Source organism: Dendropsophus ebraccatus, chromosome 5 (assembly GCF_027789765.1).
Source record: "Dendropsophus ebraccatus isolate aDenEbr1 chromosome 5, aDenEbr1.pat, whole genome shotgun sequence".
In the NCBI taxonomy this organism is placed as follows: Eukaryota; Metazoa; Chordata; class Amphibia; order Anura; family Hylidae; genus Dendropsophus; species Dendropsophus ebraccatus.
Window position 1 is genome coordinate 7,033,114 of NC_091458.1, and position 228,543 is coordinate 7,261,656.

Here is a 228,543-nt window from a genome sequence, read left to right on the forward strand (position 1 = left end):
CTGATTTATATAGGCCCATTTCCCTGCTGACGGCTGATGTTAAACTTCTGGCAAGAGCCCTGGGGGATAGGCTCACCTTAGTTATAGATACACTTATACACCCGGATCAGTCAGGGTTTATGCCCAACCGCTCCACTTCTCAAAACATAAGAAGGCTATACATGAATCTCCAGGCACATGAGGGGGGGAGGGGGCGGCCATCCTCTCACTCGACGCTGCCAAAGCTTTTGACAGTATCGAGTGGGAATATTTGTGGACCGTGATGGGGAAACTGGGTATAGGTGAGGAATTTATGAAATGGGTATGGCTGTTGTATATGGAACCTATGGCAAGGGTAAGAGCTAATGGGGGACTATCGGATAGCTTTCGACTGCACAGAGGGACTAGGCAGGGCTGCCCACTCTCGCCCCTTCTGTTTGCCATTGCTGTGGAGCCTTTGGCTTCCCTGATCCGTTCATCCACTGATATTAAAGGGTTTCCCTGGGGGGGAGGGGGGAGGGAAGAAGAGAGAATTTCCCTATACGCGGATGACATGTTGTTGTATACGGAAGACTATGACACTTCCATTGGCCCTATTATGGACATTATCGCCCAATTTGGTTCCAAATCTGGCCTAACCATTAACTGGGACAAATCGGTGGTAATGCCCCTGACGCCCTCGATGACAGTTTTGGGATCCCCTCGAATCCCTCTGCAACGAGTAGACCATTTCAAATATTTGGGGGTAGTAGTATCAGCAAGGGTGGGAAATTACATTCAGGATAATTTGGTACCCATTATCCGGAAAAGTGTGACCAAGGTGGACGCATGGTGTCGCTTGCCATTGTCGACGGTGGGACGGGGTAACCTTATCAAAATGGTGCTTATGCCGCAAATCCTTTATATACTGCATAATTCTCCTCTTTGGGTCCCTGCTAAATATTTCAAGAAAATTAATACTCTGTTTAGAGAACTCATATGGCAGAAAAAGGCAGCAAGAATTAAACTGGACACCCTCCAAAGGCCCAAGACGGAGGGGGGCTTAGCGATCCCTGACGCCTTCCTATACTTTATAGCAGCCCAATTGCAACACATGAAAGGGTGGGGGCAGACGGAGGGGATAGGAGTGGTGGGCAGGATGACCACCTGGTTAACGGGACACACACCACCTTTAGCTGCAGTGGACAATAAGTGAATAAAGTATGGAACCAAACCAAAACACTATTGGGAATATCAGGCTTTACTACCCTTACCCCATTATGGAAAAACCCGCAGCTGCCAGAGCTGTTTCGGCTGGAGGGTTTTTCCCCTTGGAAGAATGCGGGAATCTATTATGCATCACAACTATGGAAAGATGGTTCGATCATTTCCTTTGATCTTCTTAAGGAAACCTTTCTTTTCACAAATATAATGTTTCATAAATACTTACAAATCCGTCACGCACTACAAGCCCAACATGCTTCAACACCTCTCACCTTCTCTTCACACCCCCTTCTGGATGCTGTGGGAGAAAAGGGAACACTGCGAGGGGCTATATCCTATGCTTATTCAACGCTGTTACAATCTAAACTTACTGCAGCTCCTCTACTGACTAAAGACAAATGGGTTCAGGATATTGGACCTATAGAGGACTCTCAATGGCGGGAGGTGTTGGAAATGGTTCCATTGCTATCCTTATGTGAAGCCCAACGGATGCCACAATTTTTTTTCTACACAGAGTCTATAAAACCCCCCCTTGTCATGCATAAAATAGGGTACCGATCTACGCCTGAGTGTCCCAGGTGTGGGGTTGAGGACGCTCACATAATCCATATGTTTTGGGATTGTCGGGTCCTAGATACCTATTGGAGGGGGGTGACTGACATTATTCAACAGGTTTTTAGTATCTCTATCACACAGTCGCCAAGTCACTGCATTCTGGGTCTGCTGGGCGCCATGCAATTAGATGATTATACCTTATTGGGGATACAGAGGGTATTATTCCAGGCACGTAAGTGTATAGCATCCAAATGGATTCAAAAAGACCCACCCACCATAGCAGAATTGTTAAATAGAATGAATAATATAATTAGGATGGAAAGAGGGGTATATATCAAACGGAAATGTCTCCGCAAATTTGAACAAATATGGGGCAGATGGTTGGACACGCCAGGTGTCCCTACTCAGATGCTGCTACAGACATGCAGGAATCCCTTTCAACAATTTCTTAATGCTATGACTAGTTAGGGGACCTGTAACTGCGAGCAATGCATATTGTGCTGCATTCACCCTCCTCACCCTGAATGTTGAAGGTTGCAATTGGGACGTTTATTAGCTATGCATACTTATGTGGGACCTCTTGTAGGGGGCAAAAAAGGAAACAAATAGAGCATACTGGACGGACACAGTGAGAGATTCGATGTTACGCGACCTATTATTTTACATTGTACATTATGGCCAGTTTATTGTATAGTTATACTGACACGAGGTGTCGGGAGATTCGTGCGATGTTGCACAATTGTTGAAACACTAGTAGGCGCATTGACCTTGGTTTCTTGTTTGTTTTGGAGGAAAAGTTGAAAATGGTGAACTCACTGCAGGTGCAACTAAAGCCTTTTCTACTTCTAAGGGGATGCTTTCCTGTGTTTCTTATAACATGAGTTTCTGTAATGTATAACTGAACAAAATGACTCTAATCTGAAATGTACCCTTGACACATAATGATTGCATACTTGTACTGCACTGTGAGAGTTACTAAAAATTTATCTGATTTAAAAAAGGGGCAGGGGAACACTCACACGCCTTTGATAGTTTCATGGCACCCCAGCAAGACTATGTCAACCGTCCCCAGTCTAGACAGAGTAGGGGGGAGGCCTTCAGAAAGATGGTGAGGGAGTACCTTGCTGACCATACCAACGTCCTTCCCGATCACTCTTCTACATACAACTACTGGGTTGCAAAGCTGGATACGTGGCCCAAACTGACTTTTTACGCCTTGGAGGTACTAGGCTGCCCTGCCGCTAGCGTGTTGTCAGAGCAGGTCTTCAGTGCAGCTGGTGCCATCATCACTGATAAGCGCACCTGCCTGTCAACTGACAAGCACTGACAGGCTGACATTTATAAAAATGAACAAAGCCTGGATTTCACCTGAATTCAACTGTCCACCCGGGGAAAGCAGCTCAACATGAAGATTCTTGGTATCTCTTCTCCTCCTCCTCCTTTAATTCTCAGCCAACTGCCATTTCTTCTTCTGCCATGCTGTGTGTGGCATAATTTTTGGGAGGCTCACCTGCTACCGCTTCTACCTTAGTCACTCTGTCATCACCGCCATGCTGTGTGTGGCATAATTTTTGGGAGGCTCACCTGCTACCGCTTCTACCTTAGTCACTCTGTCATCACCGCCATGCTGTGTATGGCATAATTTTTGGGAGGCTCACCTGCTACCGCTTCTACCTTAGTCACTCTGTCATCACCGCCATGCTGAGTATGGCATAATTTTTGGGAGGCTCACCTGCTACCGCTTCCACCTTGGTCACTCTGTCATCACCGCCATGCTTTGTGTGGCATTATTTTTGGGAAGCTCACCTACTACCGCTTCCACTTTGGTCACTCTGTCATCGCCGCCATGCTGTGTGTGGCATAATTTTTGGGAGGCTCATCTGCTACCGCTTCTACCTTAGTCACTCTGTCATCACCGCCATGCTGTGTGTGGCATAATTTTTGGGAGGCTCATCTGCTACCGCTTCCACTTTGGTCACTCTGTCATTGCCGCCATGCTGTGTGTGGCATAATTTTGGGAGGCTCACCTGCTACCGCTTCTACCTTAGTCACTCTGTCATCACTGCCATGCTGTGTGTGGCATAATTTTTGGGAGGCTCACCTGCTACCGCTTCCATTTTGGTCACTCTGTCATTGCCGCCATGCTGTGTGTGGCATAATTTTTGGGAGGCTCACCTGCTACTGCTTCCACTTTGGTCACTCTGTTATCGCCGCTATGCTGTGTGTGGCATAGTTTTTGGGAGGCTCACCTACCACCGCTTCTACTACTTCTACTGCTCTATGTCCTCACTGCCATGCTGTGTCAGACTAAGTTTTTTGGGGGGTTCATATGCTACCTCTGTTTTAATGGTTCTCTGTGTCCTCACCGCCATGCTGTGTCAGGATAAATTTTTGGGTGTTTTAATGGTTCCCTGTGTTCTCACTGCCATGCTGTATCAGGCTGAGTTTTTGGGTGGTCCATATGCCTACCTCTGTTTTAACCAGCCTGTTGCCCAGAATTTTGCATAATGGTGCAATTAGGCAGCCTCAAAGGCATCCATGCTTGCTGCCCCTGCTGTTTCCTGTCCATTTCCATGGTGTTTCCATCATTTTCTGAGGTTGACAGGTTTTCACACGACCTTCCCTCTACCGATCTTGGGTCCCCTGCAAAAATGATTGAGTTTACCACTGACTTCAATGGGGTTCGTTACTCGAAACGAGCACTCAAGTATCGGGAAATATTCGTCTTGAGTAACGAGCACCCGAGCATTTTAGTACTGGCTCATCACTAGTCATCTCCCCTTTCTGTGTGTGGCGGTACCAACAGTCCGGGCGGGTCATAACTCCACTCCAGACCACCGTGATAAGCACCCAAGGGACCCATTACAATCCGGCAGGTCACCGACCATTAGGGAAAGGTATAGCCGGTCTCAAAAAACTAAAAGCAGGTGTGCTCTATACCTGTGTACTGATTCAGCACTGGCGTCACAACACTATACCATCTGCCTGAGCTATACTTCACTGACCAACCACCATTGCAGTGGAGTCACACTCTACCATCTAGAAATCTAAAAAGTGACCGGTCGCAGCTGCTACAACACCACCCGAGCAGCGCACGCCACAATAGTGTTGTTTGACCATTTTTAGGTCTCTTCCATGTAAACACACATTTTGCACAATACAGTGTGTACAGTGTACACTTCAGTATTTCTCGTAGAGATGTCACCAGAATTTTGAATTCGATAACGATTACCATCTTTTTAATTTCAATCAATTTGATATTTAATAAAGTTGAGAGAAAAAACCCCAACTCTTAAAGTGACTCTGTACCCACAATCTGCCCCCCCCCCCCCAAAAAAAAAACACTTGTACCGTCAGATAACTGCTTTTAATTCAAGATCTGTCCTGGGGTCGTTTGGCAGGTGATGCTGTTATTGTCCTAAAAAACAACTTTTAAACTTGCAGCCCTGTGCCCAATGGCCGTGGCCTAGATTGTGTATGCATTAGGCTGGCACAACCTCTCCGTCCCTCCTCCACACCCTCCTCATCATTAGGAATGCTCCAGGCAGATTGTCTCCTATTCATCAGCTGTGTGAATACTGAACATGAGCTGGATCGTTAAGACACCTTTGCATTGTTCAGACAGGAGAAAATGTTCCAGTGGCATTCCTAAAGATAAAGAGGGTGGGGAGGAGGGACGGAGGGGTGGTGCAAAGTTAGGGCACACATACTCCCGTTGGGCACGGGGCTGCAAGTTTAAAAGTTGTTTTTTAGGACAATAACTGCATCACCTGCCAAACGGACCCCAGGACAGATCTTGGATTAAAAGCAGCTATCTGAAGGTACAAGCGGTTTGGGGGGGGTCAGATTATGGGTACAGAGTCGCTTTAAAAGTACAAATATAATGGCCCCCACTCAGACTGCAAATATGATGCTCCTCCCACCACCCAGACTGCGGATATGATGCCCTGACAGGAAATCCTGATCAGGAGGCTTCAGGAAACCATCAGAAATGCCTTCAGGTTTCCTGAAACATCCCAAAATTGATCACCACATACCAGCAGTTAGTATACCATATGCACAACAACTGCAGCACTGAGTTGTAGATGTGCAGCAGCCTACACCAAACCCCCCCCCCCCCTGGCCGCCCTCTAGTCTTGGACCGGATCCACTGCCACTGGGCCGGCGGGAGAGATGGAGGGACACTGAAATGGCAGTTCCTGGATGGAAGAGGGATAGATAAAGGACCGCTGCACACTGGCAGGTCCCGTGGAGGGCACGGGTGCGAACAAAGACCACTGCACTGTACTGGCTTTCCCTGCAATGGTTAAATGACCGCCGGCCGCAATCATTAGCAGTGGGGGCCTGCTCTATATAGTAGTCCACCCCTGCTGCATATAGAGTGGCTCAGGTAGGGTTAAATGCCGCTGTCAGTTGTGTCAGAGGCATATACACAGTAAAATAGCCGGCACAAGTGATCGATAAGTGACGGCTATTTAAAGCTGCACTATACTTTATGATAAGCTGCGCCATTATGCAGCTTAAAATAAAGTATTGAATACCAGGAAATCCTGGTACTAAACCGTTTTTTTGCTTGGAATATCAATCTTTCAGTGCATCACTACTCTGGAGGATGAGACATAAGATAAGAATAGTGAGTGCAGCTCTGGAGGTGACATATTCAGTGTCGGACTGGGGTATCTTGGGCCCACCAGGGAATTTAATACTAAGGGCCCACCCTACATATATCAGATATAACCAGCGCCAAACCTTTCACATTACTATAGTGACTTTGCACAGAGCTGAGTATGTGACCAGCAATGCTAGCTCACTGCTAGTAACTTGTCAGTCACTCTATGCAAACAGCATAACATGCCACATAAGTTTCTTGAAAGGAGAAGTCCTGTTAAACTGATAAATCTCAGGTAGGCAGGGGGGTGCGGGAACATAATAAAGAAAATATACTTACCCATTCCTGTGCCCCCGAAGCTCTTCCTTAATGATATCCAGTAGACACCGGCCTCCTCCAGCTCCTCCAGCTGCAACATGACATACTTGGCTGATGGATCGCCCGCTCAGCCAATCACTGACTGAGGATGGACACCGCTGTAGTCATTGACTGGCTGAGCAAGAAATCCATCAGCCGAGTGTGTGACATTGATTTGGGGCCGTGACATACACAGAACCTGGTTGAAAATTACAGAAAATGACTTCCAGCGTCGGTGGGAGAGAGAGCGGTGCAGGGTCACGGGGACTGGTAAGTATAGTTTCTTTATTATCTTCCCACACTCCACTGCCTATCATTTGTTACAAGACTTCTGTCAGCTGTAATTCGTGTTCCAAACTGCTGACACTATTAGATGCTGTTAGGTCAAGAAGACACATGGTACCTTAAATATATTTGTCTTTGATTCTATAGCATAGAAAATTTTATTCTCTGGTAGAAAGAGTCAGACTGGGAGGACCACGTCCTGCCAGGGGCCAACCAAGGGTTAGGGCCCACCAGGGAATTCCCCTGTTCCCCTGTGGGCCAATCCGAGCCTGGACATATTGTATATGTGACAGGAGCCATCACCAGTATAGAAGCAGCGGTCACCAGTGGGGGTAAATCATGGGGCGTCAGAGTTATTTCCAGTTCCAACACCTGCTGGTTGGTGTCAGGTGAAGGTGTATAACTCAGCTCCTGATCTCCCATCTATCATGTCGCCTACATGTATGGGAAATGTTAGGAAGGGGTGAAGCGGGAGTCTCCTCCCACATCACTACTTCTAGATGTATATACTTGTAGATACTAGCTGTATACAAAGACTACTATCAGTGATCCAATATTCCACCTAAACCCTAGGAAAACAGAAGAAGCTGTACAGATTGAAGATTTTGAGTGTTTTCTGCTTATATTTAACTTTTTCTTTATAATAGTTTTGCTCCTCTGTTGTTTTGTTTCCAGTTATAACCTTTCTGTAAGCAGTGTACTTTTTATACTAACCTGTTAATGTAAAAAACTAATAACCGGTAACCCCATCTATAACATCTAACCTTATTAATGGCTGAATGGATCATATTATCTTTGGCATTAGTGGAATCAAATTATTATCATCCAAGATATATCTACACTGTATTACAGTCTCATTCTCTTCTCCACTCTCATATTGAGTATAGGGCTGAACTCTCACCTAGTAATTTCTTGACCTCCAAAATGGTGGATGACTGGAAGTCCTAATATGGTCGTGTCTAAATGGTCACGTGGGTAATGTATGGATCATAGTGAGATATAGCTACGTGTCCAGCTTGACCAATCCACTTGGAGCTTTGCCAGTATACCATTTTTGGGATATAAGTTGTACTGGGTGTAACCATATTTGGGCATAAGTGTATATATTTTCCCGGTCAGGAGAGTATATAGACTCAGAAGGTTAGTTGGTTGGGGGGTCTTTTTGTATACCATCTTTCAAGAGAAGCCTCCAAGCACATCTGGGGTTTGTTAACCCCCACCTCAGGAATTCACCCAAGGAAGTTCTTTGTTCTCAAGCCAAATCTGCAGTCACCATTGGGAAAGAGACGACATCCCCATCATTTTTGGGACTCTGAGACTTGAACCACAGAGACATTCTAAGACATTTGTAAGACTATTGCCTTATTTCTCTTATGACTAATATCCTGTTTATATGATATTTGTACCTCCTTTGGTGAAGAATTAAACCCACCATATTTTTACCTACAAGTTTTCTTTTGCCGTCCTGGATCATTCAAATTTCCCTCCAAAGCACACTTTTCCTTCTTTTTTAAACCTCATCCTTATTACAGAGTGGCGAGCCAACCAGATTCTTTATTTATTTTTGGATCCTCACCTAGTTCAGGGGGGACAGACTTGTGCGTTGTTTGTACAAGGTTACGGACAAATAAATAAACAAAGAAAAGGACCTGAAGCACGAGGTTTACAGTCCGGGATTGAAAGGCTATTAAAAGAGTCATTAAAGGAGTCACAACGGAAGCGTCCTTCAGCATCCAGGCGGTGGCGGAGATAGCATCCCAGGAGGAGAACATCTAAAAGCTACCAGAGTGTGAGTATTTTAATTCCTTCTTTATATCATATATAGAGGATGGATTTCATTGATAGCTATGCCAGTAAAAGCAATGTACAGTTTAGCTTTGATAATTGTCAGACAAATGCACAGTTATGGGAGAGATTGTATCAGCAATGTTTGGAGAGTAATAAATCGATTGACAAGAAATTGTTGTGTATAGATAAAGAGAAAAGAAAACTTAGAAATGTTTTAAATCTGGTAAAGATTTTCAATGATTTACTAATAGAGGACGGTCAAAGAAGAAATGTCTGTGTGGTTCAGCAGGCAGAGACAAAGTCAGAGAAGGATTATTCAGATTGTGAGAACTGTTTCATTTTGGCGCAGCAGCTTGAATTGTATGAACAGGAAATTGATGTAAAGACACAGTTGTTATCAGACATATCCAGGGGTAACAGGATTGATCATAGAAGTAGAAATGTGTGTACATTAACTAAGAAGAGTAAAACTACTGCAGATGGGTCTTTTGTGCCAAATCCGAGCGTTTCCGGAAATGTAATAGATAGCGAGGACGAAGAGATTATTAGTACAGATGTAATAAAACGAAGAAAATTGCATGAGAGAGCTGCTAAGTTGAATTTGAAAATTCATGATCAGTTGATGAAAATAGCAAAGGATATTCCGGCTTTTAATGACAGGATGGATGCATTCTTTAACATTGATCTTTTTGAGTCGAATTGTGATAAGTTTAATCTGACTGAGGAACAAAAGAATAAAGTATTCAAGGTTTGGTTACCCTCCCATATGTCAAAAAGATTAGAGACATCTCCGAGGAGCGATGGCTATCATAGTTCGGATTCGGATCGGTTGAGGCAATTACTTCTGTTTATGACAGGAGAGCCTCTCCCTTCTTTGTCTATATTGGAATCATTAAAAGTTAGCCCACAGGAGGACCCGTTCTCATTTCTGATGAAATTTGAGAAAGCGTACCGCATGGTAATGAAGGTGGAGGAGGGGGAGGAGCCTCCGGAAATGATTGCTGCATTTGTGAAAAAGTTTGGTTATTTGGATTCTTTGTCTTTGCATATTGCGTCAGAAAAGCCATCCTTGCATGAGGCGGCTACTTTTATTGATCGCATAAGGAGATCAATCAAAGTGAATCAGGTGAAGGCTAAGGTTGCAACGGTACAGAATGGGGCTGGGTTCACACTATGTATATTTCAGGCTGTATTTGGTCCTCATGTCAGGTCCTCATAGCAACCAAAACCAGGAGTGGATTGAAAACACAGAAAGGCTCTGTTCACACAATGTTGAAATTGAGTGGATGGCCGCCATATAACGGTAAATAACTTCCATTATTTCAATATAACAGCCGTTGTTTTAAAATAACAGCAAATATTTGCCATTAAATGACGGCCATCCACTCAATTACAACATTATGTGAACATAGCCTTTCTGTGTTTTCAATCCACTCCTTGTTTTGGTTGCTATACAGCCTCAAACATACAGCCTCAAATATACGTAGTGTGAACCCAGCCTAAAAGTGATCAACAGTTAGAGCAAACCCAGGGCAGCCTACCCAAGCCACAGATACACCAGGCTGCTGGACAGGGGGAATTTATGACCCAGAAAAGAGGTAGAATTCAGGCCACGTGTTTTTTTTGTAAGAGGCCTGGTCACATCAAAAATCAGTGCCGTGCTTTTCTCCGTAGACAACTTTCTAGGTCCCATGAGAATGGTTTAGTCCCAACAGCCCCGACTATTACAAATTCTGTGTCTGGAGAAAGTACTTCTACATCTCCGTATGCAGACCTAACAAGACAGATACAGGAAATGAAAAAGAATGGGTCTGCTATCCCGGACAGCAGGGGGGCAGGGAGACCTGAGGAGGGTGTGCCATCCTCCCATTGACTAAAGAATGTTTTAACCCATTGTTCACTGGAACTTGTAGCCCCTTTCTCAGTGGATAATTGTGGAAGGCCGTTTGTGAGGGGGATTCTCGATGGTAATGACGTCACATTCCTTTTGGATACAGGAGCTCAGCTCAGTGTAACTAATCAGCAGCACATGTTGTTAAGCCCTAATGCTCCAGTTTGTACAATTGTTGGTTTCAGTGGGAAGGGGACCACTGACGCAACTTTGGTGAAAGGTGTTTTGTTTGAGATTCCTGGCTATTTGAGCATAGAGATTGATGTTTGGTATTGTCCTAGTTCTCAGAATATTCTTGGTACTGATTTGATGAAAGCCAAAGGCTGGATCATTGATCTAGCAAATCAAGTGATCTGGAAAGGCAATAAAAATTGTAAAGCTGTGGTGGTTGATCCAAGTGATTATGCTTCAGTTGCAGGGATTAATTTGGTTGAGCAAATTTCTCCAAATCATGTTTGGCCAGAGGTAGACAATGATAATCTGGAACTTGTTGAGATTGTGCAGAAATATCCTTCTCTATGGGCTCAGTTTAGGAATGAGGTTGGAACATTGAAAGGATTTGAAGTCAGAGTGGATGGATTAGACCCTCCCCCACAGAAGCAGTACAAGTTGCCGCCAGAAACCATAGAGCCTTTGTCTAGGATAATTAAGGAATTTCTTCAACAAGGAGTTGTTTGCAAAGCCAATTCAATAACAAATAATCCAATTTGGGCAGTGATGAAAAGTGACAAATCAGTCAGGATGCTTTTGGATTTGAGGTTGTTTAATAAGTATACGCCAAATGTAGCGCCTATCGTGGCCAGCACACCTGATATAATGGCGCGGTTGAACGCAAGGGCGAAATATTTTACCGTGTTAGATGTAAGTAACGGCTTTTTTTCATTAATTATACAAAAAGAATCGAGATATAAATTCAGTTTTTCGTTCGGCGATGAACAGTACGTTTTTTGCAGGCTTCCGCAAGGGGCTCACCTATCCCCAAGTTTATTTCATCAGGCGTTGGCAAAAGTGTTGTCAAAATTTTCTAGGCCAGATTGTATTTTGCAATATGTGGATGACATTTTGTTGGCAACGGAGGACAGGGAGACTCATCTGATTTTGTTGGATGAATTGTTCAGAGTGTTGCATGAATCTGGGCTGAAATTGAACCCAAAGAAAGTACAACTGTTGAAACATGAGGTTAGATACTTGGGAGTTTGGATTAGTCCTGGTCAGAGACGCCCTCTACAGGAAAGAGTGGAGACTATTGCATTGTTGCCTGTCCCTACAACATACAAAAGTTTGAGACAGTTTTTGGGTCTTGTGAATTTTTCCAGAGAGTTCATTGAAGGATTTGCAGAGAAGGCCAAGCCTCTGTATGATGTATTGAAAGATACTGATGATGACAAATCCTTTGTTTGGGGTAATGAACAGCAGATGGCTTTTGAGCAATTGAAACTTGATTTGCAGAGAGCTCCAGCTCTGGCTACAGTGTATCCCTCTAAGGCCTTTGGAATACAGGTTCATACGTCTGAGACGGCTGTCTCAGCTGTCCTGTTACAACAGCAGGGTAATGAATGGAGGATCATTGGTTATTTTTCTAAACTTCTTTCTCTGGTGGAGAAGGGATTTGAAACTTGTGCCAGGCATCTAGTGGGCGTGCATTTTGCAGTTAAGGCTACAGAACACATTGTGGGATTTGACAAATTAATTTTGCAAACTCCTCACTCTACTTTGAAACTTCTTCTTGAAAAGAGTGTGCCAGGTGTTTCCCATCAGAGATTTGCACATTGGTTGTTATCTTTGTCCCCAAAACAGATTGAAGTAGATCACAATGCAAAGTACGTTCTTCCTCAACTAATGCAGTATGAGGGGGAGTGTCATGAGTGCATTGATACGTTTCAGGGGGAGTATCCAATTCTCTTCAGAAGAGAAGCAGGAGAAGATGATAACCCAGTTTTTGTTGACGGATCACGTTTCTGTCTAAGAGGCACATATCATACTGGATGTGGCATCTGGTTTCCAAACCAAAGTCGAGAATTAATGTACAGATTACCAGGAGGTTTCTCAGCTCAGAGAGCAGAACTTGAAGCTGTTAAAACAGTTTTGGAGCTCAATGAGAGAGAGAACGGTGGTCCCTTGGTAATTTACAGTGACAGTGCTTATGTTGTTCGATCATTGACTGATTACCTATCTGTGTGGAAAAGAAGAGGATTTGTGGATTCTTCTAACAAGGTGTTAGTCCACAAAGACACATTACAAACTATCTTTGAGCTTGCTTCCAAAAATCCTAACAAATATGCCATTGTCAAAGTTCCAGGACACAGGAAAGGAACTAGTGATTTAGCTGTGGGCAATGAGAAGGCGGATTTTCTTGCAAAAGAGGCAGCTCTGACAGGAGAGATAGTGATGGAGACTGAATCTGGAAGCCTTACCAATTAAGATTGTTGAGAATAAGGTGATATCATTCAGTGAGGAGCAGATGAAAGATCAGTTCATCATTGAATGCAAGAACAATATAACACATCCATTTGTTTGTGAAAATGGAGTGGTGTGTTATGAAAAAGATGGAAACTTATTACCAGTTGTACCAAAACACTTGCAAATGGAGTTCACTCGTTTTAACCATGAAAGTCTGGGTCATTTGGGTCAACAGAAGTTGATGGAAGTCCTTAAAGGAAAATTTTTCTGGACTTCCATGGAATTGACTGTACAACGAGTTGTTCAGTCATGTCTTGTTTGTGCTCAAGTGAATCCAAGGCCGAAAGGACAGAAACCTCCACTTCTGAGGATTGCACCTGCAGAGGGGGCATGGGCATCGGACCTCTACCTGCGGGTAAGAACGGTCTTAGATACGCCTTAGTTGTGGTGGATGTTTTCTCTAAATGGGTGGAACTGGTTCCGGTCCGGAAAGACGATGCTTTATCTACGGCTAGAGCATTGGTGAATCATGTCTTTTGTACATGGGGGATCCCGAAGTTAATATCTTCTGACCGAGGTAGCCATTTTACTGGCAAAGTTATGCAAGCTGTATGTTCAATCTTAGGTATACAACAACGATTCCATGTGCCTTATCATCCACAGTCAGCAGGGATTGTTGAAAGGATGAACAGAACGATTAAGTCCAGAATTGCCAAAATGTTATTGGACAGAGGTAATACGTGGGTTGATGCAATACCTTTTGTACTCATGAGTATCAGAGGGTCAAGCTCTTCTACTACACAGTTTACTCCGTTTGAATTGATGACAGGTAGGAAAATGCCTCTGGTGTTTCCTAATGAACCATTTTTGTCGACACCACAGAAAGATGCCATAGCAAGAACTAAATGGCTACAGTTACTCCAAGAGAATCTGGAAACGATTCTACCGCATGCAGCATCTAGAATGCAGCGCATGGTACCTCCTCATTCTTCCAAATTTGTAAAGGGAGCTTTTGTAATGATAAAAACCTTTAGGAAGAGTGGACCTTGGGAAAGTAACTGGGAAGGTCCTTTTGAAATCATTGACACAATGGGTCAGGTTATGATCCTAGTTCAAAGAACAGCTAAGACGATTAAAAATAAGCGTAGACAACATAAGTTATGGATACATGTTGATCAGTGCAAACTGTATGTACCTGATTAATGATACTGCTTGTCTTTACAGGTCAAACCTCTCAGAAGTAAAATGACGAATAAAAGTCATCTCCGGACGGAGCGAAATCTTCAAGAGGGAAGTCGATGTCTACAGGATGTGAAGAAGAGGTGTTTCCTAACACCAATATTTCTCATATTATCCATATGTACGATATATGAAGTACATCATTATTCTTCTAAACGATCTGCAAGTGAATTCAAGGAACCAACTCAGAAGGAACTGATCTCGCGCAAATCTAGAGAAGTTACCATCGTTGATGATTTGTTGGATACAAGAGACATTGATACTGCCAATGACTTAGTTGGGGATCTTTGTGTGGGATATGAAGCTACATGTTGTGTAGAAATCCATTTTGAACATAATGCCACCATAGAAATGAATATAAAGGCAGGACCTAAGACTGGGTTTACACAGTTTCAGGGTAACTACATACACAATAATCAATCAGGAACATGGGAGTGTACTCCAACAGGCTATGAGGATATATTGGTAATAAAGGAGTAGCTGTACAAAAAGGGTTAAACCAGCTCGTTGAAAGTATGATTCTAGATACAGCCAAAGTATTGGGATCCTCAGTGTCTCATCTTCAGGAGGTTTCCCTTGGATTAATAGAAAGTCAAGAAGAGGCGCAAGTCTCCAGGGCTTGTCTAGAGATCCAAGTGGAGTACTCAACTAACCTAAAGATGATCACTCAGGCTTTGCAAGGTGGCATCGTACCTTTAGGTCTATTGAAAAATTTACCCGAACGTTATGGCTTCAGCTTAAGACACATGGAGTTATGGGTAAATAAGTGGAATGGCTGTGATGAAGAGGTTTGTATTGGCACCTCATTAATACCAATAACTGGGAACGAACAGTCACTCATACCTGTCACAGTATTAGGTATTCCTGTTAGTGATACACAGGTCATTCTCTATCACTTACAATACACACAGTTTGTAGTTGAGGGGGATGATTTGGTACAATTAGACTTATCATCATGTCTGCACTTTGATTCTAAGATCATTTGTTTAATGGGTCAAGACAAGGTTATTCATCATTCTTGCTATCACAATCAGACATCATGCCAGGCAAGAATTGAGACGGTGACATCTATCAATGATCTTGTAACTCAGGTGGAATTGAGGAAAATCTGTTTCCAGGTGATGTTGGAGGAGGAAGTGGTAACAGCATTTTTTAGCACTTGTATCCATAGAGAGACTTTATCTAGAGGATTATATTGTATAGAAGGCGATGTAAAAGCCATAGAGATACAGGGGGAAAAGATCAGTGTAACGTCTCTCCCTACAGAACATCTCAGGGCGTTACCGATACAACTAAATCTTACTCAGGTAAATCAGTTCCCTTGGCAGCAATGGACTGAGGAGATAAAGAAGGATAAAGGGCTATTGGAAATGATACAGAAACAATTACAGAATGCTGATATTACTTTCCAACACCAACAGGGCCAATTGGAACAAATCCGACATGAATGGGATCAGATGTCAGGGTATAGTTGGTGGAAAAACTTAAAGAAATCTGTAAATATGTGGTCGAAAACTTCTGTGAATTCTGCTGCAGGAAACATATTATCTAATCCTATTGTTATTATTTCTATTCTTGTATTATTATGTATTATTTATCAAATATTCCTGATGTATAGAATGAAAAAATTGTATAACAAGGTAAAATTAGAGGTAAACAAAGGAGACAATATAATAAGAGAAATGGTGAAGAGAATACAAAATACTAAGTCTGTAAACAATTTGGAACAAGTTATACCACAAGCCAAGCAAAATAATACGATCCATGACAAAGTGTGACATGCGGTGACGGATGAATGTGATACGAATGTGATACGAATGGAGGAATGAATGGGTTTGCATGAAAATTTTATGCTTGGAAATTATCTCCAAAGCATAAAGAGGGGGAAATGTAAAAAACTAATAACCGGTAACCCCATCTATAACATCTAACCTTATTAATGGCTGAATGGATCATATTATCTTTGGCATTAGTGGAATCAAATTATTATCATCCAAGATATATCTACACTGTATTACAGTCTCATTCTCTTCTCCACTCTCATATTGAGTATAGGGCTGAACTCTCACCTAGTAATTTCTTGACCTCCAAAATGGTGGATGACTGGAAGTCCTAATATGGTCGTGTCTAAATGGTCACGTGGGTAATGTATGGATCATAGTGAGATATAGCTACGTGTCCAGCTTGACCAATCCACTTGGAGCTTTGCCAGTATACCATTTTTGGGATATAAGTTGTACTGGGTGTAACCATATTTGGGCATAAGTGTATATATTTTCCCGGTCAGGAGAGTATATAGACTCAGAAGGTTAGTTGGTTGGGGGGTCTTTTTGTATACCATCTTTCAAGAGAAGCCTCCAAGCACATCTGGGGTTTGTTAGCCCCCACCTCAGGAATTCACCCAAGGAAGTTCTTTGTTCTCAAGCCAAATCTGCAGTCACCATTGGGAAAGAGACGACATCCCCATCATTTTTGGGACTCTGAGACTTGAACCACAGAGACATTCTAAGACATTTGTAAGACTATTGCCTTATTTCTCTTATGACTGATATCCTGTTTATATGATATTTGTACCTCCTTTGGTGAAGAATTAAACCCACCATATTTTTACCTACAAGTTTTCTTTTGCCGTCCTGGATCATTCAAATTTCCCTCCAAAGCACACTTTTCCTTCTTTTTTAAACCTCATCCTTATTACAGTTAACAACTACTTGCAATCACTATAAGCAATATAATGGGATACCTATATATAAAGTATATATATTTATATAAGTATAAACACCCCTCACCTAATAAAAATGTAAATCACCCCCTTTTCCTATTTTTCAAATAACAAATGTAAAAAAATAAATAAATTTGATATCACTGCACATGGAATCCAATGAACTATGTAACTATAAGAAAAAAATATATGAAATATAATGTAATTGAAACTGCGCGGTGAGATTGGTGTAACAAAAAAATAATACTAAATGCCGGAATTGATGACATGTGGTCCTACAGCATTCCTACACCCTGTCCCGCAGTCTTTCCTGTAACATGAGGTGACAGTTTCACCATACACAGCGGACACCTTAGTCTATGGATCTGATGCTGTGGACTATAGAGCAATCTGGTTGTGATTAATGAATATATAGTTATTGTGCTTATGTATGAGAAGCTTCTGAAATAAGAGCAGTGGAGGAAGCATCTTCTCTACTGTTCTCAACTGCTATTGTTTCTCGATGCTTTAGGCAGTGGCGGAACTACCGCCGTAGCAGCCGCTACGGGGCCCCGCCATATCGGGGGCTCATGGCGCGGGCCCCCGGAGCTCACATAGCCTGTAGCACCCGGCGGCCGAGCAGGCCTCCCGGGTGCTACAGCTGTTTGGGGTCCAGGCAGTGGCCACGAAGGGGGGCCCGTGGGGCCCTCCCGATCAATCACTCTTGTGACCGCAAGCATTGTTTTGCTTGCAGTCACAAGAGTCCGGCTCCGTCTTCCCCCGGCAGCGCATGCATCCCATAGCTCCCTGGGCGCCTTGGGACCTGACTTCCGGTTCCGGCACGCAGGGAGCTCTGGGATGCGCGCGCTGCCGGGCATAAGACGTGACACCCCCGGCAGCCGCGGACAGACCAGGAGGAGTGAGGATCAACGTGGGAGCGCGTTGTCAGGTGAGTTAAGTTTTGTTTTGTTTTTTATCAGCCTGCACGGGTGGGGGGAAAGAGGGGGGCATCTATGAGGGTGGGGGGAAGGAGGGGGGCATCTATGAGGGTGGGGGGAAGGAGGGGGCATCTACGAGGGTGGCGGGAAGAAGGGGGGAATGTATGAGGGTGGGGGGGAAAGAGGGGGCCATCTGTGAGGGTGGGGGGGAAAGAGGGGGCCATCTATGAGGGTGGGGGGAAAGAGGGGGGCATCTATGAGGGTGGGGGGAAAGAGGGGGGCATCTATGAGGGTAAGGGTAAAGAGGGGGCCATCTATGAGGGTGGGGAGAAAGAGGGGGGCCATCTATGAGGGTGGGGGGAAAGAGGGGGCCATCTATAAGGGAGGGTGGGGGGAGAGGGGGCCATCTATAAGGGAGGGTGGGGGGAGATGGGGCCATCCATAAGGGAGGCTGAGGAGAGAGGGGGCCATCTATAAGGAAGGGTGGGGGGAGAGGGGACCATCTATAAGGGAGGGTGGGGGGAGAGGGGGCCATCTATAAGGGAGGGTGGAGGGAGAGGGGGCCATCCATAAGGGAGGCTGAGGAGAGAGGGGGCCATCTATAAGGGAGGGGGTAGAGGGGGACATCTATATGGAGGGGGAGGGGAGGCCATCTATAAGGGAGGGGGTAGAGAAGGCCATCTATATGGAGGGGAGGGGAGGCCATCTATAAGGGAGGGGGGAGAGGAGGCCATCTATATGGAGGGGAGGGGAGGCCATCTATAAGGGAGGGGGGAGAGGAGGCCATCTATATGGAGGGGGTAGAGGGGGCCATCTATAAGGGAGGGTGGGGGGAGAGGGGGCCATCTATAAGGGAGGGTGGGGGGAGAGGGGGCCATCTATAAGGGAGGGTGGGGGGAGAGGGGGCCATCTATAAGGAGGGCAACATGGGGGGAGAGGGGCCATCTATTTGGGGGGGCAACATAGGGGGAGAGGGAATACACAGAGGGGGGCATATATTATTAGGGGTTCACATAGAGTCAGGCTACCCACTAAATGAGGGTGTAAAGGGGACAGTACAGATGTGCAGTGTGTATAGAGATGAGGATGGTGTCAGTGTGAGGAGACTAATATGTCTGTCTGGCAGATTCCGTGGATTCGTGGCTCAGAGAAGTTCTCATAATGGCCCAGGGCAAATGGAGAAGATGAAAAGGGAAGAACTCCGATCAGAAAAGACATCCCCTGTGAGTCACCTGATATAACTGCACTGTAATGTATATGGTGTATAGAACCTGTGTAGAGCTGGGGCCACCTCTATATGACTGGATGAGGGGATTTAGTATACTGGATTTGGTCAGTAACAATATGGTAGTGATGGTAGTGGTTGTGGTGTGGCAGTAATGTTTCCTTCCTATATACTGGTATTACTGGTAATATTGGTCTCAGTATACAGGATTTGGTCGGTAACAGTATGGCGGTAATATGTACGGTGATAATACTTTCTCTTCCAATATGCTGGTGTTATTGGTAATATCTGTCTTGGTGTGTATATATGTATGTATATATATATATATATATATATACACACACACACACCAATAGCATCACTTGGTCATGAAAGGAGGGGGGGGGGCCAAGTTGGCCTCTCGCACCAGGGCCCAGGAGACATTAGCTACGCCCCTGGGTCCAGGGGTGTCCCGGGGATTCCCAGGCAGCACAGGTGACAGGCTCGGAGTGGCTTGGCGTCCGCCGGGGGCCAGGGTAAGTACTTCTGGCGCAGGGACTTCAAGCACTAACAAGCGCTCCTGTGTACAGGCTAGGGGCGGACGCTGAGCTCACTGGTACCAGTGCTTCCGGGGATGCTGCCCCCCCTTGCCACCGTATTGCTGCCCCGGCAGCACAGGTACCGGTGAGCTCAGCGTCCGCCCCCAGCCTGTACTTACGGCACAGGAGCACTTGTTAGAGATGCACCCTGCGCCGGAAGTACTTGCCCCGGTGGACACTGAGCCACTCTGAGCCCGACACCTGTGCTGCCTGGGAATCCCCAGGACGCCCCCCGGGAGAAGAGGAGAAGACAGCCGACGGGGGAGTTAGGTGAGTTGTGTTTTTTTTATTTTCTATCTGCTTTGCAAAGGGGGATAATACAGGGTGTGGCCATCTATGGGGTATATACAGGGGGCCATCTATGAGGGATATACAGGGGGGGCATCTATGGGGGATATACAGGGGGGCCATCTATGGGGGATATACAGGGGGGACATCTATGGGGGATATACAGGGGGGACATCTATGGGGGATATACAGGGGGGACATCTATGGGGGATATACAGGGGGGACATCTATGGGGGATATACAGGGGGCCATCAATAGGGGATATAGAGGGGGGACATCTATGGGGGATATACAGGGGGCCCATCTATGGGGGATATACAGGGGGCCATCTATGTGGGATATACAGGGGGCCATCTATGGGGGATAATACAGGGGGGCTAATCTATGGTGGATTATACAGGGAGGTATATATAGGGGGATAATACATTTATAAGTGGACCAAATGAGAGGGCATCTATAGGGGGACAACATGGGGGACCATCTATAAGGGGGATGGACAACACGGAGGGTAATTTATAAGGGGCCAACAAGGGTGGCATCGGTAAGGGGGAATACACAGAGGGGCATATACTATAAGGGGATCACATAGTGTCAGGGTTATCCACTAAACAAGGGGGTAAAGGGGGCAATACAGATGTGCAGTTTGTATAGAGATGAGGATGGTGCCATAGTGAGGAGCCTAATATATTTCTCTGGCAGATTCTGTGGATCCGTGGCTCGGAGAAGTTCTAATGGCCCAGGAAGGATGAAGAAGAAAATGAAGGAAACAACTCCCATCAGAGAAGATGTCCCCTGTGAGTCACTTAATATAACTGTACTATAATTTATATGGTGTACAGAACCTGTGTAGAGCTGAGTGTGTTGATGGCGTAGTGGTCGATTGGGGGTGTGGGGGCCCAAATCAAAAGTTTGCTATGGGGCCCAGCCATTTCTAGTTACGCCCCTGGCTTTAGGACCATATTACACGGCCCGATGACTAGGTGTAAGAACTTACTGAGGCCGTGTACAGCCCATTAGCAATGTCCATGCAGCCCATGTAAAATAATACATTTCTACTTAATCCCAGTAAGGGGTGTAAACTAATTTAAAATATAACCTTCAATTCTCCATTTTAAAATTGAAAATGCCCCACACACATAGACCAACATACACAAAACATATAAGTGACTCTGTACCCACAATCTGACACCCCCCCCCCCCCCCCCAATCGCTTGTACCTTCGGATAGCTGCTTTTACTCCAAGATCTGTCCTGGGGTCCGTTTGGCAGGTGTTGCAGTTATTGTCCTAAAAAACAACTTTTAATCTTGTAGCCCTATGTCAGATTGGCTTGGCCTAGAGTACCCGTGCCCTAGGATTGCGACACCCCTCCATCCCTTCTCGCCGCCCTCCTTATCATTAGGAATGCCCCTAGAAAATTTTCTCCTATTACTCAATTACTCACCTGTATGAACACTGCACAGGTGCATTAACGATCCGGCACATGTGCAGTGTTCACGCTGGTGAGGAATAGCAGAAACTGTTCTAGGGGCATTCCTAATGATAAGGAGGGCGGGGAGAAGGGATGGAGGGGTGACGCAATCCTAGGGCATGGGTACTCTAGGCCAATCTGACACAGGGCTGCAAGATTAAAAGTTGTTTTTTTAGGACAATAACTGCATCACCTGTCAAACAGACCCCAGGACAAATCATGGATTAAAAGCAGCTATCCAAAGGTACAAGCGTTTTGGTGGGGTCAGATTGTGGGTACAGAGTCACTTTAAAAATACTATTGCCAACCAAAATACCATATGCTGTGAGAATTACCATGGTGAAGTATCTCCATTAGCTTATATATGAAAAACTTTTTAGAAGCATCAGAGTGGGGTTACCTCTACAAGGCAGGGACCATCTAGCCCTATTATGCCCTGTTACAGTGTTTGTAAGAAGAACTACCCCTGCTCGCACAGGGTGGCGTGGGGCACTCGCCCTAATAAGGGTGACCCCTACCCTGATTTACCCTAAAACACCCTACAACACCAACACAGGTCCCTTACCTCCGACGCAATTCTTCCGGGCTGGCGGAATCCTCAGGGAAGTGGGGTACAAGGAAGGATAGGGACAATTAGGTTACAAGAGGGTTACCAATATACATAAAGATGCCATCATTCAGTCGTTTGGGGTATATTAGATACCGGCTGCTGAAGTGGCAGAAAGCCATGTTGCGTTCTGTGCTGTATTGCACAGAGTGTGTCTGATAGCAGTGACCACAGACGTTCTAGGTCCTGGTCCGGGGGAGAAATACATTCACCTGCCGCACGATCACGGCCCTCTATGACGTCACATCCGGTGACGCGGTACGCCACGTTAGTCATGTGATGGCTGCGGCGTTGCCTGGAAGAAATGGAAGCCATTTTAAAGCTAGAAAAAGACCCCACAATTGTCATCAAACCCTTTGGATAAAGGGGGGAACGTGGTCATGATGGGAGTGGAACAGTATAAACAAATGTGCTTAAACCTACTGACGAACAAAACTAATTATGTACAACTAAAACAGAACCCCATGCAAACTTTTAAGGGGGAACTCCAGTCCATAGTAAATGAAGCATTGCATCAACTGATCAGTAGAGAAGAGGCACAATTCTTGGTTCCAAAAATTCCCATCATGGCCACGTTCTATGTTCTCCCCAAAATACACAATATCCATCACAGGGGCAACACAGGGGGTAATATCCATCATAGGGGCAACACAGGGGGTAATATCCATCACAGGGGCAACACAGGGGGTAATATCCATCACAGGGCAAAGCAGGGGGTAATATCCATCACAGGGAAACCCAGGGGGTAATATCCATCACAGGGGAGCCCAGGGGGTAATATCCATCACAGGGGCAACACAGGGGGTAATATCCATCACAGGGGAGCCCAGGGGGTAATATCCATCACAGGGGAGCCCAGGGGGTAATATCCATCACAGGGGCAACACAGGGGGTAATATCCATCACAGGGGAGCCCAGGGGGTAATGTCCATCACAGGGAAACCCAGGGGGTAATATCCATCACAGGGGAGCCCAGGGGGTAATATCCATCACAGGGGCAACACAGGGGGTAATATCCATCACAGGGGAGCCCAGGGGGTAATATCCATCACAGGGGCAACACAGGGGGTAATATCCATCACAGGGGCAACACATAGGGTAATATACATCACAGAGCAAAGCAGGGGGTAATATCCATCACAGGGGCAACACAGGGGGTAATATCCATCACAGGGCAAAGCAGGGGGTAATATCCATCACAGGGGCAACACAGGGGGTAATATCCATCACAGGGGCAACACAGGGGGTAATATCCATCACAGGGGCAACACATAGGGTAATATACATCACAGAGCAAAGCAGGGGGTAATATCCATCACAGGGGCAACACAGGGGGTAATATCCATCACAGGGGAGCCCAGGGGGTAATGTCCATCACAGGGGAGCCCAGGGGGTAATATCCATCACAGGGGAGCCCAGGGGGTAATATCCATCACAGGGGAGCCCAGGGGGTAATGTCCATCACAGGGGAGCCCAGGGGGTAATATCCATCACAGGGGCAACACAGGGGGTAATATCCATCACAGGGGAGCCCAGGGGGTAATGTCCATCACAGGGGAGCCCAGGGGGTAATATCCATCACAGGGGAGCCCAGGGGGTAATATCCATCACAGGGGCAACACAGGGGGTAATATCCATCACAGGGGAGCCCAGGGGGTAATGTCCATCACAGGGAAACCCAGGGGGTAATATCCATCACAGGGGAGCCCAGGGGGTAATATCCATCACAGGGGCAACACAGGGGGTAATATCCATCACAGGGGAGCCCAGGGGGTAATATCCATCACAGGGGCAACACAGGGGGTAATATCCATCACAGGGGCAACACATAGGGTAATATACATCACAGAGCAAAGCAGGGGGTAATATCCATCACAGGGGCAACACAGGGGGTAATATCCATCACAGGGCAAAGCAGGGGGTAATATCCATCACAGGGGCAACACAGGGGGTAATATCCATCATAGGGGCAACACAGGGGGTAATATCCATCACAGGGGCAACACATAGGGTAATATACATCACAGAGCAAAGCAGGGGGTAATATCCATCACAGGGGCAACACAGGGGGTAATATCCATCACAGGGGAGCCCAGGGGGTAATGTCCATCACAGGGGAGCCCAGGGGGTAATATCCATCACAGGGGAGCCCAGGGGGTAATATCCATCACAGGGGAGCCCAGGGGGTAATGTCCATCACAGGGGAGCCCAGGGGGTAATATCCATCACAGGGGCAACACAGGGGGTAATATCCATCACAGGGGAGCCCAGGGGGTAATGTCCATCACAGGGGAGCCCAGGGGGTAATATCCATCACAGGGGAGCCCAGGGGGTAATATCCATCACAGGGGCAACACAGGGGTAATATTTATCACAGGGCAAAGCAGGGGGTAATATCCATCACAGGGAAACCCAGGGGGTAATATCCATCACAGGGGAGCCCAGGGGGTAATATCCATCACAGGGGCAACACAGGGGGTAATATCCATCACAGGGGAGCCCAGGGGGTAATATCCATCACAGGGGCAACACAGGGGGTAATATCCATCACAGGGGAGCCCAGGGGGTAATGTCCATCACAGGGGAGCCCAGGGGGTAATATCCATCACAGGGGCAACACAGGGGGTAATATCCATCACAGGGGCAACACAGGGGGTAATATCCATCACAGGGGAGCCCAGGGGGTAATATCCATCACAGGGGAGCCCAGGGGGTAATGTCCATCACAGGGGAGCCCAGGGGGTAATATCCATCACAGGGGCAACACAGGGGGTAATATCCATCACAGGGGCAACACAGGGGGTAATATCCATCACAGGGGAGCCCAGGGGGTAATATCCATCACAGGGGCAACACAGGGGGTAATATCCATCACAGGGGCAACACAGGTGGTAATATCCATCACAGGGGCAACACAGGGGGTAATATCCATCACAGGGGAGCCCAGGGGGTAATATCCATCACAGGGGAGCCCAGGGGGTAATGTCCATCACAGGGGAGCCCAGGGGGTAATATCCATCATAGGGGCAACACAGGGGGTAATATCCATCACATGGGAGCCCAGGGGGTAATATCCATCACATGCCCTTACATACATGTCACCCCCCCCCCCCTTTGTTATCTCCTGCTCCTTCCCTCTCTTATCTCTGCTGCGTGGCTGCAGCGAGGCTACATGATGTCCTGTGTCACTTACTTACACACACACACTCCAGTCTATATCTAACCATTCCTATTTTTAGCTTTTACTTTGCTCTGACAACCCCCTGCAAGTGCCGTAACCTCGTCCGGGTCCCTAACAGACCGCGTTACTCAAATTAATGTGACTTGGGGACATTTAGTAAGTTTGGCTTTTTTTCGGCGGCTCAGAGACTGGCAGGATTTATACAGAGACATAAATATGGGAAAATGTTACATTCGGGGCAGGCAGAGGCCTCTCCCCCGTCATGACCCCTCCCCGTCCCTCTGGTGCAGGTGGCGCTGAAAGATCTGATACAATATTTGCGTTTACTGTGTTTAGACTGAAAAACAGAAGAAGAAGAAGACAGGAAGCGCCATGTAACTGTGAGAACAACAACAACGAAAAGTATATTGCAGACTTGCTGCATATCATATCTACTGCTGACTTAGATTTTGACAGTTATAACGACAGACACACTTTAATGTTTGTATTTTGCCTTTACTCTACTGTGTGTGAACATAGCCTAAATGTACCCTGCTTTATAGCCCCTCAGACAAAAGAGCCAAACAGAAAAGAAAACACAACCGTATCTAAAGGCTCTATTACACAAAACAATTATCGGCCATATTCAGCCGTTATTGCCCGTTACAGCCGATAATCGTCTTGTGTAATAGAAGTCAACGATCAACTGACATGAACGCTGTTGGCTGATCGTTGCTGTCGTTTGTGGAATAGGACCGCTGCTATCTGCTCCTGGATGATCAAGCAACCACCCGGGCAGCCTCCCCTGTACTCACCTGCTCGCTGCCGACGCCAGCGGGGAACGAGGAGCAAGCGAACTCTGACCCTTCCATTGTGTAATCCGTGTAATAGGGGCTTTAGTCATCCGCCTATGACTACTGGGCTATGCTCCCACAATGATGGGAATGACGGACACAAATAATATGCATGATCATTATTAGCGTCCGTCATTACTGCCGTCATTTTCCTGTTGTGGAAATACTTCCAAAGCGTAACCCCACACACAGGGGTTTTTGGCAGTATTAGGCTGGGTTCACACTACATTTTTGCAATCCGTATTTTTCATCCATTTTTTTGCAAAAAACAGATCGAAAAAACGGATGCAACTGTGTGCGTCCGTTTTTCCATTGACTCTCATTATAAGAAAAAAGGAATCAAAACGGATCCGGGTTTTTTTTGACGGACAAAAAACGTTGTCGACTACGTTTTTGTCTGTAAAAAAAAAAAAAAAAAAAAACGGATCAGTTTTAATCCGTTTTTTTTTTTTTTTATAATGGAAGTCAATGGAAAAACGGATGCACACAGTTGCATCCGTTTTTTCCATACATTTTCAATCCATTTTTTGCAAAAAAAAAAAAACGATGAAAAAAACGGATTGCAGTAATTTTGTGTGAACCCAGCCTTATATAATTGTAAAAAAAAACACTGGAATTTATAACAGTAAAGAACTGCCGTTTTTCAGCTTGTTTTACTGTATTTTTGCCTTATTTCTGAGTTTTTTGTCACAATTCATTTTTTGGGAGGGGCAGTTCACTTTTATAAACTATCAGTTAGAAATACAGCTGCTTTTAAAATGTTTTACGGCTGTCAAATTGAACATGTGAAAAAAAGTGTCTGTTTATTAATAAAAACAGGTGGTAACTAATGAGCAGGGTAATTATTTTTACACCCAGAATCTATTACAGCTGTTTTTCTCTGCTATGTGTTCACTGGCAGCCAATTCCCCACAGACTTCTATATGAAATATTATTACATTGGAAAAACAGCTGTATTTTTCTCTCCGTTTTATGGCTGTATTTGGTATTATTTTAGTGTGTGAACACAGCCTCACTCTGACCTCACTACTACAGTCGCTCTACTGTTCCTTTTCACAACACAAACACTAGAACTGCAAAAAAGCTCACACAAGCGACTGTAGCTTCTATCCTCAGAACTGACACCCAGCTCCACTACCACCACCAACCATCAGAGACCAACCACAGACTCTGCATGGAGACAGGACGAAGGTTGTCCAGGCATGATGGGAGTTGTAGTTTTGCAACAGCTGGAAGGCCGAAGGTTCCCCATCCGTGTTCTACTGTATAGGAGCTGTCCAGGCTTGATGGGAGTTGTAGTTTTGCAACTGATGGAGGGTCGAAGGTTCCCCATCCCTGCTCTATGCAAACAGCACAGCCGTCCACTTAAGTTTCTTGAAAGGTAAAGTCCCATGAAACTAACTGGGGGATTATATATCATACTGAAGCTGCTAAACTGGGATACAGACCTCCTGCTCAGGGGCCCACCAATGGGTAGGGCCCACCGAGGGATTCCCCTGCTCCCCTGTGGGCCAGTCCGAGCCTGCCGCTGACTATGCCAAAATCTTTTCCTTATCCAGAGGAACAGAACACAAATAGTGATAGTAAAAAATATATCCCTGTGCTACAGGAGTCTCACAATGAATAAGGATTCAATATAGGAGAGACTGATACTATGGCGGCAGTAACACCGCGAATAAGTCAGATAAAACTAAATACGTCACATCCAGGCCAACAACCACAGCTGTGGAGCCCCGATTCAGCAAGGTCGGGAGTCTCACATAATCAGGAGATTTCTGTGTTTATCCCCAGAGGAGCTTCTCATCTCACCTCACCAGGTCCCAATGTTTATACAGCCATGTAACTACCTCACACGGGATCAGGGCCGCTGAGGACCTGAGAGGTGAGAGAGGCCGCCGCAGCCGCGCTGCAGCATGAAGAAGAAGCTGCAGACTGAAGATCCGGCCCGAGGAAGAAGCTGCTGGGAGCGAGGTGACAGGTGAGAATGTGTGTTTGTTTGTTTTTTTAACCCCTTCACATGGGAATGGCTGTCTGGGGTTCTATATGGGGATGCACAGGGGGACAATTCTATTTGGGGGGATGCATAAGGGGGCTACTCTATATTGGTGGGATGCATGGGGGGATGCACAGGGGGCTATTCTAGATGGGGGATGCACAGGGGGGGCTACTCTATATTGGGGGGATGCAGGGGGCTACTCTATATTGGGGGGATGCAGGGGGGCTATTCTATATGGAGGGGGATGTACAGGGGGGGGCTATTCTATATGGAGGGGGATGTACAGGGGTGACTATTCTATATGGAGGGGGATGTACAGGGGTGACTATTCTATATGGGGGATGCATGGGGGGCTTTTCTATATGAAGGGGGATGTACAGGGGTGACTATTCTATATGGAGGGGGATGTACAGGGGGTTTATTCTATATGGGAGGATGTACAGGGGTGACTATTCTATATGGAGGGGGATGTACAGGGGTGACTATTCTATATGGAGGGGGATGTACAGGGGGGACTATTCTATATGGAGGGGGATGTACAGGGGGGGCTATTCTATATGGGGGGGATGCACGGGGGGAGCAATTCTATATGGAGGGGGGTGCACAGGGGGTATATATAACTAAGAAAGCGTACAGGGGATAAATATACTACTAGGGGTGCACAGGGGGACTATATACTACTTGGGGGAGCACAGGGGATATATATATACTACTGTGGGGTGCACAGGGGGTATATATACTACTGGAGGATGCACTGGGGGGTATATATAACTAGGGAGCACAGAGGGGGCTATATACTACTGTGGGCAGCACCTAGTGGTCTATAGTACTAGGGGCAGAACACAAGGGGTCTATATACTACTGGGGGCAGCACCTAGTGGTCTATATACTACTGGAAGCAGTGCACAGGGGGTCTATATACTACTGGGGGCAGCACCTAGTGGTCTATATACTACTGGGGGCAGTGCACAGGGGGTCTTTATACTACTGGGGGCAGTGCACAGGGGGTCTATATACTACTGGGGGCAGCACAGTGGGGTCTATATACTACTGGGGGCAGCACAGTGGGGTCTATATACTACTGGGGGCAGCACACAGGGGGTCTATATACTACTGGGGGCAGCACCTAGTGGTCTATATACTACTGGGGGCAGTGCACAGGGGTCTATATACTACTGGGGGCAGTGCACAGGGGTCTATATACTACTGGGGGCAGCACACAGGGGGTCTATATACTACTGGGGGCAGCACCTAGTGATCTATAGTACTGTGGGAAGCACACAGGTGTCTATATACTACTGGGGGCAGCAAAATGGGGTCTTTATACTACTGGGGGCAGCACACAGGGGGTCTATATACTATTGGGGGCAGCACCTAGTGGTCTATAGTACTGGGGGCAGCACACAGGTGTCTATACTACTGGGGGCAGCACAATGGGGTCTATATACTACTGGGGGCAGCACCTAGTTGGTCTATAGTACTGGGGGAAGCACACAGGGGTCTATATACTATTGGGGGCAGCACACAGGTGGTCTATACTACTGGGGGCAGCACACAGGGCGTCTATACTACTGGGGGCAGCACATGGGTCTATACTAACATTGGGGCTGCAAAGAGGTGCCTATATTATATAGGGACCTTACTACTATATTGGAGCACAGAGGGGTGTAACTACTGTATAGGGGCACAGAGGGGGTAACTGCTGTATAGGGGTACAGAGGGGGGTAACTACTGTATAGGGGCACAGAGAGTTGTAACTACTGTATAGGGGCACAGAGGGGGGTAACTACTGTATAGGGGCACAGAGAGGTGTAACTACTGTATAGGGGCACAGAGGGGGGTAACTACTGTATAGGGGCACAGAGAGGTGTAACTACTGTATAGGGGCACAGAGGGGGGTAACTACTGTATAGGGGTACAGGGGACCTTACTACTGTATGTGTTGGAGCCTAAAATGTTTCTCTGGCAGATTCTGAAGAGAAGATTCCCAGCCGGGGGAAGACTTAAAGGTGGCCCACGCTAGATGGAGTAAAAGAAAAGGTGAAAGACTCTGATCAGAGAAGACGCCCCCTGTGAGTAAATGGATGTAACTGCACTCTGTTATAGGGTCTGTAGTGATAGTGGACATGGTGTGGCGGTATTATGTAATGGTATCATTGGTGATATCTTTATATGGTTATACAGTAACTACCGTATGTATTTGGGCTCTTAATACAGTGTAGGGGCATTTTCAGGGCATTATACTGTGCGTGGAGCTCTGATTCTGATAACGCTGGGTTGGGGGGGGGCACTCTTGAGGGCTGTGCACTGGGCCCACCAATGTACTAAAACGGCCCTGCACGGGATTTATGCTTTTCAATCAAACAGTGTGAACATGCTTAAAGGAGAAGTCCGGCAAATATTTTTATTAAAGTATTATATTGCCCCCCAAAAGTTATACAAAGTTATACACCAATATACACTTATTACGGGAAATGCTTATAAAGTGCTTTTTTCTCTGCAATTACTACTGCATCAAGGCTTCACCTCCTGGATAACATGGTGATGTCACTTCCTGGATAACATGGTGATGTCACTTCCTGGATAACATGGTGATGTCACTTCATGGATAACGTGGTGATGTCACTTCCTGGATAACATGGTGATGTCACTTCCTGGGTAACATGGTGATGTCACTTCCTGGATAACATGGTGATGTCACTTCCTGGATAACGTGGTAATGTCACTTCCTGGATAACTTGGTGATGTCACTTCCTAAATAACATCGTGATGTCACGAACCGACTCGGGCTGTGGCTGTGCGGGCTGTGGCTGCTGGAAAGGATGATGGCAGAGGAATGCCATCCAGTGCCCTGTGTCCCTCAGTGTCCCCCTGCCATCATCCTCTCCAGCAATCCCAGCCCGCACAGCTCTGAAAGTCGGGTTGTGACATCACCATGTTATCCAGGAAGTGACATCAACACGTTATCCAGGAAGTGACATCACCATGTTATCCAGGAAGTGACATCAGCATTTTGTCCAGGAAGTGACATCACCATGTTATCCAGGAAGTGACATCTCCATGTTATCCAGGAAGTGACATCACCATGTTATCCAGGAAGTGACATCCCCATGTTATCCAGGAAGTGACATCCCCATGTTATCCAGGAAGTGACATCCCCATGTTATCCAGGAAGTGACATGACCATGTTATCCAGGAAGTGACATGACCATGTTATACAGGAAGTGACATCCCCATGTTATCCAGGAAGTGACATCACCATGTTATGCAGGAAGTGACATCACCATGTTATCCAGGAAGTGACATCACGATGTTATCCAGGAAGTGAAGCCTTGATGCAGTAGTAAGTGCAGGGAGAAGCACTTTATAAACATTTCCTGTAATAAGTGTCTATTGGGGATTTGTATAACTTTTGGGGGGCAATACAATACTTTAATAAAAAAAAATTTGACGGACTTCTCCTTTAAGGCCCCTCTACAAGTGTAATATCCCCGAAATGGGTAGGAAAAATCTTGTATTAAGCAAATAGAAGGAGAAGAAAGGAGTGGTAGTAGTAATGGCCTCCAGCCTGTCTACGCTGCAGTGTTATCCACTTTAACACTTACAATGGATTACAGTGCTGTGTACATCACCCCAGACCACCATTATCCCTGCCTGAGAACAACAGGTAATGATATATGTAATCATTACGGTATATACAGGAACACTTCATCTATTCCTAGTAAGTGTGCTCCCCTCCCGTCTATGGGATCCATATCTGATGTCCACCGCCTGCTCTGTGTACAGGGAGATAACCCAGCCTCTCCTGCTGATATATATATATATATATATACACAGTACACCGCACCTTCATGGTTATAGGAGGTTGGGGAGATATAGGAGGGGGCAGGGAGTAAACAACTATCTGTGAATACCATCCATTCCTTACAGGGTTAATTTGCTGAAAGTGAAAGTACCATATAGCGGCTCTTCCTTCCACACTTCCTATGCACTCTTCTCCTCTTGCACATCTTGTATTACTACATGCTGCAGGCTGTAAGGTAGGACCCTTCTCTCTCTTACATACTATATATATATATATACACGGTGTTATATGTGTATAGTGGAGGGTATTAGTGATATGAGGGGGCACATACTTTAGGGCAGATCCAATATTGTGTCACATCCAGACCGTTATCTACTGAAGTCAATGAGGAAAGAAACGTTACCAAGATAGAAGAGGCCGGAGAGGTGCAGCTACACAGCGAGTTATATAACCCCAACCACATACTGGGCAGACTACGTATTAACCCCGCCATGCCCGGCTTGTGGCAGATTTACTTCAATGAAAAAAAATACAAACAGTAGCATTAAAGATTGCACACGGTAGTTTTATAGTGATTCATCGGATGTCAGACGTGCCAATAGTGACCGCAGCATCAAGAAGTTACTGGGAAGTGGTAGCGTTTTCCTTACATAAAAAGCAGAAGTGACATTGTAATCCCGTTATCCCCTCTGCCCGACCAAAAAATAAAGAAAGAAATACAGCTAAGAAATTAGAAATCAAGTTGGTCTTTAAAGCCGCACACAGGCCTGGTCATTAAGGGGTTAATATACTAGGTGTAAAACCATGTAGATCCGGCTCCTCTCCATAGACGTGGCCCATCCTGTGTGATAGATCCGGCTCCTCTCCATAGACGTGGCCCATCCTGTGTGATAGATCCGGCTCCTCTCCATAGACGTGGCCCATCCTGTGTGATAGATCCGGCTCCTCTCCATAGACGTGGCCCATCCTGTGTGATAGATCCGGCTCCTCTCCATAGACGTGGCCCATCCTGTGTGATAGATCTGGCTCATCTCCATAGACGTGGCCCATCCTGTGTGATAGATCCGGCTCCTCTCCATAGACAAGGACGGTTCTGTGTGATAGATCTGGCTCATCTCCATAGACGTGGCCCATCCTGTGTGATAGATCTGGCTCATCTCCATAGACGTGGCCGGTTCTGTGTGATACAGCCGGCTCATCTCCATAGACATGGTCCATCCTGTGTGATAAATCCGTCTCATCTCCATAGACGTGGCCGGTTCTGTGTGATACAGCCGGCTCATCTCCACAGACGTGGCCCATCCTGTGTGATACAGCCATCTCATGTCCATAGACGTGACCCATCCTGTGTGATACAGCCGTCTCATCTCCATAGATGTGGTCCATCCTGTGTGATAGTTTTGGCTCATCTCTATAGACGTGGTCCATCCTGTGTAATAGATCCGTCTCATATCCATAGACGTGGCCCATCCTGTGTGATACAGCCGTCTCATCTCCATAGACGTGGCCCATCCTGTGTGATACAGCCATTGTAATCCCGTTATCCCCTCTGCCCGACCAAAAAATAAAGAAAGAAATACAGCTAAGAAATTAGAAATCAAGTTGGTCTTTAAAGCCGCACACAGGCCTGGTCATTAAGGGGTTAATATACTAGGTGTAAAACCATGTAGATCCGGCTCCTCTCCATAGACGTGGCCCATCCTGTGTGATAGATCCGGCTCCTCTCCATAGACGAGGCCCATCCTGTGTGATCGATCCGGCTTATCTCCATAGACGTGGCCGGTTCTGAGTGATAGATCTGGCTCATCTCCATAGACGTGGCCCATCCTGTGTGATAGATCTGGCTCATCTCCATAGACGTGGACGGTTCTGTGTGATAGATCTGGCTCATCTCCATAGACGTGGCCGGTTCTGTGTGATACAGCCGGCTCATCTCCACAGACGTGGCCCATCCTGTGTGATACAGCCGGCTCATCTCCATAGATGTGGCCCATCCTGTGTGATACAGCCGGCTCATCTCCATAGATGTGGTCCATCCTGTGTGATAGTTTTGGCTCATCTCTATAGACGTGGTCCATCCTGTGTAATAGATCCGTCTCATCTCCATAGACGTGGTCCATCCTGTGTAAAAGATCCGTCTCATATCCATAGACGTGGCCCATCCTGTGTGATACAGCCATCTAATGTCCATAGACGTGGCCCATCCTGTGTGATAGATCTGTCTCATCTCCATAGACGTGGCCCATCCTGTGTGATAGATCCGTCTCATCTCCATAGACGTGGCCCATCCTGTGTGATAGATCCGTCTCATCTCCATAGACGTGGACGGTTCTGTGTGATAGATCCGGCTCCTCTCCATAGACGTGGCCCATCCTGTGTGATAGATCCGTCTCATCTCCATAGACGTGGCCGGTTCTGTTTGCAAATAGTAACCAAGAGTCTCATTATTTTTGTGGAAGTTGGGGGGGGGCTGCTTTTAATTATTTTCATATCTATGGTGGGTCTGTATCTTGCTGTTGCGGTGAGCTGTTGCATTTTTCTGTGTTTTTGTGTGTTTGCAATTTCAGCCATGGCAACGTGCTCCTGCCTAGTGTGAACGGTGTTCTAGGACAGCTGACCAATTTTTTCTTTTTTCTGTGTCCGGTTCTGTGTGATAGATTCAGCTTATCTCCATAGACGTGGTCCATCCTGTGTGATACAGCCGGCTCATCTCTATAGACATGTACCATTCTGTATGATAGTTCCGGATCATCTCCATAGACGTGGCCCATCCTGTGTGATAGATCCGGCTCATCTCCATAGACGTGGCCGGCTCTGTGTGATAGATTCAGCTTATCTCCATAGACATGGTCCATCCTGTGTGATACAGCCGGCTCATCTCTATAGACATGTACCATTCTGTATGATAGTTCCGGATCATCTCCATAGACGTGGCCCATCCTGTGTGATAGATCCGGCTCATCTACATAGACGTGGCCGGTTCTGTGTGATATATCTGGCTCATCTCCATAGACGTGGCCGGTTCTGTGTGATACAGCCGGATCATCTCCATAGACGTGGCCCATCCTGTGTGATAGTTTTGGCTCATCTCTATAGACATGGTCCATCCTGTGTGATACAGCCGGTTTATCTCCATAGACGTGTACCATTCTGTATGATAGTTCCGGCTCACCTCCATAGACGTGGTCTGTCCTGTGTGATAGTTGTGGCTCATCTTCATAGACTCATCTCTTCTCGATTCTTTTACTTTACACCAGAATTTTGACTAAAAATAAAATTGTATTTCTGGCACGTTAGGCCTCCTTACCACACCTGGTGCAAAAAGTCTGAAGTCTTTTCTGAAGCGTGGTATGTGTGCCCACCCTGGTGCAAATTACTACGTAACTCTGGTATATTTTACATAGTAAGGCCATGTTCACACAACGTAAGTAAAGTATTATTCATGGCCATTATAGCCAGTTTGCAACACGCTCCGGACGCACGCTCCATTGTGTGCAGTGGTGAATTCGCATGCAGGTGCAAACGGGTGCGATTGCATCTGAATTCAGCAGAAGTGAAGATCATTTGGCCGATACTGTAGTACTGGCCGGGATGTTCCTCAGTAAGACTGGTCGTTCTGTGATACATCCAGGTCACAGAATGGCCGGTGTTATACTGAGTGTGCACATGGCCCAAGTTTGTGTGATTTTTGGGGGTCTATAGAGTCATTTTTGTGGGCTGTTTAGTTTTTTATTACCTCTGTTTTAGAGCATATATAATGTACGTAAATAATGTTCTTCACTTTTTTCTCAAAAATGACAGCGTTTGCACAACTTTGGCATTCAGCCTAGTGGGTTGTGTGTTCTGCATTTGTAGTGCGGCAGCTCACGGTTACGACAGAACCACCGATTATGTACAGACTTCCTTCTCGTTTTACTATTTTTGCACAATTAGGGCATCAGTGTATTTGTATAAGATTTATTTTGTTACTGGTGCTTCTATGGGTTTTTTTTTTAGAATAAACAAAAAACAACAGGTGTGGTGCTGTGTTGTTGTGTTTTTTTTATTTGAGCAGGTTAGGTAATGTAAGAATTTCAGGCTATGTTCACACATATACGTTCTGACAGATATGTATATGAACATCCATTGCTTTTCAAGCGAATGTGCAGCATGGGTGACTGTCACCTACAGCGCTGTCAGCAGCCAGGCCCTCACTGTTACTGACAGGCAGCAATGACCCCTTAGTATAGTATAAAAGGGGTGCACAGCGGATATGAGGGTAAGTGCTATTTGGAAGGGTGTCAGCCCATAAATCATAAGGAACAATAATCAGTAGCACACTTAGGGCCCTATTCCACTGGACGATTATCGTTCAGATTATCGTTAAATCGTTCGAATCTAAACGATAATCGTTCGGTTGAAATGCAGTAACGATTAACGACCGAACGAGAAATCGTTGATCGCTTTATAAGACCTGGACCTATTTTTATCGTTGCTCGTTCGCAAAACGTTCGCAAATCGTTCGCATTGAATAAGACATCGTTCGGTCGTTCGCAATAGATACGAACGCAATAGCGAATAAATACGGAAGAAGAAACGATCGCAATTACGATCATAAGTAACGATTATCGTTCCATGGAAATGGGTGAACGTTTTCAGGTCTTTCGCAATAGCGGTCGTTTGAGATCGTTAATCGTTAACAATTATGCTAACGATAATCGTCCGGTGGAATAGGGCCCTTAGATCTGAAAATGCTAAAGTGAATTCAGTTTATTTGCAGCGCGTCCAAGGCCAAACCAGGTAATAATTTACAGCAGCTTCTATTTGGTGCAGCTTATTGCATACATGTGGTGTATGATAGGCGACAAGCAGCACGTTTGGACCCACCCGGGGTCTTTCTCAGTGTCGCGGGGGCAGTTCGGTGTGGGGCGCAGTCTATGTGCAGGTCCACACAACTCGTATACCAATATAAACTAGAATGACAAAATGAGTCCGGGCTAAAAAATTGCCACATGATCACTAGAGATCAGTGATCAGCAGAGGAAGAGACATTAAACCCTTGGACATAATTCTCCATCTGTTATGGCTGTACTATATATATATATATATATATATATATATATATATATATAGTGTGTGTGTGTATAGGCACAGGAGCAGTGACATGTTACAGGGCTCACATAACAGCTGTCAGGAGCGGAGCTGCTCTCTGAGCCTGCCAGTTAACCCATTAGATGCCGCAGTCAGCGGTGACCACAGTATCCTGCAGTGTAAAAGAGGGAGGGGGCCCTGCACACCAGTGTATTGTACTGATAACACAGACCAGTGCTCTAGTAGAACAAAAAAATAGAAAAACAAAACTTAACCCCTTTCTCCAACATAACAAATAATGTATATATGCAAATGCATCAAAGATAACAACATGAACTAAAGAAGTATCACATGATTTAATGCGTGCGGAAAACATTGTAAAAAAAAAATATATTAAAAAAAAAAAAAAGAAAAACCCAAATACCTACTTCACTGAACAACAGGGACTCATCTCCCACAGCCTCCTTCACATCGGACCTGCTCAGATAGGAATGGTGTCCACCACTACCGCACCCCAGACATACATTGCCCGATGCTGTCCCCTCACCACACAGCACCACTCACCACTCTGTCCCCTGGCCGACCTTACAACAGGGCACCGGGGTCACTCAGCAGCAGATACCCTGCTTCTAAGACAAGCACTGGGATCAGTGAGTGGAGCATTATATATTTTCCCCTACACATCTATTACATGTTACTGACACATACACCTATTACATATTACTGACACATACACATCTATTAATTGTTACTGACACATACACCTATTACATATTACTGACACATACACATCTATTAATTGTTACTGACACATACACCTATTACATATTACTGACACATACACATCTATTAATTGTTACTGACACATACACCTATTACATATTACTGACACATACACATCTATTAATTGTTACTGACACATACACCTATTACATATTACTGACACATACATCTATTACATATTACTGACACATACACCTATTACATGTTACTGACACATACACCTATTACATATTACTGATACATACACCTATTACATATTACTGACACATACACCTATTACATATTACTGACACATACACCTATTACATGTTACTGACACATACACCTATTACATATTACTGACACATACACACCTATTACATATTACTGACACATACACATCTATTAATTGTTACTGACACATACATCTATTACATATTACTGACACATACATATCTATTAATTGTTACTGACACATACATCTATTACATATTACTGAAACATACACCTATTACATATTACTGACACATACACCTATTACATATTACTGACACATACACCTATTACATATTACTGACACATACACATCTATTAATTGTTACTGACACATACACCTATTACATATTACTGACACATACACATCTATTAATTGTTACTGACACATACACCTATTACATATTACTGACACATACACATCTATTACATGTAACTGACACATACACCTATTACATATTACTGACACATACACATCTATTAATTGTTACTGACACATACATCTATTACATATTACTGACACATACACCTATTACATATTACTGACACATACACATCTATTACATATTACTGACACATACACATCTATTAATTGTTACTGACACATACACCTATTACATATTACTGACACATACACATCTATTAATTGTTACTGACACATACATCTATTACATATTACTGACACATACATATCTATTAATTGTTACTGACACATACATCTATTACATATTACTGAAACATACACCTATTACATATTACTGACACATACACCTATTACATATTACTGACACATACACATCTATTAATTGTTACTGACACATACACCTATTACATATTACTGACACATACACATCTATTAATTGTTACTGACACATACACCTATTACATATTACTGACACATACACATCTATTACATGTAACTGACACATACACCTATTACATATTACTGACACATACACATCTATTAATTGTTACTGACACATACATCTATTACATATTACTGACACATACACCTATTACATATTACTGACACATACACATCTATTACATATTACTGACACATACACACCTATTACATATTACTGACACATACACACCTATTACATGTTACTGACACATACACCTATTACATATTACTGACACATACACCTATTACATATTACTGACACATACACATCTATTAATTGTTACTGACACATACACCTATTACATATTACTGACACATACACATCTATTACATATTACTGACACATACACACCTATTACATGTTACTGACACATACACCTATTACATATTACTGACACATACACATCTATTAATTGTTACTGACACATACACCTATTACATATTACTGACACATACACCTATTACATATTACTGACACATACACACCTATTACATATTACTGACACATACACCTATTACATATTACTGACACATACACACCTATTACATGTTACTGACACATACACCTATTACATATTACTGACACATACACCTATTACATATTACTGACACATACACATCTATTAATTGTTACTGACACATACACCTATTACATATTACTGACACATACATCTATTACATATTACTGACACATACACCTATTACATATTACTGACACATACACATCTATTACATAATACTGACACATACACCTATTACATATTACTGACACATACACCTATTACATATTACTGACACATACACACCTATTACATGTTACTGACACAAACACATCTATTACATATTACTGACACATACACCTATTACATATTACTGACACATACACCTATTACATATTACTGACACATACACATCTATTAATTGTTACTGACACATACACCTATTACATATTACTGACACATACATCTATTACATATTACTGACACATACACCTATTACATATCACTGACACATACACCTATTACATATTACTGACACATACACACCTATTACATATTACTGACACATACACCTATTACATATTACTGACACATACACACCTATTACATGTTACTGACACAAACACATCTATTACATATTACTGACACATACACCTATTACATATTACTGACACATACACCTATTACATATTACTAACACATACACATCTATTAATTGTTACTGACACATACACCTATTACATGTTACTGACACATACACCTATTACATATTACTGACACATACATCTATTACATATTACTGACACATACACCTATTACATATCACTGACACATACACCTATTACATATTACTGACACATACACCTATTACATATTACTGACCCATACACATCATTACATGTAATAGTGATGTACGGCTGACGGCTGTCAACTGCGTAAAAAAAAACTAAAAAAACTTGCCTCTATCAGGCTAAGGCTAGGTTCACACTATGTAACTGTGCGGCTGTATTTTTTATGCGGCTGTAAATGTGCGGATGAAACGCCGGCCGTGGGAAAAAATAGACATGCGGCTCAAAACATACGGTCATTTACTTGGAAATCTGGTTCAACTAAAAATAACAAATAAAATCTTAAGAAAGTGATGGAAACACCTCTGGATGCATCTGGGAAAGCAGGGAAACAGTTTACATGAATCGCTATTACCGGGGTTTGCGATCCTCTGCACTATAGCCGATGTCTCTCATGGTTAATATATTGAATTAATAAAACACATTTTCTTTGTAATAAAGTCCCTTTCATTGTTCAATAATTAAATGTAAACGATTCCATCATTTTGCAATTAAATATACTGTTAAAATAAATATATATATAAATAAATGTATATTTATATATATATTTATTTTTTGACAGTATATTTAATTGCACAATGATGGATTCGTTAGAATTAAATTATTGACCAAAGAAACTGATTTTATTTCAACGAAAATGTGTTTTATTAATTAAATATTAATTAGTACAGGAAGCTCCATAAGCCGTTAATTCATATTGCCGGCAATAGAGCTTTCTGTACTAATCATCACTTTACTGTAATTAAAATATCAAAAGTTTCTTCTAATTATGTTATGACAATAGCATTATTAGAAGAAACATTTAGAATTATATGTGCGCTCAGCTGATTGGCTGTTCGGCTCAGCGCACATATAATGAGCCGATCCGCAGTACAGTCACTTCATTGTGCTGCGGACCAGCGAAGAGGACACATCGGGGTGAGTATAGAGCTCTCCCCACCCCCTCCCCAGCACTGCACCCCTCCCAGCAAGGAAGGGGGGTCACTTAACCCCTTCCTTGCTGGGATGGGTGCAGTCTGACATCAGTCTGGCCCCCAAGGGGTTAAGGGGGATACAATACATCCTCCCTTAACCCCTTGGGGGTCAGACTGTAAGCAGCGATCTGTAAAGATGCTGCATACTGTAAGGAGCACAACACCGCTCACAATGATGGGTGTTGTGCTCCTGTTTGTGTGTTTTTTGTGTGTTTCTCCCTTTTTGTTTTTCAGATATCGGTATCCTGGGGATTACGTCGGATTCCATGGACTACGTCGATGACCAGCGGTTGTTTGTTGTATTTTTTTAATAAAATGGTCAATGAGGGGTGTGGGGGTGTTTTTATTTGAATAAAAAAATTTTTTAACTTGTGTCATGTCTTTATTTCTTTACTTTATAGACTTAGTAGTGGAAGCCGTCTAATAGACGGAATCCATTACTAAGTCGGGGCCTAGTGTTAGCCGGTATAAAATGGCTAACACTAACCCCCTATTATTACCCCAGTACCCAATGCCACCAGGGGTACTGGGAAGAGCCGGGTGCCAATTTTGACGCTCCGGGACCACTGGCACCCGGCTCTTCCCAGTACCCCTGGTGGCATTGGGTACTGGGGTAATAATGGGGGGGTTAGTGTTAGCCATTTTATACCGGCTAACACTAGGCCCCAACTTAGTAATGGATTCCGTCTATTAGACGGCTTCCACTACTAAGTCTATAACGTAAAGAAATAAAGACAAGACACAAGTTAAAAAAATTTTTTATTCAAATAAAAACACCCCCACACCCCTCATTGACAATTTTATTAAAAAAAAACAACAAACAACCGCTGGTCATCGACGTAGTCCATGGAATCCGACGTAATCCCCGGATACCGATATCTGAAAAACAAAAAGGGAGAAACACACAAAAAACACACAAACAGGAGCACAACACCCATCATTGTGAGCGGTGTTGTGCTCCTTACAGTATGCAGCATCTTTACAGATCGCTGCTTACAGTCTGACCCCCAAGGGGTTAAGGGAGGATGTATTGCATCCCCCTTAACCCCTTGGGGGCCAGACTGATGTCAGACTGCACCCATCCCAGCAAGGAAGGGGTTAAGTGACCCCCCCTTCCTTGCTGGGAGGGGTGCAGTGCTGGGGAGGGGGTGGGGAGAGCTCTATACTCACCCCGATGTGTCCTCTTCGCTGGTCCGCAGCACAATGAAGTGACTGTACTGCGGACCGGCTCATTATATGTGCGCTGAGCCGATCAGCCAATCAGCTGAGCGCACATATACTTCTAAATGTTTCTTCTAATAATGCTATTGTCATAACATAATTAGAAGAAACATTTGATGTTTTAATTAAAGTAAAGTGATGATTAGTACAGAATGCTCTATTGCCGCATATTAATTAACGGCTTATGGAGCTTCCTGTACTAATTAATATTTAATTAATAAAACACATTTTCGATGAAATAAATTCAGTTTCGTTGTTCAATAATTTAATTCTAACGAATCCATCATTGTGCAATTCAATATACTGTCAAAAAATAAATATATAGATAAATATACATTTATTTATATATCTATTTATTTTAACAGTATATTTAATTGCAAAATGATGGAATCGTTAGAAATAAATTATTGAACAACGAAAGTGTCTTTATTACAAAGAAAATGTGTTTTATTAATTTAATATATTAACTATTAGAGGTATCGGCATTCGGCATCATTGCCGGCTATTTTTGAAGTACTCCGTACGGACCGCCTGTCAATCCACGGCCGCATGTCCAGCCGCAAACAATGGTCTTGTTCATTTTTTACGGGTCCGTTTACGATCGGGCCGTAGATTCATACATAGTGTGCACTGTGCAGCCGTATATCCTATACTTTCCAGCGTACGCATGAACCACCAAAAATACCGCCGCACAATTACAGCCGCAAATACAGCCGCACTGTTACATAGTCTGAACCTAGCCTAAAGCTGCTGACAGAAACATTGTTTATCGGGGAAGGCTGGCGCCCCCTCCAGGCTTGTGCCCCCCTCTATTTCCCTGGGTCCTTCTGATAGGATCTTAAAGCTACTCTGTACCCACAATCTGACCCCCCAAAACTGCTCGTACCTTCAGATAGCGGCTTTTAATCCAAGATCTGTCCTGGGGTCCATTCGGCAGGTGATGCAGCTATTGTCCTGAAAACAACTTTTATGCTTGCATCCCTGTGCCCAACGGGAGTATCTGTGCCCTAACTTTGCACCACCCCTCCATCCCTCCTCCCACCCTCTTCATCATTAAAAATGCCACTGGAACATTTTCCCCTGTCTGAACATTGCACAGGTGCTTAACGATCCAGTCCATGTTCAGTAATTACACAGCTGATGAATAGGAGACAATCTGCCTGGAGCATTCCTAATGATGAGGAGGGCTGGAGGGGTTGTGCCAGCTTAGCCAGCTTAATGCATACACAATCTAAGCCCTGGCCGTTGGGCAGTTTAAAAGTTTTTTCTATGACAATAACTGCATCACCTGCTGAACGGACCCCAGGACAGATCTTGGATTAAAACAGCTATCTGAAGGTACAAGCGCTTTGGGGGGGTCAGATTGTGGGTACAGAGTCGCTCGTCTAGGGATTAAAGCCCCTCCCCCAATAAAAGTTTAAATCACCCCCCTTTCCCATTATATAAATAAAACATAAAAATAAATAAATAAACATATAATATACCGTAGCGTGAGTAATTGTCCGATCTAATAAAATATAACAAGCATCATCGCAAACGGTGAACAGCGTAGACAAAAAGAGTGGAAAAAGTGCCAGGAACAAGCCCTTACATGGCCCTGTAGATAGAAAACTGAAAGTGCTAGAGCTCTTAGAAGGGGGGAGGGAAAAACTAAAAACACAAAAATCTGCACGGTCCACTGGGTCATTCTGGGCTTGGGCCGCAAAGGGTTAATAAACGACGGCTGCAATCTGTGGGTCACAACCATCAGTCCTAACGGTCCATCAGTAAATCCTTCTACAGCCCCAATGGCTATCAGGATTGTCTGATCGCTGTACTACAACTCCCAGCATATCCCGAGGGCTGCAGACTGTCAGTGAATGCTGGGAGCCATAGTGTTTGTGGATGTTTTATGGGAGATCAGAATACATAGTTCTATGCCGGCTCAGCACTAATACCGGATAGAACAAATATATCTTATACAACGCTACCATATTATCACTGTACCCCCAGATCATTACCAAAATCCAGTACACCAAGACCAGTAATACCAGTATACAGGAAATATATATTATCACCTCCACCATTACCACCATAACATTACTATATAACATCCAGTATACCAAGACCAGTAATACCAGTATACACGAAATATATATTATCACTGTACCCCCATATCATTACCAAAATCCAGTACACCAAGACCAGTAATACCAGTATACAGGAAATATATATTATCACCTCCACCATTACCACCATAACATTACTATATAACATCCAGTATACCAAGACCAGTAATACCAGTATACACGAAATATATATTATCACTGTACCCCCATATCATTACCAAAATCCAGTACACCAAGACCAGTAATACCAGTATACAGGAAATATATATTATCACCTCCACCATTACCACCATAACATACTAAAATCCAGTATACCAAGACCAGTAATACCAGTATACATGATATATACAGTATATTATCACCTCCACAATTACCACCATAACATTACTATATAACATCCAGTATACCAAGACCAGTATTACCAGTATACATGATATATACAGTATATTATCACCTCCACCATTACAACCATTACATTACTATATAACATCCAGTATACCAAGACCAGTAATACCAGTATACATGATATATACAGTATATTATTACCTCTACCATTACAACCATTACATTACTATATAACATCCAGTATACCAAGACCAGTATTACCAGTATACATGATATATACAGTATATTATCACCTCCACCATTACAACCATTACATTACTATATAACATCCAGTATACCAAGACCAGTAATACCAGTATACATGATATATACAGTATATTATTACCTCCACCATTACAACCATTACATTACTATATAACATCCAGTATACCAAGACCAGTAATACCAGTATACATGATATATACAGTATATTATTACCTCCACCATTACAACCATTACATTACTATATAACATCCAGTATACCAAGACCAGTAATACCACCAACAAAACCAATTATACAATATAAGAAACAAATATTATTGCCACACCACATAGTGACTAACGCCAGAATACCATTACTAAATAGCATTCACTGTGCAAAGACCAGTTATCCCCGTACACACTGACCCTTATACAGTAGATGTAATTACTTCCAGTGACCGCAGGTGGCGTCTTCTCAGATCAGACTCGCTCACTTTTCCCTTTCTTCTCCATCTGGCCCGTCCATCATGAATGAAGACTGCTCTCATCCACAGAATCTGCCAGTTTAGTCTTCTTGTTCATACAGTATAGTCATCCTCTGTGCCCCCATATAGTAGTTAGGCCCCTTCTGTGCATCCATACAGTAGTTAGGCATCTCTATGCAGGTAGTATACCCCATGCAGTCCTCACTCTATCGGTAATCTTCCAAGTAGGTAGTACCCTCCTGAAGGTTTTCCCCCTGGATTTTAGCCCACATTTTAGGCATCCCCCCAATAGATAGTGTCCCCCACAATCCCATGTAGTAGACACCCGCTGTATGTAATCTCTCTATTAGTCCCCCCCCCCCCCATGTAAGCAGTACCCACCATGTAGTAGGTACTCCCCTGTAGGTAGTCCTCCTGCTAGCCTCCCAATAGGTAGTATTAACCAGGTAGATATCCTGCTGTAGTTAATACCCATGCTAGCCTCCCAGTAGGTAGTATCCCACACGTTGCAGGCATCCTCCTGTAGGTAGTCCCCATGCTAGCCACCCATTAGATAGTATTCCCCATGTAGTAGATATCACTCTAGTTAATATCCCTGCAGTCACTAGATACCCCCCCCCCCCCCAATAGGTAGTATCCATCATGTAGTACATAGCTCTCTGTAGTTAATACTCCTGCTTCCCCTCCAGAAGGCAGCCTAGCCTCCCCCTCAGTAGGTAGTATCCCCATGTAATAGATCTCTCCCTATAGATAATACCCCTGCTAGCCCCCCCCCTCCCCATGTAGTGGGCATCCCCTGTAGGTAGTCCCTGTGCTAGCCCCCCATTAGGTAGTATCCCCCATGTAATAGATCTCTCCCTATAGATAATACCCCTGCTAGCCCTCCCCTCCCCATGTAATTGGCATCCCCTGTAGGTAGTCCCTGTGCTAGCCCCCCATTAGGTAGTATCCCCCATGTAATAGATCTCTCCCTATAGATAATACCCCTGCTAGCCCTCCCCTCCCCATGTAATTGGCATCCCCTGTAGGTAGTCCCTGTGCTAGCCCCCCATTAGGTAGTATCCCCCATGTAATAGATCTCTCCCTATAGATAATACCCCTGCTAGCCCTCCCCTCCCCATGTAATTGGCATCCCCTGTAGGTAGTCCCTGTGCTAGCCCCCCATTAGGTAGTGTCCCCCATGTAGTAGATATCTCCCTATAGATAATACCCCTGCTAGCCCCCAAGCAGTTGTTATCCCCCCAGTAGATAGTATACGCCATATAGTAGGTAGTCTCCCTCCGGTCTTTGGTGGGCCAGTCCGACACTGCCCATACTTCTCAGTATGTAGAGAGAATGTTTTTTCTTCTAAATGTAATACATTTTTCCTCTCTTTCCAGGATCAGTGATGAGTATTATATCCTCCAGCGACGGTAAGGATCCATCCTCCTCCTCTTCCACTTCTGACAATAACCTTATTTCTGTACAGAGGGGCGGTCTTGGCATTTCTGGGGCCCCAAGCGAAGGTATGTCTGGGGCCCCCCCTCGACACGCGTTCCAAAACAATAGACCGCCGTGTGTTGCCCCCAGTAGTATATACCCCTTGTGCGCTACCGCCAGTAATATATACTCCTTGTGTGCTGCCCCCAATAGTATATACCCCTTGTGTCCTGCCCCCAGTAGTATATACCCCTTGTTTGCCTCCCCCAGTAGTATATAGACCCCTGTGTGTTCCCCCAGTTATATATAGTCCCCCGTGTGCTCCCCCAAAAGTATATAGACCTCCTGTGTGCTGCCCCAGTTGTATATAGACCCCCTGTGTGCTGCCCCCAGTTGTATATACCCCCTGTGTGCTCCCCTACTAGTATATAGGCCCCTGTGTGCTCCCTCAGGGGTATTTAGCCCCCTGTGTGCTCCCACACTTGAATATAGACCTCCTGTGTGCTCCCCCACTTGGATATAGACCCCTGTGTGCTCCTCCAGTAGTATATAAACCCCCTGTGTGCCCCACCAGTATTATATAGACTCCTTGTGTGCTGCCCCAGTAGTATACAGACCCCTGTGTGCTCCCCAGTTATATATAGACCACCTGTGTGCCTCACAAGTAGTAAATAGACCCCCTGTATGTTCCCCCAGTAGTATATAGACCCCCTGTGTGCCCCACCAGTAGTATATAGACCCCTGTGTGCTCCCCCAGTAGTATATAGCCCCCCTTTGTGCTCCCCCACTTGGATATAGACCTCCTGTGTGCTCTCCAAGTTGTATATACACCCCATTCTGCTGCCCCAAGTAGTATATAGACCCCCTGTGTGCTGCCCCCAGTAGTATATAGACGCCTCTGTGAAGCTCCACTAGTCTATAGCCCCCCTGTGTGCTCCCCCTGTTATATAGACCCCCTGTGTGCTCCCCCCATTTATATAGACCCCTGATGTGCGCTCCCCCAGTTAAACAGACCCCTGTGTGCTCCCCTCCCATATAGTATATAACACAATAAAACAAACACTTATTATCACCTGGGTCCGGGCGTCTCCTCTTCTCTTCACTCTTGTGGCAGCAGGAAGGGTTTTCCCTGCGATCACAAGAGGCCGCACTCCCCTTGTCCTGGCGCCGATGCTCCAGTGATGTCACTGGAGCGCCGGCACCACAAGAACAAAGCTGCCACTTGTGACCGCAGGGAAAACCTTTCCTGAGGCCACTAGAGTGACTGACAGGAAGGGGGCCAATGTCTCCCGCCCTGTCAGTGCTGCTGCATGTAACTATAAGCGCTCATTACGAGTGCTCATAGTTACAGTTCGGATGGCAGCAGCGAGCACAGCGGCCCTGTCCAGCGGGCTTGAGCACAAGAGCGGGGCGTGGGGGCCCACCTGGATGTTGGGGGCCCCAAGCGATCGCTTGGGGTGCTTGGTGCCAAAGACTGCCACTGTCTGTACATAGTTAATAAATTACACTTAGTTGGATGGGGATCCTATAGGTGAGAGCTATGATTTGTGTCATATGTTTTCTTGGGTTCAGAATCATTTATGCTGGAGTCACACATACTATCTGGTTGGTGTTTGTCCAAAATCAGAAGTGTAACCAACAACCCAGAGATAAAACTATGACGGAATCATTGCCCATTTTCTGTTGTGGACCGGCTCCTTGTATAGACCAGAATACTGATCGCATGCAGCGTCCTGGTGGATACCCTGCAAGGCCTGCGGTCTGTGTTATAGTTCATTGTGCCTTGTTCCTGTTATGTTGTGATTGCATTTGTATCGCTTCTGGCTGTAAGGGGTTAACCCGCACCCTGAATTCCCATACATTTACACAGGGAACATTCTAGAGTGGAGAGGATCCTGTCTTGCTCTTCGCAGAGAGGACATTCAGTAGAGTGTAGAGCAGAGTAAGGAAAGATCACCATCTCCCTTGTTCCATAGTTTGGCCTAAACCCAGGACTGTATGGAGCTGAACAGCTCATCCTGGTGATTCATCCTAGTCCCCTGATGAGGAGAAAGTACTGTACATAATTTACCCCAGGAACCTCCAGGGCTTTATGCTAGGTCTACGATGCAGTGGCTGCCCAGCCAAATTACTTTGTAGTTCCCTGGGAGCCAACAAGTTGCATCATACCCATGAGGGAGAAGAAATCCAGACAAGTTTTAGGCTATGTTCACACTACGTAAAACTACGGCCGTAGTTTTGTGGTGTGTAACATAGCCTTATTTTCAATGGGATCCCAGCCGGAGCGTACACACATCGTATGTGCTCCGGCCGGGATCCCATGCGGCGCCGGAAAAAACTGAGATGTCAGTTTTCTGCGGCCGGAATTCAGGGAATTCCGGCCACAGAGAGACCTGTCAGTTCGCACAGTGAAGCGAGCGGCTCCGGCTTGCTCGCGCCCGCATCAGAGCTCTGCGGCTGGACAGATCATCCGGCCGGTACTTAAGTACCGGCCGCAATGATCCGGGCAGAGACCGGCCGTTCCGTGACCCGCCCGGGGTCACAGAACGGCCGGTCTCTTACAACGTGTGCACATAGCCTCACAGTGCGAGGTTTAGAAGCTTTAACCCCTTAGCGACCCATGACGTATCTGATACGTCATGGAGCCGCGGGGGGTGTTCAGAGCGGGGTCCCGCCGGGACCCCGCTCTGAACGGCGCTGATCCCGGCTGACACGTGCAGCCGAGCAGTGCCTCTGTTAGCCGGCGCGGGTCCCGTTGCCGCGCCGGCTAATTAAGCACTTCAATGCAGCTGTCAAACCTGACAGCTGCATTGAAGTGCTTTATGCACACTATCCCTGGTGTCTAGTGGGTCGGATCTCCTTCTGCCCGTGCCGGGCCTCAGCGTCGGAATGACGCTGATCCCGGCTCGGCAATAGATTGCTATGGCCTGCAGCAGGCCATAGCAATCTATGACCGATCTGATGGATCTTTGCTGTGTATATACACAGCATTGATCTCTATGAGAGATCAGTGCTGTGTATATACAAGTCCCCCAGGGGGGCTTCTAGTCCATGTAAAAAAAAAAGTAAAAAAGTGTTTTTATTAATAAAAAATCCCCTCCCCTAATAAAAGTCCAAATCACCCCCCTTTTCCCATTTTATAAATATAAATTAATAAACAAATAAATAAACATGTTTGCTATCGCCGCGCGCGTAATCGCCCGAACTATTAATTAATCACATTCCTGATCTCGCACGGTAAACGGCGTCAGCGCAAAAAAATTCCAAAGTGCAAAATTGCGCATTTTTGGTCGCATCAAATCCAGAAAAAATGTAATAAAAAACGATCAAAAAGTCGTATATGCGCAATCAAGGTACCGATAGAAAGAACACGTCATGGCGCAAAAAATTACATCTGACACAGCCCCATAGACCAAAGGATAAAAGTGCTATAAGCCGGGGAATGGAGCGATTTTAAGGAACGTATATATATAAGTTATACATGTTATATATCATAGTAATCGTAACGACTTGAGGAACATGCATAACAAGTCAGTTTTACCATAGGACGGACGGCGTAAATGCAAAACTCCCCGAAATCAAAACAAATTCGTTTTTTTTTTCAATTTGACAGCGCAAATGATTTTTTTCCGGTTTCGCAGCATATGTTATGGAAAAATAATGCCGGTCATTGCAAAGTACAATTGGTTTTCGCAAAAAATAAGCGCTCATATACGTCTCTAGGTGAAAAAATGCAAGCGCTATGGACTTTTAAACTTAAAATGGAATAAGCAAAAGCGCAAAAACGAAAATAGGCTTTGACCTTAAGGGGTTAAAAGAAAGGTGTGGCAAAAATAATAATGACAATGCGGGCAGAGGGTGGGGATAACATAATAAAGAACCTATACTTATTGGTCCCCGTGCCCCTGCAGTGCCCATCACCAGGCTCCCGGATGGAAAGTCCTTGGCTTGCACAACCGGGTGTAGCTAGCCTCTCAAGGTTGCCAAGTAGGCTGAGCAGATATTAATGGAGTTTGTCTTCATTCCTTGCACTTTGCTCCGATGCAGAGGTATCGTCCTGACTTTAGTTAGTATTTCCCCCTGGCGTAGACAAGGTAACCCAAGAGGCCGTTACCCCACTTTAGCTGCATAGTCTCTATAACTTCTCTCTCTTAAGAATCAGCATGTGGTATATGGTCCCTGTCAAGGGCCCTGGCATAAGGAAACTTTCTCTCTGTCTTTGCTCTCTTTCAGGACACCAACCACTAGAAGACCAAAAAACCACCCACCACGAACTACTAAACCTTATATAGGGTTGACCTGGACTAACTACCCATTGATAGTACTAGAAAGAGACAAGGGCTCGTGTGTGGTGTGAGGTACCCAGGCTAACCATTGGCTAACACAACAGAACGTATAATACACAGTTAACCCTTTCAATACCTTCAGCTGTGTTACACACCAAGTGGTGAAGTTGCAAAACAGCAGCCTTCAGCCCGGAGTGTGGCAATACCTGACGACCAGTGGTATAAAGACACAGTAGTGGCACACCTGTTCCTGGACACTACATGCACACCTTCTGGGCTGTGTCACAAATACTGACCAACAATTGTACCTGTGAACCCAGCCTCATAGAGAGGGGGTGGGCAGTACTTGTTAGTCAGGTAATCCTCACAATCAAATGTAGTTATGTAACTGTATTGGGTCTAAATGTCCAGCCCTGCACCCTGGCATATGCCAGAATAAAGGTGCAGGTTTTTACACAGACCACCCGGTTTTTGGAAAAATCTGTGCCTTTTCCTCGATGTAAGTCCTGTTTGCCTAATGGCCAGGTAATGGCCTCCTCCCCTGCCTGATTTATCCAGATTTATACCTGTAAACAAGCAGAAATCACATCAGAAATTTACACCTGATGGAGCCGGTAGATGCAGGTCCAGCAGATTTACTGAGAGGTGTTGCCCTCATAGTAAGTTCGGTGGGCTATATGGCGGTGATGCTGTCAGTGTTCTGCACGTTCTAGAAGACGTCATTCTTGTGTCTCCCTCATTTCCTAGATGATGACACCCGGGAGTTTCACCAGGAGATTTGTCAGTATGAAGACCATGTCCTGAGGATGACGTATATATACTTCCACGATGATCTGATGTACATTGTGGAGAACTTGAGCCCTCACTCACTTCTCACAGAGCTCCATGCCCGAAATATCCCTGATGTAGAGGTGAGAGGTCATGACCTGCTGGTGTTATATAAAACAGCTACTTTGGGAAGGATTTTCTCCCCATCTATCGCATATATTTCTCTTCCTCTGACCCCGCACATTATAGAACATAAAAGTAGAGAAGGAAAAAGAGCCGGACTCTTGTATGTGCCGTTATGAGGGTGATGATTGGCGAAACAGGTCAGCAAAATCAGATAGGTCAGACAGGTCAGCAAAATCTATATGCACTTGACAAGTGATCTGGGCGGCATCGGCTATCAGCCGAAGGTCCAGAACCAGTTTTGGATAAAAGTTTTGCCAAGGAGACTTAACGGCGCTTAAGCCCAGCTGCAATATCTAGTATTAGAATTGGTGTAGTGATAACTGACAGACACCGGGAGTGGAGTAAAAAAAGCCTTTATCCACAGATGACGTGTTTCAAAGGTGTACTACCTCCTACCTGAGATCCTTCGGGTTTGAGCCCAATACTAGACACTCCAGCCAGGCTCAAGCGCCGTTGCAATAATTATCTTTTCTTCTCCTTGGCCAGCCTGCACATTATAGGGGGGACGACAGGCGGTAACTGAGGGTGTTACTCCTTTCCTATGGTTTATCTTTGTATAATGTTCCTTATGTCGGATCTTTCTTGTGTTCTAGAAATACCTGAGTCTAGAAGATGATAGAAGAACATTGGCCCGGACGTTACTACAGGATATGTATGACAGAGGAAGAGAAGCTGTGATAGTATTGTGGGACAGTCTATACGTCTTACAGAAGAATCATGACTCTCATGGCTTGGGCGCTGTACTGATGGAACTCTATTATATAGGTAACATTGTGGATGAGACCTTATCATGGATCATGGAATAAGGTCTCCCCACTGGACCTGGAGCTAAATCCGATGGACATGAAAATGTCCAACATATCTGATGACTTTTCTGAACAATGCACTAGAAAAGTGTTATCATGGGGTTATTATGGTTAAGTGGTCGTAGTTGTGAAAGTGGCTGTCAGCCATCTCTCTTAACCTCCCTCCAAACAACCCATATACTCAGCTTGATCCACTATGTATGTGTGTTGTGACCTGGTACAAGTCCCTAAGTCTTATTGCACCTGAGTAAGGTAACTCCCTTGGGTTCACACAAGTGGGATGAGCTATTCACTGCAGTTGGTGTTTTCCCACCCTACTGCAGTGTTTTCCCCTACTGTGTTTGTCTGTAACCGATTCTGTGCACAGCTAAAGTCAAGGGTTAACTGTTATGTGTCACATGTTGCCCTCTTATCCACTTAAAGGTGCAGGTGCTTTTCCCGCTTTTTCTGACCTATCCTCCACTCTTTCTCTCTCTCCACACACACACACACACCACCAATCACAGGAAGGATTAGTTAGCCCCTGAAGAGAGGAGTTAGTTCCCGGTGGGAGGAGTTAGTCAGTCTGTAATCTAGACTCAGTGTGAGAGGACGCAAACAGACTAGTCTCTGAAGAAGCCAAGCCAGGGCCTGGCTTTGGCCAGGTCCTCTTACAGGGAGACGCAACTAAGCAGGAGAGACACAGTTTCTTTCTTATGAACAACAGAACCGCTATGCAGTGCTAGAACACTACAGGGAAGAGAGGCCGCATAGGGAACACCTTGTCCACGCCAGGAAGCTCTCTACAAAGTATAGGGCGCTTATCTTAGGAGTCACAGAAACTGACCCCAGTCGAACAAAGGTACTAAAGCAAGAGAGATTATCACCACATTATGTCACAAAAAAAATACTGTAAATAAAAATAAATAAATCACCCTAAAAGTGAGCGTGTGAATCCACCCATATAGTCACAGCTGGGAGCAGTGTTACTGGTGAGATCCTATCACTTAGTTAATGATGCTTGAGGCTGTATATTTTTATACCCATTTTTTTTTACTGCAATTTTTACAAATTACCAAAACTGACGTCCCCCACAATGTGTAAAAACCCTGAGGGAGTGTTCACACCAATTCCAGTATTGTCTTTAGGATAATTAGTCCTTGTCCTGGTCACTGTATATCCTCATATGTATATTATATGTGATTTTCATATCTGTATTGGGTCTGTATCTTGCCATTGCGGTAAGCTGTTGCATTTTTATGTATATTATATGTGTCCATCCAGCAGTGATGACGTCTATACACCAGAGAATCATTCACATTTGTCATTTCTTCTTAGGTGACGCTCTGGTGGAGCAAATTATACTGGATGAAGACGGACACCAACTTCCCCCAGAACTAAAAAGTAAGTGTACATTGTATAACCTTACTGTATGAATACTCACAGCGTAATGCCCCAATGTGTGTGGACCCGTTGTGTTACATTACCAATATGACTTATGCTGGTGTCACATAGTGGTATTTGTCTCCGTATTTTCCATAGTATTTGCAGCCAAAATCAGAAGTGAAACCTACAGAGAAAATAATGTAATGGTAAAACCCTTCTTGGGTTTGGCTACAAATACTAATGCAAACTACTGAGCCAGATAATTCAGGATACGGAAGCTGGACGTCTCCTGCTAGTCCAGGGCTTCTCAACTATTTCTACTCAGATCTTAGCAGTCAATCAGTGTTGACCAGGGGCGTTGCTAGCGTCTTAAAATGGGCCCTCTGAGTGCTGGTATAAGCGGTTAGCGAACGATCCCAGTGCAGAAGCTTGTAACCCCAATGACCGCTCTATTAGCCCAGCTCTATTGCCATCACTCATGACAACTGTGACTAAGCAGAAACAGGCAGCCACCCTCCCTGGGCTCCTGTCAGGGTCACTGTCATCAGTACTGGTGCACACCACTGCCCAGACAGCTCCCTCACAGCCCCCCCTGTACACACAGCCTCTGGGAGGTCTGCCCTAGCTTCTATCCTCTAGGCCAGTGTTTCCCAACCTTTTCTACCTCAGGGAACTCCTACCAGATAACATTCTACAAAATGCAAAAACCCCATTCAGTGACTCACAGGTGACGTCTTTGATCTGAGATGTTTTCATTCTCTTTCACTTTTCCTCTCCATCTGGCCCAGACCTCCATGATGATTTCTTCCAGCTGCAATTAATCTCTTCAGAACCTGCCAGACAAACATATTAGGCTTCGCACTTTTCCTTCAACTTTCTTCCCTTTTCCCACCTATAGGCTCCCAAACTGTAGAAATGCCACTGCTTGGTGTCAGTGAGTAGGTAGGTAAGTGTGTTGCCCCCCTGTATGTAGGATCCTCTGCTGTGCCCCCATATAGTAATAATATCCAGTGTTGTGCCCCATAGTAATAATGCCTTCTGCTGTTACCCCACATTGTAAAATGTCCCCTACTGTGCACCCTCATATAGTAATAATGCCCTCTGCTGTACACCCCATAGTAATAATGCCCCCTGCTGTGTCCCCTATATAGTAATAATGTCTCCTGCTGTGCCGCCTATATAGTAATAATATGCCTGCTGTGCCTCTATATAGTAATAATGTCTCCTGCTGTGTCCCCTATGTAGTAATGTCTCCTGCTGTGTCCCCATATAGTGGTAATGCCCCCTGTTGTGCCTCCATATAGTAATAATGCCTCCTGCTGTACTCTCCATATAGCAATAATGCTCCATGCTGTACACCCATGTAGTAATAATGCCCCCTGCTGTGCCCGCCATATAGTAGTAATGTCTCCTGCTGTGTCCCCTATATAGTAATAATGTCTCCTGCTGTGCCCCCTATATAGTAATAATATGCCTGCTGTACCCACCATAGCAATAAAGTTCCCCACCTGCCTGCAATCTCCACACACACTACCCCACCTGACCCCCTCCGCACACATTCACTACCCCATCTGAACCCCACCTGACCCCCCCTACACACACACTATCCCATCTGACCCTCATCCCCCCCCCACATACACACCTCACCAGACCCTCTTCACACACACACTCCACCTTCTGACCCCCTTCACAGAAACACTACCCCATCTGACCCCCTCCACACACACACTACCCCATCTGACACCCCCCCCCCCCGGGTTACAATAATTACCAGCGGCAAAGAGGTGCGTCAGGGCAGGAGATCGCCCCCTATAGAACTGCCGGGGGTGACTTCCTGGAACCCGTGTCAGGAGAGAGGCTGTGCAGGAGCGTAGTACCGCTACGTCCGTCCGCGGCGCATGCATCCAATGGACAAGTAACAGGTGACGTCACTGATGCAGTGTCTGAGCGGTACGTGAGGGCGGGCATGGTGCGGGTCAGCATTCATAGGCGCTGGCAGGTGGCATGAGGAGGGACAAAATAACTTTCGGGGCTAGGCAGAATTAATTCAGGGCTTGGGCCCCGAATGATTATGCCTAGTGACGCCACTGGTGTTGACTGACAAATAACATTCAGCACCCATATTACTCCAACCAGATACCACTACACAGTGCACATAATACATCTTCCAATAGCAGCACTATCCTCCGCAGCACTTCTTCTATTACCTTAACACAAAGCACATAATATCTCTAGCAGAAACAAACCAACACTTCAGTGTAGCTAGAAATACCCCTCTACCAGTGGCAAAGCAATACCCCACTGCAGCAGCCTATAGATAGCACTGCCCCCCGCAGCGCCTCTTCCAGTGGCGGTATTCCCTATCATCAGAGCTCTTGCAGCACCGATCCCCTTAGCCCCCTTTTCAGTGTCACCACTAGGCCCCCTCACCTCTCTTTCAGTGTGAGCACAGACCCTAACCACCTTTTCAAGCATCTGTACTGACCCCTCGGCCCCTCCTACAGCATTCCTTGCCCCATGATCTGTTGTAGAGGCAGGGCCTGATTTGCCACTAGGCACCCGTGGTCCGGTCCCGCAGGGAACACCTTTTTTTATTACTTAAAAAAAAAAAAAAAAAAACCTCCGTAGGCACCGGCCCACGGGTGCCTAGTCCGCGGCGGGAGGGGGGGGAGGGGGGGTGACGGAGCGGCCGGGAGAAGGATGGGCAGGCAGGCTGGTTCCCTCCCCCCATGCAGCACCGGGGTCCGGGGCAGGTGTTGAGCTTCCGGCACACACAGTGTGACAGAGGCCGGAAGCTCCCAGCTGCAGCCCCGCGGTCCCGGATCTTGTCTCCTGCTCGGCGGCGCTCACGTGATGTGACGTCATCGCCGAGCAGGAGAGAAGATCCAGGAACGCGGGGCTGCAGCTGTGAGCTTCCGGCCTCTGTCACACTGTGTGTGCCCGCTGTGCCGGAAGCTCAACACCTGCCCCGGACCCCAGTGCTGCATGGGGGGAGGGAACCAGCCTGCCTGCCCATCCTTCTCCCGGCCGCCCGCCCGCCCCGTCACCCCCAGCCCGCCCCGTCACCCCCAGCCTCTCCCCTGCCCCCCCCCCAGCCTCTCCCCTGCCCCCCCTCAGCCTCTCCCCTGCCCCCCCCCAGCCTCTCCCCTGCCCCCCCTCAGCCTCTCCCCTGCCCCCCCCAGCCTCTCCCCTGCCGCCCCCCAGCTTCTCCCCTGCCTCTCCCCCTGCCCCCCCCCCAGCCTATCCCCTTCCCCCCCCCGCCTCTCCACCGCCCCCCCCCCAGCCTCTCCCCCTGCCCCCCAGCCTCTCCCCTGCCCCCCAGCCTCTCCCCCTGCCCCCCAGCCTCTCCCCCTGCCCCCCAGCCTCTCCCCTGCCCCCCCCAGCCTCTCCCCTGCCCCCCCCAGCCTCTCCCCTGCCGCCCCCAGCCTCTCCCCTGCCGCCCCCAGCCTCTCCCCTGCCGCCCCCAGCCTCTCCCCTGCCCCCCTAGCCTCTCCCCTGCCCCCCAGCGTCTTCCCTGCCCCCCAGCGTCTCCCCTGACCCCTCAGCCTCTCCACCTAACCCTCAGCCTCTCCCCCTGCCCCCCAGCCTCTCCCCCTGTCCCCAGCCTCTCCCCTGCCCCGCAGCGTCTCCCCTGACCCCAGCGTCTCCCCTGACCCCTCAGCCTCTCCCCCCTGCATTCTCAGCCTCTCCCCTGACCCCCCAGCCTCTCCCCTGATCCCCCAGCCTCTCCCCTGCCCCCCCAGCCTCTCCCCTAACCCTCAGCCTCTCCCCCTAACCCTCAGCCTCTCCCCTGCCCCACAGCCTCTCCACCTGACCCCAGACTCTCCCCCTGTCCCCCAGACTCTCCCCCTGCCCCCCAGACTCTCCCCCTGCCCCCCCAGCCTCTCCCCTGCCCCCCAGCGTCTCCCCTGATCCCTCAGCCTCTCCACCTAACCCTCAGCCTCTCCCCCTGCCCCCCAGCCTCTCCCCCCTGCATTCTCAGCCTCTCCCTTGCCCCCCAGCCTCTCCCTTGCCCCCCAGCCTCTCCCCCTGCCCCCCAGCCTCTCCCCCTGTCCCCAGCCTCTCCCCCCTGCATTCTCAGCCTCTCCCCCTAACCCTCAGCCTCTCCCCTGCCCCCCAGCGTCTCCCCTGACCCCAGCGTCTCCCCTGACCCCTCAGCCTCTCCCCCCTGCATTCTCAGCCTCTCCCCTGACCCCCCAGCCTCTCCCCTGATCCCCCAGCCTCTCCCCTGCCCCCCCAGCCTCTCCCCTAACCCTAAGCCTCTCCCCCTAACCCTCAGCCTCTCCCCTGCCCCACAGCCTCTCCACCTGACCCCAGACTCTCCCCCTGTCCCCCAGACTCTCCCCCTGCCCCCCAGACTCTCCCCCTGCCCCCCCCAGCCTCTCCCCTGCCCCCCAGCGTCTCCCCTGATCCCTCAGCCTCTCCACCTAACCCTCAGCCTCTCCCCCTGCCCCCCAGCCTCTCCCCCCTGCATTCTCAGCCTCTCCCTTGCCCCCCCAGCCTCTCCCTTGCCCCCCAGCCTCTCCCTTGCCCCCCAGCCTCTCCCCTGCCCCCAGCCTCTCCCCTGCCCCCCCAGCCTCTCCCCTGCCCCCCAGCCTCTCCCCCTAACCCTCAGCCTCTCCCCTGCCCCACAGCCTCTCCACCTAACCCTCAGCCTCTCCCCTGCCCCCAGACTCTCCCCCTGCCCCCCCGCAACTCCCCTGACCCCAGCGTCTCCCCTGCCCCCCCCAACCTCTCCACCTAACCCTCAGCCTCTCCCCTGCCCCCCAGCGTCTCCCCTGACCCCAGCCTAACCCCCTGCATTCTCAGCCTCTCCCCTGACCCCCCAGCCTCTCCCCTGACCCCCAGCCTCTCCCCTGCCCCCCCAGCCTCTCCCCTGCCCCCCCAGCCTCTTCCCCTTCCCCCCAGCCTCTTCCCCTCCCCCCCCCAGCCTCTTCCCCTCCCCCCCCCCAGCCTCTTCCCCTCCCCCCCCAGCCTCTTCCCCTTCCCCCCCCAGCCTCTCCCCTGACCCCAGCCTAACCCCCTGCATTCTCAGCCTCTCCCCTGACCCCCCAGCCTCTCCCCTGACCCCCAGCCTCTCCCCTGCCCCCCCAGCCTCTCCCCTGCCCCCCCAGCCTCTTCCCCTTCCCCCCAGCCTCTTCCCCTCCCCCCCCCCAGCCTCTTCCCCTCCCCCCCCCAGCCTCTTCCCCTCCCCCCCCAGCCTCTTCCCCTTCCCCCCCCAGCCTCTCCCCTGCCCCCCAGCCTCTCCCCCCTGCATTCTCAGCTTCTCCCCTGCCTCCCAGCCTCTCCCCCTGCCCCCAGCCTCTCCCCCTGAATCCCAACTTCTCCACTGCCTCCCTACCGCTCCCCCTGAACCCCAACCTCTCCCCCTGAACCCTAGCTTCTCCCCTGCCACCCTAGCTGCCCCTCCCTGCTGCTCCCCTGCCCCCCAGCTGCTCTCCCTTTCCCCCAGCTGCTCTCCCTGGCTCCCCCAGCTGCTCCCCCTGTCACCCCCAGCTGCTCTCCCTTTCCCCCAGCTGCTCTCCCTGGCTCCCCCAGCTGCTCCCCCTGTCACCCCCAGCTGCCTCCCTTCCCCAGTCACCCCCAGCTGCCTCCCTTCCCCAGTCACCCCCAGCTGCCTCCCTTCCTCAGTCCCCCCCAGCTGCCTCCCTTCCTCAGTCCCCCCCCAGCTGCCTCCCTTCCTCAGTCCCCCCCCCAGCTGCCTCCCTTCCTCAGTCCCCCCCCCAGCTGCCTCCCTTCCCCAGTCACCCCCAGCTGCCTCCCTTCCCCAGTCACCCCCAGCTGCCTCCCTTCCCTAGTCACCCCCAGCTGCCTCCCTTCCCCAGTCACCCTCAGCTGCCTCCCTTCCCCAGTCACCCCCAGCTGCCTCCCTTCCCCAGTCACCCCCAGCTGCCTCCCTTCCCCAGTCACCCCCAGCTGCCCTCCTGCCCCAGTCACCCCCAGCTGCCCTCCTGCCCCAGTCACCCCCAGCTGCCCGCCTGCAGACGAGTTATGGTCAGAGAAGTCTTCATGATGCTGCGCCAGATAGAGAAGAAAGCAGGAAGTGAGCGACAGCAATTCGAGAAGACGTCACCTGTGAGTCATTAGTAACTGCACTATAATTACTTCTATAGTGTGCAGAGCCTGTGTACCATTGGGGTCTCAATGGGTCAGTGTATTGTTTGCGGTAGTGTACTGACACAGCCCTGCGGTCACTACAGTACACTAACCCAAACTTTTAAACTAGGACCCAACTACAAGAGCTGCAGGCACTACAACTCCCAGCATATCCTGAGGGCTGCAGACTGTCAGTAAATGCTGGGAGTTGTAGTGCCTGCAGCTGTTGTAGTTGGGTCCTAGGTGCATTATACACTGGAGGCTTTGTGGGAGATCAGAATACAGAGATCTGTGGGGGCTTAGTGTGTGGAAGTGACCCCAGAACATCACTAATAGGGGATAGAACAAAAACATCTCCCCCTACCCCTATTAGTGCTGTTCTGGGGTCACGTCCCTGCACTGAGCCCCCACAGATCTATGTATTCTGATTTCCCATAACGCCTCCAGGACCCAACTACAACAGCTGCAGGCACTACAACTCCCAGAACAGTCTGCAGCCCTCAGGATATGCTGGGAGTTGTAGTGCCTGCAGCTGCTGTAGTTGGGTCCTAGGTGCATCATACACTGGATGCTTTGTGGCATATCAGAATACATAGATCTGTGGGGGCTCAGTGCAGGGAAGTGACCCCAGAACATCACTAATAAGATATAGGGGGAGATGTTTTTGTTCTATCCCCTATTAGTGCTGTTCTGGGGTCACTTCCCTGCACTGAGCCCCCACAGATCTATGTATTCTTATGTGCCACAAAGCATCCAGTGTATGATGCACCTAGGATCCAACTACAACAGCTGCAGGCACTACAACTCCCAGCATGTACTGACAGTCTGCAGCCCTCAGGATATGCTGGGAGTTGTAGTAAAGTAGTACAATCCTATGATAACTGCGGCTGTAGACAGATGTTTTGCTGGACCTTCAGGGCTGATGGTTGTCACCCACAGATTGCAGCCACCAGGAGACTCTGCACACAGTGATTTATTACAGGGTTGTCCTCTCAGAGACTACAACTCCCAGCATACCCTGAGAGCTGTATAAATGGAGGGTGTTCTGAGATTTGTCACAGATACAGATGAATTCAGGAAAGAAGCGGGTCAGCATGTCGTGTCTCACTGGTTCTATATTGGTGAGCCCCAGGTACCCCAGTCCAACACTGGACAGAACCAGTCCCCAAACTAAGACGTCCCCGGCCTCCTTCCTCCATCACGTCTGTTTGATGAGAACAGCGGGCATCAAGCAGAGCGGCACCCAAGTGCCAGGGTATATACCATGCATGTACAGTAATGGGGAGGGGGGGGGGGGCGCCTCTGCGTGCAAAGTGCCTAGGGCAGCATGAACTCTAAATACAGGCCTGTGTAGAGGGGTGATTAAACCCGCAGCAGAGCAAAATCTCACATGTGTAAGTGGACAGGACACAGCAAGGAATTGCCCACCCACTTGGGAAGCCTCGAGAAGTTAGCTTCACCCAGTAGTTCAGGCCTGGGACTCGTACTACTAAACCTGGCAGTAGCTGAGCTGGTTTGGCAAAACGCGGTCTTTCTCTACTTTGCTTGTAACCGTGAGTACGAGGATTCTCTTCAGTACACTTAGTCACTCTCTACGCTATCCCGGCAAAGAACACTTCTACCTAGACAAGGTCCCCAAGACGGTCCCTTAAACTGCTTCTAGTCAAGCTAACCTTCTTCTATTATCTTCTTCCTCAAGTCACTACCTCTAGCACTACTGTCACCTATATCTGCACCTAGTAAGCTGTTTGTTACTGTAACCTGTATTGCACTGAAGTTCCTCAATAAAATTCACCTTCTGGTTAAATGCTGGCCTCATATTTTCCACCGCACCTGCATGCACACATTGTGCTGCCTTTACAAGTGCCAGTGCCTGTGTCCGGGGGGTGGGTAACCTTGACAAGTGCCCCGGAGAAAACACCAAAAGCCCAAGAGCTGTATACCACCTAAGCACCCCAGGCCACAGCACTGGCTGTAGAGAGTAGACTGGCAGGGATAGTGATGGGCAGATGATTACTGTAAAGAGTAGACTGTCAGGAATAGTGATTGGCAGGTGGTAGCTGTTGGGAGTCGACTGTCAGCGATAGAGATGGGCAGGTGATGGTCAGTGCTTCCATGAATAGAGTGCAGGACAATATATTCTGTAATGTTTTTATATTTAAACTTTATCTTCCTATTCCCTACAGATGTCCAGAACCTTCACAAGAAACATTTATATGATAAAACTGAGAAACTTACAGAGAACAAACCTCCAAGATGTAACCAGGAAGAGGAAAGCTTCTCATTATATACACGCTATGTGAACCTCATTGTTGTATCCACTGATCAGTTTAGGAAACGCTCTGGGAATGAGCTCATAGAGACCGGGATAAAACATGAGGAATATTTAAAGGAAACCCAAAATGAATTGCAGAGCATTTCCCCCAACAAGATGTTCCGCTGGTGTCACCGATCCAGACTTGTGCCACATATAGTAATGGTGAGCGGAGTGCCGGGTGTAGGGAAGACCACGCTGATTCAGAAGTTTGTCTATGACTGGGTGAGGGGCGATCTCTATCAAAGATTCTCTTTTGTCTTCTTCTTCAAATTCCGGGAGCTGAACAGACTGGATGAGGTTAGTCTGGAGACCATGATCCTCCAACAATACCCGTATCTGGAGCCGCAGATTGAGAACATCTTACAAGATCCAGAGAAACTTCTCTTCATATTTGATGGATTAGATGAAAGCAATCATACAATGGATTTCACATCCAGTCACTTGTTCTCTAATCCTAGAGAGCGCGGACATTGGGGTCAGATTGTGGATAGTTTGGTGAGAAAGTCTCTTCTTAATGGTTGTTCTGTTCTAATGACCAGTCGCCCGACCAGACTGGCATCAACTGATTGTGATGTTTTCCAGCGAATAGTAGAGATCATTGGATTTTTTCCAGAAGAACGACAGACGTACTTTGAGAATTTCTTCTCTGACCCTGAACTGGCAGAAAAGGCTTTTACTTATGTGAAGCAGAATGACACATTGTACACGTTCTGTTACCTCCCGTCCTACTGCTGGATCATCTGTACAGTGTTATCCAGGAGCTTCCACACAACAAGTAGTGATCAGCCGCCATCATTATTACCCAAAACAGTCACCCAGCTCTTTGCCATATTTGTCGCCAACATCCTGACCAATCACAGCCTGGAGAAAAGTGACGCTCAGAAGGTCCTGCAGTCCATCGGATGGATGGCAGAATATGGAGTCATGAATCAAATAATTATTTTCGATGAAAGAGATCTGGGTTCTTTTAATGTGGACAATAAGTCAAAACTCTTATCAAGTTTTCTGATGGAATCGGGGGAACCTGTGACCTATTCCTTCTTACATCTCACTGTTCAGGAATTCTTCTCTGCCTTGGTGCATTATGCTGATTATTCTCCTGAGAAGTTACAGCAATCACTAAATACAGCCCAATCCTATTGTGATGGACGTGGTGAGATGTTCCTCCGTTTCCTGTGTGGTCTATCGGATGGCTCCACCAGGTCAATGCTAACTGGATACCTGGACACACAAGCGGCTCAGGCCTCCAGAGATGTCATCACTTGGCTGAAGAACTACAAACTTGAAGAACAGAGGCTGGGGGAAAAAGAAGACAAGAAGCAACAGTTCCTCAGGACATTCTACTATCTGTATGAATCCCGGAATAAACCTCTAGTGCAGGAATCATTACAATCATACAGAAGATTAGACCTCTCTAGAGTTCATTTGTCGGCTCTAGACTGCACAGTGTTATCATTCATCATAGATACCTGTACAAATATAGAAGAACTTTATCTCAATGCATGTTCATTAGGCCCTGAAGGATTAGAGAGACTTGCACCAGCTTTACATAACCTGCGGGATCTGAGGTAAATTATTAATATCTGATACATTCATTGTCCTTATAACATTCCTCTGCTAATGTTAGTGAGGAGAGGGCTGAGGAGTAGACTGAGGATCCTCTATATATATGAATGAGAATCCAAAATATTCTATATATAATCGTATAGGCCCCACCATGGAGAAAAGTATAAGAGACCATTAGAGTAAACTATGAAGCATTGTTGTGTCTGTTATGTTGATTAATAACTCCAGGTTATAGCTTCAGAAGATATAACTGAGAACATGTGATGTGACCTTTAGGTCTATTCCACACAAGTGTAAAAGGGATGTCTGTAATATCATTTAATTTTCTGTAATAACATTAGTTTTCTGCGCAATGATCTGTAATTTATATCAGTACCTTACTTGCGTATATGCAACTTTTTGATCATTTTTTATCACAATTTTTCTGGATTTGATGCAATCAAAAAAGCACAATTTTGCACCTTTTTTTTTTGCACTTACGCCGTTTACCGTGCGAGATCAGGAATGTGATAATTTAATAGTTTGGGTGATTATGCACACAGCGATACCAAATATGCTTATTTATTTATTATTTATAAAATGGGAAAAGGGGGGTGATTGAAAGTTTTATTAGAGGAGGTTTTTTTTTTTATTAATCAATTTTTTTTCATACACATTTATTACAAGTCCCCCTGATCTCTCATAGAGATCAGTGTAGTATATGTAATAAAGCACTGATCCATTGGATCAGTGCTCTATTACTCTGGGCTGCATCAGAAAGATTTTCGCTGGACAACCCCTTTAATACTCTAGTCTTTGTTACAGCCTTCAGCAAGGATTAGCCACAAATTAAGCGAATAATACAGAAAAACTTACCCTTATTGATTCATGATGACGATCTTAAGGGAATGGTCTCACAAGATTGCAGATTGTCCAGCAGCCAAACACACGTCGGTGAATGTACTTTTACTTAGTGCTTTACGTCATCAAATTAAGCCCTATACTTATTTCAACAGAGTTTTTTCATATGCCAGTGCTGGATGTCTTTGTTGTCAATTTGTCAAACGAATATAAAACACCACAGATGACAAGACACACTTCATCCATAACTTATTACCTCCACATCCAATTAAGGACCAGGCCGTATTTTTTAAATCTGACCTTCCACTTCATGTTATATTAACTTTGTGACATTTAATCCCTTAACGACCGCGGGCGTAAATGTACGCCCGTTTGTGTTAAGTCACGAGCTTTGGGGGCGTACATTTACGCCCGTGGTTTCCACGATCGCTGTGTGTACAGACACAGCAATCGGGGAAGATGGCCTGCTATAATGTATAGCAGGTCATCTCTGCTCATCGGCACGGGGTGACCCGGAAAGCAATGGCGATTGGTGCTGTCCCAGACAGCACCAATCGCCATTAGTGTCCTTCGAAAAGTTGGCGCCGGTGCCACCCCTACGATCGCCAGGATCAAGACGATTAAAGTGTTAAAAAAAGTGTTACCTGGTTCTGCACCCCTCAGCTAGGTCGCTGAGGGGTGCAGAACAGGTTTGTGTACTGTAGGTGCACTATACTCACCTGATCCTGGCGTCCGGAGCGAAGATCAGCGGTCCCACTGCGTCCTCTTTTCCTCGTCGTCTAACTTCCACTCCCGTCGTCCAACTTCGGCTATCTTCGGCTTCCCCTGTCGTCTATCATCGACAGCTTCGCTCTACTGCCCCCTAGCGGCTGATCAGTGTATATTATACACTGATCAGTTGCTTTGGGGTAAAAAGAGTGTCATTTTTTGCGCCATGATCTGTACTTTCTATCAGTACCTTGATTGCGTATATGTGACTTTTTGATCACTTTTTATTACAATTTTTCTGGATTTGATGCGACCAAAAATGCACAATTTTGCACTTATAAATGTTTACCGTGCAAGATCAGGAATGTGATAATTTAATAGTTCGGTCGTTTATGCATGCGGCGATACCAATCATGTTTATTTATTTATTTTTATTATTTTTATTTATAAAATGGGAAAAGAGGGGGGGTGATTCAGACTTTTATTAGGGTTGTTTTTTTTATTAATAAAAACACTTTTTTTTTGTTTTTTTACTTATACCCCTGGGAGACTTCTAATATAACTACACTGATCTCTCATAGACATCAGTGTAGCATCCTTTATACAGCACCGATCAATAAGATCGGTGCTCTATTGGTTTGGCCTGCTGCAGGCCAAATCAATAGAATATCGAGCTGGGATCAGCGTCTTTCCGACACGGAGTCACGGGGTGGTAAGATGAAGGGATCCCCCCTCCACGATCGCATCGCGCCGGGGGGATCCCGCCACTAGACACGAGGGAGAGGGGCTGCAAATGACTTTTAAATGCTGCTGTCATGTTTGACAGCTGCATTTAACGGTCTTAATTAACGGGAACGGCAATCGGCCAGATAGCAGATGGGATCGCAGCAGATCAGAATGGGGTCACGGTGCGGCCTCCCTCTGAACTCTGAACAAGATGGTGCAAATGTACGTCATCCATCGTTAAGGGGTTAAGTGATTCTGAGAATGTTTTCTTGTGACAAAATGCACTTCATGTTAAAAGTAAATTTTGGTTTATATATTAACCCTTTCATGGTAAATAAAAAATATAGCAAAAAAAAAAAAGCATTTTTCAAGGTTTGAAATGTTTAGAAAAGACAGTTAGTACAAATGAGATTATAATTCACATTTACAATATGTCTACTTTATGTCAGCATTATTTGGTAAAGGTCCTTTTGCTTTTTAGGATGTTATAGGCCTTAGAAGTTTGGCCGGCTCCTGTACATCTATTTTATTGTTTTATGGTTCAATAAGTTTTTATTAAAAGAATTTGCAGGATAAACAAACATACATGGGTATATGCATTCAGCACATGGTAAAACAGGTTGTGGCATTAGAGAAAGCTTTGGTACAATAGCGAACAAGTCCAAGGGGTATAAAGCAAACAAGGTAAATCCAACTCGTTCAACATGGGCTGTAGAAAAGAAAATCAAGTCCGTAACTTGGGCCCTAAACTGGAGCCTCACAGTTAACCCTCGGAGTCAACTGCGCCTTTGCCCTAAAGAACAATAGTAAGGGCTAAACACATATACAAACCTCCACATACACAAAAACAATTGGGAAGGGGTGTAGAAGAAGAGAAGCTAGAGAATCCAAGAGAGGGAGGAAAGTGGGAGTGCTGACTATAGGTGTCCGTTGGAGAAAATGGGCAGAAAGAGGTTAAAGAAAAGGAGAGGGGGAAAGTTGAGCGAAGTAGAGAGAGGTGTGCGGGAGCCCATCACCGCCAGTGCCCAGGTAATCGGCACAACCTGCCCTGGGATCACGTATCCTCAAGGGAGTCATCGCCCGCCAGCCAACTAGCCATCTCGGTGGAGGACTGGAACATAATCCAGATCCTCTATTTAGTGGAGAATTTCTTGCTTATATTGTGCTCGTCTGCCCTTATTTCCTCCATTCGCATCAGATTTCCAAAGGCCTCAGCCCACATGAGTCTAGAGGGAGGAGTGGTTGACCGCCATAATCTCGGTATCATTTGCCGGGTTGCCAGGAGGAAGAAGCCCAGTAGGCCCTCCTTTATCTTAGGCAGCGAACCAGGTAGGATAGAAAGGAGGGCCATTTCCGGCGTCAAATTTAAGCTCTGGGAAGTGACCATGTTGTACAGGACCTGAACCCCTTGCCACAGAGAGTAAACAGGCGGGCAAGCCCACCAAATGTGAAGCATAGAGCCCACTGCCTGGGAGCACCTCCAACAGGTGTCAGGTATGGATGGGAACCATTTGTGAAGACGTTTAGGCGTCTGGTACCACTGGGTCAAAATTTTTCAGTTCAGTTCATGTATTCTAGAGGACACGGCAAGTTTATGGGTTAACGTAAAGGCCTTCAACCACTCCTCCCCAGAGAATACCTTTCCGAGCTCTCTCTGCCAAGCTAACTGGAAGCCCAACAGTTGGTCGTCCACCCCTCGGACAAAAGGACACCATACAATAGGGAAATTCTGTGTTCAGGAGGCTCTGCACCATGCATATCTGCTCGAAGGTGGTCAACACAACGTAGTTGACCCCGTAGTTAGAAGTAATGTAGCCACGTCCCGGAGGTGGTGCCCCTGTCTCCTTCAATGTCCCTTAGTGACCTCATTCCAGTGGTCGAAACCACATCTCTAATCCTAGGTGTGTGTGTGACGGACAGGGGGAACAGCGAAGATCCACTCAGCAGCCCAGGGAAATGGGGATTACCCAATAGGGATTATTTTATTATTTTAGTAGGCGTTGATCAATACTGGTTGATGTTGTTAAGTGAGAACTTTACTGAGATATTGTGTATCTCCAGACCATGGATCTGGTGTCAGTGGACATATCCTATAGCTGCCGCCATTCCTGACATCCATCACACATAAGAAGTGGCTTCTAGTGATGACATTTATGGAGGTTACTATCAGTGTATCTAATCCTATCATCCGGCACACACAAGAGGCGGCTTCTAGTGATGATATTTATGGATGTTACTAACAGTGTATCTAATCCTATCATCCAGCACACACAAGAGGCGGCTTCTAGTGATGACATTTATGGATGTAACTAACAGACGGGGCCATTTTCTCTACAGATTTTATTCTAACACTCTGTGGACGCGTCCCCCACATCTCTTCTTATCATTTTTACAGACTGGATAATAATGACCTACCAGACAATTCCTGCACCCAGTTGGCATTTGGAATAAAGAAAAACTGGTCCCTGAAAACCCTTGTCCTGTCTTATAACCATCTGTTTGGTCCTCACTTCAGTGACTTGGTGGAAGTTCTGTCCAGTCCAGACAGCAGGATAGAGATGTTACAGTAAGTACGAGAGTTGTATACAGGACTGAGCTATTTTATCTCTTACCCTTTTATGTCTATGAGAAAAACTGATGTCTCCACTGATGTCTCTCTGATTGTCTTGTCTCCTCATATAACTTGCCCACTATATGGAAAGAACAGGGCTGTAATTACAGAATCTAAATATGCCCCCTATAAACACATTGTATCAAAACTTCTGCTGTGTTCAGGCTAATTGCACCAGAATAGAGCACATTCCACAGTGAGTGGCTGCACTGTACAGACATTTTTATGGACAACATAAAATCAGATACAAGCAGTTATCACTTTGTGGGAATTTCCTAAAGTAACAAAATATAAAGGGACTCATTAACTAACATGCACCCCTGGCCTAAGCAGATTTGCACGTTCTCTGTGGGGCACACCAACCGTATCCCTCGCTCGCTTGATGGGCAGGCGGATGTGCGGCTAGGCAGGGAGGAGGCGTTGCCTCCTCCCCCAACAAATTTATTAAGGTTACACCTGGAAATAGGCATAAAACAGGCAAAAATCCACACCTGCCACTACCTCAGTGTGATCACTAGAGCCCCATTCACATGCTGTGCCATCTCTTCTTAGTCACATTCACACTTGACAATGTTCTCCACAACTCTTCTCAAAATAAAATTAGAGGAAAATGCCTAGAGATGAGGATATTGGAAGAAATTGCGCCAGGGATGAATAAATACATTTGTCCAGATGCCATACTATTCAAAGTAAATATTCTGCATAAATCTGCCACACTATATTTATATTACATCATCTGTTCATTTCTTTCTGTGTTCTGTATATACTGTATTGACTATGACCATGTTGACCATTCTACATTATCTGTATTGTATATATCTGTACTCAACATCGAAATTGCAACATCAAGAATGAAAAGGTGGATGCAGCCCGAGGACTGCCTGGAAAAAAAGGATACAACCTACATCCTGAATTTAAAAACACAGATACAGCCTAAGTTTACTTAGCGAATATGAGCACCACACATGGAAATACACAAACTTACACACCTTGGCATATTAACAGTGAAATCCTTATGGTTCTCTGAGGGATGTTCTGCCATACTAAATTCACTTAGGCAAGCAAATCATCAAGATCTCCTGCTGGCAGAAGATTGGTGACCAATGAGATGTTGCAGGTCCTCGTAGCACATCTACGCCATGTAGGCTGCTCACAGCATTAACAACATGTAGCCTGGCATTGCTGGGTTCAAAAGCTCTCCTGGGACATTTTGGAGAAATAGCCATACCACCAGTTCCTCTTCCAATCTCTAGCCATCACTGACAAAACTAATCTCTAGCCATCACCACTGGCAAAAGTAGGATTTATAACTGAAGAGGATAGATCTCTATCCCAACCTCCATTGTGATTTTGCTATGTAACATGATAGCCTTTGAAAACAGTGGTGGCATGAGGACAACGGAACACCTGTAGTTGGACACCTGGCTTGTAGCTTAATGTTGTGCCTTCTGATGATTTTATACTAACACTCTGTGTACATGTTACCCACATCTCACCTTTTTATTTTTACAGATTGGCTGCTAATGATCTAACAGACACTTCCTGCACTCAGTTGGCATCTCTAATAAGAAACAACCCATCCCTAAAGACACTTGACCTGGCTGGTAATCATTTGTCCGGTCCTCACTTCAGTCACTTGGCAGAAGCTCTGTCCAGTCCAGCCTGCACAATACAGGAATTAAGGTGCGTGTAAGATATTAGTACTGAGCATATCTGTCATATCTGAGCACTCAGCCTTTGATTCCCTACGCAAAACAAGAGTCCGTGGAGCCTCAGTTACGAGTCTCAAAACACGGGATAGCCAGATATCTCTAGCCTGTTGCCAACGGGGTGCCTCCATGATGGGGAGAGCACTACACCACCCTGATAAATAACCCCTTAAGTCCCACTCGGTTGCGAGTATTGGAACATAGACAGGGAAACAACAGGGTGGCCCCTTTTGTCAATGTCTAACTCAAGGACTCTTGTTTTGCATATTTAAATTTTTGGGGGCATCAGTGGAGACTCTTGATTGAGTACTTCATTGGAATTTTTTTCGCTGTTCTCCTTGAGTTCAGTGATTACTGTGTTTTGTTGTTTGATTCCCTACAGCCATAGTACAGTCTGACAAATCTGTTACATGATACCCAGAGAGATGTATACAGAAGCACAAGGGGACACTTGTGCAATTTCTCCAACCCTGGAATAAAATAAGAAAATTGAATAACTGAGAAGGTAGACTCTGGCTCTCAGAGACAATATACTGGAACCTGCATGCACCTTATTTTTCCCATAGATGCTGGGCTAGAGACTGCTCTCATTGATTGAGAGGCATCTGGTGATCAAATGATCTTACTCCCATACATGTGACTGGGTGCCATAATGATGACATTTATGGATTTTACTAACAGTCAGGAACATTTCTTTCCACATTCACAATTTACAGATATTATACTAACGCTGTGTGGACACATCACCCACATCTCATCTTCTTATTATTACAGGTTGGATCGAAATGATTTATCAGACACTTCCTGCCCCCAGTTGGCCTCTGTAATAAGGAATAACCAGTCCCTAAAGAGACTTTACCTGGATGAGAACCATCTGTATGGTCCTCACTTCAGTGACTTGGTGGAAGCTCTGTCCAGTAAAGCTTGCAAACTTATAGTATTACGGTAAGTATAACTGATTTGTACAGGACAATGCTGTGTGCTGCACAATTTATACATGGATTATCCCTTGGTATATGATGTGTCTATTGATGTCTGACTGTCTTAATTCCTATTAGTTCTCTCAATAGAGAAAAGAAGGCTGTATGTACAGTTATCTTGGCCCCTTATCACACATTGTAACAAAACTTCTACTATGTTTAGTTTACTTGCGGCTGTAATTGAGCACATCCCATAAAGATGAGCAACTGTACTGTACAGACATCTGTAGAGATAGCATTCACTTCCCTCAGATAAAAGGAGCCATCACTTCTTGGATACCCCGTAAAGTAAATATACCTCCAATATATACAACTAATACAATAAAAACTTTTTTCTATAATGTAAAAATTTCAGCCCGGTAAGAGGTGGGATGTCTTCAGCTCTCGGCGCACAGCAGCAGTGATTGGTCTTACCAGATTGTTAGTGATATGTGAGACATGGTAGTTGTGAGCGGGGGGCGTACTGTGAACAGAGAGGCTGGGGTCTAGAATAGGGCAGCTCCCGGTTACTTTTTTTTCCAGTTTTTACAGTCGGTGTAGGGTTTGTTAAGGAAAGAAGCAGGACATCCTTCAGCAGTACTCAGGGGTGGGAACTACAAGAGAATGTGAAACAATTTAACCACCACAGTCTGCAGGACCCAGTAAGGCGTCTGCATAAGCAAATGTGTGTACCCTCTAAAACTTTGTGAATTTATGAAGGGAGGACCAAGGGCAAAAGCTCTGTGCCACACGGCCCAAGAAGAACCTACCAATTTGAAGCAGTAACACGGAATGGGGTACCCTACCCTTGGTTTGGTAGGCCTTACTGATGGCTAATCAAATCCACTTGGGGATAGTAGCCTTGGAGCCTGCCAATCCCCTTGCAAGAATGAGGAAAAGGGTATCCAATTAACAGAAGGAGGAGGTGAGAAAGAGGTAAGTTACAGCCTAGGCGACATCAAGCTTGTTGAAAGAGAGAGTTCTCTCCAGTGAGATGGAAAGGGACAAAAAGAGGTGGAAGGTGGAAACCACCTTGGGCAGAAAAGAGGAAATGGGAAGAATTGCCTTGTCCTGCAGAACAATCAAAAAGGAAGAGCAACAAGACAGGGCCGCCAAGACCAATATTCGCTGAAGAGAAGCGATTGTCACAGTGAAAACCCATTTCCAAGTCAACATTCCTAGTGAGATCCCACAAAGAGGCAGGTGATAAAGGCGGTAACGCTGACTACAGTCTGTATTTGTGTGCAATACCTTGTATTAGAATGCATTCACATTCCAAGTAAGCTCTGGTGAATGCCGAGCATTGTTTGTGGATATGTAAGGATGTATTACATGGCCTGATGACTAATATAAACAAATCCCAATCTGCTAGATCGGCGCTCGCTTACTGAGCCTATTACACAACTGGATAATTGTGCAGCAAGGGCAGCAATATTCTCTCCACATTGACAATCTACAGATTTTAGTGTCAAACAAATCAATTTTATTGAAATGAAAAAATAATGCAGAATACAGCAAAGTGGCCTAAACACGGCCTGTACAAATAAACAGAGTATAAATTATCAGAGCGCAGTCTGATGTGCAAAACAAGACTATAACAAAATCAGGAGCCCAACATGTACAACAGAGAAAGGTAATATAATAAGACAGATCTGCTACATGTGAAGATGTAAACCAAGGAGCCCAGAGCTTCTCAAATGTAGCCAATGTGTCGCCCCTAATAGCAGAATTATTTCGGACAACAATATACTATTAATACAGTCAATAACTTTAAGTGCAACAAAGGCTGTTTCCAACTTGAAGAAATATGTATTCTAGCTGCCAGTAAGGTATATTGAGCCAGTTTAAAGGTCCGGAAGCGAAGCCTAGGTTTAATCTCAAAGAGGCAGGCCTGGAGGTTTTTACAGTATGGTCGGCCAATAATGTTCATGATCGTGTGGACTACTGAAGTCCAAAAAGCTTGGACAATTGGGCAAGACCACCAAATGTGGTGCATCGAGCCAGTAGAGACATCATAACGAGAGACATCAGGGTAGATGGCATGGAACCAGGATGGAACATAGTATGCACGATGTAGAACTTTTAGGGCTGTTGCAGTCAGAGAGACCTGCCAACTACCTTTGCTAAGAACCTCACTACATATTCTCCATTGCAATGGGGATAAGGTAATATGTAGATGGGATTCCCATTGGACCATGTAAGGTAGTTTTTGGTCTCCAGGTGGGGTTGTTAACATAGAATATAATAGTGACAGCATTCCTTTCCTGTCAGGAGAATTAAGTGCCATACGCTCAAAGTCAGTACAATCTACAAATTTTATACTAGCGCTCTATGGAGGCGTCACCCACATCTCATCTTCTTATTATTACAGATTGGGTGATAATAATCTACCAGACAGTTCCTGCACCCAGTTGGCCTCTGTAATAAGGAATAACCCCTCCCTGAAGAGACTTTACCTGGATGATAACCATTTGTCTGGTCCTCACTTCAGTGACTTGGTGGAAGCTCTGTCCAGTCCAGCCTGCAGGATAGAGGAATTACAGTGAGTATAAGAGATACAGTGTACAGGACTGGGCCATGAGCTCACTTATATATGCCTGTCTCCTCTCCTCTCCTCATATCTGCTCTCTATTTCTGGGGTCAGGAGTTCATCCTCACACAGCTATGGTCAGCCACATTCCTGTCATTAATAGTTTTTGTGTTGTGGTAAAGTGGCGTAAAAAATTAGATATTTCTAGTAAGTGTATGTTATCACAAAACATATTTGTCATATAGGCCGTGTTCACATCAGAACAGGGGAGCACATCTGTGGCATATGCGGGGATACCAGCAGACATGTATGTCTTCTATTTTTGTGTAGGGGCCCCCCAACTTTACTTCAACAGATAATACCTGGAAGAGAAGGATCAGGCATGATTTTTTGTGTGTGGGGGGAGGGGGGGTTAAGCTATGGTCAAACATGCCTTCACCAGATTGTGTATATAGTTGATCAGGAGAGATGGCTGTTGACTGAAAGTTATCGTATGTGTATGTGTATAGCCAGCTTATGTCCTTCAAATGTTGCCCCTGGTCAGAGCAAAGTTTACTGTCCATGCTGCCAATGGCCATTTGCTCTTTGCACCTATGCATGTTTCTTCCATGGCCATTTTAAACTGAACTCTGCACCATGAGGGCAAGTAGTATGTTCACACCCTTAGTTTTTACCTAGCTGGTAATAAAATAAAGGGCGGACCATACACACTAATTATTATTTATATAAAAAAAATACACAGTTTGTATCTTAATTAGCCAGACAAAAAAACAAAACAAAACAAACAGCAGCAGCCTAGTACTACCATGCTGAAAAGGGTAATTTATTTCAGCCTAATAATGCCAGCCTGCTTCTGCCCCAGACTCGGCTCTTCCCAGTACCTATAGAGATGAGCACTGGGGTAATTAGGCAGGTGTTGTGTTAGGGTCCAATATTCCAATCCGATCAGAGAGATGTCCAGCCAATAACAATACATTTCAGTGCCACACATAAGATTCAATCAGCCAACAAGCGAGCATGTTCCTGCCTGCTCATTGGCTGATCATTGTCACTTTTACACAGGCAGATTATCAGCCAAGTGAGTATTCCTAGGAATGCTAGTTGACAATAATCATCTTGTGTAAAAGAGCCCTTAGCCACTGTGGGAGCTTTGTAAGCATGAAAAGTGAGCATCGTCAAAAATGTAACACCCCCCCCCCCCTACACACACACACACACACACACACTCAGCCCAATAAATGGATTTTTAGCATTTTCACCCCCAAAACATTTTTTTCTTTTTCTTAAACACTTTGAATGCACAGCTATTCCACAAGATTATCTGTTTTTCAGAGTTATTGTATCTCAAAGGGTACAAGTGACAAAGCTGCTATCTACACTATTGACACTGGAAGGCTGAGTTGCCATGGGTTTGTATGCTGGCCAAGTTCCGTGCAGAAGCCCTAATGAATAGGCTGGCAGCATGCTTCTTTTACCCTGACTTAAATAATGGAAACTAGTCTATACATTGAATACAATAGAAAAATACAAAATCTACTATGACATATAGATAACCCTTGTCATTCTGATGTACATAAATCAGTTCCAGTGGTTGAACCCCACCAACTAGATATTTATCACCTGTCCTATTTATAGGTGATGACATTTAACCTTGGGATAAAGATCCTAGATCAGAGCTAAAGGCTTCTTTCTTAGGGTATGTACACACTACGGAATGCCGACGGATAACCCGTTGCGCATTCCGCAGCTCGCATTCGCCAGCGGACTGTGGTGGGCGGGCGTGTCTCCGCTCGTATCATAGACTCCATTCTATGCACAAGCGGATGCTGCTTCCCCACACATATATGCTTCCTATGTCCCTTATTACCTGCTCCTATGACTCCCTTCTCTCATCTTTAATACTTCCTATGACACCCCTTATATCTCTATGGTCCCAATCCCACATATACTTATCTCTACAGACTGCTTAATAAGGCCACCCTCCACCACATATACTGGTTTCTACATTTCCCTCACCCCCATGCTTTCCCTATTACCTCCTTTTTTTCTGTGTATACTATAGACTGCCTGCAATGACCTGAGAACGTCATCAGGACGGTTATTTCATGTCCTTACAAGTACACTAGGTCAGGACACAATCTTTACAATACCAAATCACTAACACTGTGAATTCTGTTCTGTTTAGCATGGAGCACAACAAGTTATCTGAAGAGGAGAAAGAAGAAATAAGAAAGATAAAAAGAGACAAACCAAATCTGAAGATATATTACTGAGCAAACAAGAAGCCGGATGTGATGAGCCGATGACAGGACTATCAATGGTCAATACTTCTTCAGAGCTCCAGTATTAGGAGGGTTTCTTGGTGCATTATGGGTAATATCACTGATCTACAGAAGATGACGAAAGTCTTGTATTATAATAAAGGTGATGTCCTGGGTCATACAGGAATGCTCTATCCCGACCAATGATATGTCCAGTAACTAAACACTGTATAATGCTCCTATCCCCAGGACTATGGGGTGTAGCAGTGATCTCCGGAGCAGAGGGTCCTGTATAATGCTCCTATCCCCAGGACTATAGGGTGTAGCAGTGATCTCCGGAGCAGAGGGTCCTGTATAATGCTCCTATCCCCAGGACTATAGGGTGTAACAGTGATCTCCGGAGCAGAGGGTCCTGTATAATGCTCCTATCCCCAGGACTATGGGCTGTAGCAGTGATCTCCGGAGCAGAGGGTCCTGTATAATGCTCCATATCCCAGGACTATGGGGTGTAGCAGTGATCTCCGGAGCAGAGGGTCCTGTATAATGCTCCTATCCCCAGGACTATGGGGTGTAGCAGTGATCTCCGGAGCAGAGGGTCCTGTATAATGCTCCTATCCCCAGGACTATGAGGTGTAGCAGTGATCTCCGGAGCAGAGGGTCCTGTATAATGCTCCTATCCCCAGGACTATGAGGTGTAGCGGTGATCTCCGGAGCAGAGGGTCCTGTATAATGCTCCTATCCCCAGGACTATGGGGTGTAGCAATGATCTCCGGAGCAGAGGGTCCTGTATAATGCTCCTATCCCCAGGACTATGGGGTGTAGCAGTGATCTCCGGAGCAGAGGGTCCTCTATAATGCTCCTATCCCCAGGACTATGGGGTGTAGCAGTGATCTCCGGAGCAGAGGGTCCTCTATAATGCTCCTATCCCCAGGACTGTGGGGTGTAGCAGTGATCTCCGGAGCAGAGGGTCCTGTATAATGCTACTATCCCCAGGACTATGAGGTGTAGCAGTGATCTCCGGAGCAGAGGGTCCTGTATAATGCTCCTATCCCCAGGACTATGAGGTGTAGCAATGATCTCCGGAGTAGAGGGTCCTGTATAATGCTCCTATCCCCAGGACTATGGGGTGTAGCAGTGATCTCCGGAGCAGAGGGTCCTGTATAATGCTCCTATCCCCAGGACTATGGGGTGTAGCAGTGATCTCCGGAGCAGAGGGTCCTGTATAATGTTCCTATCCCCAAAGCAGTGTCCCAGAACATGCAGACTACTACTCCTATTATGGCCATTTCTCTTGCTGTGTCAATGCCTGTTCTGGTAAGTGTTTGCACTGCAACTGCTGCTGGTTTTCCCCTAGTATTCTCTGGTAATGTGCATTCTCATGTGTATTCTCATGTATTCCTGTGTATTATTGCATTGTACAGTGGTATGCAAGGCTGTTGATCACGTGACCGTGCCAGTGCCCTGTAACCATGGTTCCTCCAATGGCCGACTAGCTCTGGCCAGGAGCAACCATGTGACCTCCCACTTCCTCCTAACAAGTTAGTCTTCCCCCTGCTTCCAAGCCAGGAGGATGTGTGTCGTCCCTCTCCTACCTCAGAGGAGTTGGACTTCTTCTTTGCAGCTCCCATTTCACCACTAGAAGTGTGGATCAGGTGCTCTGCTGTATTCAAGTCTTCGGCTGTATCTGCCTGCTCAAGTGTCCGGAGTCTTCTCTCTCATCTGGGTGTAATTCCGTTATCTCTCCTCATCGCTGCAAGGATTCACAGCAAGTATTATTCTCAAGCTAATCCACCCAGCACCGCTACTCTATCTCATACTCCTACTCCCATCATCCGGCACGTATTCTCACAGCCTATGCAGCACCACTCCTGCTTTATTTGTCAAAGCCTGCTATATACCCGGTTGCATCCGGACAGAACTGTTGCTACTAGTTACCTCATCTATAATAAAACCGCTGTTACTGAACCCTGGCATTGGTGTCCACTAACTGGTGCCCTGACTAGGTGCAGCGAGGAATCACATGCCCATCATCACCCGCAGATTTCACAGACCGGCCCTACAGCTGTGCCGCCCTCAGGCCTATACCGTGACAAGTATAACCCCTGCAGCTGCCCCGGTTATTGCCTGCTCATAACACCAGCACTGCGGAAGTGGCCCCCAGGGGCCAGGGCATCGCACCAGGACTATGGGGTGTAGCAGTGATCTCCGGAGCAGAGGGCCCTGTATAATGCTCCTATCCCCAGGACTATGAGGTGTAGCAGTGATCTCCGGAGTAGAGGGTCCTGTATAATGTTCCTATATCCAGAACTATGGGGTGTAGCAGTGATCTCCGGAGCAGAGGGTCCTGTATAATGCTCCTATCCCCAGGACTATTGGGTGTAGCAGTGATCTCCGGAGCAGAGGGTCCTGTATACTGCTCCTATCCCCAGGACTATGGGGTGTAGCAGTGATCTCCGGAGCAGAGGGTCCTGTACAATGCTCCTATCCCCAGGACTATGGGGTGTAGCAGTGATCTCCGGAGCAGAGGGTCCTGTATAATGCTCCTATCCCCAGGACTATGGGCAGTAGCAGTGATCTCCGGAGCAGAGGGTCCTGTATAATGCTCCTATCCCCAGGACTATGGGGTGTAGCAGTGATCTCCGGAGCAGAGGACCTGTATAATGGTCCTATCCCCAGGACTTTGGGGGGTGGCCGTGATCTCAAAGGGTCACCCACCAGTTTTGTTTTTAACCTATTTATTTTTAACCTATACTTGATGACACATGATGGAGATACTAATGATCAAATGATCGGTCACCTGACCACCAAAACCAATAAAGTAAGTGACTCTGCAACATCCCCTTCTGTATTTTCATAGGAATGAGTAAGTGCTGTGTAAAATAGGAGATGGCAGAATGTGTAAAAAACTGGATAGAGCAAAGTTGCTAGAAGCCTATGAACTCTATCTCGCAGTGCGGGTGTAAGCAGGAAACCCTCAGCATTCCACTCACCCCAGGTAACAAGGTCTGGGGCTTGTGTCACCCTCTAGGACGGGTCCCTCGACACTGGTGGACAATAGGTGGTGTGAAGACCAAAGAGTCCAAACACAGGCACAAGTATTCTCTCTACCCTTAAGTATTCTATTTCTACCTCTGAGGTTCCGGCAGAGCCCAGTACTCCTTGGGTTGGGACTCTCTCGATATCCTCTTCTCTGCTCTTCTGATCCTCTCTTCTACCTCTCATCGCGCAACTCAGTAAGCACAACTGCATCACTCCTTCTACTCTCAGTGCAGATCTGGACTCTAAAGTATAAAATAACCTATCAAGTGTAAAGTATTGTATCAAGGCAAAGCTGTATTATCTTCTGCCTACCTCAAGTGTCTTTAAAGTAAACAAGATTATATTTATGCTAAAGAGACTCTGTGATTCATTGCTAAGCACCGACACAGCCCACACACCTTCCTTGGGTCATCTCCCCTTTCTGTGGGTGGCAATACCAATAGTCCGGGTGGGTCATTATCCACTCTGGACCACCATAATAATTACCCAAGGGACCCGGCAGGTGGCCCACTAAAATAAAAGCAGGTGTGCCACCATACCTGTGTGCCCAACTGGCACCGGCATCACGACAAAATACCACCGGGCAGAACTCTACCTCGGCCAACCACCATAGGACTGGCGTGACGCTTAACCATGTGGCAAGTGACTGGCCACACCTCCACACCGGGGGTCACCACAGTGGATTCTTCCTCGCTTAACAGCTTCAGCTTGTCTGACTTCCCATCTAACATCACACACGTCAACACCAGCCTCATAGTCACACTTATAGTGACACATGGCGACTAACACCATATAATCTGCCAAATCAGGCGCATGTCGCCTCAACAATCGCCTGCACATCTCCCTGTGTTGTATGGGAGGATGAAGCAGTGAACAGACCAGGAGAGGGCAGGCTTCCTCGTGTTGCCATCTCTTTGCTTCACATTTTCCGCCATATTTTATAATGTTACGTAAGGTCTCATTATGGTGATTTATAAGAACACTGATAAGATACAGTCAGATATCACAGGGGACCGTATTATCACCAGTTTGTAGTTTCACTTCTGTCCTGACAATTTTGCGTTGCACATTGAAGCAAATGTCTGAAACGTCAACGGCCGCTTACATTAAAGGGATCGCTCATATTAGAGATTAAACATAATGTAGTAAAGCAAAGGACTGTCACATTGTGGTGTATAAATAAAGTTAGTTGTAGTGAGTGCTATATGGGATTATAACCTGTAATGTAATATCACAAATAGGTCAACCTCAGGAGTGTTACTGCAGGTCAGTGCTCTGCACCCTGTAGGACAACTAATACTCCCAGCCTGCCCCAGGAGTTGTAGTGTCCTCACAGAGGTGCGGGGTGTTACCTGGGTCATAGGAGACTGGGGGGGGGGGGGGGGGGGGGGCGTGGGGGGTGACAGCCGCAGTATGAAGACCACCAGACTGAAGAGACTGCACCGAGCCCACACCACATGCTGCACCGGGATAAAGGAGATGAAAGGTGAGAGAGAAATCCCAGGAACCGACCCCTGCTCCTCAATCCCCCCATATCCTTATGTGCCCCACATTATACTATGCACTAATGACTGCCCTATGCCCCCCATACTCTTATACCCCATTACCCTCATATCCTTATGTGCCCCACATTCTACTCTGCAGTAATGACTGCCCTATGCCCCCCATACTCTTATACCCCATCACCCCCATATCCTTATGTGCTGCACATTCTACTCTGCCCCCAATGACTGCCCTATGCCCCCCATACTCTTATACCCCATCACCCCCCATATCCTTATGTGCCCCACATTCTACTCTGCCCCCAATGACTGCCCTATGCCCCCCATACTCTTATACCCCATCACCCCCCATATCCTTATGTGCCGCACATTCTACTCTGCCCCCAATGACTGCCCTATGCCCCCCATACTCTTATACCCCATCACCCCCATATCCTTATGTGCGCCACATTATACTCTGCACTAATAACTGCCCCATGCCCCCCATACTCGTATACCCCATCACCCCCATATCCTTTTGTGCCCCACATTATACTCTGCACTAATGACTGCCCTATGCCCCCATACTCGTATACCCCATCACCCCCATATCCTTATGTGCCCCACATTATACTCTGCACTTATGACTGCCCTATGCCCCCCATACTCGTATACCCCATCACCCCCATATCCTTATGTGCTGCACATTCTACCATGTCCCCCATATCCTTATGTGCCCCCATATACTTGTATACCCCATCACCCCCATATCCTTATGTGCCCCCATATACTCATATACCCCATCACCCCATATCCTTATGTGCTCCCCATATACTTGTATACCCCATCACCCCCATATCCTTGTGTACCGCACATTCTACTGTACCCCCAATGACTGCCCTATACCCCCCATACTCTTATACCCCATCACCCCCATATCCTTATGTCTAACAACCCCCCCCCCCCCCCCCCGCTTCTTATGGGGGAGCTATCACCATGGAGATACGTGATATTACAGCAGGAGGAGGGATTAAAATCAGACATGACAGAAATCTCCTCACAATGGCTGTAAATTCAGTCGTTGTGTTATGAGGTGATCACCATGGTAACAGCTCATGAGGGCGGCCATGTATGTAACTGTATCTCAGCCAATGAGATACATCTCCTCTCAGTAAATCACTGGGCAGCCATGTATGTAACTGTACCTAAGCCTATGAGATACATCTCCTCTCAGTATATCACTGTCTATCCGCTCAGCACCGGAGCTCTATATCAGTCACACGGCGCCAGGACCGGCAACGAGACACTGATGGGTGTGAAGCTCCGCCCAGCTGCCTTCTGCTTCAATCACAGTGCACAGAGCACTGCCCGCCCCGCTGACTGACAGGAGAGACGTATAGCAGTTCCAGTGTACGTTATGGAGACCGCTGGGTATGATGACATCATTATTGGGAGGAGTTAGGGGCGGGTCATCCCGGCAGAGCTGGAGATTAGACGTGGCCGTGTAATCAGGTGGGAGGAGCTAGATACCTCGAACCAGAGCGCGGGAAAAAGCAGCGGTGACACGTGATAGGTAGCGATATGTGATATGAGGGGAGAGAGAGGCGCAGTGTGATGATAAATAAGGCGCATTATCAATGTCTTCAGGTGGGAGAGTGATAGAATATAAGACACATAGAAGGTTCTAGAAGAGAAGGTGACATGTATGAGGAGCTGAGGTATGGCGGCCATTGTCCCCCGCTGTCATGTAGTCAGAGGGCGGCTGAGGTGGAGCTGGGGCCCCGGGGGCCACAACCCAGGTGCCTGATGTTCCCCAGAGGGGATGAGCCCCACACAGAGCAGCTGCAGGTAGTGAAAGGAGGCCCCCCCCCCCCCCCGGCAGGCCTGTATTTAGAGTTCATGCTGCCCTAGGCACTTTGCACGCAGAGGCGCCCCCCCCCTCCCCCCTCCCCATTACTGTACATGCATGGTATATACCCTGGCACTTGGGTGCTGCCCTGCTTGATGCCCGCTGTTCTCATCAAACAGACGTGATGGAGGAAGGAAGAAGGCCGGGGACGTCTTAGTTTGGGGAATGGTTCTGTCCAGTGTTGGACTGGGGTACCTGGGGCTCACCAATATACAACCAGTGAGACACGACATGCTGACCCGCTTCTTTCCTGAATTCATCTGTATCTGTGACAAATCTCAGAACACCCTCCATTTATACAGCTCTCAGGGTATGCTGGGAGTTGTAGTCTCTGAGAGGACAACCCTTTAATAAATCACTGTGTGCAGAGGCTCCTGGTGGCTGCAATCTGTGGGTGACAACCATCAGCCCTAAAGGTCCAGCAACACATCTGTCTACAGCCGCAGTTATCATAGGATTGTACTACTTTACTACAACTCCCAGCATATCCTGAGGGCTGAAGACTGTCAGTACATGCTGGGAGTTGTAGTGCCTGCAGCTGTTGTAGTTGGATCCTAGGTGCATCATACACTGGATGCTTTGTGGCACATAAGAATACATAGATCTGTGGGGGCTCAGTGCAGGGAAGTGACCCCAGAACAGCACTAATAGGGGATAGAACAAAAACATCTCCCCCTATATCTTATTAGTGATGTTCTGGGGTCACTTCCCTGCACTGAGCCCCCACAGATCTATGTATTCTGATATGCCACAAAGCATCCAGTGTATGATGCACCTAGGACCCAACTACAGCAGCTGCAGGCACTACAACTCCCAGCATATCCTGAGGGCTGCAGACTGTTCTGGGAGTTTTAGTGCCTGCAGCTGTTGTAGTTGGGTCCTGGAGGCGTTGTGGGAAATCAGAATACATAGATCTGTGGGGGCTCAGTGCAGGGACGTGTCCCCAGAACAGCACTAATAGGGATAGGGGGAGATGTTTTTGTTCTATCCCCTATTAGTGATGTTCTGGGGTCACTTCCACACACTGAGCCCCCACAGATCTCTGTATTCTGATCTCCCACAAAGCCTCCAGTGTATAATGCACCTAGGACCCAACTACAACAGCTGCAGGCACTACAACTCCCAGCATTTACTGACAGTCTACAGCCCTCAGGATATGCTGGGAGTTGTAGTGCCTGCAGCTCTTGTAGTTGGGTCCTAGTTTAAAAGTTTGGGTTAGTGTACTGTAGTGACCGCAGGGCTGTGTCAGTACACTACCGCAAACAATACACTGACCCATTGAGACCTCAATGGTACACAGGCTCTGCACACTATAGAAGTGATTACAGTGCAGTTACTAATGACTCACAGGTGACGTCTTCTCGAATTGCTGTCGCTAACTTTTTGCTTTCTTCTCCATCTGGCGCAGCATCATGAAGACTTCTCTGACCATAACTCGTCTGCAGGCGGGCAGCTGGGGGTGACTGGGGCAGGAGGGCAGCTGGGGGTGACTGGGGAAGGGAGGCAGCTGGGGGTGACTGGGGAAGGGAGGCAGCTGGGGGGAGACTGAGGAAGGGAGGCAGCTGGGGGTGACTGGGGAAGGGAGGCAGCTGGGGGTGACTGGGGAAGGGAGGCAGCTGGGGGTGACTAGGGAAGGGAGGCAGCTGGGGGGGGACTGAGGAAGGGAGGCAGCTGGGGGGGGACTGAGGAAGGGAGGCAGCTGGGGGGGACTGAGGGAGGCAGCTTGGGGGGGGACTGAGGAAGGGAGGCAGCTGGGGGTGACTGGGGAAGGGAGGCAGCTGGGGGTGACAGGGGGAGCAGCTGGGGGAGCCAGGGAGAGCAGCTGGGGGGCAGGGGAGCAGCAGGGAGGGGCAGCTAGGGTGGCAGGGGAGAAGCTGGGGTTCAGGGGGAGAGGTTGGGGTTCAGGGGGAGCGGTAGGGAGGCAGTGGAGAAGCTGGGATTCAGGGGGAGAGGCTGGGGGCAGGGGGAGAGGCTGGGGGTCAGAGGGAGAAGCTAGGGGTCAGGGGGAGGGGCTGGGAGGCAGGGGAGCAGCTGAGAATGCAGGGGGGAGAGGCTGGGGGGAAGGGGAAGGGGAAGAGGCTGGGGGGGAAGGGGAAGAGGCTGGGGGGGAAGGGGAAGAGGCTGGGGGGGGAGGGGGAAGGGGGGGGGGGGGGGGGGGGCAGGGGGGGGGAGGGGGAAGGGGAAGAGGCTGGGGGGGGAGGGGGAAGGGGAAGAGGCTGGGGGGAAGGGGAAGAGGCTGGGGGGGAAGGGGAAGAGGCTGGGGGGGAAGGGGAAGAGGCTGGGGGGGCAGGGGAGAGGCTGGGGGGGAAGGGGGAGAGGCTGGGGGGGAAGGGGAAGAGGCTGGGGGGGCAGGGGAGAGGCTGAGAATGCAGGGGGAGAGGCTGGGGGCAGGGGAGAGGCTGGGGGCAGGGGAGAGGCTGAGGGTTAGGTGGAGAGGTTGGGGGGGCAGGGGAGATGCTGGGGTCAGGGGAGTTGCTGGGGGGGCAGGGGGAGAGTCTGGGGGGCAGGGGGGGAGTCGGGTCAGGGGAGTTGCTGGGGGGGCAGGGGGAGAGTCTGGGGGGCAGGGGGGGAGTCTGGGGTCAGGGGAGATGCTGGGGGGCAGGGGAGAGGCTGAGGGTTAGGTGGAGAGGCTGTGGGGCAGGGGAGAGGCTGAGGGTTAGGGGGAGAGGCTGGGGGGGCAGGGGCTGGGGGGGGGGCAGGGGAGAGGCTGGGGGGGCAGGGGAGAGGCTGTGGGGCAGGGGAGAGGCTGAGGGTTAGGGGGAGAGACTGGGGGGCTGGGGGGGCAGGGCAGAGGCTGGGGGGGGGGCAGGGGAGAGGCTGGGGGGCAGGGGAGACGCTGGGGAGCAGGGGAGAGGCTGGGGGTTAGGGGGAGAGGCAGGGGAGAGGCTGGGGGGCAGGGGAGAGGCTGGGGGTTAGGGGGAGAGGCAGGGGAGAGGCTGGGGGGCAGGGGAGAGGCTGGGGGTTAGGGGGAGAGGCAAGGGAGAGGCTGGGGGGCAGGGGAGAGGCTGGGGGGCAGGGGAGAGGCTGGGGGGGCAGGGGAGAGGCTGGGGGGTCAGGGGAGAGGCTGAGAATGCAGGGGGAGAGGCTGGGGTCAGGGGAGACGCTGGGGGGCAGGTGAGAGGCTGAGGGTTAGGTGGAGAGGTTGGGAGGGCAGGGGAGACGCTGGGTCAGGGGAGTTGCTGGGGGGGCAGGGGGAGAGTCTGGGGTCAGGGGAGATGCTGGGGGGCAGGGGAGAGGCTGAGGGTTAGGTGGAGATGCTGGGGGGCAGGGGAGAGGCTGAGGGTTAGGTGGAGAGGCTGGGGGGCAGGGGAGAGGCTGGGGGGGGGAAGGGGAGAGGCTGGGGGGGGGGCAGGGGAGAGGCTGGGGGGGGGGGCAGGGGAGAGGCTGGGGGGCAGGGGAGAGGCTGGGGGTTAGGGGGAGAGGCTGGGGGTTAGGGGGAGAGGCTGGGGGGCAGGGGAGAGGCTGGGGGGGGCTGGGGGGGCAGGGGAGAGGCGGGGGGGGGCAGGGGAGAGGCTGGGGGGGCAAGGGAGAGGCTGGGGGGGGGGCAGGGGAGAGGCTGCCCCCCAGCAGGGGAGCAGCTGAGGATGCAGGGGGGCCGGGGGCAGGCAGAGGGGAGAGGCTGGGGGTGACGGGGCGGGCGGCCGGGAGAAGGATGGGCAGGCAGGCTGGTTCCCTCCCCCCATGCAGCGCCGGGATCCGGGGCAGGTGTTGAGCTTCCGGCACACACAGTGTGACAGAGGCCGGAAGCTCCCAGCTGCAGCCCCGCGGTCCCGGATCTTGTCTCCTGCTCGGCGGCGCTCACGTGATGTGACGTCATCGCCGAGCAGGAGAGAAGATCTGGGAACGCGGGGCTGCAGCTGGGAGCATCCGGCCTCTGTCACACTGTGTGTGCCGGAAGCTCAACACCTGCCCCGGACCCCGGCGCTGCATGGGGGGAGGGAACCAGCCTGCCTGCCCATCCTTCTCCCGGCCGCTCCGTCACGCCCCCTCCCGGCGCGGACTAGGCACCCGTGGTCCGGTGCCTACGGAGTTTTTTTGTTTTTTTTAAGTAATAAAAAAAGGTGTTCCCTGCGGGTGCCGCCCCCCGCAGGGCGCCGCCCTAGGCACCGGACCACGGGTGCCTAGTGGCAAATACGGCCCTGCCCCCCGGGGACAAAAAGAAAGATTTCCCGTTTGACAAAACCTCTAAAAAATACCAGCCCTTTCGTAAAACCTTGGGGAAAACCGAATATAAAGGGAAATCAGGCAGGTGGAGCTACCCTAAGGGTACAAACCCACACACCGTATGCACAGCAGATACGCAACAAATACGCAGCAAATACGCAGCAGATTTGTTGGTACAGATTTGATGCTGTGTTCAGTTATTTAGGTCTAATCTGCTGCGTATTTGCTGCGTGTTTGCTGCGTATTTGCTGCGTATCGCAGCAGTAAATACGCTGCTTATACGGTGTGTGGGTTTATACCCTAAGGGTGGAAAAGGGAAAAAAATTTTCCTTAACTCCAAATATAGCTCCAACTCCAATACAAACACTGATAAGAAATGACGTTCTCCCTGTCGGGGGAAGGCTCCTGAAATTCTGGGATTCAATAACGTCGAATCCTTGGGTACTTCGCTTACTATCCTCGGGTTACAAAATAGAATTCGGGAGCCTTTCACCCGACAGATTCCAGGTCACCAGACCCTCATCCCACTCGGACCTCTTGTTAATCCAGCAGGGAGTGCGAGATCTAATCTTCCTGGGCGCAGTAGTCCCGGTACCTCTATCTCAGTTGGAAACCGGACATTACTCCAGGTTATTCCTAGTAAAAAAAAAACAAACGGAACCCACCGGATGATAATAAATCTGAAATATCTAAACCACTGGGTTCTCTACAAAAGGTTCAAAATGGAGTCCATCAGGAGTATTGTTCCATTAATTCCTCAGGGGTCAGTAATGTGTTCTATAGACCTCAAGGACGCATACTACCACGTTCCCATTCAAGACTGGAGTCAGAGGTTCCTGAGATTTGTTATAGAGGTGGACGGGTCAGTAAAACATTTTCAATTTCTTTGTCTACCGTTCGGGATCTCTTCGGCCCCAAGGGTGTTCTCGAAAGTGGTTATAGAGATGGTAGCATACCTCAGGAGGAGGGGAATAGTAATATTCCCCTACCTCGACGATTTCCTGCTAGTAGCCAAATCCGTCCAAGCCTGCCAGGACCATCTTAACCTAGTACTGGACTTATTCCAGGATCTGGGTTGGATTATTAATTACCAGAAGTCAGACCTCTTTCCCTCCACTCAAAAGGTCTTTCCAGGAGTCATGTTAGACTCAGAGAATCAGATATCTCTTCTACCACAACAAAAGAAGGTAAATCTGATCCAAAAATTCAAGATTTTCAAAAAGAAAAATTCGGTATCCATCCGGGAATGCATGAAAATTCTAGGATTAAGGACATCATGCATCCAGTCAGTAGCCTGGAGCCAGGCACATTCGAGGAAACCTGAAATATTGACACTGTCATCATGGAACAGGTCGCTTTTATCACTAGACAAGATGATAAAGTTACCAGTTCAGGTCAAATCATCAATAACATGGTGGTTGCACCTCGAGAACCGTTTGTGCGGTGTCAACTGGATATTGGAACCAATTTTACCTCTAACAACAGATGCGAGCCTAGAAGGTTGGGGGGGGCTCACATTCCGGGCAAGATGTGCCAAGGGATATGGGCCCGAGAAACACGGGCAAGATCATCCAACTTTCGGGAGCTCAGGGCTGTCTGGGAAGCCCTAAAAAAAATGGACAGCAGCCTACAGGGGCAACATGTAAAAATATTCTCAGACAACATGACAACGGTAGCCCTAATAAAACAACAAGGGGGCACCAGACATCCTCACCTTAATCCACAAGATCATGACCTGGGCAGAAGGGTCGGTCCTCTCCCTTACTGCAATACACTTGAAGGAGACCGAGAATCGAGTAGCAGCCTACCTAAGCCGTTCCCGGGTAGATCCGGGAGAATGGGAACTGAACCCAGAAGTTTTCCAACAGATTGTGGAAAGATGGGGAGTCCCATCAATAGATCTTTTTGCGAATTCAAAAAACACAAAAGTTCCCAGATTCTACTCGCTAAATCCAAAGGAGAATCCAGTAGCAGTAGATGCTCTATCACACAGTTGGAAACAAGGTCTGTGTTACGTGTTTCCTCCATTCCCTCTGATTCCAGCAGTAATAAGGACGACACGTCTGGATCAAGCGACTGTGATTCTTCTGGTCCCCAAATGGCCCAAAAGAAACTGGTACCCGACTCTAGAAAGCATGGCAATACAAACTCTTTTTTCCCCTACCTCACAGGCCAGACCTTCTACGTCAGGGTCCTCTTCTTTTTCCGGAAGTTCAAAAATTGAACTTGACCGCGTGGATCCTGAGAGGGTAATCCTGAAGAAACAAGGGTTCTCTGATGCAGTCATTTCAACCATTCAAGAAGGAAAGAAATCCTAAACGAATAGCTGCTACTTAAGAGTCTGGAAAAAATTCTGTTCATGGTCAGGTAACTCAACACCTAATCTAAATTTCCCTGACATTCCGTTAATCCTTAGTTTTCTACAGGATGGCCTGGATCTGGGTTTAAGCTACAGTTCCATCAAGGTCCAAGTCTCAGCTTTGTCTAGCTTCTTTCAGACATCTCTCATGGACTCACCAGTAGTCAAGAGATTCATCAGAGGTGTGGAGAGAATAATCCCAGTATCCCCCTTGGGATCTGAATATAGTATTATCGGGGTTAATGATGGATCCGTTTGAACCACTGTTAGCATCAGAAATTATAATTTTAACCTGGAAAACAGCCTTCCTGGTGGCGATAACATCTGCCCGCAGGGTTGGGGAAATCCAGGCCCTATCTATTAAAGAGCCGTTCATGAAGATCCTTGATGACAAGATCATCTTAAAACACAATCCTGAATTCTATCCCAAAGTATTCTCTGAATTCCATCGTGAACAAGAAATCATTCTTCCCTCTTTCTGTCCTCATCCCTCTTTGGAGAAAGAGAGAAAATGTCATACGCTAGACGTAAGAAGATCTGTACTTCACTATTTAGAGTCAACCAAAACATGGAGAACAGATAACTTGTTCGTACAATACGGAGGTAAAAACAGGGGGGAAAAGGCGTCAAAGGATACCATAGCTAGATGGATCAAAGCAGCCATAACGGGATCCTACATAAATCAAAAATTAAAGCAGCCAGTACAGGTAAAAGCTCATTCGAACAGAGCCATTTCTTCATCCTGGGCCGGGAGAGTGACGCTTCGCCAGACCAAATCTGCAGGGCAGCAACGTGGTCCTCTATCCACACATTCACCAAGCATCGTCTGGATGTCCTAGCTGCCAGAGACTGTGCCTTCGGGCGGAAAGTCCTGCAGGCAGCAGTCCCACCCTAATCTACTAATCTGGTATGTCTCCATTTTGGTGCCGCCATGAGGGAGGATGCGGAGGAAAGTTCGAATTATGCTCACGGTTAATTCGGTTTCCGCGAATCCCTCATGGCGGCACCACCGTATATCCCCCCTAACTACTGGTGGCGTTTTATATAATCATATACTTGGTTACTTGGAAAACACTGAGGTGTCGGGGGTGGAGCTGCCCTTTAATCTCTCTCTGTTTCCTGTCCCTACAGTGATGGGAGGGGCATCCTCCATTTTAGTGCCGCCATGAGGGATTCGCGGAAACCGAATTAACGGTGAGCATAATTCCAACTTTCTCTACCTGTAAAAGCACACAGCACGCTGTATTCTCTACCTGTAACACCACACAGCACACTGTATTCTCTACCTGTAACACCACACAGCACGCTGTATTCTCTACCTGTAACACCACACAACACACTGTATTCTCTACCTGTAACACCACACAGCACACTGTATTCTCTACCTGTAACACCACACAGCACACTGTATTCTCTACCTGTAACACCACACAGCACGCTGTATTCTCTACCTGTAACACCACACAGCACTGTATTCTCTACCTGTAACACCACACAGCACTGTATTCTCTACCTGTAACACCACACAGCACGCTGTATTCTCTACCTGTAACACCACACAGCACTGTATTCTCTACCTGTAACACCACACAGCACTGTATTCTCTACCTGTAACACCACACAGCACACTGTATTCTCTACCTGTAACACCACACAGCACACTGTATTCTCTACCTGTAACACCACACAGCATACTGTATTCTCTACCTGTAACACCACACAGCACTATATTCTCTACCTGTAACACCACACAGCTCACTGTATTCTCTACCTGTAACACCACACAGCACGCTGTATTCTCTATCTCTAACACCACACAGCACGCTGTATTCTCTACCTGTAACACCACACAGCACGCTGTATTCTCTACCTGTAACACCACACAGCGCTGTATTCTCTACCTGTAACACCACACAGCACGCTGTATTCTCTACCTGTAACACCACACAGCACTGTATTCTCTACCTGTAACACCACACAGCACTGTATTCTCTACCTGTTACACCACACAGCACGCTGTATTCTCTACCTGTAACACCACACAGCACGCTGTATTCTCTACCTGTAACACCACACAGCGGCTGTATTCTCTACCTGTAACACCACACTGTATTCTCTACCTGTAACACCACACAGCACCCTGTATTCTCTACCTGTAACACCACACAGCACACTGTATTCTCTACCTGTAACACCATACAGCACGGTGTATTCTCTACCTGTAACACCACACAGCACGCTGTATTCTCTACCTGTAACACCACACAGCACGCTGTATTCTCTACCTGTAACACCACACAGCACACTGTATTCTCTACCTGTAACACCACACAGTGCTGTATTCTCTACCTGTAACACCACACCGCACGCTGTATTCTCTACCTGTAACACCACACAGCACGCTGTATTCTCTACCTGTAACACCACACAGCACGCTGTATTCTCTACCTGTAACATCACACAGCACGCAGTATTCTCTACCTGTAACACCACACAGCACACTTTATTCTCTACCTGTAACACCACACAGCACACTGTATTCTCTACCTGTAACACCACACAGCACTGTATTCTCTACCTGTAACACCACACAGCACGCTGTATTCTCTACCTGTAACACCACACAGCACGCTGTATTCTCTACCTGTAACACCACACAGCACGCTGTATTCTCTACCTGTAACATCACACAGCACGCAGTATTCTCTACCTGTAACACCACACAGCACACTTTATTCTCTACCTGTAACACCACACAGCACACTGTATTCTCTACCTGTAACACCACACAGCACACTGTATTCTCTACCTGTAACACCACACAGCACACTTTATTCCACCACAAAGCACATGCAGCAAGGATAGTTCCAACACTCAGTCGTCCAAATCCAATTCCTTTATTGTAGCATAGCAAAAAAACAATAAAATCCTGACATTCGCTGACATGTTTCGGTCTGTTCAGACCTTAGTCATAGCATAGGTGTGAACAAGTCTCTCTGTGATATATATACATACAAAAGAAATGAAAAACACCTGTTGTCCTGGCCATACCCCCAAAAATGTGTGTGTGGGGGGCTATCGGATTAAAGGGTAGTAAGTATTTAACCCCTAACTGGACATGAGATAATACATACAAAAGTATACATATATATACGTGCATGTATGTATAAAAAAGACAGAAATAAACAGACCGTCAGGATATCTGGTGCCCAAAGTAAATATCCAAAAGGCCTCGCGGCTGAGGAGCATGTGACGTCTGTTGCCGCCGCGTGAATGTTGGGCAATATGTTCGATACCTGTGCAAGAGAAACTGCTTAGATTTCCAGAATGTACTGACGAAAAATGTTTTGAGACAGCTGACACATTAAATGCATTGGTATTTAGGCTATCGGACATGTGTCTGCGGATACGAATTTTCAGGGCCCCAGTGGTACAGCCCACATATTGGACCTTACAGCTTGTACAAGTAATAAGATAAACAACGAATGATGTATTACAATTTATGAAACTCTTTATGGGGTAGCTAATATTGATTGTAGTGAAATAACAGAGTTGCCAACTGCCATATGTTTGCACGTTTTACAAATATTATGCCCACATTTATAATTGCCCGTAGTATGCAGCCAAGAAGTTTTTTGTTGTGTTCTGCTGGAGAAGAGACTGGGTGATAGGTGTTGTCCAAGTGTAACCCCTTTCCTGGGGATGACAGCTACCCCTGATTTTATGATGTTATGTAATTCAGTATCTTGACCTAAAACGCACAAGTTTTTTTTAAAAAAAATTGTCTAATGACCTTAAAGTCCGTACTGTATGGTGTAACTAATGCAATACTGATAAAAATGGAACGGGTTCAAATACGACAAAAAAAAATGGTGGAGGATAAGAGGCATAAACCATATCAGGAAAGACTTAACCCTTTAAGGACATGGCCCATTTTCGTTTTTACGTTTTCGGTTTTTCCTCCTTGTGTTTAAAAGGTCATAGCACTTGCATTTTTCCACCTAGAAACCCACATGACCCCTTATTTTTTGCGTCACTAATTGTACTTTGCAATTACAGGCTGAATTTTTGCATAAAGTACACTGCGAAACCAGAAAAAAATTCGAAGTGTGGTGAAATTGAAAAAAAAAACGCATTTCTTTTATTTGGGGGAAATGTGTTTTTACGCCATTCACCCTGGGGTAAAACTGACTTGTTATGCATGTTCCTCAAGTCGTTACGATTAAAACGATATATAACATGTATAACTTATATTGTATCTGATGGCCTGTAAAAAATTCAAACCGTTGTTAACCAATATACGTTCCTTAAAATCGCTCCATTCCCAGGCTTATAGCGCTTTTATCCTTTGGTCCATGGGGCTGTGCGAGGTGTCATTTTTTGCGCCATGATTTGATCTTTCTATCGGTACCTTGATTGCGCATATACGACTTTTTGATCGCTTTTTATTACATTTTTTCTGGATTTGATGCGACCAAAAATGCGCAATTTTGCACTTTGGGATTTTTTTGCGCTGACGCCGTTTACCGTACGAGATCAGGAATGTGATTAATTAATAGTTCGGGCGATTACGCACGCGGCGATAGCAAACATGTTTATTTATTTATTTATTTGTTTACTTTTATTTAAAACCTGGGAAAAGGGGGGTGATTCAGACTTTTATTAGGGGAGGGGCTTTTTACTATTAACAACACTTTTTTTTTTTTTTTTTTACACATATACTAGAAGCCCCCATGGGGGACTTCTAGTATATACACTTGGATCTCTCATTGAGATCTCTGCAGCATAGATATGCTGCAGAGATCCATGAGATCGGCACTCGTTTGCTTTCGGCTGCTGCAGCCGGAAGTAAACGAGTGCCGAGCCGAGGACGGCGCCATCTTGGACGCGTCCCCGGCCGGCATCAGTAACGGAGATCGCTCCTCCGGGACAAGGTCCCGGAGGAGCGATCTCCCCCACTAGACACCAGGGAAACGTTGCCTCTGGTAATCGGAGGCAGCTGTCAACTTTGACAGCTGCCTCCGATTAGCTAATTAGCGGGCACGGCGATCAGACCGTGCCCGCTAATAGCGGCGGTCCCGGGCTACACGCGGCACCCGGGATCGCGGCACTTCAAAGCGGGGCCGCCGCGCTGAAGTGCAAGTGAGGACATAGGACGTACCGGTACGTCCTATGTCCTTAAGAGGTTAAAGTGTCACTGTCGTTAAAATTTTTATTGCAGAAATCAATAGTCCAGGCGATTTTAAGAAACTTTGTAATTGGGTTTATTAGCCGAAAAATGAATTTTCATCATGAAAAAGCAGTTTGAAGCTCTCCCCCCTGTCTTTATTGTTCTCCTATGGAGAGAGAAAGTAAAAGCAGCAAAACAGGACAACAAAGAGTTAATTTACATTCACAACCCCTATGGACCTCTCTGACCTCTAATTAGGGCTCTGAATAGCTCCCCTGCTGTGCAATCCTTCCCCCTTCCCCCTCCCCTCTTCATAGACCAGACAGGATCAGACTGATGAAAAAACAGTCCAGATTTTCTGATTCTGAGGATTGGACAGCAGAAAGGAGAGGAGGGGGGGGGGGGACCTGGGAAAAGGCTTTTTACATGCAGATAATGGCAGATTTGGCTAATAAACCCAATTAAAAAGTTTCTCAAAATCGCCTGGACTATTGATTTCTGCAAAAAAAAAAATTTAACGACAGTGACTCTTTAAGGATTTGAATCTTTATAGTCTGGAGGAAAGAAGGGAAAGGGGGGACATGATTAAAACCTTTATATATGTTACAGGAGGAAGAAGGGAAAGGATGGACATGATTGAAACCTTTATATATGTTACATGAGGAAGAAGGGAAAGGGAGGACATGATGGAAACCTTTATATATGTTACAGGAGGAAGAAGGGAAAGGGAGGACATGATGGAAACCTTTATATATGTTACGTGAGGAAGAAGGGAAAGGGGGGACATGATTGAAACCTTTATATATGTTACATGAGGAAGAAGGGAAAGGAGGGACATGATGGAAACCTTTATATATGTTACAGGAGGAAGAAGGGAAAGGAGGGACATGATTGAAACCTTTATATATGTTACATGAGGAAGAAGGGAAAGGGGGAACATGATTGAAACCTTTATATATGTTACATGAGGAAGAAGGGAAAGGAGGGACATGATGGAAACCTTTATATATGTTACTGGAGGAAGAAGGGAAAGGAGGAGACATGATGGAAACCTTTATATATGTTACAGGAGGAAGAAGGGAAAGGGGGGACATGATTGAAACCTTTATATATGTTACATGAGGAAGAAGGGAAAGGAGGGACATGATGGAAACCTTTATATATGTTACAGGAGGAAGACGGGAAAGGGGGGACATGATGGAAACCTTTTATATATGTTACAGGAGGAAGAAGGGAAAGGAGGACATGGTGGAAACCTTTATATATGTTACAGGAGGAAGAAGGGAAAGGGGGGACATGATGGAAACCTTTATACATTGCTGCCTTGGATTACGAGCATAATTCGTTCCGGGTCCGTGCTTGTAATCCAAATCCACTCTTAAACCAAATCAAATTTTCCATAAGAAATCATTGAAATGCAGACAATTGGTTCCACACCCAAAAAATTATGATTTTATATTCTGAATAACAGGTAAAACAGATGAAACAAACGTTCAGAAACAGCAGAATCTGTGATATATAAGTGACTGTACAGTAATGGAGAGGATGGGAAACACAAGGACTGACAGAGACTGCAGGGAGCAGGGAGGAATGAGCAGGACAGATGTGGGCACATACATGCAGCGCTCTCTGTCCGGGGAGAGAGGGGTTACAGCTATGGAGAGATTACCTCCACAGTCCTGTCCCATGATGTAAGCCCCAGCCTGAAGGGGATCTGCTATGATTTGGAAGGTGAGGGAGACTTCCTGGGTCAGAGTACAGTGCTGTAGACCCCACTACGCAGACCATGCCCCTCCCCCACTCCCCCTCCCACCCAGTACAGGGAGCTCTTAAACCAAAGCAATGCTCTTAAACCAAGTCACAGTTTTGAAAAACTGTGAGCTCTTAAACCAAAACGCTCTTAAACCAAGTTACTCTTAAACCAAGGTACCACTGTATATGTTATAGGGGGAAGAAGGGAAAAGGAGGACATGATGGAAACCTTTATATATGTTATAGGGGGAAGAAGGGAAAGGGGGGACATGATGGAAACCTTTATATATGTTATAGGGGGAAGAAGGGAAAGGGAGGACATGATGGAAACCTTTATATATGTTATAGGAGGAAGAAGGGAAAGGGGGGACATGATGGAAACCTTTATATATGTTACAGGAGGAAGAAGGGAAAGGGAGGACATGATGGAAACCTTTATATATGTTATAGGGGGAAGAAGGGAAAGGGAGGACATGATGGAAACCTTTATATATGTTACAGGAGGAAGAAGGGAATGGGGGGACATGATGGAAACCTTTATATATGTTATAGGGGAAAGAAGGGAAAGGAGGGACATGATGGAAACCTTTATATATGTTACAGGAGGGAAGAAGGGAAAGGAGGGACATGATGGAAACCTTTATATATGTTACAGGAGGAAGAAGGGAAAGGAAGGACATGATGGAAACCTTTATATATGTTACAGGAGGAAGAAGGGAAAGGGAGGACATGATGGAAACCTTTATATATGTTACAGGAGGAAGAAGGGAAAGGAAGGACATGATGGAAACCTTTATATATGTTACAGGAGGAAGAAGGGAAAGGGAGGACATGATGGAAACCTTTATATATGTTACAGGAGGAAGAAGGGAAAGGGAGGACATGATGGAAACCTTTATATATGTTACAGGAAGAAGAAGGGAAAGGAGGGACATGATTGAAACCTTTATATATGTTACATGAGGAAGAAGGGAAAGGGGGGACATGATGGAAACTTTTATATATGTTACAGGAGGAAGAAGGGAAAGGGAGGACATGATGGAAACCTTTATATATGTTACAGGAGGAAGAAGGGAAAGGTAGGACATGATGGAAATCTTTATATATGTTATAGGGGGAAGAAGGGAAAGGAGGGACATGATGGAAACCGTTATATATGTTACAGGAGGGAAGAAGGGAAAGGGGGGACATGATGGAAACCTTTATATATGTTACAGGAGGGAAGAAGGGAAAGGGAGGACATGATGGAAACCTTTATATATGTTACAGGAGGAAGAAGGGAAAGGGAGGACATGATGGAAACCTTTATATATGTTACAGGAGGAAGAAGGGAAAGGGGGACATGAGGAACCCTTTATATATGTTACAGGAGGAAGAAGGGAAAGGGAGGACATGAGGAACCCTTTATATATGTTACAGGAGGAAGAAGGGAAAGGAGGGACATAATGGAAACCTTTATATATGTTACAGGAGGGAAGAAGGGAAAGGGGGACATGATGGAAACCTTTATATATGTTATAGGGGGAAGAAGGGAAAGGAGGGACATGATGGAAACCGTTATATATGTTACAGGAGGGAAGAAGGGAAAGGGGGGACATGATGGAAACCTTTATATATGTTACAGGAGGGAAGAGGGGAAAGGGAGGACATGATGGAAACCTTTATATATGTTACAGGAGGAAGAAGGGAAAAGGAGGACATGATGGAAACCTTTATATAAGTTATAGGGGGAAGAAGGGAAAGGGAGGACATGATGGAAACCTTTATATATGTTATAGGGGGAAGAAGGGAAAGGGAGGACATGATGGAAACCTTTATATATGTTATAGGGGGAAGAAGGGAAAGGGAGGACATGATGGAAACCTTTATATATGTTACAGGAGGAAGAAGGGAAAGGGAGGACATGATGGAAACCTTTATATGTGTTATAGGGGGAAGAAGGGAAAGGGAGGACATGATGGAAACCTTTATATATGTTATAGGGGGAAGAAGGGAAAGGGGGGACATGATGGAAACCTTTTATATATGTTACAGGAGGGAAGAAGGGAAAGGGAGGACATGATGGAAACCTTTATATATGTTATAGGGGGAAGAAGGGAAAGGGAGGACATGATGGAAACCTTTATATATGTTATAGGGGGAAGAAGGGAAAGGGAGGACATGATGGAAACCTTTATATATGTTATAGGGGGAAGAAGGGAAAGGGGGGACATGATGGAAACCTTTATATATGTTATAGGGGGAAGAAGGGAAAGGGGGAACATGATGGAAACATTTTATATATGTTATAGGGGGAAGAAGGGAAAGGGAGGACATGATGGAAACCTTTATATATGTTATAGGGGGAAGAAGGGAAAGGGGGGACATGATGGAAACATTTTATATATGTTATAGGGGGAATAAGGGAAAGGGGGGACATGATGGAAACATTTTATATATGTTATAGGGGGAATAAGGGAAAGGGGGTGGCTTGATTGAAATGAAAATAAAGAGCCTCATCCACAACTCCTACAAAAGACTTCAAGCAGTCATTGATGTTAGAGGGGGCAATACACAGTATTAAGAACTGGGGGGTGGGAACTTTTGATCAGGGTCATTTGGATGTTTTTTGTTGTCAGCGTACAGCGTCGTTTGACAATAAATGGCTTCATCTGACGGGCTTCTGCCGGGGTATGTAAACTTTTGAGCACAACTGTATCAGCCAAGGAGGTAAGTAGGGTAAATAAATATGTTTGTAATAATACTGAAGTTGACGAGTTACCTGTGTTCGTTGAGAAGAAAATACCCGTTTCTATCCCGCCCCTCTCTACACTTCACCTGTACTCGGCCCCACAGATCCTGTATTTCTACATTCTGAAGACCTGAGAGGTAAGACGCTGCTCTCTCTTATATGCTGGAGATATATATATATATATATATATATATATATATATATATATATATATATATACTGTATATAGAGTTGTGTGTTTTATAGGGGAGGATATTACACTAGTGAGTTATATGAGGGGGAACAGGTTTAGGCCGTTGTTCACACTGTTACTTTTGACTATTAGCGAATCAATAAGGAAACATTATAGCAGCAGAGACAGCAGACAGGACAGGCTGCGGCTATATATGTATACAGGGAGTCATAAACCTAAACCATATACTGTGCACTGAAGTAATAGGTGTTACACCTTATCCAAGTGATTCGGTTTTTTGCAGCACTTTGTACTCTGACTGTGTTAAATTTTGGTCAATATGTTAACCCAGGAGCGTAGCTAATGTCTCATGGGCCCTGGAACAGGAGGTCATCTTGGGCACCCACCCCCCCGACCATGTGACGCTACTCCATAAGTGATCAGCTGCTCTTCAGGGGCTGCCGCAAGTCAATCTGCGCTGTGAACTGGCAAGAAGCAAAAGGCTTCCTTGACCATGTAGTTGCTATGTGAAGTTACTACAGCTCAGCTCCCATACATTGTGTCAGGGGTTGAGCTGCAGTAACCCAGCATAACAACTACATAGCCCTGCAGAACAGCTGATCAGTGGGTTTTGGCAGCCTGATCACACATTGATATCCTATCCAGAGGATAGGATATCAATATGTAGAATTAGAACTACTATAGGGAATGGGGACATTTTCATAAGTATTTACATAACAGTATATAGTGTGTGAATTATTATAGTGCTTGAAAATCCCTATATTGTAATCCGTATTCTTCTTCTTCCGTTTCTTCTTCTTCTTCCGTTTCTTCTCCTTCCAGCCATTTTCTGCGCATAATACAGCCCGAACCGCTTTGCGCACACACTCCGTTCAAACTGCGTTTTGAAGCCCTCGGCGGTATGAGGTGTGCTATCTATTTTTCGTTTCGATCGGATTTGTCGTTTTTAAGAAATTTACGTTTAAACATCCCTAATTTCCCATAGAAAATAATGGCCCATTGGAAATAATGGCCACACTCTTAACGCTGACAGCCAATCACAGCACATATGCAAATAGCTGAAATATAGCAGCCAATAGGAACTCTAAGGTCTTGTCAGGCAATGTATCACAACATTAACAGTCACATCTCCACTATTGGCCAATAGAAGATGTAATATATGGAAGGTCCTTAACGATTTTGTCTCACTGACATGAGTAAGATTGTCATGGTAACCGAGCAATGATCTTTACCATTATAAGTAGCAGAGTTCAGTCAGTAAAGTAGCAGAGCTGAGGCAGCCATGTAGCCGGTACGGGATCCAAGCTGCTCTTACAGGGATGGTACCCAAGCCGCTCTTAAAGAAACGGTACCAAGCTGATTTTAAAGGGACGGTACCCAAGTCGCTCCTAAAGGGACAGTACCCAAGCCGCCCTTAAAGGGTCAGTACTAAAGCTGGTCTTCAAATGGTGGTACCTAAGTCGCTTTTAAAGGGAGAGTACTTAAGCTGGTCTTAAAGGGACAGTATGTAGGTCACTCAAAGCGTTGTCACCCAAGTCCCTCCTTAAGGAACTGTACCAAAGTTGCTCTTAAATGGACTGTACCAAAGTCGCTCTTAAAGGGAGGAGGGAAGTCACTGGTAAAGGGGCGCTCTTTTCAAGCACTATGTATTTCCCTGGAAATGCAAATCTAGTTCCCATTGTTATTACTTCTCTGGCACTGCTCGGCTGCCCTCTGCTCTGCTGCTGTCTGCTGTGTTGCCCTCTGCACTGTCACCCTCTGCAGTGTTTCCCTCTGCTTTGCTGTGTTGCCATCTGCTCTGCTGTTGCCTTCTGCTCTGCTGTTGCTTTCTGCTGTGTTGCCCTCTGCTCTGCTGTTTCCTTCTGCTGTGTTGCCTTCTGCTCTGCTGTGTTGCCCTGTGTTCTGCTGCCCTCTACTGTGTTGCCCTCTGCTCTGCTGTGTTGCCCTGTGTTCTGCTGCCCTCTGCTCTTCTGCCCTCTACTGTGTTGCCCTCTGCTCTGCTGTGTTGCCCTGTGTTCTGCTGCCCACTGCTGTGTTGCCCTGTGTTCTGCTGCCCTCTGCTGTGTTGTCATTTGCTGTGTTGTCCTCTGCTGCCCTCTGCTGTGTTGCCATCTGTTGTGCTGCCCTCTACTGTGTTGCCCTCTTCTGTGCTGCCCTCTGCTTTGCTGCCCTCTGCTGTGTTGCCCTCTGCTCTGCTGCCCTGTGTTCTGCTGCTCTCTGCTGTGTTGCCCTCTGCTCTGCTGCCCTCTGCTGTGTTGCCCTGTGTTCTGCTGCCCTGTGTTCTCCTGCCCTCTGCTGTGTTGTCCTCTGCTCTGCTGCCATCTGCTGTTACCCTCTGCTCTGCTGCCCTCTTCTGTATTGCCCTCTGCTCTGCTGCCCTCTGCTGTGTTGCCCTCTGCTCTGCTGCCCTGTGTTCTGCTGCTCTCTGCTGTGTTGCCCTGTGTTCTGCTGCCTTCTGCTGTGTTGCCCTGTGCTGTGTTGCCCTCTGCTGTCCTGCCCTCTGCTGTGTTGCCCTGCTCTGCCACCCTCTGCTGTGTTGCCCGCTGCTATGTTGCCCTGTGTTCTGCTGCCCTCTGCTGTGTTTCCCTCTGCTCTGCTGCCCTCTGCTGTGTTGCCCTTTGCTCTGATGTGCTGCCCTGTGTTCTGCTGCCCTCTGTTGTGTTGCCCTCTGGTCTGCTGTGCTGCCCTGTGTTCTGCTGCCCTCTGCTGTGTTGCCCTGTGTTCTTCTACCCTCTGCTGTGTTGCCCTGTGCTCTGCTGCCCTCTGCTGTGTTGCCCTCTGCTGTGTTGCCCTGTGCTCTGCTGCCCTCTGCTGTGTTGCCCTCTGCTCTGCTGTGCTACCCTGTGTTCTGCTGCCCTCTGCTATGTTGCCCTCTGCTCTACTGCCCTCTGCTGTGTTGCCCTGCTCTGCTGCCCTCTGCTGTGTTGCCCTCTGCTGTGTTGCCCTCTGCTCTGCTGCCCTCTGCTGTGTTGCCCTGCTCTGCTGCCCTCTGCTGTGTTGCCCTCTGCTGTGTTGCCCTCTGCTGTACTTCCCTCTGCTGTGTTGCCCTCTGCTGTGCTTCCCTGTGTTCTGCTGCCCTCTGCTGTGTTGCCCTCTGCTGTGCTGCCCTGTGTTCTGCTGCCCTCTGCTATGTTGCCCTCTGCTCTGCTGCCCTCTGCTGTGTTGCCCTGCTCTGCTGCCCTCTGCTGTGTTGCCCTCTGCTGTACTTCCCTCTGCTGTGTTGCCTTTTGCTGCATTTTCTCTGGTGTCAGGATCTCGCTCTTGTTCTCTTCACACAGTCTCCTGTATGTTACCAGCAAGGACCTGATGACATAATCAGGAAGGTCATCTTAGATCCTTGCAGGTAGATAAAGAGGTGATAGCCCTGTAGGGCTCTGAGCGGCCTCCTTACTTCTGGGACATCACTCACATTACTGCAATCTGAAGATTCTGCACAAATAGCTGCACAATGCAATAATGTGGGTGACGGGTTATGTGCCAGGGCAGCGGGCTAGTCAATGAGTTCCCACCCCATCAGGGACCAGAAATCCTCAAAGAAGAAGCAGCAGTCCTGCCCGCAGCTCCACAGGACCTATTCCTATTGCCGTAACTGTGCGCCGGCCTCATCTGGCCTGGAGAAGGGGCCTCTGCAGGGCCAAGTACCCATCGTTTACCCTGCAGCAGCCGCTTGCTTTCATCTTGGAGGGGCAGCAGATTAGCAGTTTCTGCTCAGGCTGGAGAGAGGGGAGCACTACACACCGGGGTGAGGAATGGTCGGGGTTCAAGGCCCCAACCGGCTCCGGTGCTTGGGATATAGCAGCAGCTGCACTAAGCAAGGTGGCAAGAGAGTGCTGGTCGGGGCCCCCCTGGCTGCTGCGCCTAGGGACAGCTGCGACCGCTGTAGCTACGCCACCACCTTAACCTCTATGGTGTCATCAGCCTTGGGCTATGTTCCAAAAATGCCTTTTTCTCGGGAAAACATTTTTCTTCTGATAAAGACAGATGTCATTAATGTTCATGATCATTAATGACGTCCATCTTTATCAAAATACTGACATTTTTCATGTTTTGGAAACATAGCCAAATACTTACACAGCCCATGTCATCAAACATATACTTTTATAGAGGGTGTCAGTAGCTGTATTATCTAGCAGGTGTCATCAGCCGTATACAGTGGTACCTTGGCTTAAGAGTAACTTGGTTTAAGAGCGTTTTGCAAGAAGAGCTCACAGTTTTTCAAAATTGTGACTTGGTGTAAGAGCATTGCTTTGGTGTAAGAGTTCCCTATACTGGGTGGGAGGGGGAGTGAGGGAGGGGCATGGTCTGCATAGCGGGGTCTACAGCACTGTACTCCAAATCATAGAAGATCCACCTTAGGCTGGGGCTTACATCAGGGGACAGGACTGTGGAGGTAATCTCTCCATAGCTGTAACCCCTCTCTCCCCGGACAGAGAGTGCTGCTATACTGTGCCCACATCTGCCATGCTAATTCCTTCAAGCTCCCTGCAGTTTCTGTCAGCCCTTGTGTCTCCCTTCCTCTCCATTCCTGCACTTACACTTAGCTATACAAACTGCTGCTATAATGTGCCTGCACTCACACTCAGCTATACACACTGCTGCTATAATGTGCCTGCATTCACACTCAGCTATACACACTGCTGCTATAATGTGCCTGCACTTACTCTTAGCTATACACACTGCTGCTATAATGTGCCTGCATTCACACTCAGCTATACACACTGCTGCTATAATGTGCCTGCACTTACACTCAGCTATACACACTGCTGTATAGAGAAGTTTCTGTCACTGTCCTCCTGCACAGCTCTGTGATTCTCTCTTCCTGATTGATCCATCCCTATCATGTGACCACTGACAGCAGCCCTGCTTCTCTATTCTAGCCTGTTGTACTACACTACTGCATTATGGGGATCTGCAGCTCCATCCTGTATCTACAAGCTGCTGCTGTGTTATCAGGGTTATGCAGTTAATATACATAATACACCACATGCTGCTATACTGTATAGTAACTTATATATCACATATCCAGCTGCTGTGTTATCAGGGTTATACAGTTACTATACATTATATACCACATGCTGATTGCTATACTGTACAGTAACTTATATATCACATATCCAGCTGCTGTGTTATCAGGGTTATACAGTTACTATACATTATATACAACATGCTGCTATACTGTACAGTAACTTATATATCACATATCCAGCTGCTGTGTTATCAGGGTTATACAGTTACTATACATTATATACCACATGCTGATTGCTATACTGTACAGTAACTTATACTGTATATCACATATCCAGCTGCAGTGTTATCAGGGTTATACAGTTACTATACACTATACACCACATGCTGATTGCTATACTGTACAGTAACTTATATATCACATATCCACCTGCAGTGTTATCAGGGTTATACAGTTACTATACATTATACACCACATGATTGCTATACTGTACAGTAACTTGTATATCACATATCCAGCTGCAGTGTTATCAGGGTTATACAGTTACTATACACTATATACCACATGCTGCTATACTGTACAGTAACTTATATATCACATATCCAGCTGCTGCAGTGTTATCAGGTTATACAGTTACTATACATTATACACCACATGCTGATTGCTATACTGTACAGTAACTTTTATATCACATATCCAGCTGCTGCAGTGTTATCAGGGTTATACAGTTACTATACATTATACACCACATGATTGCTATACTGTACAGTAACTTATATATCACATATCCAGCTGCTGCTGTGTTATCAGGGTTATACAGTTACTATACATTATACACCACATGCTGCTATACTGTACAGTAACGTATATATCACATATCCAGCTGCTGCAGTGTTATCAGGTTATACAGTTACTATACATTATACACCACATGCTGATTGCTATACTGTACAGTAACTTTTATATCACATATCCAGCTGCTGCAGTGTTATCAGGGTTATACAGTTACTATACATTATATACCACATGCTGCTATACTGTACAGTAACTTATATATCACATATCCAGCTGCTGCTGTGTTATCAGGGTTATACAGTTACTATACATTATACACCACATGCTGCTATACTGTACAGTAACTTATATATCACATATCCAGCTGCTGCAGTGTTATCAGGTTATACAGTTACTATACATTATACACCACATGCTGATTGCTATACTGTACAGTAACTTATACATCACATATCCAGCTGCTGCAGTGTTATCAGGGTTATACAGTTACTATACATTATATACCACATGCTGCTATACTGTACAGTAACTTATATATCACATATCCAGCTGCTGTGTTATCAGGGTTATACAGTTACTATACATTATACACCACATGCTGCTATACTGTACAGTAACTTATATATCACATATCCAGCTGCTGCTGTGTTATCAGGGTTATACAGTTACTATACATTATACACCACATGCTGCTATACTGTACAGTAACTTATATATCACATATCCAGCTGCTGTGTTATCAGGGTTATACAGTTACTATACATTATACACCACATGATTGCTATACTGTACAGTAACTTATATATCACATATCCAGCTGCTGTGTTATCAGGGTTATACAGTTACTATACATTATATACCACATGCTGCTATACTGTACAGTAACTTATATATCACATATCCAGCTGCTGTGTTATCAGGGTTATACAGTTACTATACATTATACAGCACATGCTGCGATACTGTACAGTAACTTATAATATCACAGATTTAGCTGCTGCTGTGTTATCAGGGTTATACAGTTACTATACATTATACACCACATGCTGATTGCTGTACTGTACAGTAACTTATATATCACATATCCAGCTGCTGTGTTATCAGGGTTATACAGTTACTATACATTATATACCACATGCTGCTATACTGTACAGTAACTTATATATCACATATCCAGCTGCAGTGTTATCAGAGTTATACAGTTACTACACATTATACACCACATGCTGATTGCTATACTGTACAGTAACTTATATATCACATATCCAGCTGCTGTGTTATCAGGGTTATACAGTTATACAGGGTTGACAGCCGCTCAGGAAAAACACAGAAAAAACAGTTGCGTTTTTTAGAGAAAACAACAAAACAGAAAGACGCTGTAGGAGATCCGGAAACGAGCTCACAATCAGAAGAGGTGGAGATACAAAACACAACGAAAGAAAAGAGAGAGGCCGTAAAAACTCGAGGAAAAGAAAGAAAGAAAAAGTGAAGAAAGTTGGAGATATGTGTAAAGGGGACAGCCTAGTGGTTAATATTTCTGATAGACCACTCAGCCAAATGGAACTTCAAGTTCTAGATCGGGGGTTGGGTTTTGTCCCGACCAAGGATATTACCGAATTTGATTTCCGCGTGGAATTGTATAAATTCTGCAGACAGATGAGAATCAAGGTCCATTTTTTTGATATAAAAAGATCTGGGAGATGTTTTCCATCCCCGTTGGATGTGGTCCCCATCTCACTGCAGAAACAGAGTACATTTGATCCGATGGTAAATAATGAATCACTGCTGATGTTTGAACGCATGGTACTAGAGGAAGTACACAGTAAATGGGAAGGTATCCCAAAAGGGCATGGTAACCTCACTAGGGTAGAACAGCAAGCTCTTCAGGATCTAAGAAGTGATCCTTCCATAGTGATTAAGAAAGCAGACAAGGGAGGTGCGATTGTTGTTCAGAATCGCACCTCCTATGTCGCTGAAGCCATGCGTCAGCTTTCGGACGAGAAGGTATATCGTAAGCTTAGCCATGACCCCACGGTTAAATTTAAAGGAGAGGTTGACACATATGTAGAAGATGCTTGGGTATCAGGGGTCATTACAGAAAGGACCGCTAGAATGTTGCAAGTAGATCACCCGAGAGTCCCGGTGTTATATCTCCTCCCCAAAATCCATAAGGACTCCAGCAGCCCACCTGGGCGCCCGATTGTTTCGGGGTCCGGGTCGCTGCTGCAGTCCTTATCGGTGTATGTGGACTCGTTTCTCCAGGACATAGTTAAAAACCTGGGACGTTGCTTGCGTGACACGGGACACTTCCTCGACATCCTGGATGGTGTAAGTTCTAAGGATGTTAATTTCATATGCACGTTAGACGTGCAAAGTTTATACACCAACATCCCCCAGGATGAGGGGATGTCCTGTGTCAGGCAGCAACTTTGCAGGAATGCCCGATTGGACAATAGGATGATTAACTTCCTCATGGGATTGCTAGACTTGGTGCTTACCAGAAATTATTTTAGGTTTGATAATGATTTCTTCTTACAGTTACATGGTGTGTCCATGGGGTCTTCGGTGGCACCAAGTCTCGCTAACATTTTTATGCATGAATTTGAGGAGAAGTACATTAATGAATGTGGCATGCCCACGTCGTCCACATGGGTTCGCTATGTGGACGACGTGTGCCTGTTCTGGACAGAAAGCGAGAGCGCTTTGGTACAATTTGTCTCCAGGCTTAATGCCTGTCATCCGTCTATACAATTCACACTGGAATATCATTGTAGCGTGATTCATTTTCTAGATGTTGAAGTGCGGAAAAATGAGAGCGGTTTCGATACCACTCTGTACTCGAAACCCACGGATAGGAACAATACCTTGTTCCGCAGTAGTCATCATGCCCCGCATGTGTTTAAAAGTCTTCCTAAATCGCAATTTATCCGTGCCAAAAGGATTTCGAGTACAGAAAATGAGTATCAAAAAAACGCAAAGGTTCTTAAACGCAAATTCACACGAAGAGGGTATAAAGAAAGAGAATTAAAATCTGTGGAAAGAGAAGTCAGAAAAATGAATAGAAGTGACGTGAGAAAACAGAGGAAGAAGGAAAACAGGATGGAGAATAGGCTATTATTTAGCTCGACATATGACAGACATGCAAATTTGATTAAAAGTTCCATATTGAAATACTGGGGCTTGCTGGCTAGCGACCCCCAGTATGGTAAAATTTTCAAAGAACGTCCCATTTTTGGGTATAAGAAGAATACGGCAATAGGGAATTTATTGGTCAAAAGTGACATACAGAAAAAGAAACAAAATAGACAGACCTTTTTGGCATCCAGCAGAAAAGGCACGTTTGCGTGCATGAATTGCCAGCACTGTCACAATATAATTAAAGGAGACACGATCTATCACCCCAGCAAGGGGACAAAAATAGATGTAAGAGGATTTTTCACATGCAATGATAGAAATTTAATTTACCTGCTGAAATGCCCATGTGGGCTTGGCTATGTTGGCCAAACAAGCAGACAAATTAAAGTTCGCTTGAATGAGCACAAGTCAGCGATTAGGAAGTTCAGTGACAATAAGGATAAAAAGGATACTAAGGAATTCGGAGAAACCACAGTGGCACGCCATTTTTTTGAAAACCGCCACAATGTATGTGATCTTAGATGGCAAATATTGGAACAACTTGAGTTATGTAGCGATGTGGAGGAGAATCGTAAGCGATTGCTCCGGAGGGAAACATGGTGGATTCTGAAGCTGGAGACTCTCAGTCCTATTGGTCTGAATGAAGTATGCAGCTTCAGAGCATTTCTTTAATATGCATGCGTATATCTAACTAACTTCAGCATTCTCTTCCATTATGCATCATGCGTCTTTACTATGTGCATTATTATAAGCTTGTATATAGACATAGGGTATTTCACCAGTAATGATCCAGGCAATGTTGGATCACATGATCTTTGTTCAAGTTTTAAGGCGTTCCTCACCTGTACGTCCTCGCGCATGAGGAAGGAGGAGCCTGTCCTCCGAAACGTCCGCCGCGAGGTTGGATGGTTTGGACTGAGAGTGGAACACGCCAGCCTGTGAGCATTGGATTTAGTCCTGTACGAGATACCGGTGTAATGAAAAATAAATTTACGCAAAAGTTTGCATCTGTGTGAGTATTCTCCTTGATCTCGTGGAGTGAACACTGAAAAGCTGCAACTTTAAGGTATTTCTCGCACATTAGACACATCTTACTATAAGTATCGCTGTTGTATATCGGATTTAGTGGAATCCGCTGGATGTGCATGGACTGATATACTACTCTAGTAGTGCGGTGTTGGTTATTTATTGTTATACAGTTACTATACATTATACACCACATGCTGCTATACTGTACAGTAACTTATATATCACATATCCAGCTGCTGTGTTATCAGGTTATACAGTTACTATATATTATATACCACACACTGCTATACTGTACAGTAACTTATATATCACATATCCAGCAGCTGCAGTGTTATCAGGGTTATACAGTTACTATACATTATATACCACATGCTGCTATACTGTACAGTAACTTATAATATCACAGATTTAGCTGCTGCTGTGTTATCAGGGTTATACAGTTACTATACATTATACACCACATGCTGCTATACTGTACAGTAACTTATATATCACATATCCAGCTGCAGTGTTATCAGGGTTATACAGTTACTATACATTATACACCACATGCTGCTATACTGTACAGTAACTTATATATCACATATCCAGCTGCGGTGTTATCAGGGTTATACAGTTACTATACATTATACACCACATGCTGATATACTGTACAGTAACTTATATATCACATATCCAGCTGCTGTGTTATCAGGGTTATACAGTTACTATACATTATACACCACATGCTGCTATACTGTACAGTAACTTATATATCACATATCCAGCTGCAGTGTTATCAGGGTTATACAGTTACTATACATTATACTCCACATGCTGCTATACTGTACAGTAACTTATATATCACATATCCAGCAGCTGCAGTGTTATCAGGGTTATACAGTTACTATACATTATACACCACATGCTGCTATACTGTACAGTAACTTATATATCACATATCCAGCTGCAGTGTTATCAGGTTATACAGTTACTATACATTATACACCACATGCTGCTATACTGTACAGTAACTTATAATATCACAGATTCTGCTGTTTCTAAATGTTTCATCTGTTCTACATGTTATTCAGAATAAAGAATCATTATTTTTGGGTTGTGGAACCTATTGTCTGCATATCTATGATTTCTTATGGGAAAATTTGCTTTGGTGTAAGAGTGGATTTGGATTACAAGCGCCGTCCCGGTACAGATTATACTCCTAATCCAAGGCACCACTGTACTTATATAGATAGGATCATCAGCTATATACATACAAAGCAGTTGTCATAAGATACAAATACATAGCAGGTGTTATCAGCTGTAGCAGTAGAGATGAGTAGAGATGAGTGAATTAATTAGACAGAAATTTTATATTAGTTCTGTATTTAAAAAAAAAAATCTGAATGTTTAGCAATTTTTAAAAATGTTGTTTTGGATAAATCCTTCAAAATTGCGGATCTTCCTGACATGTGGGTATGAAAGCTATAACGTTTCTTCGTCTTTGGGTAATGAGACACTTTTTGTTCTGTTTCTTCAGTGACCTTGGTCTTTATTTTTATCCAATAAGAAGAATAAGCGGCACTCGCTGATCTGCTTTATGGGCAATTCAGTACAGAGAGGTAAGAAGGTTTCCTGTGGTCTTTATTTTTATGTCGCTTTTGTTTTAGAAAAATGTAGTATATAGTGTATGTACTGTATATGTAGTGTGGAGATGTAATGTATAGCGTATGTACTGTATATGTAGTGTGGAGATGTAATGTATAGTGTATGTACAGTATATGTAGTGTGGAGATGTAATGTATAGTAGTGTATGTACTGTATATGTAGTGTGGAGATGTAATGTATAGTAGTGTATGTACAGTATATGTAGTGTGGAGATGTAATGTATAGTGTATGTACTCTATATGTAGTGTGGAGATGTAATGTATAGCGTATGTACTGTATATGTAGTGTGGAGATGTAATGTATAGTGTATGTACTGTATATGTAGTGTGGAGATGTAATGTATAGTAGTGTATGTACTGTATATGTAGTGTGGAGATGTAATGTATAGTAGTGTATGTACAGTATATGTAGTGTGGAGATGTAATGTATAGTGTATGTACTGTATATGTAGTGTGGAGATGTAATGTATAGCGTATGTACTGTATATGTAGTGTGGAGATGTAATGTATAGTAGCGTATGTACTGTATATGTAGTGTGGAGATGTAATGTATAGTAGTGTATGTACAGTATATGTAGTGTGGAGATGTAATGTATAGTAGTGTATGTACTGTATATGTAGTGTGGAGATGTAATGTATAGTAGTGTATGTACTGTATATGTAGTGTGGAGATGTAATGTATAGTAGTGTATGTACAGTATATGTAGTGTGGAGATGTAATGTATAGTAGTGTATGTACTGTATATGTAGTGTGGAGATGTAATGTATAGTGTATGTAGTGTATATGTAGTGTGGAGATGTAATGTATAGTGTATGTACTGTATATGTAGTGTGGAGATGTAATGTATAGCGTATGTACTGTATATGTAGTGTGGAGATGTAATGTATAGTAGCGTATGTACTGTATATGTAGTGTGGAGATGTAATGTATAGTGTATGTACTCAATATGTAGTGTGGAGATGTAATGTATAGTAGTGTATGTACTGTATATGTAGTGTGGAGATGTAATGTATAGCGTATGTACTGTATATGTAGTGTGGAGATGTAATGTATAGCGTATGTACTGTATAAGTAGTGTGGAGATGTAATGTATAGTGTATGTACTGTATATGGAGTGTGGAGATGTAATGTATAGTGTATGTACTGTATATGTAGTGTGGAGATGTAATATGGATTAGGGATTGCATGGGCCACACCATACTCTGTTATTTGTACCCGTGGGCTGGATAGCTGGTCCCACGTATAGTCAGGGATCGGTTATGTACTAGTAAGTGCTCAGCCGAGCAGGGTTTATTTGTGTTTAAGCCTTTGTTTTGTGTTTTGACGTTAAGTGTGAAATAAATACACTTAAATTGGACATTACCCTGTCTGTGTCCCTGCTTACTGTACTGCTACCTAGGATCGACCAGAGCTATTCCCCACAGTATGTATGTACTGTATATGTACTGTGGAGATGTAATGTATACTGTATGTACTGTATATGTAGTAAGGAGATGTAATGTATAGTGTATGTACTGTATATGGAGTGTGGGGATGTAACGTATAGTGTATGTATTGTATATGTACTGTGGAGATGTAATGTATAGTGTATGTAGTGTATATGTAGTGTGGAGATGTAATGTATATTGTATGTATTGTATATGTACTGTGGAGATGTAATGTATAGTGTATGTAGTGTATATGTAGTGTGGAGATGTAATGTATAGTGTATGTACTGTATATGTAGTGTGGAGATGTAATGTATAGCGTATGTACTGTATATGGAGTGTGGGGATGTAACGTATAGTGTATGTATTGTATATGTACTGTGGAGATGTAATGTATAGTGTATGTAGTGTATATGTAGTGTGGAGATGTAATGTATAGTGTATGTACTGTATATGTAGTGTGGAGATGTAATGTATAGCGTATGTACTGTATATGGAGTGTGGGGATGTAATGTATAGTGTATGTACTGTATATGTAGTGTGGAGATGTAATATGTAGTGTGGAGATGTAATGTATAGTGTATGTACTGTATATGTAGTAAGGAGATGTAATGTATAGCGTATGTACTGTATATGTAGTGTGGAGATGTAATGTATAGCGTATGTACTGTATATGTAGTAAGGAGATGTAATGTATAGTGTATGTACTGTATATGTAGTAAGGAGATGTAATGTATAGCGTATGTACTGTATATGTAGTGTGGAGATGTAATGTATAGCGTATGTACTGTATATGTAGTAAGGAGATGTAATGTATAGTGTATGTACTGTATATGTAGTGTGGAGATGTAATGTATAGCGTATGTACTGTATATGGAGTGTGGGGATGTAATGTATAGTGTATGTACTGTATATGTAGTGTGGAGATGTAATGTATAGCGTATGTACTGTATATGGAGTGTGGGGATGTAATGTATAGTGTATGTACTGTATATGTAGTGTGGAGATGTAATGTATAGTGTATGTACTGTATATGGAGTGTGGGGATGTAATGTATAGTGTATGTACTGTATATGTAGTGTGGAGATGTAATATGTAGTGTGGAGATGTAATGTATAGTGTATGTACTGTATATGTAGTAAGGAGATGTAATGTATAGTGTATGTACTGTATATGTAGTGTGGAGATGTAACGTATATTGTATGTATTGTATATGTACTGTGGAGATGTAATGTATAGTGTATGTAGTGTATATGTAGTGTGGAGATGTAATGTATAGTGTATGTACTGTATATGTAGTGTGGAGATGTAATGTATAGCGTATGTACTGTATATGGAGTGTGGGGATGTAATGTATAGTGTATGTACTGTATATGTAGTGTGGAGATGTAATATGTAGTGTGGAGATGTAATGTATAGTGTATGTACTGTATATGTAGTAAGGAGATGTAATGTATAGTGTATGTACTGTATATGTAGTGTGGAGATGTAATGTATAGCGTATGTACTGTATATGTAGTGTGGAGATGTAATGTATACTGTATGTACTGTATATGTAGTAAGGAGATGTAATGTATAGTGTATGTACTGTATATGTAGTGTGGAGATGTAACGTATATTGTATGTATTGTATATGTAGTGTGGAGATGTAATGTATAGTAGTGTATGTACTGTATATGTAGTGTGGAGATGTAATGTATAGTGTATGTACTGTATATGTAGTGTGGAGATGTAATGTATAGTAGTGTATGTACTGTATATGTACTGTGGAGATGTAATGTATAGTGTATGTAGTGTATATGTAGTGTGGAGATGTAATGTATAGTGTATGTACTGTATATGTAGTGTGGAGATGTAATGTATAGCGTATGTACTGTATATGTAGTGTGGAGATGTAATGTATAGTGTATGTACTGTATATGTAGTGTGGAGATGTAATGTATAGTGTATGTACTGTATATGGAGTGTGGGGATGTAATGTATAGTGTATGTACTGTATATGTAGTGTGGAGATGTAATATGTAGTGTGGAGATGTAATGTATAGTGTATGTACTGTATATGTAGTAAGGAGATGTAATGTATAGCGTATGTACTGTATATGTAGTGTGGAGATGTAATGTATAGTGTATGTACTGTATATGTAGTGTGGAGATGTAATGTATAGCGTATGTACTGTATATGGAGTGTGGAGATGTAATGTATAGTAGTGTATGTACTGTATATGTAGTGTGGAGATGTAATGTATAGTAGTGTATGTACAGTATATGTAGTGTGGAGATGTAATGTATAGCGTATGTACTGTATATGTAGTGTGGAGATGTAATGTATAGTAGCGTATGTACTGTATATGTAGTGTGGAGATGTAATGTATAGTAGTGTATGTACAGTATATGTAGTGTGGAGATGTAATGTATAGTGTATTGTAAGAGAGGCATGGTTTGGGAGCACAGATATCTGCCACTGAAGTGGTTAAACTGTGTCTGGTAAGCCCTGGGTGTGTCTCTGGTAACCAAGGGGTTAACCCAGACACAGGTAAAGCAGGATTGATAGCCTGGTTGTCTGTGTTGGCCATAGCTAACATAGACAGATGGTAAAAATACGTACTGGGACCTACTTTTTCTGGAGTGAGTGAGGTTGGCAGTGGGACGCTCACTCCACCCGGGCTTGGGTCCTGGGCTTCCATAGCCCACAGCTGGGGGTCATCGGGGCCTTATAAAACGCTCACTGCAGTGCTGAGTGTGGCCGGACCTGGAGAACTGTCTGCTGGAATATGGAAGGGATTGCATGGGCCACACCATACTCTGTTATTTGTACCCGTGGGCTGGATAGCTGGTCCCACGTATAGTCAGGGATCGGTTATGTACTAGTAAGTGCTCAGCCGAGCAGGGTTTATTTGTGTTTAAGCCTTTGTTTTGTGTTTTGACGTTAAGTGTGAAATAAATACACTTAAATTGGACATTACCCTGTCTGTGTCCCAGCTTACTGCACTGCTACCTAGGATCGACCAGAGCTATTCCCCACAGTATGTATGTACTGTATATGTACTGTGGAGATGTAATGTATACTGTATGTACTGTATATGTAGTAAGGAGATGTAATGTATAGTGTATGTACTGTATATGTAGTGTGGAGATGTAACGTATATTGTATGTACTGTATATGTAGTGTGGAGATGTAATGTATAGTGTATGTACTGTATATGTAGTGTGGAGATGTAATGTATAGCGTATGTACTGTATATGTAGTGTGGAGATGTAATGTATAGTGTATGTACTGTATATGTAGTAAGGAGATGTAATGTATAGCGTATGTACTGTATATGTAGTGTGGAGATGTAATGTATAGTGTATGTAGTGTATATGTAGTGTGGAGATGTAATGTATAGTGTATGTAGTGTATATGTAGTGTGGAGATGTAATGTATAGTGTATGTAGTGTATATGTAGTGTGGAGATGTAATGTATAGTGTATGTATTGTATATGTACTGTGGAGATGTAATTGCAGTGTCCCAGAACATGCAGACTACTACTCCTACTATGCCCATTTCTATTTCTGTGTCAATGCCTGTTCTGGTAAGTGTTTGCACTGCAACTGCTGCTGGTTTTCCCCTAGTATTCTCTGGTATTGTGCATTTTCATGTGTATTCTCATGTGTTCCTGTGTATTACAGTGTACAGTGGTATGCAAGGCTGTTGATCACGTGACCTGTAACCATGGTTCCTCCAATGGCCGACTAGCTCTGGCCAGGAGCAACCATGTGACCTCCCACTTCCTGCTGACAAGTCAGTTGAGCCCCGGCTTCCAAGCAAGGAGGTTGTGTGGTTCTATCCTCTCCCACAGAAGAGTGACTAAGTCTGCTGCTATATTCCAGTCTTCGGCTGTATCTGCCTGCTCAAGTGACCGGATTCTTCTCTCTCATCTGGGTGTCATTCCGTTATCTCTCCTCATCGCTGCAAGGATTCACAGCAAGTATTATTCTCAAGCTAATCCACCCAGCACCGCTATTTCTCTCATACTCCTACCCCCATCATCCGGCACGTATTCTCACAGCCTATGCAGCACCACTCCTGCCTTATTTGTCAAAGCCTGCTATATACCCGGTTGCATCCGGACAGAACTGTTGCTACTAGTTACCTCATCTATAATAAAACCGCTGTTACTGAACCCTGGCATTGGTGTCCACTAACTGGTGCCCTGACTAAGTGCAGCGAAGAATCGCATGCCCATCATCACCCGCAGATTCCACAGACCGGCCCTACAGCTGTGCTGCCCTCAGGCCTATACCGTGACAAGTATACACCCTGCAGCTGCCCCGGTCATTGCCCACTCATAACACCAGCACTGCGGAAGTGGCCCCCAGGGGCCAGGGCATCGCATTTTTGGCGTCACGAACAGGATACAGACTGTGTTGTGCCAACTGTCAGTGTCCCCAGAACTGTACTGCTAATCCCCCCAGAGACTTTGCCGATTACTATGGGGGTGATCGAAGTGTTTCGGGCCCTAAACTGTACACAAGATGGCCGCCGTCTTCTTCAATTTCTGGCTGCGCCATACCCCGGTGAGGAGGGGGTTAACAGCCATGCTGCCAAAGCGCGGGAATCGCCCGGCGCCATAGACTTTCCATTGACTGCTCCTGGTTGGCTGCCTGGGCCGGATGACGTCACTGTTGCTGGGCAGATTCTGGAACCTGATCCTCCAGCCTGGCGCTCCTCCCCTTCCTGCTACAAGTTCCGGTCAGAGCGTGACAAGATGGCGGCTCCTGAGAAACGTTTGCCTGCAGCCGCAGCACCAGTGATGCCGGAGCTGCCGGGGAACAATCCTGCCTGCCTGCTAGCACCGCTCCCATCCTACAGCGACACCAGCTGGGGCGCTGCCCCGTCAGACGACAGAAGTCTTTGCCGGGCCTTCATCCCGGCCTCTGCTGATCAGACTGAGGGGACCATACCTGAGACCAGCATTCCTCCGGGACCCGGTCACTCCAGCCCCGCTGGTACTATTCCTATGCCCGCAGCTGCCACAGGGGTGCAGTTCCTCATCGGCTTCTCCCGTCTCTCCGGCTACAAGGAAGAGCCTCCAGACTCGCAGCTCACCCAGGCCGAGGAGGACTCCCCAGACGAGATGGACACTGCTCCAGTGTCTCCGGAGGGCACCCTGGATCCAGAGGAGGTCCAAAAGGCTGCCATTCTGCATGCCTGGCATCACCAGCTCCAAGCCCTCTGGGAGCATCATCGGGCAGAGGTCATGGCTGCCAACGGGGAAGCATCGGTTGCTATCTGGCAGCCGACTGATCCTCCACACCCTGGGCAAGAGTAAGCTTCTCTGGGAAGCTAGGCCGGCATGCCCGTCCTAACTGTTCTCACTGTAACTATTTATATGACTGTTTTGTTCCGGTTCCTGCAACGTTTAAGGTTCGTGCCTGGTCCTCCTGACCAAGTTCCCTGTACTAACCAGCCATGAGCTGATGGACACTTACAGTAACAAAAGGTTCTCTAGTGCCTGTCCCAGAGCCTTTTACATGGACGATGTCTAATTGCCTAAAAGAGACTCTCCCTAACAGAGACACTTAACCCATTCCTTCCTAATGCACTTTCCTGTGATTGTGTGTTCCACACAGGGTATTATTGCACTTATTTCATTATTGCACTTATTGTACTATTGCATTTCAGTGTTATCAAAGTCTTTGTATTTCCTCCTCTGAGTAAGCACAAGGTTACATAGATTGCCTCAGAGTAGAGTGCCTCTTTTGTAAAACAGTATATTTTTCCAGTGTCAAAGTCAGATAGCTCCTCCTCTGAGTAAGAGAAGTCAGTTTACATATACCTCAGAGAAAGTCCAGTTTATGTAGGAGTGTATCTTCTCATCCAGTCTCAGTATTGTGTATTATTATCGTATCTATAGCTGGAAAGATGTAGTTGAGCCAGTTCGTATGTAGATTTTTCTCAGATTTTCATTCAGATTTTTCTCAGATTTTCATTCAGATTTTTCTCAAATTTTCATTCAGATTTCTCTCAGATTTTCATTCAGATTCATGTGAGCCAGTTCTCCTCAAGACCTCGCAGTATTTGTTGTCTTTTGTGTTTCCCTTCCTTTTGTTTCCAGTATTTGTTCGCCTCTGTCTTGTCCCAACACAGTAGTTATCACACATAGTCATACCTAACCTTCACACTTGTCCATACATATCGCACCTTGGATATCTTTTCGTGTGTTTGGCCTGTGGAGTGCTTGTGTGTGTGATTGAGTGGTATGAAAGGGAGCTCCCCATGTATGTTTGCTTTTATTATTTTGTTCTTTTCTCTTCCAGGTATCCAAGACACTACTCAGACATGCCAAGGTAGTACACAGGTCTTCACGTTCTCCTCCAGTAGGGTAACACATTTAACAGAAAACCTACTGTCTAACTGGCTGGAATATGGAGGGTCACCCGCCAGCAGTTAAGTTGTCCTGGCTTACACGTCAGATGGTTCACGCACTAGCTACCTGGTCGCCAGAGTACGTTAGGCACCCCTAGGTGAAGTCCTGCCACTAGGGTTTCTCATCCTCTCTCTCTTCTCACCTGTGCCTTGGGCGTGGGAAACACACACCTCATCACACTCACTCTCATCATTCATTCCTGTTGTTTGATTGTCCAGTCTATTCATGTTTGCTGCCTTCTAGATTCGCCGAGGTCGGCTCAAATTTGCTAGGGAGGTATGCAGTGTCCCAGAACATGCAGACTACTACTCCTACTATGCCCATTTCTATTTCTGTGTCAATGCCTGTTCTGGTAAGTGTTTGCACTGCAACTGCTGCTGGTTTTCCCCTAGTATTCTCTGGTGGTGTGCATTTTCATGTGTATTCTCATGTGTTCCTGTGTATTACAGTGTACAGTGGTATGCAAGGCTGTTGATCACGTGACCTGTAACCATGGTTCCTCCAATGGCCGACTAGCTCTGGCCAGGAGCAACCATGTGACCTCCCACTTCCTGCTGACAAGTCAGTTGAGCCCCGGCTTCCAAGCAAGGAGGTTGTGTGGTTCTATCCTCTCCCACAGAAGAGTGACTAAGTCTGCTGCTATATTCCAGTCTTCGGCTGTATCTGCCTGCTCAAGTGACCGGATTCTTCTCTCTCATCTGGGTGTCATTCCGTTATCTCTCCTCATCGCTGCAAGGATTCACAGCAAGTATTATTCTCAAGCTAATCCACCCAGCACCGCTATTTCTCTCATACTCCTACTCCCATCATCCGGCACGTATTCTCACAGCCTATGCAGCACCACTCCTGCCTTATTTGTCAAAGCCTGCTATATACCCGGTTGCATCCGGACAGAACTGTTGCTACTAGTTACCTCATCTATAATAAAACCGCTGTTACTGAACCCTGGCATTGGTGTCCACTAACTGGTGCCCTGACTAAGTGCAGCGAAGAATCGCATGCCCATCATCACCCGCAGATTCCACAGACCGGCCCTACAGCTGTGCCGCCCTCAGGCCTATACCGTGACAAGTATACACCCTGCAGCTGCCCCGGTCATTGCCCACTCATAACACCAGCACTGCGGAAGTGGCCCCCAGGGGCCAGGGCATCGCATAATGTATAGTGTATGTAGTGTATATGTAGTGTGGAGATGTAATGTATAGTGTATGTACTGTATATGTAGTGTGGAGATGTAATGTATAGTGGATGTAGTGTGGAGAAGTAGTGTGTAGTCGCTGTATTTTCCTGCCTCCACCAGCTTGCCTGCAGTTTTTGTCCTTTCGTTGGACTTCTCCTTTAATTATAGTGTAAATTCCAGGGGCGTAACTAGAAATGGCTGGGCCCCATACCAAACTTTTGATTGGGCCTCCTTGATTGACTACTAAGCCGTCAAATGTAGTCCTGCTCGGCCACCATTTGCTGCAAATGATGATGGCTCGGGGGTGGGGGGGAGATGTAGTAGTTTTGTCCCTGATGCCGCTCATTAGTGACTGATAGTTATGAGGAGAGCGCCCCCACCTCTCACCAGTGACTGATAGTTATGAGGAGAGCGCCCCCACCTCTCACCAGTGACTGATAGTTATGAGGAGAGCGCCCCCCACCTCTCACCAGTGACTGATAGTTATGAGGAGAGCGCCCCCACCTCTCACCAGTGACTGATAGTTATGAGGAGAGCGCCCCCACCTCTGACCAGTGACTGATAGCTATGAGGAGAGCACCCCCGCCTGTCACCAGTGACTGATAGCTATGAGGAGAGCGCCCCCACCTCTCACCAGTGACTGATAGTTATGAGGCGAGCGCCCCCACCTCTCACCAGTAACTGATAGTTATGAGGAGAGCGCCCCCCACCTCTCACCAGTGACTGATAGTTATGAGGAGAGCGCCCCCCACCTCTCACCAGTGACTGATAGTTATGGGGAGAGCCCCCCACCTCTCACCAGTGACTGATAGTTATGAGGAGAGCCCCCCACCTCTCACCAGTGACTGATAGTTATGAGGAGAGCGCCCCCCACCTCTCACCAGTGACTGATAGTTATGGGGAGAGCCCCCCACCTCTCACCAGTGACTGATAGTTATGAGGAGAGCGCCCCCACCTCTCACCAGTGACTGATAGCTATGGGGAGAGCGCCCCCCCCCCCGCCCCTCACCAGTGACTGATAGCTATGAGGAGAGCACCCCCGCCTGTCACCAGTGACTGATAGCTATGAGGAGAGCGCCCCCACCTCTCACCAGTGACTGATAGTTATGAGGCGAGCGCCCCCACCTCTCACCAGTGACTGATAGTTATGGGGAGAGCCCCCCACCTCTCACCAGTGACTGATAGTTATGAGGAGAGCGCCCCCACCTCTCACCAGTGACTGATAGCTATGAGGAGAGCGCCCCCACCTCTCACCAGTGACTGATAGTTATGGGGAGAGCGCCCCCACCTCTCACCAGTGACTGATAGTTATGGGGAGAGCGCCCCCACCTCTCACCAGTGACTGATAGTTATGAGGAGAGCGCCTCCCACCTCTCACCAGTGACTGATAGTTATGGGGAGAGCCCCCCACCTCTCACCAGTGACTGATAGTTATGGGGAGAGCCCCCCACCTCTCACCAGTGACTGATAGTTATGAGGAGAGCGCCCCCCACCTCTCACCAGTGACTGATAGTTATGGGGAGAGCCTCCCACCTCTCACCAGTGACTGATAGTTATGAGGAGAGCGCCCCCCACCTCTCACCAGTGACTGATAGTTATGGGGAGAGCCTCCCACCTCTCACCAGTGACTGATAGTTATGGGGAGAGCCTCCCACCTCTCACCAGTGACTGATAGTTATGGGGAGAGCGCCCCCACCTCTCACCAGTGACTGATAGTTATGGGGAGAGCCCCCCGCCCCTCACCAGTGACTGATAGTTATGAGGAGAGCGCCCCCACCTCTCACCAGTGACTGATAGTTATGGGGAGAGCGCCCCCACCTCTCACCAGTGACTGATAGCTATGAGGAGAGCGCCCCCACCTCTCACCAGTGACTGATAGTTATGAGGAGAGCGCCCCCGACCTGTCACCAGTGATTGATAGCTATGAGGAGAGCGCCCCCCCACCTCTCACCAGTGACGGATAGTTATGGGGAGAGCCCCCCCCCCACACCTCTCACCAGTGACTGATAGCTATGGGGAGAGCCCCCACACCACCACCACCTCTCACCAGTGACTGATGGCTATGAGGAGAGCCCCCCCCCCCCACCTATCACCAGTGACTTATAGTTATAAGAAGAATGCCCCCACCCCCCAACAATGACTGATAGTTATAAGGAGAATGCCCCCCGCCTGTCACCAGTGACTGATAGTTATGAGGAGAGCGCCCCCCCCCACCTCTCACCAGTGACTGATAGTTATGAGGAGAGCGTCCCCCGCCTGTCACCAGTGACTGATAGTTATGAGGAGAGCGCCGCCCCTCACCAGTGACTGATAGTTATGAGGAGAGCGTCCCCCGCCTGTCACCAGTGACTGATAGCTATGAGGAGATCCCCGTCTGTCACCAGTGACTGATAGTTATGAGGAGAGCGCCCCCACCTCTCACCAGTGACTGATAGCTATGAGGAGAGCGCCCCCACCTCTCACCAGTGACTGATAGCTATGAGGAGAGCGCCCCCCCACCTCTCACCAGTGACTGATAGTTATGAGGAGATCCACCCCACCCCCCGCCTATCACCAGTGACTGATAGTTATGAGGAGAGCGCCCCCGCCTCTCACCAGTGACTGATAGTTATGAGGAGAGCGCCCCCCCCCACCTGTCACCAGTGACTGATAGCTATGAGGAGAGTGCCCCCGCCTGTCACCAGTGACTGATAGTCATAAGGAGAATGCCCCCACCCCCCAACAGTGACTGATAGTTATGAGGAGAGCGCCCCCCGCCTGTCACCAGTGACTGATAGTTATGAGGAGAGCGCCCCCACCTCTCACCAGTGACTGATAGTTATGAGGAGAGCGCCCCCACCTCTCACCAGTGACTGATAGTTATGAGAGGTGCAACTTTGCCTCTTACCAGTGACTGATAGTTATGAGTAGAGCGCCCCCACCTCTCACCAGTGACTGATAGTTATGAGTAGAGCGCCCCCACCTCTCACCAGTGACTGATAGTTATGAGGAGAGCGCCCCCACCTCTCACCAGTGACTGATAGTTATGAGGAGAGTGCCCCCCCCCCCGCCCCTCACCAGTGACTGATAGTTATGAGGAGAGCCCCCCCCCCGCCCCTCACCAGTGACTGATAGTTATGAGGAGAGCGCCGCCCCTCACCAGTGACTGATAGTTATAAGAGGAGCAACTTTGCCTCTTACCAGTGACTGATAGCTATGAGGAGAGCACCCCCACCTCTCACCAGTGACTAATAGCTATGAGGAGAGCGCCCCCACCTCTCACCAGTGACTGATAGCTATGAGGAGAGCGCCCCCACCTCTCACCAGTGACTGATAGCTATGAGGAGAGCGCCCCCACCTCTCACCAGTGACTGATAGCTATGGGGAGAGCGCCCCCACCTCTCACCAGTGACTGATAGTTATGAGAGCGCCCCCCTGCCTGTCACCAGTGACTGATAGTTATGAGGAGAGCGCCCCCACCTCTCACCAGTGACTGATAGCTATGAGGAGCGTGCCCCCCGCCTGTCACCAGTGACTGATAGTTATGAGAGGAACAACCTTGCCTCTCACTAGAGGCTGATAGAACTCCCCCCCCCACCACCACCACCACCAGTGATTATCCATAAGATGCTGTCAGTGTGCTGCAGGTTCTAGAAGACGTCATTCTTGTGTCTCCTATTGTTTCCTAGATGACGACACCCGGGAGTTTCACCAGAAGATTTGTCAGTATGAAGATCATGTCCTGAGAATGACGTATGAATATTTCCAGGATGATCTGCAGCTCATTGTGGAGAACCTGAGCCCTCACTCACTTCTCAGAGAGCTCAAAGCTCGAAATATCCCTGATGTAAAGGTGAGAGGCCATTGTCGTGTGTGGTGTGGTTTCTACTTTGAACACCCCTCGCAAAAGCCTGGTACTTCTAAAGTGAAATGGTGATGAAGTATTGTATACGTTTTCCACTAGATGTCACTGTGTATTTACGTATATAGGTTGCACAGCTCTAGTCATTTAAGGGTTACTGGTTTTGTACCATATGGTTCTGTGCACCAATGAGAGAGACCCTTCCCTTTTACCTATCTCTAGCCTCCTCTCTTCTCGCACTCTCTTCTCCACCACTCACAGGAACTGTTACCTACATGCTGTAGGAAGTAGTTACATGGGGAGAGGAAGTGTAGCGTGGATAGGTTAGTCCCTTCTTTCACCACAACCTCTCCTCACGGTGCTCTAGCCAGACATGACTACCGTAGTAGGGGTTAGGAGAAATAAGAAATAGGCCCGCACATGGGTCCTGACCGCCTGACCAAGCCGTGGAAGAGTTACTTCAGCAGGTTCTCTGGATACAATCTTGCTCATATAGACCCCGTTCACACTGAGCAAGAACGTCGAAATTCCGCGCAAATCCTGCCTTGCTCAGTGTCTCACTGTGAGTGAATGAGAGGGCACGCGCTCCTCCGCAGCCGCCGTTCTCCGCTCAAAGAAATGACGTTCTGACGTTCTTGCTCAGTGTGAATGGGGCCATAGTGACAGGAACAACTACTGACCCTATTCTGCCCCAACTAGTCCCCACCCCACTATGTATACTTTTTCTTCAGGGGGAGGATCTAATTGGGCAAAGGATTAGGATAACCCTTTGTCTTAGGTTTCTGACCTGAGGTAGTTGGCTCAGGGGTTGATCAAGATGAATAACCAGCAGACAGTGGCATGAGTGATTGTATACAATCAATACAAGAATCAGTTAACCCTTACATACTTTTGAAGTTCAGCTGCGCAAGTAATACAGTGACATCAAGAAGCATTGTACAGGCTTCAGCCCCAGAGCCATTAACACACTGTACCAACCTATACATGATAATGCGCTGGGGCTTCCCGCTGAGGGTAGTAGTAGTCGGGAACACCCGGGTAGCCAGTTGTCAGTTGTTAGGTCACGGTATTGGCACGAGGGGAGCTGACTAACCAGCGGGGTCCTGACCATGCGGGACCCGAGCAATTCTTCGTTGGTCCTAGTCAAGGCACCAATAACTAGACCAATGGCAGGGTTCAAAAACAACGGCAGTTGTGCGTTTATTATAACGGTAGTAGTCAATGGCAACAGTCTCTCTGGACGCAACCAGGATTGAGGCAAACTTGAATATAACTGAGAAATGGGTGATGCTGCAATAGGCTGTGATCAGGGCCGCCATCAGAAATTTCAGGGCCCCATACAGCCGGAGTGTCTGGGCCCCCCATTAACAAAAAAACATGGGACGTATTTTTGACTGATGTCTTTGAAGTAACTGGGTGGCTTTGGGATAATTCTGGAAAGCTCGGTCTCTTTGGATACATCCCACGCCAGCCAACTTCCGTGCACTATTAATAAAATAAAAACTATGGAACCCAAGGGCCAGGGCCGGTTTTAGGTCAAATGTGGCCCTGGGCACAATTTAAAAGTGGGGCCCCAAGTGCTTAGACATTAAACCACTACACAGTCATAGTTAAATAAAGAAGGTGGTCTGAGAGGAGTGTTGCTGGGGTCTTAAAAGATCAGGAGCACAAACCCCCTACACATGGCCACAAAATATGTCTACGCATTGGTACCAAATAATACTGCTGGGATGTGGGGGCAGACAGGGTGCAGGGATCAGGGATGGGGGGTTAGACAGGGTGCAGGGATCAGGGATGGGGGGTCAGACAGGGTGCAGGAATCAGGGATGTGGGGGCAGACAGGGTGCAGGGATCAGGGATGGGGGGTTAGACAGGGTGCAGGGATCAGGGATATGGGGGCAGATAGGGTGCAGGGATCAGGGATATGGGGGTTAGACAGGGTGCAGGGATCAGGGATGGGGGGTTAGACAGGGTGCAGGGATCAGGGATGGGGGGTTAGACAGGGTGCAGGGATCAGGGATGGGGGGTTAGACAGGGTGCAGGGATCAGGGATGGGGGGTTAGACAGGGTGCAGGGATCAGGGATGGGGGGTTAGACAGGGTGCAGGGATCAGGGATGGGGGGTTAGACGGGGTGCAGGGATCAGGGATGGGGGTTAGACAGGGTGCAGGGATCAGGGATGGGGGGTTAGACGGGGTGCAGGGATCAGGGATGGGGGTTAGACAGGGTGCAGGGATCAGGGATGGGGGTTAGACGGGGTGCAGGGATCAGGGATGGGGGTTAGACAGGGTGCAGGGATCAGGGATGGGGGGTTAGACAGGGTGCAGGGATCAGGGATGGGGGGGCAGACAGGGTGCAGGAATCAGGGATGTGGGGGCAGACAGGGTGCAGGGATCAGGGATGGGGGGTTAGACAGGGTGCAGGGATCAGGGATATGGGGGCAGACAGGGTGCAGGGATCAGGGATATGGGGGTTAGACAGGGTGCAGGGATCAGGGATGGGGGGTTAGACAGGGTGCAGGGATCAGGGATGGGGGGTTAGACAGGGTGCAGGGATCAGGGAGGGGGGGTTAGACAGGGTGCAGGGATCAGGGATGGGGGGTTAGACAGGGTGCAGGGATCAGGGATGGGGGGTTAGACAGGGTGCAGGGATGTGGGGTCAGACAGGGTGCAGGGATCAGGGATGTGGGGTCAGACAGGGTGCAGGGATCAGGGATGTGGGGTCAGACGGTGCAGGGATCAGGGATGTGGGGCAGACAGGGTGCAGGGATCAGGGATGTGGGGGCAAACAGAGCGCTGACAGAGTGCAAGGAGGTTGGGGCTGACAGGGTGCAGGGATCAGGGATTGCATCCAACCCAGCACACATCATCCCCCCCAGCATACATCATCCCCCCCAGCACACATGCACACATCATCCCCCCCAGCACACATGCACACATCATCCCCCCCAGCACACATCATCCCCCCCAGCACACATCATCCCCCCCAGCACACATCATCCTCCCCCCCCCCCCCCCCCCAGCACACATCGTCCCCCCAGCACACATGATTACACACACATCTACACTTACTTGCTGGGAAGCTCCAGGACCCATGTGCTTCCTGTTTTCCTCCTGCTCCTCACACAGCGGCTCCGGCCCCTCCCCCTTCTCCTCCGACATCGCAGCACAGGAGAAAGCTGCCAGAGAAGGTTGTGTGGGGCGGGGGAGGGGCCCGGGGGAGTGAGGAAGAGGAGGGGGCCCTGGGAGAGTGAGGAGGAGGCCCTGTGTCTTCCTGCCTGTGCGGTACAGCTGTCAGGAGCTTACATACAGGGAGGCTGGACTGCCGGGCCCCCCTGGATGCTAGTTTTAGCCCGGGCCCCTGACAGCTGTACCACCAATACTGCCCTGATGGCGGCCCTGGCTGTGATGATAGCGTTACTTTGAGCGAGAGGAAACTGGATGATGGGAGTAGTAGTCCCGGAGAATGATACTGAGCGGAATAGACTGAACTGAATACTTGCTGTTGATGAGAATGGATGATGAGAGGAGTAGTGGCTGAAGAACGATACCCAGATCTTTAGTGAGTACGAGAATCTTGAGAATCTGGAAGGTCCCGACTGGACCGGAATACTTCTGGACAGCACTGAAGTGGGTACCGCGGAGTTGCGGCCTTCTCCCTAAGGAGCAGCAGAGCACACGTCCTTCTCCCCTGAAGGTGGAGAGAAGGTCTGAGGTAGACAGGAAGTGACTAAACTAACCCCAGCCAAAGCTCGACGGCTATTGGGATTACTATGGCAGCCGGGGAAGTCACGTGACACCAAGCCAATTGCATCACCACACCATTGAATACCAAGATAACAAGTAAATGAATATATATAGTAAAATAGGAGAAATACCAGACTTGAACACTGACTGCGAGACATAACATAACCAGTTTGCAGTGGCATTACCTTTCCAGAACAGGAACAGTCAGAATACAGGTGCAGACATACAGTTAGGAGCAAATCTTCTGTTCTGGGACACTGCACTAATATAACAGTAGTGGTGAACACCTACTCTTAGACACTGCATGTTATCATGTGTTATATACAGGAGCCCCCACCCGTGTTATCATGTGTTATATACAGGAGCCCCCCGTGTTATCATGTGTTATATACAGGAGCCCCCCGTGTTATCATGTGTTATATACAGGAGCCCCCCGTGTTATCATGTGTTATATACAGGAGCCCCCCGTGTTATCATGTGTTATATACAGGAGCCCCCCGTGTTATCATGTGTTATATACAGGAGCCCCCGTGTTATCATGTGTTATATACAGGAGCCCCCCGTGTTATCATGTGTTATATACAGAAGCCCCCCGTGTTATCATGTGTTATATACAGGAGCCTCCCCGTGTTATCATGTGTTATATACAGGAGCCCCCCCCGTGTTATCATGTGTTATATACAGGAGCCCCCCCGTGTTATCATGTGTTATATACAGGAGCCCCCCATATTATCATGTGTTATATACAGGAGCCCCCCCGTGTTATCATGTGTTATATACAGGAGCACCCCGTGTTATCATGTGTTATATACAGAAGCCCCCCGTGTTATCATGTGTTATATACAGGAGCCCCCCCGTGTTATCATGTGTTATATACAGGAGCCCCCCCGTGTTATCATGTGTTATATACAGGAGCCCCCCATATTATCATGTGTTATATACCGCCGCCCCCCCCCCCTTTGCTATGTGTTATATACAGGAGCCCCCCATGTTATATACAGGAGTTGTTATAGGGACGGTTTACTCTGTCACCATCCTGTCTCAAAGAGGTTGAATAGCAATTGTGCTTCATATTATGTAAGACCTAGAAGGTAAATTTCCGTTCGACTGCCGCGGTATTACTGCACTTCAAGACTTGGTGCCCGAAAAGTGTTTGAGAACCAAAGCAAACTTTCCTTGAAAATACTGTTTGAGTTCCGAGCAGTTTGAGAACCAAGGTACCACTGTACTGAATGACTGACTGATATACTGTAGTACTACTTGACCTGGTACAATTTTTACCTGGTGATGGAGTCACACATTGGTGCCAACTCTTGGAATTAGGGTGCCCATTCTGAAAGTTAGGGTTGCGCACCAACATTGTGAATAGAGAGCGGGTAGAAATCAGTTTGAGTTGTTTAAATTTTTTGTCAGGATTGCTATGAGGACAATAAAAAAAGGATTGTCTTTTGTCCAGGAAGGGAATTCAACGAGTAGTAAAGTAGGTTGGGTAAGGAGTAGGTGAGTGCCATTTTTTGGTCCAGTTTAATATGGTAGTCAGTATCTTAAATTTAATCTCGAACAATGTGAAACTGGCTGGGTAGTATACTGCTCGTAAGTTGGAAAAGTTCGGGCCACCATCTTGTATATGATGTTTGATCTTTTGGCACCCACAATGAAGGTTCTGCATAGGTAATTTATTTTCTGCTCATATACTGGATGAAGGTAAACAGGAAGAGATTGGAACCAGTACAGTAGTTTGGGCACTTTAGTTTGGTAATTTTAAGTAAGCAAAGAGTTTTCTAGCTTTATAATGAAGTTTTTATATTTTGGAGATACAATTTAGCAGCGGATTATTACTCTGAGATATGGGTAATATGGGTTGGATTCCAAAGGAGTGGTATGGAGGAAGTCCATAACGGATGACTAGGGACTTTGAGTGTTGCTTCAAAGTTATTCATATTCAGATTATAGCCTAGTAGGCATCCTCTGGCTTGGATGTTGGCCAATGCTGCAGAGAAAAGAGTGTCTGGGGTTTAAAGTGTCCCTGTCGTTATAACTTTCAAATTATAAATTAAAAGTAGATGTGATATAAAGCAAGTTTGCAATATAAATTCTTTTTTTTTTTATTATCATGGAGAACACAGCACTTCCTGTTTTCTGATTCTTTTTTTTCTCAAAAAACAGGAAACAGTCAGAAAACAGGAAGTGCTGTGTATCCCAGGTCATCTGAGCGCTCACAGAGAGAAGGCAGTCATGTGATTGATGGACACATTGAGCCGTGACTCTGTAGTGGCCGGAATTCCTGTGTTTAGTCTGTTTTTAACAAACACAAGTCAGAAAACCTGCCTTTAGGAGACTGGACCTGGATACAGTAAGTATAGCTGTTATATAGCTGCCTTCGGGAGACTGGACTTGGATGCAGTTAGTATAGCTGTTATATAGCAGCCTTCAGGAGACTGGACCTGGATACAGTAAGTATAGCTGTTATATAGGAGCATTCGGGAGACTGGACCTAGATACAGTAAGTATAGCTGTTATATAGCTGCCTTCAGGAGACTGGACCTGGATACAGTAAGTATAGCTGTTATATAGCAGCCTTCAGGAGACTGGACCTGGATACAGTAAGTATAGCTGTTATATAGGAGCATTCAGGAGACTGGACCTGGATATGGTAAGTATAGCTGTTATATAGCTGCCTTCAGGAGACTGGACCTGGATACAGTAAGTATAGCTGATATATAGCTGCCTTCAGGAGACTGGACCTGGATACAGTAAGTATAGCTGTTATATAGCTGCCTTCAGGAGACTGGACCTGGATACAGTAAGTATAGCTGTTATATAGCTGCCTTCAGCAGATTGGACCTGTATTTCTAGTAAGTATAGCTTTGTTTTACAGCATAACAACAAAAAAATAATGAATGTATATTGCAAACTTGCTTTATTTCGCATTTAATGTTGATTTAGATTTTGAAAGTTATAATGACAGGTACACTTTAAGAGGGCTAATGGAACGTCATCTGTGTCCAAAAGAACTACATTGAAAAAACATGGTTGCACATAGCTTGAGTTTAAAGAAATTTCCTACCACTATCATCTCTGAAGGTATAAGCACGAAAGTACTCTCCAGCTCGCTTGATTACTTTTAAACCTTTATTGTATAATGTTTAAAAGGCCATTTAAACATTATACAATAAAGGTTTAAAAGTAATCAAGCGAGCTGGAGAGTACTTTCGTGCTTATACCTTGTTGGATGCCCTTGGGTCCGGGGGTTTTTTCTCGCGTGCTCGTGGAGAGGCATACAGCCATAATAAGAACACCACATTCCATCTAAAGGGACTTTTTTGTTGTGAGTGCTGACCACTCTTTGTTTTTTGCATGTATCATCTCTGAAGCCTACCTTAAAGCAATTGTAAATAAAATCCATCAGCATATTGCTCCTGCCAATTGTCCGTTTGCTAAGATTTTTGCCCCCCCTCAACCCCGGTTACGTTTACTTCATGACTCTGCATGCATCTGTGCATCTCAGATTGTCTGGTACAAAGATATTGGTGTGGTGTCCCACTAGGGGTGTTACTATTGTTTACACCCTTTGCAAAAGTCTGTACTTTTTGTGGTCTTATTGCAGCCAAAGTAGTATTAAGAGATGACCACTAGATGTCGCTACATTATGTATTGAAGTGTAGAAGCTGCACAGCTGAAGTGTCTTAAAGGGTTATTGTGTTTGTGTGTACCAGAATCTATGGACCAGTAGGATCTTCACTTTCTTCTGTCCTATCACCTTTTCTCTCTGTTCTTCTGTTGCACTCTTTTCACCCAACCACAGATGGATAGGAAGTTAGTCCCTTGGGTGAAGGGGGAGTCTTAGTCGGGATTCTGTGGAGAAAGGACGCAGACCAGATTGCTCTCCACAGGGGTCCTTTCTGGGCCCTGGCCCTATGCCAGGTCCCCCCGTAAGGAAGAGGAGTAGTCTTAGTCAGTGCCCCGCATGGGTAGGACGCAGGGCAGTGCTCTGATACAAACTTCTTTCAGTGCCTATACCCTGTGTGATGCAGTGTTAAACTTCTCAGGAGAGAATTAGCCAGAGACAACCTCAACCCATGCAGTGGACTAGGAGAAACAACAGTGCAGGACAGTATCCACTAAAGAGCCAAAGAGCTAGGAACTGATCCGGGTGGAACAAAGTTACTGTAAAAGTCTAGGAACTCCATCTCGCAGCGCGAGTGTCAGCCAGGGAACCCTCAGCACTCTGCTCATCCCAGGTAACAAGGTCTGGGGCCTGTGTCATCTATTAGTACGATTCAGCCAACGCTAGTGGGCATAAGGTGATATAAAGATTCTAAAAAAGTCAATATACAGGCACAAGTTTTCTCATTCTTCTTCTTCTAAAAGTATTCTTCTATATCCTCCAACATCCCGGCAGAGCACATTACTATTTGGGTTGAGACTCTCACGGCACCCTGCTCTCTACAACTCTACCAACACTACTGCTTCCTGCTCAGCACTTATCATGCAGATCTGGTGGTTCTATGCTTACGTATTTATTGGATCTTTATCAAGTGTATATCAGAGCTCATCTGTATTACTTGTTGCACATTTGCCAATAGTAAATCAAGTCAACGTTATCCACGGAGTCTGTGATTATTCGCTACCACCTACACAGCATATACACCGCAACCTTGAGACATCTCCCCTTTCTGTGTGTGGTGGGTCCTACTATTCGGGAGGGTCGTTACACCGCTCTAGCCATCTGTGACTGTATCAACCTTGACTACACTATCCCAAGGGACCCGGTAGCAACCCGGAAGGACACTGACCACAGGGGAAAAGGGTACAACCGGCCTTACACCTTAAAAGCAGGCGTGCCATCACACCTGTGTGCCCACCTGGCACTGGCGTCACGTAACAAGATCTTAAGGTCCTGCTGTATCTCGGCCATCCACCACAAGAGTGGCGTCACACTTCCACCTAGCAAGTGACCGGCCGTCCACCATCCGTGGGCTCACCACATTAGTATCTCGTAATTACTGGTGGCCTTCATTATGTCAAGATGTGGGTTCCTATGTGGTCGTGTGTGAGGTCTGTGCTTGTGCTAAAGTACCAAGTACTCATCATGCTGATGAACTATGTCCATTACTTGTACCCAAATGCCCCCTGGACCCACATCTCTATAGATCTTATGACTGATCTTCCTGTCTCTCAGTGAAGAGCTGTTATCTGGGTGGTAGTGGATTGGTTCTGTAAGATGTGCCATTTAATTTCGTTGAAAAGATTGCGGTCCTCTAAGAATCTTGCTGAGCTCTTCATTAAACATATGGTGAGACAGCATGACCTTCCTGAGAATATTGTTTCTGATAGAGGGCTTCAGTTTTTGTTTTTTAAAGCCCCTGTAAGGCTACGGGTATCATTCTGTGATTCTCGCCAGCTTTCCATATTGAAACAAATGGGCACACCAAACTGTTACACAAAAACTCTGTATTTAATTGGGTCTAAGTGGTCTGATTAGGTAAAATACTTGCCTTTGACCAAATTTGCTATGAATAATTTAGAACCACTTAGGGTCCAAAGCTCCTTTGGTATATTGGGTACATTGGAAGGCGTATGGTCCAGAGCAGAGATCATGGGTTCCCACCAGGTCCTTAGCCCCTTGCCGCATAATCACCTACCGGCACTTCCATTTCTGCACAGCATTCCGGCCAATGGACGTGCCAGTACGTAACAGGGATGACACGGGCCCAGGAGTGCCTGCCACAACTGCCAAGATCCTAGCCGAGCCTGGATCTCGTCAGTTAACCCTATAGGTGCTGCAATCAGTTCAGTATCCTCCCTTCGTTCCCCATCGGGGCTGTGCGGTGAGATCACACAGCCCCGATGGTTGCTGTGACGTCAGGGGGCTTCCCCGAAGCCTCCTGGTGTCTCAGCTACGGAAGCTGGTCAGGCTCAGACTAAGGCTGAGTCTGATCATCTTTGCCTATTACAGGCATATTGCATTACAGTGCTGATCAGGCAATTTAATCAGGCAATTGCATAGTGAAGTCCCAATGGTGGGACAAAAAAATTCAAGTGTAAAAAAACAAACACACACACACACAAAAAAAAATTCACATATAGCCCCCAGTACAATAATAAATGTTGGAAAAATAATAAAGTACACATTTAGTATCACTGCGTGCATAATGACGCTGGCAATAAAATTATTACACGATTAAACCTGTGCGGTGACTGCAGAAAATTTTAAATGAGAAAAATGCTAACTTTTATAATGAAAAAATTGCATTTTTTTTTACAACTTTTTTTTTGTATATCGGCCAAAATTTACCACTAACCGTCACAACCGTCACTACAATACGTCACAAAAAAAAAATCTCAGGATCAGTGATAAAGTGAGACAGGTTGTAATTTTAAAAATGGGCTCTGGTCCTAAAGGCCAAAATCAGTCCAGTCCTGAAGGGGTTTAAGGTGTTATCCAATGCTACAAAAACATGGCTACTTTCTTCCAGAAACAGCACTACTCGTCTCAAGTTTGGGTGGGATTTTGCAATTTTGTTCCACTGAAGTGAATGGACCTTAATTGTAAACCACACCTGAACTGGAGACTAGAGCTGTGCTATCTCTGGAAGAAAGTGGCCATGTTACTGTAGCACTGGATATCCCCTTTAATGAAAGAATTCCATGACTTCCATGAATTCCATGACGGAAAAAAACAAAACCTGGTAGGGGTCCAGTGGACCCTCATAAAACAGAAAGGGGGTGGGCAGTATTATGATCTTACTTGTCCACACTCCTGCTCGTCTCACACCTACCCTAAAACTAGCCAACACGCAGTCTCAAATATCAGTCGGGCATTTACTCCAGGTTAGGAGGCTGCTAGGCTGGGCCAAATGGGATGGTGGCTCAGCAGCTTATCAGGAGCTCTGGAGCATCGGGCCAATCACAGGTGGTCCGGCGCTCTGGAGCAATACATGGTTTTTATTCTGTACTGCGTATCTATCTTGGTTTTGACCCCTGGTGTGTTTTCTGGTTTCCCTATTGTCTTCTGATTTATGACCACCCAACGACCCAGGCACTTTAACAGAATAGGGACCATCGCCCAGTTGGGGTCTGCCACGTCCAGTTGGGGTAGCACGTCAAGTAGGCAGGGACAGTGGGCTGGGATGCAGTTAGGGATCACTGTAACCAGCTTGACATGACAATTGTATTTTATAAATTTTTGTATTATACTTTTATTTAAAAATGATGCCATTACAAAGTTGAGCTGTTCCTGCAAAAAGAGGCCCCCATATGGCTTTGTGAATAGAAAAAAAAGATAAGGGGGAGAGGAAAAAACAAAACGGAAAATAAAAATTGTCCCTGTGCTTTATAAGGTTAATGGAGAAGACCCCAATAATTTACAGTCCAGTCCAGGTGGAGTATTGATCCCTCACTCACATGATCTGCTTGTTATTGTAAGGGGTTCCTTATCTGTCCCATATACCTACCTTCCTCTGACCCTGCACTTTTCCTGTGTTCTAGAAATACCGGAGTCTAGAAAATGATAGAAGAACATTGGCCCGGACGTTACTACAGGATATGTATGACAGAGGAAGAGAAGCTGTGATAGCATTGTGGGTCAGTCTTTGTGTCTTACATAAGAATCATGACTCCCCTGTCCTGCGCGCTGTACTGGAGGAACTCTACCATACAGGTAACATTGTGGAGGAGCTGACAGTGTGAATGAAGTGACAGCTCACTAGTTAGCAGGTTACCTTCCCCTTAGGCGCCAGTGTAGGGGATGTTGCACAATTTCATTTCTTGTAATAAAGTGTCAAAAAGGAGTTGTGGCTCAGCGTCTGTGCCGGACTCTGGCACGTCTCACCACACCTCCTCCTTCCTCCTCTCCAGGAATATTCAGCGGTGGCTGGCTCTTCCATTTTCTTGCCACTACTGTCAAGGGCCACAGGCAAAGTCCAGACAATTCACACATGTGCCAGTGAGATTAGACTCCTTATATACTGTATATCGCCATACCTCCCAACTTTTGCAAAGAGGGACATGTGTGCCGCAGTCCCCATAGCCACGCCCCCATAGACCCTCCATAGCCACGCCCCCATAGCGACCCTCCATAGCCACGCCCCCATAGCAACCTTCCATAGCCACTCCCCTACAGTCACCACATGCTGCTGACTGAATAGTGCCCTATACAGTATCCAATCCCCCCAAAAATGCCCTATATAGTATCCAATCCCCCATATAGCGCCCCACATAGTATCCAATCCCCCATTATAGTGCCCCACATAGTATCCAATCCCCCAAATAGTGCCCACATAGTATCCAATCCCCCTGTATAGTGCCACACATAGTATCCAATCCCCCCAATAGTGCCCACATAGTATCCAATCCCCCATATATAGTGCCCCACATAATAGCCAATCCCCCATATAGTGCCCCACATAGTATCCAATGCCCCATATAGTGCCCCACATAGTAGCCAATCCCCATATAGTGCCCCACATAGTAGCCAATCCCCCATATAGTGCCCCACATAGTATCCAATCCCCCTATATAGTGCCCCACATAATAGCCAATCCCCCATATAGTGCCCCACATAGTATCCAATCCCCCCCATATATGCCCCACATAGTAGCCAATGCCCCACATAGTAGCCAATCCCCCATATAGTGCCCCACATAGTAGCCAATGCCCCCATATAGTGCCCCACATAGTAGCCAATGCCCCCATATATGCCCCACATAGTAGCCAATCCCCATATAGTGCCCCACATAGTTGCCAATGCCCCCATATAGTGCCCCACATAGTAGCCAATCCCTCCATATAGTGCCCCACATAGTAGCCAATCCTAATATAGTGCCCCACATAGTAGCCAATTCCCCCATATAGTGCCCCACATAGTAGCCAATGCCCCCATATAGTGCCCCACATAGTAGCCAATGCCCCCATATAGTGCCCCACATAGTAGCCAATCCCCCATATAGTGCCCCACATAGTAGCCAATCCCCCATATAGCGCCCCACATAGTAGCCAATCCCCCATATAGCGCCCCACATAGTAGCCAATGCCCCCATATAGTGCTCCACATAGTAGCCAATCCCCATATAGGGCCCCACATAGTAGCCAATCCCCCCATATAGTAGCCAATCCCCCATATAGCGCCCCACATAGTAGCCAATCCCCCCATTAGTGTGGTCCGACCAGAAAAACAATAAACCAGCAACTCACCTGTCCGCCGGTCCCAGCAGCTCCTCTCCCGGCAGAGCGCGCACTCCCGTCATCCTCCGGGGCGGGCAGCTGGGTATACAGACACTGACTGTGCCGGAAGTAATTCATGACAGAGGCTGCAGGTCACTTCCGGCACAGTCAGTGTCTCTTTACCCCGCTGCCCGCCCCGGAGAATGACGGAGAGGAGCTGCTGGGACCGGCGGACAGGTGAGTTACTGGTTTATTGTTTTTTTGGTGGGGCCACATATAATGCAGGACACTGGGTTGGGAGCTATGTATATCGGGTACAGCAAAATCATCCTCCCAGGACCTAAAAGCTGCAGCACTGAACACCGAGGACTGAGACAATAAATCACCGGCCTTCAATGGTCAGGAGACAATGGGGTGCATTAGTCCTTGTCTCAGTCCCTATGTATTCTCCTATGTATATTACATGTGTCCATCCAGCACTGAGGACATCTATACAGAGAATCCCTCACATCTCTTAATTTCTTATTAGGTGACTCTCTGGTGGAGCAAATCATATTGGATGAAGAGGGACACCAACTTCTCCCAGAGCTGATAGGTAAGTGGACTGTTCTGGTCAGTACGGCCTCATTCACATTCACCTCTAAAACATGTAAGTAAAATGCCTGATGTTTGAAGCAATGTTAGAACCATATTTTATGACGTTGTCCTGGTGTTTCCCCTGATGTATTAAACCTCTAATGTAGTTGGTGCCTAACTCAGGCGATTAATTCCTTGGTGACATAATACAGTGGTCACAGGTGAGTCTGAGTATTTATAACCCCCATAAAACACCCATTATAAATCAGGCCTGCTGCTTAGCCTATCTGGCAGATTACCCGGTAAGGAGCTGCTTCCTGTGTCGGGGTTACAGCTGTAAGTATAGAAGATTGTGCCGACCACACAGACCTCGGATATTCCAGTCAACGCTCACTTTACCTGACAGTAAGGAGAGCAGATTGCTTGGATCTCCCGCTATTACTGTCTTCCTGCACAGCCCCAGTGCTGCAGAGTGTTTAGCTTTACAAGACGCTTATGCGAATAAGAAGTGCAGCAGCTGAACCACAGCCTCTGGTGTTGCCCCTCAAGAAGTCTGCAATATGTCACCTGAGGCAACACGCTTACCTCGCCTCTTGGCATGTACAGTATGGCTGTACAGCAGGGGTGGGGAACCTCCGGCCCGCGGGCCGCATCCGGCCCCTGAGACCTCCCGATGCGGCCCGCAGCTCCCCTGTGATGCGCGCCGCTCTGGAGGAGGAAGGAGCCGGCATACACAGCATCCTCCGGTGTCTGTGACAGCTGCCGGATACAGGAGGATGCTGTCTATGCCGGCTTCTTCCCCACTAGAGCGGCGCGTGTCTTCAGTCTCCTGCGAGCCGCGCGCGATGACGTTATTTCAGCGCGCGCCGCCTGCAGGAGAAGACCGACATAGAGGACCTGGGACAGAAGAGGACCTGGACAGCGTGGGAATGGAGGAAAGGTGAGTGGGATGTTTATTTTTTTTTTTTATTTGGGGGTTAACTAGGCCACCAGGGACAAGACTGATGGGGGTGATAACTAGGCTGCCAGGGACATGCCTGATGGGGGTGATAACTAGGCTACCAGGGATATGCCTGATGGGGGGGATAACTAGGCTACCAGGGACAAGACTGATGGGGGTGATAATAGGCTACCAGGGACAAGACTGATGGGGGTGATAACTAGGCTACCAGGGACAAGACTGATGGGGGGGATAACTAGGCCACCAGGGACAAGACTGATGGGGGTGATAACTAGGCTACCAGGGACAAGACTGATGGGGGTGATAACTAGGCTGCCAGGGACATGTCTGATGGGGGTGATAACTAGGCTACCAGGGACAAGACTGATGGGGGTGATAACTAGGCTGCCAGGGACATGACTGATGGGGGTGATAACTAGGCTACCAGGGACAAGACTGATGGGGGTGATAACTAGGCTGCCAGGGACATGTCTGATGGGGGTGATAACTAGGCTGCCAGGGACATGTCTGATGGGGGGGATAACTAGGCTACCAGAGGCATCACTGGGGGGGTTAACTAGGCTACCAGGGACATGACTTGGGGGTTAAATAGACTACAAGGGGCATCACTGGGGGTTAACTACAATAGCAGGGGCATCACTGGGGGTTAACTACAATAGCAGGGGCACTGGGGGAACAATACTTTGCCTTGCCCCGGGTGCTGCAAACCCACGCTACTAACTGCCGCGCACAGTATGCGGCCCTCGAATGATTTTATTAATGCCCGACCGGCTCTCGACATGGAAAAGGTTCCCCACCCCTGCTGTACAGATTGGTTGCTATGCGCAGCTAAGTTTGTTTTTTTTGACACGTTTGATAAATTAGCACCAATAACCCCTTCACGTCAGCAATCAATATATATACGTTCCTACTGCACATACCCTGTGCAGGAGGAATGTATATATATATATATATATATATATATATATGTGTTCCTGATTGTGAGGGGTTTGATGTGTGCAGGACCGCTGCACATCGTCCAACAACCTGTCAGAGGATAGTACTACTTGGGTTGAGACTCTCACGGCATCCTCCTCTCTACTACTCTGCTTCTTCATATCACTCAGCACACTATACAGTCGGCACGACTATATCCTACACTGCACTTCTCCTACAGATCAGGTTGCTGTATTGTCAAGTATTTGTCCAGAACTATTGTCCAGTTTGTTATGAAGGGCTTAATCCAGAGAAACCTTATACTGTTCTGTATGACCTGCAACTTTAAACCAAAAAACAAACTTATCCACGCTCAAGAGACTCTGATTTCTCACTATCCACTGACACAGCACACACCACAACCTTGAGACACTTCCCGTTTTTTGTGGGTGGCAGTTCCGATAGTCCGGGAGGGTCACTACACCACTCTGGCCATTCGTGATCACTTTAACCCAAGGGACCTGGTAGCAGCCTGGCATAACACTGACCACAGGGGAAAAGGCTACAACCGACCATGACAACTAAAAGTAGGCGTGCCATCACATCTCTGTGCCTACTCGCCACTGGCATCACGAAGTAACACTCCAAGACCCGACTGTATCTCAGCCAACCACCACCGGAGTGGCGTCACACTTCACCACCTAGCAAGTGACCGGCCGATCCTCCAATATAACACCACATCGGGGGCTCACCACAGAAGTGGCGTCACGAACAGGATTCAAGCCTTGCTGCAGTTTATTGTTGCTACCTTAAGGAACTGTGTACGGTTTGTGTTTCGCCGTTAAAAGAGTGTTCAGAATTGTGTGCTTCATACTGTCATCGCAAGTCACCAAGGATTAAACATAGCACCATCTATTGCCCTGAAGATAAGTGCCCTAACGCAAGTCATCCTAACAGTGGGGGAGCCATCTTTTCTACGTTGGAACTGTATACTTTATTTGCTGACTACGTTACCACTTTTAAGCAGCCCGCCATCCAAAACGCGGGAAAGCTACCTGAAAGCGCTGGAATAACTATCTGGGATCATGCCAAAAACTCAGCACTGCCCCCTGGCGGAACTTAGCAGTGCCAAGACGTTTCCGGGAGGACCCCTGATGGTAAGACACCTCATCGCTTCTGGCACGGCCATGATTGTAAAGGATGACGCCCATGTACGTCCCCTGTGCTCCACCCGAAGTGATGACTCTGCCCTCAGTGTCAACAAAATGGCGAGCGGAGAACAGCAGGTCCTTGATGGTGCGTCGCAAGCCATCTCAGTGATCGTGGGAGCCCTGGCCCGCTGGTCAGCTGCCTTAGCAGAGAAGCACCCACACACAGCAGCTCCTCTCACTGCTCTCCCTGTTTAGGCCCAGCGGCTACGACCACCGGCCACACTGCTGATAGCCTGGGAAGAGGTTCAAGGAGGTGAGGGTCATTTTTTCAGGATCTGAGACCCTGACCAAGAGAGTGAGCCATATTCAGAGTTTTCCGTCCTGGACGAGTATGCGGCAGAAGCTGGGGGCTCATCACCACAGGAAAGCCTTGGAAGAACAAGTTGTTGTGGCTACAACCACTAGATTGAAAGATCAGCAACCAGACAAGATCTCAGGCGGAAAGCCGCTGCTGCAGCCACTGCTGCCCCTCCTGCTGCAGCTGTCAAAGAAGTCAGCACTGTGTCCCAGGTACAGCCTCAGGTCACTTGCAACTTTGCTGTTACCACAACTCCTGCACCTTTACTACATCTGCTACAGCCTCTACTATGACTTAAGAGTGTGTCTGTTGCAAAAAGATTACTTCCAGCACAACCAAGGAAGAAATCTACAAAGCTGGCCCCTCGACGCTCTCAAACCTTCTAAAGAGTGTCCCCCAAAAGGATACTGAAAAGGACGCTATGCTGTCCCTTGGGCAATTCGGCTGAGCTGCTCTGCTGAGCCACTTTGGCTCCTCTTGTTTGTTTGCCCCCTGTTTGCAACATTCCCTGTTCAAGATCTTGCACCTGGCCTAGCCGTGATTCCCCTTTCCTTTCTCCCCCTTTCTTGTGAGGATGGAGCCTCACTGTTTACAAGGAACTGACGCATCATAGCACCTCTTAGGGTGTACATGGACAGATGCATCCAGTACCAACAAAAGTTTTATTGTGCACGATTGTACTATTGCCCAAACAAGATATATATATATATATATATATATATATATATATATAATATATATTTAAAGTATTTATAATATATGCTATATTTTATAACCCATGCTGTGCCCTAACAAACATCCAGTCATTTTCTCAAGGTTTTTACTCCGTGGACGGCTTTTTTCAAGTGGGGGAGTATGTGGTGTCCTACCATGGGTGTTATAGTTATATACACCCCTCGCAAAAGTCTGTACTTATTGTACTTGTGTGATGATGAAAACAGTACTAAAGTTTCGCCACTAGATGTCACTGTATTGTATATGCATATATGGAAGCTGCGCAGCTGAAGGATGTAAAGGATTATTGTTTCTCTGAGTCACCTGAATCTGTAGACCAGTAAAAGTCTTGTTTTTTTCTCTCCTATGACCTCTCTTCTTGTTTCTTCTGTTGCACACTTCACCCACTCACAGGGCACGTTAGTTACGCTAGGGAAGTAAGTCACATGGGTGGAGGAGGTGCAAAAAGGCATTGTGAAGAAAGGACGCAAGCTAGGTAGCTCTCCACAGTGGTCCTCTCTGGGCCCTGGCCCTCTACCAGGTCCCTGAACTCTGAAAGCTCATTTTTAGCTAGAATCCCGCATGGGAAGGATGCAAGACAGTACACCTCTAACAACTTTCTTACTAGTATGCTACACAGCACTATGCATTGTTAAACCCCTCTTAGGAGAGGACAAGCCAGAGACACCCTCAACCCCACCGTGGACAAGGAGACGTAACAGAGCAGGACAGTATCCGCAAAAGCTAAACAGCCAGGAACTGATCTAGAAGAGAAGAAGCAGCACTGCTTACCTTGATGACATATCGCTGCCAGCGGATCTTGATCCCGACTGCAGATCGCAGTAAGTGTATAGTATATGTAGAAGATCTAATTCAAATTGTTTTGAATTAGATCTGGACCTCACTAGACTAGTCAGGAGGGTGAATTTAGCAGTGTGCTTTAGCCAGATCCCTGTGTTAAATCCGAGTGTTAATGTGACTCCTATGAACAAAGTGTTGGACTTGAATTCCTGATGGTGCGATTTCCCGAAATGCCAGTATTCTATTTGATTCCCAAAATCCTCAAAAGTATAGACAACCCGACAGCTAGGCAATCGTATCCGGCTGAGGATCCATACTAAGCAACATTTCCATTTACCTTGATAAGGTCTTACGACCATTGGCTATGGGAGCTAAATCGTACCTTTGAGACACTACTGACTTTCTCAATAAAATTAAAGGTGTTACGTTTCCAGCAGGGGTATTCCTTGTAACTTTGTACATTGTGAGCTTGTCCACCTCTATAGAACAAGACATGGATTTAGCGGCAGTTGCCTCAGTTCTACCTTCCTTACAGCCTAATAACAAAGAATGTGATTTTGTGATGCAAGTCTTTTTTTTTTTTTTCAGAGAATGTATCATGATATAATCAATTTTGGCACTACTGTACACTACTCACAGAGAGTTAAAATCCAACAGGGAATAACCCATGTGACCTACTTGATGAATGTTTCCAATTAGTAGTCACGATCTCTTCAATTAGATGTTGTGCTTTGTATATATATATATACTGAATATTTGTACCATGTATTTACGCATGAAAATGGTGACAGGTTGTCACTGAACGTTGCGCTTGGAGTGTTGCACTATGCTTTGATTGATTGCTTTGACACTACATTGGAGTGCTGTCTACATATATAGAAACTGATCTAGATAGAGCAAAGTTGCAGTAAGCCTATGAACTCTCTCTTGCAGCGCGGGTGTTGGCAGGAAATCCTTAGCATTCCGCTCATCCCAGGTAACAAGGTCTGGGGTCTGTGTCACCCTCTAGGAAAGTTCAGCCAAGTCTAGCGGGCATAAGGTAGTGTGAAGACTAACTCAAGGTCAATACATGGGCACAGATGTTCTTCTTCTCTTCTAAGTATTCTTTCTCATCCTCCAACATCCCCCAACATCCCGCCAGAAGCACAGTACTCTGGGTTGAGACTCTCACGTCATCCTCCTCTCTACTACTCTGCTTCTTCGTATCACTCAGCACACTATATGTGGTGAGCCCCCGAATGGTGTTACAGCGGTGGGACAGCTGATCACTTTCTAGGTGTTGTAGTGCAACACCACTCTGTTGGCCGAGATTCAGCCGGGCCTTATGTTGTCACGTGACGCCAGGTGGGCACACAGGTGTGATGGCACGCCTGCTTTTAAGGTGTAAGGCCGGTTGTACCCTTTTCCCCTGTGGTCGGTGTCCTGCCGGGTTGATACTGGGTCCCTTGGGATAGTGTCACAGATGATGTAGTCACAGGTGGCCAGAGCAGTGTGATGACCCTACCGGATAGTAGGACCCGCCACCCACAGAAAGGGGAAGGTTGCAGTGTATATGCTGTGTTGGTGGTGATGAATAATCACAGACTCTGAAATAACGTTGAGTTGGTTTACTACTTGTAAATGTGCAGTAGGTAATACAGTAGATCTTATACATACACTTGACAAAAGTTCCAATAAACACTAGACAACCAGATCTGTGAGATAAGTGCGGAGTAAGAGTTGTGTTGAGGTACAATGGCAGAGAGGAGGATGCCGTGAGAATCTCAACCCATGTAGTAATTAGTGATGATCGAACAGCAAAATGTTCGAGTTCGAGTCGAACCTCGAACAGTAGTGACTCGAACTCGAACCCCATTAAAAGGATAGTGCAGCGCTAAGAAATTATTCACAGAATAACACACATTACAAAGTTATACAACTTTGTAATGTATGTTATGTCTGTGAATCACCCCCTTCCCTGTGTCCCCCCACCCCCGCACATGTACCCGGAAGTGTTGGTGCATTATACATTACCTGATCCATGTCGCGCCCGTCCGCCATCTTGTGCCAAACGTCATCCTCTGCCGCGTCATCAGCCGCTCAGCCACGATTGCCAATCGCAGAGGGCAGCCGGCACTCGGGACGATCGGAGAGCTTCGCCGGCCGGCCGAAGATGACATCACTTTCAGAAGATCGGAGACGGTGTCGACACGGATCAGGTATGTATAATGCACCACACTTCCGGGTACACGTGCGGGGGTGGGGGGACAGAGGGAAGGGGGCGAATTACAGACATAACATACACTACAAAGTTGAATAACTTTGTAATGTGTGTTATTCTGTGAATAATTTCTTAGCGCCGCACTACCCCTTTAAAGTCAATGGGAGATGTTCGGGTTAATTTTTATACCTATACAGGTGAGGGGAAGCTGGAATTACCATCAAGAAAACGAAACTGGATACATGGAACAACTTAATGGAGAAAATTTGGCTCTAAGAATGACAGAAAAAAAATTAAGAGGGTAAAATACTTCATTTAGTGATGGACAAATAGTACGTTATTCGCGATAGACCGAAACGTATGCTTCTATTTTACTTTCATCACTAGTGTTAGATCCATCCAGGCATGCTACCCCTGCAAACAGCACCCACCGCTAACTGTCACTGTGTGTGTGTGCTATTTGGTCAGACACATTCTACAGTGGTCTGGTTGTCAGAGAAACCATGTAAGAGACCCTGTAATTTGAATGTTCCCACTTTAAATCCTTTAAAGAGTATCTAAGAGAAGGCAAATTTAAATTGAATTAGATGGGAAAACCACCAACTACTACCGTTACTACCGACCTGATTGATCCTGCCTGCTAAACTGTGACTTTTTCCACCAAAAAGCAAAAATTGATTTTGTGGACCTTGGGAGCAAAACACAGCAATCACTGAGCTCAAGGAGATCAGTGAAAAAATTCCAATGAAGTAAATTTCAATATGCAAAAAAGGAGTCTGTGGAGCCTCTGTAGTCTCAAAACACGGGGATATCCCTAGCCTGTTGCCACGGGGTGCCTCAAGTATTCAATTATAAGTATATCAAATTTAAAAAAATAAATGAAAACTTGAATTGAATTTGAGTCTTTAACCACACTAGAAAATCATAATACTCAACTCTCTGACTTTCTAAAGGAAATTATTTAAATGGATAGCTGTGTGGATTACTGTGTACCTAAAATACAGAAGAGAACTACGAGAAAGTGAAGATGTTCTAAAGCATCACTATGACCATGCAGCATTTTCACTGTAGTTTTTTTTATTTGAAATCGAAGATTAAAAAAACAGCCGATAAATTGGCCTTTACCGAGCTGCTGGCTTCTGCCTTTTAAACAGCTACAAAATGAAAGGAAGGCAGAGAACACCTATATGTAGGAGAAACTGTAATTATGCTGCAGAAGAGTAAACTGTAAACATGGAAGAACTCATAGCCTAAAATTTGGCTTTAAGAACATACATCTAACAGATGAAGAGATTATTGAAAAAAAGTGGATCTGCAACGCAGACTGTCAAAAATGGGCTCATTACCCACTCAGGATAAAATTAAACCACAAACTCGTGTTTGATGAGTCATATATATATATACAGCCCAGCATACCATTTTATATATATATATATATATATATATATATATATATATATATATATATATATATACATACATATATATAGTGGTACCTTGGTTTAAGAGTAACTTGGTTTAAGAGCGTTTTGGTTTAAGAGCTCACAGTTTTTCAAAATGGTGACTTGGTGTAAGAGCTCCCTGTACTGGGTGGGAGGGGGAGGGGTATGGTCTGTATAGCGGGGTCTACAGCCCTGTACTCTGACCCAGGAAGTCTCCCTCACCTTACAAATCATAGCAGATCCACTTCAGACTGGGGCTTACACCAGGGGACAGGACTGTGGGGTAATCTCTCCATAGCTGTAACCCCTCTCTCCCCGGACAGAGAGCGCTGCATGTATGTGCCCACATCTGTCCTGCTCATTCCTTCCTGCTCCCTGCAGTCTCTGTCCGTCCTTGTGTTTCCCATCCTCTCCATTACTGTACAGTAACTTATAATATCACAGATTCTGCTGTTTCTGAATGTTTGTTTCATCTGTTTTACATGTTATTCAGAATAATAAATCATTATTTTGGGGTGTGGAACTAATTGTCTGCATTTCTATAATTTCTTATAGGAAAATTTGCTTTGGTTTAAGAGTGGATTTGGATTACAAGCGCCGTCCTGGAACAAATTATGCTCGTAATCCAAGGCACCACTGTGTGTATATGTGTGTATATATACACTCACCGGCCACTTTATTAGGTACACCTGTCCTACTGCATGTTACCACTTAATTTCTAATCAGCCAATCACATGGCGGCAACTCAGTGCATTTAGGCATGTAGACATGGTCAAGACAATCTCCTGCAGTTCAAACCGAGCATCAGTATGGGGAAGAAAGGTGATTTGAGGCCTTTGAACGTGGCATGGTTGTTGGTGCCAGAAGGGCTGGTCTGAGTATTTCAGAAACTGCTGATCTACTGGGATTTTCACGCACAACCATCTCTAGGGTTTACAGAGAATGGTCCGAAAAAGAAAAAACATCCAGTGAGCGGCAGTTCTGTGGGCGGAAATGCCTTGTTGATGCCAGAGGTCAGAGGAGAATGGGCAGACTGGTTCCAGCTGATAGAAAGGCAACAGTGACTCAAATAGCCAACCGTTACAACCAAGGTAGGCAGAAGAGCATCTCTGAACACACAGTACGGCCAAATTTGAGGCAGATGGGCTACAGCAGCAGAAGACCACACCGGGTGCCACTCCGCTCAGCTAAGAACAGGAAACTGAGGCTACAATTTGCACAAGCTCATCGAAATTGGACAGTAGAAGATTGGAAAAACATTGCCTGGTCTGATGATCCTCGATTTCTGCTGCGACATTCGGATGGTAGGGTCAGAATTTGGCGCCAACAACATGAAAGCATGGATCCATCCTGCCTTGTATCAACGGTTCAGGCTGCTGGTGGTGGTGGTGTCATGGTGTGGGGAATATTTTCTTGGCACTCTTTGGGCCCCTTGGTACCAATTGAGCATCGTTGCAACGCCACAGCCTACCTGAGTATTGTTGCTGACCATGTCCATCCCTTTATGACCACAATGGACCCAACATCTGATGGCTACTTTCAGCAGGATAATGCGCCATGTCATAAAGCTAGAATCATCTCAGACTGGTTTCTTGAACATGACAATGAGGTCACTGTACTCCAATGGCCTCCACAGTCACCAGATCTCAATCCAATAGAGCATCTTTGGGATGTGGTGGAACGGGAGATTGGCATCATAGATGTGCAGCCGACAAATCTGCGGCAACTGTGTGATGTCATCATGTCAATATGGACCAAAATCTCTGAGGAAGCTTCCAGCACCTTGTTGTATCTATGCCACCAAGAATTGGGGCAGTTCTGAAGGCAAAAGGGGGTCTAACCCGTTACTAGCATGGTGTACCTAATAAAGTGGGCGCTGAGTGTATATGTGTATATATATATATATATATATATATATATATATATACAGCCCAGCATATGATTAGCCTTCCTTAGCACCTGGCTGCACTGGTGACTCATTTTAAGGCAAGGTTCACACTACGTAAGCTTCCGGCCATAGTGCGCTCCGTGAATATGTGGCCGGAAACTTACGTAGTTAGCGTACAATGCAAAGTATACGATCCCGGCCGCACAGTTCGCACCCGGATCGTATAAGGCGCCGTAAGAAATGAACCAGACCACTCTTTCCGGCCGGAAGGCTGTAACTTACGCCGGTAGCGTATCGCGCGAATCCGTACGAAGTGGTGATTTCTTAATTTTTCCACTCTTCTATGCCGATCCAAAAGGTTCTGTGGGGTGTCCGGGGCTAGGCGAAGATTTCCAAGTAAAAGACCGCGGTCAGATCGCTTCGTAGGGCGCTCGGGAAGCGTAAGAGTACGGGCGTACGTTTGCATTGCATACGCATTGCGTACACATTGCGTACGCATCCACCCGCACATCAAATATTCGCACGCCCGTAGTTTCAGCCGCACATGTACGGCGCCGTACGAAATGCGTACGGATTCGTACGTAGTGTGAACATAGCCTAAGGCTGTCAGAAATCACTACCCCTAAATCCTTCTCTTCTGAAGCCTTTGCCAACACAGAACTGCTGATATGATATTCGAATAGTGGATTTCTTCTCCCACAGGCGCATTTTTTTACAATTATTTTACATATTCAGGAATGTAGTGTTTTTAAGCCCATCAAATAGCTTTTCCACAATGGACATTAAGTTTACCGGTCTATAGTTAGCTGGGAAAGACCTAGACCTTTTTGAAGATTGGCACTACATTTGCCTTACGCCAGTCCCTCGGCACAATTCCAGTCATCAATCTCTGAATATTTTGTACAAGTGCACAGAAATGTGACAGTCTGAAGAGATCAGTGAACTTCCTTATCACCAGCTGCTTGTCATGGTATCCAGTGCCTGGATGTTCTTTTCCTGAATGGCTGCTATGTATCACATAAATTAGCAATATTCTCTAATAAGAGACCTTGAACGGTGACCGGACTGAAGACCCAGTTTAGCAACATATTGCATGTACAACCCAGGTGCCAACTTGACACCTTAACTGTTTACGCCTTAGGTGTAAGAGTCCTATTACAAAGAAATATTGCGGCATGTTGTGGCATTGAGGAGTCCTGTGATTAGTGGAGACAACCTATATTAAGGAGTAAGGGAGTGAGAGACGGATCCTTGAAAAGGAAGGCTGTTGCCTTTGAAACTGTGAAAGCCCTAACAGGGAACTCTAAACACTAAACACAGTGATTCTTTGCTCGGAACTTTTCACAGCAAGTTGAAGCACGTGCCAATGGCCGGGTCATGCGCTCCTTGCACCATTCACCAGTTCAGTCTAGGGAAGTGGAAAACATGCACATCGTACCCCTACAGGATCCGGACCCAGAAAGATTATACAGACAACACCATCTGACACCGCAGGACGAGTGAGCACCTATCATATACTAACTCCCCCGACTGTAATACACTTGGGGATCCCTATCTAACAGCTCATCCTAGGGTTCCACTGGTAGTATCACTAGTGTTTATAATTTTGTCATTTTTGTCATTTTACATTGTTTTTATAAGTGTCCACACTATGCATCCTTTGGTGAGAGCAGGTGCCACCGGCTGGAGTACGCTGCCTCATTACTACACACACAGTACTTATTAGACAGCAGTGCTTGTGTCCTTTATCATTTATTGGTTATAAGGAGACATAGAAAATGTCACATGCTGGAATATTTTGGCTTCTATATTTTTCGCAATATAGACCAGGGATGGGGAACCCTTTCCCTGTCGAGGGCCATTCGGGCATTAATAAAATCATTTAAGGGCCGGTGCACTCAATGTTATACTGTGCGTGGCAGTGGGGTAGCGTAAGTTTGCAGCACCCATGGCAAGGCAAAGTATTGTTCCCCTAGTGCCCCTGCTATTGTATTTAACCCCCAGTGATGCCCCTGGTACCTGATGTGAATGCCTGTGATGCCTGGTAGCCAGAGTTAACACCAAGTGATGACCCTGGTAGTCTATTTAACCCCTTAGCGATGCCCATGCTAGTCTAGTTAACCCCCAGTGATGACCCTGGTAGTCTATTTAAACCCCCCCCCCCCCCCCCCCAGTGATGCCCCTGGTAATCTAATTAACCTCCCAGTGATGCCTATGGTAGTCTAGTTAATCCCCAGTGATGACCCTGGTAGTCTAGTTAACCCCTCAGCAATGCCCAGTAGCCAGAGTTAATCCCCAGCGATGCCCATGGTAGTCTAGTTAACCCCCAGTGATGACCCTGGTAGTCTATTTAACCCCCCAGTAATGCCCATGGTAGTCTAATTAACCCCCCAGTGATTCCCATGGTAGTCTAGTTAACCCCCAGTGATGCCCCTGGTAGTCTATTTAACCACCCGGTAATACCCCTAGTAGTCTAGTTAACCCCTCAGCAATGCCCAGTAGCCAGAGTTAATCCTCAGTGATGACCCTGGTAGCTGTAGTTAACCCCTTATTGTTGTCTCTGGTAGTCTAGTAAACCCCCCCAGTGATGTCCTTGGTAGTCCTAGTTAACCCCCCAGTGTTGCCCCTAGTAGTCTAGTTAACCCCCCAGTCATGTCCCTGATAGGCTAGTTAACCCCCCAGTCATGTCCCTGGTAGTCTAGTTAACCGCCCAGTGATGTCCCTGGTAGTCATAGTGCAGTGTCCCAATACAGAAGGTTTTTCTCTATATCTCTGTGTATATCTGTATTCCATTTGTCCCTGTACTGGAAAGGGTTAATGGCCACTGCAAACGGGTTGTGTTATGTTGCACCCAGTGTTCAAGTCTTGTATTTCTCATATTCCTCTATGTATATTCATTTGCCTGTTATTTAGTGGTGTGATGATGCAACCGGCCTAGTGTCATGTGACTTTCCCGGCTGCCATAGTAACCCCAATAGCTGTCGAGCTTTTGGCTGGGGTCAGTTAGTCACTTCCCTCTTACCTCAGTAGTCTTCTCTCTACCCGCAAGGGAGAAGGTTGTGTTGTCCCTCCTCTACCTTCAAGAGGGATGACGTATGCTCTGCTGCTTCTCAAGCAAGTATCCTCTCCACTACTCCAGAGATAGATTCCAGTCCAGTCCTAACCAGTCTCAATCCTCAAGATCCTCTATTCTATTCAAAGATCTGGGTGCCGTTCTCAAGTCGCTATCTTCTCATCATCAACAGCAAGTATTCTATTCAGTCTATTCCGCCCAGCATCATTCTCAGGGAACCCACTACCCTCATTCTCCGTTAAGATTCCTTTCACTCAAAGTAACGCTATCACACTACGGCCTATTGCAGCATCACCCACCTGCTCAGTTAAAGGACAACTCCCGCGGGACCCCAAAAAAAAAAAAAACACAGACACACACAGACACCATACTCACCATCTCTCCGGTGACGATCGCCGCTCGATTCGCCCGCCGTCCGCCTCTCCGTCGCCGCCTTCCGCCATCCAGCGATGTCTCCAACTTCCGGGTCCAGGGGATGGAAAAGGCTGCCAGTGCGCTTGCGCACCGGCAGCCTTTTCATTGGCTGGAGCGCATCACATGGCTTCCAGCAAGCTCAGCCAATCAGGGCTGAGCAAGCTGGAAGCCATGTGATGCGCTCCAGCCAATGAAAAGGCTGCTGGTGCGCATGTGCACCAGCAGCCTTTTCATCCCCATTCACTTTGCATGAAGACGCCGAGGAGGAAGAAGACCCGGACCGCCCCTCGGCTCTGACGTCGTCGTCACCAGATGCCGCCCCGGAGAAGAGGACTGTGACGATCGTAATAGGTAATGTATAAATTCCTTAACTTCCGGGGTGGGGGGTCGGGGGTCCGAAAGTGGGGGAAGGGGGCCAGGCCGGGTATTTAACCACATTACAAAGTTATATAACTTTGTAATGTGTGTTAAATGAGCAAAAAAAAATTTTTGTGGGAGTTGTCCTTTAAATTCAAGTCTGCCTATTCCTGGTTGCAGCCAGAGAGACTGTTGCTATTGACAATCACCGTGTTAATAAACACACAACCACTGAACCCTTGGTGCCTTGACTAAGGGCAACGAAGAATTGTTGGGGCCCCGCATGGTCAGGTTCCCGTGGGTTTGTCACCTCCCCTCGTGCCGTAAGCGTGACCTAACATCTGGCAAGTAGCAACCCAGGTCCTACCTACCACTACTAACTACTACTACCCCCAGTGGGTCACCCCATCGCAAGTGGCGTCATGAAGAGGATACAGACTACGTTGTGCCAACCTCCAGTTCCCCTAAAAAAGTACTACAACTCTCAGAAAGACTCTGCTCGAACCGCGCTGCGGTCAAGAAAGGGGTTAAACTGTGTACGGTTGAATTTCCCATGTGCGCGCCGCTCAAGGCCCCGCCTCCCGGCCCATTGAATCGCAGCCTACATTGCCGGGGGGAAAAAGATCATTGCGCACCAGCCGGAAGTCCTCGATCCCGGCTTCCGTCCTCACCGCAACACCGGTAGTCCCGCATCGCTGTGCCCGCTCAGGCCCACTGCTCTCTCATCACCACAACTCCTGCCATTCCTCCTACTCGCGCTGTGCTCCCACTCTTCAGATCCTGCCTGCAGTTCCGGTGCCCCAGCTAAGTGGATCTCTATTAAGGGCACAGTACCTCAGATTCTGCCGTCATGTCTACCGCCAACAGTAATGACTCTGATGGCTCGGGCAGCCCGCCTACATCATCTGCTAATGTCCTCGCCCCATCAGCTAGGGCCCCTGATGCTGGTCCCGTATCTACAATCACTGCCGGAGTGCCATTCTTCATTGGGCCTTCCCACCTCCCGAGCTATAAAGGGGAACCCCACACTTTAGCTGCCTTCAAAGAAAAGATTTCACGCACTCTTGAACTTGTCTCACTCTCTCCCACTCAGCAGGTACAGTTGCTGCTAGGACAACTTGAGGGTCCCGCCGCTGAGGAAGTACGGTCTTGGCCGGCTACTGAGAAGTCCAACATGCAGCAAATCCTTGACCGCCTGAGCAAAGAATTTGAGGTACAGTCACCCACAGAGGTCCGTCTCAAGTTCTATGACAGACGTCAGAAGCCAGATGAGACTCTAAGAGACTATGCACTTGCACTCCAATCTGCCTATCGGGCCTAACAACAAGTTGACACCATAGATCCCTCAGCCGCTGAAGGCATCATCACTGACCGCTTTATAGAGGGAGTGGACTCTAGGCTCGTCCAAAGCCAGCTGCGCATGTTAGCCGCACAGAAACCCAATATGTCCTTTCTTGACTTTAAAACCCTTGCCCTGCGGGTGGTTGGGACTGACACTCCCTGTGCCGGCAGCATTCCGGCCCCATGTTACCCAGACCTGGCTGGTGTGGCTCCTACTCCTCCAGTCTCACCCGCGGCTCCACCTGTCCAAGCTATTCAAGCCTCACAAACTCCTACATTTGCTAGCCCTACAGTTACTTCTGATCTTCTCGCCCAAGTGGTTGACTCTCTCTGCCAGGCCATCAAAGAACTAAAAGGGGCCTCCTCCACATCGTCCTGCGAGTTATCCGTCAGCCAGGCCCTGTCCCTGGACTCTCGCCCTGAGCGCCCAAGTCGTGATAGGCCTCCGCCCCAAAGACTCATGGCCCATGAACAACCTTACTGTGACTATTGAAGGGGGACCCCTGAGGAAGTCGGTAGTGCGGACGGAACGCGTGGGGATCCCTTTATTGACACCCCGTTGTGTCACTGTTCATTTCTTAGTTAGGTGGTAACTATTTATTGCTTGGGTATCACCGTACTATTTGCCTAATCATTATATTGTTGTTTGTATCAGTTTGGATATTTTCACTTTTGAAGGGTTGTTTATTTCTTTATTATTTTGAGCAGGACACATAACAACTCTCTTACGGGGTGTCAAGGTGGATGACACCTTACGTGGTGTCTCCATGTTTGGTGTGCTTTTTAAGTGTTTTTAAATTTTTTGGATCTATGTGTGTTATTTATGTCTCTTTTTTGTACCTGTGGAATAAAGTACTGTTATTTTGAGCTTATCTCATGATTTTTGGTGTGCTTACTTACCATATGGCATATACTCTTCTTTGCTTTGTCTGGTATCCAGGTCCTAATCGATCATGGTCTGAAAATAAATCCGTCTAAGTGTCATCTTCTCAAACCACAAGTGAACTACTTGGTGCATGTCGTGAGTGCCGAAGGGATACGGCCCGATCCCGAGAAGATCTCAGCTGTGGAGAATTGGGACACCCCCAAGACCGTGAAGGAAGTGAGAAGTTTCCTCGGGTTTGCCGGCTACTACCGCCGTTTCATACCTCACTTTGCACAGGTGGCTGAGCCGCTCAATAAGTTGCTCCATGGGTGCCCTCGAGAGAACTACAACCGACGACTCCCTGTCGAGTGGTCCGAAGGGCAAGAGACCGCGTTCCGAACTTTGAAAGCCCTGTTAGCCTCACCTCCCATCTTGGCCTATCCTGATTATAATCTTGGAAAAAGTAGTAGGCTCTCTAGAAGTAGGGTCTCTAGAGAGCCTACTACTTTTTCCTATTTATTACTACTGTACTAGCGCTGAGACAGTAGTGCACTCGAAGTAGGTGGATTTCCATACACATCAATAAGGTGCAGCGAATCCCTATCACCATATCTGATTATAATCTTCTTTTCCGGCTTTATACTGATGCCAGCTTCCAAGGCCTTGGGGCCGTGCTATCTCCAGTCCAAGACAATCGGGAGAGAGTTATCGCCTTTGCCAGCCGAAGCCTAAGGGGTGCCGAGAAGAATGACAATAACTACAGCTCATTCAAACTGGAACTGCTAGCTCTAGTGTGGGCCGTCACCGAAAAATTCAAAGACTACCTCGCAGCCACACCTTTCACTATCTACACGAACAACAACCCGCTAGCTCAATACCGCCTGGCTTGGTGCCTTGGAACAACGGTGGGCCTCCCGATTGGCGAACTTTGACTTCGAAATCAAGTACCGAAGCGGCAAGGCCAATGTCAATGCGGATCACTTGTCTCGGCTGCCTAAAGGCGAGGAACCCCCGGAGGATGGTGACAGGGAGGATCTTGAGATGCCCCCCTTCTACCAAAGATTCACCACCCAGAGTGTCGTGAATGCGGCTAAGGCGGAAGAACCTTCCTCTAAATCGAGTGCTCATCAAGAGGTGACCAGGGGCAAACCGTTCAGGAGGAGTCCAGGGTTCTGGGGGAGATCCATGACTACCTCTCCACTGGTCGAGTACCCATGCGAATTAAAAGGCTCTATCAGGACGTCGAGCTGAGACGACTCTGGAGGCAGCGGAAGAGACTTTTCCTACACAAGGGCCTAATACTGAGGAACTCGCTGGACCCAGTCTCAGGGGAAAGGTGCCATCAAATCCTGATTCCCCAGCGGGACGCCAAGATGGATTGGGATGAGGGCCGATGTCGAATATTGGTGTGCCGAGTGCCCCGCTTGCAGTATCACTAAGGCCGGGGGAAGAGAGGCTAGAGCCCCCTTGCATCCCATTGTGTCCCACAGGCTGAATCAACTTGTTACCCTGAATCATGTGAAGTTGGCCCCGACGAGGTGCGGATACACCTACGCTCTAACCATGGTCAACCACTACTCCAAGTGGGTAGTCGTGGTGCCTGTCAGGGATCTGACTGCATTCGAATCCCAACTCTTCCATGAACTGTGTACCTATCACCGAAGAAGATCCATACCACTGCCTATCACCCTCAAGGGAATGGCCTCTGTGAAAAAATTAACCAGGTCCTTATTAATATGCTAAGGACGGCTTCTGTGGCTAAAACAGTTGAGTGGCCCCATCTGCTGGACGAGTTGGTCGAGATCTACAATAATACCACTCACTGTTCTACTGGCTACTCCCCTTTCTACTGGCTACTCCCCTTTCTACTGGCTACTCCCCTTTCTGGCTACTCCCCCTTCTGATGTTTGGGCGTCAAGGTCAGCTTCCTCAGGACCGCGCCCTCGGAGTTCAAGTCCCTGACACTCAACCCTCTGCCAAACACTGACTGGGTCCAGGAGCATCAGAGGAGGATCCAGAATGCCAGAGAGATTGTCGATCAGAAGATCAATGCCCTATCCAGAGGCTGACGTGTACAATGTCAAGAAGTCGGGCCTAGCCCCCCAAACTGTGCACCGGAATAGGATGAAGCGATGTACGAAAGAGGATCTGCAAAGTCTCGCAGCCCTCTATCCAGCCCCTTTTCAGGCACCTCTGCTGACTCTGGAGACCCCGCCTAAGCTGCCTTCTCTAGAGGATATGTTACAAACTTATCTGTTCCTCATGCCAATTGGCTATCAAGGGGTCCCCGTGGGCATTGCGGTCACCCCTCCTCCCACAGCTCCTCCTCTCCAGCTGGATACCGTGGATGACCACCAACCTGCTCCAGAGCAAGCTACCGATGAAGGTGTCCTTACGCTGAGACGGTCTGAGAGCTCAACTCGAGGGACACCACCAGCTCGCTACAGAGAGTAAAGCTGCTGCCATTGTTTATATGCCATATATATGTGTGCTACTGTATTTACTATATTGCCTTAGTTAGAAAGTTACGTAACGTTCAAGTTTTGTACCTGGTCCTCCTGACCAAGCCCTTTGTTGTACACTATCCAGCCATGAGCTGAAAGGACACTCAGTTACTATACAGTTTTTCAGTGCCTGTTCTCAGAGCCTTTTCATGGACGATGGTTCTAATAAAGTTAGTTATTGCTTTACAGTAACCAGAGTTTATTTTCATATAGAGTCATATATTTTTCCTTCTCCTCTTAGTAAGAAGCAAGTTCATATAGATAACCTCAGAGAGAGTGTATTTTTCTAAAGAGTATGTTGAACAATTGGACCGTACAATTGTACGGTATGTATGGGGCGCCCAATGTATGCTTGTGTTTGTTATTTTCTTCTTTCCCTCTTCAAGTTGTCCAAATCACTCCATGCGCACACATGCTCAAGTTGTCAAGACACCCAAGGAGCAACACAGGTTTCCATGTGTCTTTTCCAGTAGGGTAACCTATTGCCACTGTAAACCTACTGTCTAAACTGCCTGGAACTTGAGGGTCACCCGCCAGCAGTTGAGTAGTCCTGCTGGCTTTAGGCACCCCTAGGGGAAGTCCTGCCGCTAGTTTTTTCTTTTTTTTGGGTTAAAAAGGTTGTTTGTTTATGAGAAGGGTAATAAAATATTAGGATTATTGTGTAAGACTATTGTAAAGTAAGTGTCAATTTTTAAGTTTTGATTCATATTATGTGATATGTTTGATATAGATGACAAAAAATTAAAGATAAAAAAAGGGGGGAAATTAAGTTTTGCCAACATTGTGTTTGTTTTCAAGATTAGGTGAGATTCTTGTAGTTATATATGTCTTAGTTTTCTGGATCTCTTCATTTCTGCATATACACTTTTAAACAAGCGCTCCTAGAATTTTTTTCCCCTGACCCATTTGTAATTGGTGTGATTTAACCCCCTAATGACGTTAGTTTTCAAATTTATGTTGGTCACTTTTGATTTGATTTTTTTGTAATGTATTGCAGGACTGTAAAAAAAAATATTTGTGAAGTGGAATTGAGATTTTTTTTTTTGACATTTGAATCTTTTTTTTTCGTTTACACTTTTTTTAAATTTAGATATTCAGGCTGTGTTCACACTATGTGAGGGCAGTGGCTTGTTTCATGACAGGGGCTGTTGTTGTGCAGATAACGGTCATTGTTAAAAAAAAATAATGGCCGTTGTTTGTGTTTTTAATCCTTGATATTCCCTTTAAGTCCCCCTAGGAAACTTTTTATAAGCAATCATACCACGTGTTATTACCAACCAGGGTGAAGCGGGTAAATTGCAGGTAGTGGGTGGAGGGGGTCAATTGCATGTGAAGGCAAATGGAGTTAACTGCAGGCGGTGGAGGAGCAGAGGAGGTTAACTGCACCAGTGTGTGTGTGGGGGGGGGGGGGGTGCAGGTGGAATGGGAGCTCACGCCGCATTTTTGCAGTCAGTTTTTTCATTCATTTTGATGCATTTTATAAATTAAAGAAAAAAAAAGTTCCTCCCTGAATTAATAGTAATCAGTGGGAAATGCAGCATTTAATGTGGTGCAGCACTTTCACTATAATAGAGAGAGACGCCATTAGTTGAATGTAAGGCAACTATTACTTGATAAGAGAAATAGCTTATGGTGCAATGTGCACCTCTCACCCTTCTGCCGGTTGCTGGTTTCATGCCAGGTCGGGTCCCGTGTGGAGCTATTCCTTTCTCTTTGCGGCGTGGTCTAGTGCTGTTCCAAATGGTGTAGCAGGCGCCTGCGGCCAGGTTTGCCTTCAGATTTAAGGAGTGGATATCTTGCGCATGCTCAGATGAGCTTGATGCCCACGGGACCTCGTGGGTTTTTGGCGGCAATTTCAAATTCTGCCGTTTGTTGGACAAAATTCCGTGGATGTAGTTTTATGATGTGGATTATATTAGATCTAGGGATTGGCTGGACGCGTTTCAGAGCCTTCTTGGCTCTTTCCTCAGCAGCGGGTATTGTGTGATGATGGTAGAGATGTCCAATATTTAAAGGGGCCATTCACCTATGATTGGATGATAGGTAATCAGTGAAATCCAGTGTTCAGATTGGAGCATAGGTGACTGGTAAAAAGTGGATTGGACCTGACCAGTCCACAGTATGCATAGTGGAAAAAGCAGTAATGATCGAGTAAATGAAAAATAAAATAAAATAAAATAGAATCACATATATAAGGTTTCTATAAGGATTCTATTTTATTTTATTTTTCATTTGTATAGTTGAGAGTAGAGTGGAACAGCATAGAGGAGAGGAGTTTGTCAAGGGAGTCCCAATCCAAAGTAGTACTGTGCACTGCCGGAACTTTAGAACAATACTTGAGACTTGAGAGAAGTTTACTTGTACTCGTGTTTAGACTAGTGTCTGACCACCTTCTGCCCTTCAGTGTCGAGTTACCCATCCTAATAGGGTGATACAAGCCCCACCCGTGGTTACCTGGGTGAAGCTAAGTATCCAAGGGTGTCCCGGTGTCTTCTGGTAGCTTTGTTCTATCCAGGCTAGTTCCTCTGGGTATCAGGATACCACCCTGCACTTTGTAGAGTGGTTCTCAGTGTGGGCTGGGTTTATCCATGACTTTCTCCCTGTTGTAGTGTCTAGCACTGCATAGTAGCAATAGTATACAGAGTGAAAGAACTGAGTGTCTCTGGTTGCTTCATACACGTGTGTCTTAACTAGACTAGACTGAGCTTGACTTGTCCCGGAAAGGGGTCCTGGCAGAGCCAGGCCCTGGCTTGGCTACAGCAGGGACATCTGCTTTGTGTGTCCTTCTCCCATGAGAATCCTGATAAGACTGAACTACTTACACCTCCTCCCACCAGTGCAAAACTCCTCCTACAGGGGGAGCTCTTAAACCAAAACGCTCTTAAACCAAGTTACCACTGTATTCTGTAATGTTTCTGCTTCTTATATTTTACCTTTCTCTTCCTATTCTCTACAGATGTCCAGAAACTTCACAAGGAACATTTATATGAGAAAACTGAGAAACTTACAGAGAACAAACCTCCAAAATGTAACCAGGAAGAGGAAAGCTTCCCATTGTGGGCACGTTATGTGAACCTCGTCATTGTCTACACGGATAACTTTAGGGAACGCTCTGTGAATGAGCTCATAGAGACCGGGATAAAACATGAGAAATATTTAAAGGAAACTCAAAATAAGTTACAACGAATTTCCCCCAAGAAGATGTTCCGCTGGTGCCACCGATCCAGACTTGTGCCACATATAGTGATGGTGAGCGGAGTGCCGGGTGTAGGGAAGACCACACTGATGCAGAAGTTTGTCTATGACTGGGTGAGGGGCGATCTCTATCAAAGATTCTCTTTTGTCTTCTTCTTCAAATTCCGGGAGCTGAACAGACTGGATGAGGTTAGTCTGGAGACCATGATCCTCCAACAATACCCTTATCTGGAGCCGCAGATTGAGAACATCTTACAAGATCCAAAGAAACTTCTCTTCATATTTGATGGATTAGATGAAAGCAATCACACAATTAATTTGACATCACGTTACTTGTGCTCTAATCCTAGAGAGCGCGGACATTGGGGTCAGATTGTGGTTAGTTTGGTGAGAAAGTCTCTTCTTAATGGTTGTTCTGTTCTAATGACCAGTCGTCCCACCAGACTGGCATCAACTAATTGTCATGTTTTCCAGCAAATAGTAGAAATTATCGGGTTTTTTCCAGAAGAACGACAGACGTACTTTGAGAATTTCTTCTCTGACCCTGATCTGGCAGAAAAGGCTTTTACTTATGTGAAGCAGAATGACACATTGTACACGTTCTGTTACCTCCCGTCCTACTGCTGGATCATCTGTACAGTGTTATCCAGAAGCTTCCAGACAACAAGTAGTGATCAGCCGCCATCATTATTACCCAAAACAGTCACCCAGCTCTTTGCCATATTTGTCGCCAACATCCTGGCCAATCACAGCCTGGAGAAAAGTGACGCTCAGAAGGTCCTGCAGTCCATCGGATGGATGGCAGAACATGGGGTCATGCATCATAGGATTATTTTTGATGATCGAGATCTGGATTCCTTCCATGTGGACAATAAGTCAAAGCTCTTATCAAGTTTTCTGATGGAATTGGGGGAACCTGTGACCTATTCCTTCTTACATCTCACTGTTCAGGAGTTCTTCTCTGCCTTGGTGCATTATGCTGATTATTCTCCTGAGAAGTTACAGCAATCACTAAATAAAGCCAAATTCTATTGTGATGGACGTAGTGAGATGTTCCTCCGTTTCCTGTGTGGTCTATCAGACGCCTCCACCAGGTCAATGCTAACTGGATACCTGGACACACAAGCGGCTCAGGCCTCCAGAGATGTCATCACTTGGCTGAGGAACCTTATTCTAGAAGAACAGAGGCTGGAGGAAAGTGAAGACAAGAAGCGACATCTCCTTAGGACATTCTACTATCTGTATGAATCCCGGAATAAACCTCTAGTGCAGGAATCATTACAATCATACAGAAGATTAGACCTTTCTGATGTCCACATGTCAACTCTAGACTGCACTGTGTTATCATTCATCATGGAAACCTGCACAAATATGGAAGAACTTAATCTATCAGGATGTTCATTGGGCCCTGAAGGATTAGAGAGACTCGCACCAGTTCTACATAACCTGCAGGATCTGGGGTAAGTGGCTGACTTATTGTTACATTTCTGTGTTATTAATGTTCTGACAAATATCTGATACATTTATTGTCCTTATACTCCATGCCTGTTAGTATGGCTCCTATCATAGATGGGGTCAGATTCCTGTGGAAATATTAGTGAAGGGGCGTGGCCTGAGCGGAGATGTGAGCGGACGCGCGGCCCGGAGCTCCTGCCACCCTATCCTGTCTATCATCCGTCACAGCCCTTATCACCTGATAAAAACTGCACCACCCGGTCCCTGAAGTGCCCAAGAAGCCGCCCATACCCTTTGCAGCCATGGTATACACTAAGCAGATGAGGGGGAAGGCAGGAAAGGAGTCGGGCACAGCGACCCCACAAAAAACAAGATGGTGCTGCGGCCTCGGATCGGTTGTGTGACCTGGCGGCGAGACTAGGCAAATATGCAGATGTACAGCCTGAGGTAGAGTAGGGAGATGAGGAGCAGGACGATGTTTCTCCAGGAGAACTCCAGGTACACTGGCAGCCACAGCTTCTGCAGACTGTATTGTAGAGGAGGAGGGAGGGGGCAGTGCAGCTCCTCTAGACCCTGCACCAGTTACTGAGCCCACGATTAAGGATGTGTATACTGTATTCTGATCTCTGTAGCGAATCTTAATGAAAGTGCAGTGTCCCAGAACATGCAGACTACTACTCCTATTATGCTCCTTTCTATTGCTATGCCTCTATTGCTATGTCAATGCCTGTTCTGGTAAGTGTTTGCACTGCAACTGCTGCTGGTTTTCCCCTGGTATTCTCTGGTTATGTGCATTCTCATGCATATTCTCATGTATTCCTGTGTATTATTGCATTGTACAGTGGTATGCAAGGCTGTTGATCACGTGACCGTGCCAGTGCCCTGTAACCATGGTTCCTCCAATGGCCGACTAGCTCTGGCCAGGAGCAACCATGTGACCTCCCACTTCCTCCTAACAAGTGAGTCTTCCTCCTGCTTCCAAGCAAGGAGGTGGTGTGTGTTGTCTCTCTCCTACCTCAGAGGAGTTGGACTCTTTGCAGGTCCCACTTCACCATTAGAAGTGTGGATCAAGTGCTCTGGGTGTCATTCCGTTATCTCTCCTAATCGCTACAAGGATTCACAGCAAGTATTCTTCTCAAGTTAAACTACCCAGCAACGCTATCTCTCTCATACTCCTACTCCTATCATCCGGCACGTATTCTCACAGCCTATGCAGCATCACTCTTGCTTTACCTGTCAAAGCCTGCTATATACCCGGTTGCAACCAGACAGAACTGTTGCTACTAGTTACCTCATCTATAATTAAACCGCTGTTACTGAACCCTGGCATTGGTGTCCACTAACTGGTGCCCTGACTAGGTGCAGCGAGGAATCACATGCCCATCATCACCCGCAGATTCCACAGACCGGCCCTACAGCTGTACCGCCCTCACGCCTATACCGTGACAAGTATACACCCTGCAGCTGCCCCGGTTATTGCCCGCTCATAACAACAGCACTGTGGAAGTGGCCCCAGGGGCCAGGGCATCGCAAAAGGATGCAGGAGGACCCTGAGTAGGCTTCTTCTTTTTCTCCCATGGATAATAATGTGAGGGTGCCGGAGTAGGAGCCTCACTGGACGCAGTAGTGACCACAATGCTGGGCGTCACGGTGGTGATGGGGGAGATGACGGGTGCCACGTGGTACGTCACTGATGTGGTGGAACAGGCGGCCTTAGCCACGGCAGCAGGAGCAGTGGAGTGGGCAGGGGTAGTAGCTGAACCTGAAGCCTTGGAAGCAGCAGTGATAGAACCCAGAGATTTAAAATCCTGCCGGTCTTCATCCCAGTTTTCTGAAGGGGTTGGTAAGAAAGGCCTTTGGACCGGATTCTTGGGCCTGGTAACGGCTGCAGCCCAAGGACCCTTTGGGGACCCCACGAGAGTATACTCCACAACTTCCCCAGCAGTGAGGTTGTTCAAGTAGGCTGGCTGATAGTCCCTCATCGCAGCCCTCCGGTTGACCAGCACCAGCAGCCCAGTGTAGGAGTCCATGATCAGCCCATATCTCCTACGTTTATCAAATTTAGTAACAGCTCCCCTTCTTTTCTCCATAGGGGCCGCGCCTGGTCTGGGTTGCTATAATTTACGGATGAAGAGTCGCTCTGACGCGGCATTAGACTCAGGTATGGGGTGTAGGGGTGACCCCAGAGTGGGGCGTGATCGGGATAGGGCACCACTGGTAGTGATTCCGGCGCTAGGCCGGTTTTGGCAAAAGACCCATCACTAGCAATCGGAGCTGTGGTGGTCTGCCAGGCAGTAGTAGAGGCCGCAGGCACAGTAGTAGCCATAGTGGGGGCAGCTCTAGTGGCAGGCGGCAAGAGGGAGAGGGCCCTTTGGATGTCGTCCACTATCTGCATCACTTTGGGCTCCCGACCAAACACCCATTGTGGCAACGGCGGGGAGTCACGCCCAAGAGGGCGCCATAGGCCCGGAGAGATAGGACCTTTTCGGAAAGTCTTTCCCCCGGGATCAGGGTTAAGAGGTACTTGAGGAGACTCATCCAGAATCCGGTTGTCCTCGGAGGAGAGGGATGGCCCCATGGAGAAAGTATACTTTGAAGAACCGGAGGAGTCAGGGCTCGAGGGGCCGCTAAGGCCAGAAGAGACTTCCTTGCTTGCTTCAGGGCTGCTTGGGGTAGAGGCCCGGCTCCGGTCCTCGGAGATCCCCATCTGCTGTCGCTGTCTGAGGGCAGCGGGGCCAGCAGGCATGCCGGATCGGTGCAGGTGCAGCAGTAGCCGGTGAGCACTCCCTACAGGACGCCATCTTGCTGCGCACTGGCGTGGTCTTGAGGACCTGGGAGGAGGCGGAGCGCAGAGGCTGAAGTTCCGGCCCAGTAGTCTTCCCGGCAACAGTGGCGTCATCCGGCACAGGCAGCCAATCAGGAGGATCCACCGTAAAGTCTATGGCGCCGGGCGATTCCCGCGCTTGGGCAGCATGGCAATTAACCCCCTTCTCACCGGGGTATGGCGCAGTTACGAATAGTAAGGGACAGCGGTCATCTTGCACACTGTTTAGGGCCCTGAGCACCTCGATTACTCCCATGGTGATATGGCAAGGTGTTTCTGGGGATCTGTAGCGTACCTTGAGAATGGCTGGCAGTCAGCACAACGTATTCCAATCCTGTTCGTGACGCCAAAAAGATGCCATGCCCAGAGGGACACTCCGCTGAGAGTTGTAGTACTAGGCAGGAACCGGGCCAGCTGCTTGCTGGATAGTGGTCACGGTATAGGCACGAGGGATTGCAGCTGTCGTCCGGGCACCTGACCAAGCGGAGGCTGAGCATCAATTCTTCGTTGTCCTTAGTCACAGCACCAATAATTACACCAATGTAAAGATTTAGAAACAACGGTAGTTGTGTATTTATTATAACGGTGGTAAATTGTAGCAACAGTCTCTCCGGATGCAACCGGGTATAAGGCAGACTTGAATAAGGCAAAGAATGGGTGATGCTGCAATAAGGCTGTGAGAGTAGCTTGCCAGATGATGAGGATAGTAGTAGTAATACTGGAGATGAGATGCTGGGTGGAATGAATCTGAGATGAGTACTTGCAGTAGATGGAATGAGATGATGAGAAGGATAACTGAAAACGACACCCAGCTGAGGATCTTGAGACTTGAGACAGGAACACAGCCAATGGACTGTAGCAGCAGAGCACACAGAGACCTCTCTCCTAGCAGAGAGAGAGGTCACACACACCCTTCTTCCCTGAAGGTGGAAAGAAGACTGAGGTAGAACAGGAAGTTACATGGTATTCCTAGCCAAAGCTCGATGGCTATTGGGGCTACCATGGCAACAGGGCACGGTCATGTGATACACCAAGCCTTTGCATCATCACACCTTTAGGACATATAGGACTGAATATACCTGGAAATGAGTGAAACAGCAGACCTGAACACTGAGGGGGTGACACAATACACAGTTTGCTGTGGACCATAGCTTTCCAGAACAGAACTGGCTATAATAAAGGTGTAGAGATAAAGTGACAAATAAATACTCTGTTCTGGGACACTGCAGCTGGACGCTAACGAACGCAGTATTAAGCAGGAAGCGAGACGGAATTGATTGTTCTTAGAAGAACTATTGTTAGTCCGTGCCAAATCTTGTACCGGGATGGTAACATTTTCTGCTATGTTATGTTGATTTCGGGTTTATAATATGCTTTACATTTACTGTTGCCTAAGGGGTATGTGAATGACAATCTCCCTGTAATAATGGGTGGTGGGCGGCCAGGATGAACAAACCTGTTTCCCTTCTTATTTGTTTGTACTGAGTGCTGCTCACCACAGTGTGCTTTTTTCCTGTATAGTGAACCTTGGTTGCAGTCTCCAAAAAAGAGACAATGCTTACACACTTTGGGGGAGATTTATCAAAGGGTGTAAAATTTAGACTGGTGCAAACTGCCAACAGCAACCAATCACAGCTCAGCTTTCCTTTCAGCACTGCAAAAGCTGAGCTGTGATTGGTTGCTGGGGGTAATTTGCACCAGTCTAAATTTTACACCCTTTGATAAATCTCCCCCTTTGTTTTTTGTTTGACGTTTGTTGTTAGGTTGTCATACCGCATTGTGCCACTAGATGTCATACATGCTCCAGGTACTGAATGCTACATTACTGTGCCCTCATTATCTCCTTTCGCTCCCTTTGCCCTTCATATTTGTAATGAAACACAATGGAATACAAGCTACATATGGCTATGTTTACACTACGTAAGTTTCCGTCTGTAGCGCGTTCCGTGAATAAGCGGACGGAGACTTACGTAGTTTGCGTACAATGGGAAGTATACGATCTACGGCTGCACAGTTGACACTACGTAAGAGCTTACGCCAGGATCGTATGATATCTCATGCTTATTACTCTGTGTACACTACATATTCTTGTGGGGTGTCCATACTAATACATAGCAGCTTATCTTCTATCTGTCATTCTTCTTCTGTGGACTCAGGTATGTTTGCCTACATTGTACCATCTACAGAGTGTCTATTATACTGGTAGCAATATATATACCTGCCCCCCTATAGCCAGAGTGTTCTGATAAAGAACTGCTTCTATTATCTAATCTTCCGCCTTTGCCCACGTTGCGAATAGGAGACCTCAATAATTTACTAAATCCTTGTCTTGACAAGTTGGCAGCAGCTGGTGTTTCTTTGACAGACACACCAACTCCCATGGCTAAGATGTTCATTGAAGCAGGTCTGGTGGATATCTGGAGAATGCGCAATCCTGACGTTAAAGAGTCAATGTCGTTTGTTTCTTTTTTTTTTTTTTTCCCCGAAATCAATAGTCCAGGCGATTTTAGGCAAATATGCCATTATCTGCATTCAAAAAGACTTTCCCCAGGCCCCCCCTCCTCTCTCTCATTCACTGCAAATGATGAAGACGGGGGGAGAGCTTCACACGTACCGATTTGCAGCGTTAATAACGCTGCGAGTCGGCTAGGTCCTGGCAGAACACTATCACTACATACACACAGTGGTCTGAACGACCGCTGCATGTATGTAATTCTGCCGGCCGCTTAACCTCTTCTGATGCCGCCCGCCTCCCGCTCCGCTCTGTATACATACCTCCTCGCTCCACGGGGTCCCGACGTCCTGCTCTCGCGCCAGGCCAATCAGTGGCTGCGGCAGGGCAACACACTAATTGGCCGGGCGGGAGAGCAGGACGCCGGGACCCCGTGGAGCGAGGAGGTATGTATACAAAGGCGGAGGGGGCGGCGGCTGAAGGGGTTAAGCGGCCGGCAGAATTACATACACGCAGCAATCGTTTAGACCGCTGTGTGTATGTAGCGAAAGTGATCTGCCAGTACCTAGCCGACTCGCAGCGTTATTAACGCTGCGAGTCGGTACGTGTGAAGCTACCCTAAAACTGCTTTTTCGTGATAAAAATGCATTTTCCAGCTTATAAACCCAGTTACAACGTTTCTTAAAATCGCCTGGACTATTGATTTCTGCAAAAAAAAAATAAATAAACGATAGCGACACTTTAACAGTATACGTGTTATTCCAGGAAATATTAGTGAAGAGAGGGCTGAGGAGTAGATTGAGGATCTTAGGGGAAATATAATATAAATGTAAGATAGTGGCAGCCACGGCATATAATAATAGTACACTAGAGGTGCAAACAGCAAGTCCATAACAACAATCTAGAACAAAAAGAAGAATGTGATAATTAGAGATGAGTGAGTCGTGAAAATTTTTGAAATGTGGAAGGGCTATAGGACACGGAAAAGAACACAGGCGGGGAAATGCTGGTTGGGGCCTAAGGCACGGTCAGGCCTGTGGGAATGCAATGCGTGCTGGTGAGGGGCATTCAGCATCCCTGGTTTTAAGCGACGGGGGGTTACACCGATGATAAGCAGGGCCGGATTAAGGTTGGTGGAGGCCCCGGGCCACAATTTTTTTGGAGGTATGTGGGTTGCCCCCTGCTGTGCCCCAAATAGTTATAAAGTTCCTATGTCCCGATATAGTAATAATGTCCCCTGCTATGTCCACATATAGTAATAATGTCTCTGCTGTGTTCACATATAGTAATAATGTCTCTGCTGTGTACCCCATATAGTAATAATGTCTCCTGCTGTGCCTTCATATAGTAATAATGTCCCCTGCTATGTCCCCATATAGTAATAATGTCCCTGCTGTAGACCCCATATAGTAATAATGTCCCCATATAGTAATAATGTCCCTGCTGTAGACCCCATATAGTAATAATGTCCCCTGCTATGTCCCCATATAGTAGTAATGTCCCTGCTGTAGACCCCATATAGTAATAATGTCCCCTGCTATGTCCCCATATAGTAATAATGTCCCTGCTGTAGACCCCATATAGTAATAATGCTTCCTGCTGTGCCTCCATATAGTAATCATGCCTCCTGCTGTGTCCCCATATAGTACTATTGCCTCTTGCGGTGCACTCCATATAGTAATAATGTCCCCTGCTGTGCCCCCATATAGTAATAATGCCCCTGGTGGCTGTAGTCAACCCCTAGTGGTGTCCTGGTAGCTGTAATTACCCTCCCCCCATCCCCAGTGGTGTCCTGGTAGCTGTAGCTGCCACACCCCCCCCCCCATCCCCACTGGTGTCCTGGTAGCTGTAGTTCTCCCCCCCCCCCAATCCCCAGTGGTGTCCTGGTAGCTGTAGTTCTCCACGGGACCCTGCCATAGATGCAGGCCTGTATTTAGAATTCATGCTGCCCTAGGCATTTTGCATTCTGAGGCCCCCCGGCGCCCCAGCGTGGTGTATGGTGTATGCGCGGTGTATACCCTGGCATGGCTGGCAGGCTGGCACCCCAGCACCTGGTACTACTGAGCGGCACCTCCCGGCTGTCAGTAGTACTGGATGCTGGGTACTGGGGTGCCTGATGCTCTGCTTGATACCCGCTCTTCTCATCAAACAGACTTCACGGAGGAAGGAAGGAGGCCGGGGATGTCTTAGTTTGGGGACCGCTTCTGTCCAGTGTCGGACTGGGGTACCAGGGGCCCACCAGAGGAAATGGTCCTTTGGGCTCACCAATATAGAACCAGGGAGACACGACATGCTGACCCCGTCCTTTCCGGGATTCATCTGTATCTGTGATAAATCCTTCCTAAGGGTCAGTTCACACGTACAGACTCGCAGCTTATATCTCGCTGCAACTCTGTCAGGTCCTGGCAGTTCACTGTCGCGCTGTCTGAACAACCGCTGCGTGTATGTAATTCTGCCGGACCCTTAACCCCTTCTGCTGCCGCCAAGCTCCCGCACCCGCTCTGTATACATTACCTCTCCTCGCTGCACGGGGTCCCGGTGTACTGCTCTCCCGCCCGGCCAATCAGTGTGTTATTTTATACCCCCATGAAATCAGTAGCATTGAGTGATAGACATAAGAAATACTTTTTATTTTATTGGGGATTCGGCTTTGTCTGCTAAGTTAGGTGAGAAGCTACGGATGTTAATCTTAAAAATCTAATCACATAGGGGGAGATTTATCAAACATGGGAGGAGATTTATCAGACATGGGAGGAGATTTATCAGACATGGGAGGAGATTTATCAAACATGGGAGGAGATTTATCAGACATGGGAGGAGATTTATCAAACATGGGAGGAGATTTATCAAACATGGTGTAAAGTGAAACTGGCTCAGTCGCCCCTAGCAACAAATTCACCTTTCATTTTCCAAAGAGTCTGTGAGGAATGAAAGGTGGAATCTGATTGGTTGCCTCCCCTATAGGCCCCGTTCACACTGAGCAAGAACGTCGGAATTCCACGGTGGAACGCTTCACCGCAGAATCCCGCCGTGCTCAGTGTCTCACTGTGAGTGAAGGCGTCCGCTTCTTCCTGTCATTGTCCTGACATGTCATTTCTTTGAGAAGAGAGCGGCGGCAGAGGAGGAGCGCGCGCCCTCTCCTTCACTCAAAGCAGCACACTGAGCACGGCGGGATTCCGCGGCTGAGTGCTCCGACGCAGAATTCCAACATTCTTGCTCAGTGTGAATAGGGCCATAGGGGACATTTATCATTATGGGGTTTTTTTTGGCTAATAAGGAGATTTTGTACACTTCATAAATACCTATCCAAGACTTATTAAGGGTTTTGCGCTATTTTATATCAGTTTTCAATGCTTGCACCTTTTTTCAATGTATGAGAGGGGTTGTTCTATTAACTAGTGCAAATTTTTATTTTTTTTGCGTAAAATCCTCCCCTAGCATAGCTTTGTAGCCAAGCTCTTTTAGACATGGTTCACACTGTGTTATTGCAGCCATTTTTTTTCCCATTAGTTTTTTGCAAAATGGATGAGAAAAAAGGAAGCATTTGTGTGCCTCTATTTTGATCAGTTTCTTTCAGAGTAGGTTCCGGCGCCATCTTGGGCCTCGTGTTAGGCGAACTCCACCAGCCGTTCCGCTGCTGCCATTTGCGCTCTGGTGGGGCTCATCTTGCAGGTAACTGATGCTACCAGTCTACCACCCAAGTTTCTGTTAACCATTGTGCTCAGGATCAGTTCAGGATAATGAAATAGTGGGGTTCTCACGGAGCAGCTCTCACATGCGTCTGCTCTCCTCGCTGTCCAGGCCACGCCCCCGAGCCCCCACTATCTGGTTAAGCAGGTCAGGAATCAGAGGAAGAGGATGCTGGTTCTTTATCGTGATCTTATTCAGGGCGCAGGCGGCCATCCTTCTTACCCACAAAGAAGAAACCTGCCCCCAGAGGGGAACAAGAAGGACGGTTATGACCTTTGCGCAAATTATCCTTGATATATTCACAATCAACCTCTCTTTCTGGTCTAGATAGATTAAATATCCTGCCCTTTGGATATTTGGACTCTGGAAATAATCTATGGCACAATCATAAGGACGATGAGGAGGCAATTCCTCAACTGATCTCTCATCAAAGACATCAATAAAATCAGACAAAAATTCCGGAATTTCTCCTTTCAGCTAGAGTCAAGGTAATACAGTGAGGAGCACACCTCCGTCCCCACTGGATGAGTTCCCTGCTGGACCAGTCAAACACTGGGTTGTGCTGATCCAGCTGGGGTAAACCCAAAATAACATTTGTAGACAGGTTTTCCATAATAAGAAAGTCCAACATTTCAAAGTGAATTAACCCTACCTTTACCACAAGGTGAGGAGTAACATATCGTACCTTCCCCTGAGCCAGAGGAGTAAAGTCCGCTCCATGTTCAACGGGCATTTAAGCTGAAGCGGACACGCTCCCAGACTGGACCAGAAAGACTAGTTTATGAAATTGTCTGACGCCCCAGAATCTATATGCGTAACCGGAGATGTAGTTATCTCCCAAACTTAAAGAAATTGGTAACATCAACTTATTCTTTTTATTGAAGGTTACCTGTGCGCCTGAATGACTCCCTCAATAGTCACTCAGGTGCTGGAGTTTACCGGCAGTGGTCCAGGTCTGGAGGAGCATTCCTGATGTCCGGCCTTTCCACAGTATAGACACAGCTGATTTTGTAACCGATACGCCCTTCTGGTCCTGGCATCAGTGGACGTGATTTGCATGGGTCCCTCTTGTGGTGGAGAAACAGGAGAGGAGAATTTAGGAGAAGAACTTACAGGAGGCAGATTTCTAAGAGGTTCAAGGGTCCCCCTTTCCTTCCGCCTGTCTCGCACACGTCTGTCCACACGTATAGCCAAAGTCTTAGGGGGAGATTTATCAAACTGGTGTAAAGTAGAATTGTCTTAGTTTCCCCTATCAACCAATCAGATTCCACCTTCAATTAATCACAGATTCTTTGAAAAATGAAAGGTGGAATCTGATAGGTTGATAGGGGCAACTAAGACAAATCTACTTTACACCAGTTTGATAAATCTCCCCATAGTGTCCTCTCAAGTCTCAGGAGTAGGGTAAGCCACTAACAAGTCTTTCAGCTGATACTGAGTTCCTGAGTTCTTTCCCTGATTTTACTCAGATCATTGGGTATTAATGAGACTACTTCTTTAATATTACCCATCTGGCTCAAGATTTCAGTAAAAGGCTGGTCCAATTTCTGCACCGCGGATATTTTATTCATAACATTTGGGTTCCGCAGCATTACCTTGCCCCCCCTCCCATCCCTTCTCCTCCTACTTCCCCTGTCTACCTAGAATGCCTCTATTGTTCCTGCATGGACAAACATGGGTCTCTAATAATTGAAATGGGGTTCGTCATGTGAAAGAATGTATGTGCGTGATGTCTGCACAACGCCCCCCCCCCCCCCCTCCATCTCCTGCCGGCTTCCTGTGGTGTCGTATACCGTGGCTAGATGCTGAAGTATGGCGGTAGCTGAAGTGCATAAGGAACATGGCTTGAATCAATGGGTTTTATCCGGACTAAGAGTCAGGGAGCGTTGAGCAGAGTGGAGGGCCTATGTGAGGAAGATAAGTGTCCTTAATTCCTGCAATTTGTTTTGGGCCAAAAGACACTGAGAAGACTAAATGGGGCTATGCAGGCTGGAGGACTGGGGAAGCCGCGATGACTGAAGTGCTTTCCCTTGGAGGAGTCACTGAGCCTGAGCCTGCTTTGGGTGAGAACCAGCTAGTATTGACTATTTGAGAGGTGGAATGCTGTTAACAATATATGGAACTTACAAACAGAGCTGTTACAATAGACTGCTGACATCCATTAGGGCGCACAATTTGTAGTATGTCCTGAGGAGATGCTTAAATTATAGTGAGCTTGAACATAGGTTAGTTGCAAGGAGCGACTGAGAACTGTTGTTATCTATCAGAGGCACAGGAGCGTTGCTAACAACTAAAGTGTAAATGCCCCCAAACGTCCTAAGGAACTGCTGAGAAGGGTAACTAATAGAGATGAGCCAACCTCGAGCAACTCGAATGTTTGGTATTTGATTAGCGGGGGCTGCTGAAGTTGGATAAAGCTCTAAGGTTGTCTGGAAAACATGGATACAGCCAATGACTATATCCATGTTTTCCACATAGCCTTAGGGCTTTATCCAACGTCAGCAGCCACCGCTAATCAAATGCCGAATGCTTGGGTTCGGATGGACTCCAGCATGCTCCAGGTTCACCACATCCTGGCAGAGTACTCAATAAATTAGGCAAGGGGCCCTCCTATCCAGTCCCTGACACCTGCACTGTTATATTCTTCTATCAACTCATGCTTTGTCTGTTCCTATTGCTATTGTTGGTTTTTGCCTGAGTTTGTTACCATTATTCCACTGAGGATACCTTTTCCACCACGCTGGTGGATTTACGATGTTTCAGATGTACCCTGCACTTCCCTGTTTTATTGCCCACATACAGCATACCACATAGACATTGTCAAACATATACCACAAAGTCTGTTCTACAGGTAAGACATTGCTAAGTTGGAAAGCTATAACCTGTCCTATGACGTACAATTGTTTAACCTTATAGCGTCTCGTTAAAATTGCCATAGTGCAGACATGGGAACATGGGTCTGCCAACATATGTTTGTATAGTATTGGTGCCTGGAGATGGACCAAGGTCGGCCACTTTGTCCCTCAAATTTTTGGGCTGTCTGTATGCCATGATGGGTGGTGTGCAGAAGAAAGGCCTAGAGCAGGGGTCCTCAACTTGAGGACCGGTATCGTAACGAGCGCTCATAGATACCGAGCAGCAGCAGCACTGACAGAGAGGAAGCCATTGGCTCCATCCCTGTCAGTCACCTCTCGCTGGCCGCAGCGGTCACAAGAGTCAGCGCTCCCCCTCTGGTGTCGGCACTCGGGTGACGTCACTGCGCCGTCGCCTGGACAAGGGAAGTGCGGCCTCTAATGACTGCTGAAGTGCAGCCACAAGGGGGGAGAGAAGAGGAGACGCCCGAACCCCGGTGAATATAAGTTTTTTTTTTTTTATGGTATAAAAAGGGGGGGGGCTATACTACTGGGGGAGAGCGCACAGAGGGCTATATAGTGGCGGAGAGCGCACAGAGGGCTATATAGTGGGGGAGAGCGCACAGAGGGGCTGTATACTGGGGGAGAGCGCACAGAGGGGCTGCATACTGGGGGAGAGCGCACAGAGGGGCTATATACTCTGGGAGAGCGCACCGGGGGGGCTATATACTACTGGGGGAGAGCGCACGGGGTGCTATATACTACTGGGAGAGAGCACACAGGGGGGCTGCATACTGGGGGAGAGCGCACAGAGGGGCTATATACTGGGGGAGAGCGCACAGAGGGGCTGTATACTGGGGGAGAGCGCACAGAGGGGCTGCATACTGGGGGAGAGCGCACAGAGGGGCTGCATACTGGGGGAGAGCGCACAGAGGGGCTATATACTGGGGGAGAGCGCACAGGGGGGCTATATACTACTGGGGGAGAGAGCGCATAGAGGGGCTATATACTCTGGGAGAGCGCACAGGGGGGGCTATATACTACTGGGGGAGAGCGCACGGGGTGCTATATACTACTGGGAGAGAGCACACAGGAGGGCTATATATTACTGGGGGAGAGCGCACAGGGGGGCTGCATACTCGGGGAGAGCGCACAGAGGGGCTATATACTGGGGGAGAGCGCACAGAGAGGCTGTATACTGGGGGAGAGCGCACAGAGGGGCTGCATACTGGGGGAGAGCGCACAGAGGGGCTGCATACTGGGGGAGAGCGCACAGAGGGGCTATATACTGGGGGAGAGCGCACAGAGGGGCTATATACTCTGGGAGAGCGCACAGGGGGGGCTATATACTACTGGGGGAGAGCGCACGGGGTGCTATATACTACTGGGAGAGAGCACACAGGAGGGCTATATATTACTGGGGGAGAGCGCACAGGGGGGCTATATACTACTGGGGAGAGCGCACAGGAGGGCTGTATACTACTGGGGGAGAGTGCACAGAGAGGCTATATACTACTGGGGGAGAGAGCGCACAGGGGGGCTATATACTACTGGGGAGAGCGCACAGGAGGGCTGTATACTACTGGGGGAGAGTGCACAGAGAGGCTATATACTACTGGGGGAGAGCACACAGGGGGGCTATATACTACTGGGGAGAGCGCACAGGAGGGCTGTATACTACTGGGGGAGAGTGCACAGAGAGGCTATATACTACTGGGGGAGAGCACACAGGGGGGCTATATACTACTGGGGCAGTCACCCACTTTGTACCTCATTTCAGGGCCAGTTTTCCCACTAATAAGCATCAATTCTGTAAATAGTTCAACAACGTTTGTGAAAAGTAACAAAACACGTTTCCTACTGATGTTCAGCTCGGATCCTCACCTGACAAAAGACCCCGGTAAGTGGACCCTCGCTAAAAGTTGTTGAGTACCCCTGGCCTAGAGGTTTTCTGTTGTGCCACTTTATCTAACCTATTTAGTGGGGTGACCTTGTTGCTCTGTTGGCCAATGAACTGTATAGGGTATCCTCTTTCTGCACACTATGGGTCTAGGTCCTTTGTCATGCGTACTGCCGACCTCCCTGCATCTGCGCGTGATCGGCATGTCCTCATGTTAACATGACGCAATGCACATCTAAATACATGTGATTGGTCAGATAGTGTGTGGACTGGTTTCACAAGTCTGATAGGTTAACAATACATGTCAATAGACTGACAATTCAAGAGGATTGGATACTCAACTAACTATTGGAAGAGTGTCTCAACTACGTCACAAACAGAATTTATAAAAACATAGTGTGCACGCTGCCAGCGCAGTCTCCACGCTCCATTGGTGAAATGTCAGGATAGTGGGGGTCTGTGTTTTTAGGCAGGGACCTTAGTGATTCTATAGTGACTATACCAGGAAGAAATATACATATATATATATATATATATATACAACAGTCCTATATAGAACGAATGTATTAATAGCTAGAGGCGGATGATTGCACTCCAGGTATGCCGGCACCCACAGTCAGGCCCGGACTGGTAATCTGGCAAACCGGGCAAATGCCCGCTGGGCTGGCCGGATTACCAGTCCGGGGGCCGCCCAGACTGCAAAGAAAAAAAAAAAAAAGACATTCTAAATAAACAGCCCCGCCGCGGCCCTCTGCCGCTGTGCTGCTTAATCAGTAGCAGAGGGCCGCTGCCGGGCTGAAGACTGCGTGGTGGGCCGGGAGGGGGGGAAAAACAAACAACAACATCTCACCTGTCACCCGTTCCTGCCGCTCCTCCCCCGGCAGCGCGCGTCTTCTCGCTCATCTTCCGGCGCAGGCAGCATAGTACAGGAGACTCTGCCTGGGCCGGACGTCGCAGCCTCTATCAGACGTCAGCGTGTGACGTCAGCGTGTGCGTCTTAAAGACACACGCTGACGTCTGATAGGGGCTGCGACGTCCGGCCCAGGCAGAGTCTCCTGTACTATGCTGCCTGCGCCGGAAGATGAGCAAGAAGACGCGCGCTGCCGGGGGAGGAGCAGCAGGAACGGGTGACAGGTAAGATGATGTTTTTTTTTTTTTTCGGGGGTAGGGCACTATGGATGGGTCACTGCTGGTGGGGCACTGTGGGTGGTGGCAAAATACGGGGCACAGAGGAGGCATAGCATAACAAGGGCACACAGAGGACATAGAAAAGTATTTGGGGCAAAGAGGGGGCATGGAAAAAGCTATATATGGGCACAGAGGGGATATTTATATATATACACTATATATGGGCACAGAGGGGATATTTAAAAACCATATGGGGCATATAAAACTAAGGGGGCACACAGAAGTACTTTATACATTGTAGGGGGCAAGAGGGGGCATAGAACACTATGGGGCACAAAGGGGGCATTTAAAAACTATATGGGGCATAGAGGGGGCATACGAACATGGGGGCACAGTGGGGATATATATACACTATATGGGGGCACAGTGGGGATATATATACTATATGGGGGCACAGTGGGGATATATATACTATATGGGGGCACAGTGGGGATATATATACACTATATGGGGGCACAGTGGGGATATATATACACTATATGGGAGCACAGTGGGGATATATATACTATATGGGGGCACAGTGGGGATATATATACACTATATGGGAGCACAGTGGGGATATATATATATACTATATGGGGGCACAGTGGGGATATATATACACTATATGGGAGCACAGTGGGGATATATATATACTATATGGGGGCACAGTGGGGATATATATACACTATATGGGGGCACAGTGGGGATATATATATATATATACTATATGGGGGCACAGTGAGGATATATATATACTATATGGGGGCACAGTGGGGATATATATACTATATGGGGGCACAGTGGGGATATATATACACTATATGGGGGCACAGTGGGGATATATATATATATATATACTATATGGGGGCACAGTGGGGATATATATATATACTATATGGGGGCACAGTGGGGATATATATACACTATATGGGGGCACAGTGGGGATATATATATACTATATGGGGGCACAGTGGGGATATATATATATACTATATGGGGGCACAGTGGGGATATATATACACTATATGGGGGCACAGTGGGGATATATATATACACTATATGGGGGCACAGTGGGGATATATATACTATATGGGGGCACAGTGGGGATATATATATATATATATATATTTACACACACTATATATGGGCACAGTGGGGATATATATATATATATATATATATATATATATTTACACACACTATATGGGGGCACAGTGGGGATATATATATAATATATATATGTATATACACACTATATGGGGGCACAGTGGGTATATATATATACACACTATATGGGGGCACAGTGGGGATATATATATACACTATATGGGGGCACAGTGGGGATATATATATATATATATATACACACACTATATGGGGGCACAGTGGGGATATATACACTATATGGGGGCACAGTGGGGATATATATATATATATACACTATATGGGGGCACAGTGGGGATATATATATACACTATATGGGGGCACAGTGGGGAGATATATATATATATACACTATATGGGGGCACAGTGGGGAGATATAATATATATATATATATATATACTATATGGGGGCACAGTGGGGATATATATATACACTATATGGGGGCACAGTGGGGATATATACACTATATGGGGGCACAGTGGGGATATATATATATACACTATATGGGGGCACAGTGGGGATATATATATACACTATATGGGGGCACAGTGGGGATATATATATATATATATATATATATATATATATATATATATATATATATACACTATATGGGGGCACAGTGGGGATATATATATACACTATATGGGGGCACAGTGGGGAGATATATATATATATATACTATATGGGGGCACAGTGGGGATATATATACCCTATATGAGGTCACAAAGGGGGCTATGTATACTATATGGGGGTGCAGAGAGGGCTATTATATGGGCACAGAGTGGGCACTATTACAGTGTGTGGCAATACATGGGGACTGTGTATAGAAGTGAGGATGGTGCTAATGCCAGGAGCCTAAATTCTTTGTCTGGCAGATTCTGTGGAGATGAATTGTGCTCGGGAGAATAGTCATGATGGCCGGGCCTGATGGGAAAGAAAAAAGAAAGTGAGCGACTCTGATCACAGAAGACGCCACCTGTGAGTCCAGTGTAATCACTTATGTAGGGGCAAGAGTGGGGGGATACTTAGGTTATGGGGGGCTCAGGCACATCCTTGCACAGGGATCCTCTGCTGTCTGTGTCCACCCCTGCTGACAGCTAATATTGCATCTTCTGAGGACAGTCCTGCTGCTCACACACTATATAATAGTACTAATAGTGTGTGACATAGTAATAATAACAGCAAGTGTTTACTGTGCGAGGGATAATATATTTGGGAGTCTGATAGGGGAACAGCACAATGACAGGAGAGCGGACAGAGCCTCTGTAACTGTTCTGTATTCTACCTGTGACTGCGTTTGATAACTGCTGTATACTCTTCTATAGTCTGCAGGGTGTAATACTCTGCAACATCTGTGTACACCTGGTAGCTGATATCACTGCTATATTCTATTCTGTAGTCTTGAGGGTGTAATACTCTGCTGCATCTGTGTACACCTGGTATGTAATATCACTGCTGTATTCTATTCTGTAGTCTTGAGGGTGTAATAGACTGCTGCATCTGTGTACACCTTGTATCTGGTGACTATATGGTCAGTGTATGGCGGTATTATTAATTATATTGGTAGTGTACACTTATTTTTCTTCTGTGATAATTCTGGGCTTCACATATGTAAGAAAGTAATGTGACTAAGTAGAGCTAAAAATTCTTCTGTTGGAAATAGTTGGCAAAATGGGTGTGTGTGGGGGGGGGGGCAACGATATATATGGGGGCTGGTGGGGGTTTTGTGCCCGGGCTGCTTTTCAGCCCCAGTCCGGCTCTGCCCACAGTGCTCTATACTGATTGATACTTATGCAGCAATAAGCTGCTAAACTATCTTGCAGAATAACATAGCGATAACAACTGCTTGTTACTTTGATACAACTGTTGCATATCTGTTAAATATGGTATCATTACTGATATATGAAATACAGTGGGACTATAGTGCCACCCATTGGCAATATCTAGTAAATACAGTGAAAGCGAAAGCTATACAAGACTGTTCAAAGACAATTTCTCATCCTTGAATAATTGACCAGTTTTAAACCACTTTTGAATATTTCACTATATTATTTCTATGTAAATAAAAGTTACTTTATATCATTGCTAGTGGTCTTCAAAGAGTATTGGAATTTATGTCTTAAAATAACTCAACTCACAGCCATGAATTTCTAAACCTGTGACAACAAAAGTGAGTACATCCCTAAGTGAAAAGGACCAAATGTGTCCAAAGTTCACTAGCGCATCACAGGTGGCCCCTGGAATCCTCTCCTCCATGACAGAGCTGGTGGATTAGAGACCTTGAGCTCTTTTACTTTCAATTTGAGGATGACCCTCAGATATGCAATAGGGTTTAGGTCTGGAGAGGTGCTTGGCCAGTCCAGCACCTTTACCTTCAGTTGCTTTAGCAAGGCAGCGGTGGTCTCAGAGGTGTGAATATCACTGAAAAAAGGAAACTAAACCAGAACTTTTATTTATTTCAATACAAACATATAACGAGACCTCGGTTAATTATTTGATATGCCAATTATCCAAATCAGGGGTGTTAAACTCAAATAGAGAGTGGGACAACTTTGATATTTATTCACTGCTGCATGTAGCGCCCCTAATAAACGTACCGCTGACCAATGCGGATGGATGGATTTCGGCATGGTATAAAAGCTTGTCTATGTCAGGAAGCACCCAGTGTCATGGGCAGTACGTACAACATTACCATATTAGTGCCTCATATAGTAGTCAGCCCCCCTCAATGGTGCCCCACATGGTAATTTGCTTCTCTCTCATATTAGATTTCTTGGCTCCCATTCTGCCACTCCTCTGCCTGCAGGACGCAGCGCCACCTTCTATTACAACTCACTTCTAGGCCACAGCCAGCTTTAGGCCTGAGGCCTAGAAGTCAATAGTAATAGAAGGTGACACCATGTCCCAGCACAGGCAGTTTAGTGACATCCTCACACACTGCCTGTGCTGGGTGCGTCCTGCAGAAGATTATAATATGCCCATATCATAGTTAGCTTTACTGTCCTAATGACGGGCCAGCTCTAGGAAATCAATTGATTTCCTCTGCAGGCCAAAAATAATGTCAACTGAGGCCACATTTGGCCAGTGGGTCAACGTTTGACATACCTTATCCAGAGTAACCAAAGCACTGCTGTCCCCATGTTATGTCATGTCCCCCTGTAGGAGTGCACGTCAGGAGCCAACAGTAAAGTAGGTATAACTACTTGGGGAATATGGGTGACAAGGGGATAGGGTTAGAGGGAGGATAGCCTAGGGATATAAGAGGGACAAGGGCATGTTAAAGATGATGTGAAGGGAGTATAATCAATGTCTTTGGTTTCTCCTGACTCACCATGACTCTGATTTTTACACTTTCCTGCCCTAGATGTCCATTATAAGGGTGGCCCTGCTCCGAAACCTAACCCTTATCCTCCTGTTTAAACCTTATTGTAGAAAAGGCTGGCTATCACACTACAATAGTAATACTGGACTAACTATAATCAACTAATGGCCAGGCCCTGCTACTAGAATAGGTTAGGAAGGAGCAGGTCATGGTTTAGCTGTGATGATACAGTATGTCATTTCATGTGTTACACGGAGGCATTTCATCCTACCATACTCCACAGATGGGTTTATGGTAAACACAATGTAGCAGGTATAGACGGATACAAAATCACAGAGGGTATTTGCAGAGATCCTCCTAATTGTTTATAAAAACATTAGGGGTCTACTGACTGCTGTGAGATACTATATGTGTGGACCATAGATCTGGGTTCGTTGGACAAATCATGTAGCTGCCACCATTCCTTTCATCCACCACATATATTTATGGATGTTACTAACAGTGTATCTAATCCTATCTTCCAGCACACACAAGACACGGCTTCGAGTGATGACATTTATGAATGTTACTAACAGTGTATCTAATCCTATCATCCAGCACACACAAGAGGCGGCTTCTAGTGATGACATTTATGGATGTTACTAACAGTGTATCTAATCCTATCATCCAGCACACACAAGAGGCGGCTTCTAGTGATGACATTTATGGATGTTACTAACAGTGTATCTAAGCCTATCATCCAGCACACACAAGAGGCGGCTTCTAGTGATGACATTTATGGATGTTACTAACAGTGTATCTAATCCTATCATCCAGCACACACAAGAGGCGGCTTCTAGTGATGACATTTATGGATGTTACTAACAGTGTATCTAATTCTATCATGCAGCACACACAAGAGGCGGCTTCTAGTGATGATATTTATGGATGTTACTAACAGTGTATCTAATCCTACCATCCAGCACACACAAGAGGTGGCTTCTAGTGATGACATTTATGGATGTTACTAACAACCAGGGACATTTTCTCTCCACATTTACAATCGACAGTTTTTATAATAACCCTCTGTGGATGCGTCACCCACATCTCATCTTCTTATTATTACAGATTGGCCTGTAATAACCTACCAGACTCTTCCTGCATCCACTTGGCATCTGTAATAAGGAATAACCGGTCCCTGAAGAAACTTAACTTGTATAATAACCGTCTGTCCGGTCCTCACTTCAGTCACTTGGTGGAAGCTCTGTCCAGTCCAGACTGCAGGATAGAGGAATTACTGTGAGTAAGAGATGTCCTATTTTCTGTTGACCCATCTAATTTGTTATGTGCTGACTAGAGATGAGCGAACCGGGTTCGGGTTCGAGTCGATCCGAACCCGAACGATCGGCATTTGATTAGCTTGGGCTGCTGAACTTGGATAAAGCTCTAAGGTTGTCTGGAAAACATGGATACAGCCAATGACTATATCCATGTTTTCTACATAGCCTTAGGGCTTTATGCAAGTTCAACAGCCACCGCTAATCAAATGCTGATCGTTCGGGTTCGGATCGACCCTAAACCGGTTCGCTCATCTCTAGCGCTGACTTATTACTTACATCTCGCTACCTGCTGATTTATTATTGGTGTTTGTGCCTTATTATCTTTGACCTATTATTTGCCAACCTTGCTCTTCTGGTCCACCACCTGCTGATCTTTTTTTGCTGCTGTATTATCCCCTTATTCATCATTTGTGACCTACTACATTTTGACTTACTACATGCTTGCCCATTACCTGCGATCTATTACCTTTATTATTTGTGACTTACTATTTGCGATCTAGTATTAGTGATCCTGTACTTGTTGACAAATTATTATCTGTGATTTGTTTCTTCGCAGGTGACCTAACATCTTGATTGCTATTTTTTTATATTAATATCAGGATTTAGCGTCATTGTTGTAAGGGCTTGAAATTGGAGTTTCGGGCTGAGATGTCGTTGACAAAAAGCTTGTTAAGCAAAGGAAAACAAAGGACAGCAGCTCCTTAAAGTCGGGAGGTCACCTTAATGTTTCTGTTCAGGGGAGTAAAGGAGGAAATACAAAAATAAGAAACTTTGCAGGTGTCAGGTATGGAGAAGGATCTTCAGGTGTGTTCCGCAGAGGGTATTGCAGAAGAGGAGAAGATTTTGCCGGGCACTAACCCTAAAAATTTTTAGCTACGGTCCAGAAACTAGATCTTTCAGTATTGGAAATAGTCAGTAAGATAGGTGGTGTAAGAGAAGAGATGGCTCTTATGCATAGTGATATGGGTAAAATTAGGGAAATAACCCAGAAGTTGAGAAAGAACGCATAGAGCAGAGAGTGTCAAAAATTTAGTTATGAAATGATATTTGAAGAGGTGAAAGACTCTGAAGACTCAGAAGACTAACAGACATGGAAGATAGGGCGAGAAGGGCTAAACTGAAGATCATTGGTTTCCCTGAGGGAAATGAGGGCAGAGACTGTGTAGATTTTATATACAAATGGTTACTGTCCTCATTTGGGATAGAGAATCTCTCCAAATTTTGGGGGGTTGAAAGGGCGCACAGGCGTCCACCTGGTTTTCCTCCGAGACCCATATTGATAGAACTCCTCATGTAAAGAGGCACTTCCCTTCTTCCTCTCCTCTCTTCTCAGTCGCGGCCCCGATTCCCTGGTCACTTGATCATTCTGTCTCCCTTTCTGTGGGGACTTTTCTTTTATCTCTGTGGGGGTCCTGGGGATTATATGGTATGGAGGGGTTCTTATGTTGTGTAAATATTTTTGAATAAGGAGTAATAGGGTATAGAATTGTTTTATGGCATGTTAGGGGGCTGGCAGATGCTGCTAAGAGATTAGCAATATTTAGAAGAATTTAAGAGTCACTTCCTGCTATCATATGCCTCCAAGAGACCCATATCACAGCAGAAACGTCTCATCTGTTGGAAAGAAAGTGGATCCAAGATAGTTACCACTCAATAAGATCAAGTTACTTAAGGGGTGGTTGGTATACTGATCCCCTAAGGGTTGAGAATGAAAGGGGTAGTGCGGCGCTAAGAAATTATTCACAAAATAACACACATTACAAAGTTATATAACTTTGTAATGTATGGTATGTATGTGAATCGCCCCTTTCCCCGTGTTCCCCCACCCCCGCACATGGACCCGGAAGTGTAGTGTACCATAAATACCTAACGCGCGTCGTCCCCGACCCCGATCTTCTGTCAACGACGTAATCTTCGGGAGGCCGGCCGAATCGCTGCAGCCGTCCCTGATAACTATGCACTTTGGCGGGTCTTTGCGCAGCCGGAAGCAATCAAAGTGCCTATCTCATCGATCTATGCTGTATTAGTATACAGGATAGATCTCAATGAGAGATCAGAGTGCTCATACTAGAAGTCCCCCAGGGGGGGAATAATCCCAACCCCAGGGGGGGAATAACCCCAAGCCCAGGGGGGGAATAACCCCAACCCCAGGGGGGGGGAAAAACCAACCCCAGGGGGGGAATAACCCCAACCCCGGGGGGGAGAAAAACCCTAACCCCAGTGGGGCTTCTAGTATAAGTGTAAGAGTAAAAAAAAAAAAGTGTCATTAATAATAAAAAGCCCCCTCCCCTAATAAAAGTGTGAATCACCCCCCTTTTCCCATGTTACGAATATAAATAAATAAATAAACATGTTTGCTATCGCCGCGTGTGTAATCGCGCAAAACGGTTAATTTATTACATTCCTGATCTCGCACGCTAAACGGCGTCAGCGCAAAAAATCCCAAAGTGCAAAATCGCACATTTTTGGTCGCATCAAATCCAGAAAAATTGTAATAAAAAGCGATCAAAAAGTCTTATATGCGCAAACAAGGTACCGATAGAAAGAACACATCATGGCGCAAAAAATGACACCTCACACAGCCCCATAGACCAAAGGATAAAAGCGCTATAAGCCTGGGAATGGAGCGATTGTAAGGAACATATATTTGTTGACAATGGTATGAATTTTTTACAGGCCATCAGATAATATAAAAGTAATACATGTTATGTATCGTTGTAATCGTAACGACTTGACAAACATGTATAACAAGTCAGTTTTACCCCAGGGCGAATGGCGTAAAAACACATACCCCCCAAATAAAAGAAATGCGTTTTTTCTTTTAATTTTACCACTCTTTGAATTTTTTCCTGAATCAGGTCAGTGTACTTTATGCAAATGTCTGCTAACTAAACATACATTCAATGAGAACATTCTACATCATCATTCTAAGCATACACTCTATGTCATCATTCTAAGCATACGCTCTATGTCATCATTCTAAGCATACGCTCTATGTCATCATTCTAAGCATACGCTGTAGGTCAATATTCTAAGCCTAAGTTCTATGTCAAAATGCTGGCATAGTATGTTTCTATAGAAGCATGACATAATATTTAAAACCGACATTCTATAACAGAACGTCAGTGTCATATTTCCATCTAATGTGGACAAAAAGAGAAAGGAGCTGCTGCACCTCACACCTATGGCTGACACTAATGCTGCACATCACACCTATGGCTGACACTAATGCTGCACATCACACCTATGGCTGACACTAATGCTGCACCTCACACCTATGGCTGACACTAATGCTGCACCTCACACCTATGGCTGACACTAATGCTGCACATCACACCTATGGCTGACACTAATTCTGCACCTCACACCTATGGCTGACACTAATGCTGCACATCACACCTATGGCTGACACTAATGCTGCACATCACACCTATGGCTGACACTAATGCTGCACCTCACACCTATGGCTGACACTAATGCTGCACATCACACCTATGGCTGACACTAATGCTGCACCTCACACCTATGGCTGACACTAATGCTGCACATCACACCTATGGCTGATACTAATGCCGCACCTCACACCTATGGCTGACACTAATGCTGCACCTCACACCTATGGCTGACACTAATGCTGCACATCACACCTATGGCTGACACTAATGCTGCAAATCACACCTATGGTTGACACTAATGCCTCTCGGCTACATTTAAAAACCAATGCCAGGATGTTGGTATATAATTTGAACAAACCATATTGCCCCGTGTACCACGTGCAGGTTCCCTGGTTCACATGAGTCCCTACACTAAACCAACACTGTGTCGGTCAGCGACGGCTAACCCTGCAAAGCGAGCGCAAGCAGGGAAGGGAGGCCATAGAATGGCCCTGCAACCCCAATGTCACAGGACCAAACCCCAAGGGCCCCCCATAACCCAGCAGGCACCGCCAGAGGAGAAAGCGGCCACCAAGCAACACAAGTGGAAACATGGTCTTACTGCTCACCATTGCTCCTGTAGGTAGAATGGAAAGAATAGGAGGTACTAGTCATGTGTGCACAGGTGCCTCCTGCTGATTGGGGTCACATGGGTCTTACCCGGAGGAGTGCAAACACTCAGAAAAGGGAGAAAAGCAAAATGTGGACAAAAAGAGAAAGGAGTTGCTGCACCTCACACCTATGGCTGACACTAATGCCTCTTGCCTACACGCGGTACATGGGCAATATGGTTTGATCAAATTATATACCAACATCCTGGCATTGGTTTTTAAAGGTAGCCGAGAGGCATTAGTGTCAGCCACAGGTGTGAGGTGCAGCAGCTCCTTTCTCTCCATGTCCGTATTTTCCATAGAATGGTGACAAAGAATGTAGGTTTACAACATTCTGAGCCTATATTCTATAATATTATATTGCGACATTCTGTCAGTGTTCTATGTCAATACGGCAAAAAATAGTATGTCAGCATTCCTATGTTGTTATGTGGGCTGGTGGGGTAGTTTGTGTGCCAGGGCTGATTTTTTGTTTTAGTCCGGCCCTGCCTTCCAGTCAGGCAGTTCAGGCAGAGGGACAATCCACCTAAATAACACTTCATGGCAGAGATTCACGGGAGACATAACTGGTGGCCAGGCAATTGTTCAGCCATCAGGTATTGAAGGTGTATGGGGACCTTTATACTTCTTATTTTATAGAACTGGATTATGTGCAGAGACCAAGTCAGGGAAGCTGATCCCAGACACAGCCGCACCACTGATCCCAGACACAAGCGGCACCACTGATCCCAGACACAGCCGCACCACTGACCCCAGACACAAGCGGCACCACTGATCCCAGACACAAGCGGCACCACTGATCCCAGACACAAGGGGCACCACTGATCCCAGACACAGCCGCACCACTGATCCCAGACGCAGCTGCACCACTGATCCCAGACACAAGGGGCACCACTGATCCCAGACACAGCTGCACCACTGATCCCAGACACAAGGGGCACCACTGATCCCAGACACGCCGCACCACTGATCCCAGACACAAGGGACACCACTGATACCAGACACAAGCAGCCCTACTGATCCCAGACACATGCCCCACCACTGATCCCAGACACAAGGGACACCGCTGATCCCAGACACAAGGGGCACCGCTGATCCCAGACACAAGGGACACCGCTGATCCCAGACACAAGGGGCACCGCTGATCCCAGACACAAGGGGCACCACTGATCCCAGACACAAGGGGCACCACTGATCCCAGACACAAGGGGCACCACTGATTCCAGACACAAGGGGCACCACTGATTCCAGATACAGCCATGCCACTGATCCCAGACACAAGGGACACCACTGATCCCAGACACAAGGGACACCACTGATCCCAGACACAGGCCCCACCACTGATTCCAGACACAGGCCCCACCACTGATCCCAGACACAGGCCCCACCACTGATCCCAGACACAGGCCCCACCACTGATCCCAGACACAAGGGGCACCACTGATCCCAGACACAAGGGGCACCACTGATCCCAGACACAAGGGGCACCACTGATCCCAGACACAAGGGGCACCACTGATTCCAGATACAGCCATGCCACTGATCCCAGACACAAGGGACACCACTGATCCCAGACACAGGCCCCACCACTGATCCCAGACACAGGCCCCACCACTGATCCTAGACACAGGCCCCACCACTGATCCCAGACACAGGGGGCACCACTGATCCCAGACACAGGGGGCATCTGTCATAAGTGTCTATTTAAAAGTCATGTAACCTCCAGGAAAGCGGGGACATTGTATTAATAAATCCCCAGTGTCACCAGGCCTGGAGATTGTACAGATCCCATCCTCAGGGCTGACCATCCACTGACTGATCAGAGGTCAGGACACAATCCTTACGCTACAAAGTCACTAACACTGTGGGTTCTGTTTCTGTTCTAGAATGGTGAAAAATGGATTGTCTAAGGAGGAGAAGGAAGAAATAAGAAAGATAGAAAGACACAAACCAGATCTGCAGATATATTACTCAACAAACAAGAAGCTGGATGTGATGAGCAGATGACAGGACTATTGATGGTCAATACTTGTTGGGTACAGACTTAACCCAACTCATCCGTAACCCAGAAAACTCTCCATACTTTTTCATTGTTCATATCACATGACCTTGTCTTTGTTCCGGGTTATTTATGAAGAAAAACATAACTGTGTATAGTAAAATCTTGTCCTCTCTCTTATTCCAGACCCCTTTATCTCCTGATCAGATCTTATAATGGCCAAACAAAGAGCAAAAAAAAAAAACAATATACTTTAGACTTCAGTCCCACAATCATTGCTTCCCTAGCAGAACATGAACTTCCACCTAATGCTGTTTGTGGGCACTAAGTGACAAATAACCAGGAACACAGGCCCCACATAGTGGGTAGAGCTAGCCATTGGGGGAACCCCTAAGAAAACCTTAGAAGTATTCTTGGCTTTAACCGCTCTTACCTAACTGCTGACACTTACACCTGTCGATTTAACCCCTAGTGAAACTTCCTTTAGCTATGCCATATGGTGCATACAATACAGTGAGACATCTAGTGGTGGGATTGCAGAATGTGGCCTTAAGTACAGAGCACACATACATACATACTACTGACCTATACTCGCTCTAGTAAACTACATATACTCATAATCTGCAGTAAGTGTATTTTCCTATTGTGCGGGAGACAAGAGCGGCGCTCTCTCTGGAAGAAAGTGGGCAAGTTTTTAAACACTGGATAATCCCTTTAAAACACATTTCGAGGAGCATTAAACAAAAAAACACACACTCCAACCCACCAACGGCTCTCCATCTACATATGACATATTCTGTGAGATTGTACTCTGTGGGATTTCCTGCCCCAACAACCATACTGATAGAGACTTGTATACAAGGCCGGCCTTTTGGGTGTGTGACTGACCTGTGCGGTCACACAGGGTGCATCCTCCTGGCAAGTTAGGGGGCGCCCCGGCCTCCAGCAGTGGCTAAATGAACAAGGACGGACGCCCCACTGTTCACTTAGCCACCACAGAGGGCCCGTGCCTGGCACCCCAAGACCTGCTCTGGCCCTTTAACTGTGAGTCTCATAATGAGCCCTACATGACGCGGCGCCCCCTGACTGGCTCCCTCCCTATCAGTATATCTTGTGGCTGCAGGCCGTGTTTTGCCTGTGGTCACAAGAGACCGCTCTTTCTGACGGCCGAGTGACGTCACTGGAGCGCCACCAGCCAAGCTAAAGAGAGGAGACGTGCGACCTGGAGCCAGGTGAGTGAGTGTGTGTCTACATGGTGAGAGAAGAGGGGGGCAACTACCTATGTACAACTACCTACATGGGGAGAGGGGGCAACTACCTACCCACACTTACCTACATAATGAGAGGAGAGCGGGGCAAGTACCTACCTACAACTACCTAAATAGGGAGAGGGGAGGGGGCAACTACCTTCCCACACTTACCTACACAAGGAGAGGGGAGGGAGGCAACTAACTACCTACATGGGGAGAGGGGAGGGGGCAACTACCTACCCACACTTATCTACATAATGAGAGGGGAGGGGAGGGAGGTAACTAACTACCTACATGGGGAGAGGGGAGGGGGCAAGTACCTACTTACATGCTAAGAGGAGGGGGGGCAACTACCTACCTACAACCACCTACATAGGAGGAGAGGGGGCAACTACCTACCTACATGCTAAGAGGAGGGGGGGCAACTAACTACCTACAACCACCTACATAGGAGGAGAGGGGGCAACTACCTACCTACCTGCAGATTGGGGGGATGTGGAGTCTTTATTACCAGGCACAGGGATTTGCACTCATCTTCATGTGTAAAAGGAAGCTGGATGTACAGAAGGGTTTATGTTATTTCTACAGCTCCCCCCATCCACTCTCTCCTCTCTACAGCTCTCTGCCACCCATTGCCTCTTATTATTTATACCGCCCCTCTCTTATCTCTCTCCTATTGTTTTTAATTGCTAACCCCCATTTTACATCTCTCCCCCAATTTCCCTCATTTCCACCTTCTCCCTGCCCTTCTCTCTGTTTCTGATACTGCCAAATCCCTCTCTATGATCTATCTAGCTTTGAGTACGACATTCTGGTGATATTGGGGTACAGAGCTGCCTTACTACTACTTGGGGGCATGTATTGGGCACACTGCTTATATGGGGGCACAGAGGGGGCCTTACTACTATTTGGGGGCATGTATTGGGCACACTGCTTATATGGGGGCACAGAGGGGGCCTGACTACTATTTGGGGGCATGTATTGGGCACACTGCTTATATGGGGGCACAGAGGGGTCTCTGTTACTGTGTGAAGCGATACAGATGAGGATTTGTATAGAGATGAGGATGGTGCTGCAGATTCTGTGGAGCTGAGGTGTCACCAGGAGAAGTCTGCATGATGGACTAAACCAGAAGAAAAAGTGCCGGCAAAAACATCACCTGTAATTCATGCAGAGAAGACGCCCCTGGGAGTCTAGTGTTGAGCATTGTCTTATGTTAATGTTTTATACTTTATTTTCTTGTATGTGGTATTACAGTTTGTCTCTATTTACATCAATAGAACTGGGCTGTAATACCACACACAACCTGAGGACTGGGATGAATCCTGGATAACTCCTTTAACCCCTTAGGGACCAAGCCTATTTGGGCTTTAATGACCAGGCTCCTTTTTCAAAATCTGACCTGTGTCACTTTATGCTCTTATAGCTCAGTGATGCTGTAACGTATGCTAGCGATTCTGAGACAGTTTTTTCGTCACATATGGCACTTTATATTAGTGGCAAAATTTGGTCACTACTTTGTGTGTTTTTTGTGAAAAACATCAAAATATCATGAAAAATTAAAAAAATTAGTATTTGTCATTTCACATAAATTAGTTACTAAGGGCTCGTTCCCACTGAGCAAAAGCAGCTGAATTTCTGCGCTGAATCAGCGCTGAAATTTCAGCCGTTAAAATAGGTGCAGGGCTAATTTCCATTGTGTTGAATGGAAATTCTGCTCTGCAGTTCACACAGTGGAATTTCCGCACTGAACTAATCCGCTTTCCGCCAGAAGAATGAACATGTTCATTCTTCCGCTAGCGGAAGCCTATACAAATCAATGGGGCTCTGATTTTCTGTTTCAGCGCAGATTCAGCGCGGATTCAGCGCGGAATACAAGCGTAATACAAGCGGAAATTACTCGCTGAATCAGCGCGGAAATGGGGAAAAGGGGGGGGAGGAGGATTCTAGTATATGTTCTGGTATAGTCTAGTTTACTCACCAAATACTCGCTGAATTTCAGCGCTGAATGCATGCGGATTCAGCGCGGATTCCTCGAGTATTCCGCGCTGAATTTGTCAAGAGCTGATTACGAGCTGAACACTTTCCTAGCAGAATACGCAGGGATTCTGCTTGCATTCTGCTTATATTCTGCTCGGAATTCAGCGTCAGTTGATTTCAGGCGGAAATATTTCCTTGCGTAATCCGCTCCTTTTGCTCTGTGTGAACGTAGCCTAAGTCATATTACCGATATGTCCTCTTTATTCTGGCTTCATTTCGTAAACATATTTTACTTTTTTAGGGTGTTACGGGGCTTAGAAATGTATCAGCAAATTATCACATTTTCGTGAAAGTTTCCAAAACTGATTTTTTTAGGGACCAGTTCTTTTTTTTTTTTTTTTTTTAAGTTGATTTAGGAGGTTTGTATACTGGAAACCCCCATAAGTGACCCCATTCTGGAAACTAGACACCTTAAAGAATTAATCTTGGGGTATAATGAGCATTTTAACCCTACAGGGGCTGGAGGAAAGTATTCACCATTAGGCAGTAAAAAAATTATTGCCAATAATATATACATTTAGATTAAAGTTTCTCATTTTCAAAAGGAACATGAGAGAAAAAGCACCCCAAAATTTGTAACGCAGGTTCTTCTGAGTACAATGGTACTCCATATGTGGGTATAAACCACTGTATGGGCACACAGCCGGGCTCAGAAGGGAAGGAGCGCCAATTAGCTTTTCCAATGCAGATTTTGCTGAAGATGTTTCTGAGCGCCAGGTGCATTTGTAGTGCCCCTATAGTGTCAGCAGAGAGAAACCCCCCATAAGTCACCCCAATTTGGAAAGTGCACCCCTCAAAGAATTCATCTTGGGGTGTGGTGACCATTTTGACCCCACAGGTATTAAAGGAAAGTATTTAAAAGTAGACAGTAAAAATGAAAAATGCGAATTTTTCCAATAATATGTTCCTTTAGTTTGAAATTTCTCAATTTCATGAGGAACAAGAGAAAGTTCACCCCAAAATCTGTAACGCAGGTTCTCCTGAGTAGAACGATACCCCATATGTGGGCATAAACCACTGTATGGGCACACAGCCGGGCTCAGAAGGGAAGGAGCGCCAATTAGCATTTTCAGTGCAGATTTTGCTGAAGAAGTTTCTGAGCGCCAGGTGCGTTTGCAGAGCCCCCTGTAGTGCCAGCGGAGTAAAATCTTCCCATAAGTCACCCCATTTTGGAAAGTGCACCTCTCAAAGAATTCATCTTGGGGTGTGGTGACCATTTTGACCCCACAGGTATTAAAGGAAAGTAATTAAAAAAATGAGATTACAGGTAACGTGGGGTGGTTACGGACAGTCTGGGGTGGTTTCGGGTAATCTGGAGGTGGTTACGAGCAACCAGGGGTGGTTACGGGTAATCTGGGGTGGATACGGTCAACATGGGGTGGTCACGGGCAACCTGGGGTGGTTACGGATAAACTGAAGTGCTTATAGGTAATCTGAGGTGGGTACCTTTTCTGTTTCAATAATTTTTTATTGGAAGAGTTTTTCAAGAAAATTTTTCAACAAAGATAAGCAGGTAAAGAGAAAGCAGGGTACAATGTTGGTACATAGTCTAATAAAAGTACAATGTTTATCACTAAAATGCAAGAAAAATGTGCATGAAACATTGCTGGTGGCATTAACATACATTAGACAAACATTAAATATGCGGTGTAAACTCCTCGTAGGAGAGCATAGCAGCCTTATGAACAGCGTAACTGAGAAGCGCCAGCCTCAGGGAGATATGTAAAAAAAAAAGTAGTGGGAGCATATAGATCGTGTAGGTCGCCACACATTTGGCGTGCAAATATTAGAGTAGTAAGTAAAGAAAAGCTCTGCAAAAATAAATACGCTTAACAGCAATCTAAGAAGGAGATGCTTCTATGCATAATCCTGGATATGTACGAAACTCTTTGTAGCAGCGTCTGGAGTGAATGCTTGCGGCGCAACATGAGTATAGGGGCAGGATGCATTTAAACAGAAACGAGGAGAAAACAAAGTAACCAACACATTAAACAAGACAACACAAGACAAACATCGGCCGTGTGAGCAGCCAACAAACATTAAGATTAAGCTGAAGCATTAAGCTGGTAATAGTTCAAAATAAGCGTGCAACTTTGTTACATGAGCAGGCACGCTAAATACGGGGTACCAAGTCCAGCCTATATCAGAGACTTGAGTAATACTCCAGGTGTTCAAGAACTCAAACGGCGAGCCAAGAGTTCAATAGTCGTTGTCCCTCCTCTGGGTTAGCAATGTGGTGCTTGATATTTTGATAAGAGATCAACAAGTGGGCAGAGGTAAGCCATTTGTATGGTATACATTTGTCTCTGAGACATCTAGTTAGGCAGGCAAATGATTTACGTTTCTTCAGCGTCTCCGGAGACAAATCAGAAAATACTTCAATGTCCTGGTGTTCGTTCGATATCCGTTCACTTCTCCTCGTTGCTGCCTGAAATGCTGCTTTAGTGTGCATAAAGTGGATCCGGGCCACAACATCTCTGGGTATCGTATGATGGAGATGCGAGGGCCTAGGAATCCTCCGCACCCAGTCAATTGTCAATTCGTGAGTTGGATAATTGGGTAGGGCCTTTGCAAGAAGTTTCTGTATGTATGCAGGCAGTTCGGAAGGGGTGATAGATTCTGGCACGTTTCGAAATTTTAAATTATTGCGCCGAATGTGATCCTCAAGAGCCATAATCCTGTCTTTTAAAATGGTAGATTCGTCTTCCCATTTCCTGTAGGAGTCGGATAAGAGGTTATGAGCTTCTATCACCTCACTCACTTTTGACTCCGCTAAGAGAATCCTATCCTCCACCGCTCTCACCGATGTAGAGAAGGATGAGAGTATGTAATCAATTCCAGTAAGCAATGAGTCTCTAAGAGTTACCATCATATCTTTGACAAAGAGGGCAGACAGCTGAGTGGTGTGAGTCAGGAGAGAATCAAAAAGGCTGTTGGAGTCCTTCTTTAACTCAGCTATTAGTGGAGAGACTGAGGAACGTACATCAGTTTGAGGCTGGGTTCACACTACGTATATTTCAGTCAGTATTGTGGTCCTCATATTGCAACCAAAACCAGAAGTGGATTAAAAACACAGAAAGGCTCTGTTCACACAATGTTGAAATTGAGTGGATGGCCGCCATTTAATGGCAAATATTTGCTGTTATTTTAAAACAACGGCCGTTATATTGAAATAATGGCAGTTATTTACTGTTATATGGCGGCCATCCACTCAATTTCAACATTGTGTGGACAGAGCCTTTCTGTGTTTTTAATCCACTCCTGGTTTTGGTTGCAATATGAGGACCACAATACTGACTGAAATATACGTAGTGTGAACCCAGCCTCATGAGTCTGCACAGAATGATTTGAATACGGCAGTCGAGCTGAAGGATGTATACAGCTTTGAGGAGAATGTTGAGAACATCCAGTATCGTTATTCAGTGTCGTTATTCAGTGGAGGTATACAGGCTCTACTGAGAAAGACAGGTGCAGTGGGAGAAAGTTCATCTGATCTACTACTAGCCAGAGCAGCCGGGACATCGGGTGTCATAGAGGAAGATTTTGCAAGTTGAGATGTCTCAGGAGCAAGAGAGTCAGATGGAAGCGGTTCAGCAGCAAAAAGTAGTGGAAGACACAAATCAGAGTCTGAGCACGTGCACAGGTCTACCCCAGGAAAGGAGAGAGAGGGGACCGGGGAGGGAGCTGCAGCGGGAGAAAGATGGAGCTGCTGGGTTCCCACATCTACTGGGCATTGTGGGCAGGAGTGTGGGCTCATGTTCTTACCCCTCCGGTTCCTCCTTTTGGCTGCTCGGGACGGTAGCTGATGACCTGTCAGGGTCTCCTGGCGCTGTACAGTTGAGTCAAGTGTCTCCTGGCGTTGCACAGCTGAGTCAGGTACCGGGGAGGCCTGCAACGTCTCCCCAGCCTCTGCGAAAACAGCGCTCCATAGAAGATCGGAGAAGGAGCCGGCGCCATCTTGTGATCTAGCGGCTGCGGGGGTGGAAGATTGAATCCTTCTCCGTGCTGCTGCCGAAGCTCGCTTGGATGTCGTTCTCATCTTGAGAGGATTAGCAAAGATTTCAGATGTCCCAGAGCGAGATTTGTACAGGATGTACGCTGGAATACTGCTAGAATGTCGCTGAAGAAGCCGGAGCTCAAGGAGAACACGTCTGGTCTCTTCAGTAGCAGGCCATGCCCCCAGGTGGGTACCTTTTATCTGGCGTGGTTACGGGCAATCTGGAGGGGGTCATTGGCAATTTGGGGTGGTTAAAGGCAACGTGCGTTGGTCAGAGGCAACCTGCGTTGGTCAGAGACAACCTGCGGTGGTCAGAGGCAACGTGCGGTGGTCAGAGGCAACCTGCGGTGGTCAGAGGCAACCTGCGGTGGTCAGAGGCAACGTGCGGTGGTCAGAGGCAGCCTGCGGTGGTCAAAGGCAACCTGCGGTGGTCAGAGGCAACCTGCGGTGGTCAGAGGCAACCTGCGGTGGTCAGAGGCAACCTGCGGTGGTCAGAGGCAACCTGCGGTGGTTGCGTGCGATCTGGGGGGGCTACATGTAATCTGTCATGATTATGGGCAACCTGGGGTGGTTATGCGCAGCCTGGTGTGGTTACTGACAATCTCGGATTGTTACGGATAAACTGAAGTGCTTATAGGTGGCAACGTGCGGTGGTTACGGGCAACGTGCAGTGGTTACGTGTAATCTGGGGGGTTACGCGCAATCTGGCGTGATTACGGACAACCTGGGGCAGTGGTTACAGGTAATCTGGGGGGGTTAGGGGTAATTTGGGAGAAAACTGCAATTATTACTATAATAAAAAGTGTGTTTTATTTTTTTGTATGTTTGTCACTTTTCACATTCCTTTTCACTGTATTACAATGATTACTGTGATATTTTCTATCACAGTATTCATAGTTTAGTGAGAGACCAAATTGGTCTCTGTCACTTTAAATTTTCAGAGTTGGCTGGTTCTGGAGCGCATGCGCACTTCAGAAGCAGCCTGGATGCTGAGGAGGAAGGAGCTCCAGGATCAGGTGAGTATAAGGGGTTAGGGGGGTGACTGGGGCGGTGGGGGGACACTATCACTTTTTATCCCCTGTCACCAATCATTTATGGTGGCAGGGGATAAAAAGTGCTGATTAGCACATGGCACAAGCGATCAGCGGTATATAGTATATACCGCTGATCGCTTGTACCGGGACCCCACAGGGGGGTCCCCGATCACTGCCCCATGCTCTCTGCTACCTCCGGTGGCGGAGAGCATGGGACTTTGATTTATTTTTACATTTCCATCACTGTGAACAGACATAGTCTGTTCACAGCGATGGCGGCGGCCATCTTGGATCTGATGGCCGCCGGGGGAGGGGGGTTAGTGACTGCCTACTAGGGGGGGGCTGATCTGGGGTCTGATTTGACTTATTTCATCTCCCTCCACCGAGATAAAATTCAGCGGCGGCGGCCACTAAAGGGTTAACTGCCGAGATCCGGGCACGGCTCGGATCTCGGCAGTTGCCCGGCTGTCACTGACAGCCGGGCCCCGCCGGGGATGACAGGAGCGCAGCTCCTGTGCCCCTGTCATCCAGAGGACGTACCGGCATGTCCATCTGCGGGAACGGGCTGCAGATTTGGACGTGCCGGTACGTCCTTATGTGGCAAGGGGTTAATAGGGTTGTCTAAGATTGGAAAAAAACGGCTACTTTGTTGTAGAAACAGCGCAACCGCAGGGACAGCAGCAGCTCTGCCCTGTATGTCAGCATATAAATAGTTGGGGGGGGCAGAAGATGGTTTGGCACAGAGCACCTGCCACCCTAAGGCCGCCCTGCTTGTATATAACATTTAGCTGCTGCATATCCATCCTCAGAAAAGGACAAGCAGGCATCACCAAGTAATCCAGGCGGAATGCAAACAGCACAAACAAACCGAGAAGAAGAAAAGCAGAGTACTACAAGGATGCCCCTCCAGACAGTCATTAGAGGAAGAAAGACAGATAGCTTTACATAATCAAGCAATGCCTAAGAAATCTCCATGGTCACAGAATTACAGACTGTGAGACAAGTAAACACAATTAAGGCTGCATTCACACGTACCACATGGGCGGCGGATTTCAGTGATATGTGGTACAGTTATGCCCTATGGATCTGTATAATCACTGTGGATTTTCAATCTGCTGCAACAATGCAGCCTCTCTGCCTTATCATCTTATTTTCTGCCGGACCTTTAAAGGGGTTATCCAGTGCTACAAAAACACGACCACTTTCCTTCAGAGACAGCACCGCTCTTGTCTCCAGTTCAGGTGCGATTTGCAATTAAGCTCCATTCACTTCAATAGAATTATTCCACCAACAGATCTGACGACAGATTATCTGCCAAAGATTTGAAGCCAAACCCAGGAGTGGATTTGAAAAGAGAAGAAATCCAGTCTTTCCTTTATGAATTGTTCTCTCATTATAGTCTGTTCCTGGGTTTGGCTTTAAATCTTTGGCAGATAATCTGTCGTCAGATCTGTTGGTGGAATAGGGGCTTTAGCAGCAAAACCCCGCCCAAGCTGGAGACAAGAGTGGGGCTGTCTCTGGAAGAAAGTGGCAATGTTTTTGTAGCGCTGAATAACCCCTTTAACCCCTTAGCGACCCATGACTTATCTGATACGTCATGGTGCCGGGGGGGTGTTCAGAGCCGGGACCCTGCTCTGAACGGCGCTGATCCTGGCTGACATGTCCAGCCGGGGAGCGCCTCTATTAGCCGGCGCGGGTCACGTTGCCGCGCCGGCTAATTAAGCCTCTAAGTGCAGCTGTCAAACCTGACAGCTGCACTTAGAGGCTTCAGACCTCACGTCCCTGGTGTCTAGTGGGACGGATCTGCCCCCGCGATGCGATCGCGGGGGGAGATCCGTTCTTCTGCCCGTGCCGGGCCTCAGCGTCGGAATGACGCTGATCCCGGCTCGGCAATAGATTGCAATCTATGACCGATCTCATCGATCTTTGCTGTGTATATACAAGTCCCCCAGGGGGGCTTCTAGTTACAGTAAAAATAAAAGTAAAAATGTTTTTTTATTAATAAAAAATCCCCATCCCTAATAAAAGTCCAAATCACCCCCCTTTTCCCATTTTATAAATAAATAAATAAACATATTTGCTATCGCCGCACACGTAATCGCCCGAACTATTATTAATCACATTCCTGATCTCGCACGGTAAACTGCATCAGCTAAAAACATCCTAAGTGCAAAATTGCGCATTTTTGGTCGCATCAAATCCAGAAAAAATGTAATAAAAAGCGATCAAAAAGTCGTATATGCGCAATCAAGGTACCGATAGAAAAAACACATCATGGCGCAAAAAATCCCCATAGACCAAAGGATAAAAGCGCTATAAGCCGGGGAATGGAGGGATTGTAAGGAACATATATTTGTTAACAATGGTTTGAATTTTTTACAGGCCATCAGATACAATATAAGTTATACATGTTATATATCATAGTAATCGTAACGACTTGAGGAACATAACAAGACAGGCGAATGGCGTAAATGCAAAACTCCCCGAAATCAAAACAAATTCCTTTTTTCTTTCAATTTGACAGCGCCAATGATTTTTTCCCGGTTTCGCAGCATATGTTATGGAAAAATAATGCCGGTCATTGCAAAGTACAATTGGTTTCGCAAAAAATAAGCGCTCATATACGTCTGTAGGTGAAAACATGCAAGCGCTATGGACTTTTAAACTTAAAGTGGAAAAAGCAAAAGTGCTAAAACGAAAATTGGCTTTGACCTTAAAGTGTAACTGTCATCTTTTTTTTTTTTATTGCAGAAATCAGTAGTATAAGCGATTTTAAGAAACTCTGTAATAGGTTTTATCAGCCAAAAAAGCCTCCTTCTGTACTCAAGAAGCAATCTCCCAGCCTCCCCCCCTGACTTCTTATCTGTGCATTATCAGGCAAACACGTCTTCATTACAGAGAAGCCAGTGAAGACGGGCTCCGCTCTCTCCATTGTAATCCTATGAAGGGGGGAGGGGCTGAGGGAGATGAGGGAGCAGGAAGAGGTGACATGAAGGTCAGCTGTTTGTAGACTCTCTGGGCACCTAAACCGCTAAATTCAGGTGTCAGAAAGGTCAGTGCTTATCTATGGACTTACTGAGAGAAGATTGCAGGGTGTTGTGCTGTGCAGGGCTGCTCCGTGCTCACTCACTCCTAACAGCCCCTCCCCTCTCCATAGCCACATAATGGAGACAGAAATCCTGCTTCATTTGATGTGAGGGGGAGGCTGGGAGATTGCTTTTTCACTACAGAAGGAAACTCTTTTACTACATAAAACCTATTACAGAGTTTCTTAAAATCGCTTGTACTGTTGATATTTAATGTTTTCAGAAAAATTACCCTGAAATGACAGTTACGCTTTAAGGGGTTAAAGAAGCTCAAACATTACCTGCCCACTCTCCAGCTCCAAGGTCAGTGACGATGCCCAGCTGATAAGTGGGTGCAGCAGGACAGCTCACTGATTGGCTGAGCGCCATCACTACAGTTGTAGTTTTGCAACAGCTGGAGAACCGAGGTTGCCTACTCCTGCACTATAGGGAACTAATCCCTTACATAACAGAAGCTAGTGCAATACCAATATACGCCACTAGAGGGAGACAATCCCTAACATAACAGAAGCTAGTGCAATACCAATATACGCCACTAGAGGGAACTAATCCCTAACATAACAGAAGCTAGTGCAATACCAATATACGCCACCAGAGGGAGCTAATCCCTAACATAACAGAAGCTAGTGCAATACCAATATAAACCACTAGAGGGAGACAATCCCTAACATAACAGAAGCCAGTGCAATACCAATATACACCACTAGAGGGAACTAATCCCTAACATAACAGAAGCCAGTGCAATACCAATATACGCCACTAGAGGGAACTAATCCCTAACATAACAGAAGCCAGTGCAATACCAATATACGCCACTAGAGGGAACTAATCCCTAACATAACAGAAGCCAGTGCAATACCAATATACACCAGTAAAGGGAGACAATCCTTAAAGTGACCCTGTCCCCCTTTTTTGCATTCTGACATCTCTACACAGGTGTAATGGGTAAATTTAGCGTATTTCATACCTTATAACAGTGCCACGTATTGCTCATAGAGATTAATGCAGCATATATGCACTGATTGCGGAGATTAATGTAGTATATATGCACTGATGGCTCATAGAGATTAATGCAGTATATATGCACTGATGGCTCATAGAGATTAATGCAGTATATATATGCACTGATGGCTCATAGAGATTAATGCAGTATATATGCACTGATTACTCATAGAGATTAATGCAGTATATATGCACTGATTGCTCATAGAGGTTAATGTAGTATATATGCACTGATTGCTGAGATTATTGTAGTATATATGCACTGATGGCTCATAGAGATTAATGCAGTATATAAGCATTGAATTGATCTATACAATCAGCACTCAATTACTATGGGCAGCTGGAGCCCATAGCAAACAATTGCTGAGCCAGGATCGGCGTCATAACATCACTGAGGCCCAGCAAGGAGGACGGATCGCCCCTCCACTACTATAAATCACATATAATGCTCAAACTAAACAGCCAAAATACATAAAAGAAAGCAACAAAAGAAGAGTCTACAGAAACAATACACCTGTGTTACGGGGATAGGAGGGTACTGGAGAGAACAGCTGAGATACGGCTGGGCACCTCAAGCCAGATAATGGATGAGATACAGTTGTAGATGGAGGATATAGGATAAGATACAGTTGTAGATGGGGGATACAGGAGCAGGGGGCAGTAAGTCCTCCACACATCATCACACCAGCAGGGGGCACTGTACCCTTCACACATCATCACAACAGCAGGGGACAGTGTACCCTCCACACATCATCACATTAACAGGGGGCAGTGTATACTGCCCATCATCACATCAGCAGGGGGCAGTTTGTCCTCCACACATCATCACACCAGCAGGGGGCAGTAAGTCCTCCACACATCATCACACCAGCAGGGGGCACTGTACCCTTCACACATCATCACAACAGCAGCAGCAGCAGGGGACAGTGTGTCCTCCACACATCATCACACCAGCAGGGGGCACTGTACCCCTTACACATCATCACAACAGCAGCAGCAGCAGGGGACAGTGTACCCTCCACACATCATCACAATAACAGGGGGCAGTGTATACTCCCCATCATCACATCAGCAGGGGGCAGTGTGTCCTCCACATATCATCACACCAGCAGGGGGCAGTGTGTTCTCCCCTCATCATCACACCAGCAGGGGGCACTGTACCCTTCACACATCATCAGACCAGCAAGGGACAGTGTACCCTTCATACATCATCACGCCAGCAGAGGGCAGTGTACCCTCCATACATCATCACACCAGCAGAGGGCAGTGTACTCTCCACACATCATCACACCAGCAGAAGGCAGTGTACCCTCCACACATCATCACACCAGCAGAGGGAACTGTACCCTTCACAAATCATCACACCAGCAGGGGACAGTGTACCCTCCACACATCATCAGACCAGCAGGGGGCACTGTACCCTTCACAAATCATCACACCAGCAGGGGACTATGTACCCTCCACACATCATCAGACCAGCAGGGGGCACTGTACCCTTCACAAATCATCACACCAGCAGGGGACTATGTACCCTCCACACATCATCAGACCAGCAGGGGGCACTGTACCCTTCACAAATCATCACACCAGCAGGGGGCAGTGTACCCTCACACATCATCACACCAGCAGGGGACAGTATACCTTCCACACATCACTACAGCAGGGGGCACTGTACCCTTCACACATCATCACACTAGCAGGGGACAGTGTACCCTCCACACATCATCACACCAGCAGAAGGCAGTGTACCCTCCACACATCATCACAGGGCAGTGTACCCTCACACATTATCACACCAGCAAGGCTGTGTATCCTCCACATCATCACACCAGCAGGGGACAGTGTACCCTCCACACGTCGTCACACCAGCAGGGGGCAGTGAACTCTCCACACATCAATACGCCAGCAGGGGGCACTGTACCTTCCACACATCATCACACCAGCAGAGGGCACTGTACCCTTCACACATCATCACTACAGCAGGGGACAGTGTACCCTCCACACATCATCACTACAGCAGGGGGCACTGTACCCTCCACACATCATCACACCAGCAGAGGACAGTGTACCCACCACACATCATCACACCAGCAGGGGGCAGTGTACCCTCCACACATCACACCAGCAGGGGGCACTGTACCCTTCACACATCATCACACCAGCAGGGGACAGTGTACCTTCCACACATCATCACACCAGCAGAAGGCAGTGTACCCTCACAAATCATCACACCAGCAGGGCTGTGTATCCTCCACATCATCACACCAGCAGGGGGCAGTGTGTCCTCACCACATCATCACACCAGCAGGGGGCAGTGTATTCTCCCCACATCATCACACCAGCAGGAGGTAGTGTGTGCTCAAAAGCAATAATTCCAGACGCTGAAAAACCTTGCAAAAACCTTTAGTAGAAAGCTTTCATATAATTTACATCAAAGTTCAAACAGAAAATACAAAAAAAAAAAAAAAAAAAATGAATACCACCACGTGCTCTACATGGATTCCCCAAACTTCGCGCTATCCGGTATTCAGCGCTCCGGAGTCTTTTTTATGTGTATAGAGGCTCTCGCTTCTCCACTGACAGTCCGACTGTGACCTCAGACACACACGTTTCGGGGTGAGAACACACTGAAGACCAGAGAGATGACTGCTACATAGACTGTTGCCAGGACATCGTAGACACCAGGAGTGCTGAGAGCAGCCTTTGGCACCACATTTGCTATTAAACACTCATTTCTCCACATCATACCAGCAGGGGGCAGTGTGTCCTCCCTACATTATCACACCAGCAGAGGGCAATGTGTCCTCCCCACATCATCACACCAGCAGGTGGCAGTGTACCCTCCACACATCACACCAGCAGGGGCCAGCGTGTCCCTCACATCATCACACCAGCAGAGGGCAGTGTGTCCCCCACATCATCACACCAGCAGAGGGCACTGTGTCCCCCACATCATCACACCAGCAGGGGGCAGTGTGTCCTCCACATCATCACACCAGCAGAGGGCACTGTGTCCCCCACAACATCACACCAGCAGAGGGCACTGTGTCCCCCACAACATCACACCAGCAGAGGGCACTGTGTCCCCCACATCATCACACCAGCAGGGGGCACTGTGTCCCCCACATCATCACACCAGCAGAGGGCACTGTGTCCCCCACATCATCACACCAGCAGGGGGCACTGTGTCCCCCACATCATCACACCAGCAGAAGGCACTGTGTCCCCCACATCATCACACCAGCAGAGGGCACCGTGTCCACCACATCATCACACCAGCAGAGGGCACTGTGTCCCCCACATCATCACACCAGCAGGGGGCACTGTGTCCACCACATCATCACACCAGAAGGGGGCAGTGTGTCCTCCACACATCACACCAGCAGGGGGGGCACCATACTAATAACACATAGAAAGGTATTGATAACTGAGAACTCTTATTTTAGACCACAGAATAAAACAGCCATTTCATGTATTCTAACCGGGCATTAGTCACGGATCAGACGGCATCCTGATACAGCACCGAGGCTCCACATTCACAACATTAAAATGGCTTCTTCCCTATGTGACTTCTCTGGTGTTTAACTAAATGTGATTTCTGGCTGAAACATTTCCCACATTCTGAACATGAGAACGGCTTATCCCCTGTGTGAGCTCTGTGATGCTGCCGAAGATGTGATTTCTGGGCAAAACACTTCCCACATTCTGGACATGAGAACGGCTTCTCCCCTGTGTGAGTTCTCAGGTGTTCAACAAGAACAGATTTACGTGTAAAACATTTCTCACATTCTGTGCAGGGAAACGGCTTCTGCCCGGTGTGAATTATCTGATGTTTTTCAAGTGAATATTTATGGAAATAGCATTTTCCGCACTCCACACATGAGAATGGCCTCTCCCCCGTGTGGATTCTCTGGTGCTTCTCATAGTGACCTTTATACATGAAGAGCTTCCCGCACTCCGGACAGCAGAACGGACGCTCCTCCGCGTGGACCTTCAGGTGTCCCATGAAGTTTGATTTGTGAGTAAAACATTTCCCACATGTAGAACATATAAATGATTGATTGTCTTCCTCTTCATAATAGGAGGAGAGCAGGAGACGTCCGCTGGGGCCGATCACAACCTCTTCTTCACCTGGAAAAAAAGAGACAAATTCAATTACAAACAAAATAATTCATTTTTAAAGGGGCACTCCGGCACTTTTATTTTCCAATCAACTGGTTTCAGAAAGTTATATAGATTTGTAATTTACTTCTGTTTAAAAATCTCCAGTCTTCCAGTACTTATCAGCTGCTGTATGTCCTGCAGGAAGTGGTGTATTCTCTCCAGTCTGACACAGTGCTCTCTGCTGCCACCTCTGTCCATGTCAGGAACTGTCCAGAGCAGCAGCAAATCCCCATAGAAAACATCTCCTGCTCTGGACAGTACCTGACATGGACAGAGGTGGCAGCAGAGAGCACTGTGTCAGACTGGAGAGAATCAGTGGCGGAACTACCGCCGTAGCAGCCGTAGCGGCCGCTACGGGGCCCCGCCGTATCGGGGGCCCGTGGCGCGGGCCCCCGGAGCTCACATAGCCTGTAGCACCCGGCGGCCGAGCAGGCCTCCCGGGTGCTACAGCTGTTTGGGGTCCAGGCAGTGGCCACGAAGGGGGGGCCCGTGGGGCCCTCCCGATCAATCACTCTTCTGACCACAAGCATTGTTTTGCTTGCGGTCACAAGAGTCTGGCTCCGTCTTCCCCCGGCAGCGCGCGCATCCCAGAGCTCCCTGCGCGCCTTGGGCCCTGACTTCCGGTTCCGGCGCGCAGGGAGCTCTGGGATGCGCGCGCTGCCGGGGATAAGACGTGACACCCCCGGCAGCCGCGCAGCAGCCGGGGACAGACCAGGAGGAGTGAGGATCAGCGTGGGAGCGCGATGTCAGGTGAGTTAAGTTTTGTTTTTTATCAGCCTGTACGGGTGGGGGGAAGGAGGGGGGCATCTATGAGGGTGGGGGGAAGGAGGGGGGCATCTATGAGGGTGGGGGGAAGGAGGGGGGCATCTATGAGGGTGGGGGGAAGGAGGGGGGCATCTATGAGGGTGGGGGGAAAGAGGGGGCCATCTATGAGGGTGGGGGGAAAGAGGGGGCCATCTATGAGGGTGGGGGGAAAGAGGGGGCCATCTATGAGGGTGGGGGGAAAGAGGGGGCCATCTATGAGGGGGGGGGAAGAGGGGCCATCTATAAGGGAGGGGGAAGGGGACCATCTATAAGGGAGGGTGGGGGGAGAGGAGGCCATCTATAAGGGAGGGTGGGGGGAGATGGGGCCATCCATAAGGGACGGTGGGGGGAGATGGGGCCATCCATAAGGGACGGTGGGGGAGAGGGGGCCATCTATAAGGAGGGCAACATGGGGGGAGATGGGGCCATCCATAAGGGAGGCTGAGGAGAGAGGGGGCCATTTATAAGGAGGGGGGGAGAGGGGGCCATCTATAAGGAGGGGGGGAGAGGAGGCCATCTATAAGGAGGGGGGAGGCCATCTATAAGGGACGGTGGGGGAGAGGGGGCCATCTATTAGGGGGGGCAACATAGGGGGAGAGGGAATACACAGAGGGGGGCATATATTATTAGGGGGTCACATAGAGTCAGGGCTACCCACTAAATGAGGGTGTAAAGGGGACAATACAGATGTGCAGGGGGATAATACAGGGGGCCATCTATGGGGGATAATACAGGGGGCCATCTATGGGGGATAATACAGGGGGGGCATCTATGGAGGATAATACAGGGGGCCATCTATGGGGGATAATACAGGGGGGGCATCTATGGAGGATAATACAGGGGGCCATCTATGGGGGATAATACAGGGGGCCATCTATGGGGGATAATACAGGGGGCCATCTATGGGGGATAATACAGGGGGCCATCTATGGGGGATAATACAGGGGGCCATCTATGGGGGATATACAGGGGGGCCAATCTATGGTGGATTATACAGGGAGGTATATATAGGGGGATAATACAGGGGGCCATCTATAGGGAGACACCATTAGGGGGCATTTATAAGGGGACCAAATGAGAGGGCATCTATAGGGGGACAACATGGGGGACCATTTATAAGGGGGATGGACAACATGGGAGGTAATTTATAAGGGGCCAACAAGGATGGCATCGGTAAGGGGGAATACACAGAGGGGCATATACTATAAGGGGGTCACATAGTGTCAGGGCTATCCACTAAACAAGGGGGTAAAGGGGCCAATACAGATGTGCAGTTTGTATAGAGATGAGGATGGTGCCAGAGTGAGGAGCCTAATATGTCTGTCTGGCAGATCCTGTGGATTCGTGGCTCGGAGAAGTTCTAACGGCCCAGGAAGAAAAAAATGAGGGGAAAAGGAAAAGGAAACAACTCCCATCAGAGAAGACGTCCCCTGTGAGTCACTTAATATAACTGCACTGTAATTTATATGGTGTATAGAGCCTGTGTAGAGCTGAGTGTGTTGATGGCGTAGTGGTCGATTGAGGGGGCGGGGGCCCCAATCAAAAGTTTGCTATGGGGCCCAGCCATTTCTAGTTACGCCCCTGGAGAATACACCACTTCCTGCAGCACATAGAACATACAGCAGCTGATAAGTACTGGAAGACTGGAAAGAATACACCACTTCAGTGGTTCTCACCATTCTCTGACTGCAATACCAGATCAAGTCCACTTGTCTCTCCAGCATCACTGTCCTGCAAGAACAACACATGGAATATATGAGACCCCCCTGTATATTGTATATCCTGACAACCCCTAACAGCCTGCGACCCCCATCACCCCCCACCGCCGCCGCCCCCTCCCCCCCCCCCACCGCCCCCAGTACAGAGGACGGACACAGGGACAGAAGGGACCATAATCCTCTATAGACCAGAAACCATTTGTATCCACAGCCACCAAGACCCCATAGAGAGTATACTGTATACAGCTCCATCACACTAGTATACAGCTCCATCACACTAGTATACAGCTCCATCACACTAGTATACAGCTCCATCATACTAGTATACAGCTCCATCATACTAGTATACAGCTCCATCCCACTAGTATACAGCTCCATCACACTAGTATACAGCTCCATCATACTAGTATACAGCTCTGTCCCATCAGTATATAGCTCCATCCCACTAGTATACAGCTCTGTCCCGTCATCTATAGAGGAGTTACAGACATCTCATCTACCTGCTGATCCGGGGGGCCGTTGTGCTGATCCGGGGGGCCGTTGTGCTGATCCTCTGGACAATCCTGGGAATACAGAGGACGGGGACATCTCTCTGCTGGATTTCTCCTCCTGGATCCATCTGTAGGGAAGACACAGGGACTGAGTACATTGTGTATATGTGATGAGGGATGATGGGGGTCTCGGTGCCCCTCCCCCCTGGTCTCCTCTAGAATCAGGATGTCTCCTCTTACCCGGTGATGTGAGGGGCGGCTGATCCTCCATCATGGCCTCCTTGTACACATCCTTGTGTCCTTCTACATACTCCCACTCCTCCATGGAGAAATAGACGGTGACGTCCTGACACCTTATAGGAACCTGACACACACAATGATGGCGTCATCCTCCAGACACCTCCCACCTTGGTGTTCTATGTCCCAGCATTCCCAGCAGCATTGCTCACCTCTCCAGTCAGGAGCTCAGTCATCCTGGTGGTCAGTTCTAGGATCTTCTGCTCATGGATCAGTGATGGAGGTGGAGGATCTGTGATGGGGCTGCTGCTCCAGCCTCCTGACACAGGGGGCGCCACACACTCACCACACCACTTCTTCACTACTGTGTAATCCTGTGTATGGTGAGACACTGATCACTACAGAGAGTCTAACAATCCTTCCCCTCTCCAGTCATCTCCCTGTATTATCTATAGGGATAAGAGGGAGGGGATGTGACGCATGGCTCACCTCTCCGGTGATCAGGTGGATTATCTCTAGGGTGAGCTCTAATATCCTGGCCGCCATCATGTCTCCCGCCTTCTCCAGCCTTGGGGGGTCACTGATGTGGGGGACCATCGCCTTTACCTGACACCGTCCTGGACCTGAGGAGACAAGAGAACAAGGACTGAGCAGAATCCTGGCCGCAAATCAGCAAAATAACATTTGAGCAGAGACAGGTGGAGGCCCCATAGACCTTGATGGTCTGAGCAGTCGCCCATCAGACACCTCCCTCCATCTCCTCGCGGCCTATAACACCCATCATACACCCCTGTACACACTGTCAGCGCCCCCCTGACCTCAGGCCGTGTGCGGTATTACAGCTCAGATGATGTGACTGGAGACCAGCTGTAATACCACACACAGCCTGAGGACAGGGGGCGCTGTTCTCTATGTCTTCATCACCCACACATCACGTGTCCCATATAAAGCCTGGTGCCGCCCCCTGCTGTCAGCTCGGGGCAATCTCTCTGCATACAACCCCCTCACATGGCTGCTGCTGCTAGAGGCGGAGGACTACATCACCCAGCATGCATCACTCACCTCCACTGACTAATTCACAACAAACACAGTGCAGCGTAAGGACCCGTGACGTCATAGGTCATGTGACTCCGCAATGTGGGCGGAGCTCTGGAGCACGCTGCTGCTCGTGGCCTAGAATAGGGTGGCCCCGCCCATGCCATCAGTCACATGACTTTACGATGTCACGTGATGTCAGAAGTCCGGCACATGGTGTAGAGGTAAGTGAGGAGGGGTCCCTGCCAATCACTGACTGGAGCACAGAGCGTTATAGCTGCGTCCTGTAGCAACCAATCACAGCTCAGCTTTCACGTCTCACATTTCGCTGGTAGAATGAAAGCTGAGCGGTGATTGGTTGCTATGGGAGCGGTGATTGGTTGCTATGGGCAACAGAGACTCTGAGCTCCCTGATAGACTGAGAGCTCCCAGGATCGGGCTCAGGGGTCTCCTGCTATGGCTGCCATACACTGACATCCTAGCCCAGATCTCAGGGCGGCCGGCAACACAATCCCCGGGTGTCAGCTGGTTTCTATGGCAGCCAGGAAACTCCTGAAGGTCCCCAGACCTGCCATGTATATAGCGTATACAGCTGCTAATACATAGTATATACCGTATACAGCTGCTCATACATAGTATATACCGTATACAGCTGCTCATACATAGTATATACCGTATACTGCTGCTAATACACAGTATATACCGTATACTGCTGCTAATACATAGTATATACCGTATACTGCTGCTAATACATAGTATATACCGTATACTGCTGCTAATGCATAGTATATACCGTATACTGCTGCTAATACATAGTATATACCGTATACTGCTGCTAATACATAGTATATACCGTATACTGCTGCTAATACATAGTATATACCGTATACTGCTGCTAATACATAGTATATACCGTATATAGCTGCTAATACATAGTATATACCGTATACTGCTGCTAATACATAGTATATACCGTATACAGCTGCTAATGCATAGTATATACCGTATACAGCTGCTAATACATAGTATATACCGTATACAGCTGCTAATACATAGTATATACCGTATACTGCTGCTAATACATAGTATATACCGTATACTGCTAATGCATAGTATATACCGTATATAGCTGCTAATACATAGTATATACCGTATACAGCTGCTAATACATAGTATATACCGTATACTGCTGCTAATACATAGTATATACCGTATACTGCTGCTAATACATAGTATATACCGTATACTGCTGCTAATGCATAGTATATACCGTATACAGCTGCTAATACATAGTATATACCGTATACTGCTGCTAATACATAGTATATACCGTATACAGCTGCTAATACATAGTATATACCGTATACTGCTGCTAATACATAGTATATACCGTATACAGCTGCTAATGCATAGTATATACCGTATACTGCTGCTAATACATAGTATATACCGTATACAGCTGCTAATACATAGTATATACCGTATACAGCTGCTAATACATAGTATATACCGTATACTGCTGCTAATGTATAGTATACAGCTGCTAATACATAGTATATACCGTATACAGCTGCTAATGCATAGTATATACTGTATGCAGCTGCTAATGCATAGTATATACTGTATACAGCTGCTAATACATAGTATATACCGTATACAGCTGCTAATACATAGTATATACCGTATACTGCTGCTAATACACAGTATATACCGTATACAGCTGCTAATACATAGTATATACCGTATACTGCTGCTAATACACAGTATATACCGTATACAGCTGCTAATACATAGTATATACCGTATACAGCTGCTAATACACAGTATATACCGTATACAGCTGCTAATACACAGTATATACCGTATACTGCTGCTAATACATAGTATATACCGTATACAGCTGCTAATACATAGTATATACCGTATACAGCTGCTAATACATAGTATATACCGTATACAGCTGCTAATACATAGTATATACCGTATACTGCTGCTAATACATAGTATATACCGTATACTGCTGCTAATACATAGTATATACCGTATACTGCTGCTAATGCATAGTATATACCGTATACAGCTGCTAATACATAGTATATACCGTATACTGCTGCTAATACACAGTATATACCGTATACAGCTGCTAATACATAGTATATACCGTATACTGCTGCTAATACACAGTATATACCGTATACAGCTGCTAATACATAGTATATACCGTATACAGCTGCTAATACACAGTATATACCGTATACAGCTGCTAATACACAGTATATACCGTATACTGCTGCTAATACATAGTATATACCGTATACAGCTGCTAATACACAGTATATACCGTATACTGCTGCTAATACATAGTATATACCGTATACTGCTGCTAATACGTTAGTATATACCGTATACTGCTGCTAATACACAGTATATACCGTATACAGCTGCTAATACATAGTATATACCGTATACTGCTGCTAATACATAGTATATACCGTATACAGCTACTAATACATAGTATATACCGTATACTGCTGCTAATACACAGTATATACCGTATACAGCTGCTAATACACAGTATATACCGTATACTGCTGCTAATACACAGTATATACCGTATACAGCTGCTAATACACAGTATATACCGTATACAGCTGCTAATACACAGTATATACCGTATACAGCTGCTCATACATAGTATGTACCGTATACAGCTGCTAATACACAGTATATACCGTATACAGCTGCTCATACATAGTATATACCGTATACAGCTGCTAATACACAGTATATACCGTATACAGCTGCTCATACATAGTATATACCGTATACAGCTGCTCATACATAGTATATACCGTATACAGCTGCTCATACATAGTATATACCGTATACAGCTGCTCATACATAGTATATACCGTATACTGCTGCTCATACATAGTATAAACCGTATACAGCTACTACTGGGCCTATAATAGTATATACTGTATACAGCTGCTGGGGCTATAATACATAGTATATACCGTATACTGCTGCTCATACATAGTATATACCGTATACAGCTGCTCATACATAGTATATACCGTATACTGCTGCTAATACACAGTATATACCGTATACAGCTGCTAATACATAGTATATACCGTATACAGCTGCTAATACATAGTATATACCGTATACAGCTGCTAATACACAGTATATACCGTATACAGCTGCTAATACATAGTATATACCGTATACAGCTGCTAATACACAGTATATACCGTATACAGCTGCTAATACACAGTATATACCGTATACAGCTGCTAATACATAGTATATACCGTATACTGCTGCTAATACATAGTATATACCGTATACAGCTACTAATACATAGTATATACCGTATACTGCTGCTAATACACAGTATATACCGTATACAGCTGCTAATACATAGTATATACCGTATACTGCTGCTAATACACAGTATATACCGTATACAGCTGCTAATACACAGTATATACCGTATACAGCTGCTAATACACAGTATATACCGTATACAGCTGCTCATACATAGTATGTACCGTATACAGCTGCTAATACACAGTATATACCGTATACAGCTGCTCATACATAGTATATACCGTATACAGCTGCTAATACACAGTATATACCGTATACAGCTGCTCATACATAGTATATACCGTATACAGCTGCTCATACATAGTATATACCGTATACAGCTGCTCATACATAGTATATACCGTATACTGCTGCTCATACATAGTATAAACCGTATACAGCTACTACTGGGCCTATAATAGTATATACTGTATACAGCTGCTGGGGCTATAATAGTATATACCGTATACTGCTGCTCATACATAGTATATACCGTATACAGCTGCTCATACATAGTATATACCGTATACTGCTGCTAATACACAGTATATACCGTATACAGCTGCTAATACATAGTATATACCGTATACAGCTGCTAATACATAGTATATACCGTATACAGCTGCTAATACACAGTATATACCGTATACTGCTGCTAATACATAGTATATACCGTATACTGCTGCTAATACACAGTATATACCGTATACTGCTGCTAATACACAGTATATACCGTATACAGCTGCTCATACATAGTATATACCGTATACTGCTGCTAATACATAGTATATACCGTATACAGCTGCTAATACATAGTATATACCGTATACTGCTGCTAATACACAGTATATACCGTATACAGCTGCTAATACATAGTATATACCGTATACTGCTGCTAATACATAGTATATACCGTATACAGCTGCTAATACATAGTATATACCGTATACAGCTGCTAATACACAGTATATACCGTATACAGCTGCTCATACATAGTATATACCGTATACAGCTGCTCATACATAGTATATACCGTATACTGCTGCTCATACATAGCATAAACCGTATACAGCTACTACTGGGCCTATAATAGTATATACTGTATACAGCTGCTGGGGCTATAATACATAGTATATACCGTATACTGCTGCTCATACATAGTATATACCGTATACAGCTGCTAATACATAGTATATACTGTATACAGCTGCTCATACATAGTATATACCGTATACAGCTGCTCATACATAGTATATACCATATACAGCTGCTGTATCATCGGCTGATCGTTGATATAGGTTAGAACCTATATTTGTCGGGCGCCGACTGTGCATCGGTACGTGTAATAGCGGTGCGCGACCTACGATATACATTACCTATCCATGCTCCGGGGCTACTGCTGCGGTCCGCTTCTCCCCAGGTCCCGTGCGCTCTAGCTTCAGAGCGGCCTGTCAGCTGACAGGCCGCTCAGCCAATCACAGGCCAGGAGTGCCGCGACCTGTCAGCTGACAGGCCGCTCTGAAGCTGGAGCGGGACCCAGGGAGAAGCGGACTGCAGGAGCAGCCCTGGAGCATGGATAGGTAATGTACTGTATATAGTTTAAGCAAGGGCTGCAAGGACATCGGTAACGTGTAACGATAGGCCCAGGTATTATTGGGCCCCCATCGGCCAGTGTAATAGTACCCTTAGGGCCCGATCAACTATGTAACCAAGCACCGATCTGCTAGATCGCCGCTCGTTTACTGGGCCTATTCCACGCCCCGATAATCGTTAGCGAGGGCTGCAGGGACATCATTACCGATGCCCTTGCAGCATACATTACCTGTCCGGGCTTCTCTTCCGCTCCGTCTTCCTCCCCGGGTCCCGCGGCGCAGCATCAGCTCTGTCAGACCACTCAGCCAATCACTGGCCACGGCCGCCACGGCCAGTTGATGCTGCGCTGCGGGACCCGAGGAGGAAGATGGAGCGGAGGAGAAGTCCTGCCAGGTAATGTAGGGTGCTGCTTCTCCTCAAATCGTCGGTCACCCGCCGCGCACCGCTATTCCACAAAGTGATGCGCAGTGGGTGACCGATGATTTTAGGTTTAGGCCTAAATAAACGATCAGCTGATGACACGATCGTTGGCTGATCGTTTTCTCTATTCCACCGAGCGATAATCAGCCGAATCGGGCCGTGAAATAAGCCCCTTAGTCTCTGGCTAGGAGCACTGCCCCCCCGCCGCGCTATGGGGGCGGCCGTGCTCCTAATTGTCTGGACGGTGGAGAACGACTAACTGCACCAGGACGGCGCCGAGGAGGAAGGTAAGAGACACACTATAAGAGACATACTAAAAGAGACACACACTATAAGAGACACTATAAGGGACACGCTATAAGGGACATACTAAAAGAGACACGCTATAAGAGACACACTATAAGAGACACACTATGAGACACACTATAAGACACACTATAAGAGACACACTATAAGAGACACACTATAAGAGACACACTATAAGAGACACACTATGAGAGACACCCTATATGAGACATACTATAAGAGACACACTATAAGAGACACACTATAAGAGACATACTATAAGAGACACGCTATAAGAGACACACTATAAGACACACTATAAGAGACACACTATAAGAGACACACTATAAGAGACACCCTATATGAGACATACTATAAGAGACACACTATAAGAGACACACTATAAGAGACATACTATAAGAGACACGCTATAAGAGACACACTATAAGACACACTATAAGAGACACAGTATAAGAGACACGCTATAAGAGACATACTATAAGAGACACACTATAAGAGACATACTATTGGAGACACACTATAAGAGACACTATAAGGGACACGCTATAAGGGACATACTAAAAGAGACACGCTATAAGAGACACACTATGAGAGACACACTATAAGACACACTATAAGAGACACACTATGAGAGACACACTATAAGACACACTATAAGAGACACGCTATAAGAGACACACTATAAGTGACACGCTATAAGAGACACACTATAAGAGACACACTATAAGAGACACACTATAAGACACACTATAAGAGACACACTATAAGAGACACACTATAAGAGACACACTATAAGACACACTATAAGAGACACACTATAAGAGACACACTATAAGAGACACACTATAAGAGACACGCTATAAGAGACACACTATAAGTGACACGCTATAAGAGACACACTATAAGAGACACACTATAAGAGACATACTATAAGAGACATGCTATAAGAGACACGCTATAAGAGACACGCTATAAGAGACACGCTATAAGAGACACACTATAAGACACACTATAAGAGACACACTATAAGACACACTATAAGAGACAGACTATAAGAGGCACACTATAAGAGACACACTATAAGACACACTATAAGAGACACACTATAAGACACGCTATAAGGGACACACTATAAGTGACACGCTATAAGAGACACGCTATAAGAGACACGCTATAAGAGACACACTATAAGTGACACGCTATAAGAGACACGCTATAAGAGACACGCTATAAGAGACACACTATAAAAGACACACTATAAGACACACTATAAGAGACACACTATAAGAGACACACTATAAGACACACTATAAGAGACACGCTATAAGAGACACGCTATAAGTGACATGCTATAAGAGACACACTATAAGAGACACGCTATAAGAGACACACTATAAGAGACACGCTATAAGAGACATGCTATAAGAGACACGCTATAAGAGACACCCTATAAGAGACACCCTATAAGTGACACACTATGAGACACACTATGAGACATACTATAAGAGACACACTATAAGAGACACTATAAGGGACATGCTATAAGAGACATCCTATAAGAGACATCCTATGAGACACGCTATAAGAGACACACTATAAGGGACACACTATAAGGGACACACTATAAGGGACATACTATAAGAGACACATACTATAAGGGACACACTATAAGAGACACGCTATAGGAGACATACTATAAGAGACAGGCTATAAGAGACATACTATAAGAGACACGCTATAAGGGACACACTATGAGACACACACTATAAGAGACACACTTTAAGAGACACATACTATAAGAGACACGCTATAAGAGACACACACTATAAGAGACACGCTATAAGAGACATCCTATAAGAGACACCCTATAAGAGACACGCTATAAGAGACACACTATAAGAGACACACTATAAGACATACTATAAGAGACACACTATAAGAGACACACTATGAGACATCCTATAAGAGACACGCTATAAGACACGCTATAAGACACACTATAAGAGACACGCTATAAGAGACACACTATAAGAGACACGCTATGAGAGACACGCTATAAGAGACACGCTATAAGAGACACACTATAAGAGACACGCTATAAGAGACACGCTATAAGAGACACACTATAAGAGACACACTATAAGACATACTATAAGAGACACACACTATAAGAGACATACTATAAGAGACACACACTATAAGAGACACACTATAAGGGACACGCTATAAGAGACACACTATAAGAGACACTATAAGGGACACGCTATAAGAGACACACTATAAGAGACATCCTATGAGACACGCTATAAGAGACATCCTATAAGAGACACGCTATAAGAGACACACTATAAGGGACACACTATAAGAGACACACTATGAGACATACTATAAGAGACACACTATAAGAGACACACTATAAGAGACACGCTATAAGAGACACGCTATAAGAGACACACTATAAGAGACACGCTATAAGGGACACACTATAAGAGACATACTATAAGAGACACGCTATAAGAGACACGCTATAAGAGACACGCTATAAGACACGCTATAAGAGACACACTATGAGACACTCTATAAGGGACACGCTATAAGAGACACGCTATAAGAGACACGCTATAAGAGACATCCTATAAGAGACACGCTATAAGAGACATCCTATAAGAGACACGCTATAAAAGACATACCCTCGTCCTCTGCTCCTCCTGTGCTATAGGGACGTAGCAGCAGGTTAAACTAGTTAGAGCACGCTCAATGGGAGATAAGCCGTCATCAGAGGTGTCTGGCAGCAGCCTTGTCCCCACTCAGATACATGTACATATGCCGGAACCACCTGATTACTGGTATAAGAGGGGCAGGGGTGATGTGCTCAGCCGATGGGTGGCTCGCCTTATAGAGGGGAGGATATATATGGGAGATTAGACACACACTGTAATATATATTCTCCATAATGCAGTATATACTTTATAGCAGAGGGGCTGGATGACTATTATGTTGTCAGCAGTCTAGTGTATATATATATATATATATATATATATATATATAATCACCTTCACTGTATACTGTATCTCTCAGGTCCAGGACGGTGTCAGGTAAAGGCGATGGTCCCCCACATCAGTGACCCACCAAGGCTGGAGAAGGCGGGAGACATGATGGCGGCCAGGATATTAGAGCTCACCCTAGAGATAATCCACCTGATCACCGGAGAGGTGAGCCATGCGTCACATCCCCTCCCTCTTATCCCTATAGATAATACAGGGAGATGACTGGAGAGGGGAAGGATTGTTAGACTCTCTGTAGTGATCAGTGTCTCACCATACACAGGATTACACAGTAGTGAAGAAGTGGTGTGGTGAGTGTGTGGCGCCCCCTGTGTCAGGAGGCTGGAGCAGCAGCCCCATCACAGATCCTCCACCTCCATCACTGATCCATGAGCAGAAGATCCTAGAACTGACCACCAGGATGACTGAGCTCCTGACTGGAGAGGTGAGCAATGCTGCTGGGAATGCTGGGACATATAACACCAAGGTGGGAGGTGTCTGGAGGATGACGCCATCATTGTGTGTGTCAGGTTCCTATAAGGTGTCAGGACGTCACCGTCTATTTCTCCATGGAGGAGTGGGAGTATGTAGAAGGACACAAGGATGTGTACAAGGAGGCCATGATGGAGGATCAGCCGCCCCTCACATCACCGGGTAAGAGGAGACTTACTGATTATAGAGGAGACCAGGGGGGAGGGGCACCAAGACCCCCATCATCCCTCATCACATATACACAATGTACTCAGTCCCTGTATATTCCCTACAGATGGATCCAGGAGGAGAAATCCAGCAGAGAGATGTCCCCGTCCTCTGTATTCCCAGGATTGTCCAGAGGATCAGCACAACGGCCCCCCGGATCAGCACAACGGCCCCCCGGATCAGCCACCCCTCACATCACCGGGTAAGAGGAGACATCCTGATTCTAGAGGAGACCAGGGGTGAGGGGCACCGAGACCCCCATCATCCCTCATCACATATACAGAGGGACAGAATACATTGTGTATATTCCCCACATATTTATAGGGAGACATTATACATCAGCCTATGTTCAAGTAACGATTTAAACACTTTAGTCTGTAGCTCCATTCAGTACAGATTATGTCTATATATATATATATATATATATATATATATATATGTATATTTTACATGTACTTGACACCCTGCTGTTTGATGCTATATAACTAAAATAAAAGAACCTTCTAATATGTTGACTATATTTTTCTAGGTAATAAACCTACGAGAGGCCCCAGTAGACGTCGCTCTTTATCTCCCCATCGTGAAGTAAAAAAAAATCCATCACAGATCGTCCGAGAGAAAGTGCCTAAAACATTTCCATGTTCTGCATGTGGGAAAAAATTTAATAAGAAATCCAGTCTTTCTGTACACAAGAAAATTCACGCAGCTAAAAAACAATTTTCATGTTCCAAATGTGGTAAATGTTTCAGCAACAAGAAAGGTTTCGGAAGACATCTGAAACTTCACACGTCGGAGAAGCCGTTTTCATGCAAGGAATGCGGGAAGAGGTTCAAGCAGAAACATCACGTCGAGAGACACCAGAGAATTCACACAGCAGAGAAAACATTTTCATGTTCAGAATGTGGGAAATGTTTTACTCTTCAGTGTAGCCTTGAAACACATCAGAAAATCCACACGGGAGAGAAGCCATTTCCATGTGTGGAATGCGGGAAAGCCTTCATGCATAAAGTGTCTCTGAAGAAACATGAGAGAACTCACACTGGGGAGAAGCCGTTTTCATGTGGGGAATGTAAAAAATGTTTTAACGACAGGTATTCTTTTTTGAAACATCAGACGGCTCACACAGGGAAACAGCCATTTACATGTTCAGAATGTGAAAAATGTTTTGTTCTCAAAAGTCATCTTAAGAGACATCAAAGAATTCACACGGGGGAGAAGCCATTTTTTTGTTCAAAATGTGGTAAATGCTTTACGCGTAAAGATACATTTGAGAACCATCAGAAAGTTCACACAGGGGAGAAGCCATTTGGATGTGTGGATTGTGGGAAATGCTTTACGGATAAACATTCTCTGGAGAGGCATCTGATTATTCACACAGGGGAGAAGCCGGAATGTCCTGAATGTGGGAAATGTTTCACACGCAAATCAAGTCTTGTGGATCATCTAAAATTGCACACAAGGGTGAAGTCACTTTCATGTTCAGAATGTGGAAAATGTTTTCCTCAGAAATCTGGCCTTGTTCAACATCTAAGAACTCACAAAAAGGATAAGCCATTTCCATGTTCAGAATGTGGGAAATGTTTTACGCATAAATCAAGCCTCATAGATCATCAGAGGACTCACACAGGGGAGAAGCTGTTTCCATGTTCAGAATGTGAGAAATGTTTTAACCGTAAATCAAGCCTCAGGGATCATCAGAGAACACACACAGGGGAGAAGCCTTTTTCCTGTTCAGAATGTGGAAAAAGTTTTTTCCTTAAAGGTAATCTTGAGAGACATCAAAGAACTCACACAGGGGAGAAGCCTTTTTCATGTCCTGAATGTGGGAAATGTTTTATCCAGAAATCAAATCTTGTTAAACATCAAAGAACTCACACCAAGTAGAAGCCATTTTAATGTACTTTATTAGTTTTAGTGTTTGTACAGTATCCTAGGGCGGCCATCTTGCCTGGCCTGCTCTTAGAGAAGTCCTGGGTACATAGGTACAACAGACTGGAGCTGATCCAATCGACTTCTATGGTTTCGTTTACTTAATAAAAAAAAAATCAATAAATAAAAATAAAATGAAGAAGATACATGTGCTGTCACGGTGTGATTGTTCAAAGTATTAAAATAGTTATTATAAACGTTATTAAAGGGGCACTCTGGAGAAAGGGTTTTCTTTCAAACCACAGTTATATAGATTTGTAATTTACTTCTATTAAAAAATCTTCACTCTTCCAGTACTTAACAGCTGCTGTATGTCCTGCAGGAAGGTTGCTTCCATGGATAAGAGCTTCCCCAGACAGGGAGAAGCTGAGTAGTTGTTATCTGGCTGTGCTGTGTCCCTCCTCATGAGGCAGCCGGTCGTCCGCCTGGTAATAATTCACATTTTGGAGGGAGAGATTACAGTCCTTTTCCTTCTCCCCCTCTTGAAAATGTTACCTTTCCCCTTTGGGTTCAGTACCTAAAAAGACGTTCCTTCTTATAGACTAAAGCTTCTATTACACGGTACACGGGGCCATTCGAAGGAGGGAACGAGCGCCTCAAAGGAGGAAACGAACTCCTCAAAGGAGGAAACGAGCGCCAACCTGTCAGATCTGCGCCCGCTTGTTCCTCGTTCTCCGCTCGCTGCCAGTGCTGTTACATGTGTCGGCAGCGAGCAGGTAAGAGCCGGGGGGGGGGGGGGGGGGGGGCTGCTCCAGTGATTGTTAGATCGTCCGTGCAGCCCATATAAGATAGTGGTGGTCTGCTGGAGCTGCTCTTATTCCCCAGGGCTGTGGCAGCAGATCACCGCTATCTTGGCCGTTGCTGTTTCAACATGTTGAAACACAATGATCAGCCGACATCATGCATGTCATGTTAGCTGATCATTGTCTTCAATTACACTAAACGATTATCGGCCTAAAACGGCAGATAATCGCTTTGTGTGATAGGCCCTTAAGGCTGGGTTCACACTGTGCGCTCTTTTATTTGTGTGCATCCATTTTGATCCGTTTTTCCATTTTTGGATCAGATCAGGACGCTTTGTGTACGCTAAAAAATAAAGGTGCGTTTGATCCCCTTTTTTATAATGGAAAAACAGATCGAAATGAACGCACACAAATACTCGTCTGTGGCTGTGCGAGCGGCTGCCGGACACGTCTGTGGCTGTGCGAGCGGCTGCCGGACACGTCTGTGGCTGTGCGAGCGGCTGCCGGACACGTCTGTGGCTGTGCGAGCGGCTGCCGGACACGTCTGTGGCTATGCGAGCGGCTGCCGGACACGTCTGTGGCTGTGCGAGCGGCTGCCGGACACCTCTGTGGCTGTGTGAGCGGCTGCCGGACACCTCTGTGGCTGTGTGAGCGGCTGCCAGACACGGCTGTGCGAGCGGCTGCCGGACACCTCTGTGGCTGTGCGAGCGGCTGCCGGACACGTCTGTGGCCGTGTGAGCGTCTGCCAGACACGTCTGTGGCCGTGTGAGCGGCTGCCGGACACCTCTGTGGCTGTGTGAGCGTCTGCCAGACACGTCTGTGGCCGTGTGAGCGGCTGCCGGACACGTCTGTGGCTGTGTGAGCGGCTGCCGGACACCTCTGTGGCTGTGCGAGCGGCTGCCGGACACGTCTGTGGCCGTGTGAGCGTCTGCCAGACACGTCTGTGGCCGTGTGAGCGGCTGCCGGACACCTCTGTGGCTGTGTGAGCGTCTGCCAGACACGTCTGTGGCCGTGTGAGCGGCTGCCGGACACCTCTGTGGCTGTGTGAGCGGCTGCCGGACACCTCTGTGGCTGTGTGAGCGGATGCCGGACACGTCTGTGGCTGTGGGAGCGGCTGCCGGACACCTCTGTGGCTGTGTGAGCGGCTGCCGGACACCTCTGTGGCTGTGTCAGCATTTTGGGGTTCCTTTAGCTCATGAGGAAACCATCCTGCCATCCACCTGAGTGGAATATTTGGGCCTAGTCCCGGACACTGACAGAACGCAGCTCGGAGCCTGTGTTACTGAGGAAGTTCCCCTTACAGAGATGCAGGAGCTGTCGGGCTGTCTGGGTCATCCTGATGGGTAAGATATTTGTCAGGAGCTTGTCCATGTCTATAGTGGCCTGACGTCCCCCCGCCTCCCCCCTGAGCACAGATTGACTACAAACCTTGCATTGTTAGAACTATTCCCTGTATTTGCAGCGTTGACCGTAGGGGGGAATTACTTTAAGAACAAGCACATCTTGACTAGTACCGATAAGCTATAATGTTTGGCTTAAAGGGGTTGTCCTCCAAATTTTTTTAACTTTCAAATCAACTGGTGCCAGAGATTTGTAATTTACTTCTGTTTAAAAAATCTCCCGTCTTCCAGTACTTATCAGCTGCTGCAGGAAGTGGTGTATTCTCTCCAGTCTGACACAGCGCTCTCTGCTGCCGCCTCTGTCCATGTCAGGAACTGTCCAGAGCAGCAGCAAATCCCCATAGAAAACATCTCCTGCTCTGGACAGTTCCTGACATGGACAGAGGTGGCAGCAGAGTGCACTGTGTCAGACTGGGGAGCATACACCACTTCCTGCAGGACATACAGCAGCTGATAAGTACTGGAAGACTGGAGATTTTTTAAACAGAAGTAAATTACAAATTTCTGGCATTTACTGGCAACAGTTGATTTGAAAGAAGAAAAAAAGTAGTAAACAGACCCTTTAATTATAATATTTGTCTTAAAGGGGTTATCTGGGTAACAAAAGCAATATTCTAAACAATACGCAATACCCTACGCAATTCCACCCTATGTCTAATGTACATGTATAATCTTGCAGCCTTTCCCTGTTTTTCTCATCCTTATTCGCTCTGGATGTCTAAAATCCTTTACTTTGGGTCCACTCTGACCACAGTCCACTGTCTCTTTCCCTCCTTTCTGGGGGTCGAGTTAGCTGTCTATTGACTTTGTAACCCTTGTTCCCGAGCCTAGGTTTCTGTAATATGAAACATTATAGTTCTATCTGTGCTTGCTGTCAGTGAGTGCAGGCATAGGTACCTGCCTTTGTGTCACAGCTCTTTATATTGTAAGTGTTATAGATGTTCTTGGAGTCTGGATGGAACTAGAATGTTTTTATTCACAGTCAGCAAGCAGAGATCTAAACCTACACCATGCAAGCGTCAGCTCTGCTACATCATCAGCTAGTATGGAAGACATATTGGGGTGATGTGATCTAAAAACAGCAGTGGACAGGTAAGAAAGCTAAGGGGGCGAGTACACAAGATGCATGATGGGAAATGTAGTTTCCTGGCCGGCGCCATCTTGGATATAGATCGGCTTTTAGAAAAACTTGTAACTCAGGAATGGCAGCAGCTAGAAAGACAGGTGACGGCTCAAAATACTCAGGGGGACTCGGTGAGTAAGAGCAGCTAGCATGTCACTTTTTTGCTCTTAGGTGGATAACTCCTTTAAAGCAAAGCATATTCCTGGCTCTAGTAATGACATTGCTGACTCTCTGTCCATTTTCAGCTTCTGCGGTTTTTCACGCTCGTTCCCTGGGCAGACAGAGGGCCGTTCTTGTCCTCCGGAGCTGTGGGACTTGGTGTGACCCTGATTTATAAGGACTACATGGTCTCTATATGTGTCGGCCTGGAATAGGTGGTGTACATTAAGTAATGTGGTGGCTGCTCTTTCCCAGCTCCGTCTTATCCATATCTTCACACAGTGATAGGCGGAATTTGATTTCTTCAGAAATGTTTTGGTTTTCTCCCCCCGTCTACCAGGTTCCAGGTCACGCAGGTATTGCAGGGTTTCCAGGCTGGATAGTCGACACCCTGTTACTTTTCATTTGTTATTGCAGTTGTTAAGGGCCGATATTAAAGGAGCAGGTGAGCGCCCACCTGTCAGGTCAGGTCACTCGCTTGCTCCTGGTCCCCCGCTCACTGTTGGTGCTATTACACACAGGGAGCTGCAGGGGGGCTGACCGGACAATCCATAGATGGGGTGGCCCATAGAAGATAGTGGTGGTCTGCTGCCCCTACTCCTATTACACGGACAGCCAGCGGGGGGCTGCGGAGAGCTGCAGGGGGGCTGACCGGACAATCCTTAGATGGGGTGGCCCATAGAAGATAGTGGTGGTCTGCTGCCCCTACTCCTATTACACGGACAGCCAGCGGGGGGCCACAGGGAGCTGCAGGGGGGCTGCCCGGACAATCCATAGATGGGGTGGCCCATAGAAGATAGTGGTGGTCTGCTGCCCCTACTCCTATTACACGGACAGCCAGCGGGGGGCCACAGGGAGCTGCAGGGGGGCTGACTGGACAATCCATAGATGGGGTGGTCCATAGAAGATAGCGGTGGTCTGTTGCCCCTACTCCTATTACACGGACAGCCAGCGGGGGGCCACAGGGAGCTGCAGGGGGGCTGACTGGACAATCCATAGATGGGGTGGTCCATAGAAGATAGCGGTGGTCTGTTGCCCCTACTCCTATTACACGGACAGCCAGCGGGGGGCCACAGGGAGCTGCAGGGGGGCTGACTGGACAATCCATAGATGGGGTGGTCCATAGAAGATAGCGGTGGTCTGTTGCCCCTACTCCTATTACACGGACAGCCAGCGGGGGGCCACAGGGAGCTGCAGGGGGGCTGCCCGGACAATCCTTAGATGGGGTGGTCCATAGAAGATAGCGGTGGTCTGTTGCCCCTACTCCTATTACATGGATGGCCAGCAGGGGGCCACAGGGAGCTGCAGGGGGGCGGCCAGCAGCGTAAACGCTCAGTCTGGCTATGGACCAACTGCGTGATTTCACTCACTCATGAGCAATGCTTCGGATACAGCCAATTCCCACTTCCTTGGCTCATACAACTTCATTCATAGTGTATCCTGTACTGACTTGGCACTTATTTATGTGAGTGTATAGTATATGAAAAACGACAACTCACGTTTAGTAGTCTTCACTTCGACTTGGGTTTATTGTTGCTTGGTCGCAAAGTTTGGCTGCGTGTGATCAGAGCACTGGAGCTCGCTAGAGGCTAGGAGAGAGGCGCGGCAGGGAGAGGACGCCTAGCCTCTAGCGAGCTCCAGTGCTCTGATCACACGCAGCCAAACTTTGCGACCAAGCAACAATAAACCCAAGTCGAAGTGAAGACTACTAAACGTGAGTTGTCGTTTTTCATATACTATACACTCACATAAATAAGTGCCAAGTCAGTACAGGATACACTATGAATGAAGGGGCGGCCAGCAGACCTTTGCTACCGGCATCCCTTTCTTTCATCGTGCAGGTCAGCTGATCGTTGGCGCTTCACACTGAGGCCGCTACTAGAGATCTGTCTCAGGATCCTATAAGAATTGGTAGGTGGTCATCTCATAGGTATAAGATTTAGGTGTTTTTGGATCTTTTAGGTCGACCTTCCATGGTGGTCTGGGTTATTAGTCACTCCGATATTTTCAGGGCTCTACAGGGAGTGTATTCCAGCAACCTGGGTGTGACAGGATGTGTCTGTATACTGGGAGGGTGGAGGGGCGGCAGTGGGGCCAGCACATCTGCTGTAGTTCAGGATTGCAGGCTGTGTTGGCCTCCATTTAATGTGATAGTTGTCCATGGCAGTGGGTGGGGATGTGACGCATGGCTCCCCTCTCCAGTCATCTCCCTGTATTATCTATAGGGATAAGAGGGAGGGGATGTGACGCATGGCTCACCTCTCCAGTGATCAGGTGGATTATCTCTAGGGTGAGCTCAAATATCCTGGCCGCCATCATGTCTCCCGCCTTCTCCAGCCCTGGGGGGGAGGGTCCCAACAAGGACTGAGGAAAAATCGTACATGATGTATAGCGTCTCAGCACTTACACTACACCCGCTGTGTGGTACGCGTCAGAAGGTTATCCTGCAGCATGATGGGAGTTGTAGTCACAATTATTATGAAGCCCTGTAGTGGCCATTCACACACGTTGTGCTGCAGACTGGACCTCGGAGCTCCCAGCATCATGATTATGAGGTCGGAAGCTCCTAAACGGTTTAAAAGTTCGCACTACTGTTCGCAGATGTGTCACCACACTACTGTACCGACCGAGCAGATGTGTCACCACACTACTGTACCGACCGCGCAGATGTGTCACCACACTACAGGACCGACCGCGCAGATGTGTCACCACACTACTGTACCGACCGCGCAGATGTGTCACCACACTACTGTACCGACCGCGCAGATGTGTCACTACACTACGGTACCGACCGAGCAGATGTGTCACCACACTACTGTACCGACCGCGCAGATCTGTCACTACACTACGGTACCGACCGAGCAGATCTGTCACCACACTACGGTACCGACCGAGCAGATGTGTCACCACACTACTGTACCGACCGAGCAGATGTGTCACCACACTACTGTACTGACTGCGCAGATGTGTCACCACACTACTGTACCGACCGCGCAGATGTGTCACCACACTACTGTACTGACCGCGCAGATGTGTCACCACACTACTGTACCGACCGCGCAGATGTGTCACCACACTACTGTACCGACCGCGCAGATGTGTCACCACACTACAGTACTGACCGCGCAGATGTGTCACCACACTACTGTACTGACTGCGCAGATGTGTCACCACACTACTGTACCGACCGTGCAGATGTGTCACCACACTACAGTACCGACCGCGCAGATGTGTCACCACACTACAGTACCGACCGCGCAGATGTGTCACCACACTACTGTACTGACCGCGCAGATGTGTCACCACACTACAGTACCGACCGCGCAGATGTGTCACCACACTACTGTACCGACCGTGCAGATGTGTCACCACACTACTGTACTGACCGCGCAGATGTGTCACCACACTACTGTACCGACCGAGCAGATGTGTCACCACACTACTGTACCGACCGTGCAGATGTGTCACCACACTACTGTACTGACCGCGCAGATGTGTCACCACATTACTGTACTGACCGCGCAGATGTGTCACCACACTACTGTACTGACTGCGCAGATGTGTCACTACACTACTGTACTGACCGCGCAGATGTGTCACCACACTACTGTACCGACCGCGCAGATGTGTCACCACACTACTGTACCGACCGTGCAGATGTGTCACCACACTACTGTACTGACCGCGCAGATGTGTCACCACACTACTGTACCGACCGCGCAGATGTGTCACCACACTAGCGCCAACTTTCAAACTACGGATGATGAGGACATCAGTTTGGCAGGATTCAAGTGTGTTTAAAATTTCCTAAACATTTAACATTTTGTTGACTCCTAAATTTGGGGTTACTTTCAGACCAGTCACTTAAAAATCTGGTCAGGGGGGCCTCCCCATTGTTTGCAGGCCAGGTCGGGGGCCTCTCCATATTGTTTGCAGGCCAGGTCAGGGGAGCCTCCCCATTGTTTGCAGGCCAGGTTGGGGGGCCTCCCCATATTGTTTGCAGGCCAGGTCGGGGGCCTCCCCATATTGTTTGCAGGCCAGGTCGGGGGCCTCTCCATATTGTTTGCAGGCCAGGTCGGGGGCCTCTCCATATTGTTTGCAGGCCAGGTCGGGGGCCTCCCCATATTGTTTGCAGGCCAGGTCGGGGGCCTCTCTATATTGTTTGCAGGCCAGGTCGGGGAGCCTCCCCATATTGTTTGCAGGCCAGGTCAGGGGGGGCTCCCCATTGTTTGCAGGCCAGGTCGGGGGCCTCTCCATATTGTTTGCATGCCAGGTCGGGGGCCTCTCCATATTGTTTGCAGGCCAGGTTGGGGGCCTCTCCATATTGTCTGCAGGCCAGGTCGGGGAGCCTCCCCATTGTTTGCAGGCAGCCCCCCCACTGGCACAGCCAATCCTGGGGGACTATGGGGTGAGGTCCAAGCTCGGTGATGGCTCAGGGGATTCATAGACAAGCACCATCTTCTCTCATAGGAGTCAGCAGCCCAACCACTAAGGAAGAAGATCATGGACGTCTCTGTTGCTGAGTTATATGAGAACGGACAATGTCTGGATGAGGTGGAGGAGGTGACTGTAACACACGGCTGTATTGGGGGCAGTGACTATAGTTGCTAGCAGCCATGATGGTAATACCATCAGGGGCAAATACAGAGGTGGGAATTAGGAGGGGGGCAAGGAGTCCATGACATCAGTCTGAGAAAAGTATTAGGGATGGTAATGAAGATAATGATGACATCATAGGAGGAGGTGATGATATGAAAGGAGGTGATGACATCATAGGAGGAGGTGATGACATCAGAGGAAGTGGTGATGATATGAGAGGAGGTGATGACATCAGAGGAGGAGGTGATGATATGAGAGGATAGGAGGAGGTGATGATATGAGAGGAGGTGATGACATCAGAGGAGGAGGTGATATGAGAGGAGGTGATGACATCATAGGAGGTGATGATATGAGAGGAGGAGGTGATGACATCAGAGGAAGTGGTGATGATAT

General features: G+C 46.7%; 4 protein-coding genes across 10 annotated transcripts; 3 read left to right on the forward strand and 1 right to left on the reverse strand.

Moving 5' to 3' along the window:
* The first annotated feature begins 32,130 nt into the window (after positions 1 to 32,130).
* On the forward strand, positions 32,131 to 78,733 carry LOC138792213 (NACHT, LRR and PYD domains-containing protein 3-like). Its single transcript, XM_069969355.1, has 11 exons — positions 32,131 to 32,162; positions 47,040 to 47,072; positions 52,113 to 52,276; positions 52,913 to 53,084; positions 54,443 to 54,508; positions 62,773 to 64,471; positions 69,139 to 69,309; positions 70,867 to 71,037; positions 71,838 to 72,008; positions 74,394 to 74,564; positions 76,738 to 78,733. Exons 2-11 carry the CDS (start codon positions 47,048 to 47,050, stop codon positions 76,823 to 76,825), a joined length of 2,898 nt encoding a protein of 965 aa, XP_069825456.1. The 5' UTR covers positions 32,131 to 32,162; positions 47,040 to 47,047; the 3' UTR covers positions 76,826 to 78,733.
* A 3,880-nt stretch (positions 78,734 to 82,613) lies between these two features.
* On the forward strand, positions 82,614 to 188,094 carry LOC138792217 (NACHT, LRR and PYD domains-containing protein 3-like). 4 transcript variants are annotated; one of them, XM_069969360.1, is made up of 8 exons: positions 82,614 to 82,764; positions 111,056 to 111,137; positions 123,870 to 124,033; positions 135,279 to 135,450; positions 137,482 to 137,547; positions 159,469 to 161,167; positions 181,647 to 181,817; positions 187,790 to 188,094. In XM_069969360.1, exons 2-8 carry the CDS (start codon positions 111,116 to 111,118, stop codon positions 187,908 to 187,910), a joined length of 2,415 nt encoding a protein of 804 aa, XP_069825461.1. In that variant the 5' UTR covers positions 82,614 to 82,764; positions 111,056 to 111,115; the 3' UTR covers positions 187,911 to 188,094. The 4 variants fall into 4 exon arrangements, with proteins under 4 accessions (XP_069825461.1, XP_069825463.1, XP_069825462.1 ...); XM_069969362.1 differs by lacking the exon at positions 187,790 to 188,094 and adding an exon at positions 182,415 to 182,492; XM_069969361.1 differs by lacking the exon at positions 82,614 to 82,764 and adding an exon at positions 83,026 to 83,051.
* A 14,440-nt stretch (positions 188,095 to 202,534) lies between these two features.
* LOC138792224 (oocyte zinc finger protein XlCOF8.4-like) lies at positions 202,535 to 208,932 on the reverse strand. 3 transcript variants are annotated; one of them, XM_069969384.1, is made up of 7 exons: positions 208,788 to 208,932; positions 208,215 to 208,348; positions 207,938 to 208,099; positions 207,729 to 207,852; positions 207,498 to 207,616; positions 206,956 to 207,010; positions 202,535 to 204,442 (listed from the first exon to the last, which is right to left on the reverse strand). In XM_069969384.1, exons 1-7 carry the CDS (start codon positions 208,840 to 208,842, stop codon positions 203,856 to 203,858), a joined length of 1,236 nt encoding a protein of 411 aa, XP_069825485.1. In that variant the 5' UTR covers positions 208,843 to 208,932; the 3' UTR covers positions 202,535 to 203,855. The 3 variants fall into 3 exon arrangements, with proteins under 3 accessions (XP_069825485.1, XP_069825484.1, XP_069825486.1); XM_069969383.1 differs by lacking the exon at positions 208,788 to 208,932 and adding an exon at positions 208,654 to 208,745; XM_069969385.1 differs by lacking the exon at positions 208,788 to 208,932 and adding an exon at positions 208,441 to 208,639.
* Positions 208,933 to 217,950: 9,018 nt separating this feature from the next.
* LOC138792222 (oocyte zinc finger protein XlCOF6-like) lies at positions 217,951 to 220,263 on the forward strand. Of its 2 annotated transcripts, XM_069969380.1 has the most exons (3): positions 217,951 to 218,152; positions 218,265 to 218,399; positions 218,727 to 220,263. In XM_069969380.1, exons 1-3 carry the CDS (start codon positions 218,068 to 218,070, stop codon positions 220,079 to 220,081), a joined length of 1,575 nt encoding a protein of 524 aa, XP_069825481.1. In that variant the 5' UTR covers positions 217,951 to 218,067; the 3' UTR covers positions 220,082 to 220,263. The 2 variants fall into 2 exon arrangements, with proteins under 2 accessions (XP_069825481.1, XP_069825482.1); XM_069969381.1 differs by lacking the exon at positions 218,265 to 218,399 and having other exon boundaries at positions 217,952 to 218,152.
* Positions 220,264 to 228,543: the final 8,280 nt, after the last annotated feature.

Bases quoted from the DNA above. Each gene is read 5' to 3' on its own strand.
- LOC138792213 (XM_069969355.1), top strand. From the start codon at position 47,048: ATGAGTATTATATCCTCCAGCGACG. The intron at 64,472-69,138 runs GTAAATTATTAA...TCATTTTTACAG, and splicing joins CATAACCTGCGGGATCTGAG to ACTGGATAATAATGACCTAC. The intron at 69,310-70,866 runs GTAAGTACGAGA...TTATTTTTACAG, and splicing joins AGCAGGATAGAGATGTTACA to ATTGGCTGCTAATGATCTAA.
- LOC138792224 (XM_069969383.1), bottom strand. From the start codon at position 208,720: ATGCAGAGAGATTGCCCCGAGCTGACAGCAGGGGGCGGCACCAGGCTT. The intron at 207,011-207,497 runs GTAGATGAGATG...TTGTTCTTGCAG, and splicing joins ACGGCCCCCCGGATCAGCAG to GACAGTGATGCTGGAGAGAC. The intron at 204,443-206,955 runs GTGAGAACCACT...CTTTTTTTCCAG, and splicing joins GGTATTGCAGTCAGAGAATG to GTGAAGAAGAGGTTGTGATC.
- LOC138792222 (XM_069969380.1), top strand. From the start codon at position 218,068: ATGGAGGAGTGGGAGTATGTAGAAGGACACAAGGATGTGTACAAGGAG. The intron at 218,153-218,264 runs GTAAGAGGAGAC...TATTCCCTACAG, and splicing joins GCCGCCCCTCACATCACCGG to ATGGATCCAGGAGGAGAAAT. The intron at 218,400-218,726 runs GTAAGAGGAGAC...ATATTTTTCTAG, and splicing joins GCCACCCCTCACATCACCGG to GTAATAAACCTACGAGAGGC.
- LOC138792217 (XM_069969360.1), top strand. From the start codon at position 111,116: ATGGGCAATTCAGTACAGAGAG. The intron at 161,168-181,646 runs GTAAGTGGCTGA...TTATTATTACAG, and splicing joins CATAACCTGCAGGATCTGGG to ATTGGCCTGTAATAACCTAC. The intron at 181,818-187,789 runs GTGAGTAAGAGA...TTTCTGTTCTAG, and splicing joins TGCAGGATAGAGGAATTACT to AATGGTGAAAAATGGATTGT.